The sequence below is a fragment of the Centruroides vittatus genome, unplaced genomic scaffold, assembly GCF_030686945.1.
Source record: "Centruroides vittatus isolate TY-2023 unplaced genomic scaffold, ASM3068694v2 contig_273, whole genome shotgun sequence".
Taxonomy (NCBI): domain Eukaryota; kingdom Metazoa; phylum Arthropoda; class Arachnida; order Scorpiones; family Buthidae; genus Centruroides; species Centruroides vittatus.
This window is the reverse complement of record NW_027121739.1, coordinates 1,602,532-1,824,966: the sequence shown is the minus strand read 5'-3', so window position 1 is coordinate 1,824,966 and position 222,435 is coordinate 1,602,532. Positions and strand designations below refer to the sequence as shown.

At 31.4% G+C, this 222,435-nt stretch overlaps 8 protein-coding genes and 2 long non-coding RNA genes across 19 annotated transcripts; 5 read left to right on the top strand and 5 right to left on the bottom strand.

Annotated features, from left to right (window-relative positions):
- Positions 1–2,742: 2,742 nt before the first annotated feature.
- Positions 2,743–7,831, top strand: LOC136971884 (galactose-1-phosphate uridylyltransferase-like). The gene is made up of 10 exons (XM_067266413.1): positions 2,743–2,782; positions 2,844–3,013; positions 6,402–6,477; positions 6,551–6,729; positions 6,804–6,860; positions 6,955–7,077; positions 7,147–7,279; positions 7,343–7,426; positions 7,501–7,652; positions 7,721–7,831. Exons 1-10 carry the CDS (start codon positions 2,764–2,766, stop codon positions 7,769–7,771), a joined length of 1,044 nt encoding a protein of 347 aa, XP_067122514.1. The 5' UTR covers positions 2,743–2,763; the 3' UTR covers positions 7,772–7,831.
- A 512-nt stretch (positions 7,832–8,343) lies between these two features.
- Positions 8,344–11,312, bottom strand: LOC136971868 (disintegrin and metalloproteinase domain-containing protein 10-like). The gene is made up of 4 exons (XM_067266382.1): positions 9,962–11,312; positions 9,466–9,881; positions 9,240–9,397; positions 8,344–8,818 (listed from the first exon to the last, which is right to left on the bottom strand). The coding sequence occupies exons 1-4, from the start codon at positions 10,176–10,178 to the stop codon at positions 8,350–8,352; spliced, it is 1,260 nt and encodes a 419-aa protein (XP_067122483.1). The 5' UTR covers positions 10,179–11,312; the 3' UTR covers positions 8,344–8,349.
- Positions 11,313–22,656: 11,344 nt separating this feature from the next.
- On the top strand, positions 22,657–28,881 carry LOC136971883 (galactose-1-phosphate uridylyltransferase-like). Of its 2 annotated transcripts, none has more exons than XM_067266412.1 (10): positions 22,657–22,759; positions 22,826–22,995; positions 24,814–24,889; positions 24,965–25,140; positions 25,212–25,268; positions 27,948–28,070; positions 28,136–28,268; positions 28,336–28,419; positions 28,483–28,634; positions 28,698–28,881. In XM_067266412.1, the coding sequence occupies exons 1-10, from the start codon at positions 22,741–22,743 to the stop codon at positions 28,746–28,748; spliced, it is 1,041 nt and encodes a 346-aa protein (XP_067122513.1). In that variant the 5' UTR covers positions 22,657–22,740; the 3' UTR covers positions 28,749–28,881. The 2 variants fall into 2 exon arrangements, with proteins under 2 accessions (XP_067122513.1, XP_067122512.1); XM_067266411.1 differs by having other exon boundaries at positions 24,962–25,140.
- Positions 28,882–33,047: 4,166 nt separating this feature from the next.
- On the bottom strand, positions 33,048–63,266 carry LOC136971888 (ubiquitin-conjugating enzyme E2 R2). Its single transcript, XM_067266416.1, has 5 exons — positions 62,810–63,266; positions 34,472–34,558; positions 34,302–34,399; positions 34,011–34,145; positions 33,048–33,931 (listed from the first exon to the last, which is right to left on the bottom strand). Exons 1-5 carry the CDS (start codon positions 62,984–62,986, stop codon positions 33,706–33,708), a joined length of 723 nt encoding a protein of 240 aa, XP_067122517.1. The 5' UTR covers positions 62,987–63,266; the 3' UTR covers positions 33,048–33,705.
- A 304-nt stretch (positions 63,267–63,570) lies between these two features.
- Positions 63,571–139,621, top strand: Ptpmeg2 (Protein tyrosine phosphatase Meg2). 3 transcript variants are annotated; one of them, XM_067266400.1, is made up of 13 exons: positions 63,571–63,937; positions 88,814–88,903; positions 96,370–96,513; positions 116,427–116,516; positions 120,493–120,617; positions 120,711–120,816; positions 120,966–121,076; positions 123,879–124,271; positions 127,892–128,151; positions 128,234–128,394; positions 134,187–134,416; positions 136,268–136,475; positions 136,600–139,621. In XM_067266400.1, the coding sequence occupies exons 2-13, from the start codon at positions 88,820–88,822 to the stop codon at positions 136,824–136,826; spliced, it is 2,139 nt and encodes a 712-aa protein (XP_067122501.1). In that variant the 5' UTR covers positions 63,571–63,937; positions 88,814–88,819; the 3' UTR covers positions 136,827–139,621. The 3 variants fall into 3 exon arrangements, with proteins under 3 accessions (XP_067122501.1, XP_067122500.1, XP_067122499.1); XM_067266399.1 differs by having other exon boundaries at positions 63,572–63,937; positions 88,817–88,903; positions 127,904–128,151; XM_067266398.1 differs by having other exon boundaries at positions 63,572–63,937; positions 88,817–88,903.
- A 44-nt stretch (positions 139,622–139,665) lies between these two features.
- On the bottom strand, positions 139,666–160,876 carry bbg (big bang). Its single transcript, XM_067266385.1, has 7 exons — positions 160,622–160,876; positions 150,263–152,217; positions 148,916–149,256; positions 142,196–144,792; positions 141,900–142,128; positions 141,686–141,820; positions 139,666–140,308 (listed from the first exon to the last, which is right to left on the bottom strand). The coding sequence occupies exons 2-7, from the start codon at positions 152,137–152,139 to the stop codon at positions 140,154–140,156; spliced, it is 5,334 nt and encodes a 1,777-aa protein (XP_067122486.1). The 5' UTR covers positions 152,140–152,217; positions 160,622–160,876; the 3' UTR covers positions 139,666–140,153.
- Positions 160,877–164,828: 3,952 nt separating this feature from the next.
- LOC136971880 (uncharacterized) lies at positions 164,829–174,696 on the bottom strand. Of its 5 annotated transcripts, XM_067266401.1 has the most exons (9): positions 174,372–174,696; positions 172,813–172,939; positions 167,580–167,757; positions 166,227–167,385; positions 166,025–166,157; positions 165,840–165,950; positions 165,547–165,745; positions 165,346–165,478; positions 164,829–165,041 (listed from the first exon to the last, which is right to left on the bottom strand). In XM_067266401.1, the coding sequence occupies exons 3-9, from the start codon at positions 167,755–167,757 to the stop codon at positions 164,996–164,998; spliced, it is 1,959 nt and encodes a 652-aa protein (XP_067122502.1). In that variant the 5' UTR covers positions 172,813–172,939; positions 174,372–174,696; the 3' UTR covers positions 164,829–164,995. The 5 variants fall into 5 exon arrangements, with proteins under 5 accessions (XP_067122502.1, XP_067122504.1, XP_067122506.1 ...); XM_067266403.1 differs by lacking the exon at positions 174,372–174,696 and having other exon boundaries at positions 172,767–172,939; XM_067266405.1 differs by lacking the exons at positions 172,813–172,939; positions 174,372–174,696 and adding an exon at positions 169,411–169,614.
- LOC136971890 (uncharacterized) lies at positions 168,366–200,420 on the top strand. 2 transcript variants are annotated; one of them, XR_010880235.1, is made up of 3 exons: positions 168,366–169,111; positions 170,000–170,094; positions 200,310–200,420. It is a non-coding gene; the product is annotated as an uncharacterized lncRNA (long non-coding RNA). The 2 variants fall into 2 exon arrangements; XR_010880234.1 differs by lacking the exon at positions 200,310–200,420 and adding an exon at positions 175,490–175,527.
- Positions 175,004–211,829, bottom strand: LOC136971874 (structural maintenance of chromosomes protein 5-like). 2 transcript variants are annotated; one of them, XM_067266387.1, is made up of 25 exons: positions 211,686–211,829; positions 208,865–209,059; positions 208,690–208,789; positions 208,383–208,508; positions 208,091–208,303; positions 207,862–208,023; positions 207,699–207,770; positions 203,865–203,926; positions 196,526–196,604; positions 196,313–196,430; positions 196,072–196,226; positions 195,785–195,993; positions 195,520–195,700; positions 195,387–195,448; positions 195,240–195,306; positions 191,181–191,282; positions 190,904–191,095; positions 190,691–190,813; positions 190,488–190,613; positions 190,319–190,414; positions 190,017–190,244; positions 180,154–180,333; positions 179,983–180,078; positions 175,725–176,169; positions 175,004–175,524 (listed from the first exon to the last, which is right to left on the bottom strand). In XM_067266387.1, exons 1-24 carry the CDS (start codon positions 211,748–211,750, stop codon positions 176,026–176,028), a joined length of 3,153 nt encoding a protein of 1,050 aa, XP_067122488.1. In that variant the 5' UTR covers positions 211,751–211,829; the 3' UTR covers positions 175,004–175,524; positions 175,725–176,025. The 2 variants fall into 2 exon arrangements, with proteins under 2 accessions (XP_067122488.1, XP_067122487.1); XM_067266386.1 differs by having other exon boundaries at positions 179,983–180,333.
- On the top strand, positions 175,663–176,203 carry LOC136971892 (uncharacterized). Its single transcript, XR_010880237.1, has 2 exons — positions 175,663–175,798; positions 176,083–176,203. It is a non-coding gene; the product is annotated as an uncharacterized lncRNA (long non-coding RNA).
- Positions 211,830–222,435: the final 10,606 nt, after the last annotated feature.

Genomic DNA, 222,435 nt, shown 5'->3' with positions numbered 1-222,435 from the left:
CTCCTGTTAATTCTTATCTATAATTACTTAACATTCAGCAAACACTCGAAATTCCGAAAGAGATGCAACTGTATTAAAATTAGATAATACAATGACGCATTGTTTCACTCAAAATGTGTCCAGATGAGTAAAAAAATAATAAATGAAATGGTCGTTAATTCAACTTCATAAGCAAGTTGGCTATCATTTGAGAATTTTAATGTACATTTTTTAATCTTCTCAACGTCGTTTGTGTAGTCTCACCCGAACGAGATGTACTTGAATTAAAAACAAATCATCCATTTAATATTTTAAATGCCGAGAATACATTACGTGGAAGGAAGAAAACGCTACACTAAGTGGCGCTATAATATAGAGAGGCCATATAAGGAACGCTTTTCTATTGGCAGTTTATCACGTAACCTTAAGCCGCCATTATTATTCCAAGCAACTTTTTTTTTTAACTCCGCCCTGTGGGCACTAAGAGATCCTCTTTTTGCAAGCCCATTATGGATTTGGCCAGACCCACAATGGGTCGGCCGGGTAGACTGGTACCACTCCCCGAAAAATTCCTGATGATTATTCGATCCCGGATCACCCAGAACGGTAAACTGCCGCCTTGACCGTTCGGCCATCCGGCTGATCCAAGCAACGTGTTTGCGAGATTGGGAAGAAAGCTTTGTGGATAAATTTTATCGTCTCTACGTTGTCTGCAAGCAAATTAAAATTAATCAAAGGTTAGTGATATTAAGAATATACAATATTTCCAATGACATAATACTGTTTGTTCGTAATAATCTTGTTTTTGAGTTTTATTCAAGTTATATACTGATATTTGTTAAGTAAGAAGTTATTGTTTAGTTTAATTTCTTTTGCAATTTAACTAGCAGATGAGCCCGGCGTTGCTCGGGCAAAAAATAACAACAACAAAGATTTACATTATTTTGTACTTCTAACCTTTTTAAAAATCCTTTAAATTCTGTACAGTAGAGGAATAAAGAATTTTTAAAATGTGTTATATTGGTAACTCTGTGTGATAAATTATGTTGTTATATAAATTAAATACAGGGTGATAAAAGTCACAGAAATTTTAAAAAATGAATAACTCAAACTATTTACAGTAAGAAGATGCGGTTTTCACAGAAATGCTTAGAAAATAGCGGGATTTTTTTAGGTGTAATAAAAATTTTAGTACCAAAATAGTTACATTTCTTGCTACAGATGGCGCTGTAGGAAATTGAAAGCATTTGTAATTTCTTAAAATAAATAAAAATGTTCTTAGTGTCAGCTCTAGTAACAACTACAGAAATTATGTAATCCTATCAAGCGGGGTAGGATGTAAGATGATGCGGTTTTCACAATAAACCGCATCATCTTACTGTAAATAGTTTGATGAGAGTTATTAATTTTTAAAAATGTCTGTGACTTTTGAATCACCCTGTACTATAATATAACTAACATTAAAACGAAAACCGTATAAAGATTTTGGTCATTTTAGCCTACCATCGGATGGTCAAGTAGACAGGAATTGAAAATATATCTTAAATTTTTCAGATATAATGTTTTCCAATATTTACTCTAAGAAACTCTACCATTTACATCCGAATATCAAACGGTAATCTGTCAGCCAATCAAATTTCACAAAAAAGGACGAAATATTTAAACTCGGCACCCTGGGAAACCACTTAAATCATATTTTGTAATGGCTGGCCACATCGTATTACGTAACTTTACTATTCGAATGCCATCCTACCGCTGGTCCGATAGGAAGAAGGAACTGTTGTGGAAGAGAAAGTTAATAGTGGTTGACCTCCTCCCGGGAGAGAGTATGGTGAACGACTACTAATTAATACCGATCTACCATTAATGTTTGAAATGTGATTCTTGTTAGACAGTTCGTGATGGCTCTTCATGTGATCGAAGTTGCTAACCTTAACATCCGAAAGATTTCACACGAACCTTATTTAAATAAATTAAAAAATCTTGTAAAAATGCTAGAGTAATTCATTTTGTGATGATAAAGTGTTTAAATTTTGGCAACAGATTGTATAAACTACGTGGGAAGTATGTTCTCTTAAATATTGCGCTTATAGAAAAATTATTTGGCTGCAATTTGAAAAAGTTGCAGGCCTATAAATTCCGACTGTCTGTCCTTCCTTAATCTCAAGAAAGGAGTTAGGTAGATTAAAGTCGAGACCAGATGTGGAAAACTTATGGCAGGAAGTCCAGATTAACTATATTCGAACTTGCGGTCTAAACCGGAAGTCACGTTACTTCAAAAGTTCCCGAAAGGAGTTAGATGACAGCATGCCTCTGTTATTAACAAGAAAAGTATGATGTACAGTACAAGAGCAAGACACTACTAATCTGAGGTGGAGAGCATAAATTTTTAATTACATTGATTAAAAATTGCAGCCCGGCATCACAATAAATAATTGCTCGTTAAAGATTAGAATTTCTGATGATGATAAATTTGTGTTAGATGAAATTTCTAGTGTTTTTAACCCAGAAAACTATTTTTAATCTTTTATTTATATATGTATATAAATAAATTCGAAGAAAATAAAAATATTTAATAATTGTTATATTAGGGGATGAAAAGTTTTAAACGGAGGATTTTCCTCTAAACGATTAAAATTATTCCTTAATGCGCTATCTGGTGATGCAAACGATAACTGTCGATAATACTCATATAACAAGCGTATAATTCCGTTATATGCTAGTTGTATGTCAATAATTGCATAGAATTGTGACTACAAGTGTTTAATTTAAAAAAACAGACAAATGGATTTTATTCCTTCAGGTAAGGAAGGAATAATCGTTTCGTATGTTTATCGAACATTAAGATTTTGAAATTCGTCTAGAGCACCAACACGTGAGATTTAATCCTCTGTTGGAAGAATGGATGTTAGTTTCTCCTCATCGCATCAAACGACCTTGGAAAGGGCAGGTAGAGGATTCCGTGGAAAGGTACATTCCATCTTTCGATGCTAATAATCCTCTTTGCCCGGGTGCCACTAGAGAAAATGGCAAGGTAAGTTTGGAGAAGGGATGACAAAAATTTAGATGACTTTTTGCCTTCGTTTTCTTTCAGCGCGTGTTACGGGGCGTTTTAAACTCCGCTCAGTACACACTAAGACAGCGGTCGCGGTGCGTGAGAAAATATGGACATTGATCAACTGAAGTTTACGCGAAGTACAGTAGGCAGGGCCGGATTATCGAATAGGCAAAGTAGACAAATGTCTAGGGCCCGTAATTTGGAGGGGCCCGGCTTCAGTGCAGAATATTTCTCTGTTTCAAAACGAGTTAAAAATTATTTAAGAAATTAGATAAGACAGAAAAGGCTGTATTTAACAATTCCTACTAAGCTCCGCTCGACTAGCCATTATGTGTAAAAAAAAAAGGCCAACAGCCACCCGTGCGTCAGAAGTAATGTGCGCCACGAGATCTCTCGCACCATCTAGAAATATTCCTAGGGCCGCCTCTCGTGGTAGTACTGACGTATGGTTATGATTTATTTTCTAAATCTAAACTTATACGTCACGACATCGCATATTCGATGTAGCGTTCAAGTTGCTCGAGTGCGAAGATATTACAATTCAATAGTGTTTTATAAAAGAGTTAAAAAGGGTGACACTATGGTGTGACTTGGGGTGACACTACGATATCCGCACCGGGTGTCACTTATGCTAGCTACGCTAATGTCACATTATATAAGATTTGTTTAGGAGCAACTTATTTAAATGGGGCCCCAATTTAAATTTTGTCTAGGGCCCGCTAGAGGCTTAATCCGGCGCTGACAGTAGGTGATCGGTTAACGAACAAATCGGATGATGAACACTTTCGCGGAAGATTTTTATGATCGGACAATGGACACATGTTCGGATAACGAACACCTCACAGAACAAACACAAGAAGAAGCGACGTAAAATAATGAATACCGATTGGTCTTCCCTTGTGTTCAGGAAACAATTCGAAACTTTTCGGAGCGCGGGAGACGTCGACATCGACGCTCAACCCGATATATACTGATCGGATAATATTTCCCCGAACTTTGAACTTTCCCTTGTAATTCCAGCCTTTTGTTTTTCTGACAGAACAATAGTACTATAGTATATAGCAGTGTTTCCCAAAGTGTGGTGCGCGTACCCCGAGGGGTACGGGAAGAGTTTAGTGGGGGTACACGCTGCACCGTGCTTCGGCTGTTCCTGGTCAACAAGCAGTTTACATTTTTTCGATTACAAACATAGAAAAATAATAAAAAAACTTCGTTACTTCTTAGCGGTTTCGCCGAGTGCTGTGATTCTGTGTATTCCTCCACCCTATGGCCAAGACAACAGTGTCACACAAAAAGCTCCAGTGTCTACACATTAGGGGCCTTTTTATGCTCTCTTTTGAGTGGTAAAGGGCCTTAAACCACAAAGAAAAAAAAAAAGTATCTACACATTGAATTGTTACAATGTGCGCGTGCGTATTTTTAGCTTTTGTGCGATTTTTCTAACAGGAAAGGTTCGTTATGTGCTTTAGTATTAATAAAAAGCTAAAAATGCCGAATAAACCAATTTTTCTGTAGCTAGTTACTACAACTAACAATTCTTAGCAAAGACTTACTTTGACAGTTCTTCTAGAAAGACGAAAATGAGACCTAAAGTCCATATCGCTATATCTAGGAACAATATTTTCCATATAGTCTTCTATTTTGGCTTTTTCGATTTTTAATTGCAGCAGCATATAGAAATGGAATATCCTCGTTATCTTTGGTTTTTGATTTAAAGTATATGCAATTTTTTTGACGAGGGGTACTCAGCATTAAGAAAATTATACAAAGGGTACACAGATGTCAAAAGTTTGGGAAACACTGGTATATAGTATTCACACTTTATACACACACTTCACACAGTATACACAGCTTTAAAGTATTTCACATTCATTGATTGCTACTTCTGAAAGAGAAGCAGACAATTTATTTTAATTTTTCTCTGATTTTAAGTGGCACAACTTGAACTTATAAACTGCCAAGACACGATAGGCATTCTCAGTGATCAGTGTTTTAAAAAACACTGATCTAAATAAAGATTTTCTTTTGTAAGTTTAATATTTTGTTTCTTTTGAAGTGATTTAAGCCATTGTGAAAAAAACTTAAACTTGCCTTAGAGAGAAGAATTCTTTAAAAGAATCAACGTAAAAGAATCATCGCAGATTCATTAAAAATATAGTGGGTGATTAGTTAATGAACACTTTTGCAAAAGATTTTTATGTTCAAACAACGAACACCTCACAGAACAAACACAAGAAGAAGCGACGTAAAATAATGAATACCGATTGGTCTTCCCTTGTGTTCAGGAAACAATTCGAAACTTTTCGGAGCGCGGGAGACGTCGACATCGACGCTCAACCCGATATATACTGATCGGATAATATTTCCCCGAACTTTGAACTTTCCCTTGTAATTCCAGCCTTTTGTTTCTCTGACAGAAACAATTCTTTTATAGTATTTGCGAGACTGTTGGGCGGGCACTCGTTAAGATTGGCGTCGGATTTTATTTTCGAAAGGTGAGAGTATAGTAGCCAAGATAGAGAGTGGACAGAAGATGCCTGATGTTGCTGGGCAGTATGGTTTGAACAGGTCTACAGTAGGCTGCAATTCAATCTTATCTAAGAAAGATACAGTATAATGAAGAATACTCAAGCAGCTTAAGGAGTAACAAAAATCACATCTGAGAAATAAAGAACATTGAAGTGCTCATAATGGACCTGAAACAGACCTGACGACAGAAGAACGCCAAGAACTCTTGAATGAAGAAGAACAAGAAACTCGGTGAGATATTTTTTCTTCTTAAAAAGAGGATGAATGTCGATATCTGCTCTTAAACATCTTTTGAAGAAGTGGGAGGATGTCAGAACGACGTTCTTAGAATGGCATCCAAACCGTACAATACTATTAATTACTTCCGAAAAATCCTGAAGAAGAAAAAATCGACATTAGACAGATTCTTTAACTCCTACAAACGGAAAAAACATGATTAATAAAAATGCAAGCCTGTGTATATATGTATTTTTATTATTACATATAAATAAACGTAATAAGAAAGTATATATTTTTTATTTTTGGGGTCTCCAGAACGAATTAATCAAATTCCCATAAAACCCTATGGTAAATCGATAATCGGTTATCGAACAATTCGGATAGCGAACAAAGTCTTGGAACGGATTATGTTCGTTAACCGATCACCCACTGTATAAAGAATACAATACGTGGAATGTGTTGTTTACTAATATTAGTAAGAAAATCACTCGTTTATAATTATATCTTTATGATGTCAATTATATTGAAACAGAGCACGAAATTGTGAGAAACACGTCGTTTTCTTTCCTTGCTTGCATTACAGACCTATATTAATTCGTGTTTTTTATGACCTCAGAGTAATCCCGATTATACGAGTACATTTCTCTTCGACAACGATTATCCTGCACTAGTGGAAGATGTTCCTGATCCTCGTAAGTGGATTTTTTAAGTAAAACTGTTCGCATTGTTATTAAAATCAAACTATAAACTCATTCTGTATTCCAGAAGAGAATGAGCATCCGTTATTTCGAATTGAGTCTGCGAGAGGAAAGTGCAAAGTCATGTGTTTCCATCCTCGTTCTGACGTGACTCTGCCATTGATGACGGTAGACGAGATATCCGAAGTAATTGAGGATTGGGTACAACAGAGTGTAGAATTGGGGAGACAATACAAATGGGTACAGGTAAGAGTACATCTGTGTTTACAGTTTACTAATTTAAACTTAAAATTACGTTTTTTAAGATATACTAATTACAGATATTTGAGAACAAAGGAGAAATACAAGGTTGCTCCAATCCTCATCCACACTGTCAGGTAACTGTAAAGGAAAAGTTTTTGTAATAACTTGATATACTATATATAAATATAAATTTAATTTATCCATGAAAAAATTAAATGAATTGCGTAGATATGGGCAAGTTCTTTTCTTCCCAACACACCTTCAAAAGAAGACAAAATACAGAAGAATTTTTACATAAAACATGGCACGCCGATGCTTCTGGAATATCTTCACGAAGAATCAAAGCGTAAAGTGAATGCAAAACGCGAATATTGTTCGAAATTAATTTATTATTATTATTATTAAACAATTTAACTACAGGAAAGAATCATTCTGGAGAATAAACATTGGGTGGTATTGGTGCCATTTTGGGCAGTTTGGCCTTACGAAACGCTTCTTTTACCAAAGAGACACGTAACAAGATTGGCTGATCTGAACAAGGAAGAAAAATATTGTAAGTTTAATATCACGCGCGTAAAATTCGCCCCAAAAAGCACTGAATGTTTTTTTCTTTTAGCTCTTGCAGAAATTATGAAGCGACATTTGACCAAATATGATAATCTGTTTAAGACGTCATTTCCGTATTCCATGGGATGGCATGGTGAGTTTCTCCGTTATAGCATTTATCTTTACTCTGTCGATCGGATGCTCAAGTTTTCGGTACTCACATTGCAGGTGCGCCTACTGGTAATGATCATACGCGTGCCAATTATTGGCAGTTACACGCTCATTACTTTCCTCCCCTACTTCGTTCCGCTAATGTAAAGAAATTTACTGTTGCGTACGAGATGCTGTGTCAGTCTCAAAGAGATTTAACACCCGAACAGGTAGATCTCACATTGCATTTTAACTTATGATTAACGATTCTTTGATATATACTCCATTTTATATTTAGGCTGCCCACAGATTGAGAAGTTTATCAGAAGTACACTATAAATGTAGTTGATTTTAATGAGCAATTTGATATATTTACACGAAACTTCCTTTTGCATGTAATAAAGTTTACATTCTGTAATTAAAACTATTTTACATTAATATGTTTATATTACACAACATTATTAGGCATTGTTGCCTGTATTTTAATATTAAAACAAGACATCAGTGTAATGTAGCTTACGAGGCTGGCTAATTATTGGCAGTCGTGACTTATACTGTCCATGAAAAATTATGCAACTTGGACAGGATTGAAACATGGATTTCCTACAGTGATGTGCTAACACGTAGCTCTGAAAGCACAATTTTTGAGGTGTAAAATAGTGGCAAAAATTATAGAAATTAAATTATAATTGGAATATTTTTTGTTTCTTTTTTAAATTTTGTTAATCACGAATTCCGTAAATACATGTGAAGAATTTAATGAATCTTGAAGCAGTTTAGACGTAAGGAACGAATTCAGATGGAAGAGTACCAAGAAAGTCCTACGAATAGATAATTGTATTTAATACATCAATGTGGACAGAGGAGATAGAAGGATTGTGTTATCGACAAAGTTCTAATTAAAAATTTCAAAATAGCATTTTAATTCTAAAAAGGTATTTCTTCTATCAATAGAAGAGAGAGCGCTTTATTCAATCGTTTGTATTCGATATTGTCGCAGGGAGAATCGCCTGCACTATCAATCAAATGATAATTTTTAACAGTTGGAATAAATATTGGTTTGTTAAATTCGATTCTCATGGGAATGCCACTGGCTATTAAAGAAGTCACCGCCAAATCTTCATTTCCTAATTTCATCATCATCATCTGGATGATGTACGAAGGAACTGTAGGAAACAACATGTTCAAACGAAGTTCTGAGTCTTCGGTTTTCCCCAGTTCCATGGACAAGAAGTTCCTAATGGCACGTCTCATCGTTACTTCTGTCACATAGAAAGATATCTTCAACAGCATACAAAATACGATCAAGATGGCGAGTATTATAAAGTACGTTGTCAAAAAGTGCTGAGAGGATGCTTCGAATAAATTATATGTAAATTTGATGCAGATTCCGTCTCTGTAAAGATGGAAGACAAGTTTTCACTTTTTTCAAAGAGAGATCAAGGAGAAACAGACTGAATGTCTCATTTAGTTGTGTGTGGTATCGATACCATGATTATATTGGACACCTTGTATATACTTGTACACACGAACAAAATTGAGGTCTTGTATGCGTTCAAAACGTATATAAGGTGTTAATTCTTCGAATTACGGGAGGGCCTGATTTAAAACGGTGACTAACATCAATGAAAAATACTCGTACTGTACATCAATTCGCAAACTACTCGTGTTAAATTACTGTCCGGATGGGATTTGAATCCGGTTTCCTGATGCTACTTGATATTCTATTATAAACAGTCTTGATATTTGTTTAATTTTGGTTAAATGTTACATTCAGTATGAAAATGTGCAAAGTTTATGAAGAACAGTTAACTTACTGATTGCAGTATCCTGTATCTTGCATGCAATATTCTCCAAATTTCTTGATATACATAGGTACTTCGAAGGATTTTGCATGAAAATATAATGCGTCGCAAACTTCGTTATGGAAACAGCAAACGTGACATGCAAATCTCTCTTCTTGGCATTCACATTCCTAAGTATTTATTAAAATTTTCATTTAATTTTTTAATTACCATAACTAATTTTTAAAGAATTGTTTACCAGTAAATTATATCTCCAACATATGCTTCCATTGCAAATTCCATGATGACATAAACGCGAATTTCCAGCACATAAGGATCTATGGCGAGGCAAGTCGAAATGAGGACACTCCTCCGAGAGTCCATTGCAGAATTCTGGTAGAACGCATTCGTTATAATTGCTGGTGCACAGTTTGTTTTCTTTCTTACTAACGTACAAACCGTTTTCGGTACAGCAGACGGATTCTCTGGCGCTGCATAATCTATTCTTGCTCCTGCGAATGGTGCATGGTCTGTCTTCTCCAGTATCATCGGAAGGAGTACAATTGGGATCGATGGCGTTACACGTGGCATTTGTACCACAATCGCATTCTTCGCCTTCTTCTGTAATGGTGTTTCCACATATAGGACCGGAATCTTGTTTCAAGCACCAATTTCCTAGAATCAATTAGTATTAATATTTATAAATTTAATTCTATTTACGGAATTTATATTGGTATAAATTGAAATTTACATACCTCTCTTATGAATCAGGCCAGATATTGAATCTATACTAGAGCTTGAAAGAATTGTTCTACCTTCTCCGAAAGAATCCATGTATGGATTCATCAGATACCGATACGTTTTACGAGTTTTTGAGTAAGTTTTTGCATCTTGATCATCGTGGGGTGCACCAAATAAGTGGGCCACACCATGTAGAAAAGAGAACGTTAATTCTGTTAACGAACGCAGCATAATAACCGAATTTTCTAGTCGTAATCACGACATTTTTCGAACGGCCAATTACTCGAGAATTCATGCAAATTCCTTCATCTTCGTGTCCTCCAAAAGATGCTATCACGCTCTTCCTATCTCGAAAAGATTTAAACAATAGAAAGTGCACCAAGCAATAGTTGTTACTGTATGTCTCTGTTTTCTTCAATAAATCGTACATGTCAAAATTCCCCTCTTTGACATCCCTAAATGGATTCGATGCATCGTTTTCATTCTTAAATAGTGTTAATTTCTCTAATTTTAGGCCTATGTTATCTGCAACGCCATCTCGATTGAAATCTATCCTCGAAAAGAATACATCTGCAAATATTATTGTTTGCAGCATTTCTTTAATTACAACCTGCTCATTATGATTATTATAATTGTACAGGGAATAATCCCCGATCAATTCTACACTGCATATTCTTCTATCGTTAGAGTTCGTGGCATCGTGTATTGTTCGATTTTGTTTCGATTTAAGATTATTCAAGGCTTCTAAATTAGCGCAAATTGTACAAGTGTCATTACTACAAACGGGCGATGATGCGTCACTGCTCCTGTATACGATGGCATCGAAGTCTGTGGCATTTTGCAAGTAATTTGATGAGGGCTCCACCGAATATACCTCCTCTTCAGTAAAAATGATGCCCTGAAATATCTCTAGATTGAAGAAACCAATTACCGAAGATTTAGGATATCCCACAAGCCAGCCACTGTACAGTTCGATGCCCAACTTCGCCATGTTGACTTCTGTGGTGTCGTTTTGAGTATGACGAATGTGCATTATTGCGTCTGGAGAAATTGTGGTACTCGAAACCCGATGGGCGATAACGTGAAAATGTCTATTAAAAGCCGAAAATTGAAAATCCATTTTCTTGCGAGACTTGGCTGAAAAATAAGAACTCTTGTTAGCGACGTGTTTAATTAACCGGAATGGTTCATACCTCTTCAAATTCGGAACTTTAAAGTTCTTATCAACTTGATTATTATCTGATGGCACGCAATTGAACACAGTTATAAAATTGTACAGCAAAAGGTAAGTTATATATAAATATTTAATTCGTATATTTTGATTTTTAAATTCCATTCTGATACTTAACATTCGAACTTTGAATTTGAAAAAAGAACGTTTTTATTCAACAATTGCATATTTTATATAAAATTTCATGTAATATAATTTTAAATAACTTGTTAGCACCAATTAAATTTTTTGTACTGTATACAAATCTCGTTAGGCACGGTTTTATAAAGTTTTATACAACTGGCAACGAAGCCAGTTCTGACTTGGCTTGCAATGTTGCCGGTTCTGATTAACATGGGTGGCAACATTGTTTGAGGGTTTTGACGTGAATTATTGTTCGGGCATTTAAGGCTTCTCTGTTATTTAGTTAATTTGGATTCTAATTTACTTATTTCTAAAATCAAATAACGTTTATTTACACCTAATAATAATAATATAGTTGAAACTACATTTTAAAAATCGATTATAAGTCAAGCCGTCATTTTAGTTTCAAAGATCGTTATCAAATATTCTATGAATCATACATTAATAGCAGTCGATTGACATGGAGTATCATTTTCTGTCTCGATAAACGTTTCTTCATCCCGATCTTCTCTTCCCATATTAATAGCTGCGATATACAAACAACAGGCCGATAAGCAAATTACGCAACCTATTGCAGCTATACCATAACTACTGTCCAAAATTATAATCATGGCGTGTTTAGAGGGTAGATACGATTCTCCTTGAGTGGCGAAAATGATGAGAAAAGTGGAAATTAGTAACAAGACGAAACCCGATATTATCACAGCTACGATGCATTTGGAAGAAATCTTCAAACAGCAAAGAGTAGTCGCGCTGTCACCATTAATACTGGAACGAATAACGGCTACAATATCGCGATGTCTCTTCATTTTGGATCTATATAATTAAAAATAAATCAGTTAATTAAATTTTTTAAAGATCTACAAATAATGGAACATCAGTTATCAACAAGTATTTTGATTTTAGTACACCCGATACGGATCTGTTCGCGAAAAGTAGCTTAAGTTACTACAAAACACCAGTGGCGTGCCGTGACATTTGATGATAGGGAAGCTGTGTTTCTGTAAGAAGCCGACTTCCAGGGGCAATCAGTTAATTGCGCGTCAGTGATGGTCTAGGGCAGTGGTTCTTAACCATTTTATACTCGCAGCCCACCAAATATTTCATAATTTTTTGTGACCCTCATTTTTTTAAATAATAATTTATATTTGATAATTTATCTATAATAAATTGATTTTTTATTATTGCTTTATTTTTTTATAAAATAAATGTAAATCATAACTTTATTATTTCATTTTCTATTTAAATAACATTCAAACTTCACAATTAAACATAAAAACTCATTTATTTTTAACAAAAAATAAAATAAACAATTAAAAATTCATAGAAAAAACAAAAAATATTCGAAAATAATTTAACGAGATTTCTTGTGATTTTGTAATTCCTTGAACTTCTATTCTTACGAACCCATATTTGATATAATCACGATCGTATTTTCTAATTTTAATGTTACTTAATTTTATACCTTTAGTTTAGGACTTGTGGTTTTTTTTCCGTTGCGTTTTTCACTGTATCATCGTCGGAACTTTCACTAGTATTTTCTTCAGTATATTTTCTTTTTGAAGGTCCCGGTCCGTGATTACTTACATTAAAAAAATTTTCTAATGTTCCTTTCTGTTTTTTGCTCATTTTTGTGGGTTAATTATAAATAATTAAAACTAAACACACAATATAAGAAAGAAATGCACTATTATTAGATCCAAAGCCGATGCTAAAACTAAACTAAAACACCCACAACTTGTCGTAAAGATTTTGCATAACTTTTGCAAAAATATTTAAATTTTCTAACCCTACTACTAAGCCTACTATTTTTGCATAATTATTTTTAAAATTCCAAGCATTAATAGTTTCTTAGAATTACTTTGGAATAAAAGAAGTAAATACTGCGGTGTAAGTAGCATATTTGCATTTATTTCTTCTGTACTAACAAAGTTGTATGTAGGAAGAAATAAAAAACAAATAAAAAAAAACTAAATAGGAAAACTTTATCTTTCTTATTTCACTTTTCAATACGATATTCGGTTATACATCAATTTTCTTTTTATTATATTCCGAAGGAAATTTTGCATAATTTGGCGGCCCCCGGCAAACTTCTTATGGACCCCCAGGGGCCGCGGCCCCCTGTTAAGAATCACTGGTCTAGGGTCCATTCGTATTCATTTGTTCGATAAGCCAGTAAAAACTGTAGACTTCTCTAAAAGTATTTTTAATATCACAATTACATTCTGAATCGCTAGCCACGATATAAGGGCTAAAATTAAAGATAAATTATAAAAACTTACTCGGTGAAATAAAATTGCGATGGATATACATACCTGGTACAATATATTGTTCAATTGTATTAATATACTTTTAAAAAAAATTATAATTAAAATATAGCTTTGTAAAGAAACGTACATAAAAATAACATAAAATATTCTTTACTTTTTAAATTTTAAAACAATCCACTTAGTCAAATAGCTCGATACGAGTAGCTAATGGATGGAATCAGAGACGGTCCAGGTAGGTATGTAGTGTGTGCGTGCCAAATCCCGAAGGTGCCGATACCGGTCAATGTCAAATGCCTCTTTTGTCGCATCACTAGTATATCTCAAAGGACGCCACAGGGCTGTTGTAAATTTTAAACGTTTCTCACCATAGCTGTAAAAATCTAACTATGTTAAACTTAATAGTCATTTGTTTTCTAACTAATTCGTTTTAATACCAGGTGTACACGGAAATCAGTTTCCCACTGTACTGAGCGAGTGATTGGTTCGGTCAAACTTTTGTTTAAGTAAAATTCTGGCTCTTTCAACGGGGTTTTATTTATGTCCCCATTTCCTAATCTCTTAATTATTTCGTTATTTCTTAAGTAGAAATAAGTCAATACCAGTTACTTTGTACTTGCATATCTGTAGTCTTGGGAAAACATTGGAAAGACAAATTTTTATGACAACGGATACTTAGATCGTAAATTTAAGGAAAATAAATTCTAGAGCTTTTTTGTACCTTGTGCGTTTCATTCATTAAATTTGGTTGTAAATGATGATGCCAAAGTAACAGTTAATTTTTTAACATTGTACAAGAATTGTACACATTTTATCTGCATCCGCTTACAGATAGGACATACTAAATCGTAATATCACCGGTTTAACATTGAAATCCGTAAGTAATATAAGACGGGAGAGCGGAATAAACTCAGAATAAATATATCAAATATTTTAATGGATTTTTTAAAACTCCTGCCAACTATACAGAACTATCATAAAAACGTGCCAGTAAACTTCTATCGGTTGGGTTATGTCAGTGGTTCTCAAAGGGGGTGCCGCAAGTACGCCACAAGGGTGCCGCGAAATTTTTAAATAATTAAATAAATAATTAAAACAATTATAAAAAATTAATATTGGTTTTTTTCTAGTAATCTTGTTACGTCGCCACTTGTCTCAGTGACTCGGTAATTGGCGATACGTAAAATACTAGAAAAAAAAAACGAACTAGTTACTAGTTGTCTGTTCTTCTGTTCCTGCAGTGAGTAGAAGTGCAATATAAATGCATTGAATGCAATATTGTTTTTATTATTGTTATATGTTCAGATAACGAAAAAGCATCATATAAAAATATTTTTCTTCTTTACAACAAGAAAAAATAAATTATTAACTTGTAATTAAATTTTATAATAAAATATTGAAGTTAATTATGTTGTTCAATATCATGAATAATTTTTTCATTAAAAAAAAGAAAACGTGAAGATTCTAATGATCAAGAAGTGGTTACTGGTAGCAAAGCTAAGGAATCAATTAGCACTAGTAAATCATAAAAAATTGAGAGCTCATTTTATCACCAGATACCTTTATAACAATAACTTTTGTTTTGAATGTTTTTGTGTTGTTTGGAAATAAACTTACTTACTTTAAAAAACTTTTATTTTTTTCAAAGACTTTTCATCCTTCATATCTTTACTAACCGTAAAAAAGCAAAAATAAAATAAAATAAATAATAATAATAATAATAAAGGGGTGCCGTGAATTTTGTTTAATAATTTCAGTGTGCCACCAGACAAAAAAGTTTGAGAAACACTGGGTTAAGTTATAAATCTAGTCTAGGGTGGGCAACCTTTTTTATAACATGGGCCAGAATAAATTTTACGTTTTTTCCGCGGGCCGTAGTAGTTAATTGACGCCTTCTTGCGACTCGTAAATTTTTTTAGTTTGCAAATATGAAATAAATAAATAAAAAGTTAATTACTACATTTATTTCTCTTATCGTTTTCGAAAATTACAAAGAATTGGAAAAATAACTATTAATTAATTATTTTTTCCAATTTAATAATCTATTAAAAATCTCGCGGGCCGGATAGAAACTTTTCGTGAGCCGTAGCTGTTCCGCGGGCCGGGGGTTGCCTACCGTTGATCTAGTCTGCTCATGATTCACATAATCAGGCGAGGGTGGCCGAATATCTAGCAGACGGCTAACAGCCCACAACCGCTCCGGGATATAAAGTCGGACTCTTTACGCGTGTGTTGCTTCTACCAGCTAAACCGGGTGAGGTTGGTGCTCTGTAAACCGCATGTGCTAATGCCTATATAATCTGGCTGATTGGAAACTGACCCGGTTTCGACGTTCCTTCAGCCACTGAATTATTCGAATATACAATAGCAATCTTATCGTTTTTTTTTTCACATGTAGTATAGAAATTTGTAAAAGATACATAATGCAGTTATAATAAAATATTACTTTTAATTAATGCAAAGTAGGTTAAAATATGAAAATTTATATTTTATAAAATACAAGGGAAGGTCATTGGAAGGGGAAGCGGCGCTTCCACCTTCCAATGACGGCACGCCACTGCAAAACACGTAACTGCTATGGCAGATATTCAAATTAGACGTGTCCATGAATAAAAGTAAGAATTTTAATTAATATTTCATTTTAAGGTTGTTTTTTACGTCATTAGTGAACTTTGCCACTTTTATTATCACTGATTAAGTAAATCTTATCAGCTTCTTTGAACGTAATATAAAAAAAACAGTAGAAAATTGTGGTTAATTAGTTGGAAAATGGCGTCGTATAATCACATTCTTGTGGTTACATTTCGTAGTTGGTTTTTATTTCTGAATAATTAAATAATATGAATAAATGTGTACTTACTTTCAACTAATAAAATTGTTTCTTTCGATGTAATTTTCTTTAAAAATTAGAGAACTTTCAGTGTTGTATGACTGTTTGAAAATTATCTTATCTAGCGTCGTATTATTGCGCATTGCGCATTTTCTTCTTTTATACATTAGTGATTTTTATTTCAAAATAGTTTTCAACTTAATCGATTTTTAATTAAAATTTTCTTCCATTAATTAATGAAATTAATTATTCTGCTGTGTTTTGTTTTGGTGACTAAATTGCAATAATTTTTCCCTATCTTCATATTGAAACTATCCAGTTCCACAAGTATTTCGTGGCTGTGTAGTAGTCGTATGCAACTTAATAAAATTACTTTGCGAGGCTCCCGGGCCTTGGCAAAGTAATTTTATTTTCCTGTTTTTTGCTTCATGTCATTATGCAACCTCAATTAAGCTAGATTCTCCAGGAACATTCAAACTACACTTGATCAGTGAAAAGATGTGAGAGAAATAAATTACATATTAGTAATTTGCATGTTATTAGCATATATTATTTTAGTATCCGTGTACTGGCGGTTATATAGTATGTTGGTAGTCGGCAGGCGTAATGCCTGCAACGCCACAAGAAAAAATGTACGAGACCCGCCGAAGGCCTAAGAAGTTCCCTTATGATCCGCATGTAGAAAGGATTGTCCGTACTGCAGTAAAGGATCCAGATCCGGACGGGTCGAAAAATTCCCAGGAATTTTTCGGGGGGTGGTCCGTCCGGATATGTCGGTCCCCGTCCCTCACCACCCGGCCGCCCCATTGTGGGCCTGGCCGAACCCATAATGGGCTTGCTATAAGAGGCCCTCTTAGTGCCCACAGGGCGGAAAGAGTTAAAAAAAAAAAAGGATCCAGATTCAAAGTCGATTAGAACACGGGACAAAGGTAATTTGCGTCGCATCGTTTTCTTATTTCAAACACAGGTATTGTACACGATTCCATTGAGGGTCAGACAGACCCTATTGACGATAGGCAAAGTGAAATCTATTATCCAATTATACGCAAAGTTTCTATGCATGTTAATCTAATCTTGCGAGTCTCAAACTTCTTAGCTCCGCGACTCCCAAATAGTAAATATAAATAAAATTAATATTTCGCGACCCCCACCCAAAGGAATAACAATAAGCCTTACTATTACTAATTGAATTTTGACTGTAATTATAAATGTAAACAAATACAGCCATCACATTAATTTCTTTTCTTTACATGTGTACTTTTATAAGTAAAATGTTTATAAGTTTATAATAAATGATTTTTTTCTCATAAAATGATTTCATTATTGTTTCGCGACCCCCAGGTTGAGAAACGCTGATCTGATCCATTACAATGACTTTAATTTTTACGAAAATACCCGAAAAATTCATGAAATGACATTAAAAATGAAATTAAATAGATAAACTAAAATACAATGATAACACAGATTTCACGCACGTAAAAAGATATTATAAGGATAACAGGAAAATGTCCTTCGAGTAATAATCTAATCCTGCACATCTTTCCATAATATATTTCATATTAAGTTATAAATTTTTATGTAAATTAGCTTTGGCAGGTGCTTTCTCTAAGTTCTACAAGAAAAAGCACATACCTAATACGTAATTATACTCATTACGAGTGGACCATTTATGCTTTTGTTCCAAGAGCATAAAATGTGCAAATCATCTTTCAAAATGTACTACTAATATAAAAATTGATCGTTGACCGGCAGATCGTTTGGCAATATGAAATTAATACTGTTAGAAAACAACAAAGAACATGACAAATTCTCAAATGTCTCACTTAATTTCTAATAGTTTGGGTCGTATCCGTTGTACTGTACGTATAACAATACGTACATGCTAATTTTGCTGAAATTATCATTACTGAAAATACTTTCAAAACGAACGACATCCATTTTATCCGCAATCACAACGCTAACGTGTTTAATAGGTTTAATTATTTTTTGTTATTAATTTTACTGTTGTTTGCGGATGTAATTGCCACCCGTTTGCATTCTTAACGCTTTAATCAATATTGAAACGGAATACGTACAAGGTGATCGTGCTGAAAAATTGACGATTGTCACCGTGAAGATGGTTAACATCAATTCAACTAACACGTTATAACAAGTTACCCACAGAGAGCTATCAATGCTCACGAAGTTGAATTTTGCTTCTGTAGCAAAGACACTAGGTGCCATAAATGTCACAAATTTCAAAAGTGAAATTCGTCACATTCGAGGCACCTAGTGTCATTTTTTTTCTGCACCAGTAAACCATATCTGGTGCAGAACATATTTGCGTTTTCATGCACTTTTATAATAATCATCATCATTGCCAAAATTTACATAGCTCGATCACTTAATCCACATATGGTAGATTCTCGTAGTAAAGTATATCGAACAATTTAAATTGGTAAAAAAATAAATTTTGAGAGTTTGTTCTGAATTTAAATTTGCAAATTTTTTAGGGGATTCAACCCGCGTTTGAATGCGGAATCATCAGAACGGTAAATGCGCATTTTAGCCACTTCGACCATACATTGTTTCGATTATACTTGCTTCGAACGTAGGTAAGTCAATGACGTATACGTTATGTTGTCGCTAATGGCCGAGGCACACGAGCGGCAAAATTAAGGCAGCGACGAACGTCGCAGACAAGCTCGATGATTGGTGAAAGTAGTATTTGTCCCACTCCCGTGTATCAGCCTTAAATGTCATTTTATGATATAGGATAAACACTTGATAAAATTATTGTCGCGCAATCAAATAAATTGAATTGCGTTCAACATCTATAAGTAATTCAAAGTATTTTAGTAAGTACGTGTATTTATCCTGAAACAATTTGCGTAAAAATTTTCTATGATAAGAAATGATTATGAAAATATTGGACATAACCGCGATCTCCGATCAGACTTATGAATAGGTTTGGCCGATCTCTACTTGAAGGCCGGTTCACACCATGGACATTTCGACATGGAATTAGGTGGTGACGCCATTCCTAACAGAATAAATCGTGGTGTTCTCCATTGAGAAAATTTCGACCCACCGCAGCGTGGAATTATAGCGCCACGCTCTTTGACCAGTACAAGGTTGCCAAATTATCGTCATCGCAATTCGGTTCAGAACAGATTGAACAAGCCGTTGAATTTTAGCCTAGCGAGCAGTTTCTTAGTGCGATATATTTTTTCGTAATTACGTACATTGGCATCTGTTTACAGCTTTGAAAACTCTCTTTTGATCCGTCCTGCCGTCGTTTTTGAAGATTGAAGCTTTAGTTTTTAATTGCGCTTGCACCCAGTGGTGATATTCGAAATAGTTAACAAAGGGTTCGCTAGCAGAAAATTTTTCCCTGACAATCACCGACAAACGAAATGGAAGTTTTGGCTAGAAATAAATACAATACCTTTTCTTGCGATATATCTAATAATCAGTGGCGTATTTGGAACGTAACGAGTCCTGGGCGAAGACCAGGTAACAATAGTATATTAGTGCTGTCGACTTTTTTTTTTTCCCGTTTTAGGCAGAGAAATTTTTTCACCTCGAATCTCACTGCTGATAATAGGCAAATGTCATCATCTCTCGAAATACAATATCCTTTTTATTTCGCTGTCCATAGCCCGACACGTGTTCCACAGCCATCTTGTATTATCTCGCGCGCGTGAGATTGTGGGATCTCTCTTATGACTGGATCTAGTTTCAAGAACTCTCTTGAATCGATCGCGATTAAACCTCGTTTCGGTCGAGAGAGATCGCATCAAGACAATCCCCGACTTTGCTCACAATCTAGATTGAAATGCTCGGTGCGAACGGGGTATAAGGCTCTAGTTTAGTAGTATTACAGAGTATAATACGTATATTTTAATATATATATATATATATATAAACAAAACAAAACAAAACCACTGAGAAATGTTCCGTTAACAAGGTTCGGAAAACTGAAAATTTTAACAACGGGTTCGGCCGAACCTGTGCGAACCCGCTGAATATCATCACTGCTTGCACCTCTCTTGTACAAAATATCTACCGAACACAGATTATTCTTACCGCCTATTTCACCAACAGACAACTAGACAAATTGCAGGATTAACGACCATCTTAAATACAGGATTCCTGATTTTTGCGTTCCAACATTTTAAGATTAAGATTAGACATAATTTGGCATTAGTAACTAATCCACCAAATTCGGGCGATTAGTGTACTAATCTCGGCAAACATGGCGGAAGATTTGTCTTACTTCGAAAAATACGAGTATAATTAGATATAAACAAATTTACCTTCAACAGAAGCACTAAAATCAGAATGACTGTCAACAGGATTTGAGAGAGACGTAAATTGTTCGTGGATTAAAGAGAGAATTTTTTCTGTAATTGGTGGCATAGGACATTCAATATCGACACATACTCCTCATCCATGCTCGCTTATTTGACGCTACATCTTTTCTCCCTTTCTGCTTCAAATTTTTTTCACAAAATTTTCAAGTTTTTTGCGTTTACTAACCACCGGAAACTTATTGAATTCTTCGGTTAGAATTTGACACGTCTCATTTTTTCTTCAACGATATGGCATTCGCTTCTTTTGATTCTATTATATCTTTACTAGTAGATGAGCCCGGCGTTGCTCGGGCAGAAAGTAACGATAGCGAAGATTCAGATTATTCGATTATAGCCGATCTTACCCGTTTTCACCGGGTGCAAGAACTATGATGATTATACTTGAATAAAATGATTAATTTTAAATTCTAAAATGTAAGAAAACTTATTTGGAACGTTATATTTCGAATTTGTTTATTTTAGATTTATTATTTTTGGTTACCTGAACAGTGAAAAGGGTTAAAATATCTATTAATTGCTAAAATGTATATTATATGTGCCAATATTTATTTTTCTTCTTTATTTACACTTTATACTAACTAAAACTAACTCAGACGGCCGGATGGCCGAGCGGTCAAGGTGGCAGCCTACCGCTCTGGGGGACCCGGGATCGAATCCGAGCGGGTCGAATAATCCCCAGGAATTTTTCGGGGGGTGGTCCGTTCGAATATGTCGGGCCCCGTCCCTCACCACCCGGTCGCCCCATTGTGGGCCTGGCCGAACCCATAATGGGCCTACAAAAAGAGGCCCTCTTAGTGCCCACAGGGCGGAAAGAGTTAAAAAAAAAACTAAAACTAACTCTCTCCTTTTCCCCGGGAGAGTTGAACTTCCAAAAATCCCTTCTTAGTGTGCATTTCATGGCATACCCTACTAAAATGCAATCAAAAACGCAAAATCCCCGCGTCTAAAATAGTACAATAGACGCTGAGCTTTTTTGGATAAGACTATTCTCTCCCTCTCCCCGCCAAGGAAAATTTCGAAAAATCCCTTCTTACAAGTTAGTGTACAGTACATTCTCGTGACGTACTCTAATAGTGTATCAAATTTCAACTTTCAACTCCTAACCGTTTGGGCTCTGCGCTTTCATTACTATTATCAACCCATCTCGATTATTGATGATGATATTTAATGGAATTAATCGAAAAGTCTGTGTCTCGATGAGAAAAATCAAGTTGTCGACTTCGTTTCTTGTTGTCTGCCATGTTTGTATCTAAGCGCGTATTACGTCGTTTCGAAATATCCAATCGAGTACCGTGTGAAAAAGTTTTCTAGCAACACTAGTGTCGAAATTATTGATTCACTAATCCTGTTCTTAATATCTCGAGATTTAGTAATCCTTCGCTAAAACTTGATGAAATCCTCGCGTCAGTAATCTCTGTATTAGTCTAATCACTGGATTTACAAATACCACGATTAGGCAACGTTGGTGAAACATCCCGTTTTCAACGCGAAAACGTGTACGTCGGACGTTCGGCGCCACTTTCCTGTAAGCCTAGAAGTTTGGCAATGGCGTTTGGAATGTCGAGCATGATTCCACTGACTTTCCAAACGCCATTGCCAAACTTCTAGGCTTACAAGAAAGTGGTGCCGAACGTCCGACGTACACGTTTTCGCGTTGAAAACTTCGGCCTCAACCTCGCTATTAATATCAGGATACATACTTTTGAGCTTTGAGAATACATCAACAAAATTATGCGGGTGAAGCGGGCTCGTTTTGTTTCGTCATATTTGTCCGCGTCACGATGCATTAATATCAACGAAATAACCTTATTCCGTCAAGTGGAACATTTTTAACAGTTGCTAATCGTTTCACTACGTGCGAACGGCGCCATCTGGTGTCGGCACCGGTAACCTTTCACGGTGAGTTGTCGTCCCTAAACTCCACTCGACAGCAGTACGATTTAACGTTTCGATCCAGTCTGACTGGCTACGTCGATCCGTCGAGAGAATGCAGTTTATTCCTACGGGTAAGAAGAATTGCGGTCGCGCTTGGTTTATTATTTAGAGTTTATTAACGCGTCTGGTGTTTACAGAACATCAGCACGTTAGATACAACCCGCTGTTAGAAGAATGGATTTTGGTCTCTCCGCATCGCACCAAACGGCCTTGGCAGGGTCGAGTGGAAAAACCTCCGGAAAAACACGTTCCTCCTTTCGATGCCAAAAATCCTCTTTGTCCTCGTGCCGTCAGGGCTAATGGACAGGTGAGTGTAAGGCTGCGACGTCACAGAGAAGCGTGAATTACTGCATTGTATGGAAGTGAAAATCGAAATGGTTCGACTACTACGCTTAGTACTAGCAAAGAAAAACTTATTAGGATTACTTCGTAATGAATACACAAAGAAAACCAAAATGTGATGTTCCTCTGGAAACAGCAAAGTATAATAAAGCCCTTTATCCATCTGCTAAGAAAATAGATATACCTGGGGGGACCCAAAAATAATGGGAAAAAATTCAGAAAAAATCGTGTATTTAACAATTTCATATTTTAATCTCCTTCAAAATACTCTCTATTACTTGTCCAAACACCTAGAAAATTCCTGTTCCTAAATGCCTCCTAGCACCTCTGTTGTTTTTGTTTTCACCTCTTCTACTGTCTGAAATCACTTCTCTGAATTTCCTCTTCATCCTGGGGAACAAAAAAAATCAAATAGGAAGTGGGGTAGGAGGGTCGCGTCGTTTCTTGTCAAAAACTGCTGCACAGAAATGCCGTGTGAGCAAGGGCATGGTCGTGACGGAAAAACCAATCCCCCATTCGCCAACAAGTTCCTTCTTTTCCCTCTCACGGCATCACTAAGTCTTTTGAGGACTTCCAAATAACAATGTTGATCGATCGTCTGGCCTGGGTGGATGAATTCGGAATTAATAATTCCTTTCGTATAAAAAACATGCAGATTAATGTGGTTTTCACATTCAACTTCACTTGTCTTGCTTTTTTGGGACGGGGAGATCCTGATGTTTCCATTGGCTGGATTGACATTTGATTTCCGGATCATAACCGTAACACCACAATTTGTCACCAGTTATCGCCTTTGAAAGAACATTTGAAAAATGATCCAGACTTGGTTTCTAGGCCCAACAAGTTGCCTTTCTGATCTATGGTCATCACACACGGAATGAACTTTGCAGAAACTCTTCTCATGCCGAGTTTGTGACAAAATTCACTGAATCGAACTCCGTGAAATCCCAGATAAATCGACGAGTTTGTCGATGGTTCAATGGCTATCTTTGTTGATGAGATTGTGAATTTTCTCAACATTTTCATCAGTTTGAACGTTGGATGGATTCCCAGACCTAGGCTGATCTTTGAGAGACATTTCTCCTTTTTGAAAGTGGGAAAACCACTTGTAAACCATTGTCTTAGGGTACAACTATGCAGATGCGAGAATATGTGGCGAGAAAGCACTATGGGCCAACAAGTCTTGACATGCTGGTGCCCCTTCGCGTACTGATTCCAGAAGTTTGTCTACTGACATCCAGCAGCATACTACAAACCTGCTGCCCTCCACAAAATTATCCCATTATTTTTGGATTCCCCCCTTGTACAAAAATTCTATAGTTTGAAAAATATTAAAACATAAATCTTTATATATATATAGATGAAAGATATGAGAAGCAGTCTTCTGCTAATGCAGAGGCATGTGCATAGTATTCGGCAAGAAGAGGCAAACCATGATAGAAGTCGAACTCTGTTGGATATTTAGGAGAGTCAGAAATTTGCTCTTGCCCACAAGATTTCTCATTTCTCGCTTATTCGTGATTTTCCTTTGCAAAAACTATATGGATCACAACCTCTCGCTACTGGATTCATGTTTGCATAGTTGCAAGTAAAGGGTAAAGTTGAGAGCTCCCATATTTGCCAGTGTACTGTGACACACGTGTCAGTTGGCTTCCACTTATAACTCGAGTCAGCATGCTGCGTGTGGCTTCAAAAATATTGACTTTATTTGCAATCCTTGAAGTACAATTAAGTTTATATATCTTGCATGCTAATCCTTTTTTTTCCCCTTTTTATGTCTTAGACGAATCCAGATTATGCCAGTACGTTTCTGTTCGACAACGATTATCCTGCACTGGTGGAAGACGTTCCCAAACCCCGTTAGTGAATTACTACAAATTGGGAGTAATAAAAAACTAATGGACTCTTAAACCGATCTGGCATTGTTTCAGAAGGGAGCGGGCATCCACTGTTTCGGACGGGATCGGCCAAAGGAACATGCAAGGTGATGTGCTTTCATCCCCGTTCCGACATGACTCTGCCGCTGATGACCATAGAAGAGATATTAGAAGTAATTGATGCCTGGGTACAACAGAGCATGGAACTGGGGAGACAGTACAGATGGGTGCAGGTGAGTGGACAGCATCTTTGCAGTATGCCTGTCCAACATACCTTATGAGAAGTAATTTATTTTAATTTTAGATATTTGAAAATAAAGGAGAAATACAAGGCTGTTCCAATCCTCATCCACACTGTCAGGTACTGTACTTATTATTATTATTTTTTGTGTGTGTGTGTATATGCAAAAGTTACTCAAAAATCAGTTGGAGTTCCCATAAAAATATGTATGCAATATCTTAATGTGTAGACATTTAAGATAGTGATTTGCAAGTCTGAATACTCTTGGTATTTTCTGAAGGTTGCAGTAAATTAAAGTCCTTTCAAACAGTGTAGAGACAAGTTTGATGCAAATTTAAATAAAATCTCTCAGGAATAAGGGTCAAGTTAAGAATATAAGTAAAATGACTTAACTTTATTGGTACTCCATTATGAGGTTTTAAGAGTCTTGAAACAATAGCAGTTGCATAAATATGAGCATTTACAAGTGATTTGGAAGAAACTAAGTTAAAAGTTATGATATTTCTGCTGCATAAAAGCCACTTTTCCAACTTGTATGCACAATGCTTGCTATAAGGAGAAATACAATATTTTTGGTTGCAACAAGCATTGCAACCGAGGTATCCTTCATCAGTCGGTCCGAAAAAATCTTCAGTTGATAAAATTGCAACCGAAGTGGAGACTTCTCTTGGAGGGTAGGACAAAATGAAATCCAGCAATGAATATTCATTTTATTAAAATTTTGAATCATTTATTACATAAATTTCTTTCTAATTTATTCTTTAATGAACCACATTTAAAATTCTGTTCGTTGTCATCTATGTCAGGGATGGGCAACCTTTTTCTATGTAAGGACCGCATTTTAAGACTTTTGAACTGATGCGGGCCGCATACAAGAGAAAGAGAAAAAAAAAAATTGTTTGTAAATCAGAATTATTTATTCATATATAATTATAAATTAGCAGAGGTATACTTAATTTTGCTTCTGGAACTGATGTAAACATAATATATTGGAAATATTTGGTTAAATATTTGTCACTGCTAGTTTTAAATTAGTTTCCATATGTCTGTTAGCGGTTTTTTGTTTTAATTTTTACTAAATTCATTGCGGGAAAAACTATTCACATACATAAGTTGTAAAAATGTTTGACAAAAAATAACATGCAACTTATTACTGAATATTTTTCTTATTTTATCCACTTTTTTCCTATAAAATTAAAATGAAAAATAAAATTTATTGTATGAAATGTTGAAATAAAATATTCAATTTTTTGTTATTATAATTACATTTCATTCAATGTTTTCAACAAATTATTGCTTTTGAAAGTGAAGTAAGTCCATTGGCGCATCCCAAAATCATGATTTTTTTTCATCTAACACGGATAACCATTATTGCTTATTAAATTTACATGAAATAAGACCCAAAAAAAACATAAGTCTATTACTGCTTATGAATATTTTTAAACCCATTCAAATGCAAACTATTAAATATCTAACAACATAAAATGGACTTGCCCCACTTTCAAAATCAGTGGCTCATATAAATAATAATGCTTTTAACACAACAAATTTTTCTTATAACAAGTTACAAGTAACACTTGTATACAAAGATTTTATGCAGTGGATTTTTCTGTTACTGATTATAAGAAATTTTGGATCATTAAGTAGTAGCTTGACAAAACATTTGACATATTTTGCTTGTAATGACAAGGTTTTATGCAACGTGACCCCAAAAGTAAGGCCATCGAGCATGCGGTTCTGAAATATCTTTGGTTAGCTTATGGGGTATTGCAGCATATCTGCAGAGCCATTTTAACACCACTGTAAGCCAAGCAAGTTTCTAGAGCCTTGGCGTTTTTTTTAAAACTAAAAGTGGTGTATTGCAAAAAAAAGGCTCTTTCTGCCAGAAACCAATAGAAAGAATGCTTGGATTTCACAAAAAATATGTAAATAAAGATTTCATCCAAGAACATAAATTTTATGACCAAAAACAACGCTAATTAATCCCAGCATTGCATTTGACCATAAATTCATAAGTAAAATGTACTTTCTAGCAAACCAGAACTACAATTTTAATTTCATAGTCTTTGACCCATCTGTTGGCTACATCAGTTTTTTTCTTGCAAGTGTTTGGTAAATGACAATTGGCATCCATTGGTCGAATAGTTGAATTTTGTCTGCATCTGTTCTTGCAATAATTTTGACAAATTTATAGAACCCATTCTGTATTTCTCGCCTTCTGGGCATCTTCCTTGGAGGTATCTGTTCGAGTTTAGTCTGCATTCATAAGAGTTGTGAACATTTTATAACAAATTGAATTCAGAATGGAGAGCTAAGTTTTTTCAAAACATGGGACATAAGTAAACTGCTGGGATGGAACAAAAAATAGTATGTATACAGTAAAAACCAGGGCTGTGGAGTAGTGATGATTTTGAGATTTACTCTTACTCCAGAGTTGGAATTTTAAATGTTACTCCTACTCCTTGAAAAACTTTTGACTCCTCTTATGCCTACTCATACTCCTCAATAACAATATTTCATCATTGCCATATGAATGTGCATATGAATTGTTTTTTAATGTTTGAATGTGCAATATAATTAAAGTAATAAGGAATAACAAATATATTTTGTTACTCCTTATTCCTTGAAAAACCTCCGACTCCTCTTACTCCTGCTCCACAGCCCTGGAAAACAAATAAGGAACTATGAAAGTTCTTTGCTTGTTTTGGGGTGTTATGTTCTGTGTATCTAGCTAATACAGTAAAATCAATCACACTAATTATAACCAGTTTTTGAAATGGTATCATATTTGCTATATAGATTTGGGCAAGTTCTTTTTTGCCAAACATTCCATCAAAAGAAGAAACTGCACAAAAAAATTATTATGAAAAGCATGGTACTGCAATGCTTCTTGAATACCTTAAAGAAGAATTAAAGCGTAAAGTGAGTAATGTTTTAAATCTTCAGAATTTTATTCAATTTTAATGATATTTAGTGTAATTTTACAGGAAAGAATTGTCCTGGAGAACGAGCACTGGGTAGTTTTGGTGCCGTATTGGGCAACGTGGCCATACGAAACTTTACTTCTACCAAAGAGACGTGTGTCGAGATTGGTCGATCTGAACGACAGTGAAAAACATTGTAAGTTATCACACTATTTACACGAATGCCTAAAAATAAAATTTATAATTTGACTTTTGTTTGTCAGCTCTAGCAGACATAATGAAACGACACCTAATCAAATACGATAACCTATTTGAGACATCGTTTCCTTATTCCATGGGATGGCATGGTAAGTTCTTTGGTTTTTTTGGGAATTTTTTAATATTTGTCACGCTACACTTGTGTTCCTTAGGGGCTCCCACTGGCAATTTTAATGGCGATGCCAGCCACTGGCAACTTCACGCTCACTACTTTCCTCCTCTGCTCCGTTCTGCCACCATAAAGAAATTCATGGTCGGTTACGAGATGCTGGCCCAGCCTCAACGAGACTTGACTGCTGAACAAGTACGTACTTTAATTTTATAACAACTTATCTGTATTAAAAGATAATTGTTTGTTTTTTATTAGGCTGCAGAAAAACTAAGAAGTTTATCAGAAGTACATTATAAATGTATTTGACTTAAACATTATAATTATATACTTAATTACGTTGAACTTTAAACCAAAGATAATTTACAAAATTCTTTTTATATGAAAAATAAACTGTGATGCTACATTGTTTCAATTATAGCATTAACATTTAGGAGAAAAACTTTGTAATTTGTATGTGGAAATCCTCTTATAATTAAGATGCCTTGATAAATATTGGCATCACTCAGACTAAATCTTGTTTTTAACATTCTTTGTTACTTCTTGATGAAATATCTAGAGAGTATGTAATTGAGGCAAAGGATTATTGCATCTACATCACAAAATCTTAGTGTCATATAATTCAAATTTGTTAGAATTAGAAGAAAAACAGTTAGTTATCATTGTCTACTAGGATTTTGTATCCAATTCATCACACCAGTAAGACTTTTATTGTTATATGGAAGTCCTAGTAGATGATAAATAATGAAAAAAGGCAGGTTGTGTATATTCTATTTACCAATTTTTGTTTCTTTTTTTTTCATAACATTCAGAAAAAAGACAATTGACAGAATGTCATTCCATCATTTGATTGATAAAGCATTATAAATTCTAAATAAATGGATATAGAGTCAACTCGTATTAATACGAATCACTAGAGGAACAATACTTAATACAAATTTTTGATAACCTTGAAATTCTATACTTTGCTTTGTTTGTATAATTTACAGAGTTAGGGGTATCAGACCACGCTCTTTTTTTGGACAAAATAGCACAATTATTATTTTGTCTTTGTTGTCGAAAAACTTTTTTCTCCTCGATTTTTAGGCATGTGTGAAATTGCAACATGGTTCCAAAAGATTTTTTTTCTGATCACGTTGAGCATGAAAGATGGCATATGAGGATTTAAATTCGACAGAACTTCTACCACATAAATAATATACTATTTTTCTTAAATTTGTATTGATCCATTTTAGTGATTATTCTATTTTTATTAACTAAAACAAAATAAAGTAAGATTTTCTTCTCAAGTATTTATTTTTGTGCTATATATTTTTATATTCATTATGCAAGAAAATTATGGAAAATGTGCAAATTTTGTTTTCCCCCAATCTTTTTTTCCCTAAAAAAGGTTAAATTTCTATTAGCATTCTATCAAAAAAAATTACTAGGTAAAATGCAATTTCCATTACATTTATAATGGCTATTGATTCCCAAAGTAACACAGCACAGACTTCAATGTATAGCATATGTTGCATTTCTGCAACACATGGCACTTAACGATTTTGATTGCCTATTAATACATATACATCAAATTAATTTTATTATGATTTTCAAATCAAACAAAATGAGGAGGCAGTATATCAGAGTGATTAAAAAAATCATGATTTTCAAACAATATTCTCTGGTGCCAAAACCAATTGTCAGAATTGCTCCTTACTTCCTAGAGAAGAAAATTATTTTACTCGAAATAGAACAATTATTATGGTATCATGTTGCTTTTTACACTTTTCAATGTGAATAATAAAATCATTATTGAAAATAACCCTACTTTTTGGACATTGTGAAGGTAATTTACTATTTGAGTTAACAAATTCTGGTAAAACTTTTTATGTGAACATTAATGTTGTCACAATGGCTGAAATTTGCTTTATTGGTGTAAATTTTAAGACAAGTAAGGAGTGTAAATAAGGCAAGGCTATTTATACTCTTCTTTATAGAAACTCCTCAAATTTACATTAAAACCTGTATTTATCATTACTATTTTTTTTTATTAGGATAATTTGGTTTTCACGAAAAGAAAATGGGTATATTTAAATGAAACTTCATGAGTTAATCTCTAAATTCTATATCATTGTATAATGATTCAACTTTATATGGTTTGTTTGAACTGAACCACTATTCCCATATAATTCCACAAATTGGAATTCCTTCAAAATTTGCAAGATCATATGCTATTGTCTTTAAAATTATCAAGCCGTAAATAAATACGTTATTAAAGTGCATACAGGGAAAATCTGAAGTATTATAGTTTGCTTAGAGTATATTAAATTCTTCGCATAACAATAATAATCTCATTTTATAATTAATTGAATGGTATATGTATGATTCATAAATTACATAATGTAAAAAATAAATATTGAAATAAGTTTATTCCTTTTAATTAAAAAAACACAATCAAGAATATATGAATACCAGTTTCAAATTCTCTTCAAATTATCATTGGCATTAAGAGAAGAAAATAGGATAAACACCAGCAAATTGTCTTAAACACACAAAATATTTTTATATTAATTTATGTTTTGTGTTAGCTTCAGCTCTCTTCTTTCTTTAGTTTTAGACTTTTTTAAGCATTGATATCCAGTTTTAAAAAATTATGAAATGATCAAATAAAATAGTAGAATATGTTCTTCTCAAACATGCTTTACTGTTTGCAAGGTGTCCAGTCTCTGACAAAATGTCACCGGTCTTGGAAGTGGATTCTTTCGGCACAACATGAAGCAATTCTAATGTGTTTGTCATCAGAATTACATTTTCTCAACTCGCCCAAAAATCTCAAAAATTAGTTTAGCTTGATGACAAGAACACAGTCAAGTGGGAAGAAGTGACAAGATCAATTCCTCTATTGAAAATACTGTAACAGCTAGTTCAAATGTGAAATGGAAAAGTGATTTTTTTTAATATTTATTCCCTGCTTAGAACAGTTAATGTAACATTTAAAATTGTTGCTAATTGTTGCAAATGTCAAGGAAACATCACTATGCAATGTCTTAATTATCTACATATTGATATCATAACAAAAAAATGTCATTCTCTTGGCTGAGAAACTTAACAGGAACTTAAAATTAAAAAGACAAAAACAACTCAAAATTACATAATTTACACAGCTAGTTGAATTATCTACCGCACTTGCAATCGTAATACAGGCCTCGGAACAGAAAATGACTTCAAAATTAGTCAGAAGTGTAACTCCTGGCAAGGATAAACTGACTAAATAGTGACTGAAATAAAATTTGGTGCCACAATGATATATTATTTGTAAGGAGTCAAGTTAAAACCCATAAATGTAAAATAACATTTGGTTTCATTTGACATTATAATTTAGTTTAAACAAACGAAAACATTCTCAAAGGACAATAACTTATATTCATTATTAACTAATAGTAATTATGTTAATATGATAATTAAATAAAGCAACCATAATTTGTAATTATGAGAAGAAAATACCACAGAGATCTAGCTATTGGTGCTGTTTGCCACAGTGGCATAATTTAGAACCAATGCTCGCATAGGGTCTAGATGTTTGTGTCCATTTCTTGCATGTTTGTGCAACAAATTCATTTCTAATTTCTGCACAAATGGTGTCGTGATTACGAATTCTGGTCTGAAAAGTTTGTTTTTGCATAAATGCATCCTTAAGCAAAGACTCAAATAGACTACAGTCTCTGGCAAAACCGGAAATTTTTGATTTCTGGTTTTATTTGATTGCATCGAATCTGAGTCAGTTAACAAAAATTAGTGAAAGGGGTTGTTAATTATCCTTTGCTACATCTGTATAATTTGATCTGTTCGATTCTCAGTTTCTTTATTTCTTGTAGAACATAACCATAGCCTAATAAATGCCGGGTTGGTCAGCCAATTTGGTAATTAAATGCAGGAGACGTTTATTAGGAGATATACGGCATGTCTCTCTTAAAAAAAAAAAATTGAGAGAAAAATCGCCTGTATATTTACCATTCTTTCTAATGAGTTATCTTCTTCAATTACAGGTTAACTTTGCAAAATTTATTAAAATTATTGAGAATAGTGATCTGTTCCGAGGCCTTATAATATATAAAATTAAACTAAAAAAGTTTCAAATAAAAATTAATTACACATTAAACCAAGCCAGAATTCTAAACTAAATGATAATGCCTGATTCATCGGGCCATAAGTTGGATGCATGTGTACTACAGTCATCTTCCAAATTAATTTGTGTGGAAGCAAAGATCGAACGGAGATCTAGCTGACATAATTGGCAATGCAACTTCACGGAAAGTGAGAGTTGCAGGTTAGAGTCCACTCCAGATCAATCTTTTTTTGTTTTTTCCAGAATATTGTATTAAGATGGTGGTGACTTAATTATCTACCTTTAGTCTGAATTCCTCTAGATCTACATACTTCGTCAAGTTATGGCCTGACAAATCAGACAACTAAATTCAGCGTGAGGCATAAATATTTTGAAAAATGTTAAAAGTAAACTCAATTGTTGCTTATTAAAGCCGGCAACAACACGTTTTGGTGAAATAATAATTAAAAATTTGAGAGGAACTGATTTACTATTTACTTCCTGATATAATTAACTAGGAATAATACTATACATAAGTTTATTTCATATTCTGCATTACATAATTTGTTTCAGCACACAAAAGGAGAAGAAAAAAGGGGATAAAATACAAGAAACGGACTTTTGGGGATGTAATACAATAACTAGACTCGGACAAACTGATCAATATTGAAAAGAAATCTATTAGACAAACATTTTCCTACAATCAAAAAAATGATGTAGAGAGTCAAAAAAAATGACGAAACTAGTAGAATAAATTGATAAGATCTTCCAAAAGGAAGAGGAAGGGGTGAGGGGAAAAAAACAAAAATAAAGGAAGCTATGCTGTAAGTAAAATCTCACTTTTGCACCAGGAAAAAAAAATCAAAAATAATTTACAAAAAGTAATTCACCATTCAAAAAATCACTTACGTAAGCATACCTTCCAAACTTCAGTAATATAGCGTGAAGTGTACAGAATCCAGCAGAAATCATTTCCATATATGTTATTTTTTTGTTATTTTTTTTGTTTTTAAATGTCACCTGTATCTTCCCATACACCTCTAAGTACCCAGCTAAGAAAAAAAAGTTTTGGCTGGGTCAGTTCTCATTGTCATTGAAGTTTTTTTATTTTTTAAATTTTTTTTGTCTTTTTATCTTTGACTGTTCGGCAAAATATAGCTATTGTATATCACTAATTCATCATGATTCACCGTTTCCCGAATCTTCATTGTCATCATTATACTCCTCTTCTTCCTCTTCGTCGTTATCATCCATGTCATCACCGTAGTCATCGTCATAGAAGTCCGTCATGTCGGTCTCGGTTTCAGAAGGCTTGGCGCTGTGTTTAATGCAGTACTCTTCGATGGTCGTGGGTACCACCACGTTGTCTTTTTCCGCTTCCATTCGGCTAGCCAGTACTTGCTTCCTGTTGCACAATTAGTACAAAAAAGATTGTGTGGAATGGAAACTTTCCTTTGTGAAAAGTGGCAACAACATAATCTTACCTAATGATATTTTCATATTCCTTATCTTTTCCTCTGGATTCTTTCCATCGACGATACATTACAGATGCGTCGACATTGGCAGGCGAAAATGTGTTTGGTTCGTTCAGTAGCGATATTACGCTCAACAGAATTGTTCTAAATAAAATATTTTAACAGAAATATGGTCACAATCTCATCAAAGACAAATTAAAATCACCATTTAGAATCCCAATCCACATTTGTATTAGAAAAATTTAACTTAAAATTACAGTATATACATGCAAATCAATTGAAATGATAGTACAAACTTACCTTACATTCTGTGTAGGATTCCAACGTTCACAAGGTAATTCTCCACTCTGAGGATCGTCTACAGGAGGATGCAAGATTGAAATACACAAGTCTCCATTCTAAAAAAAGTAAATTATTGAAATTTTATTGCATTTGATAATAAGAATAACAACAACAAAGAACATCCCTACCTCGTAAACATTAGGGTGCCATACTTTAGTCAAAAACCGAATGGTAGGTGGAGAATAAGGATAATCTGGAGGAAACCTCATGTGAGCCTGAAAATTTTAAAAATTATAAACTGGATTGAACAACAATCAAATTATGATATGTTTTACACACTTCAACCATATCTTTCCATACAAGAGGCAGTAAGTCATAGTATGACATATTTATGTCATAGTTTAATACTAGAAACTACCATAAAATGCAGATACAGAATGTTTTGATATGAAAGTAAAATTATATCTTTTAAGAATTGCAAAGTTTCAAGCTTCTGATTTCAAGTTGTCTAGCAGAGATGAATGATGGATGAAGCAGGTTTATAGAAAGAAAGCTTAGCTAAATCATATTTCAATTATTGAAATTAAGAAATAGAAATAATAATGCTCATTTGATTAGTATTAAATGGAGTAATACATGCACAATCAAACATGTGCAATAAATGCATATAAATGATAAATTATTACTTTACTAAAAACCAAGTTATTTAAGTAGTAATAACTCTATAAAATTTTAATTTTCTCTCATACAACAGGTTTTTTCCATAACAAATCTTAAACATGTAAATTATGTAATTAATAAAAATGTATTACCAGTTTATCAATCAAACATGTTTAAAATAATGACTATTCTTTGCAATATATTAACCATTGCATAAATTGAGATTACAAGGGAAAGAAAGGAAAAATTACATCACAAAAAAGGAAAAGAAGTTTTTTAAGACCTGTAATTTTTTCTATTAATAAATCAATATTAAGGAAATAAGTTGCAAAGAGGAAGTACAGAAATTAACATGGAAAGATTTGCATATAAACAACAATTAGGCAGTGACTCAAAGTGTAATTACCTTTAAAAACTCAACAGGGAAGAAAAATAATAATAATTTTTATCTGATTCATGTATGTGTTCTAATATAAACATTCATATACCTGATTTTTATATTATTATTAAGCAATGCCAAATGATTTGCCATATTACTCTTATTACAGCCCAATAATACCAAACAATCTGCAATTGTTTGACATTACTTCAAAATACGGTTTATGGATTATTGTTATATGTATGTATGTATGTATGTATATATATATATATATAACATGCCGAGGTGAAAGCATTAGACAACCAAGAGCCATGGTGCAGTGGTCACTAAGTCATTCCGGATCGGTGCCGCAAGTAATCGGTATGATTATACCTAATAGTGTCGAAAACAAAGATTGGATGGAGGTCCGGATAGCATAATTGGTAACCCATCTGCATAGAAAGCAGGAGTTGCAGGTTTAAGTCTTTTCTTCCAGAAATTCTAAATTAAAATTAAATTTATTAACATTATTAGGGATGGTAGCCTAACTGCTTACCTCTAGTAAAATTATATTTAATTATTAAATTAGACTTATCGTAGCCCAATAATATGGCAGATTATTTTATTATTAGATGATGCCAAACAAATTTAATGATCTACAAAATACATTTGGAAAAATCATCATTTGGTGCAATTTACCAAAAAAAAAAAAATCTCCTTAAAGTCGTTAACAGAATGTAAATAATTTAACTAATTAATAAATATGTCTATAAAATGTACTAAAAAATGCAAAAATATTAACATTGAAAACATATAGAATATATGAAATGTGAATGATGGACTATCCTATTACAAATAAGGGCATTTATTCAAATTTAATATTCTACTTCATTACATATCAAACATTCAACAATTAATCATCATATCATTCGAGTCACTTGCGGCTAATAAATTGATAACATTGAGAAAGTCCTTGCTTCCCAATGCATTTACCTTCACCTCATTTTGCTACCTTATTAGAGATGGAACTTATTATGGTAAAAGAATAATTGCAAGACTTTCTAATTAAGAATATAGATCTTGCGACGTAGGCAGTGGGACGTTACATTAGTTTCTGAGCCGAGGTGGATCCAAAATTTGTCTGCCTAATCTAACATAAATTGCCACAATTATTAAAGAAGATATTAAACAATATTTCATAAGTAAATTTTACAGTTTTCACACAAAATAAAGTGCCAAAAGAATTTATATTATGAATTAATGTAATTTATTTAAATATCCTCTACAAACTCATAAAAAAACCACACAGTAAAAAATCAAAGATTTGTTATAAACATCAGTGATGTGTGGATAATCATGAATGTTTATAATCAACTAAGACAGCCTCAGACTAGCTATCAAAGAGCAATTAATTAAAGGTTCTTGAAAGCAAAAAAATCTATTCTAAGTATTAAAATGCATTTCTCAAATCAAAAAAATGACTGTATTCGTCTCTAAGTTGTCATTATTTCTCACAAATAAACTTACCAAAATTTATGGCCACGACGAACTAGTCTCACATATTTACATGAAAAATAATAGCTTAATGGATAAAATACAGAATCTTTATAATAAATTTTAGAAAAACAACTCAACTTCTTCTAATTCATTATTAGAAACAAAAATAGAACATAAGTACAATAAAAATTAATTTTTTATTAGCATGTTTTTGGATGTTTCTATAGAAACCTTATCTATTTTACATTAATATTGCTAGTAATCTATTAATGGATCCTCTCTTAAAGGCAATCTTGGCATTACCTTTCATTTATACTTGTCCTCATTACCTACATTTGCTAAAAAAATTCTAAAAATAAGTTTTCACTTTGCTACAAAATATGAAGGATAGAGATTAAACCCCTGCACTAAGTTTTTCTTTTATGCCTATGGCTTATGCTCCGAGCTGATAATAGAAAAAAAATGGAAATAAATAAATAATTACATCCTTTTGTTGTATCTAATATTTTTAAATAAATCATATAAATTTATCCTTGTGTTATTGTAAAGCAAGTTTATTGTCATTTTTACTGTAAGATAATGGAAAAACTATGGTTTTTATAGTAAAAATGTTTAACAAGTACTCAAAACCAATTATAAACAACAAAATTTAACAGACTCTTAATTTTATAACTGATTTATGCTTTAGTTAAGTTTAACATGGCCTGGAAATAATCAGCAATTAAAAGATAATTTAACTATTGAAATTTGGCCTGAAGGAAGGCAATTGTGCCACAAACTCGGATAACTGAAAATCTTCTTGAGTTAATAATTATAGTGTCTCTTGTCTGTGCTAAATTAGTAACTAATTTTAAATTTTCTTTATCAATTCTTATATAAGATAAAGGTATAAGGGATTATATTTGCCAACATTTGGTATTTAATTAATTATCCTTAAAAATAAACTGACAATTTAGGATCAACAAAAATTCATTTCTATAAGTTAAATTCAAGAATATTTCTGAAAAAAATCATTTTGGCTAATCAAGAATTGACATTTTCAAGCTTTTCTTAGCAATTTTTCAGGATTTTTCTCAAATTTATGCTCAATCTTTTAAAATAATAAAACATTTTATATTAAATAACAATATAATTGTCACTTATATAAATAAGCACTCAGATATGTAATAAATTCAACTTGGCACACTGTTAAGAAACAAATTTATTTGCTGGGGTGCTTTTACAACAAAGCATCTCAACAAATAATTCATTCCGTCGTGCTCCTAATGGCTATTCACATTTTATAATACACGAAAGATTACTATTGTTTTAAGCAGGACATCTGTCTTGATCCTATCAGTATAAATTTGCATGCATGAAACAGGAAAAGTGATAAATTTCTGATTGATTATTGTAAACAAACAAGAATAACTTAAATTGTCTACTTAAAAAACAATAACCTTGAGTAAGTTCACCGAGGTGAGTCACACCTCGTCGAGTTATTTTAAAAGCATTGTATTTGCTATAAAGACAGTGACACGGGTCAAGTTCCCGTGTATCTTCTTAAAATATCTGGCAGTGGGCAGTAACGTTTCCAACTTGAACCGGAGTCGTACGTCCGAGCATTAAAACATGTTTCATCATGAGTGTTGTTCACCTCGTCGTGCTAATAATATACTGTCAAATATTTCACAATTAAATATATATTTTGTGATGAGGAATTCATTTTACCAATTGACAGGCAATGCAACTGCCTAAACCTAGATATGAAACAAAATTACTATTGATATGCAGTGGGATTGTCAAGGAGAGAATTGCTTTAAAGGTGTGTTACCTTCAGGGCAGCTAAATTTTTTGTGGTATCTGAAAATGCATAAGAATATGGTGTTAAATTCTTTATTCACATAATTTTCATTTCAGAATTGAAGCAAAGTTATAAATCCCACTGTTTGTAAATTAATAAACAAACTATGACCTCAGATCTCATCAAGCAACACTATTTGGAATGAACAACAAATTTTTTAAACATGCAAAATATAAGCAGTGTACAATAATTGTAATCAGCATTAAGCAAGCAAACTTAATGATAGTTTAAACCATTAAATAGGCATTTCACATCCAAATACACAACGACTTCAAAGTTCTTTTGCAAATATTTTACACTATCATATAATAATTGCAATGTATAAATAATTACAAAGCTAAAAAAGACAAAGAACTTAATTTACTGTTAACATTTCATCATAAAACTAAGAAAAACAGTTTAATCACTCTGTCTCTGTAAAGGAATTATTTGATCAGATACTCAAACCAAGATAAGCTTTAAAACTGGAAATGATTTAAGAATAAATGGAGATATAATCAATAATAATAATAAATCTCTTTGGTTTTGATTGACAGGCAGAACTTAACTATAAAGAAATAAAAACATGCTCTTTCCAACCACACCCAAACTACAATATTAAGTCCACAATAATAAAAATTCTTGTTAATCTTCCTAAAAACAATTCTCTGTAGATAACTGCACAAATGTCTAAAATCCTGATGCAAAATTTTCTATCCTATGAGAAATAAGCATACAAGATACATAACAGTAGAAGAAAGGTGATCATACATCTCCATATATTTATAAATATGAAATCATCATTTTAAAGTATAAAAATTGAGGAAAATTTAGCTCATTTATCACAATTTTCATCTACATCTTTTATGATGTTAATTTAGCAAATTATGGGCCTCCATCAACTATTTCTAGTCTCAATTTTTACCATTAATTTATAAATTTTAAATGAATGTAGACTTTGACACACTGACCCATTTAACTCACTGATTAGTAGTCCTGACCTCTAGATTCTAACCTCTATTTAAATTATAATGTGCTATAAATCTTTATCATTTATATTGAAACAACATACATTTAACCACTTTTCAATAGTACATTAGTAATGCAAACTCTAATAGATTATTATTTTAATAAAAGCATTCATATACATCCCACACTAATCAATTATATCTTTATATTAAAGTCCATAATGGCTGAATTCTTAGAATTAAAATCCTTAATAACCTTCTAGAGATATTTAAAAATGTTAATTTAATGATTGTTTTGACAGATTTCTGTACAAGTTGAGACTTGAAAGAATTTATTTTTCCAAGAGGAAAAGATCAAATCATATTCTCATATAAATATCTGACTACATAATTAATTAAGCAATCATAAAAAATTCTTGAAGATACTGACTGCAAGATTCTTCATATTAAGGAATTCTTTATTATTAATTTTAGTATCTGTCTGCTAGAGAACACTCAGGAATACAAATGAAATGAAAAATTGTTTATTATGAATCTTTTTACCACTGTATCAAGGGGATGAAGTCATCTCTCCATTCAAGAGAATTACAATTTACTAAAAACCAGATAAATTTTGTATAATTCTATGTTACAATTTTATAAACATACCAGCACTCAATAAGTTTTTCAAGAAATGTAATATTCTTGTTTCAATTGCTCTTCCGCTTTCAAGAAGTTACTACTATTTTCAATAGATAACTTACAGTTTAATAAACAATCTCTGTTAACATTAAATCTGAAATTTAACTTTGCACTTAACTGTACAGAGTGCTTGAATATTAATTTGCATATTGAATTTTTCTCCAACTAAACTAAATTGAAAAACAAGTAACAGAATTAAGATTACTTTTACTCATGGTTAGCACACATCTGTCGTCAATAAATAATGCAAACTAAAAATTTATTATTATATTTAAGGCATGCTATTATTAAACACTCAGAAGTATTAAGACTGTAAATATTTATTACACAAAAAGAAAAATAAAGTGAAATAATTCTCTCTATTGCAAATTTTATAACATCAAAAATCTTACATAAGTTTTCTTGATTACAATGCCAAGATTATGATGGCTCAGACACACATTACAATGACCAGACAAAATGTTTATTGAGCATGTCAATCGAGTGATAATTGCAGCAGGTACTTATCGATGCAAAAGATTCTAGAAAATATAGTAGGTGACAGTGTAGGAAGATATAGATATGTGCAAAATGATAACAAAAATCAGTAAAAAATTCAAGACCTTCAGAACAAACTCAACAGAAATGAAAAAACAAAAGCAAAAAACAAATCTTATTTACAATATTCAAAAACAAAATAATACATCATAAATGTACATTGCAAAAGGCGCATATCAACCAATATTTTACAAATATCAAACAAATGAATTTTGTATAGAATTCTTACATATAAATTAATATCTTCCATTTTCCAGCATATATACAAATTTGATTAAAATTTGTTATTAAGTATTTAATTACTATTTATGTAAAATGTTAACATTCAGGATGAATGAGGACAATCTGTAATGTCCTTATTCAAAATATAAAGGAATATGGTGATGTCATTTCCTTTTTTCCATCAATCATAAAAACTTGCAAGATTTCTCGGAGTGCAATTTTATTTCACTACTATTTGCTTTACGAGACTACTCGTGTGGAATTAGTGGATAATATACGAAGACTATAGTGGATAAGATTCCAAGGAAGGCTACACAAGTAATGTGAATAGCAAATGAAATAAAATTGTGTTCCAAAAACCATGCAAGTCTTTGTAATTGGTGGAAAACAAGAAAGAATGCAGTCATATTCCACACAACTTTAAATAAGGATATTACATAAAATGTGTTGTTTAACAGACTAAATTTCACATTAAATTTTCATATTAATTCTATATTTTAATCAGGAATACATTAAGTCACTAAACTAAAATAATATTATATTTTATGCCCAAATCAAAATTGTTTTAAACATAAATTAGTTTCTCATTAAATTGTCTGATATTAATTAATTTTAAAAAATTCAAATTACATTCCTTCTATTACAAATCCATCATCATCATCATCATCATCATCCACCATTCACAAATTTAGGCCATTTTGACCCATTTCGGTCTCAGCTAGACAGGATCTAGGAGTTGTTTTTGTGGACGTCCAGGTCGTCGTCGTCCTCGTGGTTGATACTATAAAACTGCATGAGGTATTCTACCCGGCGACATTCAAGATACATGTTGAAGCCATTTTTCTCTATATATGGAGTGTTTTTCAATTAATGGTCTCATGTGGAGTTCCTCCAAAATATCCTCATTTCAATGATGATCCAGGAGCGTATATCCAGCAGTTCAACGCATAAACCTCATTTCGGCTGCCTATAATCTTTTGATATCTTTCTTCTTTAGAACCAAGATTTCACTACCGTACAGGAGAGTCAGAACAACCAGAGTTTTATATAATTTCAGTCTGGAGTGTTTTTGTAGAAGGTGTGGTTTTAGATTATTATTTATTATTCCTAATATTTGTAGAAATTTTGTGAGCTTATTATTTATGTCATTCTCACTTGCATAAGAAATATTGCATCCTAGATAAAGAAAATTATTAACTTGTACTAAAGTTGTATTATCAATTACGATTTTGCTGCTTATTGGCTCTGTGCCTCTAAATGCCATTACTTTGGTTTTAGCAGTTGAAATTTTCATGCCGTATTCTTTCGAAATTTTATTTAAGGTAAATAAACCTTTCTGTAAATTATCTTCAGAGTTAGCAATAACTACCTGATCATCAGCAAATAGCATGGTATTGAATTTTATGTTGTTTGGAAGCTGAATTCCTAATGTATATTCTTCCTTCCATTGATGTATTATGTCATCTATATAGATGTTAAAAAGTGTTGGTGACAATGGACATCCTTGTCTTACTCCTTGATTTATTCTTCTATATTCTGAAGTGGCATTGTTGAACTTAAGTTGTATGGTATTATTTTCATAAATATTGCATATATTTTGAAGTAAAATATTTGGTATGTTTCTGTTTTGTAGGATGTCAAAAAATTTGGGTCTTTTTATCATGTCAAAAGCTTATACAAATCCATATTAATAATTATTAAAGATTAAACTTTTAATTGATTTTATATATATATATATATAATATTTCAATCATAATGAATTGTCAAATTAAATTATAAATATACAATAAAACAAACATATCTTTGAAAAGTATGTTTCAAATATTACATTAAAATATAAATTATCAAACATCTTGATTTTCTTTCATAAATTAGTACTATTGTTTGTATCAGTAGAAGTGTTTTCGAGGAAATAGACAAATTCAGGTTCACTTCGACAGATGCTCAAGTAGACAAACAGCCATATAAATTAGAAAGACAAAGACTAGTCTAGAGTTATAATTTCTATGTTCTTGAAAAGAAAGTCAACGGTATCGATGTCAACGACTCTTAAGCTATTTTCAAAGGTTTTAACTTAATCAATGATGCCACCGGTTAAGTCAGATCTATAAATATCTAACTATTTGTTCTGTTGTTATTGGTGTGTTTTTCAGTGCTGGTTAAATAGGTGTGTTTGTTTAGAAATATTTATTTTTTTAAAAAAATGATTTTCTTAGACTGTATATAACAATTTCTTGGAAATTTAACTTATTATGTAATAAATTAAATAATTACAACAAGGAATTTAAACATGCACATCAGAAATAGATGCATGAAAAATTTATGAGCGCCTTCCTGAAACCGATCGAGAGCTTGTGTAAAAATATCCGACATTACGATCCTTTGCAAATTTTGACTTATAATATGCCAAAATATTTATATTAATTATTGCATTAACTGCTTAAAAATCTTTTCAAATTTAAAATAAATAACACATTAAAATTTAATAATAGTAAATTTTAAAAATAGTTTCTTATATCGAAGTAAATATATAAAAAATTTTAAACTTGAAATTTAGTAACACTGGAAAATTATCATTAGAAAGAATCAAGATATAGTATTGTCAAACGATGTTTTCAATACTGCAAATCTAAATCCAAAACTCACTCTCTGATTGATTCAGGCTTTAATTTTTCCAGAATTACATACATGTTACTTTAAAACAAACATTATATTCAAGCTTGAAACAATTTCTAACATATATATATTAAAAAATTGCATCTATGTTTTCATTGTCTTTGAAAATTTAGATACAATCACACACACTACATTTATAATCATTCTTGGTTTATTAAATTATACACAGGTTTTTAAACAAAATTCAGTAACTTGGTTTAGCAAATATAAAATAGGAATTTATTAAAGGGATACTTTACTTAATACACTTATTTTTAGAAGTAAAAAATGCCACTTATTTGAATGTTTTCAGATATTTTATCACAATTTCAAAGCTTTTAAGTGGAAATATTTAATTACGACTAGTTAAAAGGAATGGCTACAGATGCAATCTATTGACACAACACTAATAATTTAACTGGCAATCAGTCCTAGTCTAGAAACAACTTTTTAATTGCACCATTTTATAATATACAAGATCATTCTAGTATTATAAGAATACTAGAATGATCTTTATTATATATAAAGTTTCTTATAATATAAAAGTTTCTTGTAACACTAAGATAAAATGGCCAAATAAATGTGCAGTGAAGGTGTCATCATAGTGCTCTGGGAAGTTTGAATTTGACTAAGATCTCCATAAATGATGAGAAGTAATTTGACAGATATGTTGATCCTCACTATCTTACTGTCCAATGTGGGTCTAGCCACATCTATGACAAGATGAAAAAAAAGGATTCTTAATACAAGCAGTGAAAAGAGTATATATAAAGAAAGATTAAAATTTAAGAAATTATTAAAAAAATTTTTTAAAAAATGAACTATTTTACCAGAGAGACTTAAAATTTGGATATTTAAAATGGTAACTGTATTCTCAAGCTGTAATTAATCCAATAATTACTGTAATTTCACCTTCGGCCAGATGGCACGGAAACAATCTAGCGCTATTAATAGTTATTTAATTCATTTTAATTTCTAGAGACTTGGCTATTAATAATAAATTGGGTTTGATTGTCGTTTATATTTATTTTCAATAGACTCTTAAAGGTGAGATTTCAGTAATTTGAATGCAACAACACCAATCATTCAAATATCCATTTTTCTAATTTGTAACTTACCTAAATTAATAAATTGCACAAAACTGGTGTTTATTAAAGACATTTATCAATTGATTAAGAAAGTAAATAGCTTTATTGCATTGATTTTATTAATATTTTAATTGCAGGATATTCCAAAGTAATAATGAATGGAAAACTTATATTTGTATATATGACATGTTTATTTGTATAAGTGCTTGCATGATATATTTATTTAAATTTACTCATATTTTTATGTACTGAATAATTTATCCATGCTAGTTCAATAAAACAGCATTTCTATATGAGTACTTAAACTTTAATATTTAATCAATTATTCATATCATTTTAAATATCAAATACTAACAATTCTACCAAATCTGCTTTATTAACTTCCAATTTTTGGCAGAATTATTAATGTTTTGATACTTAATTTCATAATACAATAATGCAAAATTATACAATTTATCTACATGAGTACATTCAGTTGTTGTAATTCCAAGTTATTTAAAAATATAACAAAGTAAAAAGACATCTTAAAGTTTTCATATACTTAAATATTCGTAGCAGTTCGCTCGAAAAATTAACATAGATTTTGAAAAGCTCCATAATAAATCTGATAATTTAGTCAGAAAATTCCATTACTCAATGAAAAGAAGCAGAACAGAATACTCATTAAATTTTCAGACTGGCCTAATTTCCAATAGCAAATGTAATCATCATTTATGATGATCATACTTTTTTTTCCTTAATCAAGTCAGTAGATTATATTCTTAATAATTACAAAATGACAGTTATCAAAATCAAGAGTATTCCTTTGTAATGAATCTTTGAGGAAATGGCACTGAACCAATTAGTGCAACATTTTTAATAAACACGTTAAAAGTGCTTGAATGTTAACCATTACTAGTTTATTTAACATCAATTTAGCATTGGACAATATATAAAAAAAAAAAAGTTTCACGAAAGCCGAATGACTAATAGCACAAGAATAAACATAATTGCATTCATAAGATTTACTATTAGAGCAGAACATAATTATCACATATGTATTGAACCTGCCTTCCAATCTTTCCATGACGGTGAAACTAAGTTTATCATCTACAGAATAATTTACTGAAGCACCATTAAACATTTTCCTCTTCGTTTACAGTGGGGAGTGATTACATATACCGTAATAAATAGTGGCAATGTTTTCACAACATTTCCTGTTGTCAATAGCTGTGTTTTCATGTTCATGTTCTGTCAGACTTTTAATAATTGTATAAAATTTTAAAGTTTATAAATAAATAGATAAGTGATTGGACCATCTGGATTAACTTCTTTTAATCTAATTACAGTTTAATTTACTGGACCAGAAGTATGATAACAACAATAATTGCTACGTTTATTTTGAGGAAATAATACAGAAGACATGCAATAATATGGAATTGCACGTAATGCTTCAAAGTCTTAACCTATTAACAAAGAAAATTCAATAATTTGCTTTAAACATAATCTTTAAATAAAAATTTAAATTTTTTTATTTTAAGTGAATAAAATGCTTAAAATTTAAATTCAAAGAATAGCTTTCAGGTATAAAATTCTAATTTATTCTGAATCACATTAATTGGCATGAAGTATTTTTTCTAGGACAACTATTTTTATCTACTATATTTGCAATATATTAAAATAGTTTCACTCAATTTTTAAGCTTTTCTAAGAATGTACGGCAACTCGATACCATTTAATCGCATTCCAAATAATCACAAAAGTATCGGGATTTACATAAATTGTAAAAGAAATGCTATAGTAAAATTTATTATATAATAAAATATTCTAGTTATATTTTACACCTACATATATACATATTAAATTAAGCAATTATAACATTTTCAACCTCTTTACAGACAAATGTTGAATTAATTTGTAATTTTGACGTTTTAAATGTATGGAATGGAACTTATTGAATCGTGTCAACAACAAATCACTAAAGATGCATTAAAATTATAAAATGGGTTAATAAATGCTAAGAAATAATTATTATATAAATAATTCTTTGTACAGGTTACACTATAATTAGTTTCATGTGGAACATAACTTTATGAGCTAATACTCACATTAATTATTTCTAAAAAATTACACTTCGTTAAAAATAAGATATTTTGGGATACCTGTAATTTTGATCCCACATTCTTTTTCTATTTTAAGAAATTTACTTTTTTAAACCAGAATACATATTTTGCTTTAGAAAAAAAGTCTATCACTTAGATGCTAAATATAAAAATATACATTTAAGATTTATTGATTCATATCTACGTGGATATATGAAAGATTTAAAATGTGTATATCATTTACACATTAAACATTCAATAAATTTGAAAAATTTACTAATCTTTACTAATAGGAAAAAATAGTAAAAATTAACAACCTCAAATATATTTTTAAATAGCTATCATCGCTAATAGAAAACATATTTAGATTATTATCATTAGCAAAATATCTAAATTTTGAATCTCGGTGTTGTTCTCAATGAGTTGCCTTCTGTCTACAACACACAACTTGCATTTTTGTTCAATAAATCAGTTAGTATACATATATATAAAAATTAAATAGTTACGTTTTTTTCACTATAATTCTGAATAAAAATTATACACAGATATCATTAACTTTATTATTTAATTATATTTTTATTCACACCACTCATTTTTTTTAATACTTTGAATATTAATACTCCAAAAAAGATCCGAGAAAATATTTATTCATCCAAAAGTCATTTTCTCTCTAAAAAATTTGAGTATAACCCCCTCCATGTGACTTCAGAAAAGGGCAAATTGGTTAAAATGCTTTTTTGGAACTCCACTTGCAGAGTTCCTAAAATTTGCAGTATTTATTGTTTTTTCCCAGTCTTTGAAAATCAATATCAAAAAATTATCATCGGAATTCATATTTTGGCATTAGTCAAAGATTTAGAAAATGAAACATCAATCAGAACACAATTTATTACACACAAAAAACAATTGAAAGACAGGTTAAGCATTCATATATGAATGTTTAACATTTATAGTGACTTCTTAATTTATGTTAGGAGTACATTTAAATTCTACATCATCGTGCAATTTAGATTAAAGCATAGTGTAAATAATAACTAAAAGAATGTGATATATACATCAAAGTAACTCGCAAACTAGCTAACCTATCCTTATTTGAAAGTAATTAAAAGTAAGTTTGAAAGTAAAAATTTTTAAATTATATACTTTTAAAACACTAGCTATTACACTGGCCTCTTGTGCCTTTTTTGTAAATACAGTTGCAACACATTTTCAAAAAAGTCAAATTATTCTAAAAATCAAATCATAGAACCAAATTAACTATTAGGCTAGGACCTTGCTAATTACAGATATAACAAATAAATAAATATATATATATATATATAATTTAAAATTTCTGGAAGACAAGAATCAGCCAGGAGTGGGACTCAAATCCAGAATTCCTGCATACTGTATAGATGTGATACCTGGATTTCTTCTTTTCTTTCAGAAATTCTAAATTAAAATTAAATTACTATAACACTATTAAAATTACTTAATTATTAAAGTAGCCTTTTAACAGCCTAATAATTTAACAGATTAGATTCAGTAATATACAGTATATACAGGTATACCTCACCTTACATCAATAATTGGTTCCAGGAGATGCGACGTAAGTCGAATTTACTTGTCAATAGGCTAAACCACAAATTACCATTCCCAGTTCTGTATTTTATTTATAAATGCATTTTTAATAATACATGGTTAATAAGAATCTATTTTAAGCTTAAAAACAAATAAATTTTAGTTTTTAATAAAGTACAGAAAAAAGTAATCTAAATTTACGAATACATGTACGTACAGTACATACTTGTAAATGTACTGTAAATGTTTACAGTACACCACGGACTCTTTATTTTTGAATGTGGTTTCTCTAAGACATTATAAAATAACTTTTTAAGGTTAAATAACGAATACAGTTATTAAAATTATTTAGGCAATATTCAGATCATAGAGAAGTTTATTGTTATTCGCTTGTATTCCGAAAGACAGGAAGGTGATGGCTAGGCAACAGAAGAGTTGGCCTTATAGAAGACTTTGGGAGGACTTTGATGGGTAGCTTGCCCCTATTCAGGTGTTATCGGCAAGGAGGAAACCCAGAAAAACTCCTAGCTGCCAGCCCATCCGAGCAGGGTGCAAACCCACAACCGAACTCCAGTGTTTAGGGTCTGATCTCCGCCGCAATGAGCAGAGATGGAGTCCTCTTGACCACTGGTGGGCTATTTAGGTGATAGTAGAAAATAAACTAATTTATGTTAAATTTACCAATATCGAGTGGTGCTGACAACGACGCCAAATGGTAGATTTTGGAACTACCGTGAGAAATGCCAATAATGAGCACTTAAAGACCGCTAAATAAGATGACAACACAGAAACAGTTGTTTTCATGTTTTGTTCTCTAGGATTTATGATGATTGTATTAACATTTATTGTAAATGTACAGTACATATTTTAATATGATTTTATGTGCTTTTAATGTTTTTCTAGTGATATTATGACTTCAATAATTGTGGCGGACGGATGTAAAGTCGAATAAAGTGACTTAAACTTGATTTTTATTTTTCCGTATACTTTTTTGACAAACGACGTATAATCGAGAACGACGTAACTCAAGGTATACCTGTATTACTGAATAACCCAAAATTTTTTTAATCAATCACAACCAGAGTCTGATCTGCTAAATTATTAGGCTATTAAAAGGCTACTTTAATAATGTTATCGTAATTTAATTTTAATTTAGAATTTCTAAAAGAACAGAAGAAATCCAGGTATCACATCAACACAGTAGGCAGGAATTCTGGATTTGAGTCCCACTCCTGGCCAATTCTTGTCTTCCAGAAATTTTAATCCATTAAATTATAATAATTATTAAAATTAAAATGAGATGGTGGCTTAACCACCCACCTCTAGACAAATTACTTAATATCTAATTATTAAATTAGCCTTCTAACAGGTCAATAATTTAGCATATCATCTATAGTAGCCATAATCAGGACTAAAAATAGGCAGTGACGCTGCTATCTTGTATAAAAATGAATAATCAAAAATAAATAATAATCATTTAATTATTAAACATGCAAGTTAAGAAGCCACTGTGTATGATATATGATGTGAAATCAAATAAAAATATCTGATTTAATATTTCAAGCACTCTCTCCTGTAATTAGAAGTACTGAAGGATTGATCGTAAGTCAATTTACAATAAATGTTAAAGAAACAGAAGTCATGGAATGTGGTTTTATCAAACCTCCTCATAAGTTTCTCCATTAACAAACAAAATTGAATATGATAAATTTGATTCCAAACTTATCCTCACTTATGTATTCATAAAATAATAGAACAACTTTCTACACATATAAAAGAGATTTAGTGAAATTTAAAAATGATTTCTTCTAAAATATTATTACATTCACGTTTCTTTGCTAATATCCAGTCTATTGTGAATTTTGCCATACTTGTTTGGTCATCAGCTGTTCCTTTTCTTTTATTGAAAGTTCATAAAGAATTATACAAGATTTACTTTTTCTTAAACAAACGGTCAAGTCCACATGCATCAAATCCTTCAATGTAGCTCAAACATGAGTTGGAATCATGTAGCTGAAATTTGTAAAAATCTGATAATCCATACTAGACTTTTATAAATTGAATACTTTGTTCAAATCTATACTTATAATGGCTAATTGCAACTGCATTACATATTTAAGAGTTTCTGTATTTGCCACCAAAACTTATGTTGTCTACTCAATACTTTTGTGCATTAAATGTTTCAGGTTGATCCTTTCTCTTATAGATATCAAATAACTACAGTATAACTAGATCTTTTGCACATATAGGGTAGATGTACCAGTTTTGGCCAGTGTATCAGTTCTGGCCAGAAAACAAATTTAACTTAAAAATATAATCACAGAGTTAACAATAAAAGTTTGTTTCATTTGTGATTATATTTTTCAGTTAAATTTGTTTTCTGGCCAGAACTGGTACATCTACCCTATATCAAAATTTTACAAATTAATCTGTAAAAACATTTATACAATAATATTTAGCAGCAATTTTCACTTAACATTTTTAATATATTTATTTAATGTATTTCATACTATGTTTTAGTTTTTATAATTTTATTTTTGTACTTTAACATATTTTTACCAACTTTATATTATATTATTATAAATTCTGAGTATTGTTTTGTATTGTTAAAGAGCATCTAATATACAGTAGAATTCACTTACTATAATCAATTTATGACTTGCCTACTGATAACAATAGCCCTAAGTGACTAGCAACATTCACAAAGTAAATAACACTATAATTACTTTATTTGGCTTATGCTATAGCTTTAAATATATCAGTCGTTAACACTGATAAAATGTTTCTCCAGATATCCAACATCATCAGATTGAAAGCCAAGCTTAATTCTGAATTAATTATAATTCAATTTAAATAATTCTTAATTCTGTTTGTCGTTTAACTGTTTGTTCATAATTTTATTGGCTTTTTGAACACAAGTTTAGTTGAACATCTTTTACATTATGATTTTACATGTTTTAAAAGTTCTTGTCAGTATTTTATATAATGTTTAGTGTATTCTGTCACATATATTTACTTGTTACTTATTTGTATATATAATCAAATGTTTTTTAAGTGTATTTACATTTATATTACAGTTTACTTATGGCTGTATATATTACACATGTATTTTTCATATGTTTTAGCCATTATACAATGTATTTTATTGGGGTTTTCATTTTACTTGTTAATGGGGATGGAGATCAATTGTCATATGATATTTCTTTTTGTGTACAAAATAAATAAATAAATTTGTAGCTGATTTATTGAACAATCAGCTACAAACTGTTATTGTCTGAACAATCATAGAACAAACTTTAAAATTAACAAAAGTCCTTGAAATAGTAATGGAAACAAATGCAAATAATATATACAAACAACCCATTTAAATATATATAAACAACCCACTTCATTTAAATATTCAAATTAATATCCAAATTCAATATAAGCTTTTGATCTGTATTATCAATGGCTGAAGAGGGATTTAGAACAGGCCGAAATGCGTTACGGGATATCTTGTGTTAATTGAACAAAAAATCGAAAAGGTATGTGAATCTGTAATTGTAACAAAAAAAAACAATGAGGTTCATAGTTAATTATTGAAAATTAATATCCAGATTCTTTAGCAAGCTACTTTAAGGCTAATTAATTATTAAAGAACCTAGTAATTTGGCTAGAGATAAGCAGTTAAAACTGCCATCTCATATTAATTTTAGTAATTATATTCTAAATTAAAATTATAATTATTAAATTTAATATGAGATGGCAGCTTAACTGCCTGCCTCTAGCCAAATTACAGTAGGACTCCACAATACACAGATTCACCATATACAGTTTCAGGTTTGTGCTATTGGCAATCTGGAAGGAACTTACAGTAAGAATTCCTAATTGTATGTTAAATCCTCACCATTTTTTATGATGAAGTCTTGCAGCATCTCACTCAGTCATTCTTATTCTGAGAATCTATTACTGCAACACATTTCTTTGTTTTGTATTAAATACTGGACTTGAATCAGTCTTTGTCCAGAGTTCTCATTGTAATAAATCATGTCAACATGACAGCATAAATGAAACAAAGAGAGGTGCTGATAATTACTTTACAAACATGGCTCCAAAATGTAAGGATAGAATTGCTATTAGCTGTAATAAGCCAAAGTGAAACGATGTGCTTTTTTAGACAAAAAATATTAAAATTTTAGATTTAGTGAGAAAAGAAAACAGTTTACTTCAAAAATTTTTAAAGTTACTTTTGTGATTTACAGTATCATGCTATTTATTGTTAATATAAAAGTTGTAGTGTATTTATTTCTGTATTTATTTTAAAAAAATGTGTGATATGTATGTTAGTACAGAAAATGCTTAATAATTAAGAGGGTTTGCTATTTTATGCAAATTTCTGCTTACACAAGGGATCTTGGAACATATTGGTTACATATAGTATGACCCTACTGTACTTTTTCCTTGATAATTAACATTAAATAGCCCAATACAGAATCCAACTGTTTGTTTGAATATTTAAATCAATTATTAGGTTGTTTGTAGGACATAACATATATACCAAATTAGGGTGAAAGCATGAGTCAGCTGAAAACCATGGAGAAGCTATAGACAATAAATCAATCCCAGTCAGTGTTATTAGTGATCAGTATGGTTATATCTAAACTAGCAGATGAGCCCGGCATTGCTAGGGTAAAAAGTAACAATGGCAAAGATTAAGATTATTTGATTATAGCCAATCTTACTCGTTTTCCCTGGGTGCAAGAATTAGGTCCCCCCTCTTCTGTGGCTAATTAGAGAATTTTTAGATGGATCTAAAATATGTTCAATTTTCCACACAAAAAAACCACATCTAAAATAGTACAGTAGAAGCAGAGTTCTTCAGGGTAAAGCTTAGCCCTCTCCCTCTCCCCCATGAGGGAAATTTTGAAAAAACCTTCTTAGTGTACATTCTCATCATGTACCCTCACTGTATACCAAATTTCAATGTTCAACTCCTAACCATTTGGGCTCTGTGCTTATTATTATTATCAACCCATCTCAATTATATATATAGATTCATTAAACTGGTCTGGAAGCAAAAATCAAACAAAGTCTGAATAGCATAACTGGCAACACATCTGCACAGCAAGCAAGAGTTGTGGTTTGAGTTGCAATCTGGGCTGATCCAGAATATTCTAAATTAAATTTATTTATTTCTAATTAACGAATTTAATATGAGACAGTGGCTTAATCAAGTACTTCTAGCCAAATTACTTTATTTCTTAAAATAATTAATTAGTTTTCAAGTGATCTCAAAGAATATAGCTGTTTATTTGAAAAAAAATTTAAATGAATTAAACTCCACAGTTTTGCACATTTTTGTGTGTACAGTACATATTATGTCAATAGAAGAAAGTTTATGTTTCTCATCTTTAAGTGCCATTATTGTCAGTACCCACAAAACTAAATTGTTATCTTCTAATTTCTGGATGAAAAGATTTATGCTACTTACTATAACAAGAGCTACTGCAGTGCAGAAAGGAGCATTTCATGATTCAGAGAGAACTTATTTGAGCTTCCTGCCACTTGGCCACTGCATCTGTTAAATGTTCTACTAGCACTGTGTCAATCTATAAGTGTTTATGTTTCTTAGCCTATTGAAAAATCTATACAAACTACCAACATACATTATGTCATCAGACAGACCTAGGCATACAGGATTTTGTAGATCACTTTTTTGGTTGTTCCTTAGTAGGGCTTTTAATTCTTAAGCATATCAAATACTGTAAAGGCCATAATTTGACAATTCTCATCATTTAGTAGAAAAATAGTCACTATTCTAGTAGTATTTGTCCAAGTGATTTTAATATGAATGGTATCAATGGTTTTTTGAACTCTTTATACATCTTGTAATTGGCAATGAATGCTCTTTAATAAAGTCACTCATACATAAAGACTATAATTAATCAAAATTCTGATTTTAACTGACATTGAAAAGATTATCTGAAAATGATTAAAAAATGTATAACTATAATCAAACTCTAATTACAATAAGTAAAAGTTTTAGGTAAAATTGAAAATGTAAGTTTTTATTTAAAGCTGTTTATTCCAATACTCAAATATACTTTCATACTACAAATAAAACAATTATTTTGCTTCAGAAATTAGAAATTTTTAGTACAAATTTATGAAGATTGAAATTAATTATGAGACATCAGTACAAATTCGATCATTTAAATAGTAAATTATACATAAAATACAAAGAATAAAAGACAGAATAGAGATGAACAATTCATCTCTCAACTAATTCATCCCAAAATCAGAATTTGATAAATAATACATACACAAAGACAAATATGCATAGGCATATGTGTGTCCTAAGAAATAAGAAAACAGAATATTAAATAACTTCAAACAACAAAATAGCAAGAACTGTACTTAAAACTTAAAAATATTCAAAGGTGGCAAAGAAAATTTAATTATTATTTCATAAACATTACTTCATTATTCATTTCTGTTGAAAAACTCATTTTTTAAAGTACAATATTATAATTTTCAACATCAAGTGTGATGATTTAGAAGTGCAGCCATTAATTAAATAAGTCAAAATTTCAAAAGTTTATTTTAAAAACCCAAAACTTCAGCATTACTTTTTTAAGATATAATTTTATTTAATTCAAACTACAACTATTTTAAAAATGTTTTCATCTTATATTCTATGAAATAAATTTCATTCTTTTCTATTTTGATTATTGAAAAATATAAAGTTGATGTTTTTATTGTATTTAATGAAATTTTTCCATGGCATGAGAGATGCCAAATATTGATTCAAAGTGTCAATACAATAAAATACAACAGCAAATGCATTTATATATATATATTCAATGATTTGAGTCCTTAATAATAAATAATGCAAGCTTTATACATATATATATATATATATATATATAAATCTTGCATTATTTATTATTAAGAACTCAAATCATTGCTCAATTTCTTATTCACAACATAATAAAATTTAAATTTAAATTTTCTTCTATGAACAATTACATCAGAAAACAATTAACAGTAAAGGAAAAAGAACACAGTTCAGAGCAACAAACACAAACTGTCCATAATTAAATTTCTTTTACCTATAGTATAGCTAAACATAGAACTGTCCTTTAATAGCTGAGATTTTTGATCTTGATAATTAATAGCCAGTGAGCATTAGGATATTGTTCAAAATAAATTAATGATGATTAAATTCCTTTTGTGTTAAGATAATACATAAATTCAGAATGTTAACCTTTATCCATTTAACTATTGTTTACTTCTAATCCTTTAAAAGCTCTTCCATTTCTTTAAAAATTAATTTTAGCACCCATTTTTCATTCAGAAAGTACTGTACATACAAGCATTGAAAATACATTCATAATAGAAGCTAATTAAGAGCTTGATAAATGTTGATCAATTGTCAGTGATGTTATCATTGTTACAATGTAACTAATTTCTTCCCCCTCTCTCTCTTTTTTTTTATTTTTTAATTAAAAGTAGTGAATTTATATCTTATTTTTATGTATTTTTACACTCAAAATCTCATTATTTTTAGTCAAAACACAAGCCAAAAATCAAACTGTTTTTCTTGACAGAAAAATCTTACAGAAAACCAGAACTTTCAGATTATATATCCATTGTCAAAAGTGAGTAACAAAAATAAATAGAGACGTCAGATCACTAGAAAGTTTAACACACAGAGAAATGGCATCTTATTACTTAAATAATAAACAATTTTAGAATTATTTACATATTTTAATTAAAAAATTCATATTAGACTCTGGTAACATGCAATTTTTTGGTTTTGACGTTAACTGTATAGTCCGAAAACACTAAGTTATTCATCTGAGAAAAGAAACTTAAACTGGATTATCACCATACAAATTTAAATATTTTTCTAATTAATTCATTTATATACATATTTTTTTTTCAGTTATAATCTTAAAAAAATTAATTTGTCATTACAATATTGGTAGAATCTGATTGATCACCCACCATTTGATTACATTAAAATTATTAAAATGAAGAATTAGCTATTTTTTACTCGGCTTGTAAAGAATTTAAATATGTATCATTTGATCACAGATAATAAAATTATAGTAATAATAAATATTAATTTTTTCAAGCCCATTGATACATCATATCAGCATCCAAATTATTAAAAACAGCATTAAGCATTTAATTCAGAAAAGAAAAATTTGTAAAAAACTATTTTAAAAGAATTAAATGATTTTCAAAGAAAATATACCATACTTAAATCTTACAAATGGATATTATGACTAATAATTATTAATTATGCTTATAGACACTGCACTAGCAAACTTTCTAAGCAATGCTAATCTAAATAGATGTCAAAGTTCATGTAAATAAAATTTAATTTTTAAAAATTGTCTGCAGGAAAGTTTCTTTTTATTCTGAAATAAAATTATAAATTCGAGTCACTTAAATTTATGCTTTTAAAAACTTTTAAAGCTAAAACACTCAAAATTTCGTTAAAAAGTTGCTCTTACGAAAGATTTTCTTTTGTGTAATATCAGCCAATAGCTAAAGTAGATAAGATTAACATCTAAAAATAAATTCATAAGGGGGTTTAGATGTATTTAAAAAAGCAAAGCAGTGTACTTGGAAGTAAAAATAACTCTTCAGGTATATATAAAATTAACCTTGTTCTTTATTTATATAGCTTGGATATATGTTTCTAAATAAATCTATATACAGCCAATGCAATAAATTCAATTATTAGTATTTAATAATACATAATTTTTGCAAGAGATGCACTATATAATTCATACACTTTTGATGATATGATATGAATTCATTTTTATAATATATTAAGCTATAAAAGTAACTTTCTAACAAAAGATTGCACTATTTACTTGTGCATTTATGTTTTTAAGTAGCATAAACATCACTTTTTGTTACACATGGCTATTTCTTTTAATGTAATGTAATTTTCTTTGCTATAATAATTTTGAATATAGATTTTAATATTAATAAACTTAAAAGTAGAAACTAACAGTCAATCTCTCTTTGATTTACCATATAACAACAACATTAAATTAAATCTCATTAAACCAAACTTTCAAAAAAATTAAATTTTAAATATTTATTTAGCTTGTTTTCAAGTTTACAGAGTTCTCTGAACAGAAGTACCTTGTAAAAGTGTAACAAACTGAAATTATCTAAATATATTTTTTAACACAAACTGAAATTCACAACAAAGTAAATTTACTAAAATGTTTCTAAGTTTAGTCTCTCATCTTCATCAGTTAGCCTTTTAATACCAAAGATATAAGATCCTTGAAGAGTTCAATCCCTTGTCTGGCTCAGAAATGTTTGATTTATAATTATAGCAATAATACACACTCAAAAGAATTTATAAATCATTAACTTCATAAATTAGTATTTATATCTCAATACAATAAATAATTATGAAATATTGTTTATTAAATTGCAATATATTTGTTAAAAGATTTCAATACTTCTTTTTATAATGTTGACCTTTTCAGAAGCTTCTTGAAAGTACATATATGACCTTGAAAAGGTTAAACATTCTGCATCTAACAGAAAAGGGATTAAATGAAAATTGTAGGCTAAGAGAAGAAAACAAACCTTCTGATTTCATATAATAGATGATACACATTTCTGTAAAAAAAATTTATTCGTAGCCTTCATTTTTGCTTTTCAGTTTTACTTTTGAATTTAACACCACAACTAATATTCAGTTTGTGTGAACAAAAATAATAACAAAAAATATTGGCTAACTTTACTATATTTGAAATTAATGTATTTAGATAGAGTGAGAAGATATAAAAACAATCTTCACTTGATGAAAATTCTATGTTATGATAATAACTGCAGAAAAAAAATGATGTACTTAAGAACATTCACATTTCTTTCATCTTGAACATACAGAAATTACATAACTGCACTATAATATATTCATCGAGAATTTTAAACTGTGCAGCAATACAAACAATTTAAATTTATTTTTAATAATAGTTAAAGGTAAATTTTTTAAATTAAACAAAGTAATTATATTATTTACATCAATAACCATTTCAAAGATAGAAATTTAAAATGATGATTTGTTTTTTAACATCGTGTTTAGATGCTCAATTCAATGATTGAAATTCAAAGAATTTCACTAATTTATTCACATAATCTTACATTTAACAGCATTATATTTATGTAAACATTGAAAAACTGTCAAAAGTTAATCCCATATTTTAGATTAAATGTAACAAATAGACAAAATGAATCCTCAAAATTATGCTTTTCAAACAAATAATTTGAATTAACTTGAAAGAAAAATCATCTTAAAATAATACAGAGTTGCATTTTGAATTCATTTATTATGCTACTGTATGATTTTTTTTACTTTATATTGCTTTAATAGTGCATTAAACCATCAAAAAAAAAACAATGGCCCCTAAAGGCAAACCTTTCATTTTTAGTAGATGTTTCTTTTTACACTGACCTAAATATAATTACTGTATGCTATCATATTTATATTTTATTTTTATAGGTTAACCATCATATTTTTATTATAAAAAAAATCTCATCAGCGTAATATTTTAATGATAAGTGCATCACTACTTTATTCATTTGTATATAGGCCTATTATTCAAAAAATGACAAATGAATATTTAACAGACATTAAGAATTAAGAAATCAAGATGACAAACTTCAAAAATATGGCAGATAATTGCAACTGTGTTGTTATACAGATTGCAGTTTTATAAACTGTATATAAATTAATAACTAAACAGTAAAACTATTATTTTTAATGAGTTAAATTATACAGAATTTGGGACAAAAACCCAAGTGAATTCTGGTGTTAACTCAATTTTACCCATAATTTGCTTCATTTTTTTCTTTATAGGGCAGTGATTTAATCTGAAAAATATTTTGGTAAAATATAATAGTATTGACACAAAATCTGATTTAATCGATTACAGGAAAAAGGTTCTGCCAAATCAGGCTGTTTTCAGGCTATATTAATAATTAGTTACCATTTAATTTGACTAGAGGTAGATGGATATGCCACCATCTCATATTAATTTTAATAATTATAATAAATTAATTTTTAATTTAGAAATTTCTGGAAGAACAGGCCCAGAGCAAGACTTGAACCCACAACTTCTGCTTACCATACAAATGGGCGATCATTTGCACAGTAATACAAAACCATTATGCTATCCAGACTCCTGTCCTGATAGTGTAATGGTTCTTTGATTCCAGAAATATATGGTAAATTGTTAAATATTTATTAATCTAATCCAAACTTCAAAATATTCTTGCAAAATAACCAAAAATCTACTTTAACAGTACATCTAGATCTATTAAATAAAACACATGCATTTTTTTCTCTAGCACTTTAGTTTTACAACTTGTCTTCGGGGATAAGTAGATTAGGGTATTTATTAAAATCAATATAAATAAATGTCTCATTATTTGTCAAGAATGTACAGAATATGAAATTTTGTCTGGAGAAGGAATCTGATTTTAAAGAAGTAATAAAACAATAAAAATGATTATTATTAGAAAGGAAGATTATCTTAGAAGATAAATATTCTGAAAAACAGACAAAAAGCAACAAATTAGCTTAAAATGAAACTAAGATGATGCTGATGAATGGAGATTGTCTCAAATACATAAGGAAAGCAATAATGTTGACATCTCAATATCTACATAATTTACCTTCAGAAAAGTAGAATTTATAATTCTGCATCAATTAAGGCAATCAAGAATAATGTAAAATTTAAATTAACTATAGCAAACTTGACAGAAATGATAAAAAGAAATTAATTCAACTGTTAAAGCTGTATCATCTGCTTTGTATTTCAATATAATTCTCATTACTTTACTTACAAAATTATTAAAAATTTGTTTCAATGATTATAACATTATGTCTTTTCTAGTCAAATTTATTTTCTTAAATAACGTTGTGAACGCCGATTACCGAAGAAACTATGAGACCAGAACAAATGATCTGTTTTGGCAGAAGATAAATTATTTGTGATTATAATACAAGATCGAGCCAATAATAAAATATCACTAATTCAAATAGAGCATAAATTTATGAATTAATGTAGAATCATTATATATATATAAAAAAAAATTACTTTTCCATCTTCTGAACCAAAAACTATCACAATTTAATGTCACTATAATGAATATATTAAAGAGTTTTATTATTATAATTATATTTATATTATATATATAAATATAATTATAAGTCATGATTTTTGGCAGTGAAACATTGTTATATAAATTTAGATCCAAAGAAAGTAAGGTAGAGAACTAGCATTAAAAAAGTATAATAAAAATCAATATTTTTTTTAGATAAAAAATATCCATTATTTCTGTTATGGAATGAACTTTTAGTTAACACATATTCACCTCTAGAGGAGATGAAATTAAGCCCTGGAAAGAACTTTTTCAGTTATCGAAATAGAAATATTACATCCATTGCAATTACATATTATTGTAACTACATAACAGTATTAGTGCTATAATAGCAGTACAGCAATTTACTATATTATATAAAATTTTGTGGGTGCGCATATATATATATATAAATACATCAATTAACAGTTGTTTTATCACTGATCACAGATATTTAATAATCCAAAAAACCATTCTAAATAAAATACCAAATTGCTCACTTACGTACAAATAATTTTTATAATAAAATCAAATTAAAAATGGAAATTTAAATGTGAATAAAAAATAAATCTCACCTGTAACTAAATCTGAATACAATATTTCTCTCTCTTTTTTTTTTTACAGAAATTTTGGTTATATACTACAGTTATATATATATATATGTTATTCAAAAGCCATTGATTATTCTTTTTATAGATAAAATATATACCTTTTTCTTGACTATATTTTATGTGCATTTATCGTGATTATTAATAAAAAAATATATTTTCTGTTAAATAAGCAGAAAGAGAAACACAATAAACTTAATCTTTAGAAGCAAGATTATTCAAAAACAAAGATGATTATTCTAGTTAATAAGTTATTAAGAATAAATATGGATAAGATATTTGCAAAACATTCTTACTTTGTATTAATAAAAACACTTTATAAAATGTTTTGTATGCACATGATTAACAAATTGATAGGATAAGTCTATGTTGGGTTCTACAGTTTCAGCAGGGGATATATCAATCTATATAAATTGTTAAATACGTTTGTCATTAAGTAAAGACGAAGAACAGATATTAATTTGTATGTATATATACACAAATTAATAACTGTATTATTGAACATTAATATAATTAGCCTTGAAAAGACTTTATTCTTTTATACTTTTCTAAATTTTCCATGTGCAATACCTGTAATGCCAGGTACCATTTTCATTACTACTACTAAATTCCTTTATATATCTAACCTAATTTGCTGCCTTCTAACTTACATCACCAACCACTATATCAAATTAACAAATATAATTCATACATATGCTATTATATATTTGATTTTAATAATCAAATTAATAATTCACTATGTTCACCAGGAAACTAATGTCTGACGACCCATTTACATTCGTTTCATCCTAACACAAAACACTTGCCATTTACTAAATATCCAAAAGCATAAATTCTCAAATCGTAATCTGGCGGAAAATTTCGAATCGAACCCATTGAGACAATAAAGAAGAAAAGCTTTTACGAGCATCACAAAAATATCATTATCCCAAGCACGTGGATGAAATTTACCTTTGAGCAGGAAATTCACCTAAATAATAGAATTAATTACCATACACGATATGGAAACATCGAAGGTTTTTAGAAGTCACAAATTACGGTGTAGAATTTCCATGGAAGAAATCATACAGTCTTTCGGCACTAGATTTTTCCGTCCGACAAATTAAACACGTGCAAGCATTCGCACAAATTTAGTTCTTCAAACAAATAAATCTAATGCCAAAAGACAGCACTTCTTCCATATAATACACTCAGCATCATAAGCAAGAGTATAATTTTATGAAATTTTTAATTTTTTTTTTTTAAATTTTTGAATTTTATATTATTATGATATATTATTATAGATGTTAACAAAGAACGCCAGCCACTACAGTGTCTCATTGAATAAATACGACAGGCCAAAAGTGCAGTGTTTATTCAGTAAGTGCTATGCAATCACCTGATTAGGAAACAAACAATGACAAACCTAGGCCAATCTACGTCCAGCTGATGCAGCCATAGATACATAAAGACGTTATAAACGTTTAATTGGCGTTGTGATTAAGTCATGTATCGATCAAAATAAGGTAAAAAAATCACAAAAACTAACGATCGGCGGAAAATAAAGCCGACAAATCCGAATAAATAGGTCAATCCATCAGTACCAAGGACAAGCGTAAAGAAACAAAGAACACGAGCTTCATACCTTAAAATATCCTCCTTCGTACAGCGTGTCAGGTGGTCCGAAAATGGCTACTTCCCATTCGAATAAAACATCTTCGTTAATTAATTTAACACGAAAACCTTCCACTGGTTCGTCTTGTAAACTTTTGAATTCCAAACCTAAAGCTCTCAATGCACTGCTTGTGGGTTGTGTTGCCATAATCGAAACCCACTGAAAATGATTTTTTTCTCTTTGCTTTTTTTAATTCTAAAACAGTAAATGTCAACAGGATCGGTCGTTTAACAATGTCGAAAGTTTTTTAAAGTTTTACTGTCGACTGGCCCAACTAAACGTTAACGTAGACGTGAAAATGCAATCGTTCTGTTTCTTTCCTCACTCGATACATGAACAAAGATGGTGGTCTTGTGACGTCACAAATGAGTCGTAATGACGTCAGGCAATTTCGCATTTTGCCTCATCGACAATTTTTTAAACTTTGTATAATATATTATCGCGGTCTATCGTTATCGTATAAATTAATTGTATAAAACTTTAATCTTTTTTAACTCTTAATATTAATAAAATTCGATTTTTGTAAAAACGTCAAAGTGACGTCAGTTGTTTTCGCCTTACATTTACTACTCATCGTTACAATTTAATACTTTGAACTATTAATTTCTACTCTCATCTAATTATTTATCTATAGTTATTTTATTAATTTTCTCCGTTTCGAAATAGATGCAAAACATTTTAGACCAGACGATAACATTGGTGACGTCACATCCTTTTCGCATTTTATCGCGAAATCTGTTACATCTCTAAGATTCGTAATCGACTGTGCATTTTATTTCTCATATTTAAGTTATGCGAAATAATTAATACATATGGTTCGATATAATATAGGAAAAAGTAAACCGGTCTCGACATCAATCTCGCTGTTGCTACGAGAGTTTGAAAGGGAGAGGAAGAGTCGAATGTTTAATAATATTGATTACCAGTCCTATTTCCGTTTTAAAAACGCTTAATGATTTACGCCGATAGTTGGTTTTAAGTATTTATCACACTGGTATAAATTCTAATAAGTTAAGAAGGGAGCCCGGACGTAAATTAGGTTTTGGTCAAAGCATGAAACACAATATGGCTGCAACTTTGACAACTCAGGAAGAACAGGTAAACGATTATGAAATATTCAATGTAACTTATCGTATTTTGTCATAAATAACGCGTGTTACGCTCTATTCAGTTATCCAGAAACCATTGTTGCCTAATACACTACCCGTAATTGTTTTAATTTGCTTTTTTTGATGACGTCGATCCCGGTTTGAATTTCGAATTGATGAACACGTACTCGATCATTTTCCTTATTAATTAATTATCTAATTAAGAATAGTTACGAATTCCTTAATTGACAATGGGCGTGTTAACTAATATGCAATGCTTCACAGTCACTAGCATCAGAGGTTTGTTACTTTGAATTGTTTTATCTGAATGACTTGGAACTTCTTATGAATGAAATCAAGTAAAATATCAACGAGTGATTCAATTTATATATTTTACTCATTCTTAAACACTTAAAAATGTAATAATTGAATTCAATTTGATGATTACACAACACGTTAAGCACTAATATTTACAGCTTCGTTAGCTATAAAGTAATTTGGCCCAAGATTTGAAGATGAAACAAAGAAACTCCAAGAATATTAATTAAATTCTGATTCTGAATACATTTGGGTCGTGTTTAAATGGCTCGGTTATATGTTGAGAAGGCGGAATTAATGATCCTCCGACAATTCAATTGATTCCGGATTGTCGGAGGCGAGGGAGCGTCCAGATTGTCTAGAAGTAGACATTTGATCTGGTTTTTTTTTTCACTTCTGCAAGCTGATTTACTGGATTAATTACTCTGGCATTTGTCATAATTAAAACTGACTTATGAGTATTATTAACTTTAGAGTGAGACTAAAAACATTTTACTTTTATTTCAGTTCATAGGAAAACAACTCATTATATGTATAATAGGTAATTTATTGGTATGTTTACCAAATTATAATTTAAAATGTTTTTTGAGTTTGTAGATACCGAAATGATTCTGGGATTTCAGAAAAATAAAATCTTTTTCTCTTTTTTTTTCGAATATCGGTATAGTGGTTCAAAATATTTGCAATTGTAAATTGTGCTCCAACAAAACAGTTTTAATTTTTATAATTAGTGTGATAACATGTGCCATTTGTATATTAAATATTCTCACATATTTTTATTTTCATTTGCACTTGCAGTTAAATATTTATGCAGATATGCTACAAACTGCTACAAGAATGAATGCTAAATAGTGATGTTTATAATTAAGAGTTGTACATATTTTAGTTTATTCAAACATGATTTTAATTTAGTTGAATTCTTACAATGTTTTTTATATAAAGTTTTCAGCTGTTTTTTTTTTTTTGTTAAATTATTTTACATTTTATTTTTGTTTTACATTAGATTCTGAAACCAAGGAATTGTGATAGAGATCTAAACTACTATACACATCATATGCATTAAATCTACATGTACTGCATCTGTATTAAACCTACATATACATAAAGAATTTAATCACAAATTCATTAAGTTTTTTTTAGTTATTAAATAATTTTTTCTCCACAGATCTGATGTCTCGTGTTTTATATGCTTCTAAAATAACAGTTGTGTTTGTTATAATAAAAAGTTTAATATAAAATCATTTTTAATTAATTTGAAATTATTTTTATACTAAACATAGTATGAAACAGGAAAAAAAAATCTTACTTTAGTTATTTAAAGTTTGATTTTTGAATGTGCTATTGACTGTTGATCCAAAATTAAAACATCAAATAAATTTTATTTTTTATAATTGATATTCATTTATCTATTCTACATACCATATTTTACGGACTATAAGATGCACCTGAATTTTGAAGGCAATTTTTCGAAGAAAAAAGTGCGTCTTATAGTCCGTAAAATACGGTATATAAAATGCTTAGCTTGAAATCATCGTGGACTTTTTCCATCACATAAAAACAGTTAGAAAGAGTGGCATGTCACTAGGAATTGATGAATTATCATGAAATTTTTGAACAAGTGAGCAAAGCTCGTGAAGTGAACAAGCAAAGCCCCTAGTACATATATATTATTAAGTGTATGTATATATGTATTAAAATATGTTGAATAATATTTATGTTTAGAGAGAAGTTTGTGGAATTATATTATTAACTTAATAAAAGCACAGAAATTTATATAAATTTATTTTGGAATATTGTGTGTAGCTTTTTTATATGGAAAATTGATATAGACAGCTCAGATAAATTTTGTATGTGTTTGCATACATGTATACCATCATCTTAGGAATAATTAACATATTATTCACTGCATTCCTATTGGCAATTTTATTGATTTTATATATTTTTTTAATATTAAATGAAATAGTAAAAAAAATGTTTATATGAAAATATTTGTTTCAAAAACAAAAGTAATAAATAATAATAATCTGAATGAATTGAAACTAGTAGAATTAGTAATTTTTTTCAGAATGTCAGCAAATGATTTTGAACTTTATGGCTTTAATTTACTTTTAATCATTTAATGGTGGTTTTACATCAAACAAATAAAACCAGTTTTAAAAAGAATTATTGATTGTATGTATAAATATATATAAATATGTCGGATTGTTTATATTCCCATGTTTGCCATCTTAAAAGCTGGCATATGTTCAACTTTTATTTATAGAAAACTCTTGATTTCTATAGATATTTAACATAAACCAAACAAAAGTATAATAGCAATATAGTTTTTTTTATTAAAAATTATGAGTAGATACAGATATATCTTAAATTTTTAATACTCAGTTTTTAAAGTTTTTAAATAATTTATTTTTAGATCTGTTTTTTATATATAGTATGTTGTACTTAGGTGGCAATGATATTACTGTAGTTATTTTTGTTATGTGTACAAATATGTTACAGTTCTCATTGATATCTTAAAGAATATTAAGAAAAAGTGTTTTTTTTTTTTCTGTATAATTTTATGTAAAATAGCTGGTTATTATTTATTCGAGTAGTGATTTTTAGTCTTCTAATGTTTACAATAATACATTAAGAATTCTCTTATGAAATATTGTGGAATCCAGTTATAATCACAGATAAAATTATCATTTGGCTATAGTTATCATAATCAGTTGGTCCCAAAACACTGCATATAAAATTAATTTAAAATAATCTATCTATTGTAATTAAACTTTAGCTATTGTTATCAGTTGTGATAAAAATTATTAACAAATTCATACTAAATAGGCCTTTTCTTCGAAACTACTTTTAACATAAGCATACCTTTTATCTTTTACATACTGTAAAGGCATGACAAAAGTCCTTAGAATACCTATACCCTACTACTTCACTTGAATTTAACTTTGGGAATGTACATTTCTGTTGCAATTTGTCTAGTTTAATTTTTGTGATATGTTGAGTTAAAAACAGTTGTTTATAAGAAATGTAACAAATATCAATGTGTAATGTTGTATTAAGTATACAGTTTGTGATAAATATAAATAGTGTAATTATTTGTAATAAATTGAGTTCAGTAATGAAAATTTTTTTCGTCTGTCCAATGTTATCAGTAGGGATTGCAATTGCTGGATCCCTCATCCAGCAATCCAGCTGGATCCAGCGCATTCTTCGGCCTGCTGGATTTGCAAATACTCAATTAACTTTCTAAATAATTGTGAAAAAGTCTACGTCGTCGCGTTGCCACTTTGCTAACTACTAGACTACTACTAATTACTTACTTACTACTTTACTAACACTAATAATTAAATTACTCATAAATAAACTATACCTTAATCAATCCAGCAAAATTTAATAAAATAATAACGTATTCAATTGCTTTTAACGATTTTCCTCAGTTACGAAAAAATACATTAACTATAGAACATAAAATGTGTTTGGAATAAATATAAAAAGAATAGTGCTTAATTACATCCCATTTTTTTAAAACATGATACATAGATGTACAGTGCTGCCAGGTCTGATAATTTTCGTATCGTATACCGATGTAATCCCACTGTTTTTAAAGTTTTTAAGAAACGATAAAAAGAAAGAGGATCGGAATTCAACAACGGGTATATATTCGGTGCCTTTACACAACCAACGTTTCAATTCCAAGCTTGTTTATGTGGGTGCAACGATGCGCAGTTTAAAACAAAGGCTCAAGAGCACAAATATACAATCAGTAAGAACCTTGACAACACTGCGCTGGCATCATACACAAGACAGAAGGATGTTAACGTCCAATGGGATCAAGTGGCAATTATAAAAACGACAACGAACAGGCAAACAGTCAAACATCTTGAGAGATTGGAAATCTGCAAGGCGCACATGACAACTGGTTGTATAAACCATAGAGATGCGGACTCATTGTCTACCATGTGGAGATCCTATTACATTAATTAATGTTATTAACGGACAATGCTGGTTTCATTGGATCTTATATACAGGGTGTTTTTTTTTTTAAACTGACGGTACTCAGAGACATCTGTAGAGCAATCTAACAGCCGGACTGTCGCCAAATTTGGAAGAGTGACCAAGGACGACATGGGAAAGAGATTCCGCAAAGAAAAAAGTAGTGCCCAAATTTTCTGGTAGGGGTGGATTTGGCGCTGTTGTAGCAAAACAGCTAAGAATCTGCATAAAATCCAGCTGCAATTAACAAACACACGAATGAATAATCAGACAGAGGTTTCAGCGTAATAACGAAAGTTTAATTAATCAGCAAATAACCTTCTCCCTTCAATGTGATCACCGTCCTGCTGGACAACTCATTGCATCCTGAACACCGTGTTCTCTATGGCTGAACGTAACATGTCCGCAGGAATGTTCATCACAGTTCGAGAAATGTTGTCCTTCAAAGTCATCAAGTTTGGGACACTACCAAGATAGACCTTGGACTTTAAGTAACCCCACAGGAAAAAGTAACATGGGGTTAGATGCGGGGAGCGAGGCGGCCATGCAAGTGGAAAAAAGCGACTGATGACCCTTTCTTCAGTGAAGTGCTGGTAGCTTTTTCGCTACAACAGCGCCAAATCCTCCTCTACCGGCGAATTTAGGTACTACTTTTTTCTTTGCGGAATCTCTTTTCCATGTCGTCCTTAGTCACTCTCCCAAATTTGGCGACAGTCCGGCTGCTAGATTGCTCTACAGATGTTTCTGAGTATCGTCAGTTAAAAAAAAAACACCCTGTATATATTTTTCCGCTATTTATTTTGTTTATTTATCTATATTTTGTCTGTTTGGGCGTTTTCCGTTAATTTTCATATTTATTCTGAACACATTTTATGTTCTATATTTAATGTTCTATTTTTTTTGTAACCGAGGAAGATCGTTAAAAACAATTGAAAACGTTATTATTTTATTAACTTTTGCTGGATTGATAAAGGTGTAGTTTATTTAATTTATTCTACTTCCAGTACATAGTTTTACATATCTATAAATAACTACAGACTAATATGTAGAGCCTATATATATGAAAACTGGTAAGACTGATAGCCACTTAGCCACTGATTATCCGTCCTTACATTATTATAATATATTAATATAAATTAATCAGTAGAATTACCTTTGCTATTATTTAACTTAAAGATTACATTATAATTATAATCTAACTAAACATTTAAAGTTAATTATCTCTATCTCAAATGTTAAACCGAACCAAAGTTAATTTTACTACCTAAATGTGTAAGAAGTTTTACTGATTTATAGTGACCAGTCTAAATAATGAAAGCTTTTAAAGTATTTTTTTAAAATGTTTTATTTCATTAAAAAAACATAAATTGCAGGATAGATAGATAGATAGATAGATAGATAGATAACACTTTATTGCACCAAAAATACATCCACGCTGGATCCGCGCTGGATCCAGCTGGAATGATTTCAATCCAGCAAAAATCCAGCTGGATTCAAAACACTGCTGGATTGCAATCCCTAGTTATCAGCCAGTTGGTTCAAGATCAAAAATTGCAAAACCCAGTGATGATAATAAGCATATTGCACTGTAATATGATAATTTAATGATTTGATATATAATAATAATAACGAGCAATTATTTATTGTGACATGGTCACAATGCCATTTTTATTCTTGATTTTGAATTAAAAATTGATTGAATTGTGAATGAGTTACATAAACAGTAAAATAGTATATTAAATTGATTTTAGAGTTGTTATATTAACATTTTTCTTTTATTAAATATCATAGACAGAATTAATTTATGTGGGCAATTATTAAAAGCAAGAGCTGCAATGATATTAAAATGAAAATTGAATAAACTGGTAAATGAGATATTAGGCAGAACACTTAATAAAATAAATTTAAAGAGTTTAGAGAAATTAGACATTAGATTGAAAATCTTTATCTCTTCTTTTAAATTAGCAAATATTTTTTTTGTCTGATGTGGGAAAACCAAGGATAAAATAATAATAAATTTTTTGTAATTAAACATTTTTGTAAAATGTTGTTCATTATTAAGATATATAGTATGTAACAAAACTTTGTGCCAATATTTTAGGGATATTTTAAAATCTTCTATAAAGGTTTATAAATTCCATTTCTCTTTCTGAGATCTGACTTGTCAAAAAAAAAGTACTTCTCAAATTCTCCATCATGTATTATCACTAAAGTTGTGAACTTTTTAAAGTAATTTAGTATTTTCATTATGTTTCTATCAGTAATGTGAGATAAGTGAATGTTTTTCACAATAGATCCTACTGTAATAAATGTAAACAGTCTTAAGATTTTGCAGTATCCATCTGCTTTATAGTAAAAATAAATAGTTGGAAAGCAAGAGTTTTTCAATATAAATTTACTTCAAATGACATTTTGTTTTTATACAAAATTAAACAGAATAATTTACAAGAAATGCTTAAAATGTTCTTTGCAAATGTGGACACACAATTGACTTTCAGTAGCCAGATCTCCAAAATTAAAGTGGAATTTGAAAAACACTTATAGAGGGTTTTAAGCTTATTTTTGACCCTAGAATCCATCTCTAAAATATTGGTGCAAATATTGGCTTTGTTACATCCTGTACAGTACATACAATTTTCACATCATATTTAATTTTTCCAAACACTATTAAAAGTTAATGCATTAACACAAATTAAGAATGTCTGTAGAATGTCTCTGATATGCATTTCTACATAGTAAGAAAAAGTAAAAAAATTTTAAAATAGCATTTAGTTACTTAACAAATATTGGGTAGTTTGGAAAGTTTGTAGTGATTTTTGATAGCTGACAGCTGAGACACTGATTGATGTGAAAATGATTAGAATTGTATAAACCAGGGGTTCTCAAACTTTTTCGATCCACCACCCCTTTGTTCCATAAAGTTATACCCAATGCCCCTTAACCCATCAGTGACCCCAACTTTTTGCCTTTGGTCACCATTCAGTACCCTGCCTCCAGCGCCCCGTAGATTTACTCACCGCCCACAGGGGGCGCTAACGCCCATTTTGGGAACCCCTGGTATAAACCAATGAAAAGTATGAAAAATTACCTTGAGATGCATCCATTACTAAAAAAACCATTAAAATTATTTAAATATCATTTAATTTGTCTTGTAATGAAAATGGATGTGAACAACATGCGTTTTCAACACTTGCAGTTTTTTTCTTCTATTGTAAAGACACAAATCCTGTACAAACAGCGAAGGAAATATGTGATGTTTATGGTGAGAGTGCTATAGCAGAATCAACTGCTTGGAAGTGGTTTGCTAAATTTGAAGTAGATAATTTCTGCATTGAAGATGCTCCCTGCTCAGGAAGACAACCTGTTATTGAAGAGGACCAGATCAAAACATTATTGGATGAAAACCCTCATTACACAACTCAAGAGATTGCAGACATAGTGAAGTCATAAAACAGTACTGTATTTCAACATCTAAAGAAGCTTGGATACATGAATCAGCATTTGGATACCTCATTACTTAACAGAAAAGAACTTACTGGATTGCATCTCCACTTGTGATTCTCTTGAAAAACAAAATGAAAATGACCATTTTCTGAAGTGTTTAGTGACAGGCGATGAAAAGTGGATCATTTATAACGTCATCAGTTGAAAACAATCATAGGGCAAGAAAACTGAACCACCATTAAAAATCTCCAAAGAAAGTCATGTTCACCATTTGGTCATATTGGAAAGGAATCCTGTACTACGAGCTGCTTCCACAGAACCAATTGGTTCTGATAAATATTGTTCCCAACTGGATAAACTGAACTTGGCAATTAAAGAAAAGCGTCCAGAACTGGCCAATAGAAAAGGCATTGTGTTTCATCAAGATAATGCCAGACTGCACACGTCCTTATGAACACACCAAAAATTATTGGAACTAGGCTGGGATGTTTTACCCCACCCCATACTCACCTGATCTTGCCCCGTCGGACAACCATTTGTTCCATTCTCTGCAGAATTTTCTGTGATAAAACTTTGATATTTTAAAAGCTTGTAAAAACCATGTGGGACAGTTTTTTGCAGGAAAAACTAGAAAGTTCTATGAAGAGGGTATCATGAAGCTCCCTGTAGATGGCAACATGTCATTAAAAACAATAGTGCATGCATAATAGAATAAAAGTATATATTTAATTTTAAAACGGTTCCTTTTATTTCTCTTACAAAATCACTACAGACTTTCCAAACAAACCAATATAAAATTAAGATTATAAACATACGTTACAGTAAAAACCCGTTTTTAGTGAAAATGCGTTTTAACTAGTTGAAACTGGTTTTTACTGGATGTCATTGTTATAACCCGTTTTGTCTAGTTAAAACTAGAATTTACTGCTGTACATGTTTTGATTTTAGATAAAACTAGTTTTAACTTTTAACATTAGTTAAAACTAATTTTAGCTACAGAAACATGTTTGGGGGAAATAAATAAAGTGATGATTGGGATTAAAACATTTGTATTATTTAATATGATATTTATTGAAAATATTGGTCACACATCTGTGTTATTAACATTAATTAACTCTTTGTCCCAGAAGGCATTGATCGATCGGTACCCTGGCTTTTTAAGCAAAACTTCGAGGGTACTGAATCATCGTTACTTTGGTAAATATTGATTTTTGTAAAATTTATCAACAACAGATATAATCTCATTCGATATGAAGTGAAAAAAGTATAATAATTCATTATATTAGTTGATAGCAGTATAAAATTTTGATTTCAAACAAATGTTTGATATAATGTGCAATAATTTCACAACGAATAAACATACATGCATAAGTGTTATATCGAATTGTACAAAACAATATTATACATCTTTCTGGCTCAGTGGCAGCAAACAACTATGTAACTAGACAATGTTAATTTTCACAAAATGTTACAGATTATCAAGTTTATGTGTCAGTTCTGATATATATTATTTTTTTTCTTATAAATTTTTCTAACAAAACGTATTGAAAAATATGGTATTTAAAACTAAAGATATTAATAAATGTAAGTGATTTTTTCATATAGATATAATGATATTTTGATTTTTGGTGAATTTTTAAAATAATATCGCCTGACTGACTTATATTGCCTTAGGAGGGATTGCAAAATAAACGTAAACAAGATGTGGGGGGAAAAGGGTTAAAGCGATACGAAATTCATGTTACACTATAGGAACGTGTTAGCTGAATGATCTTGGTCGAAACAGTTTTTACTAAGCCATTTTGTTAAAACCCATTTTGTCTAGTTGAAAACTAGTTTTAACTCAAATTCATTTTTGACTAGCAGTAAATTCTAGTTTTAACAATGACATCCAGTAAAAACTAGTTTCAACTAGTTAAAACACGTTTTTACTGTAACACATACAGAGAAATAATTCTAAAAAAGGACTTTATGTAAATGTTTAGAAAATATAGGAAAAAAATGCAAATGTCTTCACTCTTAACAATCACTATTAAGGCTTCAAACAGCATAGAACATCACAACAAAAAATTGAGATGGTTCTATCCCAATTTTTCATGAAAACAAGATGAAAACTTGCAGTTGAATTATTGATTCAATGTTAATGATATTAATTTTTCCTGCATTTATAATTCATTCTGTAAATTATAATAATATAAAAACTAGTAAATGAATTAGCTTCACAGACAACAAAATAAAGATAATAGAATAATGACAATAATTTATAGGACTTTGTGAACCTAATATTTACTCATAGAATTTATAAAATTTTTGTAGATGTAAAGATCTTATTTTGAAGGATCCATATATTTTTACTAGCACTTTCAGTTTTTGAAATTCTAGTTAAAGTAATTAGAAAAACAGAATTATCCTAAACAAAAATTGAAACAAAGCACATTACATGGATAGATAAAAAGTGGACAGAGTTAAATGGTCTGAACAAGTCATTTAACTCTGGTGAATGCAATAAATAAGTTGTGGATGCTGAAGTATTATGCTAATGATAAGCAAAGCATTCTTAGCAAAACACTACAGGTTTCCTCTATGTTGTGGACATAATGTTTTCGAAAAGTTGTTGTTGGGCAAGTTTTAATAAATTGAAAATGTATTTAACATTGATTTCAAGGGAGAAATAATTTAAGCATTCCTTGACTCTTCAGAAATCTGTCCAATTTTGTTAAAGCACAAGAAGACCTATAACAATGTAACTTTACATGAACATATATATAGTAGAGCATCAATTATCTGAAACAATTTGGGACTGAGGTTGTTCGGATAACTGATCAGGTACGAAAAAATATATTAACCTATTCCATGTTGAAATTTTTTGCTATTGTGTGTCGCTTTGCATTGAATTTTTGTCCATGTTAAGTCTAATGAAAATTTTTTTAAAATAATAATCGTGGCTATTGTATCGTTAAAAATTATTTCTTTATTTTGCAGAAACAAAATAAATATAAAAACAAAAAATTATATTTCGGAAGTTAATCTAGTATGAAAAATGTTTCGATTCAGCACAACACGTTTAGAGACAGTCCTGAAAAAAAACACCACACAAAACAACCAAAGCTCATCACTCATGATGGGAGAAAAAAGCCTCATTCAAACACTGGCACGTCCTTAAGCAGGGTCCTAGGACCTTGGTCCTTAAGTACCCTCTCATGGTCACGCCAGTGCTGCCAGCTAAAACACACACAACAACAAAAATAATATTGGAGTAGCCCAAGACATAGCCAAATATTGCAGTGCCACAGCACTAGTAGAAATTTGAATTTGTGAACTGGAACGCTTTTGGTTAATTGATGTTTCAGTTGATCGGTATTCGGATAGTCGATGCTCTACTGTAATAATAAAAGGCGTTAAACACAGTATAAATAAAATTAATATAAATTAAAACTTACAAAATAAATTATTATAAAGACACAACTTTAAGTTATAATGCTGGGAATAATGCTTAGTGGCACCATTACTTCATATGTACTGTTCAACTCTGAAAGAAAGGACTGATTTTCAGTGCAATGGCTACAGGTCTGGATCATGGGCTTGCAGTCTTTTGCAAATTATCCAAATAATTAACACCTGAAATATCAAGTGAAAAGTAATTGTTCCTTCATTCAGTTTCTAGTGCATTCCACATGGGCTTTGCTTCTCATGGGGAGTCTTAAATAGGGGAACCATCACAGAGTCAAATGAAGAGGCTCTCTTTACCTTTTATTATAAAGTTACACTTTAAAGTTGTGGGCCTGCAAGTCAAAGTTATTCTGGACAGAGATTATCTCTACCAGCCTGTCTTTACTGATATCCAGCTGGACATTGTACACTAACTCTGGACTGGTGCTTTTAAAGCAGTTGACAGACAACCGTCTCCTTCAGAACCTGTCAGTCCATCAACTCCTTTTAAAGTACAGTACTTGAGTACTTGTACTGTACTTCAAAAAGGACTTGATACTGTAAAGTACTGGTTTTGGATCTCAAGCAGAACTCTATTCCATCAGACCTGGTGAACATTTTAAATGCCCAGCATCAGATTATCAGGATTCATTTTAAGGGGTACATGAGCAACAAAGTGTGGAGTCAGAGTCGAGAGGAATTTCTGGCCAGAGGAGTCGAAGTCAGGAAAAATGTGTCAACTCTGGCATTTTAAATTTAATTTAGTTTTTTTTTTATTTAAATGAAAGAAAATTTATTTTATATTTATTAATTTTTAAACTGTTTCTGTATTTTGTTATAATTCATGTATTTTAAATACAAAATGCAGCAATTTATTAAATATGTATTAATAGTTGTCTTTGTAGTATTTGTGTTTAGTAGTTAAATTATTTTGACCCAATTGAATTTGAATATTATTGATTCATTCCTTTATTATTCCCACTCTAAATAAGTATTCTATTTTTCTGAATGAGCCAGACCAATTGATCAGAGTATATATTTTTCTTTTCTGAACAAGGGGCTGCTGAAGTAGCTAGATTGCACACTTTTTAGTTGGACTGACTTTTCTGGAAAGGTGAAATTGAAGTGCAAAAGCTGTAGAATAAAGATATATAGATGTAGAATTTTATTGTTTCCCTTTTTCCTCTTATTAAATATTTGTTAAAAATTAATTTTTTTATACAAATAAATATTAATGTAAGTTAAATATTAAAAATACTAACTATAAAAGTATTTGGGTAAATGCCTGGGGCTCCTTTCAGAGTTCAAAGTAGTTATCCCCCAAAGAGCACCTCTGCCCTCCATAAAATGACTTGGTATTTAATTTAGCCAGAGTCAGAGTTGAGTGATTTTTTTTTTTTTTTTTTACCGACTGCAGCCCTGATGAGCAGAACATATTTGGGTGTAGTATGTGCTTGATTCAGCTCTAGCTGACTGCTGGATGACATTGCCTACAACTTGAGCATAGATTACTTTCTTGGTGAGAACAGGCCATTTAGTTTTTGTTTTTCAAGGACTGTTGATTGGTCAGTAGGATACAAGCTTCTTAATGCTGTGAAGTTTGCTTGGTGCTTATTAATGTTCTGACTTGTGTCCAGATAGAACCAAGCTTAGCCTTCTGTTTCAACACTCTTTTGAAGAAGGAACTAGCTAGCTGACAGCAGTTATCTGTTTTGCTAAACAGAGCTTCTAGTTCCTCTAAGATTCCGTCAATCTGCATGTTCCTTTACTGGCTCTCCAACTGCACTGCTACTGTAACTTCATGCCTTTCATAGCAGTAAGTGTCAAACTCCCTGCTTTGTTACTATAACCTTGATTTGACCTGAGTCCATGTAGGATTTCTCAGCTTCTCCACTGTTGGGAATAACACTTCCAGTTGTCCTTGATGCCTCATTGCCACCATCTATGGCTAACTGCATTTCATCCCATATCAGATTATCAGTGGACAAGCTCTTCATCGGGAGCAGTGTCTAATTATTGTAAAAATTTATTGGTTTGATTTGATATACTGTATTTATTATTGACAGCGAACTAATTATGAGAACTGCAACAACCCCTCCAGAATTTTTAACTTCAGTGCAATTTTCTGGCAGCTGGGTATATTATTAAGTTAAAAGTATTAGAACTGATAATATTGTTGATAACAAATACCAATATTTAACATTGTCAGTAGAATTTAGTTTGTTATTGGTTTTGGTATTTATCTATTAATAGAATATTAATATTTGATATCAATACACCAAATATTAGGATTTCAAAGGAATCTCAGTACAAGCTCAATATTGATATCAAAATTTTGGTTTAACTGATATCTATTTTCCCTTCTACTCCTCAATCTCTGAGAACATGTTGGAGTTAATCTCATTTGGACTGGAGTCAGAGGGAGGATTAATGCTTTATCTCTCTTTCTACAACTACAATAGGAGATTTGCAGCACTACTGTTAGTTAGTGACATTGCTGAATGCACTACTGGTCCCTTCTCTTTCATCAACTGACAGCTCATTTTGTTTCCCTTATGCATCACCTGTGAAATTTGATTATATTCACTCTGATCAAATGCTTGGACTTCTTTTGTTTTCATTGTAATAAAATATAGAAGAAAGATTGGGCCTCTTACAACTTTCCATGGGTTCGTGCATCCTTTTCAGAATTGGAGTTCACATTTAAGAGCCTTCCCACAGGAAGGCTCTTAAACGTGCATTCCAATCCCTGCCAAAGCTGATTTCCAACCTTGGGAGAGTGGTATCATTATTGAGCTCTAATGAATGTGTGGCATATGAAACTTGTCTCAAAGTTCTTGTATCCATGAAAATTTGCTGTTGGAATTTTCCAGGAGAAAGGTACTAGATATCTTTGTATTTGAGAGTTTTTGTAAATCAAGCATTTATAAGGTGGAGTAAAGATGTAAAAGTATTTGGTTTTTATATATAAAAACATACCTTAAGATTAAAGAAATTACCATTAGCATGAACTATAAAACTATGTTTACATTGTTGGTCTTTCTAGTCCCAACAGCCACCATTGCTGTCGCATGTTGCAGAAAATGATAGTATTTTCATGGTTGCACATATCATCTCCAACAGACTGCCATCTTTCTGCTAACAGTGCCAGTGCAGCTAAAAATAACATATATTTAAATGCAATTTAAGAGAAGAATGAATATATTTCATAAGATACTTAATGACAGAATATTATCAAAAGTTGAACATTCAGAAGTATAATTGAAGTTATCTAAACATCAGTGCAGTTGTTTTTGTATTGATGTATCAAGAAATAAAACAAATCAGAGATTGGTATGATTAATTAGAAAAAGAAAAATTTTAATTTCATTGGAGGTTGAAACATTACATATTAAAAATGAGCAAAACAAGATAGAGGTAAGTTGTTATATAGTTATAAAGAATATTTATTTACAATTTAAAAAAAATTTTTTTAATAAGAACAATATAACTTTTAGTTCTCTATAACGAGATATAGAGATGATCTCGTGTCATAAATAATGCTACTTCAATATCTTTGTGTGTTTAGCTTGAAAATATGAATTAAATAGCTTTAAATTAATAATTAATAAATTATTTAGTGAAAGAAATTTTGTAATTTCTATTTTAAATTATGGTTTTTAAGATAATTTAAGTTTGAAAGTAAAAACTCAAGATTGTAGAAAAACCTATAAAGTCTCTTTACATTTTTAGTAAAATCTTTACAGTAAAATCTGTTTAAATCAGAATTGCACAATAAAGTTTCCATTTTGTTATTTTCCAATGTTTTTTGTTTTGAATAGGTTTTAATATACTCAATCTTCCTTACACACCGGTGATTCAATCAAAAAATACACTTACGTACAATACAAAAAATACACTTATTTAATATAATTACATTCATTTTTTATAGTAAAATCACTTTTATTATATACTAGCAAATGAGCCCAGCATTGCTCGGGCAAATGATTTGGATGATTTGGTAAATATTGTACATTTGGAAATTAAGTTATTACTATCAAAAACAAAAAATTGTATCTAAAATAGCACAGCAGAATCCATTCTTCAGGTTAAGCCTTAATCCTCTCCCTCTCCCCCTGTGGGGGAATTTCCAAAAATTCCTTCTTAGTGTGCATTTTCATGATGTACCCTAAATGTGTACCAAATTTCACCTCTAGGTTCAGTGGTTTGCTCTGGGCAATGGTGGGTCAGTCAGTCAGGACATGTAATTTTATATATTTAGATGTAGAAGAAATTTTATTACTAGATTTAATCCAAATTAATCTAAAGTGATTGCAACTAAAGAGTTAATTCAGACAAAGACTAATATTAACAAAAACCTGTTTGTATGCCTCCTCATCACAGCTTTCATTTTTCTGAAAAACTTCAAAATTGTTCTTGAACTATAGTTTGTCATGCAGTGACCATTATACCTGAGACAATTTTACTGATTTGTTTACAAGTGGAAATTATAATTTTCAGCTTTAGTCAGGTTAAGTTAGTTTTTCATATCCAAAACCCTCTTCTGTTTCCATGTTAGACAGGTTTCCAGCTTAGAGAAAAATTAAACATAGAAAAACTGTGAACAGACCAATTTTCTTTCTGTTTAAGCAGATTTACATTTTAGACATATTTTACTGTATTTCCAGTATTAAAAAAAATAAATGTACCTTAAATTAATGATCTGACACAAAAGTGCATTTCAAAGTTTATGCAATAAACAAGTACATAAATTTTCTTAAAGAATTTAACCATTTTTAACTGAATAAAAAATGAAAATGGACCTTGTGCTCTGAATTGTTAAGGCACATTCAGTTTATTTCTTTTAGAAACTTCAATAAAATAACAAATTTTTTTTTAAACCAGAACAGGCAGATGTTTACAAATTGTGTGATTTGTTTCTAAATTTAATTGTATATTTTTAGATTTTGTTTACTTAGCTTCCTTTTTTAGGCTGTTTATGTATATATAAAATTGTTATTATAAAGAAGGATCTTACAGTTTTAACATTTGTATTCTTTTTATGAAGGGAATTTTAATACATTGATGTTTAAATATGTAGCATTTCTTTATGGTTTTTATTTTTGTTTTACTTTTGTTTACAGTTTATTCTGATTTTATTAATATCTTAATAAAAGTTAACAAGTGAGTGCTCTCACCTGTCAACTCAACTGTCCATATGCATAGATGGTCTGTTAACCAAATCAAAGGTGTTAGCACTCTTTTTTAAAACTCAAGGGGTTAAATCTGCATTAATTAGTTCAGCTAAGTTAACACAGTAGCTAGTATGTCATCTTAATTAAGAACTTCATATTTAGCTATTTAACTTAATTTATAATCATCAAGTTGAAGTTATCAGTTTAACAAACATTTTTTGGATCGTTTAAGGTTTGTTTTAAGAAAATTTCACTGTTCTGAGTTTATTTTGAGAATATTCATTTGTTTGTAAGCTGAGAACTGTCATAGAATGGTTATAAAAAGTCATTGAACAAAGAACAATTTTGATTTCCTAAATTGAGAAATTTTTAAAAAATTATTTTATTTTAAAGATGGATTCTGAGCATCCTTAAAATAGTTTTTGTATGTTCCATCGGTTAAAGGATTTTCTTTAATCATTTATTTGGATACAGGTTTACCACCAATTTTATGATATAAGATGGTCCAGCATTCCTCTTAATCCAGTTAGAATCATGAAAGTTTGCTTAAAATTCCCATGAATGCCAGAGTTGTTATCAAATGGCCACAGAGAGCATTGCAGCTGCTTGCAGTTCCTCTGTTCTTGGAAATTTTTAGTTCATTTTGCTTACCTTTTGAACCTAGTATAGTTTCTAAAGAAAGATGCAAGTGTTAATGGTTTTAAACATAAACATCAAACTGCATTTAATTTATGCTTAATTTAAGTTTTGAGTAGTCAATAGTTCTTTAAGGACATGGAAAGCATATAATTAATGATCTCGGATATATTTTTGAATTATCAGCATCTGACTTTGATTGGTCCAGTAAATGAAAATTTATCAGAAAATTTAATTTTTCTCCTGCAAATTGAATTCACGTTTCAGGTTGGTTCATTTCGTGCTAGAAGAAAAGATGATGATTCATGCTCCTTAACAATGTATATTGTATAATTTTCTTTGAATAAACGTTATACATAAAATATTTTTAGTATTGAACGTATTATCGTATTTTACATTAATTTATATGAGAAAAATTGTTTCACTTAATGAGTGTTTTGCATTACAAGTAAGATTCTGGAATGAATTATGCTCATTAAGCAAGGTTCCACTGTATATATTTCTGCATCTTTCTTTAGTAATATGTATAAGAAAAAAATTGTCTCTAATTACATTTAATTTTAGATAAAAATATGCATTAGAATTCCAATGTTTGCCATTATCATAACTAATAAGATGCTGAATTATTGGATAAGCTAAATCAAACATGGATAATGTTGATTTGTAATGTGGGCTGCATGCAGCTCTCTGTGACTTTTTATATGACCTGTATTTTATTAAGATAAATGTATTTGTAATACCAAAGCCAACCACTGCTGTATGTTATCTGGCTAATAACGGCTTTAATGTTAATCAATTACCAAATAATTTGACACTAGAGGGAGGCATTAGGTTCCATCTTTTAATAAATTTAACAATTATAATTAATTAAATAATTTAGAACTACTGAAAGAAATTGATTTATATTATAGCCATTATTAGCCCAATAACATATGGCAGTGGTTGGCTTTGGTATTACAAGGTATCAGGTTTAGTAATGTTGTTTGTTTGAATGTATTTGTCTTAGGAAATTTGAAATAAGTCTGCATGTCCAGCTATGCTGTTATAACCAGTGGTGTAGCTAGCATGGGGGACACCCGGTGCAGATATCGCGGTGTCACCCTTTTTAACTCTTTTATAAAACACTGTTGAATTGTAATATCTTCATACTCGAGCAACATGAATGCTATATTGAATATGCGATGTTGCGACGTACGAGTTTAGATTTATAGAATAAATCACAGTAAGATTTTCAGCTGGTGCGAGCTCTCGTGGCGTCTCCTCATAGTGAAGAAACTGTCATGGGAGGCGAGCCGTTGACTTTTTTTTTTTTTTTTTTTCTTTTTTAGGTACAGGCCTACCGGGTGACACCCGGGGCGGGCCGCCCACTGCCCCCTCTAGCTACGCCTATGGTTATAACACTTCTTTGCTAAGCAGTATGTTTGTGTGTATTATCATTTTGAAGACTTCATCTGGTCAACATCTTGGCTATCCAGTAGGTTGGTGAGATGACGGATTATAATGAGAAATCATAGTATTGATGGAGCTTGTGAGAAAATTGTAATTTTTAGCTTTCTTTGGGCTTATAGTTCCTTAAAAACTATAAACCTCAAAATGATTAGATAAGTCTTAGATAAATACTTTGTTCTTTTATAGATACAATGCCAAGAAAATAGATGAAATTGATGCAGTAGTCAATGAAATTAGAGATATTACTATTCTAAAAAATGCATTAGTCAGGATTTAGGCTCTTTTTATTCTTTTGGTAAATTTTTGACTCTTGGGGATTTACATAACAAAATAAAAATATAAAGTCTCTTTTCAAAGTTACATTATTTGTTTTATTGAATTCCAAAGGTGTAAAAGGAGAAATATAAAGACACTTTTATTTCTTAATTTAGTGTTTGTTCTACATTTGTGGTGATTTATTTTTTAAAGTTTGTTGGTCAAATTTCTTACGTTAATGCCTTCCACACTGAATTCTGTATCAATTAATAATTTGTGTGAGGCTCTGGACAGGTCCAAACCCTCAATAAAATTTATGTTAAAATATTTGTTTGAAAGAAAAAAAGGAATAGAAATATTTTTTGTATGAAAAAGCAATGTGAACATAAACAAAGTGAGTCCCAAGTGCAGCTCAGAAACATGTTAATTAATAAATCAATGTCGGGCTGGAGAGTTCAAACTTTGATTCTGGTGCTCGTATACAAATGATCAAAGTTAAACAGGGAAGTTTGAGAAAAGGAAAATGTCATGTTTGATAGTTAACTTTCCAAAACGTTAGAATAGAGAACATAACAATCAAAAATACAAGTGCAGGTTTCTAGTTCCATCAACATCTCCCAGTCAGAGTCCAGAGACTTTCAGGTTGAATGCCTAAGGTCAACCTTTTTTGTGACCGATCCAATCTTATTTCCACCTGGAAACCTGATGAAATTTTTTAAATACCCCAGATTTCAAGGACAAAGTGAGATTTCTGTCATTTCTACTGTCAAAGTGACCCGTGCACTCCTCTCTCCTTGTTATGTGTGCTATCATGCCAAAATTCCTGATTTTGCTTTGCCTGCACCTGCATCATCTTGTGTTTGCTTAGCCATTGTCCTTCATTTGCCAGACTTGTGCAAGACACACAGCCCGGAGTCATTATCACCTACAAACCATCTGAGACCAGCGGAATTGACCACACCAATAACCTGAATTGAGAAAGTGTAAGCCTACCTTATATAAATAAATGGTTTAATTTATAAAGGTACTTTTGTCAGTATCTCCATTGCCCCTGCCTACATAGTCCTAAAACCCTCATACATCCTGACACAAGTTTAACTAACTCCCTCTTTCCAAGTCAGCAAACTTCACATTTGCTCACAACAGTGACTCACCATAATATTCAAATATTATTGCTGAATTTTTTTTCTGTATATATTCAATTTTATTCTCTTGGTACATAAATCGTGATTCCTGTTTCTCAGAAAAGTATATCACAATTTATTATGGATAAAATAAACAGTTATTAGATAAAAGAAAACAAAACACTTTCAGGAGAATGTTGGATCTCTCATCTCTCAAACCTTGCTCTATCAGAGAATAGTTTTATTAGTATATCTTTCTGAACTTTCCTAGTACTTTTAGGTTTTTCAATGCAGTTTTAGTAGTATTATCTTCTAAAAATAACAGTTAAAATTTTTTAATTAGATAATTTTGATTTAAGATTTTAAAAAGTTTTAAACAAGTTTGATCTGTTTTACCTTCTAAAGTATTGCATTTTGTGAGCAAAGTGTCAATATTACTCTCTGCTAAATTATTTTGTACTAATTCAAAATTTTCTCTATATTTTTTGTCATTACCTTATTACAGTAGAGCATCGATTAACCGACTGCGTTCTAGTCGGCAAATTCAAATGTCTGCTAGTGATGTGGCGCTACAATATTTGGTTATGTCTTGGCTACTTTAATATTATTTTTGTTAAATTTTTGCATGTTTTAGCTGCCAGCACTGGCTCGACCATGAAAGGGAGGCTAGTATTTAAACCAGGCCTAATACACTACTAATAATGTATTTTTTCATACTTTTCAGTTATCCGACCAACCCCAGTCCCCAATTAAGTCGGATAATCAATGCTCTACTGTATTTATTTTTAGAATCCATTTTTTTGCTGGTGTCAAGTCCCTCGCCCACCCCTCTCTCTCACAATAAATATTTGCATTCCTGTATTCTTTTTACTGCACTTCTTCTGTGGAAGAAGTGCAGTAAAATGAAATAAATGAATTATAGAAAAGATAAAAAACAAAACAACAAAATAAAAGTTGAAAAGAGGCAGAGAATCAGGTGAAGGTGAAGGGATTATACAACATCACCTAGATAATCCTACCTAGATAGATTATCTAGGTAGGCATTGGATTATATAACAGAGGACATGAAGAAATTGAAAGATGTTATAGTGTTCAGTAGAACCAAATAGAAATGTATTGTAGTGGTTTAAAGTATGACTAATAATACCAAAGACGAAGGAAACATATTATTTTGTCCTTCTAATAATTTAAAAACATTTTTGTAATGGAAAACAAAAGTAAATATTGTATATACTGATTATTATTACAATAACATTCATATACAGTATAACATTTGCTCTTGTTTCTATTATGTTCATTTTTCTTTTTTACAAAAAGTACTACTTAACCGATGTCAATTAATGTAAACTGTTTGATTAATTTTGAATTAAATAAACAAGAAAATGACAAATATTTTTATATTGTAATATATTTTTGTCTATCTGTTAAAGCTTTTTCTTTTATTATTTTATTTTCATTTAATACTTGTTTACTTTACCATATTTCAAATATAAATTGAGAATGAAATCAAAAATGAAAAGACCAGATGACAAAAATAGCTGTAATTTATTTCCACAAATGTTATGTGATTGCTTTATTCATGTTCAATTTTTTCCTCCCTTCAATTTACTTGAAGTAATGTAAATTTATTTCAAGTATAAATTGATTTCTGTTATTTTATTCTCAAATCACATTGTCATAATATCCTAATCAGTATATCAAATGTTATTTAAGAAAATGTGAAAACATCTGCACAGTTAGTTATTTAATTTCTCTTACTTTTTTCATGCGAAATAAAAAATTATTTTAGTATATTGTAGAATGGTTTGTCTTTCATTGAATTGAAAGAATTTCAATTTATTAAATTTATATTAGTTTATTATAGATACCAAATTAATTATAGTTTTATTAAAGTGAATCTTTCTAAATTTCAAAAATTATATAATTTGAAGAATACTAATTACATAATCATTTACACACAAATATCATCAAAGTGCTTTTGACTTTATGCCACTAATACACAAATATCAAAACTAATAAGATGGAATATTGAGTTTAAAGCAACAATATATACAAATCAAACATTATATAAATGACATGTATAATATTTTCCATTAAATTTAAATAAATTGTCCCAGTTTATGTAAGTATTCTGCTATACATTTGCCTTGTGAGTTAAATTTTAAATATGTCAGAATATAGTCTTATAAGTTATACAAAGAATTTTGCTCAAGATCAATAAATTCGTGCATTTTTCTGTCTACTATCTTTAATACTACAATTTTCTTTCCACTGTTTTCTTTAGAGAAACAAACCTTCAACAAAATACAAAAAATGAATTAAAACATCCTACATAATTATTTATGCAGTAGTCTTGCAAAAGTTTGCTATTACACAGCAATTTCTGCAAAGTTAGACTGTTGGCAAGATAATGGCTGTACCTGCTTTATATAAATAGCTTGCATTTTCCTGTATTTTTATTATTAAAAATCAGTGTATATCTTTCTTCAAATTACATACATCAAATGTTTATGTAACACTTAAGGTTTTACATATTAATAAATTGTTTTACATTCTTAAAAATAATAAATGGCTTTCTTCTTTAAAACTTCTGTTTTAAAGGTTGCTTCTTATCTGCAAGATTTTAATGTTAGGAGTTATAAATCAAATTTTATCATTATTGTGAAAGAATTATTTTATTGTAAAGAATATACAGTACGTGTTTAAACATAAACTAACAAGATTCAAATAATGTAAGTCAGAATTGCAAGAAATAGATTTAAGCTTTAATTAGAAAATAATAGTTTTTGGTGAAAAAATAATTTATTATTTAAGAAAGTGAGTATTGTAAATCTTTAGGAATACCATTAATAAACTATAACTCCATATCTAAACAAATTGGATCTATAAGATATGCTGTAATGGAGTCTATGAACAATTGTTATGAAGCTTTTTAGTACTTTTGAGATGAGTAAAACTCAAATAGTTGTTCATATATTCCATTAAAGCATCTTGTAGTTTTAATTAAGGAGTATTGTGTACATATATCAATATATAATTTAAAATTTTATTATTTTATAAGTTTTACAAAATAGATGTAAAATAATGATAAATAGCTTAAACTACTGTCACTGTAGTTTATTTTATTGTTCTATTGTAAGTTATTTGTTAATTATGCATATTATTTGTAATTAAAATGTGTAGTTTTTGAACCTGTTTGATGATTTAAGATAACCCAAACAGTGCCAGTACAACAGCTAGTAGAATATAATTACCCAAATAAAATATGAGTAATTTTAGCTCTTCTGAGTAATCTTACATGAAGAGAGCTCACTCAGAAAACAAAAATTTGGCATATGAATAGTCACATGTATTATTTATAAGCATTATTTTCTTATACAGTAGAGCATCAATTATCCGACTTAATTGGGGACTGGGGTTGGTCGGATAACTGAAAAGTCAAATAACCGAAAAGTATGAAAAAATACATTATTAGTATAGTGTACACCTATCCCTCGATTTACACGGAAGATAGGTTCCTGAGAAAAACATGTAAATCGAATTTGTATGTTTTTGAATGTAAAACCGTGTAAATCGAAAAGTATGCAAAAAAACGCATAATTTCGTTGTTTATTAATTGTGAATTTTTTCAATTTTTTAAAAGGTACATAAATCAAACAAAAATATTGAAAGGCAAAAAAAATATATTCTTTTATTAACTAAATATGAAGTACAAAGGAACAAAAAATAAAATCTGAAAGATTTATAAAAATGTAATGTAATTGTGTAATGTACTGTAATGTAAAAAATGTAATTAAAAATAATGTAACCATTTGTTACTTATGAATATGAAAAATTAAAATTTTCTGGTTTAAAACTATGTGCAATGAATGCAACTTCATGCGTATGGGGGAGTACCCTACATCGGTTTATCGGTTACTATTTGACAGATTGAAATAAAACTGTCACCTAGTATCCTAAATATCAACTATAACATATAATTAAGGTAGATTGGAATATAGATGTAGATTAAAGTTAAAAATTGTTCCTTTTGGTCATAGCCAGTTTATTTTCTACATTTATTTTTTAAACCATGTAAAAGCGAAAACGTGTAAAAGAAGTATTGTGTAAAACGAGGGATACGTGTATTAGGCCTGGTTTAAATACTAGCCTCCCTTTCATGGTCAAGCCAGTGCTGCCAGCTAAAACATGCAAAAATTTAACAAAAATAATATTAAAGTAGCCAAGACATACATAACCAAATATTGTAGCGCCACATCATTAGCGGACATTTGAATTTGCCGACTAGAACGCGGTCGGTTAATTGGAGGTCGGATAATCGATGCTCTACTGTATATTCACTATCTGTCTGTGAAAACTTTCTGCTACCATCTAGAGATGGGAGAATGAATTCTTCGTTGGAAAAAGTTATGTGGAGTCTTTTGAAACCACATCTACACATTCTTAATAATCTTGTCATCATCCTTGAATTTTATCTATGAATGGCATTTTTCATCTGGACTGTATGGTAGATGGAGCAACTTAATCTAATCCAGTTTTGTGATAACATGTTTCTCCTAGTGTCCAACTATACTTTCATAACAGTATGATCTCTTTAAACATTTATTAGATGTTTATAAATATTACCACTGTATCTCTCTAGCCACTAAACTCAATGACTTCTGTGACATACTTCACTATTAGACCATTTTGAAAACTGATGGCACCCATGCCATCTGATAGAATTCAATGAAACTTTATTGTTCAAATTTAATGTATGCCAAGTTTTGGGTCTTTCTGATCACTTGTAGCTAGAATAAAAAATGTGGGGCAAAACTTTGAGTGACCCTTATACATACATGATGACTTCTTTTAATAATGCTTTTAAAAGCATGTGTGTGTGATACAAGTAATTTTAAACTTTAATCTAATTATGTCTATTGCATTTTATTTAAGAAGGAAGGATATGTTAAACTCTTTTTACAGTATTAGTGAAAATAGTATTGCAATATACTTTTCAGTTAGTTAGTTTTATTTTCAAAACATTGTAATACTGTCATTTTTAGTAATTCAGGTTATTGTTTTCAGTAGTTAATGACACCAAATGGAATTTTAAAGGAAGATCCGTCAGCTATGAAAGAAATTATGACTGCTAATCTGACTTCAAGTGAAGAACAGGTAAGATAATTTTGATTTGTGGAATTCTAAAATTACTCTTTAGTTGAAATTTTCTGAAATATTCCAGGGAGGTTTGTGCATAGGGAGATCAATGCCATTTAGATGGTTAAAGATCAATGGGGTGGAGAGATAAAGAAAGGGTATTGTGTCATATCTCAAGTAGGGTCAGACTTAACAATGATTTTACTCATTTATTTATTATAATAAAAGTTACAAAAATGGAATGAGTAATTTTTAATCAACAACATTTGTTTTGAATTATTTATTCAGTAAAGATGGTATTCAGAAACTGTACCTATTTTGTATCAGTAAAGTTTGATTTAATTCCAGTTTAGAATTTCAAAAGATGTTTTAGTAATTTCAGTTTTGTGAAATAAAATATTTTTATATTACTTCATTAATGTAATACATCACATTTAATAATTGTATTCAAGTGTTCCTTTTTTCTGTGTAGAATAATCTTTTATCAGAATTAAAATAATTGTCATGTTAACAGTTGATTTAATTATTCAATGAATTCTTTCACTGTATTTCTGATTGGTTTTTCTCAGTAAAAAAGTTGTCGTTTTTAATTTATATTATCATCTACTTATATCCAATAGCATTGTTTATTTAATTTAAAAAAATATAGGCCTATATTAAAGATTAAAAGTTTAATCTAGTTACACTAGTTAATATAAGTCACAAATCAAAGAATGAAGAAAGCAAGAGATGATAACATTTTAATGATTCTAATTCTGTATACTAGAAATTATTCCTACAAGAACAAATACATTTTCTTGGTTAAAGAAATGAAATAAAAGACACAATTACCTGTAATGGAAATGGTGGTGTGGAAAAAAAATGAAAAATGAATTCCAACTTTTCGTGTGACTTTTACATTTTTCCTAAAGTCAAGTCTGCTTTGAAGAGACTGTTTTGATTATTTTCTATGAAACATGGGAAAGGTTAAGGAAGAAAATGGTTACTTGCACTTGATCTAGTATTATGAACACACATTTACCAAAAGTAAAAGGTCTTTGTGAAGATATTAAATCTGAAATTTGATTGTATATTAAAAAAAATTGTATGTTTAGTATACGTGGGGTGACTAGAAAATAACAAGACTGTGATCACCAGCAAGCAACAGTCACATGTGGGCCAGAGTGGGTGAGTAAACAATCTTGAACAAGCACAGCAAGTCTCAACTTGCTACCACTATTAGATTGCTATTAGTGCCTACTGTGAATGAACATGATATTAGTGCACATTGGAAAAATGGCTAGAATGAAAGAGGAGTAGCATATCAACCTGAAATTTTTGATGAAATTGAAAAATACTGCCACTGAATCTTTACACCTGCTACATGAAATATACAGAGACACATGTTTTTCTCGTGCACATGTGTTTGAATGACACAGAAGGACCAAGAAGATGTAAAAGACATTGAACATTCTGGACAGCTCAGCACATCAAAAATCAAGGAAAACGTGCAAAAAGTGGAACAAATTATTTGAAGTGATCAAAGACTAAGCATAAGAATGATTGTAGACATGGCACACATGGGTAAGGAGAGTGTGAGGCAGATTTTGTGAAAAAGACTGAACATGAAGGTGTGTGCTAAGGTTGTCCCATTGCTGCTGTCCCCAGAACAAAAAGAGAATCACTAGCAAATTTGTTTTGACATTTTAGCTCAAATTGAAGATAAGTTGAACTTTCTGGACAATGTCATACTTTGTGATGAAACTTGATTTTCCAGTATGATCCTGAAGCAAAATGTCAATCCATGCACTGGAAGCCATCAAGGATAAAAAAGCACGACACAGCAAGTCCAAGTTTAAGACCATGCTCATTGTGTTCTTCAACATTAAGAGTGTAATTTTGGAACACTGGGTTCCAGAAGGTACAACAGTGAACCAATACTACTACTAAGAAGTTTTGGAATCTTTGCTGGAAAGGGTCAGAAGAAAGCAGCAACACTTGTGACAAAATGAGAAATAGGCTGGTGCATTGTCCTGACCATCAGGACATCGCACCAGCCCATTCCTCTGTCAGTGAAGCAGATTTTGGCCAAGAAAGGAATCACACTACTTGAATGCTCACTGTACTCACCTGACCTAGCTCCGTGTTACTTTTACATTTTTCCTAAAGTCAAGTCTGCTCTGAAGAGACTGTTTTGATTCGGTTTCTGCTGTAAAGAAAAAAAGACTGATCTTTTTAAGACATATCCTTACAGATGACCTGCAGCACTGTTATGATCAGTAGAAGTTGCAAATGCAGTGTTGTATGGAAGCAGAAGGATCATACATTGAAGAGGAACACAACTAAACAACTAAAATGAGTATACTACTCACGGTTCAAAGTTCCAACTTCAGTCTCATTATTTTCTAGTCACACCTCATATTACAACTTTGAAGAAACTATTTCAAATAATGTTCAGAAATTTATTATTTCTTTTTTTATAAACTAATAAAATTTTATAAATTAATTTTAAAATGCAATAAACATCTAGATTCAAGTGTTGTTATAGTCTTGTAAACTCGGCTTAATGTGGACTGAGAAGGTGACAAGTTACTGAAAATGATGAGTTTTACAGACTTCAGAGTGGATTATTTAGAACTCATAATACATTGCTACAAATTAACCTATTAAAAATCTTTTAACGTGTTCAGAGCAAAAGAAAATCTACAGTACAATATAACATAAAATAATTTCTGTACTACAAACAATATGAAAACTTACACTAAATTAATGAATTTTAATGTACAGCAGTATGGTGATGATGTTAGTCTAAATAGTAAAATTTTTAAAAAGGCATTCTGTGTGCAAATTAATATACAGTAGACCCCCTATAACGCGGTGAAAAAATTGCGATCATGTTCGTATAACATGGTAAAACATCGTCATCTACTTATGTTGAGACAAGATTGGTCGAATCTGGACCAATAGCAGATGTTGTACAAACAGTTGAGTTTAAACGAGCACTGGACCTACTAAAAGACATTTATTATTCAACGGCCATAAAAATGATATTTTTATTAATGGTCTCTCCAAAGTTAAGTTATTTTTCTGCGAAAAATTCGCTGATCAGGAAACATGTGCTCGCCGGAAACACGTTCAATGAGCCGCTCTGCGACAAAAATAAGCTTAAGCAATGGCATCATTGAACGGTGCACGTTTGGTAAGTAATCCTACAATTTTTTGTTTATAGCATAGTTTATATGGGTTATTCCCAAAAATTATATGTGATTTGGAAATGTTGAGTCAAATTAGTCTAGAATCAATTAATTTCATGGAAGAAAACCTTTCAAACAGCTATAGCCCCTAAACTGCACGTGTCGGACTGTGATTGGCTCATGTATTTAAGTGATTCGTACAACACGGATTCATATAACATTGTAGATGCATTCCGTGTTATATGAATCCATGGGTCTACTGTACACCAGTTCCTTATTTTACATGGTTATTTTTACATGATTTTGAAATAACAAAAAAAAAAAACAAATCTTTTCTTTTTATGCAATTGATTTTTTTTTACATTAGGGGGAAAAAACAGTTTATTTGAAAATTTTCAGAGATTTAAACTTTTGTTAAAATTGTTTTATTGTTAAAAAGTCAATTGAACTTCTAATTTCAATTAAAACAGCATCTTTTTAAGCACAGTACAGTACTATATACATATTGTTACTGTGAAAGACTGAAATCTGGTGAATGTCGAGATTCACCAGTGAATGTCAGCATTCACACAGTTGTTTCGTGTATGTACAAAATATTTGCTAAATATCATTATTTCTCACTTACACTGACAAATGTCGACATTCAGCATGCACTGATGTGAATGTTGAATAAAAATGTTGTTCCTAGCATTTAGTTGTGGAACACTTCTTTTTGCAATTACACCATATATAGCCTTGCCTTCCACTTCTCAAATTAGCTGCAGCTGCTTCTCTCAATGACATTTTTTACCTTACCTATCCTATCCTAACCTAACCTAACCTAACTTAACATTAATAATATAATCAAATATTCGACCTTTCACCGACAGTCATTCGTATGTGTCGACATACACCAGAGAATCTTGACATTCTCTAATTTCAGTCTTTCACAGTGACATATATATATATATAATACCTCAGACAATGTTGTATGTCGATTTTATGTTTCCTATGCTACCTTGTATTTACTGTATTTATATACAATGTTAATTAATGGTAAATGATGTTAGCATAAAAAAGCTCATGTTTATTTTGTAGATTGCTTATTTTTCTCATTCCATTAAAGTTGTGGATTCTATCAAGCATTTTCTACAGGATGAGTGTACTGTACTTTTTATGCAACATTCTTTGGACATTCTGCACAAAAAGGAGGATAAGTGTACAGTACATATTAACCACATACCAACATAGGATATTTCTATTTGTAATTCAATTTTAATTTTAAAAATATTGGTTATTCAGTTGCTACTTTCAATTTAGTGACATTTGCATGGAATTTTTCGGTGACACCTTAGAAAAACAGTTATATTCTCTGTTAACACATGGAATTGATACTGTTATCAAGTATTGCCATTGAAGAATGATTATTTGATCATAGTGTTAAGTTATAGAGATAAAAATTAGATTGTGTGTATTTATATACTTATTTTGAATGACATGACAAGTTTTAGGAAATATGTAGTTATCAACAGTCAAATTTTCAGGACACTACTGTATTTATGTAGCTAGTTCCAAAACAATTGTTCTGTTGTTTAAATTTAGCAACACTTCATTTGCATCTATGTATTATAACTAGCTCTAACAACTTTGGTAACTATTTCATATATCAAGCAATGTTCTACTCACAATTCCTTAGACTGGAGTGGAAGTATAGTTCATAAATGACAATAAATAATCATCATTGGAATGACTAATGTTTTCAATCCTCTATCTGGATCTTCATCGGGAACACTTTAAACATTCGCTTCAAAAAAATAAAAACTGAATCAATTTCACTGAGATTTAATTTTTTTATATATATAAATTTGATGCATGATGTGATAATTTACTGGAGATTTATTTAAGAAGATTCTCTAGGAGATTTCAAACTGTCAAGCAGTTGTTGTCTGCAAGAGTATAGGTAGCAGAAACTGTTTTATGTTCTTTTCACAGTTTTATTGTTAAAGAGGAATTTGTAAACTGAAAAATATACAATAAAATTTTGTTGTTTTGTTGTTTAAAAAGTCCCAATACTCCAGTCAATACACATTATTAATAATCAGTATCACAAATATCTCATTGCCAAGAAATTGTCACAATTCCCACCAGACATTTCAAGTCACAAGTCATGGGAAAATTGCTTTGACATGTCAAGTATGCTAACTTGCATTTATTAGAATACAAAATTCAGAGTGGAAAATGGAAGACAAGCTGTGAAGTAATGAAGACTATATTGTGTGTTTTAATATTCAAGGAATTGTTCATTCCATCAGTGTGTCTTGAAGTGTCTGTGAGAAAATGTGAGGTATGTGTGACCAGATTTGTGGATAAAGTAACACGTGTCCTCTCCATCACAATAACACATCTGCTCACATAGCATTTATTATTCATGACATTTTTGCCAAAAATAACATAACTGTTTTTGAACATCCTCCATATTCTTTAGCTCTTGTGCTGTGTGGTGTTTTTTTTTTTCCTAATTAAAATGATCATGCAGGATAGAGAGACCATGGAGATGTATGTACTATACTGTACATCTCAAAGTAAAGTTGGTGTATCTACTGAAGAAACTCACAAGATTCCAATACTATTTCATTTAGTAGAAAAAATGTTGGCATAAATGTATTCTGAACAAGGGAGAATATCTTGAAGGGGTTAATGATATTATTTCTATAGATGAATCTTTATTGAGCAAAAGCAGAAGCCAGGCTTCTCAAATGTTTTTAGGAAAATTGAAGTTAAAATTTTCTGAGCAGTTGATGAGTGTGCTTTGCAGAATTTTTCAATGAAGATTCTTTCTCCCAGCAGCAGCATGATTGAGTGTAAATCTTTAGACTGCTGGTTTACATCTCTATGAGTAAGCTTTTTTTTCAAATCAATACAATTTTTACATTAAAAAAATTTGCAAATTACATGGGTTTATACACTTTGTCCATTTATTTTCTATTAAAAATGTGAATTTTCTATTTTTTGAAATTCTGGAAATGTTCTGGAAAGCAGGTTTATTCTGGTTAAATTTACTTTATTTTAAAACTGGAATAATTATTTATTTTATAGTTTATAATTTTATTATTATTATGTTAAACCTTAATTTAGTTTTACTGTTACTTGTTTTATTAGTTATGAAAAAGTAATATACTTATGATATAAACAGTAGGAATCATAGCAGTAACACTGAAAGATAAATGTTTACTGTTACATATAACAATTCATTATGATATTAGAGTTAGTTTATAACTAATAATTTTTTTGAATTTGTTTAATTGTTTAAACAAATTTAATGTTGAATTATTAATAATATTTTTACACTCCTAAATGTAAAAAAAGTTTTAAACTTATTTTTTAACAGAACAATTCTGAAAATGAATTTTCAAATAGTAGATAATACACATTTTTAATAGAAAATAAATAGATGAAATTATAAACCCAGTAATTTACAAATGTTTTATGTAAAAATTGCTTTGATTCAAAAAGTTTTTTCATAGAGACATAACTGAATCTAGTAATTATCAGTGAAGCTACAAAGTCTTCACTGAAAGATTCTGTAAAGCATACTCAAGTTGCTTGGAATTTTTTAACTTCAATTTTTTTAATGTTTGAGAAGTGTGCTTTCTACTTGTAACAAGTTTTATCCACACAAACAATATCATTAAAAACTGTGACCGTGATAATCACAGCACGACCTTCCTTATTAATTACATATTATGAAATTTTAAATATCTGTGTTTGATTTATGTTAACTTCATAATCAATGTTCCATTTTCAAACATGATTTCAAGTTGAAGATGACCTAAAATAGGTCAAAAATGTTTGTTGTAATAAGTAAATTTGGTTTCTGAAGAAAGCAATTTCATTTATATAGCTTAGAAAACAATGTCTGTCTGTTTTTATTACAAGCTTTGAGAAACAGTTTTATTACAGACCCAAAATGCAACATATTACACTGCTTATAACTTTGTGTCTGTAATGAGAATGTTTCTTTTTGTTCTAAATACATTACAAAGATAATATTCTAAAAAGAAATTTAGATTGATTTTAATTGTAAGAATGAAATTAATTAATTAATTATAATTGTTTTCTTTTAAGAATAAGAAGACATATATTACATTTAATTAGTGTTGTAAATTATTTGAATATAAGTTACATAATACTGTTTTAATTTTGTGTTAATTTCTTAATAGCATGATGAAAATATTAGTATTTTAATAAATTTGATTGCATATGAAAGTAATAAAATGTTTCTACGTTAAATGAATTTAGATGCCTTTTGTATAGATTTATTTCTTTTTTAAGGCTGTTAAGGAGTTTATATCTGTTGTCAATGAACTGAGATTGCATCAAAATGTTGGTCCTTTATCTTGGAGCACTGCCGTGAAATTCATGATGGCCAGGAAGTTTGATGTTCGTAGAGCGTTATCTCTCTACGAAATGCATGAGGTATGAAAATAAATTTTAAGTTACTATTAAAATTATCATTTTGATATGCTTGAAATATATTTTAAAATGTAGTAGTAGTATTAGTTTTTGCTTGCCTGTGGTAGATTTTTTTTCTTTTTTAATGGCTTTTGCATGAATATTATAATTTGCTATTGCTCCAGATTTCAAATATTCCATTTGTGGTGCATATTGACAGAATTTAAGAAATTGCACAAGTATAAAACATATTTTGAGTAATTATAAATAAACTAGACAAATATGTACAAAACTGTTATACTATAATAAAATATTTAACATAATATTTTTTTCTGTTTTCTCTCTGAATATTTGATAAATAAATGAATGGAAAATATCTTCTATATTCAAAAATATGAAGAAATTACATTTAAAAGAAGGCTTTACTTTTAAAGATGATTGCTTTTATCGGCTCAAATATCTTTGTATCTTTGGAATAAATGTACCAAAAAACTTAAAGCCAATTAAACTAACTATTAAGTAATTTTAAGTTAAATACAAACAGAAGAAATTAGAATATTTAATCAAAACGTTAAAACAAATGAAAAAATCTCATCGTAACAGTTTCTTTTAAATATAATTAACTGGTTGTTTTAAAATTTATTTCTGTCCTTGATTATGTGTAAACAAACCTTCCTCATTTTAAAATGTTGTTAGATACATTTATTTATCTTAGTAATTTGTATAATTTTAAAACGTTATGTCATGTGATAGTTGTAAAAAACTGAAAAAGTTTAGTTTTTTATAGATTAAAACAAATTTATCAGAATTGTAAATAATTTGTAAATAGGCTTGCACTCTAAGGTGCACTCTAAGGTCTATGTAAAATTTTAATATTAAGAGAATGAAACTCTTAACATACTATACACTCTTAAATATACAAATTCATAGATGCTTACTGTTATTTTAGAAATGGTGTTTTTTTTTTATTGTCTTTATTAAAGTTATTCAAAATAATAGCATTAAAAATATTATAATAATTTTTTTTTATTTAAATATTCATTAATTAACAATTAACATTGCTAGAAATGATTTTTGATGTGGAAATTTCACTTTGCATAAGAATAAACAAATTGTAATTATAATGCTTAAAAGTTTGGTTTCTAAAATGCTTTTTGGAATATATATATATCATATATATGCAATAATTTAAAATAACTTATCCTGAATTGCAATATAAATTCACTTTGCATGCATAGAATAATAATTTTATTTTAATCTGTTATAAAATACTATCAGAATTTGATTTATTCTTTAAATTTTCAGTTTTTTTTAATGATTTCTTGGTTATTATAAATAATGTTGGAATTATTACCATTTAGTATCAGTACTGTTTTTATCAGCTACTAGCTGTTACCCGCAGCTTTGCTCACGCGGATTTTGCAAGCAAACCCTATTTGCATTCAATATTTCAACAACCATAGTAATTGTTATATAACACCTACCGCTGAGAATTGCCGAGAAACAAACCAACTATTTTTAATTTGATAAATTTTCTGGAATGTTTACAATCGTTCTATAATTGAACCAATATGCAATAACAAATTTGAATTTAAAACGGTTTGAACATTTGGTTAAAAAACTGAAATATATAAAAACATTTATAACAATGTCTGAAATGTTATCGATTTAATACCTCTAAGTACTCAATAAAGACTAAACATAATTAAAAACAAAAAATTGCATCTAAAATAGTACAGTAGAAGCCGTTCTTCAGGTTAGGACTTAATGCTCTCCCTCTCCCCCGCAGAGGAAATTTCGAAAAATCCCTTCTTAGTGTTCATTTTCATGCCGTACCCTAACTGTGTACCAAATTTCACCTCTAGGTTCTGGAAATTTCTAGAAAAAACTGGAACATTCTCATTGAAGCATCATACATTTTTGTAGTCAACTACTTTCAACCCCATATCTCCCACACCCTTATAGCTATCAAGACGCAACCACCATAGTGCACGATGGGAGACTTGGGGCTACTACCACACACAAACACCATTCATGTCGATGTGTAGTTTTGGCTGCAGAGTGAGATATAGGCACAAACACGTCCATTTTTATATATATATATAGATGTAAAATTTATTAAAATACAATAATAGTTCTTCCACTTGATACATAAAGGAACATGTTCATTTAAGAATGATTGATTTTCTTCATAAGGCATAATTAAAAGAACAACATACACCTTATGATTCCAGCACATTAGAATTATTTAATGTTCTAACAAACTTTTCTGCTTTATTGATTGCCCATCTTCAGGTTAATTGAATTAGAATGTACCCAAAAAAACAGTAGAACAACTATTCAAACATTGTGGAATACTGAATGTAATTGGCTAAGACAGGCAGCTGACATCACTTAACACATTATAACTTTTAATCAATATATACTGTATTTACTCATGTATAAGACAAGGTTTTCATTCATTTTTCACTGCTTCAGAAATCACGTGAGCAAAAGATTCTTTGTGTTGTGGCCAACCTGGCAACACTTCAACATGTCCTACACATAGGCTTTGTCTCCCTCTCTAGTTCATTCTTACCAGGTGCATTGTACTGGTGCCAATCCTTGTACCCCAGTTCTAAATAAAATTATTTTATTTTTTCAAGATCTGTGATTATTTGATCTAAAACCAAAAGCATTTTTGCAATAATTTCTGTGAACCGTGTATAGTTCATGCTGCCATTATAGGTCTACAGTCTATTTATCGTAAGTTGGTATCTACAGTAAACAAATTAAGACATGCCCTCTTTTTATATTGGTTTAATCCTACATCCATCAATTAAAACTGTGTTGCATCTCATTTGTCCACAGAAAATAGTTCCTGGTTATTTCTAAAATCATTAATGAAATACAGGCCACGTAGCAATGATTATAAATGTAGTTATTTCATATTAGTTAAAGTGTTATTTTTAATGAATATTAGCACATTCTGAACCATTAAAAATAAACTTTTTCCAGTCATGCACATTATAATGTTTTGGTTTTGTTTTCCATTCATCACATATTAAGGCAAACAGTCATAATAATAAACAATGCTTTTAGCCCATGACTATAAATACGATAGAGTTAGATAACCTAATAAATAGGATTTAACAATTTGGAGGGCTTATCACACCAAGGCCAACAGAAAGAACTTTTACCAGAAGGCCCAGAACTTTTACAAAAAAGTTCTGATCCTTCTAACTCTCTGGTCTATTTAACTCTATCTAATGCAAACAACCATGTTTGCCAATATATCCATTTGATAATATTTTATTTGTGATTAAACAAAATAAAATCAGAATTGTATTAATAAATTTAATTTTCTTTATTTTGATCTCTAAAAACCATACATAGTCCTGTATGTGAGATTGTCTTATACGCAAGTAAATATGGTATATTGTCAAACAAATAAAACTAGTTATGATGATAAAACAAAACAGACTGTCACAATAACCTGCCAATGTTAAAATAATTAAGGTATTTCCTAGCATGATTTCTATGTGTTTGTGATCATCTCAATGTCCTTGTGATTGATTGCCTTTTTTTAGGAATGACTTGAAAATTTTGAGTCTTTCCAAATCCTTTAGGTTGGCAATGTCCCTTATCATTCTTAAGAGCCTGGCCTCCCTGAAGTTGATTTATCCACATTTTCCTTTGTATATGCCACAAGTGCATCGGTGGGTTCCATTGGCTTTGTGTTTCTTTAACCTCATGATGAGGGAGCATGATGTTCCTATATACTCTAGTTTGGTATCAAACCTTCTGTCTTTCAGGGGAGTGCTGTAGATTCCTAGGAAGTGTTTTCTGCCAGTGTGATCTTTGCCATTCCTTAAGCAGTCATGTATCCAAGACTAAACTGATTGATTGTGGCTGTCTCTTTGAATACTTTCTATAAAGCATGATTATATTTTAACAGCTTTGAAGCTCATATTCTTATCATGTGCTACACTGGAAAGGACGGCCTCATATTTTTTGATCAGTTCATCAATCATACTATAGGGTATCTGTGTTCATTTGCTATTTTCCTGATGTATCAAACTCCTTAAGCTTGTCAGTCACATTGGAGCAATGTATGATTGCTTTCTCAAGGCAAAGAAGGCAGCTATTTTGATATTATAAGGGTCTTGAGACTCTATGAGACAATATCAAAAATCTGAAATCCAGTAAAAATAGAATATTTATTAATAGAACGAATGTTTTCAACTAGATTGAAAGGCCATCTTTAGATTGAACCTTTCCATTCCATTAATAAATGTTCTATTTTTACTGGATTTAAGATTTTTTGATATTAATTATAATTAATACACCTAGTTTTTAGAATTTTTTTTCACTATAAACAAAAGGTGATGGGTAGACTTTCTGTAAATCTTAGTGGATATTTTCCCACTGTAGAAAGTAAACAAGATATCCAGAAGTGGAAAGAATGAAAACTTTTTTATTCAAGCTTAAGGCCATATGGATTGTTGTTGATTAGGAAGCTTTGTAGGTCAGGTTTTTGGTGCCATATTGTAAGGATGTTGTCCACTTATCTTGTACAAGATTATATTCTGGATGTATGAAAGTGTGACATCCTACTCAAGTTCTCTGATAATCAGTTCACATGAGACCAGATATACGAACTTCTGGTTTGCACCGGAAGTCAATTATTTCAATTCAAAAATTTTCCTCTGAAAGGAGTTAGATGACTGGCATGACCATTGCTAGCAGGAAAGTATGATATACAGGGGTCAGACATTACTAATTTCGGGTAGAGAGCAGCTATTTTAAATTAAATAAGTTAAAAATATGATTAAAAATTGCAGCCCAGTATTGTGACAATTTCACAATAAATAATTGCATATTTTATATATTTTTTATTAATTGGAAATGACGACTTATATTAATTTGAATAAAATTCTTAAATGCAAACTCGTGCTAATGAAAATTGCAAATCACAATTCATTACTGTGTTGTTTGATAGTTATTAAATTGAAATTGGTGATATGAGCCAATAAATGGATTTTTAAAAAACACTTTCAAATTGATAATATTATGAAGTATTATAATTTAAAAACTGCCTTCCATTAATTAAGCAATTTAAAACAAAATTTTTATCTTAAATTGCAATAAGATTATTGTGAGATCGAGGGAGGTAGGAGGAAGTCGTATCTCCCCTTTCTGGTAACAGGTCGTTGACCTTTCACTTGTCAAGATGGCTAAAGTTTCGATTTCGGTCCCGAGAGTAGGGACTCTTCTTGTCAGGCGAGTGGATAGGAGGTGAGATGGGGTCGACGATAAGGCGAAAGCGATATTCGAGTCAAAGAGGCCACCATTTAACAATTAAAACAAGATTTATTGGAATTAACAAAGGACACAAATACAAAATCTGACTAAATTCCCTAATTTGTGTAGGGTTCGAGAAACAGCTTACAGATTCAGTTCATACCTCATCATTAGTTTCCTTATAGAGTTAGGCCCTTGATATCCAGAAAGTGGAAATCGGTATCCAAAAATGGCACAGGTTTATAAAGTCGCGACTGAGCGCAGAGACGCTGGGACTGTAGGTCCAGAGCGGTGACGACCAGCGATGGTGTTGGTCCGGCAGATGATAAGAGACTCCCCTGAGGGGGGAAAGAAGGGGTTTTTTATAGCTTTAGGCTGGGAAAAGTGGTCACATGATCAATGGTTGATGGCGATTTGGGTCATAGGTGTTCCCGGGACCAAAATATATGACGAATTTGGACGTTAACTATAAACTTAGATTGCAAGATGATCTGTATACAGCTTAAGAACAATGGATAGTTGATAGTTATATGGCCGGGGACGCACATTTTCTCGTCCAGGACCGTTTTTAGACAGGATGTTTATAATAGGAAAATTCTTAATTTAATATAGGGAACAATTATTAAAATTTTTATGTTCAGGGAAATTTCCGGATCTCACATTATTATAAAATGCTATAATTATGCCAACTAATGTATTAATGATCTTTTAAAATTCTCAATAACAGTAATAATAATAATAATGCCAATGATAATGATTTTTATCATTTATAGTTTATTATTTTAAATACAACAGTTTACAGCAATAAAACATTTACACATTTAAATTTTTTTATAATTATTATTTTATGAAGGCAAGCTGAAAAGTTTTGCCTCTATGTAAATAAAAAATTAAAGTAAGATATTTAAGTGAAACAGAAAGTAAATATACCTTAAATCTTTATTTGCAACTGTGGATAATAACTTAAATACATAATCTCCTCCATCTTCAGTACACTTATGCCAATATTTAACAAGTTTCTGAATTCTGTCCTTACAAACACTATTCCTTTCACCCAAAATCAGTGGCACACTTTAGTCTTGAGTGAGTGGCACAACTTTATCAAAGCTGAAGTTTTAGCCCCTAAAATTTGAATTTGAGTAAAAGTGGCAATCAGTAGGATCAAGATCCAGGCTATAGACTTGATGTGATAACCCAAGCAATTTATTCTTACTACGATATTTAGCGCATGCACAATTTGTTATGTATATACACAGTTTCTAATACACGACGGCATTTTTACTTTGGAATTAATTTGATGTGATAACATTGTGAACTCCAGCAAACACTATGATGTCAGTTATGGCAGCACTTGTGAGGCCTGAAATGGTCATGTTGAAGCTTAGTGGCAGTTTCTCTTATTCAAAGAGAAATTAGCATTCTCTTTCTTTCAAGGTTTCAATGTAACATACTGAATTAACACTATAATTTTTTCCAGGAATGAGACTGGTCTGTTGCAATCATTAGCCTTCCTGCATCTTATACAATAAAACTTCAGTTATATATTATTTCATACTTACGTGTTTCATTTATCAGTACAGAAATTCTGGTTCAGCATAGCCTGTGTAGGCTCTTACATCAAAAAACACTAACCAACTATCCAATTACTCAAAAATTCATTTATACATTTTCTTAATGTAACTTTATACCAGATTGAAATAACATACCTTTTAATAATCAGGAAATTTAGTTCTGGATATGGTTACATTTTTCACCCTCTAATTTATAATTGCTGTAAAGAATGTTGGGTGGTCATAAGGGAGAGGGGCCAGAACAATTAGAAGTTGACAGTATGAATTTTGAAATTTAAATTGTCAATGAATTTCATTTGTTTGTAATTGGGTTGCAATTTTCAAATTACAGACCTATAAATTCCCACTGGCATTCATCTGTCTGTCTTTCCATAATCTTTAGAACAAAGTTAGTTAGATGAAAGTTGAGACCTGATATAGAAATTTTGGGGGAAGGAGCTCCAATTAACTGTATACAAACTTTTGGTTTGATTGGATGTCACATGGTTCTGATTCAAAAATTTTTTTCAGAACACAGATAGATGACCCTCATGGCTCTATTGTTAACAGAAAAAGTGTGATGTACAGGGGCAAGACACTACCAAAACCAAGAGTGTATATTTTATACATCAAATTTATTTAAATTAATTAAAAATTGTAGCCCAGCATTGTGATAATGTCCCAATAAATAATTGCTTCTTTTAATTTTAAGTTAGAAATTGTTTAGCTGTTTACAATGGAATCAGTCTGTCCACTATCTGGACCTTTGTCCAATCCTCACTTCCACAAATTGTTAATTTAGATATAACCATACTTGGTTATTTAATTAATTAAATAACCAAGTATGGAATCTAAGGAATTTAAATATAATTATTAAATTTAGCAAGAGATGGTTCTTAACACCTGCCTCTACTGCCAAATTAGAATTTAAATAATAATAGCAGTAGTAATATAGTCCAATGTAATTTGGCAATCTTTTGGCTTTAATATATAACTATCCGGTTTGGATGTTTGTATTTAGTGAAATTTATTTTCATTTCATTAAGGTATTTCCTTATGGATTGCATTTATGTTTTATATGTTATTTTGAAGCTTATGTAAATTAGCCCTATTGCATCTATTGTACTGTTTAATTTTATTTAAAATAATTAGAAGCAAAAATATGCCTAGTGCTGTTTCTTCTGTAGTGGCACTTCTCCCTGTCATTCCAACTATTGAACTTACCCCTTCCAACATAAAAATTATTTTGAAAATAGCTTTGTGAGTTGATATTCTTTCATTAATTTCCAATTCGTTTTTAATTTTATGTTACTAACAGAAATATTATTAAACATTATTTTTAGTCAGGTGATTCAATGTAATAAAATATGAATAAAATTGAAAATTCTTTAATTCTTATCAATAAAATTGTTCTTACATGAGAAACTCTTACTGGTAGTTGAGAAAGAAATGAAAAACTGTTTGATTAAATATTGTTAAGTTCTGTAAGAATTAATAATTTATAAAATTTCTAACTCAATAACCAATAAATAAATAAATAAAACTGGCAAAACAAACATTCACTTGAAAAGCAAATGTTTTAATCCATTTTTAAAAGGATATTGTCATGTTGGTTTTGCACTGTGGAAATGCACAGTTTTTGAATGATTTGTAACTTCTATATTGCCACTGTTGATTGGAGGATACATGACTGCTGTTGATAGGTGGATATGTTGTATATATATTCTTGCAGGGATTGCAAGATTTATGTTGGATGGATATATATTTTCCATGAATTTGGGATTGCTATCTTTCTTATAGTTGATAGCCTGTTTTCTTAAATTTCCTTGCTGCCTTGTAAATTTCCATCAACTGAAGTTATCTGAGTTGTGTTCTATCCATTCTGTGTAGAATTTTGGTTCGAGTGGACTTCTACATTGGGTCTCTGAGATATGCTGATAGGTTGAGGCCTTTTGAGACATTCATTCTGTGTTCTTTTAGGTGGGTAGCAGTATGCTGACATGTGGCTCCCATGTACTTTAACTTTCTGTTGGATCTATCATCCATAAGGGAATGGAATATACTCCCTGGAAAGTGTTGCCAGATCAGTGGGTCTTTGGCATTTCTAATAATAATAAATATGATGGTGCTCCTTTTCAAGGCCATGTTGATTTTGTAATTTTGGGCTATCTTTCTGTATAGAGGAATTAATGTCTCATTGTCTTATTTACTTCAACTTTCTGTTGAGGAAAATCAACAGAGAGTTAAAGTATATGGGAGCTACATGTTGGAATATCACCACCTAAAGGAACACCAAATGAATATCTTTAATAGGCCTCATATCCATCACCCTATTAGCATATGGCAGAGACCCAGGCATAGAAGTCCATTTCAATCAGACCAAAATTTTACACAGAATAGTGGATAGAACACAGCTTAGATATCTTGCATTGATAGAAATTTACAAGACAGCCTGAAGAAAACAAGCCATTAGCTTTAAGGAAAGTAACACAATCTGTGTAAAATATATATTAATCCAACATAAATCTTACAATCCCTGCGAGATTGTATATACGACATATCTAGCTATCAGCAGCAAGCATGTTACAAATCATTCAAAAATCATACAATTCCATATTAAAAAATTAGCCTGACGATGTCCTTATAAAGCAAATGTTTTTGTTTAATTTTAAAAGTGATTTTTTTTTTAATTGAGTTAGAAGTTTTATAGATATTAACTAGTAAATTGTTGCTGTCTTTTTAATTTATTTTTTTTCAAATTTCTAACATAAACTAAATAACTACAGACACATGAAAATCATCCAAATTAAACAAAATATGTACCACATTTGGATTTTAAAAAAATATTTAGTAATTAGTAAACTGTTGGAATCAAAACTTTTAAAAATGTTTGAGTTTATCTAAAGTTTTTGAGATACAAATTATTTGATTGTAATTGAAGATTGGATAGCAAGACATTAAGTTAGGAATACAAATTATGTAATTTATCAAATGTAAAGTGTATGTTTGCTACAGTACTAGAAAGAACAAAAAACAAATTTGAAGAAAGACAAGTGAAGTAAATTCTAGGAAACCTTTGTTAATCTTCTATATGTAATTAATTAATAAGAGAACATATTAATTTTTCTATGTTAAAATCTTTTCCATAACTGCATAAGCATTAATTACCAAACACAATCATTTACTATAGTGAATATTTATTATTCTAACATTTTTGGTCTTTATAATTTACTTTCTTTGAGAAACATTTGAATTTTACAATTTAAAAAGAACAACAAAGTTGAAACTTGTAAACTGTTATAAATAACAGTAAAGTTCAAATCATGTCATCCGATTTCTGATCTGTCAAAAAGAACACCTTACGACTCCTTGAACACAAATTAAGTCTACTTATTTAACACTATTTACAGAGATACCCAGCAATGCATCTTGATTGCTACTAACTACACTGTCTTAGTCCCATCTAGACTTGTTTCTCCTCACAGTCCTAGGCTAGGCTCCTCTCTTCCTCGATCAAATGTTGCCTTATATCTAAGTTTTGAATCCATTGGCCGACCAATCAGGAGCTATGCTGAGCTGAATTTTCTATCATGTTCGCCTCAGTTGACATACCTCTCTCGACTTGTCCAGGAAGACTCACTAACTGTCCCTTTCCAGAAAACATGCTTTGAGTGAAAATGTGTAGTGACTTAGACAATGACTTTTCAGCATTCTTTTTAAATTATAAAATTCAAATATCTCACAAAGAAAGTCAATTAAGAAGATCAAAAAGTTAGGATAATAAATATTTACTGCATAGTATAAGTGGTTATGTTTTGTGGTTTTATATTAAAAATGCTATATTTGAAAAATTGATAAATTCTCTTGGAGTTTAAGCAGTTGTCTCTCCGTAAAGTAACAATATTAGCCACACTTGTATTTCTTGATTGTTAATCTAATAATTTAAATTCTTTTAATTTTTTTAATGTATTTATACAGTTAAAGTTCTGTTGGCATTTTTTTTTATACAGTGGGTGATCGGTTAATGAATGTGATCTATTCCAAGACATTGTTCGCTATCCGAATTGTTAGTTAACCGATTATTGATGTACCATAGCTTTTTATGGGAATTTGATTAATTCATTCTGGAATTTAATTAATTAAAAATATATACTTTCTTACTATGTTTATTTATATGTAATAATGAAAATACATATATACACAGTCTTGCATTTTTATTAGTCATGTTTTTTCCATTTGTGGGGGTTAAAGAATCTGTCTAATGTCAATTGCTTTTTTCTCTCTTCAAGATTTTTCAGAAGTAATTAATTGCATTGTAATTGTAGAGGTCTCTAAGCCTATTAACCCTAACCTGGTTTGGATGTCATTTTAAGACCATTATTCTGACATCCTCCCACTTTTTCAAAAGATTTTTAATATCAGATATTGGCATTACTTTTCTGTTTTAGAGGAAAAAATCTCACCGAGTTTCTTGGTGTTCTTCATTCAAGATTTCTCAGCATTCTTCTGTTGTCAGATCAGTTTTAGGTTTCATTATGAGCTCTTCAATGTTCTTTATTTCTCAAATGTGATTTTTGTTACTCCTTAAGCTGCTTGAGTCTTCTTGATTATACTATATCTTTCTTAGATAAGATTGAATTGCAGCCTACTGTAGACCTGTTCAAGCCATACTGCCCAGCAACATTAGGCATCATCTGTCCACTCTCTACCTTTACTATTATACTTTCACCTTTCGAAAATAAAATCCAATGCAAAACTTAATGATTGCCTGCCCAACAGTCTTGCAAATACTATAAAAGAATTGTTTCTGTCAGAAAAATAAAAAGCTGGAATTACAAGGGAGCATTTCAAAGTTCAGAGGAATTCTGTCTGATCAGTTTATACCGGGTTGAACGTCAAGGTCGGCATCTCCCTCACTCTGAAAAGTTTCAAATTGTTGCCTGAACACAAGGGAAGACCAATCGGTATTCATTATTTTACATTGCATCTTCTTGTGTTTGTTCTGTGAGGTGTTTGTTGTTCGAACATAAAAATCTTTTGCAAAAGTGTTCATTAACCAATCACCCACTATATTTTTAATGAATCTGCGATGATTCTTTTACGTTGATTCTTTTAAAGAACTCTTCTCTCTAAGGCAAGTTTAAGTTTTTTTCACAATGGCTTAAATCACTTCAAAAGAAACAAAATATTAAATTTACAAAAGAAAATTTTTATTTAGATCAGTGTTTTAAAAGAGACTGCCTATCATGTCTTGGCAGTTTATAAGTTCAAATTGTACCACTTAAAATCAGAGAAAAATTAAAATAAATTGTCTGCTACTCTTTCAGAAGTAGCAATCAATTTTTAGATATAATGCAAATGTTATTTAAAGAAATTTAACTTTATTCATTCTTTTCAGATGATGGTTTGAGCTGCCGTATGAAGGTGTAAATTTGTTTTGGAGAAAACTTTCTTAGAATTTTTAATTTAATTTATTCATTTATGTTAAATTTATTTTTACATTATCAATTATATTAATATGTATGAAACAAAATAGACATCTTACTTGCTTTTCAAGCAGATTGGAATGATTTTTTCAAATGTTCTCAGCTTTCTTAAGAATCCTTCTTTGGGTTAACTTCTAATCAGCCAAAAATGTTTGGAAAAACCATTCCAGTCTTCTGGAAAAGCAACTAAGCTATCTATTCTGTTTCTATTACCAGTTTCAATTAGGATCTCACAGTTAATATATATACATAAATGTGTGTTGTAATTCAAAACAGTAAGAAATTGTAATATTTTTTGGTCGTAAGTATTCATCAAATGAGTAGATATATAGGGAATTAACTAAGTTGTTTCTGGCTAAAACACTTAATTTTCACATTACCAGAAAACAGAAACAGAAATTGTGAGACATTTCTGTATATATACTGTCTACTTGGACCTTGTTTATTAATAGGACTTATTATACTGGTGTAGTCTGTGATTAGCAAAGAGAGGAGATCTTAGTCAAAAGTCAAAACAAAATATCTTTATTTTCACCTGATGAAAATAATCTGGCAGATAACATATACAATTTCTGTTTATCACCTGTTTTTTTTCAATCAGCTTTTTGTATTTATTCATATTAAAGCATATTTGTTTAATTTCTTTAAATATCATTATTCAAAGTGTAAAACTTTGGCATGCTTACTATATGGCATGAGGACTGAAAAAGGTTTGCCATCCCTGATCCGTATAAAATGTATGTCATATTAAAGCTTTCACTATATTTTTGAATATGTGGGTATAGTCAGAAGCTCTGACATTATGTATAGATGAAATTAGCAACATTAGAATTCACATAGATAGAAATTAGTTTTCAACATCACATACCAGTTTTCCTCAACCTTCCATTCAGTACCATTCACTATTGCATGTATTGTTTTTTTATAGAGGTGAATTGGGACTCTCTTCAAGTATCCCAGTGTATCAAGCTCTATTCTAATTTAAAAAAGCTATTGGCTAGCATATTTAATATTTATTAGTTAACTTCATCAAAAGATGATGTTTCTCATTACTTATTTTACTGTGAATTTTCTACAGATAATCACCTTGCTCCTTGTCTTCTAGGCTAGTAATATCTGCAAACGAATGAGAATCCATTAACTTATTTGCTATGTAAAGAATTTTTTTGATTTTTGCATAGAACATATATGCTATTTGTTGTAGTTGGTGCAGTGTGTGGTAGCATGGTAAGGAAAAGGAACTGCTTGGTTGGAATAGAGTTTAATATACACTATACACAGTAGACATACAAAAGGACAAGGTGGTCTACATAGAATAGGGTCATGGAATGTCTCTAGAAGAGTGCCACAATACTCTTGCCAACACTATTTGTCAGATGCTGTGCATTTAAAGTGGTTTTAGAGCTTGATGATATTTATGATTAGTTCAATTACAATAGATTTTTTTTCATATCCACATGTGGTACATAAAAGTTGATTATTATAGTTTTTAAATTTTACCTGTTATGTATCATTGGTGGCTCATACTAAAAATAGATACGTCATTGTTTATAATAAAAATTAAAAAGTGCATTTATATGCTGGATTTTTCAGGCTATATTTATACTAATAATTTAATAAAGTTAGCAGATTAGTTCTTCACCTTTCGGTCAAAAATTTTAACAGAAAAATTAGATTTTGTTGTTGAATATGTTATTGTTTATGTACCGTTTTATTTTTAAATAATATGTTTTTTTTCTTTTTATAAAAGTTGGGTATCTAGATAGTATAAATACAGTACTGTATGATGAAATAATGATAAATTTTGTTTCTTTTTTTAATCAGTATAAATGCATCTGTTATACTTTAGTTTGTACATAATTTGTATCATCAAAAGAAGTGTCTGTGTTCCAAATATGGTACATAATGATAGTTATTTGTGGCCACATACAAAAGATAAATGTACTGTACATATAAAAATGCAGCCAAGCTAAGTAACAATGAATTTTACCAAGGTGGTGAGCCACTAATGGAGCACAATGGCCATTTGAAAGAAATGAATGTTTCATCTGTGGTACACAATGTTGCAAATGTTTGTTAAGTGTAAGAAATATGTTAATCTTTTAAAACTACAGAAAAATTATTAATATGACATTGCAAATTGTTTATATCTAGATTTTAAAAATATAGTAGGTAAATCATTTTTTATTTTCTCATAGAAAATAAGCTGAAGGTGTTTGAATTTCATTGATAAGTCATGAAAAATGCTTTGTGTGGTAGATAGTGAACACCATACTGAGTAACAAAAGTTAATATTTCAGGAATAGTTGTTTATTAACTATTTTGTATGTTAGTATTATGATGACTTATTGGTTTCTTCATGTTGCCTGTAACATGAAAAGAGAAGATTATCTTGCTAAAGCTTTAGTTCAACATTTATAGGTGTTTTGTGCATCCTCCTTTTGTTTTCATGAATACTTGACATCATCATTTTACAGAGTTGCAAACCCTCTGAAAAGTTTAGCATTTACTTTCCTGGATGTACAGGGTGACAATAATTAACCCGTACAAAGTTTGTAGCAATGCTGCACCTGAACTTTTTTACTGTCACCAATTTACATACTATTGTTTAATTCTCCATGATTTCCTGCCCGTGTAGATGTACTTTCGATGTAATAAGGGTTAGTTCTTTATTTTTTATAATGGTGTCGAACAAATGTTGTGCAATTTTGGAGCTATTCCGGCAAGGAAAGCATCAATGTGAAATTGTTCGTCTGCTCGGTGTTTCAAAAATGACAGTTTCAGATGCAGTTCGGCGATTCAAGGAGCTTGGCCACAATGGTGACCGTCCTGGACGTGGAAAAAAGCGCACTGTCAACACGTCTAGGAACCGCTATATCATCACAAAGCGAGTTGACTGACATGCGAAGGTCGCCATGAGAAAAATTGCTCGTGAGATCAGAATCAATTGCGAATCGGTGCGGTTAATGGCGAAAAAGGAACTCGTACTCAAGCCCTACAAGTTCCAAAAGGTTCAGCTCCTCACCGATGAAAACAAGTGCGTGGGACTCCAAAGATCCCGTTAACTCAAGCATCGGGCCGCAGGTCGACAATGGGAGTGCATTCTCTTCACAGACGAGAAGCTTTTTTCCGTATAACCATCAAAACGACAGGAACTGGTCCGCGGGGGCTCCTGGACGCTCAACTGTCATTGAACATCACAAAATCCAATGTCAGTCATGGTTTGGGGCAGAATTTGTGCAAGCGGCAAGACACCCCTTGTTTTCGTCGATCAAGGGGCCAAAATCAATCAAGATGTGTACCACCGTGACATTCTCGAGGCTGTGGTACTTCTGTGGGCTCAGCAGCATTTTGGCAGTGCGAAATGGATGTTTCAGCAGGACTCGGCGCCGACACACAGGGCGAAGAAGACTCAGGAGTGTGCAAGGCTCATTTTCCCGATTTCATCTCGTCTGCGGAATGGCCACCGTACTCGCCGAATTTGAACCCAATGGACTACAGTGTGTGGTCCATTTTGGAGGCCAGGGCCTGTTCTAAGCGCCATGAAAGTTTGGAGTCGCTGAAGCAATCCTTGCGCTGGGAGTGAGACAAACTGTCTCCAGAAGAGCGTGGCCCATCGCTGAGAATTTCAAAACGCGTTTGGGGCTCTGCATCAAATCAAAAGGAGGCCACTTTGAAACTGGCTGAATATCTGATTAATACGTAAAGTATTGTCACTGTTATATGCTGTTGTTTTGCTAATTTTCATTTCTTTAATAAATTTACGATACAAAAAACTTGTACAGGTTAATTATTGTCAGCCTGTATAAATAACAAGAGAAAGTATGAGAACCATATTGAATTTGACTCTCTGAGATTTTTTCAAATTTCCAAATTTTGAGACCACCTGAATCCAAAGAAGTCAACAAAAAAAAAAAACAGCAAAAATTCCCGTGTGGGTGTTGTTCATGTCTTTTTTGCTTAATGGAGTAATTCACTTAATATCAAGATGGAGTAAAATCCTGAGAAATTTCTCAGGATTTTACTCCATCTTGATATTAAGCGAAAGATTAAGAAACAAAATTTGGCATGGTGGTTTGTATATGAGGGGCCATTGACACTATTAAATTTTGTTGGTGAAATGTCAAGTGGGGGGTAGATAGAGGGGGGGGTCATGTATCTCAAGACGGGTAGGACTTAATGAATATTTTATTTGCTATTAACATTTACACTGTTTTATAAAACTCGCCCCTGTCCTCATAATTATGCTTTTTGCCATTTTATAGTAATTAAAATGTAAAAAGTTTTTATAACAAAATCTAATAAAAGATGGTGCCACAAAATTTTATTTTGCTTAATAATGAAGTGTTTATACTTAATAAACACTAGTGTTGTGTGTTTTTTCTCAAAGACACTTGGCAAGTTTTCTATCAAATATCTTTATTCATTCTGGTTGAGTTTATAATCTTGATGTTGACTTCTTTACATTTTGTTTGAAGAATCTCGCCGTTTCTAGTTTCCTTTGATTTGTTGATCTGTTCGATGAAACTGTGTCTTGTTCTATGATTTGTACTTAATAAACACTAGTGTTGTGTGACACAATGAAGTGTAAACACAATGAAGTGTTTATTTAAAAAAACTTACAACAGCTGGGAAAGTTATGCGACTCTCATTGCTAGATTTTTTTATTGGATTATTTATCTCAGAAATAGTCACGTGCTTTTATTTATTTATTTTGGTCTTTTCTATTCAATGTGTGTATACTATCAACTGTACAACTGCTGAATGTTTTTCTTTTAGAAACCCTGTAGTTTGAGTGATGGCATGTTAATTTGCTTTAATAGAATGATCCTGTTGATTCATTGTTTTCTCAGCTTCAGTGTTTATTATAATAAAAGATATAAATCCTTAATTATTAAAGAAATGTTTGATTGGTTGATTATGTCAGAAACTATTACTTTCCATTCATTCTAAATCTTTATCCCTACTGCTCTCTAAATTATTGTTTTTTTTTTTTTTTTCCAGTTTTATCCTTGTGTAGTTCATATAATTTGTTACATAGATAAATAAACTTTTTAACTTGAAAAGAATTTGAAGTATTATTTTGTTTTGATATCTTGTTGAACATAGCTACTTCAACAGATTTTGCCATTTTAATTCAAATAGATTCATGTTGCTGGTAGCACAATATCACAGCACTGTAATATCAATTATAATACATTGTAAACAGAATTCTACAACAGAAACTAGAAAATTGAATTATACTACTCTAGGTTTGTCCTGATTCTTGTGAGCAGAAATTTCTAGATAAGAAATGACATCACTTTTCTGTGTCTTTAGTACTTTCTGAAAAGCAGCTTTCAGTCTCATGTTATGTGAGTAGTAACATGAACATATTTAAGGTGATGCATGGTACAAACTTGTTCAGTAAGACCATTTGCCAAATGAAATCGTGTGAAACCTTGATGCATTTGTGCTGCACTCAAATAACTCGAGAATAGGCACTCGGCAATTTATTTAATGAAATAAATGTTTTCAATTATCTTCAGTGATTATCATCAGGTTTCAAAGGATAAATACGAAAAATTTATAGCTTCCCCAAAATAAAATGAATATAAGAGCAAGTGATTTATTTATAAGCTAACTATAAAGTTATATTGTTAGCATTCATTTTTTTAGCTTTTCATTCATTTCTGGTCACTTGACAGCAAGTAAAAATGCTGTTAAAATAAACAGTTAAAAACTTTCAACTTTATACTGTTGATTTTCTAAATTTTAGGATCAACATTTCAAATAATCAAATTACAAATCAAATAATCATGAATAAATTTTGACCTGTACATAAAGGTGGTTTGTTTATATAAATAACATCGCTAGACCCGATATACAATAAGCTTGACTCCAACCAAATGCCGAATTCTATCAGGCTAGATAGAATTCAGCATTTGGTTGAAGTCAAGGTTTGTTTATATCCTATAAGTTTTAAATTTTACAATCTTGCTGGCTTTTAAAATATTTTATTTATTCATGATTAAATATAGGACAGGTTATTTATTTATTACTCAATAAAGAAAATTCACACCTTTCTCACACTTTCCAGCAGTTTAATAAACATTTTTGTCCACATTTAGGAGCCTGAGTCAGATTAAGCCAATACAAAATTGGACATCTGTAGCAGGTTTGAAGTTTGGAAGATAGCTCATTTTCTTTGATATAAAGCAGAAACTAGAATTAGACATTTTCTTTGATGTCATTGTTTTTGAAATTAATATATAGTATATTTATACTGTCTTTGCATCAAGGATTTTTGTTGAGGTTCAACAAACAGATTCTTGGTGCAAAGAATCAAGGAACCCCAATACAGTATTAGTATAAACAAATATACAGTAGTATAGCTCTAGCACAATAGGTAAGCAAACAAGGGGTGGCTCCACAATGGACAGAAGCAAAGCTTTTAAAATGAACATTCAATAACCATAAACTAAGAACCATGGATGCATTTGAAATATTTGCCACAACACTTACAGGAAGCTGCATTTAACAGTAAATAATTTATATATCCATATCCATGGCATGGCAATCTAAAATAGATAAAAATTCCCTTAAAAATAATGGAAACCAATAATACACATAATAATATAAATCACAGTTTGCCAAATATTTTGTTTTATTTTTCCACTTATATTATTTATTAGAAGCATTTTTAATATTTTGTTCATATTTATTTATTTAGTTCATTAAAAGTATATTAATATTTACATAAATATACTATATATTAATTTCAAAAACCAGTGACATCAAAGAAAACCAGCAATCTTCCAAACTTCAAACTGCTATAGATGTTCGATTTCATATCAGCTTAACCTGATGCAGGCCCCTGTGAGTGCGGCCAAAAATGTTTGTTTATTAAATTGCTGGAAAGTGTGAGAAAGGTGTGAATTTTTATGATAATTCCAGCTTACAGATTCAATAAAATTTTATTATTCAAAATATTGAAACATCTGTTAAAAGCAGATGCTTCAATGTGTTTTATGTATGAAGATTATTTAGTAATCAAAAATAGTAGTTAAACTTTTTATTGTTTTTATGACAAATTATTTACAATTATATTTGTTGATGTAGCATCTTATTAAACAATGAATTCAAACTACTGATTTTGAAAAATCATCTCAATACTCTGCCAGCTAAGCCAACTAAACTCTTAAAGTTAAAGTTGCTGCTAATTTGATTCATTTATATGATGATGGCAACATCGAGTAGCTTTCTAGCACTTATCGGAAAGCATTCAATATTGATTTTTTTAAACAAATTTAGAAATTTTTATAAAGAATAAGCACTTCAAAATGGCAGCTTTCAATTTGTCTTCCAATAGTTGCCATTTTACAACTGTTTATATTCTAGCTTTATATTTTATAAACAATTACAAAAATCTGAAATTTCTAAATTTGTAGTTGTCTAATTGGATATTTTATGTATAAAATTTACTTATTTTGTAAAGCAAAATTTCTTCGGAGAGCACTATCAGCATAGATAATTAATATTTGTTTTGCTTTTTTTTATTAAATTATCATTTATAAACTTAAAAAAAATTTTTATTAGATTATAATCACACTTCTGATTAGAAAACAAAATTCTTTAGATAACTAGATATCGAGAAGGACTGATAAGATTCGATCCAACAACTGATCCTTTGAAGTCAGAATTGGAAACGGGAAAATTCACTGTGCTGGTAAGAGAAATATTAAAAATATTCTTAATTCAAGGCTGATCATTGAGTTTATAGAATGGCAGTACCATTGTACAAGCATATCACTGAATAACCAGTCAAGATTTGATAAACCTCTTGCAGATGGCAGTAGAATGTGTATCTGAGAAAATGCTTATACCATTGCATATTTTTTTATATTTTAATTAGTAAGTGTAGACTTGAATTGTGATATTCTCTGTTTTATACACTATGCCCTAGAAGAGTTGAATATACAATAGTGTAAGTAGACTTGGAAGACAACAGTTTTTCGTGTTGTTTTGTGTGACATGACATACGTGTTATGAAAGTAGAGATCTATACAGATAGTATATGAAGAAAGCTTTCATTTTCAGGTGACCCAGATGTTTTAATTCTTAATCTGTATGTGATAGCTATTATATTCCAAGGTCAGTTTGTCTATCAACTAACATGACAGTTTGTTACTCAATAAGCAAACAGTCTTTGGCATTATGGTAGCAGTTATGCTTGATGGCCAGATGATCAAGGCATCTGCCCGACACTCCAGGAAACCAGGAAAATTTTTGAATGGTGTGTTTAGGATATGCTAGGTCCCTTCCCTTACCATCTGGTTGCCCACTTTGTGGGCCTATTCAAGCCCATGACAGATGCAATTAAAAAAGCCTTCTTTGTGTCCACAGGGTGAAAAGAGTCAAAATGGAAATAAAAGTAGCAGTTACAAATATCACAAATTTTAAAATTTAGAAAAATGTTTTTTACATTTTTCAGCTTCATTTTATACAAATTAATGACTTATACCAAATGGCCAGTAATTCATTTACAAAGTTAAAGAACATTGCAATCATAGATGGAGAAAGAAGAATAGGTATTGTTTGTCAAATCACAAAATACTCCACATCATCAAAAATATAACCACTTAGAAATACAAAGCAATTTACAAATTAGTTAGGAAAATATGTAACATTAATTAATTTTTGGCTAGTAAATACATCAGAATTATAGATTAATATTCTCCTGCCAACTAATAATAGTTCAATGAAAGTTGAGCGTAAGTGTATTATAGTACAGTCATTCCAGAAATTATCATGATCAGCTTGTGTATATAAATTAATTATTTTGGCATTAAGTTAATTTATTGATACATAAAATAAGAAATTTTAAAGCAAATGATTTTAATAGTTGAAAGTGATTTGATTTTATACAAGGTTATTAAGTAATTAATCTGCTAATTAGGATTTGTAAAATATTAAAAATATGTATATAGTAAAAATATGCAAATAATATAGAATATATAAAACTTTAAAAATTTTTGTTCTTATTTCTACTAATGTGAAAAAATGTTCTGTTAATTTATTTTCAGTAATTTATAAAAAGAAATTGCTGAGTTGAGTATGTGTCATATGATAATGCTATGAGATAATTAGAATAATTATTATGAAATTTAAAATTGTCTATTTCTTTAAATTAAAAAAAGAAAAATGTGTATAATGATTAAATGGGTTTTAAAAGAAGTGAATTATAAATGTGGCAGAGTCCTGTATAACATGAGGGGATACATTCTGCACTATCAGATGATTTTATGCAAATTTAAACTTAGATCTAGAAGTTGAAGAAGAAAATGTATATTCTGGACAACAAAATTAGAATTTCATATGAGTACTAGTTGCAATTTTTTTTATTGTGTTATAGAGGAATGTGTTATACGGGTGTTCACTGTATATTGTTCTAATTCTATTCATCCTCATAAATATTTCACAGGAATACTGTGTCATAAAATAAAGTTATACATATATAATTATTACTAAGTTATTTGACTGTATAAATACCAGCTTATATATAATTATATATAAAATGCTTTCTACCTGTGGGCATTAAGGTTTTTTTTTTTTCCTTATGCCTGTCATGACATTAACTGAATTTATAATTTTAAACAATGCCACTGTAATCTAAAAATATCCTTCTGTTTAATACTAGGTAAATGGCAAATTATTTTCATTGAATAACCAGAATTAGGAGGTAGAAGAAAAACTAAAATTTTATTTTCTTATACATTTTTGAATTTATGCTAACTCAGGTTAAATTTTTATTGTAGATTCAAAAGTTATTACTTTTTTCTACTTTAATCTTTAATTTGTCTGCTTTGCCATTTATTGTATTAAAGTATATTATCATTAAATGTAAGTTTTATTTCATTATATTTCTGTGCATAGAAATATAATGAAATAAAACTTACATTTAAAAAAGTTAAAAACTTTTTTTAATGGGTGTTTTAAAAATTATTGAACAAACTTTTCTAACTGAAAAATAATTATTTGCTATTATTAAACATTGCAAAATATATATAAATATACAATCATCCATGTACTTGAAAAGTTAAAATAAAAATTATTTTGAAATTTTATAATTTACTATAGCACTGCTATTTATTTTTCAATTTTTGACACTCAAGAATACTTAGCTACATATTCTGTTAAATTAGAATTGAATATATATATTACATTTTGGTGTCTATGATAAAAAATATACCGAATCTGATCCACAAAATCAATTCTGTAATGAAAATGAAATAAAATGACCATTAACACAAACTATCGATTGTGTTTTATAAACCAAAAGTGGCATTTCATTTAATGAAAGAAGAAAATTATTTTAGGTTGTTTGTCTTTTTGTTTAAGTAGAGAAAAGAGAGTTTATGAATTGTTTAGATATTCGCAATAGTTTTATCTAATTTTTTTCTGGTGTTTATGATGAAGTATCAAATACATTCTAGATTACATAGGAGGCTTATTAGAATTTTTTCACATTTCATTTTCGTTAACATTGTGACTTTGCTTACATTTTCTTCTTGAATAGTTCACTTTGAACAAAATTATACAGTAAAATTAACAAAGAAAGGGTGCAGTTTTCTGAATATTTATGTTTGATTGTTTTCCACTCACGTAAATTAATTTGTTTTCAATTATTTTCATATTTATTATAAAATTATTGTTTACCATTAATATTAGGAAATATTAATGATGATAAATAAAATGAACATTCTTTTTTTAATAAAATAGATATATATTAGACAGAAAACAAAACAAAATAATTAGAATAATAATACTTTTTAGAAACAAATATTTTATCATTTTAAAAGTTCAGTATTTCAAAACGGTAGTACCATGGGCAAATCTGATCGACGAACATATTTCACACATCACTTGAGAAACGATAGAAATAGGCTTGCCTTTTGTATATACAGAATATATATAAAATATTTGTGGCCCACCTACCTACAGCTTACATGCAGTTTGGCCTACCAGTCACAGTTTGGACACCACTGCTTTAAAACATTAAATATCAAATGTTGTTTAATTCACTTAAGTCTTTTCATGTTTGATTTCGTTCAAATTTGAGATTTGAGGATACAGTGCCTGAATGCCGAATTCAAACAGCATTTATCCTGATAAAAATATTTTCACCTTTCAATTCTAAAAAGTATTAAATGTTTGTTTTATTTATTTTGTCTAATTTCATGTCAAATGTTAAAGTTCATAATGTATGTTTGTAAAAAATGTTTACCAGATAAATTATTCATATCATTTTGTAATTAAACATTTATTTAGATTTTTAAGACACTTAAAAATACAAGATCCATAATGGATGCAATATATATTACATCAATAATATTTCAAAAAATACAATAGTATCGATTAGGCTGGCATGAAATATTGTACAATGATGGTTTTGTTTACTAAAACAAGCAAGAATTGTAGTTACAACTTAAAAATCAATTATGTTTCTGTGTATAAATGTTTGTAGCTGTGGCATGTTTGGTAGTCTTTAGTTGTTTTAATTTGATTTGTAATGTTGAATAAGAAACATAATTTTTTTTTATTGTTGTGTTATTTTAGGAGTTTAAGTGGAAATATTTTGAATTAATATTACATATTTTTTATTTATTAATAATATATTAATGGTACAATTTTGTTTTTCATAGCCTACAAGAGACAACAGTGGTGCAGCATTGGCGGTTTTTACAGCAGGAAAGCATATTCCTACTACCACTACTCATCAGACAACTCTTCAAGGTGTTGTTTATCAATTAGATGTAGCATTAGAAAGGTAAAATTGTATTGAAAGTAATAATTTAAATGAAATATTAACTACCTTTAAAAAAAATTGAGAAATAATCATTTTAAAATTTCTCTGTTCAAGCCTTGAGACACAGAGAAGTGGAATGATATTTATTTATAATATGACTGGTTCCAAATATGCTAATTTTGATTACGAACTTAGTCAAAAAATTTTAAGTTTATTGAAGGTAAGAAATTTTGTTGTTCTCAAATGCTTTGTCTGTAGAAAAGATAGACAACAATTCTACAGATTAAAAGAAAAACTTAACTAAATATCTATCTTATTCAGTGATTTTATCATAAATTTATTAATATTTGATGTAATTAATTAATGTAGGGTGGTTATCCTGCTCGTTTGAAAAAAGTTTTGATTGTTAGTGCTCCATTATGGTTTAAAGCACCCTTTAAAATATTACGTTTGTTTGTCAGAGAAAAGTTGAGAGACAGGGTAAGTACAAATGTAATAAATTGAATTGCACTATAATTATTTTGTTTAGAAACTTTAAAAGTTTTATGTATTTTTAATAAAATAGGTTTAGCTTAGTTGACTTATATGAAAATATAAAAACAGGCTATTAAATGTTCAAGAATTTTAATGAAAACATAAATTCAAAAGTTATATATATTTACAATTAAAATATCTTTAATTAATTAATTATTTATTTTTAATCAAAAAGGTAAATGCATTAATAAAGTCTGTTTTATCATTATAAACAATATAACATTTGCAAAATTTATGATTTATTGTCTCAAAAGAAATTGAAAGTTATGACTTTTATGACCTTTTCTGTGTTATTATATTTGAATATATTTTTCTGAATTTTAATTTGTATTAAAACAAATTCTTATGTAGAGTAAAAATACAAAAAAAAATCTTTTACACGTTACATTGTTACAAGGCAACAGACTACATTTGTATGAATAGGAATAAAATTTATTAAATAAATTAAATGAATAAAAGTTATTAATCAGAGAACAAACAGAACTTCAAACATTTGTAGGAAAATAAAGTACCAACAGAGAAATTACACTTTAAAAACAGTTTTGGTATTGAATAATTTCACAAACATCCATTCAGTTTTTTAAAGATCAGTGTTGAATTCTCCCATTAGACAAAGGTCTAGCCAACAAAAATCTATTTTGTGACAATGTACATGAAATTAAATAAAACTTAACAGTTTATTTGTTGCTAGTAAACAAATTGATTTTATCTGTTTAGACGATCTCAAACACATCTAAATTAAAGAAATTTTTCAGTATTAGAAGAAAGGAGATTAAAAAGAGAAAATTAAGGGGAAAATTATTTTGCAGTTTTTTTTAAATAATGCAATAATACTTAAAATTAAATGGTGCAGTCTATGTTGAATAGTTATTTTAAATTGAAATTCTGTTTTCAATGTGTGTTTCACATATACAACTGATTTTTATTAAATACATTTGTAAAGTTGCGTTTTAAATATGAAATATTAATACACAGTAAAAGATTAACAGATCTGTCTTTTAAAAACTTTTATAATGCATTACAAAATGAATCATAAGTAAGAAAAGAAATTATTATGAATGCTATTTAAACATACAAATGAATTATTTTATTGAGAGAGTTTGGTATAGATCAGGCCTGGCCAACCTGTGGCCCGTTACATTAAATTGTGTGGCCCACTAAGCAATATTATATATCTATTAAAACTTTTGTTTCTGTTATGTGTATACCAAAACAATTAAATAAATGAAAATTTGCATCTGTCATTGTTATAATGCACAAGTGTGAGTACGAACTCTTGGTATAACAATAAAATCTTATTCATTTTTTTATTTGTTTTACTTTTTTAAAAGCGTGTTTGCCTAAATTGTGGCCCACCGTAATGTTACATGTGATCAAAGTGGCCCACAAAATAATTTGGGTTGGCCAGGCCTGGTATAGATAAAATTTTTATTACAAATTAATTACAAATAATGTTGCATAAATCTGAATGCAACATTATTTTTAAATGAAGTTTATTGAGAATAAATAAATAAAAATTTTTAGTTAATTTTTAATCAAGTTTTTATTAATCCATAATTTCTAAAAAGAGAACATTACTTATTATTTATTTTATTCTTCGAAGTTTTTTCATATTTTATTAAATGTCAATATTTACACATGGATAAAATAGACACAAACAGTATTCACTTTCAAATTTATTAATCTAGAATTAATTTATAAGGGAAAATTTACAAATTTGAATTCCATGAATATAAATAGCTCTCTTATTTCAAACTTGTATAAATTAACACTTGGATTCATACCTGTACAAGATAAAAGAAATGGCTTATGCCTTCTAAGGTCCTGTTAAGCTGTGTTTTAAACATGTTCTTGTATTTTCTGCAGCCATACAACTTTAAGTAATATACTCCTAGCTCCATCTGTTGACAAAATTTAAAATTGAATATATTAAGTTTTTCAGTTTTTATCAAATTTTATCACAAAAAATAGTTTTGTCATCAGGGTTATTATTATTAAATAATTTAATGTTTAGTTATTTTAAATTATTACCATTTTCTGTTCTATTTGTATGCCTAAAAATGACACACACAATTTAAAAATGAGTTTTAAATGCAACATTTTAGAAATAAAAGCATTTTAAAAAATTATTGAATTAAAATCTGTATATTGACTATGTCATCAGTTAGCAGTATCCTTCAGCTTTCAAATAAAAGTTTTAACATTGTATCTTTGAATTCTGTTTGTTGTCCGAGGTCACCCAAAGACACAAGATCACATGACTGAGGGGAGAGGAATGACATGACTGTAACAAGAAACAAGTAATAGAAAGAAAATAAACCATTGTTTAATCAGATTCAAGCATAAACTGTTCAAACAGAGTAATTATAAAAAACAAGGCTAAAAAATTTATTTTTTTCATTTGTTTACATTAAATTCAAATTATCTATAATCAAACAAACCTATATCAACAAATCTTTACTTATTATATATCAAATTAAATGGGAAAAGGTGATCTTTATAAATTTTATTATTAGTATACATTAAAGTTATTCATTTTCAACAAAGTTATTTTTTAAAAAAAGGATCCAGAAAGGTTAGTGTAAGATTCATAATGTGTAAAAAAAAAATGTTGGCCTGAAAAGTATTAAAGTATAAATGTTTGTTGATAATATGTAACGAAGATTCAATAAAATACCAAATTAATTTTTTTAATATTTTATATACAATGAATTAAAAATTAAATTAGGGAAATGTTTTTAATTTCAGGTATATATGGTTAGTGTGCCACAATTAGCTTTACATATTTCGTCATCAGCATTGCCAAGAGATTTAGGTGGAAATTTACACATCGATCACAAAGCCTGGCTGTTGCATTGTCTAAAATCTATGACAAATCGTTATGGTGATTTATGCGATCTTATATCTCTACCATCCTCACCATTATCAGTTCAATTAGGTTCAATATTTTCTCATAAAGAAAGTATACAGAATGGTCCTCTGACCGGTCCTCACAGCATTCACGTAAGCAGTGAAGGAGAAACTGACGAATCTAGCGACCATCAGCATTCAGTACATGAGAAGCAAAATTCAGAAGACAGAGAAAAAGAAGTTGAAGTTACTAAAGAGAAACAAGACCAATCTCCTATTTATCAAAATGCTGTAAGTAATAATTTAAAAATATTTTAAATATACAAACAAAATGCAATGAAACAAGTAATTATTTATTGTGATATCATCACAATTCTGGGCTGCAATTTTTAATCTATTTAATTTAAAATGAGGGCTCTCCGCCTCAAATTAGTAGTGGCTTGCCTCTGTACATCATACTTTCCTTTAACAATAGAGTTGTGACAGTCATGTATCTAACATCTTTTGGGGGGAATTTTTGAATTGAAATAATGTGACTTCTGGCTTGTATTAGAAGTTTGTATATAGTTTTCAGATTGTAGCCCAATGATGATCAGAAGTGAATGCATATGTTGTTTTTGCTATTAATGATACATCGATACATCTCTCCCATTAAACATTTAATCTTTTTCTTTCTAGAAAGATTTACTTTAATTATCATTATATAATATTAATGTAAAACTATTATTGAACTCTCCTTTAAGACTGCCTTATTACATAGTTTCTTTAAATGAAGAAATAACTTTTCATTTAAAGAAAAGCTGAAATGAAGTAGCAGAGATACAAATATTTCAGTATTTATAAAATACAATAATTATTGAAATTGAGAAAAAATACTTGTTCAATAAAAAGTTAAAAAACAATGGGATCAGTAATATTTTAAAATATTTGTAAATTCTAAAAATAAAATATTTTCAGATTAAAAGACGAGTAAAAGGAAACTACTCTTTTATAACTGACTTCAAGAGATTAGCAGACAAATGATTAACAACAGATACTATACTATTATTCTAGTTAATGCAAGATGTACAATAGAGAGGATTTTCAGTTTAGACAAAGTTGAACATGCTGATTTGAAATCTGAACTCTTATTTTGAGATGTTTTTTAGAGTGCACTTTCTGCCCATGTTAAAGTATTTTTTAAAAATGCTTGTTCAGTTGTTGCAGTTGTTCACTTGTTCAATGCAGTTGTTGTAGGCAGTTACACTGTACAGTGTTGGAAAAATGCAGTTTTTCCAACACTATATAGCACTGTATCTTAATTATTTTGAAGTTGTTGCCAAAAGAAACACACTATCAAAGCACACTATTAAACAAGTAAAACTGAGTAGTTCCATTTATGGTATGCAAGTTCAATTGCTAAAATATGCATTTGGAGGTCCATTAGTTTTGATCACATTTAATCTATCAAACACACTAATTTGAATGAAAATGCTCAACACCATTGTCAAATACATATTTGACACTGGTGATCAAATATGTTTTTATTCAATTTAAATAAATATTTTTAAAAATTAAATTTCCAGTAGATAGCTGATTTTCCAACATCACTGGATCTGACTACTATATTAGGCCCAGCAATCTTCATTCCCGGAACACTGGGAATTCGGTCGTGGGTTCGCACCTTGCTCAGACAGGCTGGCCGTGTGGAGTTTTCTGGATTTTCTCCATGTCTGTAACATCTAAATAGAACCAGTTTCCCTTAAAAAGACCTCCCGGAAGACACCCCCTAGGCAGATCGCCCAAATTGTTGCATTGCTGTAACTAAACAAACAGACTACTATATTTAACTGATTATTCAAGTTTTCTTAATGTGATCTTATTTTTTTTACTTCAGCTTCACGCACGCTAGACTGATCATTCAGTGATGTTACTGATATTTTATAAAGATGTATAGTTATCAAAGACATATTTTTTATTAAAAATTGTTCAAGTATTATCTTTGTCATTCTTTTGAGGAAGAAAATAACATGGCTGCTGTCTGCCACTAAATTTATAAATAACATTTTAAGATTAATATTCTAAACCAAATGATTATCATAATTAATTGGGCTATTATTTTACTACTATTAATAATTTGGTATTAGAGGTAGTCATTAGGTGCCATCTCTTATCTAAATTAATAATTATAATAATTTATTAAATAATTTAGAACAGTCTTGAAGAAAAGAACTAGCCAGGAGCAAGATTTGAACCTGCAACCTCTGCTTACTGTGTGGTGTGCTGCCAGCTGCACCACCCAGATCTCTGAACAATTCTTTGCTTCCAGGCATATATAAACCTAGATATAATCACAATTTCTCATGGTGCCAGCTGGGAACTGCTCTTACACCCACGGTCTAAGCATTAGGCTTTGAGATGTTTATTATATTTATATATATATATAAATATAATAATCATGCCGGGTAAAACAATAATTTTACATTTGTGAATAGCAATGGTTTGAATTTAATTACAAAATCATTTCTCTTAACATTTTATTAAATATGATTGGATAATTGCAAAGCCAGTATTGGTCTCACCGATTGCTTTAAGATTTCAGGATATTATTGGTTATTACAAATATTGGTTATTATTCTGTATTTACTGTGTAAGGAAGTTTCTTAAAGAATGTTTTGAAGGCTTCTAGCAATATGGAAATCTTGGAATCTACAATCTTGTTAAGAATATTATTACCAATCCCATTGTTTTAATTTTTACTTATAGGGTCAGACTTAATGATGATTTTACTCATTATTAACACTTACACTTTTTTATAAAACTTGTTCCTACCCTCAAAATTAAGCTTTTAGCCATTTTATAGTAATTAAAAATATAAGTTTTTTTATAACAAAATCTCATAACAGATGATGCCCCACACAATTTTGTTAAGTTATATTGTAATTAAAATTATAAAAGTTATATTCTAAATAAGATCTCATAATAGCCAAGAAAGTTATACATTTCATTCATGAATATAAATGAAGCAAAATTGAAAATTTTGAAATTATTCCTTCTAATCCAACCTTTGATTCAAGTAGATTTGAGAGATATAAGTGCCAAATTACGCTTGGGAATTCCATGCATTATGTACAGTAAGTTCATATAACCAAACTATATTCTAAGCTAATCATAAATTAAATGAAATAATTAAATTGCTATAATATAGTTTATTAGGACTTTCAGTATTGATAAATTGTTTTGTTTGTATTGAAAGTATTAACACTTCAAAAGTTGCTTAAGAACATTATTAATCATTCAGATAAGTACATTAATCATAGAGATGACTGGCCTGACTTGCAGTTGGAAGCAGTTACACTGGTATATTGACAGTAAATGTTTATTATTAACATTTGGAATTCTTTAATTAACTGTTGAAACTCAAGAATTATTTTGATTTTTTTTCAAGTCGGTCTTTGAAATATTCAATTAAAAGTAGTTATTGATGTCCCATTCTTGTTCTTCTTTGACAAGATATATTGTGCCCTCTGAAGATGAATCAAGACAGATTTGAATAGGTTTGATAAAGTAGCATGCATTACACATGTTTTCTGATCAATTTCAAAATATGGAATGTGTTCTTTTATGATTATAAGACTGATATTTTCTTTTGAAAAGAAATAATAAGAACTTCACTGGAAAGAAAATTTAAGGTTATGATACATTGTGTGAATCATTAAATGTCAATGAATCTGAATTAATTATTCTTATGTTTGTGGCATTTCAACAAATTTAATTGCTTAATGTTAAAACTTTAAAATTGTTTTCAAACTAAAAAATATTAATTTTTAATTAAAATTTTCTGTAATTACAACTAAATTAATTTATATAAAGTTAATTTTGGTCCAGTTTTTACAAATATTTTTAACACACTGTATTATTTTCAATGACAGTTTATTTTACAGAAAGATAATCAAGAAGATATTCTCTTTTCACCTGATTCTACAACAACTGACATCACTGATGATGAAAAACACTTTTCTAGTAGTTCTGCTTCCTCGTCGTGGGAGGAATCTCTCCATGTAGATGACGGATTGGGAATGACATTAGAAGAATTTATCGATCATCTTCAAAAGAAGGGACGAAAGGGTCTGTACCAAGAGTACACCGACTTAAAGTCAAAGTCTCCCGAAGGGACATTCGAAGCTTCAAGGTAACTTGTCATTTTACCACGTTCTCTTAATAGTTTGTAACCACTTTAGTAGTATTAACGATAAAGTTTTTTTTTTTAATAGATTGAAACCTAACCAGGCTAAAAATAGATACACGGATGTCTTGTGCTACGATCACACTCGAGTCAGGCTTTCTCATTTGGAGGGAGATCCTTGTTCAGATTATTTGAATGCAAATTACGTTGACGGTTACAAGCAGAAAAATGCTTTTATTTCGACTCAAGGTATTACATTTTTTAAATGTATCTATCAATTGATACAAAATAATAAGGATTCAAAAAATGCATAAAACTTTATAATCTACCTGTCTATCATTCATTGTTTTGTAGTTACTGTCCTTTATTTTGAATTTATTGTTTCCTATTGTTCTGCGTAAGGTGCATCCCATAGTATAAAGCCATCCTTAATTTGTCTAGGTTTTAATATTATAATAGTGCAACAGTGATATAGCAATGTATTATATTTTTATATGTTAATATAACATATTTATAAGGGAAAGAGTAAGGTACCATACATGGGTTTTAAAAATTTAATATTTGCATGTTTCATAAAATGTAAAGCCATTGCCTAAACCAGTGTTCCGCAACCTTTTTTTACTTGCGGCACACCCATGACAACACGACACACCAAAATGTTATTCTCCTCAAAAATGTATGATATGATCCTGTTAATAGAACTATGTAATGCCACTAACCTATTATTATTATGTTGGGTTAAGTGAGATATACTCAGTTAACACCGGTGGCTGTGTACTATGCCGGACCAAAGTCAAGGCATAGTAACCAAAACAGAAATTAAAGAAGTGTATCAGTGTGTGTGTCTGTATTCAGAAATTTTCTCACAATATGACATGTATTCAATATAGTGGCCTTCTGTAGTGTGATGTATGTGTTTCTATTCAATTCTAATGTGACCAGACTTTTGTATAGTATGTGTGGTATGACGCCTGTAGAGGAGAGAACAACAAGTACAATAAGCACCCTATCCATCCTCTACAGATGCCTTATTTCTTGGGCAAGTTATGCGTATTTTCTGATTTTTTCAGTGCATGTGTTTTGTATATCGTGAGTGTTTGGAATAGATATGTCTATAATGTATGTCATTTTATTACGTTTGTCAATGAATGTGATGTCTGGTCTGTTGTGGTAAATTGTTTTATCTGTGATTATGGCTCTGTCATAGTACATTTTGTGCGTGTTGTTTTCCAATACTGTCTGTGGAATGTATTTGTAGTATGGTTCGTGGATGTCTACTAATTTGTGTTTGTTTGCAAGCTCTTGGTGTATTATATTTGCTACTTGATTATGTCTGTGTAAATAATCTGTCTGTGCCAAGAGCTTGCAACCAGAGGTGATGTGTTGTATAGTTTCTGGCATGATGTGACATTTTCTGCATGTGTCATTTGTGAGTGTTGCATGTTTGAGTATGTGTGTTCTGTAGTTTTTAGTATTTATGACCTGATTCTGTATGGCAATCATGAATCCTTCCGTCTCCCCAAAGAGGCATCCCCGAGCTAACCAGCTGTTTGACGCAGTTTTGTCAACAAAATCCTGGGCCAGGTCGTAAGGATGCCTGCCATGGAGTGCCTTTCGCGTCCATGATTGCTTAATGGTGTCTATGCTTTTTATATGTTGTGTTGTGTCCATATGATGTGAGTGTAAGTTTAATGGTGTGTTATTTGAGTCTGCTAGAGTTACTGCTTTATGTAATTGTGATGTTTCTTGTTTAATGTAGAAAAACTCGTGCAGTGACTGTATTTGTTTGTAGTGAAGGTTAACTATGTCAATCAGGCCACGTCCACCATCTTTACGTGGAAGGGTTAGGTTAATCTTTCTGTGGCGGATTTAGGATGATGTTGTTTATGCTTAGTAAGTGGTGTTCTTGTTTTCCTTTGGAGTTGCTCAAGATCTGTGCGAGTCCAATGTATAACTCCAAAAGAATATGTGAGTACTGGAATGACATATGTGTTTATTGCTTTGACTGTGTGTTTTGCATTTAACTGTGTTCTGAGAATAGCATTTAACCTACTTTCGGTATTCTTTAATTAATCTTTGCTTTATTTGTGTATGTTCTGTTAGTTTGGCCTGTTGGAATCATAAATACTTGTAGAACTCGCCCTCTTCCATGGATTCAATAATGTCTCCATTTCCAAGTGCAAAATCTTCTTTCTTCAGGATTCCTTTTTCTATGTGAAGTGTTTTGCATTTATCTAGGCCAAATTCCATTTGTATGTCCTTGGTGTATGAATGTGTGATTTGTAGGAGTTGATGAAGTTGTTTTTGTGTGGATGCATAAAGTTTTATGTCATCCATGTACATGAGATGTGACAGTGTAAACTGTGTTGTTTTTTCGTGTCTGATATTGTAACCATATTGCGTGTTGTTTAACATGTTGGATAATGGGTTCAGGGCTAGGCAGAACCAGAGAGGGCTCAAGGAATCGTTTTGAAAAATTCCTCTCCTAATAAAGATTTGGTTTGTTTGTATGGAAGTGTTATGAACCCTGAGATGTAGTGTTGTTCTCCAGTGCTGCATAGTGTTTTGGAAGAATGTAATGAGTGATGGATGTATTTTGTACATGTGTAGAATATGTAGCAGCCAACTGTGTGGAACACTGTCGAATGCTTCTCTGTAGTCTATATATGCCATGTGTATGTTTCTGTGTTGTTTGTGTGCTTGCTGTAGAATGACTGAATCTATGAGTAACTGTTCTTTGCATCCCCTGTGATTTCTACGGCAACCTTTTTGTTGTTTCGTTAGAAATTATTATTATTATTAATAATAATAATAAACAGACATCAACACCTGTGAGAAAATTTATTTTACATTTAATTTCTTAGAATACATGAAAATGCATGGTTTGTAATAAAGAATAAACAAACATCATCTTATTTCATCAGTGCTGCAACAGAGCATGACATACAAGCATAAGAAACACAGCAAGTGTGATAAAAATATATAAGTAAAACTTGAAATTAATAGAATATGTAGAAGTTCATGTCACACCTTTCACCTTGTGATGGCACACCAGTGTGCCACAGGGTTGCGGAACACTGGCCTACATGATGATAACAAAGCTTTAATAATTGCTTCTTGTTCTTTCTTTTGTTCTTTGGGAGTAAGCATAAAATTGCCCAATATAACTTATCACACAGAGACACTATTAGATAAATAAAATAGTCTAAAAGAAAATTTATTCTTATTCTTTTATACATTTTTCTTCTTTTTCTTTCTTATAATTTTTAACTTGTTTCTGACAATGTTACAATTGTGTGGCTGCATCTACAAGAAACTGCCAAACTGTCTCATTTTAACCTTGCCACTACATTATATTTTCTAAATCTTATTTATAATTGTCTACTAGTCTTCCCATATACTTGAACTTATCATTAACTCCGTCACACTCAAATTTATAAATTACATTTGCTTGTGTATATTGTCAAAGTACGTCCAGTTACATATATCAATATCTCGAAGCCCCCAGTGTATTGATACTAATCCAAACTCTCGTGGTAATTAAACAGGTTATTATTATGCTATAATTAATAATTAGAAACTACGTAATTTGGTACTAGAAGTAGACGTTGGATGCCATCTCTTATCTGAATTATTAATTATAACATGATAATAGCTTGATTAATTATGGTGAGTTTGGATTACGTTCAGTTACTTATTTTAAGAAGATTGATATTAAAGTTGTTCCACAGATTAATTTTAAAATTTACACTTTAAATACAAGATCAGAAATAAAAATACTTTGTTAAATCAATCACAATAATTTATATATTTACATATGGCAGAGATGATAACAGGTACACTTATATATGGTTCACATTTACAGTAAACATAGTAAAAAAGTAAGAAATACTTTATTACATTATAAGTATGTGTAACTGCTTATCTGATATATATTCAAACAGTTTGAGCATGAGAAGTGCATTGGTAAGATAAATTAATTACTATAGTATTAAAAAAAATTCAAAAACAATTTTATGAAAGATGTTAAAATGAATTATTTTCATTGTAAAATAATTAACTAGAAACTATCAAATTAGATTTTAAAATTTTTAGGATTTTTTCTTCTTATGAATTGGTTTATCTGCATTCTTTGTTGCAGTAAGTTAAATATTACAATTTTAGTAAATGTATAAAGGCTAGTTCATATATTATGAGAATAGAAAAGAAAAAACTAAATTGGTTTAGTGCACAATACTTCATGCTTTACTTATGACACACACTCTTAGTTTTTGGGAAAAATGTCAAAGATTTCTACTCTGTTTCCTACAGTTCTTTACGCCGTTAATCAAGGAAACTAAAAGAACAGAAATGTTTATGACACTCCTGCACATTATCTATACCTTTTGGACAATAAATTACCTAAATACAAACTTCAAATTTTAAATAAGTATAAAACATTCAAATTTGAAAGTTTTATACTTATTTAAAATTTGAATAAACATAATGTTTATTCAAAAATATAAAATATTGAAAAATATGAATTTAGGACACACTAATTTCTTTTATAAGTTTGTAATAATAATTATTTCTTAAATTTATTAAAAAGCATAGATACAAAATATAGCTTAAACAAAGGAGTATTAAAAATTCCTAAAGTTTACTGTATAACTATACATTTAAAAGTAAATTTTAACATAAAATGACAATAATGTAAGTAAAAAGTGAATTAAACCATTTTAATAATTCTTTAAATTATGTTTATATAAAATGTATAATAAATTTATTTTAATGAAAAGTTGTATCCTTTTATAAAAGTGCAGAAAAATATGAACTTACACATAAGTATCTATTTAATATTTGAGAACTTTAAAGCAAAAAAATATATATATTGTAATATGCATTGTTGGCAGCCACAATTGTTTCAGCCATTTATTATTTGTATTTTTTCCCTGCAATTTGAAAATTGCATATCTATACATTTCCACAGTTGCTCGTCTGTCCATCCTTTGTTAATCTTAAGAATGGAGTTAGATGAAAATCAAGACCAGACATGGAAAGCCTATTTTTAAATTAAAATATGATTAAATATTAGTCGAGCATTGTGATAACACAATAAGTAATTGTATTTAAAAAAATTTTTTTAATCAGAACTTGTAAAAATGTTTAGGCAGTCAGCACTTCTTCCGACATAATTTTGAATATCAGTACAAACGAAAAACAGCAATTAATGCATGAGGAGCATTAGAAAATGCAATTTGATGCTTCCTAGAGCTTTTTGAAGAAAAGAAGAGGAAGATGAATCCAAATAACATAAGTAAAAAGTTACTTTTTCACAAATCATTGTCCTTTTTTTTCTTATTAAATATATTCCTCGGTTAGAGCAACTATTATCTAGAATGCATTAACTGCAATATGTGGGGTATTTCTATACGGTAATGTGGTCTGTATGCTAATTCTAGTTTGAGGGTTTGAAAGCCATGTGATTCAGCGTTGACAATGTTTTTTTTTTTTTTTTTTTCTAAAATTGTATATTTAGTAATTCAAAGATACTAAGGGATTGTGTGTTTAATATTTGTGGAAGATCAGTTTACAAATATTAATTACTGCGTTATAAGGGGTAGTGTAATTAAGTGGATGCTTTATCAAAGTGTGACTAACTGTAAGGTTGCATTAAGATTTTTTTTTATCTTAATAAAAATAATATAGCATTTTGTTCTGCATATTGCATATTCCATCAGTCTTGAGAAACACACTATCAAAACTTTAAAAAAGTAAAAAAAAATAACAGAGATGATTATATTTTTCTTCTCTATTAATTAATAATTTTTATCATCATTTTACATATAATTGACTGTTTATAATAGGCCATGCTAAAAAATTAATTAAACTTTGTATTTTAAACACATATTGGTAAAAAATTAATAACCTAAAAAGTAAATTTGTTATAAATTTTTTGCTGTCATTAATTTCTGCTATTTTTAGAATTTTTTTTATTAAAAAATGTAAAGAACATTTTATATCTACGTGTTTTTAAATAACAAATTCTTGTTTTAATTTAGGACCCTTACCAAAGACATTTCCAGACTTCTGGCGCATGATTTGGGAACAACAGGTGGGCGTCATCGTCATGACGACAAGAACAATGGAGAGAAGTCGAATGAAGTGCGGCCAGTACTGGCCCAAAGATGAAGACACCAGAGCTGAATACGGATGTTTCCAAGTTTATAACAGTGGAATGGAACAGCACGCCGACTACACCATTTCAAATCTTGTTCTCACAGACACCAGAGTAAGTATGTCTGTAACCATTTAAGAAATCGATGTTTTTCTGCTTATTTATGTTAATAATTAAGATATACTTAATATTTTAAGTGTGCACTTGTGTCAAAAATCTGGCTTTTGTCTTTCTGGCAAATTCTAGAATATAAAGTTTTATTCAAAATATGTAATTAAAAAATGGTCTTGTCAATTACATTACATTGTATTTATTATACAAAAAATATACAAAGAATTAAAATAAAACTGACAATAGGTTATTATCTGATTTATCTGAAGAATTATTTTATAACGCTAAAAAATGCAATATTTTATATACAGGAAAGTTCCATATTATCTAGAAAAGATGAGGAATGTTGAAAGACCAGAATGACTGTTTTATGAAAGAAATATATATTTTTTTTAATATCTTACAATTATGCTTTTGAAATACATATAATATATTTGGAAAATATAAAATTGTATTCTAAAATCCTTCAAAATTTACTGTTTGAATGCCATTCTATTCAGTTTATTTGTTAACGAAGTTATTTTGCAATAACTAAAGTACTTGAACTATATAATAAATATTCGTATTAATGATTCATATCTCATATATTGATGTCTGCTTTTGATTTAATATTTTAAATTGTTTTACTATGTAATTCAAAAATGTTCACTGTAAAAAACAAAGCTTAATATTTAAAGAAAAAACTTATTAGTTTTATTAGAGATGGTTGGATGAAATCCGATCCCGAATTCAGTGATAGTTTATTGCATTCTAGCATGTGTATTTACCAAGTAAAATAATTCTTATTGCCATTTAAATTTTAATATCAAATTTCTCCATTAATAAAATCTTGTTGCAATACACTTGAGGCAAATAATAAATAAATTTCTTATATTTTTATGAAATAATATACAGTATTTTATTCAAATCTTCTACTAAAAATTTAATAATAATACAATTATAGTGTTTTTTTTTTACCAAAACAAGTCAACAAATTGCTTTGAAACAGTTGAAAAATTATTACTGTGGTTATAAATGAAAATTTATTTACTCTATTTTAATTATCACCAAGAAAACACTTGTATATTTTTTGTTATGTGGTTTACAAATATTTCACTCTCAATCATCACTTTATTCCTGGATGTGTGTTATGTTTCATAACCTGAATATTTCAGATTACTTTGCATTGTATAACTTCTCAGTTTATGAATAATTTGATTTCAAACAGGATTTTTAGGAATGATTCAAGTTTGATAAAGTTTATTTTTATTAATGAAGTACGAAACAAAATAATAATAATTTATGTATTTGAATTATTTCACTATTTTTGATTTGTTCTGAATTTAAATTGCACAAGGAAAAATTGTTGCAGAAATTTTAGAATTGCAAAACACCAAGTAATGTAATGATTACAAATTTTTATAAGATTTTAAATTTTCTGACATTAAATATGTTATGAATATATCCATATTTTATTTATATGAACAATTAAAATTAGCAAGAAATTCTTTATTTTATTTTTTTCTACACTAAGTTTAATTGAATTTAAAATCTCAGAAGCCAGATTTTATTTATTTTTTAAAATATTTTTATGATTATTTCTCTGCTGTTATTAGAATTGTCAGTTAATAGTTTTGAATGTAAATAATACAATATTTTGATTCATTACTTCTAGATTATTCAGTTACTAATCAAATTATTAAAGTTATTGCAAGATGAGTTTAACTTTTTGTAATAAAATTTGATCAATTATTAATTTCTGTAATTCAGTATAAATGACTTGCAGAAATAATTTTAAGTAAAATAATAATTTAATAACTGTGTGTATATATAATTTTTTTAATAAAAATTAATAGAATTTTATTTTTATAACAGACCGGCATTTCTCAACAAGTAGCACATATGCAGTTTACAAGTTGGCCAGATTACGGAGTCCCACATTCCGCTTTGGCCATGTTGGATTTCAGAGATAAAGTCAGAGATTGCCAGGCACGAATCGTACAGTCTTATGGAACTCAGTGGAACGGTCACCCATTGGGACCTCCCATAGTAGTACATTGCAGTGCTGGAATAGGAAGGACAGGTAATTTTAAATATTTATTTTTCATATTTTTCCAATGAATTTACCATATTTTCATTTAGCCATAAAAACGTATGGTTCACACTTCATGGCAATTCATTAGTTACAACATCATTTTCAATTTCAGGCACGTTCATCACATTAGATATATGTCTGCGTCGTCTAGAAGCCACCGGAAGAATCGACGTGTGTAGAACTGTGGAACGGATAAGATCCCAGAGGGCTTTCAGTATACAAATGCCCGACCAGTACGTTTTTTGCCATCTAGCATTACTGGAGTATGCACTGAGCAGAGGACTGCTCGAAGACGTGGATCTGTCGGGTTTTAATGAAAGCGACACTGAGTCAGAATGATTAGCTTCTTCCAATACGAAAATATCTTTTCATTAATGCATGCATTATTCAGAACATTTCTCCACAATCATCCTGGAGTTTAAAATAAAAAAAGTGCATTTAATCAGTGAGTAATTAGGAAAACTTTTTCAGAGTACAAATAATAACTTGTCACTTTTTTTAATTTTCTTCATTTAAAATATTGTCAAACTGATTATTTGAAATAATCTTTAACATCAAAACTAGTGTACAAAAACTATATATATACATATAAATATAAATAATGTATATTGTTATATGCATTGCAGTTACAACATTTCTCAAATTTATGAAATATCTTAAATATGTTACAATTTTAAATATCAAACTATGTATAGCAGTCTTACATAAGAAATTTGACATCCATTATTTCTGATGTTACAATTTAATACGGCATTACAATATTTTTTGACTGAAAACAGAATTTACATCTTAGAGTACTTAAGCCTCTAATTCTTTCTAAAGAATGCTTAAATAAACTATCGTGAGACTGAAAGTACTCCTGCTACGATGCAAATGACGTTGGTATTACAAATGATCTTCGTTATTTTCAGCCAAAGTGTGAAGGTTATTTTTTTACACAATCATTATTATTATATTATTATTATTATTATCATCATTGTCATCATTCATTACTTATTTATTTTCAATTATTGAGGGCTGTTGATGTGGTTTTTTTTATAATGTTAAAATATCTTCATGCCATATCTTTAAAAGCTGTTAATTTCTTATATGCTTTGTTGATATTGCTGTTATAACAAAGACTGCTCGAGAGCAATTGAGAAAAATCATAGTTTTGAGAGTTAATTGTATAAAACCAAAAATAATTAATTATAACCAGGAAATATTTATTAACTTATTATTTTTCAAATTTGACAGTTGTGGAAAATTTTGTTATTGCACTGGAAGGAACGTTGCATGATTATTTAATTAATATTTATTTGTGTAAATGGACTTGTAAATGGTTGCCAAAATCGACGGGAGACTTCAGCACAATGTTATTTAATATTGTTAACATATGTATTTCTGAAATGTTCAGATTGCCAATCTATAATCAGGAATTATGTCAAATGTAAGCCCATAATGATTAATTTACTACCATTCATACATCATGCTGCTGGTTTTAATCATAGCAGGAATATAACTTAACAGATTTAACAGATATCATATGTTTTTTTAATATATAATAGTATGATGTTTGTCATTCATTGGATTGAGAAATCGTCACGGAACTAGGAGATTATTCGTTAAATATCAAATTGTCCTTGCATTCATATCGGTCCATACTCGTAACTATTGAGAGTCATCATATATAATATCTTAGATCACAGTTTGCATTGTGCTTTATAAAATGTATCTATATATAGGATCATCAGCATATTTCAGTGTTAGTTTTTGTATGATGAGTGTTGTGTCTAGATGTAAGATAATAGTTGGAAATTTTTATCATTAGAAATCTATTTTATTTATTTAATAATAATTAACTTTATATATACATATATAAATTTTTTATACATCAGTTTTCATTCCATATTTCATTTTCTTCATTAACATATTGTATTAATTTGTCACAAATAGTTTATCCAGGAATACTGCTTCTTGTGCTTGACATAATCAATTTTTATTTATATATATATATATCATTTAAATGCTACCTCTTCTCACGTTACATATGATTTGTATAATCTGTAATGGATCTTCCAATAAGTGCAAAACATTGTATACTTTGATACCTGTATGAGTTTCTAATCAAGTACTGTTAGGCAGTTTATATTAATAAAGTTGTTATTTAATGACGTTAAAAGCCTATTGCTCAAATATTGCTTGTAGTTATTTTTCTTGCTGGAATTTGGATTTATGTGGCAAATGACATAGCCTTTTTTTTCTTTGTGTTTATTATTGATAGAAATGGTGCTTAGAAAATATTTGATAGTTAAGAAAATTTTGTTTGATTTACATGTATTTTGATTACATTTATCTTTGTTATATAAATTTGGAATTATTTAGTACAGAATCAAAGAAAATCCATTTTGAATGCATTCATTTGTGTAATTTTAGCATCCACATTGCTAAGTTTTTTGTATATTTTGTAACATTTACTCCAAAATTCACTTAGCTGGTATTTAGTGCTTTTCAGAGACTATTTTAGCAGAAATGCTTGATAAACATTAACTTCCAGAGCAACAAAGATTCATTTTATGAAATTTGTTTCGGAACAGTATTTGTTTAGACCAAAGATGTTTGACATCTGCTAGTCAAAAATACATTAACTTCTAAAAATTTAAGATTTTCATGAACATTCCTCAATTCTCTAAATACTTTGATATAAAGTTATGCAGTTGTTTGAAAATTGATGGATAATTAGGTAACATAATATAATTAAATTATTAACATAATTGCCATATAAATGGTGATGGGAATGTAGTAAAACTTTGGGCTTCCACCTACAGTTTTTTTTGTAAATTTTTTGTAGTTTCATACGCTAATATATTTCTATGTATAGTTAATTTGAGTTTTAACCTACGTTTGTCGTATCATTTGACTACACCACATCTTCATGTTAACTTGAAAATGTATAGCTTTTGTGCTGAATGTCGTGAGGTATAAATTTTGATGAATGTGGGGAACGGGAAGTTTCAAAAGAAAACTTGTAAAATGCCCGCTATTACTGCCATTACTGGGTACTTTAAGATTTCTGCAGCTAGTCATTTGTTATCTTGTTGTGAATCTTTGAGATGTATCTTTCCATTTGTATAAATAAAACTGTGAAAATTTCATTTGTAGCAGTTATGATTTTATTTCAGAGAGCAAAGTGAGAGAAAAATGTTACAAATAATTTTTATTTTCAAAAAATTAGTAAAACATATACACCTGTATACCACTCCCTTCATGCCAGTAAAAACAACAGCCTGGCAAACTTTTATTAGATAAATAGTCTTTTTATTTTTTGATTAAAAAAAAAAATATTCTGTTGTTAAAAACTTGTACTTCACTGCAGTTATAAAAGTCGTTATTCTGAATTTTTTTAAAATATTTGCGTAAGTACAACTTTATCGAAACTAATTATACAATCACCGTATAATTTACACAAAAGGAAATTTTGTCTTTCCTTTCATACGCACACACAACTTATATCACAGAACCTATACAGGCAATAATTATTTAATATATTTATTAGTATCAATGCTTTAGAAACAAGTTTTTTTATTTTAATTTTGAACCTCCAAAAATTGTAAAACAAAATATGAAAATCCTAAATTGTTTTAATGTAAAAAATATATTGTATGATAAACTTGCTCAAGAATTATCTTAGCTAACTTGCACTGTTAGCGTTACTAAACCATCCGGTAATTTCTTCATGTAGTTCCAAGCTTCCGTTCGCGTCATGTTACCAAGAGATTGGCCATTTACCGATATTAATTCGTCGCCAGCTTTTAGCGTACCTTCTCTATCTGCCGCTCCACCTTGTAAAGAAATTAATTTTAATTAATGACAATGATAATTCATATTTTAAAATTCATTAAAGTAGGCTTAATAATATCAAAACTGATATATTGCTTATAGTTGTTACACAAATCAAATGTAATTCTTCATATTTATACCAATAATTTATTATTCTATAAACAATATATGAGCCATTCACAGACCAAATCTATTAACTCCATTTGTAAATCCTTAAGATAATTGTTATTCTACATTTTTCACATAACTAATTTTATATATCGTTACATCAAAGCTGTGCTCTAATATAACAGTATATAAATATACATTCTACAATGTTTATTTAAATTTAAAGTTTAAAAGAAATTTTAAAAAATAATTTGTTGTTAATTTTTATACTTTTTGTTTTATGCAGTTAATCGATTTGGCAAGTGAGCAGCTCATATAATATTATTGAAAGTGCACACAATTACATTTGGTTCAAACAATTATTTAATTGATAAATTTATTATTTTTGTAAAATGTTACATATTTTTTTAGCGTTAATTAACATGTACACAGTTTTATTTTGTTAATTTTGTTTTTTCAATATATGATTAATCTAAATTTCATTTAAAACAAATTAATTTTGATTTAAAATACATAACAAAGTTTTAAATTATATTTCATTAAATTTGTTCTCTATAATATAATTATGTGAATTTGTAATAACATAAAATATGCTTTGGCACTAATAACATGAATTTTTATATTTTAAATTAAAGATTACAGTTGAATTACAGAACAAAATTTCTGAGGAAGTTATCATTTGACACATCACTATTCCAGTTTTTTCAGTTATTATTTGTTTTTTTATTAATAAAAATGCAAAAATATTTATGGTAAATTAATTTTTAGGAGTGAAAGTAGTATATAAGTATTCTTCAACAAAAAAATTGAAATTATTTATTATAATTAGTAATATTTAAAAAATATACAACTGATTAGTTTAATTCAAACTAAATTTTATAATCTTTAACATAAGCCAATCTAAATTCTTTTTGTATAGAAAAATTTCACTAAGTATAATTTAATTTTACATTAAAATTTGCTTCCAACAAACAAACAACTTCTATAAATTCAAAGCCACATTAATCAGTAGCAAACTTTTTGGTTTTTCTTTATGAAAATTTTAAAAAAATACTTTACATGAAAATGAATAAATTCAACAAGAACAGCTTCATACTGAATTTAATCATTTCACAGCTGTTACGCAATGGTCAGTATTATCTCTAAATGGTAATAAAAGTTGTGTGCCAGCTTAAAGTACTTTTTTCTTAAGCTCGTACATAAATATAGCTTATATTCTTACTAGAAAGTGCAAAATTATAAACTATCAAATCTAAATGTGATTTTCTTACCTTTAAATATTCTCTTAATCACAAGTGGTCTATCACCAAGAGGGGAATCTTTTCCTCCTTCGATGCCAAAACCCAGACCCGTACCTTCCTTCAATAATTCCACAGACAGATGCCTTTGACTGTTACTGTTTGAGACTAAATATAAAGATAAGTATTTAAATATAAGAATAAAGCAGTCTATTGAATGTATTTAACTATATAAAATTTTACTAACCATTCTTATTTATTACAGTTGCATCTAGACTTTGACTACTATCACGACAGATTCCGTCCGGTGCTCGAGAAACTACCAATTCCATTTCGGTGCAGGGTGATTTTAACAAAGCCTGAGCATCCCGGTGTGTGAGACCATCCATCTGCTGACCGTTCACTTCTAATATTCTGTCTCCTTTTCTTAAACGTCCGTCGCGATCGGCCAGACTTCCCGAAATGACTTTATGGACCTATAAGCAGAATTTATACTGTTAGCTGTTTGATTCTAGTTTTAAATATGTTAACTTTGATACTTACTGTTATATCTCTGACTTCGCAGTCAATACCACCGGCTAAAGTAATGCCTATGCTACCGGTAGTGTGGGGCTTTTTCAGAATTACTGTTAAATCTGATGACTCCAAACTAACATTTGATCTTTCACTGCAGGTTGAATCAATTGAAGACATTCGACTGTGATCGACCGGCATTCTCTTGTGTTCTGGTTGCTGGACTGATTTTTTGAATCCATTAGCCTTAAATCCATTCTGTTGAACTGTGGCATTCTCAAATGTTTTGCGAATATCGCTAACACTGAGAGACCTAGAAGCGGTATCGATACCGGTATGTCTACTCTTATAATCTCTACTGCGATTAGTCAATCTAGTAAGAGATTCACATGACTCCGCATACTTTAATTTTTTCAGTCCACCCGTACATCTGGGATTATCTACAAGAGACGTAGGTCTAGTTAATTTTGGCTTATCTTCTCGTAATTTTACCACATCCATTGTTTCCAAACTACGTGGCTTCAGTGAAGGAGGTAATTTGGTTCCATTATCTTGACTTCCTCTTCTTCCCATTTCTTTCTTCAGTGTATGAGTTGGAGAAACTAAAGGTGTTGGTGAGAGAGCATCGCTGCTATCACCGGATCTCTGAGCCCACTTCTCTGCCAGGGCACGGAAGTTGCGGACGCTGTCAGTGGTATCCGAAGGCATCCTCAGTACGGTTTTTTGATGGCTAAGGAAACGGGGACGGAATTCCGAATCGGAATTAGTTTCTGACATGGAGTCATCTGCTAAATGTCTAGAGTCTTCGGTCTGCTGACTGGTACTAGATGTGGAATCATCATCTTGTTCACTCTGTCTTGCCCATCTGCTGATAACAGACCATTCTTCTACTTTACTTGTTCTAGTTTTGATGTCTTTACCATTTAATTCCGAAGACTCAAATGTTTTCGTTTCGCTTATTGCAACTGGCTGGGCCAAATATTTACCAGAGTTTACTTCTTGATATCTGTTAGACAGATAGGAATTAGTAGAACTTAAATTGTCATGACTATTATTATCTCCATGTTCTACAGGTAATTGAAAGACATCTTGTTTCTGAGAACTAGAATTACTACTACAGATGCTGGACGGAGGTGAAGGAGAAAGCGGAGAAGTCAGCGAAGAAGGAGGTGTTGGCGAAATCGAAGGAGTGCTGGTGGGTCTGGTCAGCTGTAAGGATTTGCGCTTGAATGCAGGAGAATATTTAGGTAAATTGGCATTAGTCTGTTTCCACGACACGTCCACGATTTGACTAAAATTGTATTTTTTATCACCAGACACATCTGTCTCTTTACAATCCACAGATAAAACATTTTCTGTCCTTAAATTGGAGTAATTCTGTACAGGTTTTGGCACATCTAATTTATTAAGTAATACTGAACTACAGCTGACAATTGTTGGCAATGATTTGTTGACTGTTGGCAGTGTGGCGGGTTTCTCCGGTATAACTAAACCCTTTAACTTGGATTGCTTTTTATCCAGAGGAGAAAATAGCGATCCACTACTGAATCTCTTATAACAGTCCTCTAGTCTTCTGGGATAATTATAACCAACATAACTATACCTTTGATATCTAGACCATTGCGTCTGAGGATAGGATGACACTACGTCTGGTTTCTTAAATTGTTCCATGGCTATTTCATTCGGAATTGATATCAAACTGCTGGTGATATCTTTGTTGTTATTAATTTCGTTCTTTTCCTTGGTTCCACCTCCAGATGATATATTACCAGTGCTATGCCACTTGCATTCTTTCAAATTAAAATCTGCAATAGGAGAATTCGACACTTTCACTTCGGTTTTAGGAGATTCTTTAACGGCCGTTTCTTCTTTAAGAGTAGACGTTTTCGCCGTTTGATTCAACGACATCTCAGAACGAGAAAACATGGCTATCCTGTCCTTTACACTAACCTGCGCTTCATTATTTCTAGAATAACGAGATATCCTGTTCACTCTCAAATTCTCTTCACTTTTCCATCTGTTACCGATCTCCGGTTGTATGCGATTCTGCTTTTTGTCGTCAGTTTCGCTTAATATATGACCATTTTTTATCGTTTCATAAATGTCATTAGGTTTCGGAATGCTGCCGGAATCGACATTGTTATTTATTTCTTCCATTTTTAAATTACTTTCGTTGCTAGTTTCATTTTCTTCGGCTTTAATACTCGTTTCTTCGTCCACCTCGTTCGATTTCTCTTCTGCTTTTTGCCCATCTTTGTTCTTTTTTTCTTTACTCTCCCCTCCGTCGTCGTCGTCGTCGTCTTCCTTTTCTTTTGTAATCTGCATCGTCTCCTGTACTACTTGATGATTCTTTCCATGTATAAGTTCATCTAGTGCCGCGAGAGACTTCTCCTCGGGGGAATTCCTGAGCTTGCCATCAGGTAAATCCATTGGATAGATTACATACTGATTATTCGTTACTTTCACAGCATCTTCTAGAAACACTCCAGAATCCTCCAGTCTGTTTTCGATAATGGCCGGCTCTGTATAATTTGGTGGAAACTCATCCCCGTCGGGTGGTTGCCTAAAAACTGTGGGTGGTAGAAACTGCTCATCCGGATAAGATACTACCTCCATTTTTTCTTCACCTGAATTTAAAAGAAAAGGTAAAAAAAGAAATCATATATAAGTAACTTTCTGTTACACTTTGACTAGAGTCGCACCTGCACTGGCTTACCTAGTAATTTTTTTTTCTACTCACTTCTGGTTTGTCTGCACTTTGCAACCGACTAAGCATGCAACTTCACTATCTGTTATGAGTGGATGGCAGCAAAACAAGAATCGTTGGCCAGACATGACGGGCTAACGACCGCCATCGTCCAGCCACATTCCTAAGCCAACCCCGATCTCCTCTTTTTCTTATTTATTTTTTATATTTTTTTAACTCTAGTGTAATCTTAACATTCCAAAACTACTACTACTACTACTACTAATTAATTAATAATATAAATATTTTTCAGTATCGATACGTGCCAAGAAAAGGAGGTCAGAACACGAAGGTTACTTTTTAATAGTTTATACTGACAGCTCCAACTGTGTACTGGTTCTTCAATGCTAACTAGTCTTCACAAAATTTCAAAACTAATTTTATTTTAAAATTCTCTCCGGGTTTATTCCTTAAAAAAAAGAATGACACTTTATCTGGATCGTTTTTAAATTGACCAATGACACGAATCGTAGCGAGTTACTGCGGGTTAGTCATTTAAGGCAATTTCAACGGTGAATTCGCTTCGTTTTTAGTGTTGCCAGTCGGATTTTTTTTAAATTTTCGAATAATTAAATGAGGAAAAATGTGAAATGATCCGCTTTGTGTAATTTAAAAAAATTTCTGCTTGTTAAGTCTGCTTCCGGGGCTCACAGTCCATTTTCTTACATACTTGAGAATCGTATTACCACATTTATAAACAGTAGATAAGTTTTAATCTGTCGAATAAATAATAATTTTAACGTGTATTTTTGTATTGCAAGCTGATTAAATTTGGATGGAGTAACTGGTTACGCGAGCATGAGCGTAACAAAACGTTTAAAAGAAAAGAAAATTGTATAAACGAAGGCGTGTATTCTCGATCTTCATTCCACCCAAAGCCGCATTGTAAGTTGCAGAAATATGGAACTTCTGTTTCTAATTTGGTTGCACATAAAAATAAAATAATAATAAACTGAATGGAGTGACGTATACAAAGAAGCTGCTCACCCCCTTCAGAACAATCGTTTTTGGCTGTGGTTTTGCTAGATTTTTATCTGTATTCCAATGACTATGATTTTAGTGTAATCAACGTTGCATGTACAGACAGGCTTGGTTTATCGACCAAAACAATATTGTAATGGCTTAGTGAAGTTGTGAAAAAAGTGAACTTTTAACCAAAACAGATAAGGAAAATAATATTTTAAAAATATTTATATATATTGAAGGGAGATACTACTATGATGTGGTTATTTTAACAATAACGTTGTGTGGGAGGATCCGGTTTCTCTGCATTGGTAGGGAGAACGAAAAATAATTATCTTGAATTTAAATCTTTGGGATGTTGGCTAGCTCATTCCTCCATCCCTGTGAATAATTAGGCTCTTCAAGGAAATTAAATTGAATTATTTCGGGTGTTAAAGTCGATGGGAGGAAGTTCCGGTTCATCAGACATCAGGTATTTTATACCCAATATTGCAGTTTCCGTAGTAGGAAGAAAGTTGTCGCGAGCGTGACTTACCAAATCAGTGACGCAAGACGAGAAGAGGGTCACTATGGGGCACACCTGTTTATTTAGGACATTAAAATGAAGGAAAAACGCTCTTCCACCCTTTTTTCTTCTCTTAAAATTGTCTCAATTTACAGGATAATCCTGTTTTAGTGTCTGATTTAAGAAAGTTCTATTGTTACTTAACAAGAACACTGACAATATCCTCGTCGCAACTAATGCGACTTTCTAATTATTTACACATGACCGATTGCATAATGCGGTTATCGCTTTATATATATGTATGTGTGTGAGTGTATTTATATATTTTTATATATAAGCAGTATATTTTTAATGGGATTACTCTAGTAAGTCAACTTAATCCCTCTTATCGGTGTATTGCATCAGGTTCGCTTCATGCGCCTGCGAGTTTAAAAATCTTCGTCATATATGCGTATTAATAACCTTGAACACGTCCTTCCGAAGTATCTGGAACGCATTGGTGGGCATTATAATATACAATGGCATTTTCATTGTTCTTTAAAAGCTATAAAACAATGGCGATCGACTTGCAACAATGCCATTCTTTTTAACTCGACCAGGATGTGTCAGCGAGCGGTCGAACCGATCAGAAAACTTGGACAAACGCACAAGGCAGGTCAAGCCCTCCACTCATTTAAAGGTTTTTCCTGTTTTGACCTGCCTTTGCGTTGTCCTTGTTACACTATCTCCATATATACATATTCAAGGATAGTTTTTGAGCGCACTTTTCTGAATTCGCTAATACATTCTCTGCTGTATATTGACATTACCTCGTTACAAAAAAAAACACGAATGCTAATTGGCATGCAGGAGTGTACAAGTTATAATCATCATAAGAGTTTTTAAAGTATTTAAAAAAATGATTAAAAAACTAGTAATTACTACATGCTACATTCCGTCGCGGTTAAAGCACGTTTTTAAGTTTTTACAGGTAGGGGGAAAAAAGCTCTCCTTACCTTCATGCTACCTCGAGAGATTCTGTTGCAGAAAAGAAAAATTTGTTAGTGTCACTTGCGCACCTTTCTCCGTCTGTTGTTAGAGAAGTTTTAAAGCGAAGCGGACACGCTGAAACCTAAAGCTGCACTGACGACCTCTACCGAGCGAGTTTTTGACCGGTTTGTGACGTCAATAACTTCGCCCCTTCACTACTATTCTTATTCTTTTTTTTACATCATCAGTTTCTGTTTCAGTTATTGCCAAGATTTCCAATTTATTAATGCCGCAGCATTACGAATCTGATCGGAATTTAATTGCAAATTGTTACAGCAAAACTTTATACCCTTTTACGCAAGCGAGTTAGGTATGAGTCATAAGCAAAATGAAAATTTTGTAAATAAAAATTGATAATTTCTCGCACACCACGCTCGAATTACTTTACTGAATTAGGAAACGATTATGTGGCGTGACTTGTACAAAATAGGGAAAATAAATAAAGACCTGATAAATCAGTAGAAATATATTTATTTTAATTCTTATCAATCATCGTATCGTGTGAAAAATTAAAAAAATAAACATTTGTATACATAAAAAACGACGTTAAATTCCATTTTTAAATTTTAAATAAACGAAATTCGATTTCTTTTCTTTGATTGGTTAATTCGAATTTAAAAATTTAATCGATATCAATTTAATTGCTGTGGATTGAATGTTTAAAAAATAGTTACGTCTCGATTAGCTCGTTTGAAGGAATTTAAAAAGTTGCAGGCCTACTTTCACCTGGTGATAGAATTTTTTTTATTTAAAAAAAAATTCCTGATTTATTATATATATATATTATATAATAGCCTATTCTTCTTTCGCTTTTCCTAAGGGTTTATTTCTTCGTATATTTTCTTAATAATACATTTTTAATTAAAATAATTACTTGTTAACGTATAAATGAATGAATTAATTCGAAAATTTGAATCTGTGTCGACGATTATTGGTCGATTTAAATTTTAAAATGCCCAATCACTGCTACGAATATCTTTACGTAATCTTATACTCGTTTCATTAGTTAGTAGGTCGTTCGTTTCGTTTCGTGTGCATTTGCGTATAAATATACATCATTAATCACAGTAAAAATTCTATCCTTGAGACCATGGGTGGATCCAGATAATGTTTAGAATAGCTACAGATTGTTTTACTTCTCTAAAATTCCTGTTTATAATCAATTATTCAGACTTCGAACGAAAAAAAAAAACTAAAATTGAGTACCAGATATACCTGATTTACTGGAATAATGGGTTTTGTTTTGTAAAATAGCTCTTCATTTTGTTTAGAAGATTATATATTATAATTTTCTTACCATAGTTAAAGTATTAAATCTACATTTTAAAGAAACTACAGAACGATAAGAAGGAAACTCTCCAGACCTTATGGAATGATGAATAAAGTAAATGACTAGTCTCTGAATTTATTATTAATTTTAAAAATAAAATTTAGTGGATAAAATGAGATTTGAGCTTTCTGTCATTAGACAATAGCATTAAATTAGATAATTAACGTGTAAACTCACCCTTTTCTTGCTCATTTCCATAATTACTTTCCTTCTCGTCTTTCCCTTGTGGAATTTCCTCCATGCTCTTCTCTTCGTTCTCCGCTTCTGTTAAAATTGAAGAAGAAGAATCTAGACCCGAGCTGTTCTCTTCTGTTGTGGAATCCTTTTCGACATTAAATAAATCTTTTAGGTTATCTTCCTCTATGGCGCATTCCTGTAGATCATCCCGCTGTACAATGGAATCTGAAGTATCCAGAATGTATCCGTTTGACTTCTCTTCTTGGCATTCCTCGTCTTCTTCGATTTTGAGCCTCGTATCACAATCTTTTTGAGTCTGTTCGGCTTCCGAATCGGTCGAACTTTAAACCATAACAAATAAATATTTTTAAAGTCACGTTCGAAAGATAAAGCGCGTAACGTTAAGAAAAATGTAATCGCTTTTTTTAAAGGTGTGGCTTTTTAAATCTACTATTGCCCGAACGACAGACGGTCCTACCGGTTTCTACAAATGGAAATTTTCCAAACGATTATAGCATTTAAACATATATGACAGCGCTAAAAGGATGGTTTCGGCCTTTAAAAATGAGTACAAAAATTACGCCTGCTTTGTCGTCTTATTATATAAATTATTTCTAAAGATAAAAAACAAAAATGCATTAACGTTACGCAGTTGTAAATTTTACGCGGCTTCTATTGTTAAGGTTAAAAAAAATTCAAAAGATATGTACAAAGATTGGTGACGTCACTTTTAAAAAAAAACTTTTTCCAGTTTATTAGTATTTTGACTCCAGGTGGCGGCACTTGTTAAAAAAGCAGCCTGTTTAATGAATTTTAAACTTATTTTTCTTACTAATAAAGCCTTTATTTATGCTAATTTAGTCGTTTTAATAAATATTTAGCGCTTTAAGAATAATACACGCGCACTTCTTAGCGTACGAATGCATACAAATGCCGTTTTTAGTGTCATACGTGGAAATTAGTCCTAAAATATAACTTTCGTGAATTTTAAATTATTCTAAAGTAAATTCTGCATTAGGAATTCAATTAAAATATATTCTGGCTTCAAAGAAACATTATAATTTTGAAGCAGGAATTAATAAGAATATGAAAATTACATTATTATTAACAAAATGTGGGTGTTTATAAATTTAAATAACGTGTAAAAAAAGAAATTTTTAAATAAAATCGTTATAAAAATTTAAATGAAACGTGGTTCAATTTGAAATAAATAAATGTCCCACAAAATCTAAATCTAAAACAGCTCCATCTTTTAACACAAAATGTAACTAATAAATTTAAAAAGGTATATATTTTGCTGTACAAATATTTAAAACGATCTTTATACTGCAAAGACCTATTACTTACCTATTAGTAACTTTTCTCTCTTCGGTTTGCCATCCAGATTCCCAATTAACATAGGAAGAGTCACTTTCCATTGTAATATTCTCATCGGCAGTTGCTTCGCAAATGATTCCAGTTGTGGATATGTACGCAGACTTTTTGCTTTCGCTGACTTCTTTGTTCGATGATTTCACACTTCTGGTCTCCTCTTTGAATCCTTGACTAGTTGATAGTGCTTGTATGCTAACAGATTTGTCTTTTTTGATAGTTTTGACGGATTTCGTTACCGTTGAATTATATTCGATTTTTCTTCTCTTCCACAATAGAGGATTACTTGGAATCTTACTACTTGGAGATGGGCTGGATTTAGGACTGGTCGAAGGCTTTCGATGGGTAGGCCTGGGTATCTTTGATGTACCTGTATATGTTCGAGGAGAGCATTCTAACTTCGTTCTTCTGGGAGGCACTGGAGGAGGTGTAACTTGTTTATTGGTATTGCTTTCTTCTGGAAAATTTTCTTTGTTATCGTTGAACGCCGAAGTATTTTGACTAAGTTCGGTTTCGCATATATCGCCGTTTAAGTCGTCGGAAGAATATTCTGGGCTTTCTGTATTGTTGTTGCTATTTTCTAGACTGTTTTCGGCACATTCTTGAAGTTCGGATTCCGAATTAACATTTTCGCTGCTGGTCGAATCTTGGAACGATTCTGGAGGTTCGATTGTGATATTTTCGGATTCGATCTGTTGTGAATCATCTGCAGACACTTCGCCGTCAAGTTCCCTTTCCAGTTGTTCGAATGGACTTAATACTTGATTCAAGTCATAGGTAGTCCTGTCTATTGCATGGGTGTGTTCGGAAAAACTGGAATTTGCGGTACTGGTTCGGGAAAACCGTTCTATGACTGTCGATACCGAACTGCCTGTATCGTCGGATTCGGATTCTATCATTTGCTTTTCGTCTTCTTCCGCTATCACATCCATATATATATCCGGTTTGGCTGGCAGATGACATTGTACATCATCTAATTTTCCAGCTCTTCTCATTAATAGCTCTTCCCAACCAGGTAATTTTGTACTGAGAGATGCTCCTGGGAAATTGGGTTTGACTGTGTTTTCGAAATCTTCGACAAAAACGGCAGTTTTCGGTCTTCTCGGAGGTAACGGAGGTGGGTGAATGGGCCTTTTTATTGAATTGCGTTCGGCATTTGCAGTTCTTTCTTCCAATCTCTGAACAACTTCTCGAACTGTTGCTATTGTTTCGATATCTTGCTCTATCCTAGACGGAGATTTACGCGGTGGTATAGGTGGTGGAGGTCCTTTTTTCTTTTTACACATTATTGGTATTTCTTCTTCCCCTTGTGGTTCCTCCTCGTTTATACAATCTTCGGGAAGAGTTTGCCTTCTGACTACCATTCGTATACATACAGGCGCGTGTCTAAGGAGGGAAACACAATCCATTCTCGTCATAGACGACACTTCGCGTCCATCGATCTTTAAAATTTCGTCCCCTTCTTGAAGAGGGCCTAAGACACATTGCGCGCGAGCTGCGGGACTATCCATATTAATAGATTGAATAAATACTCTAGAAACGTTATCGGCGGCATTGATTCCTCCCTCGAATTTAAGAGCCATTCCTAGTCTTTCGCCTGGCAGACGGTAAATAGTTATCTCTTCCGTACCATCTTCCTTTAGCCCGTCAGATACTTGAAGCACCGTTACGTAACCGGGACACTGAGATAAATTTGGCTCGTCCACTTTTACTACTGTCACAAAATCATTTGTTGACGGTCGAAGCAAGTTAGGAACGGGTTGGTCTTCCGATAGTCCATTCTCGACTTTATTGCTTCCGTCTGTGTCGTTATAGACATCGACAATGACGATGTGCTTACCATGCCCATACATGTCTACATTGGATGAAGTTAACTGTTGCTGGAGTACATGATGCGTGAGATTATTTACCTGATCGGTAAACAATTAACTCTGTAACAAAAAATAATAAGGTACAAACTGGATAATTTCAGCAAGAATAAGGGAAAGCTGTACAAATTTGAAGAAAAACATATAAAAGGAAACTATACAGAGACGTGCACGTCGTGACTTTCCTGTTTCTATAATCGTTCCCGTCACGTGATATTGTCTGTCAGTCACATCATCAGTCTATTATATGATTTATCAATCTCGGGATGATGTCACGCGGTAGAATGAGGTTTTAAAAAGCACGAGAAATCTCACAGACCGTTATTCCAAGCGAGCAGAACAAATTTTAAATGTGTTCATGCGCAGTATGTTAATCACGATTTAAATTACGAACTTTTTCTCTTGATACAGGGTAATGTCACGTATCCACTACCCGTGCATAGGGTTAAATGTTCATCGATGCACATCCGAACTTCGCCGTCTAACAGAAAACTAAAACAATTATGGCAGTCGACTAGTCAGACCTTGGCCGAAATGCTTTATATCTGTCAGGAATTTGACCGTGACTACCTTCTGTGATTTATCTAACTCAACTTGGACATTAGTTGTTTGCAAAAACGCATTGAGAAACTAAAGTACTCGCCAGGTAATTCATGTATGTGCTAGCACGAGTTAACACTGCTTAACGCTGTATGTTCTTTTCTTAATGTTTGCGCGACATTCCCCTTGCAAAAATTGTCATTTGGAAGAGGGTCAACGTACAAAAGGATAGAGAGATGCGCTCGCGATCGGGGCAGGGCACTTCCCTATTCATCATGTTTGGCAAATTAGGGAGTGGAGAGAATTGCCTAGAGCGGATGGTACACTAGATAAGATCCCAACAACTTTCTGTGGTGCTTCCCAAAGTTCTGTCATTAGCATACCTTTCTTGTTTGGCTGTAATTGTGTGCGCGTATATATATACATATACACATAGATACACGAGATGGGTTTTATACTGAGAATATTTATACACACATTTAATAAAATAATCAATTAAAGAATCAATTTAAAGAAAGCAAAAATAGGAAATATGATAATGACCGGATATTATCACAGTTTTGAGAAATAAAACAGTCATGTTTCACATGGTTAGCCATGGAAAGGAGATCTGGTACATGAACATACAGTATTTAATCCTGTCAGTACAGAGTTAAAAATATACCGGTAAATAAAGTATGAAAAAAGAATTGAAATTAGAAACATAAATTCCTATTGTGCTTACAAAATGTGTAGTTTGAAGAAGGAACAATGGCGAAAGAAGCGAAATTATTCAATTATAAAAATACCCTTCACTACATTTACGCAAGAATTTAATCGAATTTTAACTCCTCTTCCTGATAAGATTATGGATTTTCCTCCGATATTTTTGGCCAGATAAGATTTATTTTTAAACTAAAATAATTCAAAACACATCGGAACGTTAAGGTATTCGAATTTATTATGAAAGCTGTGTTCATTGTTCGAAAAGAAGTTGAGAAACAAAACAAAAAACACGAAGTTATGCAGGTAATTTGTGTCAACTCACCTGTTACAATACAGGTTACTAGAATGGATATGAGAGATAATGAGTCATTTTTCAATATATTTATTATTAAAATTATTCTTCTATCCCTCACGTGATTAATGTTTTATTATATTAAATTATAAAAAACAGAAACTTGAATGATTTATGAGGAATTGTCAATAGTACCTTAATAAATTTTCCCTGTTATCACATAACTTGACACCTGTTCATGATGAAAGGGAATTTTTCTATAATAAGGTAAATAATTCAAACTTTTGATTAATAATAATAATTTTCAACTTATTTACTTTTTTTAAGGCTTCGGGCATTGGTTTAATTATAAAAACAGCCTAAATTTTAGGATATAAACAAATATAGCAGGTTGATGTATGGCTCGGCTGATGACAGATAGAGATATTGAATAAGGTATTCGTTACTACCCATATCCACGAAGATCTGAAGGATAAAACTATGATAAATAATATAGCGTATAATATGATAAAATTTAAATATATTATATGGTAATTTCCTTTTTTTTTTAAGCAATTATCTTAAAGGTTTCGTAATGTTTAATTTCGTAAAGTTCCATTAATCTTCGTATGAATTTTGAAAATCCATAATCATCGTCGATTTCTTTTTTAATTTGTTGAGAAATGGAAGGACAAAGTTATAAGAAAAAAACACTGATTACTCGTAAAAATTCTTCAAAAATTGGATTTTTTTTTTGTTTGGAAATTTGTACAAATGACGCCCATGTGCAGTAAAATTTTTACAGAAGAACGAAAGTTGGTCTTCCAGTTCCTAATCATCTGACCTGTTAGGTAGGCCCAGGTTCAAGGACCTTTACTGTCATCAGTAGACGTCACCAAGATGGCAACCTTGAATTTCAACCTTTCTTTACCTGTACAACTGTATTGATAATAAAGGTCCCTTCCTTCGGTGACAGCATCTGGTGATATTTTTAAAATAAATTTGAATAATAACAATGTATTGTTTATGCAGAGTTTTCATAAAAGGAATTTTTTTGTTTTTATTAGGTGGAGTGGATGATGATTTGTAAGAAAAGGAAGTACACCTCCTAATTCCGATTAAAATTTTATTTATAATCAACTTTATAGAATAAAATGGATATTCAAACAGGCAGAGTGGTATATAAAGCAACTCTAAACAGGAGGCGAGTATAGAATATATTAAAATATTCTCATTTTTCATGAATATTTCATTCCAATACCTCTAAGTTGATCTGATCCCGTCGAGAAGTTATGCTATGGACATATAAAAATTACCAGAACAGAATTCAAATGATATACTTTTATACAGAAGACATTTCATAGAAATTCTAACACTATCTCGTAGTTTAAATACATTTTTTGAGGAGGAATTTCGTCATATTTTTCATTTGTAATTAATTATTTATGAAGATCATTATCAAAAGAATTCTTCTGAAACATATTTCGGGACATTTTAACCGATAATTCTTTTGTTTTATGAATTTATTATAGAAATTTTAACGCTGTCTCCAGCATTTTTGATGAGGAATTTCACTAAGTTTTTTTTTTCTTTCTTTTAGTTATTAAAGGATTTTCTTGAAATTACTTCAGGAAATTTTGAATGATTGTCCTTTCGTTCCATTCATTTATAATTGATGACACACAATTCCTCCTAGAAATATATAATTCATAAGTTTTGATGGGCTTAACTTCACTTTTTTCTTGTTTTACTTTATATAAGCTTTAATTTCTTGTGAAATACAAAAAAAAAACATCTTAAATCTATGCAAAAAAACTATAATTTTCTGGAAAAAATATCACTCGAATGTTAGATATAACTTAAATATAAAGCATTCTTTGATTAAATAAATCAAAATTTATCTAGCATCAAATAATTTCCAGTGTTTCACCTCGAACAATAGATATTTCTAGTTCATGCAATTATTTATAGATCATAATAACACAATTATAAACAGTAAACTCATATAAACTGTAATTAATGAACAAAATATACGTTTTCTTTCTTTATTAGCATTAGTGTCTTTGAATGCGAAGTGGATTATAGAACAATGGGTACAATTATCTGACTTAAAACCAATATTTCGATGTTGGTAGCGATTTATAAATGGAATGGGAAGGAATCAATGTCAGAAAAAGGTCAGGGAAAGGCCATGACCCTGATTAAACCGATATCCAAACATGATATACCTTCCCCTAGATTAGTTGTCCTACTTTTCAAATCTGGTATTTGTATTGTCTATAAAACCTTTTCTCGCGGATACCTCGAGTAAATATCACGTTCCTTTCATATATTAACGTGTCAATTTAATTTTTATAGCGAGATATTCGAGATTCGAAGACACTCGGCAATCGTTAAGTTATAGTTTTCCTTGCAGCAATTATTAATAACTCAGTTCTAAATTTGATATATTTTTCCAGTTTTTATATGAAAATAACACTTGGCATAATGACATCATCGCTTACTTTTAAGTCCAGTTAAGAAAAATAGGGACGACGGGACAAGTGTACATAAATGGTTCACCTCAATATAAAACCACTAGGTCGTATTAAAGTAGGGCACACGTTATGCGACCAAATTGGAAGGTGCTAACGAAAGAAAATATTAAAGAAAATTAAGAAATGTTATTTTTATAATTAATTAGCATATATTTAAATATACTTCATTCGTTCTTCTTGTCTGTAATATTAATTTTTCTTTTTAAATCTTCCTAAGTATAGGGTGGTCTAAGAATAAAAATAGATATTGCATGACAAGCGGAGTCATTGACACTCGATGGCACAACCTTTGACCCCGGCTGGTAGATGTCGAGGTAAAGATATAGCGATGGCGTTATGAGTTGCAGCGTTATACGACTGCTTTGTCAACCTTTGAAGACCTTTGGCATCCAGGAAGTAAATAGATATAAACGAATCATGCGAGTTGGAAGTGAGTATAAAAAAATCAATCAAACCAGAATATTGATTTTCGCTTCTCTAATATGACTCATTTGTGTCGGGTTATTTTTAATTTATTAATTTATAAGTGTTAATGAATTTATTACCCGTATAGAGATAACAAAGTCATTAACACGTAAAAATATTTCTATTTGATTTAATCGTAAGAATAAACAAGTAAATAAAAAAACAAAGGCTTTTAATTTAAGAGAACGAAATCTTTATATGACGGAAGAGTGGCACTTGTAATCCTTCCCACGACACCACATCATTTATTTAAGCCTTCACGCAACAAATAATAAATTACGTTTTGCTATCTGAAGAATTAAATGAATGATATGTTTATATTAGCGGTGATAGGTTGGATTTTTTAACTTAAACGACACTATTTTCTCTTTAATTTTCGTCGTTTTCAATCGTATCGAAACGTGTTTATGCCGTTTAGGAAAACAGACTAATGGCATTTATCGCAAGATATAAAAAGTCTTGGTGTATCTAGATTAGAAATTCCAATTCAATTAAGTAATCGACTTATTTATCCTCTTAACAGCCAGCTTAATGACTCTACACGCCCTCGTTAGTGGAAAATCGTTAAAGAAACTGAAAGTATAACCGTGAAAGTGAATAAAGGAAGACGTTGCCCCTCCGTAGTACGCTTTCATGCTTTGTTATCATTAACGTTAACTTATTATCTCTCAATTAAATAATAAAGAAGTGATATACAACGCTATTATCCAATCCAATTATAGTTCTAGTGTCGAACTTTCCATTCAGAAAGTTCACGTTGCATAATCTGTTAGCCGATATTTTACGATGGAAACTTTCTATTTTGGAGATTGTTCTAACTATAAAATTATCCTAATTATTTAGTAATATTAAATTTATTATCGTTAATGATAGTATTTAGTTTCCATGCATAATATTCGCTACATACTTAATTACAGAGAACAGCATCGCTTAGTTGTCTGCAGGCATAAATTTTTGTTTTGACGCATCTTTTACCATCAAAGTAACACCTCAATGATTGTCGTAATCTTTTTAACCTTGACCTCGGTCTAGGTCACGGGACAGTCTAGCTTTACTAATCACTATTTGACCGGAAATTGTTTTAACTTAATTATAAGAAATGTGTCACCCGAGGATTGTCTTTCCACTCTTTTTTTTTAACAGTCTCGCGGATATAATGAGGTTGAGATTCGCTTTATAGGACTTAAACCAATGGGAAATATGAGGAAATTCATAAGATATAACGCCCCCATTCTGATGAGAACTGGTAAAAGGCGTCGTATTGGCCACATCCTTCGTTTCAAGTTGTCCTTGCTCTCAATTCTGTCATGACTTCCAACATAGAACGTCGTCAGAAACACCCTAAACCTGTCCAGCCAGATTCCAAAGCAATTCTGTTCTTTTTTTTCCATACTATTTCTATAGTTTTTACCTCTGTCGAATTATATTTTTATCTTTAAAGGTAAAACTCAATAGCTGTATTGTACATAAATAGAATCGTGTGCCGTGTTCAATAGAATCTTTACTATATCTAGACACAATAATTTAACACAGAAAAAGTTCTAAACGATAAATTGTACATTAAAACATCATAAAGTTTTTGAAAGCCAGAATTATAAATAAATTTAAACTATATCAATGTACAAAATTGAATATTTTTCCTTATAAAGTAAATGTTTTCGTGAAATTTGTCGATTTATTCTAGGAATCAAATTATATCTTCGATCAGTATAAAAAAGTATCAGAATCTTGTTGACCAGATTAAAAGAATGGTGTTAGTTTCCTTGAACAAGCAACCAACAAGTCCACTCATTGTAGCGTGTCCTCAATCAGAAATTCCATCCAAAACCATCCTGGATGTCCTCTTTACCAGACTGGATCGAAATTAGCTCTGTAGGTCAATAGATCGTCATCAAATTTGATTATTATCTTCCGACTCCATCCACAGCATAGTGTCGTATTAGTGTTAGAATAATATTTGCACTGGTTATAGTTATGGAGAACTCGTGTGATAATCCTAAGTTATATAAAAACAATTCCTTTAGGATCCTTATAAGGAGAAAAGGGAAGTAAATTCCAATGTAGTCATATTAGAAAAACTACCCTCCTACGCGTCTGACCCCAACAACATAAGCTAGTTTAGTATCAACATTGTTCGGTATGCAAAATACATGATCCTCCAAATAAAGTAAATGTTATTGTAAGTGCTAGAAACGATTCGGTTACAGGTATTAATATGTAAAATATGTATACGTTGGATGTAATTCTTAATCCAGTCTGAAGTAGTTACATAACTGGCAACGCCTCTGCACAGTAGAAGCATAAAGTGAAATTTTACACCTACTAAAATTACACAAATTTCAAGAAGCAACCTCGTTTTTTCTTTTGTTTGTTTTTCTCTAAAGGAGAACAGAGGAAAATTTTTCTATAAAAATTATCTTTTGCAGCATGCGTTCAGTGAGCGAATTTTTTAGAAAAATTGAAACTGGGAAAGTTACTAAGTTAAGAATATTATAAATTACAGCAAAGGTAATGTGACGTTCATACATAATTAATTAGGATGCGGAGTTGTGGAACCGAATCCTGATTGATGAATATGTAATTTCGTAATAAATATTCTGGAAATTTGCTCTTCAAATGCCTCAATAAAATTCTAATTTAAAATATTTTAAGCATTTTAAAACTGAAATATTGAAAAATCAATATTATATAATATAAATACATCTCATTAAATGTTAAGAAATTATAGGAAAATACAAATATATTATTTAAGTCATATATTTTATAATTAATGAGTAATTTTGAACGATTATTTTTACTTTTTTAACAGGTAAATAACTGTATACAACCGAACAATGTTAAACCGAGAGTTTCTTAATTGATAAAGCGAAGAGAAATGATAATAGTCAAGTTCCTGGAGTTATACAGTATGATGTAACGTCATTAAACAGTATTGTAAGTATAAACTATTATAAAAATGCTTTCTATGAGACTATACATTTCATTTTATGATGAACAAAGTGGCAGCTTTTAATTGCAGTAACATTATAGAACATAAAACTAAATATAACTCATCAATAAGATTAGTTTCATGAATATTTAACTAAGGGTTTCTTAATTAATAAATCGAGTAGAAATGCTAAAAATTAAGTTTTTGATATAGGCAATGCTAAATATAGTATGATATAAGTATAAAATATCGTATATCCTTCCCGCAAGAGGGTATATATATTTCATTTTATGACGAACGAAATGACAACTTCCAATTACGGTAGCATGCAATACAGGGACATAAAACTAAGTGTATGAAAATACCAAATAATATTAGCTTTATAAACGTTTACTGCCGACAATATAGAAAACATTCGACCTAATTCTACACACTTTTTTTATGATATTTATCTCACTATTGTGTACTTGTCTGCGTAAGGACATAAAAGCGCTATTTAAAAAAAAAGCAATTCGATGACCACCGAGCGTTAATTATGTAGTCGACGTTGTAAAAGTGTGTTTTTCCACCATACAACATTTCCCCCGTAGTAAACTAACGAACGACAAGACGATAAGTTATTATATTTAATTAACGTGACCCGAAATCGTGTCACATTTATTTCACACAATAGAAAGACAATCGTGTTCTTTTATACACCGGTATATAAAAGTTAAATTTTGACTTCATTAACAGCTGCAAAAGCACTAATCTCTCACTTCAATCAAACGACGTTTATTCGCTGCTAATTTACAAGTCAATCCTTCCATACGTATAATTAATACGAATGCTATTTATAGCCCGTTAGCAACCATCGGCGATTTAATTCTACGCCACTCTTAAATTTTATGCTAGATTCTAGCAACGACAGCTTCCACGCCCCCTAAACTATACTACAGTACGCTTTAAAACCGTAATTCCACCGAAAAAATATGTCGTAGCGGTGATTAAATATCAAATATTTCAAAAAAACATACTCACGTTTGTAATAACTCAACATCTCGCTTAGCATAGAACTCCACAGTTAGTTGTCATTCCACGAGTGATTAGAATCGATGTTACAGACGACAACATGTATAAGTAACGTACACACACGATAGTTGTTCCTACATAGGCTGATAATATAAGCGATTTTTAGCAGTGAAGATGTACAGATCACACAAGTTAAGTTAACTTCAACCAACGTGCATCGTGTCCAAAACGAGTGTCGGCCGCTGCTCTAACAGTTGGGCCCCGAGGCAAAGTTCGTGAAACCACGCCACTACTATACCAAACCTGCCTGACTCCAGGCGAATACTGTTTACACTGGTTGGTTAGGTCGTCCGAGTTTTGTAACTAGTTTTCTTATCGACGAGATGCACAGCTTTTCGTATAGGTTATTATTAAAATAATCATCTTTTTATAAAATTGAAAGTGATACCCTTTCAATACCATCATTTTTTCCCATATGTGAAAATATTTTTCCCACTTTTCCTCTAAATCGTTAAAATCATCCGAGCGTACTTCGTCGTACTTAATCTCACACTATAACATATCTGACGTGTTAACACTTTTATTTCGTGTCCTTTACTAAAATTACGCGAGTAAACGTGCAACTTTTATCGCGAAAACTGCGCTGAATCGGTGTTTTAATACGCTAAAGTTGTTATTTAGAATAATTTTATATTCTTTAATTAAATGGTTCCTCATTCTAGTTGTTCCGGGTCATCGATGAATTTCTTAATCAATTTAATACTGTTTATCGTGTATAAATCGAGTTTTTATACATTAGTTGGGAATTTATAATTAGTCCCGTTAAATTTGAATAAATAAATATTTAAAGAATGCGCATTATTTGTACACATTTTCGAGTTTCGTTCGTTGGACACGCACATTATTATCTCTCACAATACGCCGTACATTCGATTTTAGTAAGTGAAATAATCATTTTCTTGTTCTGTTTGTAGATCCAAAACGTTTCTTAATTACAAGGCACGCTTATATTTATAACTGTAATCACTATTCATGATCTAACTAGTGACCATTTAGTTTCAACAACATGCAAGCTCACCAATGAAGGAATTAAATTAAGTATGAGAATTTATTTTATGTCTTTTTATTCCGCGGTATAAGTGGGTGGTCTACTTAGTCACAGACATAAAAATACACTTAAAATATGTAAAAGTTAGCATAAATCATTTAGCATGCTTTAATATTCAAATGCAAACTTCCAACGCCTAAAAAACAAGCGATATACGCGTATAATGTCTTTAAATGCCACGACATTTATGGTAGAAGATAGAGATATCCTTCTGCTTGAATTATATTTTAGTTTATGCTTAGTGAATTATATACGAGAAATATATACACACACACTCGTCTTAATCGGGATTTACTAACTTCCTGGATTAATCTACAGTTTATCAAGATATACCTCATCATTATTGATAGCTTTATACACGTTTTATCGTTCACTTTCCTTAATAAAGTGCTTAATAAATATAAAAATGAATAAAACACACGAATACCAACACAACTTGTCCTCTCTGTCACGATAAATTCACCTGACAAAGAGGCCATGTAGGAAGTGGCAAACAGTAAATAAAATTTTTTTTTCTGTCCTATTTCGTAAATCCTGAACACGCAGATGTTTAGTATAGACCGGACTATTTATAAAAATACAGAACGTAATTTGTTCTACGTCACCGATAACCATCCCCATTTACTTTACAAAGGTGTTGATGTAATTTATCGATCGGTGTTATTTATGAAACGGATGCAAAAAGATTAATCTGTTCGACTGCCTGTTTGAAATGTGGGATGAATCGGCAATAAAATACATACCACAATGTAACAAATATATATATATATATATATATAGAGAGAGAGAGAGAGAGAGAGAATCTAAGAAGGAAGGGAGGATAAGAAATTCATACACTAGAAAAAAACAAGAAAAGAATACTGCATTCCGTCCAGTTAGGGCGGGTTTATATAAGTCAAACCTGTTTTCTAAATAGCAGAAAGATTAAGCAGGAGAACATTACGTTTCATTTTACTTGTAGATTAGTTTCTTCTTATCTCGAATATTTGTTTAGTAAACGCTTATTAAACAAATTTTACACCTTTATCGAATAAATTCCAGCTTATAAAGCCTTAAATTTATCTCAATAAGTATATATAAAAGTACAAATTTACCTAAAAAAATGTATTTGAGGTGGTTTTTTTTAACAGACTTTTACATCAAATCACACTTTTAAGATAAATATGAGGTTATAAAAGTTAAAATTTACTCGATAAAATTTACTCAATAAGTGAAACGACGTCATCAAGATCGAATTTAAGTGTTATTTAAGGTGTAAAATCGCTTAAAAGTAGCTTATTTTTCAAGTTCGCTTCAAACTAAAGCCGTATTGAATGCTACTACAGTAGAAAGTGACCCATTGTAGTGTTTAATTAATTAGTAAAGTTAAAGGGGAGACCAGAAAAAAAAAACACTATAGAGAACATCAGTTGTTGATAAAAGTGGAGAAGTGCATTGAACGATTCATTTTATTATACCTTTACCGGTCTGAGAGGAATCGTGACTTGTTTAAAGACTCGTTTATAAGTAGTTTGTCTGATAAGAATTCATCTTTCCTAGAGGAAGTGTCGTAAACGAATATTAAAAACTGAATAATTATTACTTTACACACAATACCCGACTCTGTTTTTACTCATAGATTGAATATAAGTTCGATATTATACACATTTAATGGTTTGATGTTAGGGCAACCCGCAAATTTTTCTATGATTTATGCGCAAATGCCTTACAGAAATGCTAAATCGTGCTTCGAGTTACAACTACGTCGGTATCGTGTGACGTTCGAACACGTGCCAGGTGTCCGTTTACTACTACTTACGTAGCTCCATCTGTTGGACGATTTATTAACAATTTATTTTACAATTTTACTTTTTTTAAATTAATTTAAATATATGTGCTTAATTTCTACATCGTAACTGTATACAATTATATATATTTTATAATATTTTTGTAGAATATATAATTATTAAGTTACTTTTTATCCCACTAGATGGAGACACGATCGTTTTAAAGTTGCGCCGTCTTTTAGAAGCAGGCGCCATCTAGGATTAATTTTCTGAATTAATTTACAGGGGTTTTTTTTTGTTTATTTAATTTGTAGTTTTATAACTTAAAAACCTTTACAACTGATCGAATTTAAACATTAAATATGTTTTATTTGTAAGTAAGAAAGTTAAACATCTCCAATGTAAATTTTATATTGATTTAATTTTCGGAATTCTCAACAAACTTGTATTTACTTAGGATCTTCAGGTGCTGCAATAATATTTACAGATAGAAGTTGATAAGTCTGATTATTTACTTTTGATTCTTTCTCTCTACATAAATGTTGAACTTTGATATTAATCATGAGCCCTGGTCTCGATATTATTTTTAAGATAATAAACATTAACAAGACAACATTCGTTCAATTGTCTAAGTCAAACCGGAAAAATGAGCCAATAACCTTAATTTTAAACCTCACTTTCGGGTGAAAGTCTCTCTTCTCTCTAATTAATAATAACTTTGATTTAAACCTTACTTTAGGATGAAAAGTGACTTCGATTAATGTATTTTCACATTAAAATAAGGTGTAGGTTAAGGTCATTCGCTCATTTTTTCTGTTTAACTTTCGGGGGACGACATTCATGCAATTATTTAAGTTTATTAAACGAAAGAATCTACCAATAACCTCAAATTAAACCTTGTTTTAACGTGAAAAGTGGCTTCGTTTAGCCTTTTTCTTTAAATCTAATAAACCTTAATTGAAATCTTATTTTTAACGTAAAATTATATTTAGTCTCTCTTCACCTTAAAATAAAGTTTTAATTAAGGTTACTGGTTCTATTTTCGTTTAACGTAGTAAAAGAACATTTTAAAAGGAGAAAGGAGACATTTTTAAGTAATTAACATCATACAATCTCTAATTTTAGGATTGGTCTAATCTTATACGCATTGGAGAAGATAGTACTGTTTGGTCAGGTGGGTTAACAAGTAAACAATTGAAACCATATGGAGAAATCGATAAAGATACAGTTCATACACAATATACGTTCCAAGAATCGTTTATAAAGTAACCAAACGTTGCTTATGCCAACTAATATGCGATAAGGGTAAGTCAGCAACTCGAAAAGGTGACAAATAAGCGAGTTTAAAAAAGAAAAAATACTTTATTTAACATTTAAACAAACAAAAAATAATAATAATCGCAATAACCGTTTGTACAAAGCAAAACAAAAAATGGAAATTACACAATATATATATAATCTTCACGTAATACTATTTTCGTTTTCTTTATCTCTAAGGGGAATGTTTGCTTATCGCAACGTGTCCAATTCTCTACATGACCTGGATACCAAGGAACTGCAAAGAAAACAAAGTTCATCAAAATTACGATTTTATACCTATTAATAATACGCTACTATTCTCGATTCAATAGTTCGTCTAACGTGTCTTTTATGAGTTATAAATAGGGGTTCTCTTTATCCGTAACAACAATAGTGACTGTAAAGGGACGATTACGAGAGAAGAGAACGGAAATATTTATCTGATTAAGATCTATCTCTCGTACTCTATTAATATAAAATATGATCAATTTACCATTGTGTTTTTACTTAAAATTCGTTTATTATTATATATTATCGTGGTTCGGGATCGAGGAACTTACTTCATTTTAGTATTAGTCCTCCGACATATATGTAATACCACCGATCCTTGTTTAATCCTTTTAAATGCTGCTATAGCTTCCGCGTGGGAACATCCCCTCAAAGACTGTCCGTTTATACTCATAATTTCGTCTCCTGTAGGTTGAAAAATTGCGTTATAATGCCGGAATTTTTAAAATTTTGATGATAATCAATACACTAACCTTCTTTTAGTCTTCCAGAATCGGCAGCTTGTCCACCTGGGAAAAGTGTTTTAACATAAATACCTAATTCTCCTTTAGGTGAGTCCCTTCCTCCTACAATACTAAAACCTAGACTTTTCTTCCCTGGTCCTTTCTCAAAGACTACAGTTTGAGTGGTTTTTGGTCTCCTGGGTAGAGTGCACAGGGCATCTGTTGTCGTCTAACAATTGACAAAAACTCTTTTTTATGGCCGGTTCTTTTATATAGTTTAATAAATGAACACGTGCACAGAACAGAAATTCAATATAACTTACCTGATTGGAATCTGTTTCTATATAACTCGCATGTAAAGACAGGGTGCTAGCACGAGACAAATACTGTTCGTGTTGAGATCTCGATACGCTTTCTACTCTCGATCGCCTTTCCTAATAATATAAATTTATATATTTATCAATGTTTCAGTTATTCGGGGAAATAAAACACTAATAATTGACAAAACCTTTTCCGAAACAACAAGACACACTGAGCCTTCTGCCGATTTCAATAGTTGACACGCCTCTTGTAAACCCATTCCTTGTAGTTTATGTCCATTTACAGCTAATAATTCATCGCCTTCGTGCAAAACACCCGATCTAAATGTTAAAATATGCAAATTAGTTAAGTATTGTTAATTCTAAATAGTTTCAAAAGGCTGCACTTACCTGTCGGCGGGACCATCCTTCTCTAATCCAACAATAACGTAGCCCATGATTCCACCTAAAGAATCGATACGTCCCGTTATATATAATCCCAAATCTCCATTCTGGTCCTTCTCTAATCTGATGGTCTTTGTTCCATAACCTAAATCGGAGGACCACTCGTTTAATTGTGCTTCTAACCATTGCCGCCTTCTAATGTCTGTCGAAACACTGTGTATTTTATTACAACCTTTCTTCTTCATTTTAAGCTGATAGTTCAGATCTCCACAAGCTGCCGTGGTGTTTTCGGACACGGGAGGGGGTCTAACTTCCTTCTCTTCTGGGAATAGAGAAGATTGGAACAGGCTGCTGCGTTTATTTAGAGTATTAACGTCGATATTGTTGGATAGTTGCGCGGAATCTTTCTTTAATTTAGTCTTGAGTAATTTGGTATCCAGTGTCCACGCTTTAAATTGGCTGAGTTTCGATTTAGCGTTGACTTTACTAGTATTATTACTAATACCCGTATCCTTAGTTTTATCCCTTCCTATCAGTTGCGAAAAGGAAGGTCTTCTGTTCGTCACCTTGTCGTCGCATTTCGTATTCTTCCCTGCCGTTTTTAACTTCTGTAACAGCGACAGAAACTTGTGTAAATTGGGGGTGACCGACTCCGATACAAACTCCTGTTTGACCGTAGGGCTGTCCTCCGCGCACGTTTTAACACCATCACTTTCGTAGCCGGACTCGTCGGACCTCTGATGAACGGAGCCGGACAGACTCTGTATGTCTTCATTAGGTGAGCTGTAAGTGACGTTAGTATTGCACTTCCTAGCTAAGTGATCCAAATACACTTCTTCCTCGAACACCGTACCCAACTGCGATTTCGAATTCCTGGAGTGAGACGCGTCCTCCTCTTCTTCCGCAGTACCCATGCGTTGTAGAAGGTCCTCGCAACTAGTCGCCATCACCTCACTCGCTAGACTGTCCTCTAGTAGGGTGGAAGAAGACACGCTCCGATACATGTCGCCACAGCTAAGGCCAACATCGCGTAAACACTCTAAGCTCTGGCTATACGTCTCCTGCATCTGCCACTTATCGCTCTCGTAATTCTGGCTATCATCTGGTAGACAATATTTCCTCGGTCCCCTACTGTATTTCCGGTTCATCCGCAGAACAGACAAACCTAAAGAAGAAGAAAAAATAAACGGCAGAGTCAGTCAATGTGTCCTCTCTCCGGCGTTCCTACTGGCCGAGTAAGGGAATGGCTCAGTCACGTGACAGGCCAGCGGGTCATTAGGAGTATCCCGCAGGGTGAAAGGACTTTAGAAGGATGACTAATTGTCGTACAATTGATACAATTGCTGCCAATGTACTTACCCCGGAGGGAGTGTCCACTGGCGTATTTTCGATCGGAGTCGGGAGTCGAGATGCAACAGTTTTTGTCGTGATTTTTATTCGAATCGGTCGATATAACCGACAGACGTACCAAACGAGGCGGGGAAGGATTTCGTTTTTTGAAAATCCTCATTTTTCTCTGAGGTGATTCGTTATCCATCTGAAAAACACACACGTTTACTCACCTTCGCTGTTCTACGTCTGTATGTCTAACTGCGTTATATTTAAACACACACAACCGGTAAACAAATCAAAAACCGCTCGTTATCTATTGGAAACTCCAAAGTTTCCGGATTACGAAAAAAATATTTTAAAAAATAATGTCGACCGTTCTAAAATTAACCAAATTTAACACCATCCGGTGACAAATAAGGGCCCTCTCTAGTCGAAAATAACGGAGATATTAGCATTAAATAAGCGCCGCGAGTTACGGAATTCAATTATAATTGTAACTCACCCAAATATCTTAATCGCGAGGTTGTTGAACTGATAAAGGAAGGTGAGTTTCGTCACTATCATAACCTATGTTTACACCACACACGACTCGTTATGTGCCAAGTGTAAAGGATGATACGCCCGACGAACAAAAATCTGACGTACTATTCGGGCTCAAAAATCCCCCCACGTGATAGGTGACGAGACACGCAAGCGCCGTGACTAACCGGTAACTCCACGTTCACACCCCAACCTATCTGAACACGTCTCGTATCGAAATTTCTCTACTTAAATACGTGATTGGCAGACTACCCACGATTCGAAAAGCGTTAAGATTTTCATTTAGGGGTGTGGAAGCTTACCTTTCACTCGAATACGGAATTGTATAGATAACGGCCTTTAACGTAGACGAGTCGACCCCCGGGCAAATCAATGACTCGGGTATGTGAGGTATGTGGTAATACGGGAATGTCGTCTGTCTCGATTCATACACACAACTCATAATCGCACCATATTGCCTTGTCAAATTCGAAGCATTTTATTATAACCACACCGTGTCTGAGTATTACATAACACCCATTGTAGGGGCTTCTAACACAATCGTGCCTTTATAGTCCTCCTTTTTATGTGCTGCAGGGGACTCAGACACTCACCCAGTCGCCCCGATAATGACCCATTGCTGGCAATTGGACCAGTATGGAAACGTGTCTGCTTCACTTCAAATTTATTACGTCGTCGGGGCCCCTCCTTTAAACCAATTTTCCAGTATTTTGGGACGTGATGCAACAGATTTTATTCAATATTTTTATTCTCGTACGCATAAATAACGTAACACACTGGTCTACATTCTCATTGTATACGCTATAAATCTTATATTCTTATTTTTGAATGCCTCAATTTTCGTCTTACTAATTCGTGCGTAAAGTTATCCTCATCCTGTATTCTAAACTCTAACCAATTACTCTTGTATTACGATTTCAGATGTCAAGTTTGAAGACAGAAGAAGCGCTTGAATTGATTCTTTGTCTAAAACAAGGCGAGTGGAACTTTCCAGTCACTGACTGCATCTTTTATAAAAGGTATTTTTGAATTTTTATTACAGTAATCTATAACACTATACCTGTTTTGTCGGAACATTTTCTCAATACAGAAAAAAAAATAAAATAAAATTAGTTCGAAGAATTATTCAAAAAATCGAAAGTAGGACACTAGCAAACTATTTTTATCAAAATTATTTCTGCGCGAAATCATCCCCTTTAGCACGATTTGACTCCGGAAAATAGGGTCGACGGTATCGAAAAGTAGAACGTGGGGAATTCGCATTAAACTATGCGCATTCCCAGCATTTAAAGACATAAAAATATAAAAATACACTTACAATCAATAACCCTTTCTTCCATCTTTAACACCAACATCAAAACTACACAATACCCTTCTACCTTTAACCACACTTCCAACATAGAAACCAATCCCGACACTGGTTTCGTCACGTGACGCCTACCTGCGAACACACACACACACACACACCTGAAAAAAATAGAAATTCGAGACCCCGAAAAAAAGAATGCCGTTTGATGTAGCCTGTGTTTGTTAAACTGAATCGAACACGTGCACATCCCTACGACGAAAAATAAGGGAAATGCTCTTTTTTTAAATGAAAATATAAAAAAAAAGTAACCAGTTCGACTGATGAGAACTGGGGGAATAATTTTTATTATTCGCAGTGTTAAATACCTTGGCCTACTATAGTATCCTGTTTTTAAAAGTTTTTTAAACAATGCTAAATTATTAGGATATGTATGACAGGAAGAATTCTAAGGAAAAAAAGAAAAGATGCCGTTCCTATCATTAATATTAGATTTATCACCTTTTCTTTTATATAATTCAAATAATTAATAAGGACTTTTTATGTATGACTTTTATCAAATCTGTTTGAAATTAACTGGAATTTTTCCCCTATTCTACAGGAAAAAAGTATGTAACGAGATATAAACTATTTGGAGGATGTTCTATAACCGCGTGACCTTCACACAGGTATGTTCGGATGCCTGGAGGTGTTACAGTAAGTCTTTTTTTTATATATATACATATTCTAGTATATATATATATATATATTCTTATGTCCGAATTTTTTTGCCCCTTTTTTATCCTGCTTTAGCCCGAGGGTAGTTTCAGACAGGTGGGTACCTATACCCCACCTGTCTTTTGCACTTTAATATTGATCACCTGGACACTTCTCGTTTGGTAGACCATTAAAAAAAGAAATACTGGTAGTTATCGTCTTAGTTCAGATGTATGGTGGCGATAAACGTGACATGTAAATATATCATTAAATAGAAATACTACCAGGTATATAACTATGTCCTTAAACATGTTTGCCATAAAGGGATATATGCTCCGATATATATATGAAGGATGATCCGAAATTCAGTAAACCGAATTATTTCTTACTTATAAACACAAATTACAATGCTCTGATGTATTCGGTTTACGATTCGCTTTCATAAATATACCTGGAACACTTAACTATACGCGATTAACTGACGTTTAGGTACCCTGTTACGTGACAAAATTTTTTCAACTTACTTTTCTCTTGGAAAAGGGCGTTTACAATCTACACGGTGGGTCGAATTTAATAATACGAAAGGGCCCGGTTAACTGACTTTTCGGTCGCCCCGTATGACACACAAAAGCCGAACGATCACGCTATCTACACACACACACACAGGGCAGAATTTAATAATACGAAAGGAAAGCCGATATCGTATATAAGGAAATTGAATTTAGAGCGTCGTTTTTCCTTTAACCTGCACCCTAAATGAGTTAACATTACATTTAGCACATTTTATTTTAAAAAATTTGCATAAAAATATGCGAGGAACATTAAAGAATATGTCCTTGACTGCGCGAATCATCAATAAAATGATCACATAATGCAAACTTTTCTTCATTAATGGTAATTAATTTATTACAGTACTGTAATTTACTGCATTATCTTTTTTTCTTCTTAATTTTATCGTTGCTCGTCCATCTCCCCTTATAAAGACTACATCTTAGAAAGAATGTAGTTCTTAGCGAGGTTTTTCTCTCATCCCTTTTTGACTTTTACTTTGTTATCTGCTTCACACAAATAGCTAATTAATTCTCGTCCCCAATTTATAAGGCTCTCAAGGACGAAGCGTAGATCCCTTCGGGCTGCAAAGGGTCATAGTACTTAAATCCACCAAAAATTTTTTTCCTCCTCCTTCTTCTCTCAATCTTCGTACTTCTCTTTCGCGGTAACACGGGGTTACGTAATTCCACCATTCGTAATTACTTCTTCCTGATATTTATATAGCAATTTCATTCCTATCTCTACCCCAGTTATAAAGTATTTTGAAGTTAAACTAGCTATTATATACCAAATTACAAAACTTTACAGTAGATAATAGGCAAGGGGAGATTAGCTTGAGATTTGTTCCATCTTTATTATCTCGACGAGCCGTACTGGATTCTTAGATAAAGGTACCACTTCCGCAGTTAGAGACGTAAATGGGTAACTCCAATAACATAATAAATTCGACCGAAATAATAAGATCTTGTGTGTTACGATCGTACCTATAACACAGCGAAGTTCACGCAGGTTTCGACGGGATAGCGTGACTACCGTCCTAATCGCTCGTCACGTGATCGGAGTAACGTCGCACGAAATGGCCTAGCCGCAAGTTTTTTGGCCCCACTATATAAATATAAAGTTAACCTATAGGGTATCTATTAAAATATAAAATTACACTATTAATTACACATTTTAATACAACCGAAAGTAGGTCGTAATAGAGTGCAACGTCTAACGTACAACAGGATGTATAAATTAAACTTAACAAACACTCGCTAATTTAATATACTGTATAAGGCTGGAAACATCTAAAATGTGCTCATCTTAATTAAATTAGCAGACAAAAATAACCGACGTCCGAATTGTGAAGGTGATAACACTGGAAGGAACGTGACGCGTAGTTTAACCTTTCGATCCGCATAAAATATACGAATTAAGTTAGGTGGAAAGAGACATTTAATTGACTGTATTGACTGTCCTGTTCGCTTCCAATTACACTGGTCAAAACAGCGTGACTGGACTCCACAGACTCGACATCACGCATCAGCTGTTGTCATTTCAGCTGCTACAGGAAGTTAACTTTATTTTTGATTGTTTGAACGGGATCTTAATTCATTGCTCACCGAACAAAAAAACACCCAGTGTTATTAACCTTGAAGCTAATAGTCTAGTTACAAACATACAAGCGCTTCGTAGTTTACGTACACGCATACACAATTACGCATTTTCTGAATTATAAATAACGTCTGACGCACGGGCATCCGCAGAGGGGGGCACATGGGATCGACTAAAATCTCCTTCCACCCTCGGTCACCACTGTACTCTATACACGTAAAAAATACCATTAAATAGATAAAAATTTATTGAGGTAATTATTTGTCTTCAAGCTTTGCCCCCCCGGAAAATTTTCTGCGGACGGGGTATCCGCAGAAAATTCTCCCCCGTCTGACGTAATTTAATCGAACGTAATTTCGGAAAAATCCAACCTACATAGCCAAACCCATAAAGGAATTTTTGAGGAAAAGGGAGCGGTTACGAGGAAATGCTCTTTAACTGGAAAGAACAATTTTATAATAAATAAGAGATTTAATTTCTCGAAATCCGAAATTAAAACATAAAAATAATTACAAAAATACTACCGTGTTTGTGGAGGCATTGACAAGGACAAACAGTGGGAAGATATACCTTGCTGTATTTAGGACACACAGGATTTAGTTGACCTTGTCCGTTGTAGTTTGGCTACCTGTCTTCATAAAATCGGAATGTTGTTCACTATCGATATACCGCATTCCAGTTTGGACACTTGACTCATCTATAACAGAATGCGAAAGGATGAGGAACGTGATTTAATGTGGCCATAAAAATTGAAATGCCTTTTTTTAAGAAAAAAAAATATCACTCGTCTTTTAATATTAAACTGGCAAAAACCAATGAGCCTTGACTTTATGTGAGGGAATTTCGCAGGCTTCCGTCTGTTTTCCCGTAATTATCGACACTAGTTTTTACTAATATCACAAAACAAGACACTCCTAGAACTTTGTCTATAGGTCAAGAGGATCTTTATATATAAATAATTTAGTCTTCTTTCTCTTTCTTCTGTTAAAGATGCCAATCACAGAGGCATTTGTCTTCGGGCGAGCATTTCTATTGGAGGATCTTATCTCTTTTTTTGTGTGTTATTACTATTCAACGTAACTACTGGCGCGTATATCACGCAAATTTGACATCTAATGTTATTATTTTCGTCGTTACACTAGGAGAAAACTTTCTACACGTAAATAAAAACAGTTAAGTAAGCTGTAAAAATTACAAAATCGAAAAGATTACATACCATAAAAGTTACAACACTACTACGGTTTTTAAAACGACTACGCACGCGGATGTGTCGTTAGATTTAACCGTAGGTCTTTACACCAACACAGCTGGGAGGTCATACGGTAGATCCCAATGTCGGGGCGTTAGTTTTCTTAAAATCCCACCTTATAACGTAGGTAGCGGTTAGTGTTTTCATTATTCCTCCAAAGGACATAGCTAATTCATGCATATTTTTATATAAAAAATCCTCCCGTTACTCCCGTTTTTTTCGAAACTCTACTCTGATTGTAGGGTGGTATTTGCTGTTTTATATTCGATGAGTTATTAAGTATTTAGGGCAAATAACATTTGGGTAAAATGTTATAAAAAATAGATAAATAAATCACGAACTTTCACGGTTGATAGAGTTAGAAGTCAAACAAAAGAAAAACTTATTCTTGTACCACCCTGTTATCAAAAAAGAAAGTAGGTCTGACGAGTTCCGTATCGCTGCACAACAACACCGTTTGTTCCTAGCACATCTCTAGAGAATTTCTGTTAAGAATGCTTAAATTTAACACGTACTTTGTTAGCCTATTTATTAGCATTTCTACTAAACAAACTGTAAAATACACGCTCTATAAATTACCTGTTTTACTAAAACACAATATTTACAAAAAGAACGAGCCTCGTGCGCTCGTCCAACGAATCGAAGAGTTTCTAGCGTATAATTTCTCGGATATCAAGTTCATTTTTCTAGATAATAAAAAAAAAGCTGCGTTAATTTATTTTTTCTACACTCGACCCCCTTTTCTTTAAAGTTTAAATCACTCAAAAAGGAAAAAAAACAAGCACTAATGGTGCGTGCGAATTGTATCGTTAGATTTAATGGTGAAGATTTATATAATATATTCTAGAAAAACACGTTAAAAGTATGAGAAAATACCCACCACGCTAGTCTCAGTCGGTTGTTTTAATAGTGTAGTTTAGTCGCTTTTCAGACGTAACAGATGTTTAACAGTTGCGAGATGCCAGGTGCTGTTTTGACATACCACCTACTAGTACTTGTCACAATAACTCCCACACTGTCAAGCACCGTTAATTTGTCTCGAACTTTTAACACGCACGTATAAATACGTAAAATATTTAACTTTATACGCTAAAATATAACTCGAAGGTTTCCGCATCTAACACAGAAGTTTCCAAACGATACACACACACAAACTACGGTGGAGCGTAAGATGACCTGTGACACAGTTCCTCGAAGTACTGTACATCCTCGGGGAGGAATAATATCCCGGTACGAAAATCTGGTTTACTTGTAAATTTTCATTTTTTAAATTATAAAAGATAACATTTAATAAGGATAAAATATTTTTTTATTTTGTAATAAATGAAAAATACAAAATGTTTCCTTTGTAAAAACGCTTTTTTTTTTAAACTTTGTACACGTTATAACTGTATAACAAGTCCAATATACTGTATATATAAACACAATTGTGGTTTAGGAATGTCGTAACAATGAATATTTTTGGTATATTGTCCATATACCGTATATCTCGGTAGATAAGACGAGAGTTGAATCATTAAGACGACTCCGGATTTTGGGGGTCTTTTTTTAAGGACAGAAACAAAAAAAAAATTAGATTGAAATTTATATAAATTAAAACCATTATAGTAAAACGGACAAACCGTAATTATTTACTAGTGGAGAGTAGGGTATGTCCACAAATATAATAGCACATACGACGTTTATGTGAATAGTCAAGGTCATTACCCGAATGTCAGAATCAGTGCGAATGTTTGCAACAATCGCAAGGCAGTGCTGCCAGATGCAAGAAAATAAAATTTGATGTTCTTTACAGAATTATGTCCTATTCGTAATTTTTTGAGTGTTTAGATCAGCCATCATCATCATCTGGATAATAACTAAATTCATAGGCCGTAGTTTGGGGGTTGTCTTATAGGACAGATATATACTAAAACTATAAAACTTCGACGAAAATTTATATCTCGTCTTATCTGCCGAGATATACGGGAATTGTTAAAAATATCGTTTTTTCAACAGGTTTTATTCTGTTATAAGGCAAAGGTGAACGCTGTCTTTACCCCTGGTTTAAGTTGTATTACTTTTACTGTATGTATTTTTATTCTATTCTCAAGCTAATTATCATATTGGTTTGTTTGTATCAGTCATCTCTTCATAGCATTTTCTCTATTGTTGTCATACTATTTGTACATTATCTTTCTGTAATTATGTATGTATTTACCTGTTCATTTATGTATCTCTGTACTCTCCAAACTTCTGCAGCGAACCTTGGAAAAAACAAACAACCATGCTTCTGCAGTAACAGAGTTGACTAGATCAACAACACATGTAGGTAATGATATATGACGCAAGTTCCGTAGACAGTATTGTGCCGATTGTTTTTGTTTTTTTAAATACACGCTTATCCAATCAGAAATACTAGATATACATTTGAACATGTTTTAAAAAAATAAATATACAGTGTACGATGCTCTCCCTTTTTTAAGGCCGAAAAAAGGCACTTTTGAAACCAGGCAATTTTTGGGAGGAACGATTGTTAAGGGTATAGAGGAATGCTATCGATGGAATATTTTAAATTGCCAATCGTGACGTCTTCTAATAAATTTTTGCAGGTTCCACTTCGTGTGACTGATAAGTTTCGGTCCATTGTGAATCAGAAGAACTGTCATGTTTTCTGAAAATTCCAAGTCTGGTAACAGCTGCAAAATGACAAAAAAACAAAAAAAAATACAAGAGGAAATCAATTGTTTTTAATTAATATTATTTTTTTATTAATTATAATATATAAGAAATCGTTGAACCAATAACTCAAAGTTCTTTTGTTAATGTCTTTTAGAGCATATAATTAAAAGATAAATTTCAGATTAGTAAATAACAATAACACGCAACGGATACAGAAAGCAGACACACGGCCCAACTAAGCATATAAAACTGTTTTATCACATCAATAACTACAAAGTGTACAAAAATAACCTTTCTTGTACGTGTTTAACGTGCCGCATTAGTCACCAAATTCATTGTTAAATAAACAAACTTTTAAGATATATTCATTGACTTTACCTGATTAGAACACCAAGAACTATTGAAAGATGGAAAATTAATTAGTGAATGCATAAGTAGATTTGACACGATTATTCTTAATATACTTTTTGTTATTTATCTATCTTCTGTGTAAAAATCATAAAAATCAAACAGCAGCCGATATCTAAGTGTCCTTTGAACATGAATAATAAAATTTTATCTATTTAATTATGTTGTTATATTTTAGTTTCCTCCTTAAAATTCAGTTAAGAATTCAGTTTAAAAACATATTCTATTATATTGCTTACTTTTAATAAAGTTCGACAATATCAAGCATGGTCAAAACATTAGAAAATATGAAAATAACCTATATATGCTAAATTGGGTGCAATATTCAAACTAATTCTATGTATAATCCGCAAACACGGGGTTCCCCAACTCACCCTTCCTGGTGGAAAAGGCATATAAACGTATGTCCCAAGATGAGAATTTTTCTGGATTTTCTTGCATACTCTCTTAAGTCTTGCATAGATACGTAAAAAATACCCTCCGTGTTTGGAGATAATATGGCACAATGCCCACACCATCATGGCAATTACAGCAACAGACATCTGTTGCTGATTTGCCAAACCTCTGCAGGTTGGCCCCGAATCTCCCATGTCCAGTGAAGAATTGGATGGTTTCAAAGTCCAGATTCATCCAGTGGTGGATCATGAATAGATGAAAAGAAGTCCCTGGCAAGGCCATTGTAGTTATCCCATCTCTGCTGCCAGAGATCCAAGATGCAGTTCCATAGTTAGAGCCTAAGAAGAGAGGCACGTAGCACTGAATACTTGAAAGGACCAGAGGTACTGGTTATAGCAGCCTCCTTGGCAAGGAGGTTCGCACGCTCTTAACAGAGTACATCCTGATGACCCCTTGCCCATTCGAGGGGATGTGAATTTTGTGCACAGGATATATGGTTTAGAATCTTTCTAGCCAGAGGGTAAAGGTTGAGGGTCCAGTAAGATTGGCCTTACACCATTGTACAGCAATGTAAATGGCACAGAATTCTGCCTGGAATACAGAGCACCAGAGTTCTGACGAATTACCTCCTCACTGGCAAAAACGACAAAGGCTGAGCCAGTGCCCTCCATACTCTTTGAACCATCCATGAAAATTATACAATCAGCAGCATTTGTAAAAGATGAGCCAATCTCGTGTCTCATAGGTGCCTTCAGCAGGTAGAGTTCATAATGATGTCATGGCCTTTCCTAACATGATAAGTACTGGCAATGTGTCTCAAATGAAAATCCAGAGGCTATTTCCTAACAATGACCCAAAGTGAATAATTCAAGGTGGACAATATCCACACCGTCAACAAAAGTGGATTACTCTAGCATCTTTGAATTTTTTTCTGCGGAGACAACCAAAGGATTTAGATTGGGAGCAAGGAAGCCATACCACTAAACAACTCTACCTATCCACATTGTTGACTAAAGTGAGCTCCTCTGGCTCACTTTAGTCAAGAAGAGAGTTGAGTAATGAAACCTGTCTAGCACCTTCTGTCATAAGAGGTTTGATTTCTCAAAAGCCTCTCATGTCCAGACACACATTTATGTGCCTTTTTCTTTATTTTCCCACGAGGAATCGTCCAACTATTTCAGAACCACCCTGTATTTATATTATTGTACAAGCTGCTTTCTGTAGATTTCTGTGAAATACTGCAAATTTTTTGAATCGATTCAAAGTTACATATTATTAATTAGTACTAGGAAGTGATGTTTTTCCTTCATAAAAACTGAAATTCTACTCTAATCAAAATATGTAAAATGTACTGTAGTTTCTACTGCTTTAAAAGTACACACAATGGCTTTTAATAAGTGCAGCGATCGAGCCAACGATATAATTTCGTACTTGCTAGATTTGAAATTATTGGATTTGTTTGATCCATTTTAATTAAAAAATTATATTGTGGGAAGTAAGCATTAATAAAAATTGTTGATGATTTGTAGAAACAAAAGGAAGCTTGTATGTGCAGTACCTATCTATTTTTATATAGGTTGACAATGACCAGAACATTAAATATATTTTAGGAAAAAGTATTATATAAAATGTAACAAAAAAAGGTAGGTATGTAATACTAAAGGCAATGGTAATAGATATTCGTAACACAATTTGACAAGCAGCAGGCCATTGTTTTGTACTTTTTGCATTTAGAAGGATTAAAAGAATAACTGGGACAATTGGTAGAGCAGTCAAACAATGAGTGGTGATTACGCCAGCAGTTCGTTGCGTCTTTTATATGGGTGCTTCCTAAATACTGTACTTTTATTAATTTTTACCCTCATCAAGTTAAAAAATGCTGTTCCTTCTGTCGAAAGAACAAATAATAATTGGAAATGTAAAAAACTGTTTTCCAATTCAATACATAATTTTAAAAACACTTAAATTCTAACCTTGCACCAGGGCTGTGGAGTCGGAGTCGGGGAAAATGTGTTGACTTCGACTATGGCCTTTCAAATTTATTTTATATTTAATAATTTGAAAAATTTTTTTGTATTTTGTTATAATTCATTTATTTTAAATACAAAATGCAAGAATTTAATTTATTAAATATTTAGTTTTCTTTGTAATATTTGTGTTTAGTCTAATTCACAAAACAACACCTTTACTTGTTGCTGAGATATTTTTATTGAGAGAATGTATATGTTCTTACTTTTTTGTTTTTTATTTTTTCCGTTACTGATGCTTTGAATTTTTAAACAAATGTATTCTTTTAATAGAATGCTAATGTTCTGTTTTCAAAAGTTAAGCCTGAGGATGGCCTATTGAGTAGGCTGAAAATGTTAGTTCTCTCAATAAAAATATCTCAGCAACAAGTAAAGGTGTTATTTTGTGAATTAGACTAATTATTTGCTGAGCAAGTATCTGCTTTATATTTTTGTGTTTAGTAGTTAAATTGTTTTGACTTAATTGAATCATTCTTTATTATCCCTTTCCTGCTATGAGTACTCTATTTTTCTGAATGAGCCAGACTAATTAATCAGAGTATATATTTTTCTTTTCTGAAGAAGGAGCTGAAGTAGTTAGATTGCACACTTTTTAGTTGGACTAACTTTTCAGAAAAGGTGAAATTGAAGCGAAAATGTTGTAGAATAAAGATATGTAGAAATTGAATTTTATCGCTCTCCCTTTTTCCTCTTGTTAAAAATTAATTATTTTATATAAATAGTATTTTTAATATTTAACTATAAGAGTACCTAAATACTTTTATAGTTAAATATTAGCCCAGGGCTCCTTTCAGAGTTCAGAGTAGGGTATACCCATATGAGTGCCTCTGCCCACCATAAAATGACTTGGTTTTAAATGTGCCGGAGTTGGGAGTCGGAGTCAACCAACTAAAGTTTTCAGGAGTCGAGTATTTTTTTTACAGACTCCGCAGCCCCGCCTTGCACGCAGTTAAAACTAATGGCATATTCTAACCGTATTGTATACTAACAAATAATTACCTTGGGTGTTAAAAGGAAATACTGAGAACTGTTTTCTTGGCAGGCAGTTTTTACCACGAGTTCGAAAACTTTCCTCTCATTGGTGGAATCCATACCCTGAACAAACAGATGATTTTTTAAAAATTTTTGGCAAATTAATACAATTGTGTCACAAAACCAAACTGTTCCCACCTGGTTGATTTCATCCACGCACCGAAACGGCACCTTTGTCAGCTCCTGAAGGGATATCATGTATAGTACGGTGGCCACACTGCGTTCACCTCCGCTCTGCTGATACGGCGTCAGTTCTTTTAACTGTTCGCTGTCTCGGTATTTCACCTTGATGCATATCCCGTACTTTTCAAAATCATCCTTTAAAATTTATTTGCATATAAATATTAATGAATAAATTAGAAAAAAGGAAAATGTCTTTAATTACAATACTGTATATCTTAAACAATTTTAGAACTTCATTAATATATCTTAATATATTCCTTATGTTTTATGATAATTGAAATTTAAAATGTGAGTATGTAAAACTTACATATGAAAGTAAAAAATAAGCAAATAAGTATTAAATCTCTATGGAAAAAACTAGTTAATTTAAAACAGTTAACTGAAATCTGATTATAAAAATAAATCTACTTTTAAACATATAAACTGCTGGTCATAAAAACTGCAACACCAAGAAGGCCAAAACAAGAAGAGCTATCAAAGCCATACATGTTAAACAGATAACTTCTGGACGAGAGTAAAACAATTACAATTTTGGTTGGTTCAAGCCATGGAATGTACAGAAATCGGTATCGTGTGTGGCCATTATGAGTGGTAATAACTGCCACCACATGGCTCTGCACAGAGAGGAATAGATAGATGTTTGCTTGAGGCGTTACTGGAGTTAGTCTGTCATGGCTGCGTGCCATCCCTGTTATGCTGGGTGTTGTGATATTGTGGATGCAAGGATGCACAATCTTCAATAGCCAAGTAGATAAGACATCTGTCCTGTTGTTCAGAGGTATAGTATATCCATTGGAATCCTTCAAATCGGTTCATTTGTTCTTCCTCGACCCACCGATTCTATATTCACCTCACCTTGGCAGCATTTCTTCCAACATCCACAAATTTTGTGGAAGGATAATAAGCAGTTCCAATATGCCATAATTCTCCCAGTATTGAAATCTGATGCCTGATGGTATGGTTGCTGTATTCTTCAATAAGGTGCACTAAGTGTCTATGCACAAGAACAGTAAGAAAACACAATTCCAATAAGTTAAAATGTCTTTTTTTCTCACCTCTTATACTGCTTCCAAGGAGAATTACAGGTTGATGTGATTTGCATTTGTGCTTCATTACATGTCCTCCAAACACAATGGAAAATCATGACGATGGAGTTTGTAGAATTTCATGATTCCGTCAGATGCCAAATTAAAGCTTTTGGTACGTTTGACATGAGAGTTCTCCATGACATCTTATTAGCCTTCTTTATACTGTCTTTTACTACGTGACATTCTTTTATCATATGTATGTGATAGTCTCTACTAAATTGCAGTTTAATCAGTTTAAAGTGGAAAGCGATACTTTCCTCTTTCCAATTTGCAAAGCAATTACAAAAAAATTGAATTGTATTCAATTTTATGGAGTGATCTGTCATTCCCTGTCATGTTAGATGCAGATTGTAGTATTCAATGAAAATTTACAATCAAAATCCAATCTCCAGAAAAGAATTATTAAACAATGCATAAGTTATGTTTAATTACAATCATCTGGCATTTATTTTAAAAGTATTCCTATTTGATGCAATCTAAAGAGATTTCGCAGTTCAAATGCAACCGAATCCACTGCGGTGATATTCTGGGACATGCAGAAGAACAAAAAACCAAATCCCTCTGGATCTGCAGGTGACAAACATATTTGTACGAGACTTGCATTTTATGGAGTCCTGGACGACATGGAGTTTCCACTCGTTGCAATCCCCGCTCCCAAAAGTAAAATCCAAAGGCAGCAAATGGCAGGTTTGACAACTGACTTCGAGAAGCATTACAAAGCATTAATCGAACGTGATGCATTATCGTCTTTTGAGACTACCGAATTTGCAACGCATCCCAGATAAACTGCATCTTTTTTAAGTGTCCCCACAGAGGAAACTGCCAAAAATGCCACAGTGGATGCATCAATACTAATATTTTGGTAATTGTTTATAAGCCGTACACCAACGTTTTCTCTCTCAATTTTATTTACAGTAGAGACGTACATGCTAGACATGTCCAAAACACACAGAATATTAGAGGGGCCACTCATTTAAAAAACTCTATAAACAAAAAAGCCATAGGACTACTTACCAACTCTGCACTGTTTCAGCCGCCATTGCTTAAGCTTGTTTTCTTACAAACCAACAAAATATGCTTTAAATACTACACAAAATAAAAAGTAGTTAATATGTTTATGTTGATTCTTTTCTTTCTATGATTGACTACTGAAAATTTTATGGGTTGGTAAGGGTCCTCACACAGAGTTCAGCTTAGGGCCTTGAAACATTTAAATCCAGCCCTGTGTCCCACACAAAATTACTGACATTTTAAACTTTAAAGAAAAATCCTTTAAAATTGACAGCATAACCTGTTCATATAAAGCTGGACAGTTGGGAAACTTTTTTGCCAATTCTTAACAGTTGAATCCCCTCTTTCAGTCAGTTATATTTATGAGTTTCTTTGAATTCTGATTTCTGAATAATTGTCTGTTTTTCATGTGGAAATAGACGAAAACTTATATTTGGCTCCTGTGTGATTTTTTTTTTGTTTATAGAGTTTTTTAAATGAGTGGCCCCTCAAATATTCTTTGTGTTTTGGACATGTCTAGCATGTGTCTCTCTATTGTAAACAAAATTGAGAGAGAAAACGTTAGTGTATGACTTATAAACAGAAATGTCTTTGCATATCCGAAATGTCGCCGTTCCAAATTTGTTTGCAACGGTGTTGAATAGGAGTAGTTTAATTATGACTGCCAGAGCAACCACATTTCGAGTCTCTCGATTGGAGAATATTTCAATGACAAATCAAACACAATCTTGCATCGTGTGAAAGTCCAGACTTAACATGGGATGGTTTTGCTTTGAGATATTGCAAAATAACTTTCTCAACTTCGCTTTATAATGACCCAAAAAATCTAAAACAACTTTCGAGCACAGAAAATGGAGAAAACATATATATAACTTTAATTAGCATGCATAGGGAATTTTTATATTCAACATACAAAAGTTAGAGGGTGGCCCAAAATTCAGTTAACCACCATAAAGATTAATTTGCATCGCCTAACTAAATACAATAAAATACATGGTTTGACTTAATTATCTTTCCACCAATTTTGTAAAGAAAAAACATTCTAAAGTTCAGTTTACCATTTGCATTTTCAAAACAAGGTGATATTTTGGGTCATCCTATATTATCAAAAGAATCAAATGGAAGAACAGTTATGCAAAAAATCATTTAAAAAACATCAATTTGGAATGGTTTTCTGTAATTGAGCTTCTGTTAGAAAATAATCGCAAATTTTTTATTTTTCTTAATGACAGAACTTCTTATTATGAACAAAAAAATTTCCAATTACTTGAGTTTGATTGCCTTTTTCTACTTCATGAGATAACAGATTACACTTTTATGTTGTTGCCCTACTTTCCTGTGACTTTTGGATGTTGAGTTTAAAAGGATAAAACATCTGCTTTTATTATGGATTTAATTAGTTTGTCAAGAACCTTGCAGCTTCTTTCTGAATTTGCATTTTCTGTAAAAAAATCAAACGGTTTGGCATTCTGACGATTGGAGTAAGTCTCTCGCAATCATTTAATATTTGATGCATCATCCTTGGGGGTTCTTTTCCCTCAGACACAGACAGCCTTTATTGGCATGCATCGGGAGTCTAGCTGCCCTGTTACGGATCTGCTGCTAGACCTGCAACATGTCTCGATACATCCTGGTTGAAGACCATCTCAAAATATCGAGGATTTGAATCTAGATTCCAGAGTCCTCTTGACACTTTAGCCATTTGATCTCTATTATCCATTTTAAACAAACAGTTCCAAAAACTGCCACGTTTCTCCATCAAAGCATGGGACATTTTAGGGTCTTCCTGACAGAAAATGCAAAATTTTATTATTATTTCTGTAACGGATGATGAGAGCATATTGAAACATAGTTCAACTTTGACACCAGACCGGATTAATGTAATGTGTAAATTATAGGAAAAAACTAATCAATATATTTCTATCATCTTTCTTACAAACGGCAATGCATAATTTTGTTTTTTGCTAAATAACTAATGGCTAGAACAATTATCTAAACTTACACAATAATGCTTTCTAGCACAATCATTACAGAAAGAATGCAGAAAAAATTTGAAGTTAACAAACCGTGTCAGATAAACAAAAACAATCGCATTTAAAAATAATTTTATTTGTAGTCAATATAAAATAAAAACTGTAAATAATTAACATTTTGAATACCATTCACTCGATACCATTCAATAGAACAATAATTAATGAATGATTTTTTTTAATATTAAAAAGTTGTACAAAGTTAGAATAATGATTCGGGGTGTCTACAATTGAGTGACCAGATGAACATGAACCATAACAGATGAACAGATTTTTTTTATAACAGGTCAAAAAGCTACACATGACTAAATTTTTTAATAAATTTCGAAACAAGTACCTTTAGCGGCAAGATTACGTTTTGTACCTCTATCGTCAGATTCATCACCTCAGCCATCTGGCACTTAGCTCCATGTCGTCAATGATCTTTACATATTCCATCCTTTACACACACAAAACTGGAGATGCAAAATCTGGAAAATGGGGCTAGCATGGCCCATACGTAAACCAGAAAACTCGGCTAAGCAATTTGCATACATGCAATCCCAGTGTGACAAAATAGTAAAGCTTTTTGAGTTGCCGTAGGCCCATTTGACATGAAAAACCCATCTTGTGACATCTATTTGGGTTGAGTATTTAAATCGGTTGACAAATTATATACCCCCAACATGAGATTAATCACGTTGCTACATTTACTAAATTACAATGGAGAGTAGAGAAATAAGTTTTCCTATCATTTTTCTGACAAAGTAAACAAATTACAACACAAATTTTATTGGACATGTACAGTACATCCCATACTTTGTCTATTTTCCACACGGTGACTTGTCGTACCAAGTGATCGAGCGAAAACTTGTGGTGTGGAAAGACGTGTATGTATGGTCAATGCCAATCCACCCACTGCATATCTTTGTCCTCAAAGGTTATTCTTTAAGTGAGCGAACAAATGAAAGTCCAATGGTGCCAAGTCCAGACTGTATGCAGAGTAGGGAAGAATTTCCCATTGCCAATATTCCATGGCCACAGTACCACATGCTCTATGTGGTCGGGCGTTGTTGTGCAGAAGAATTCCCTTTGACAATAACCCCAGCCTTTGGTGACAAACTGAACTTTGGATTCCGTAAGGTTTCCTGATGAGTTGTGGTGATTTTTGTTCTACAAGGAGTAAAATCAATCAATATGATCCCTGGATGTTCCAGAATACAGTAGTGAACTTGGTGTTTGATTGAATTTCTTAAACACAGAAGATGGATGCTTCCACATCATAGACTAGGCTTGGAGACCTGACTGTAATGAACCTACTGTGTTTCATCTTCTCTAACAATCCCATGCAGGAATTCTTCATCATTCTCCACAAAGTCAAAGCATTGTCAGAGCAATTGCCATCCACACAGCATTGTAGTTGTCTGTCAACTGGTGTAAACCCATTTGCCTCTAACTTCATGGTAGCCCAGATGTTCATGAAGAATATATCCTGCTCTCCAATGAGGAACATAAGATGCATCTTCCAAAATGGCAAGTGATACTTGTCTATCAGCTGCAATGTGATGAGGAACAGACAGTCAGCCTGGTCATCCATGAAATGCAGGCAACCGTTGGAGAAAACACATCACTTCCATATAAAAATGGAAAATTTATTTTCCAACTCACCCACATATATGTATTACTTATTAATACCGAAAAAAGCATCAGACTATCCATTTTCAACCAGGGACCCAAACATACTAGTCCCCAGTCCCCAGTCCCCACAGGAAACAAGAAAAAAAAAAAACACTGTCTTGGCATTCTCAAACAAATAATTTGGAATGGAGCCTTAAAGACATTATGTTAAAATAATAAAACTACTGGGTGATTTAGTCTTAATCAACCTTAAATTATTATTAAAAATATCTGATGACATAAATTTAACTTCCTTATTTATCTATTTGGCTATTTATTTTTATTCTTTCGAAAGAATTTGTTTAGTTTTAAGCAAAAAGATAAACAAATTGTCATCACATCCCAAAATCCCAGTAACACAAAATTGTATAATTAACTAGAAATAATGACAAGTTATTAATACTTAAAATATGGAAAAACATTTATGACTCATAACATAAACAATAATAATAAATGGATATGTATGACTAATAAACTACCTTTCCAAATCTTTCCAAATAGTCAATGGTCAAAATATCAAAATAATTATAAAGCTGCTCGGAAGTGGCATTTGACTAATTATACAAAGGAATTTTTACGGTCTTGAATCCTCCTCTCCCATCTTTTGATTTAAGTTGATCTAGGGGTTCAGAATATGATTTATATGTTATAACACACAAGGTTTGTTGAGCATGAAAATTTTTAGAAAGTAAGGGAAACAAAGACAGACACCGAATAAATACTTTGACTGTAACTGTTCTGTTAAAAATTATAGCCAAATTGGGTTTTCTTCATTAAGGTGAAGAGAAGTAGTAAAAAAAGTGAGATACTACAATGTCTGATTCTTGCTCATTCTTCATTGTTATTGGGAGTCTTACTAAATGCAGCAGCCTAAAAAGAAACAAGACTTGCCAACAGAAGAATAATAATTAAATCAAAAACTGTTTTCCTGCAAATCTTTCATCTCTTGCATCATTTTCTGAAGAATTTGATTACCACAAGAAATGACTAAGTTATGCTAATTTGAAACATGATGAGAAATTTTATTCGGACACAAATCTACATACAGTCGATTAAAACAACAAAACTAAATTTATCTTTTGGTTTCCTGTTTGTTTTAAATTTTAGTTATATATATAAAGTAAACATACAATTTAATTGAACGATAAAAATAGCAGTGCTCCTGTATAAATTTACAAACAAAGAATAACATCAACAAACTAAGGCATATTTTGTTCTCCAATATCCAAATTACAGAATTAGTTTTCTCTAAAAACTAAAAATTCTACTAAATTTTTTCCAACCTTTAATTTATTAAATAAATTTTTTATAGCTTTATACTGATATAAGAATTTGTTTCAATTTTTGGGAAAAATATTCAGATTATCGACAATACTAAACAGCTTTCAGGCATACATTCTTTCTCTTCAATAAACAATCGACACGGATCATTGCTACGTTTGGAAATTAACCTGTCCCATGTTGTTCCTAAATATTTTCGTGTTGACCCCCCGAACGTATTCATTTCTGCATCTGAACGTTTTTGATACTAGTGTATAGTTTGATACTTGTTGCTATGTGTCATAATTTTTATATTAAAACGAACTTTGGAAATATATTAAATATAAAAACAAAAAAAATTATATTATCTATTTTGTTTGTGAAAAATAAAAACATAATTTTTAATGCCACGATTATTGTTTTTAAGAAAAAAAAATTTTGTTAGGCTTAACATTGACAAAAATTCAACATGATGGCTACATGAACGGAGAGAACTTTCAACATGGGATAGGTTAATCTGACAGACAAGAATTCAACAAACTTTGGTTTTTTTATGCATAATGCCATGGTCACACTTTTAGAATGCCCCAGACGACAAACAAAATTTGACAAATGCGAACCCCAGGGCAAATCAGAAACGTCTGTACAAAATGCACACCTAAAAATAGCATGTGCTGGCAATGCGTGTGTGCATATACATGTTACGTCAAATGCATTGGCTATGGTAGTAAAGTATTTGTATGCACATTCAGTAAATGATGCTCAAATATATTATACTCTGTGATTGTGAATAACTGCATAAGACAAACCTTTTGCCCTAGGCAAAGACGTTCAAATTACCCTGCATAGTGATGGTTTTAATAAAATCTTCTGCCTTAGTACTTGATACTTGTTTGTCTAAGTAAATTAATCAATTAAGATTTTGTTTTGTTTCTATTTTTAGAGAATTTTGGGAGAAAGTATAAAGTTTTCAACTAAAATCCAAATTTTTATTATTATTGTTTATTTGAGACATATTGCCACCACCTACTCTTTAGACCAATTTTCAAAATTAGCTAACTAAAAATTAGCCTTAATTTTTATACAAATGCCATCAACATCAACATAACAAACTAATAGGGGAATCAGGTAAAGTGAAAAATCATCGCATTCTGTTCCATTTCTAAAACTGAGCAAACACTTACATATGATAAAATATTAGAAATATATTTTTAAAAAATTAGATAAACTATTTCTGAAAGATTAATTAACAAAGCAACTATTGCCAGATTACATTGGGCTATAACAGTAATTCTCAAAGGTCGTAAAAAATTTTTGGGGGTTGCTGAAAAATTGATGCCAGATCAATTTTTTTCAAATTTGTGTGCTATTGGGGAATCCCACGAGTTCCACTCTCCACCTAAACTATGATAAAACAACGTTGTCATTTAGAACGGTGTTCGCTAGCAGCATTGCATCTGTAGTCAAGTCGAGTTAGAAATAGAGTAGAGCGTCAATTATCCGAAAACTGATCAACCGAAAGCGTTTCAGTTGGCAAATTCAAATTTCCACTAGTGCTGTGGCACTGCAATATTTGGCTATGTCTTGGGATACTTCGATATTATTTTAGTTGATATGCATTTTTAGTTGGCAGCACTGATGTGACCATGAGAGAGTACTTGCGGACATGCCAGTATTTGAACGAGACTTATTTCCCATCGTAAATGGTAATTTTTTTTTTTTTTTTTTTTTTTAGGACTGTATTGTGCTAAATCAAAACGTTTTAAAACTCGATTAACTTCCAAAATATAATTTTTTTTTTGTTTTTATATTTTTCAATATATTTATTTTGTTTGTGAAAAATAAAGAAATAATTTAAAAAATTCATTAGTCTTAACATTGACAAAAATTCAACGCAAAGCGACACGCAACGGAGAGAAATTTCAACATGGGATAGATTAATTAAACAAACAAAAATTAACTCTTCCTGAATTTAAATTAACCCACTCCCTCCGGGATGTTTTTCTACACATACTCATTCTTCAGGGTCCTTTGAAATTTGAAATGCAAAAGGGGGTTACGGATCAAAAAGTTTGAGAAACACTGGGCTATAATGCAGCCAGATAATGGTTAAACAAAGTAATTTGACCAAATATATAGGTAGTTAGGTTGCTGTCTCACATTTGGTTTAATAATTTAGATATAAATTTGAATTAGATTAAGTTTCCAAAAGAAAATACCAGACTAAAGAGATCCAAACCCATACCTTCCATATGCAGTGAAGATAGGTTAACAGTTACGTTACCATATCTCCGGATATAAATAAGACCACACAATCCAGCAACAGTTATTTGGTTAATTGAATTATTTGGGTTGTTTTAATAAAGATTTATCATCAATTTTTCCTTAAATGTGATTATGTTTTTTCAATAATGTATTTGTTGCACACATCACTTTCAAGAAAACACATAGAATATTAATTACCACCACTTAAATATTATTTTTGAAAAACTTTTGTAAAGGTATTTGTAACTTAGAATGGGAGTTTGTTTCTAGGACAGACCATTCCATATAAAACCTTGTTCAAAACAGAAAAAATTCTAAATAGCAATATTCACTACTTAATATATATTATACTGTGAAATACTATACATTTTACTTACCTGTTGGCTACAATGTATTTCTTCTTAAAGTTATAATAAATCAGATTTTTTACTTAATGTTTCAATTAAAAATACCATAACTCAATAGCTCTTAATTCTCAACATAATTTAATAAACAAATGTACGCTTACCTGGTTTTCGCTCTTGTTCAGACTAATTTCGCCCGCGCAATGCATCATGGACATGAAACGACTAAAGTTATTGTTTATTCTATTTATCAAATCTTCCAAATGAGGAAGCCAACACTTCTTAATTTCTTCTATTTTGTCCTTCAGCTGATCCAGTTTGTTCTGTTTTTCAGTCACGTCCTTCTCCAGTTGATTGATGTAGTTGCGTTTCTGCCGATATTGATGAATGACCTACACAGCAAAATTTGGTGTCATACAGAGATTAATAACAAAAAAGAAACAAAAATTATGGAAAAATATATTACGCTTTTGTCTTTCTCGAAAATGCAATCCGCCTTGGCTTGTTTCTCGTGAATTTGATTGTCTATTTCGTCTAATGTTTTTGGTAGCCGATTAAATTGCTAAATGAGAGTTAGTAATTTTAATGTTGTACTTAAATTAAAATCTTTGGGAATTATCATGTGTTTTGCTTACTTCTTTACATTTTTCTGGCAGTTCTCCATTGCCATCAACGCCGGTGATCTCCCTCGCCTTTTTTAACAGATGTTCTGCGCTGTTTCTTATTTCCATAACAGCTCTTTTCGTGACTTCCAACTCTTCCTATAAAAATTATGCAGCGCGCAAAAGTTAAAGCATGCATTTTTATTGCTACATAAATAGCATTGTGACAGACAAACCTCCAAACTCTGTAGATTCTGACTGGCTTCATGCAATTCTCTTTCGGCTTTCAGTTTATCGGCGAGCGTCTGAGAATAATGGAGACTAATGCGAATTTTATTCATGGCCAATTTGATGCATTGCTGAAATTTCACAAAACAAAGAACTGCTAAATAAGAAAAACTTTCCAATTACGTACACAAATATACAGCTATTTTTTAAAATTAATATACCTTTGAATGGCCATTTAAATCTTGAAGAGCGGCACATCTCTTTTTGTTAATAGTTAATATCTGACTGGTAGCTTTTGCCGTCTCCTCTTCGATGTTGATCGCATCTCTCTCGCTGTGTTGAATACGCTCCGTTTTGTCGCTAATTTTCGTCATTAAAGTTATTGTTTTGTCTCTTTCAACTATTAATTCTTTCTATTTATTACAATAACATAAAAATTTTAGTGTTTATTATTACAATATTAAAAATTTTTAATTAATGATTAACAATAAACTTTACCTTCTCCTTTCGTAATTTATCCTGTTCTACGTAGAGCTGCTGTTCTTCTTGATGTAATTTATTAAAAACGATATTATCTTGTTCAATTTGTTGTTGCTTCATCTGAAAAATATTTAAATAATTTGAGTTATTGGTAAATAAAATTTCAAATAAACTAAATTTATTATCAATTGTGCACTAACACAAATTTTAACTTTTATACAATTATGGTCTTAACAAATTCCTTAATGCAAATACCTTTCTATTCTAGATTCAAATCCAATCTGAATTCTCAAATTTTCATAGACAATTTGATTTGAAAAAAGACTGTAATGAGCTATAATGGATTATGTATAATCCATTATCCATAGTAGTTGGTGTCTTGTGTTTCAGTTTAATGAATCTAAGCTAACTTTTACTTTTGGACTATACTTTAAAAGCAAGTTTTGATTAAGTATAATAAAGTTCCATTTAAAGATATGACAGAGCATCATAACCATCTAAGTTAGTTACTGATTTTATTTAAGTAAATAGTTTTAAAAATTGTATAGAAATTGATGGATCTGGAAAAAGATGCAAATTCACAAATATCACATTTCAGATAAAACATTACAGTCCATTTCAAAATTATAAACTCACCCAACTTTTTTCAATAACAAAAACATAAATACATGACAATTGTTAATTATATTAATATATTATTTACAACATCAATTTAAACATTTTCTGACAATTACACAATTGCACAAAACAGCTAGATTAAAGTGGGCCAAAGACAAGATGACATGGAAAGAGGAGTGGAAACAAATAGTCTTTTCAGATTATCTAGATTAAAGTGGATTATCTGACAATTACAAAAAAAATTATCACAGATTTTCAATTTTTAATCATTTCAAAAGTATAAACACATGTGCACAAAAAAACGATTTGTGATGTTTCAATATTTTGTACATCTACCATTTGATTTAATTAGTTCAAATATTCTATCAGGCATACATTTTACTAGTTTTTGAAGTTGTTCTTTTTAATATTTTCCCAGCAATCCATGATAGCTAACTGCAGTTCATTTACAGTATTGTATTGTCTGTTTTAGCCATAAAAAAGATGACTCGTATGCCCCAAACATTCTCTATCGGTTCATATCAGGGCTCTGTGATGGCCAATCAATTACATTAATTTTTTTTCAGCAAACCAATTTTTAGTTGACTTATGTGTATGAATGGCAGCATTATGCTGTTGGAATTGCCAGTTTTCTCACCCAATAAGTAATCCAAAAGTTATTAAGTTTTGATACAACAGTTCTTGATACTTTTTTGAATTTATTCTACCTTCTATAAATACAATATCAGTTTTACCTCCCCCCGTCCAAATCCTTCCCAGACAATCACAGATCCTCCATCTTGCTGTCTGCTCATTCTGACTTCTTTGTTCTTCCTCAAATTATGCCAGTAGTGACTAACGTCAGGTCATTCTAAATTCCACTTTTTTTCATCTGAAAAGACTATTTGTTTCCACTCCTCTTTCCATGTCATCTTGTCTTTGGCCCACTTTAATCTAGCTGTTTTGTGCAATTGTGTTGATTTCGGTTTGGCAGCCAGTTTTGTTAATTTGGCATTTTTATGATTATGCATACATCTCCATACAGTTGCTGGTGAAACTGCAATTGGCAGTTTGATGCTGCTTCTCTGACAGCAACTTGTTGACCATCAGTAGCTGAAAGACTTTTCTTTCGTTTCTAGGTGTAAGAAGTTTAGGCCTTCCACATTGCTTATTTCTGCCATAATTTTCACCCTGAGTTAACACATTTCTCACAGCATGTGTAGATTGATTTATAGCTGCCAAATTTGTCTTAGAGATTGTCCTGATCCTTTTAGTTAGTAAATTTCACATATTTCCAACTCTGTTAGTGTTTTTCCATGAGGCATTGTTTTAAATCACAAAAAACTGTTTAAAATTGGTGCCACATTTTTAATGATGAGTGATAATCCCCTCTGGTGACAACTAATTAAACCAATAATTAATAAAAAAATTATTATACTAATTTTATGACCTGTGAACTTTTGAAACACTCAAAAATTGAAAATCTGTGATAATTTTGTTTGTAATTGTCAGATTGCTCTAAAAATTTCAGAAAATGTTTAAATTGACATTATAAACAACATACTAATATAATAAATACATTAATGTTGTTAATGTTTTTGTTGTTGAAAAATGTTGGGTGTGTTTATAATTTTGAAACAAACTGTATCAGGTTAGTATAGCATATGTTATCAGTTACTAGATCTTCATCTGATTATATTTAATTTGGAATGTATGTACATAGATTGATCAAATGAAACCCATTTGAGTAAATTTATTAAGACAAATGAAACAGTATACCTATCATTATGGCATAATTTAACAAAGCACTATATGAAGAAGTCTGAATGCACTTTCGTTTGTTAAAAAAAGAAGCAACTATATGCATTCAGACATCCCACTGCTTGGAGAGACAACAGATACCGTCCACAAAGAATGATACTGATTGGTCCTTGAGTTATTAGGCAACTGCTTTCTTGACTTCCACATCAGAGGTAAAGCATTGTCCCTTAAGAGCTTTTTTAAAGGTTCAAACAAATGAAAGTCACATAGTGACAGACTGGGGGTCTAGGAAGTCTGGTGCAAAACCTCCTGACCTTTTCATGCTAAAGTGTCCTGCACAGTGTTTGAATAAGAAGTTAAACATTGTCGTGCAACAAAATCAGACAATGTGATAACATGCTCGGTCACTTATTCTTTGCAGCTTTATGCAGCTTGTCTAATTTTGCATTTTAGTGGTTGGCATTGTTGCTCACGTGAGGGTCTTTGCTGGTGGACTTTAAAGTCCCCGCAATGTCAATAAAATGTGTTCACTACAACTTGACAGGTGGAAGCCTATAACTATAAGCCTATAAAATTTTTTTGTGTTGGTGAACAGGGGTGTTTCCATTGAATGCTTGCTCATCTACTGGTCAGCTCAAAGTGGTGGCACTATGTTTCGACCTTGGATGGATTTTGAATAACTCCAACCACATTTTCATTACTCTGTGCCAAAAAGAAAACATCAGAGACAACTGATCTGCTTCCTGCTTGTTCATTGGTATATGCTTATTGTCCCATATGATGTCATTCCCCTCCCCTTGCACTGGACCATATGTCAGTCAGGGAACAACTGGTTTCATTTGATCAATCCTAATATATTTCACGTAGATTAACTGTCCCCACATCAACTAGGCATTTCTGCCTCCATGACCCTTAGTAGCTTACTCACTAATTGTAAGCTTAACAACAAAAAATGTGCCAATTGGATGTATTTAACAACTTTATAACACAAACTTTTAAGTATCTAGCAGAAAACATTTTTGATAACTTATTTTAAATTTACAACATTCAAAAACACGCGATTTACATATTTTAAAATTTGGCGTATTAACATGGAAACAAACAACATAAATTAAAAAATAAAATATTATGTTAAAAGTTTATTTTTTGTGGTTGGAGTTGTTTATGTTTCCATGTTAATACGTCAAATTTTAAAATATGTAAATCGCATGTTTTTGAATGTTGTAAATTTAAAATAAGCTATTATAGTTCTGCCATTAGAACTCAGTTCGATTATTTAATTTTGTAATATATATGTTTTCTGATTTGAGGCAGGCTTCTAAATGGGGTTGAAAGGTTTGTTTTTGATTAAACACTGCTGAAAAAGTATAGAATGTGTAGAAAAGTAATATTCTGATTTACTTCAAATTTAGTGTGTTTTGTTATTTTAATCTCTAACAACAAATATATATATACAGACACTGTGCTGTTTATTAGAATAAATGCAGTATATACAGTATGCATCATAAATTCACTTAGAAAGCACATAAGATGGAAATTAAATTATGACATTTTAAATATATTAATAAAGATTAATAAATTTACGTGGACATCATTATCATCAAACTATTGTTTTCTCCCATTAGATGACATATCAAGGATCAACAGTAAATTAGAATAAATCATAAATAGAGTAAATCAGTCATAAGAATAAACATTAATACTTTTAAATTTCCTCACCTGAAGTTTAGACGTCAACTCTTGATGCAAAGCCATGTCAGTGGATACGGTCAACAGCGTCGGTTTCCTTCGGTAAATTTATTTATTTTTTGTGAATTAAATTTGGCAAAAACAATTTTTAAACATGCTAAAATGTCTAACACTTACCTAACTTCCGTACTCAGAACCGATTTGACATTTGGATCATAACGAGAATATTTAATAGAATACTAAAAGAACCACACAAAAAATATTTACTTAAAAATAAGATATTTTGTTTATACCAAAGTAATCAACTAACCATATAATAATCTGTATAAAATTTGCGAAATTTAACATCGTTTAAAACTTGTTCTATATTATCCTGGGTATATTTATTACCGACAGGAATTTCATGAATTTTGTACATCAGGCACAAGTATCTCATGATGGCATTGGGAGCAGTGAATAAGTCTTTCAAATAACTGTGAAATCCCCATTTTCTATAAATAATAATAATGCATTATGTAACTCGACTTTTAATTTGGAAATAGCATAAAATAAATTTAACATCTGACATCAGTTACCTATAATATTCGATGGGTTTGGAGGGTACGAAGTTTTCTAGGGGAACGGACGGCGCAAGCACGGCACTTATCTTATATTTGAGATTGTCTCGGACAATATCCATAAAAATTTTCAGGTCGTCCTTATCTTCGAAAACAAAAGCTGCCAGATCGTTAAACGGAATGTGCATTTCGACATACTTGGCATTCTGCTGATCTATTACGTTAATCTATGGATAAATAAATATATTTTTTAATAGATAACTTGTTCCTTTTACGTTATTCTGGAAAACAGAAATGGTTCTCACCTGTGTCATTATCGGATCATAGACAGGTTTTTTGAATCGATTCTTATTTTTCCGAAGCCACAGAGAAGCCTCGTAGGCAGCATTATGCCTCTGACGAAGAATGTTAAATTTAATTTGAGCCACGTCTTGATTTCTCTGCAGATCTCGTTGTAAAGCTAAAAAAAAATTAAGAAATGATATGCACAAATACACAAATTACGAACACTTGCTTTAAAATTCCATTTAATAAAACAACACCAACTATTAATTTCTCCATCCTTCTTCTGAATTGAGGACCTACAATTATCTTTCTCATTCTGTACCCTCAACAGTTCTTGAGATATTTTTTGTTGTTTTAAATTGACTTCCTTTAGTAATGGCTTAATTAAATAAGAAAATGATACTAATTGAATTTAATAGACATTTAAAAGAATAGGTAAGTTTATTTCAATAAATTTCAATATACAATAGCTACCTCAATGTCTCGACTGTTCTGCATGACAGAGGCTAACTCATTCTTCATTCCTTCTAATTGTTGTTTCATTGTGTGGAGTCTTTAAAAACATGAGAATTGTTAGAATTCTAGATTATGAGTAGTGAGAGAGGACTTAGCTAATTAATTTTAAAAATTATTATTAAATAAGGTTATTTTTATCTCATGCAACAGGTGAAACAAAGCAAATTGTCCAAATATTCAAATGATATGATTTTTAACAATTTATGCAACTGTTAATAATTACAAGTGAGCATGTGGATTACATTTACACTAAATAAATATACTCCTCAAAAGTGAAATTGCAATACCATTCTATCACATAGTCACATGCAAATTGCATGACTGGTTGAGGTGACAGAGATATGCAAATGATTACATTTGTATATGCATCCTGTCATTTAGTACCCAGATTTTGGCTATAAAGACCAGCAGCCAGCACTGGCTGTAAATGCTATCAGTGACAATTTGCAGCAGCTGAACTTTGAAAGAAGCATAGAAAATCCCTCGAAGATGACAGCAAGCTGAATACCACCAGTTAACGGCTGGGAAACAAGATCTTATCCTCCAGCTGCACAACCTCAGTTTGTCAATGCATGCAGTTACCATACACATTGAACACGACATGAATACCATCCAGTGATTTGTGACACGATGGACGCAGGAACATCTACAAACATACTGAAGAGTGGATCACACCAGCACATGACAGAGCACATAGACCAATTGCCAAATGTCCCATCAGGATCTGTTCATCATGGCACAACTGCCTGTTGCTGTCAATGGGTGCATTTGTATTTTTCCCAAACCATTTTCAACAGACTTCTGAAGTTGGGCTGCATGCACAGCAACCAACAACAGGGGTGCCCTTAACCACTCAACATGGACCTGAACGCCTAACGTGGTGTTGTTGTCATCACAACTGAACTAATGAATGGCATCAAGTGTTGTTTACAGATGAACTTTGTTTCTATCTGAGGAGGAATGCTGGCTGTGGACAGATGTGGTGGTATCCCAGGAGCAATGTGCCAGCCCTTTTCACCAAGCATCACACCAGCCACACATTGGCATCAAATTCAATCAGTGGACAGAGTTGGTGCACATTTCCGATAGTCTGACAGCAGACTAGTGTGTCACATGAATTGTGGGGTCTGTGATTCAATCATTGGTGAAGGCCACAACTGACACAGTGTTCCAGAAAAAAAAAAAATGCCCAACCACACATTGCATGGCAACTCTCATCAGCCCAAATGAAATTCACATCCTACCCTAGCCAGATCTCTCTCCCACTGCATGTCATGTCAGAACAAGGTGCACTGGGACCAGTACGACATACTTTAGATGACATGCACACCACAATGGATGCAGTTTGGCAAAAGATACCTCAGGCAACCATTAATTGCCTCATTGATAGTATGCCGTGCCATACAGTGACCTATATAGATGCCATATTCATTACTGAATAAGCAGGTGTCTGTTGAAATCTTTGTCCTTTTAATCATTTGTTTAGGTCTCTCTCTCTCTCTCTACCAGTCCTGCAATGTGCATGTGTCTATGCACATACCTTCATGGAGCTGCAATTTCACTTTTGAGGATATTGGATTATATACACTATATATAATCCAACATTTTTTATTTGTGAATACTGTTTCATCAACAGAGACTATTCTATCAGATATACTTATTACAATAATTCTATTGTCCATATAGTTTATACAGATAGCCCACACATCAATTCCAATCATGCCAAATTAAGGTGTCAAAATTTAAGATTTAGTTGTTAGTAGTTTGTTATTGTCCTGGCAATGATTAATAGCAACCTTCTCAAAAAGTCTTGTGATCATCCGATGATATTACTTCCCTTCTAGAGTCAATACAACAGAGAAGTGCAAGTCTGTTTCTTGGAAGTTGGTGGCATGCAGGAGGAAACACAAAAACAACAGAAAGCAGACAAGCAAGAACGAGCTGCCAAAAATGCAAGAGAGGAGAAGGAAAAGGAGAAAAAACACAGAGGGGTAAATAATGCCAAAAGTGCAAGTAAAACAGACTGTAAAAATGGACTTTCATACAGCTTAGATATTGAAATAAGAGCCCCAGATCGTCATCATGCATCACCAAGACTATCATTACTATTTGTGTAGTTTCTGTTTTGTATTTTATATATTAAACAAGTAAAACGGCACAGCCATATTTGAGACAAGACTACATCTCGAAGACTCACTACTAAGTGGGATCACTTCGACGCTTATGGCAGGTCTCGTTCTCATTCTCCAATCATCTTTGGTATCGCTGGTTTTGAGCACGATCATTCAAACTTCACTGACCACAGCCACAACCATGAGGTCATCCACGATGCATTTTCAATGAAGTTAACCTATCCAATGTTGAAATTTCTCTCCGTTGCATGACGCCCCAAGTTGAATTTTAGAAAATTTCCCGTTTTTGAAAAAAATAATGGTGGCTATTGTATCGTTTGCAATTATTTTTTTATTTTGCACAAACATTTATTAATATATATATATATTAATAAATGTGAAAATAAAAAATAATTCTATTTCGGAAGTTAGTTTTAATATAAAATTATAATGACGTGCCATCTAGTTTCAAAAAGTTCTAATGATGGAACGAGATATCTCCGGTCAATCGGTCAAAGTTAGCATGTGGTGACCAGAAATATGTGGGGAATAACACGGGACAAGTAAATGGGTTTTTTTCAAAGATTCGTTTATCAAAATTCAATTTAGCAACATTCACTTTTCGAACTTCCAAACGCACATGTTTGTCAAAATTCAATTTCACAATATTCATATTTCCAACTTACCAACGAGCAATGCATGCACAAATCTTGCACTACTGCTTGTTTGTAGAGAGTGTCGTCATTTTTTATTTTATTTTGTCTCAGTTCTTGGTACCCTGACTACCTACAAGTCCGGTTTTTTTATGTGCGCATGATTTGGGTACCTAATACTCTGTGCCAAATTTCAACTCCTGACATGTACTCTGTCAAACCTCTAAGCTGGTAACACATCAGACAGTACGATTTTATAAACAAGACATAGTCTTGTCAATAAATATATTTAAAAGTCTACAGAAGTGTACTTCATGAATCTAGGCTAACTAAAATAAAGTAGAGTGAACATAACCATTCATTAAAAATTAAGCTCAATAGGGAGCATTCCACTTGGCATCCAAAAGAAAGAAAGCAAGCATTTCACACTTATAGTTTTTGCTGGACCAACCAAAATTGTTACTCAAAAGTACATTCCAGAATACTAATTGTATGATTCCTGTGTCTCTAAACTGCTAGAAACTTAAATTAAATGCAAACAAATGTTTATATTTGATATCGCTGTCAATTAAATCATTTTAAAAGCCATGATTAGTGTTAAATGTAAATAAACTAAGTAAAAACACACACAAAAAATACAGATATTGACAATAATTGCAAATGTCAACAATCCAAATGAATATAAAATGTGCAGTGCCATTCAACAAACAAGATAAATATTAACTGATCCTACAAACTGCACTGATTGTTAATTTTTCTCTATTATTTTGCACACAAAATTGTATTAGTAAGTCTAAATTATTAATAGAAAACACAGGTTATAATTTCAATAGTTTATAGGAAAATTTTCAAATATGTTTTCTGTGTGAAGAGAGAATTATATATCAGTTTTACTGGAGTTGTGATATTTTAAAATTAGAAATCTAATAATAGAAATATGCAATAAATTCTATTTTTTTTTTTTTTTTTTTACTACAGATAGTCTCTTACAAAAAGAAATGCATGTAATAAACTATAAAAGTAACAATTTGTTTTATGAAGAAATAAAGATACAGAGATGATCATTTTAATACAAATGAAGCATTCACAATACTCTAACCTTTTATGGATTACTTGAAGAATAAAGAACAATTTTTGAGAATTTTTGAGAATTATTTTGTTAATAATTTTTACAAAATATCACAAAGCACTCAGCAAAATATACATATGCATACACTTAACACCTTATTCTTGCCGAGAAATATAAATTTAAATTTATTTAAAACAAACAAACGTTTTCAGCCTGATTCACAGGCCATCTTCAGGTTTAGAATACATTTGAATTAAAAATTCTATCATTGGAACACAAAATTCAAATTCAAAAATAATAAGATACATTTAAACAAAAAAATTAATTAAATAGACAACATAAATACCAATAAAACTAAAATATATAAACATGCAAGAAACGAATATATAAGTATTAATAAATGCAATATTAAGACATTCAATAAAACCGCTATAACTATTGGTTAGAGCCCTTATTAAACTTCCTAACCATGAACTTCCACGCAGAGGGTAGACTTTCTGCGTCCCTCGCATTTAGACAGCCTTCTTGTAATCTACTCCTATAAATCTGCAACTTTTCTGCTGTCAATGCCAAAGATGGAGAAGATAAAGGGTTTATGATGGTCGCCTCATTCCATTTAACTATAGCTCCTGGCGCTTGCGCCATTTGGGACAAAATTGTTGCATTAGACCTCTTTCTGATGTTATAACTATGCTCCTTGATTCTAAGCCCTAAACTTCTAGTGGTTACTCCAATGTAGTCTTTTTTAACGCCCAATTGCATGTTCTCATATGGAATTTTATAAACTCCTGCTTTCTCTTCTGATTTTATACCATCTTTATCATTCCTGAGGATTTTGTATAAATTAGGCGCCCTTTTTAAAAGCATTCTCGAACCTTTTTTGTGTGCAATCTCCTTCATGACTGCATTCATACTTTCATTATACGTAAATTTTACGTTTCTATTAGGAGCATTTTTAAAAAACCTTTTTTCGATGTTGGCTTCATATTTCCTAATTATTCCCAGAATCGTACTTTTTTGGTAACCTAGGGCCTTGGCTACGTCTATTATTCTATTTAATTCTTTCCTCCTGTCTTGTACTCTTTCACAATACAAAAATGCTCTTCTTATTAAAGCTCTGAAAGCCGCAATTTTATATTTATACGGATCCTTGGATTGGGAGGGAATATACAAAGGGCTGTGTGATGGTTTAATAAAAACGTTAGTGGACAGGTGGCCTTTTTTGAATGTAATATCAATGTCGAGAAAATGCAGATTCAAGGAACTCTTCTGTTCCAATCTTAAAGTAAGGCCATCACTGTTATCGTTGATCTTATCCAAAAAATCCTTGATTCTGCTGTTATTTCTCCATAATATAAATAAGTCATCAACGTATCTGCTAAAATACATGATATCATCCTTAAAATCATGAAAAACTCTTCTTTCCAGCCTTCGCACCACCAATTCACATAGGATCCCTGAAAGCGGGCTTCCCATAGGGACCCCTCTTCTCTGTCTGTAGACCTGCCCATTAAAAGCGAAGCAAGATTCACGGCAGACCAAACTAGCCAAATTCTCTACTTCCTCAGTATAATTAAGCAATTCTGAGTTATTACAGTATAAGAAGTCCAATAGCGCCTCCTCACACGATTCTATCCTAACCGACGGATACATGCTCTCATAGTCGAAAACAGTTGCAACTTCATCCTCCATTAACGCTATATTCTGCAGATCTTTAACCACTTTCATAGGATCACGTGCATCTAGAGTATCTGTGCCTAGCTGCGTGGAAGTTCATGGTTAGGAAGTTTAATAAGGGCTCTAACCAATAGTTATAGCGGTTTTATTGAATGTATTGCATTTATTAATACTTATATATTCGTTTCTTGCATGTTTATATATTTTTATGTTTTAGTTTTATTGGTATTTATGTTGTCTATTTAATTTTTTGTTTAAATGTTTCTTATTAATTTTGAATTTGAATTTAGTGTTCTAATGATAGAATTTTTAATTCAAATGTATTCTAAACCTGAAGATGGCCTGTGAATCAGGCTGAAAACGTTTGTTTGTTTTAAATAAATTTATATTTCTCGGCAAGAATAAGGTGTTAAGTGTATGCATATAAATAATTTTTACAATGACAAAAATTAGAAGTCAAACAATATTTTTTAATACCAGCATTGCCACATTTTCATAATTTGTTTCTTTAAAGAGTGATCCTTATTCATTTTTAATTACCCTCACTGCTACATACCAGGTGATTCAACAAAAGATTTATTTCTGCTTATTACAACACTGCTATGCATCATAAGAAACACTTAAATCTTAAACACCGATTTATTAAGAAGTCAAGGGATAAAACTTGAAAATCCTTTTGGCATCACCAAGTCTACTCCTCATAAAATAAACTTTTCATTTAATCACCTGTATAGTTGCTTCTCATTTAATATGACAAGATAATCTGATTTAGTTTTTAAATAATTAATTAATTTTGGAAAGTGAATCTTTATAGTCAATTGACAGTTTTAAAAAAAATGTGTCAGTTTGCTAGAATAATTTAAACGTTAAAACAAATTAAATCAATTTGAGAAGAAATTCGGGTGAACCTTTCATTTGAGTAGCCTCAAATGAAAGGTTACACGGAACTACTAATTTCTTCATGTGATTGCAAAAGGACAAAGTTAGAAAATAAATTTATGTATTTTCTATATTAAGAATTTTCTTAAATTTTTTAAGTTTAATTTTTTCTCCTGGCAATTTTTTATCATATCATTTTATAAAGAAATCACAATTTTCTAGAGTCAAAAATTCAAATTCAGAAAGATAGCTTAAAGTTTTAAAATGCTAAAGTCCCCTCTTTACATATATTAAATACTAACTTAAATATCATTTATTTTCATTGTTTTCAATTTTTTGCCCATTTCATCGTTCCAACTTGTTAGTTTTTAAAGTAAAGTTTAATCTTTCTACAATTTACAAGATTCTTTTGATAAGTTTTTAAAAATAAATGCAGTCTCGTGTATGACACTGTTCAAAAATAGTAATACATATTTAAATTAAATTAAAATCCTGGAATATGTACTTTTTCAACTTCATCTTGCGTATTTTTTAACATGCATCAGACTCATTAACACATACAACATGCTAATAGTATAATTCACCACACACACAAGTGTCTTTTCTGTTGGAAATATCAAATACTCCATTAATGATTAGTGATCATAAATTTTTACAAACCTCTTTAATTTTAAAATTATTAAATTGAATGCTCATATTTAACATTTGTACCTGAAATGCTAATTTGACAATTTGGAGATAAAAAAATTTAAACAAAGATTTTCATTTTAGCCTATAAATTTTTATAATAAACAATACCATTATTATTTCAGTTTTGAAAGAAAGTAACTATGTGCAAACTCAAGAAAATGTGCCATTTCAATATTACCATATTATAAATAAAATTTTATTGTATCATTGAATCATACCTGGCTAATCTTTGCATTTCATCCTGTTGTTTAGCTGCTAATTCATTGTTGCATTCGGTTATCTGTCCGAAAAGAAGACAAACAGAATCAGAAAATATATAAAATCTGTTTTTGTAAATAATGAGTAAAAATTCTATTAAAAAATCCAGATAGTTATTATGAGATTTTATTAAAACAAAAACTTTTATATTATTAATTATAATAAAAAGTCAAAAAGCTTAATTTTGAGGGCAGAGATGAATTTTTAAACATATATGCCAATAACATAATTTTCGTTAAGTCTAACTCCATCTGAAATACATATCTCTCTACTCCCTCAAACTCCGTATTATCATCATTGCATCTTACATACAAGTTAACATGTCCAAATTATGTTTCATAATATTTACCCCATCCTGAGATATTAACGAAATAAATGCCAATGTGTGAACACATTCACTGAATTTTTTTCTCTGTTTTTTTTACTTTTTGGATTCAGGAGTTTCAAAATAATGAGATTTGCAATAAAAACTTAGATGGTCAAATTTCATGATTCCAATACTTTCTGGTTTTATATACATAACAACCAAGAAGATAAAATACTCAAATGAGAACAGTCTGCACTAATTCTACAATATAGATTAAGTTAAATACTTAAATTGACAGAGCAGTTAAGTTAATGATGCTATTAATGTCTAAGTAGATCGAGATACTTTAATCATAACTAAATTTACCAATTTAGTCTAAATATCCTTCATTTAGAGCTAAAGTATTAATTGTAAACATTTACTTTTATCGGATTTCAAAGCACCAACTACCTCATATAGAAAAGGTGATATAATGTAGTGGTGGAACAAAGTTCTAGAATTGCACAGGCTGTAAAAGATTCCATTTGACACTTCAAAATAAAATCACCATCTGTTATGAGATATTGTTTAAAAAATAACTTTTATATTATTAATTATTATAAAATGGCAAAAAGCTTAATTTTGAGGATAAAGTTGAGTTTTATAAAAAAAATTTATAAATGCTAACAGCAAGTAAAATCTTCATTAAGTCAACCCCAGTCAAGATATAACATATAACATATAAGATACATGACCCCCACTATCTCCCTACCTCCTCAATCTTTAACCACCAAAATTTAATAGCATCAATACTATTTATATACAACCTACTGTGAGAATCTGGAGTTAAGGGATTTGTTTTAACAGTTTCATTAAAATAATATTTTTAAAATTTATTTGATAAAAAAATTATCTATCTAAGTAAAAAGGGGAACTTCCTTTCTGTCATGGCAAAAAAACATTTTAGTTACTCTGAAAGTGATAGTTCGAGTGCAATGTCTCACTCTTCTATCCACAAGACTTCCATCCAATGTTCTCTCTAAGCTGCACAGCCACACATTGCTAAGATTGTTGCTGCGCACAAGAATTTATGTGCCGCGCAGGCAAGCATGCACACTGATTTGAATTGTTGTTTACTTATTTCTCACTCTGTCTGCAACATGATTATTGTTACGTATATTTCGATTAAATACATTAAATCATTGACAAATGATAATATTTTGTATGGAAGTACATTTTAAAATGAATTTTAATCTCTACTTTATAATTAATTATTTTAATTTTTATAGAAAAAAATAAGATTTTATATATATATATATATATATACTGGGAGAGGGATGAGAGCTAGAGTATTAAGCGTCAAGTAGGAGCGCCAAAATGAGCAAGTTGGAAGGTGACCTTTCACCATTTATGATTTATTTCATCCAATAAGAATTATTGGAAAATCACACCATGCTTCCAATGCATGATAGAAGCAATGTTCCCTCTAATTTTTTTTGTAGATAAGCGGAACATTTACTTCTCTGAGCAAAAAGCATGGTGTGATTTTCCAATAATTCTTATTGGATGAAATAAATCATAAATGGTGAAAGGTCACCTTCCAACTTGCTCATTTTGGCGCTCCTACTTGACGCTTAATACTCTAGCTCTCATCCCTCTCCCAGTTCACCACCACTGCTCATTCCAAGGACTCTCCATAATAGGTAATATAATTACATTACGTAAACTCTCTCTCCAGTGGCGTAGCTAGGGGGTGCGGTAGGTGTGGTCTGCACCGAGCCACTGAAATGCGATAGGCCTGTGGGTGGCCCCAAAATCACAGGGGAAAAAACCCAAAAAATTTTTCATGGCAATCAGAACAAAGCAAAATTTGGCATTTGGCCACTTGAGCTACTGGGGCCCCTATTACACAAAAATACTAGCAACTCAACTCTAATCTACTTATACACTACATAAACCACTATACAAAAATATTTTAGTCTGTTTACGTAAACAAAACAAAAAAATACTTAACGCATCATTCATCAAATGAGAGAAATTGAATGTCTAAACACAATGTTTTTAAATTTCTGTAAGTAGCTATAATAACTTAAACAAAACAAGCAGGCTTTTGCATCTCTTTCTAACTCTTTCGCAATGCCTTTTGACAAGACTAAAGTTATCTTGTTCACTCTATCGTGATTCATACGCTGCGTGCCGTGGCCAAGCCCCAAGCCGATGTAACCCAATGCCAACCGATTCGAATTTCAGAACAGTCAAGTCGGTCTAGTCTAGTATATCCACGGCGTCGTTTGTGGAATTAACAAACATTTCAATTCGATCATTTTAACCTATTCCATGTTGAAATTTTTCTTTGTTGTGCGTGGTCGCCATGTTGAATTTTTGTCAATGTTAAGCCTAACAAAATTTTTTTTTTCGGTGGCCCACAAATCTTGTTTCACACTGGGCCCAGAAAACCCTAGCTATGCCACTGTCTCTCTTGTCAGAATAGATTTAATGGATTAGGATCAACGATCATCCTTTGTATAATTGCTGAACCAAATCATGTTATTCTTGTATAATCTAAGATTTTCCTTTTACGTATAATCCCATATAATAAATATAGTTATATTCTAATATGCTTGATTAATGCCTAACTTTATCGTTGGCCCACAAGTTTCCCGCAAACCATTTAATTTACATTTTAATTTGAACCCTCTTTAAATCCCAGTAACACAAGTATACTTTTGTGTCTTAGTCCACAAACCAGACTAAGTGGTGCCTGGAATCTTGATGATAATCAGAGAGAATTGAGAGGGATTTGTGTACTTATCAACTTTCAACAATATTTTAATGTCCACCTTCAGTGATATCAGAGCCAACCCTGGATCTCACATCAGTATGCTGAATTTCTTTTTTAATTGCTACCCTATCCTGAGATATTAAACAGAATAGATGCCAACATACACACACACAAAGACAAAAACTTTTCTCATTTATTTTACTATTTTGGGTTCAGCAGGCCTAAGAACAAAAATTTGCAAAATACCCATGGAGTCAAATCTGACAATTGTGATACTTTCCCATGTTATATACATTACAGAGAAAGTAAAAATCAAAGAATTTCAAAAACAACATTCTTTCAATATAAATTTTAAAACTTTTAATAAAATCCTATTTTTATAAGAAGAAAAACCAAAACAATTTCAAAATACAGAAAATACTTATTACAAACAATTCAAATTCTTCAGAAACTTTGATTATGTTAACTCAGTATCGGACCAAAACTATCGCTCAGTCAAAATTTATTCGTCTTTAAAAATTTCACTACATAAATCTTAAGCATTATTTCATTAAGAAGAAGTAAAAGTATTGACAACACTGCAAGAAATAAATGTTACATAAAGCCTCTTACATTTTATAAATTCTATTTTCATTCAACCACTCGGTAATATTTAAGATGTAGCTTATCAACACACTGACGTTACAAAATACTTTTATATATAATTCTCAAAATATTTATTCTTACCTTATCTTTATACGATTGTATTACTCTTGTAACATTAGTAACATTCACACCTTGATTTCTTATTTTCAAACCCTGTAAATATTATAGTCTTTACCTATCATATATTTATTCCAAAGTAAAAATTTACATAATAAAAGTTTAAATAATTTTAAGATAAACTTACAGTTTCTTTCATTTCCTCCTCTAATTTAGAGAGACTATTTCTTAATTCCTGAAGTTTTTTTTCTAAAGGCTGATTGGAATTTCTTAAAGATTTTAATTTGTCTGAGAGTTTATTCTTTTCTTGTTTCTTAACACAAAAAACCCTACGAACTTCGCTGTATTCCTAAAAAACATCAATACTGTTATATTCAATTTTAATGCAGAGATTAATAACTTTCCTCAAAACTTACCACCCAAGCTCTCTTCTGTTTTAAAACTGCCACTTCTTCAAGGTGTCTCTGACGTTCTTCAAAGTTTTCTCGCTCCTTCTCAATGTGAATAAGCGTCTGTCTTTCTTTCTCGAGATGGCTTATCCCGCTTTCCTTGGAATTCTCTAAATCACGAACTTCTGTTCGTAGTTTCTTCAGCTGCAGATGATATTCAAGCATCTCCGGAGTCCCCACCTAGATTTAATAGCAAGAAAAAAAGCCACAAAAATCAAAATTTGAGTTATTTAAGTCAGTTTGTTACGTATTAACTTACGGCCTTTTCTGTATTGATTAAGAGATCCTGCTGAGACATTCTCGCAAACTCGCAAACACGGTCTTGAGGTAAGAACTGGCATAAGTTTCCAATCTGAATGTTTAGTTCATTAGTCAGTCTTTCTATCTATTAAAAATTACAATTATCAGTAAAATTACAGTAAAATCTTCATTAACAATTACTTTCTCGTCAATTAATGAAAAAAATTTATTTTCACTAAAAATATTAGGTAAAAAACTTGAGAATTTTACAATGAACTTTACCAGTTTTAATTATTTCATTTTTTTTTTTTTCAAATGTATCTTACCGCTTTCTGAGATGACGACTGTTTGTTCAACATCCAAGTCGAAGTGTTATCAGGAAATATTTCTCTGTTCACTATCCAATTTTCTCCATTGCTGTTGTATCTGTAATGGAAAAACTAATTAATAAAATTAAAGTTTTAACTTAAAATTTGGTTACAGATCAGTTTTATGACATACAATTCTATCTCTGTCATTGCCTTGTTATTTCCATGTTTGATATAGTCTGATATCTGACCGGCACGGCCTATGATGTTCGGTTTACCTCCCAGTCCAAGACATATCAGACAGACGAGAGTAGACTTTCCTGTGCCATTTGGTCCAATGATGAGATTCAGCTGAGGTCCCGGTATCAGCTCAACTGAATCATAAGTTCTGTATTAAAAAAATCAACAAAAATAATGACAATAAATTAAACTTATTTAAATTATGAAATAATAAAAGCAGAGAAATACTACAACAAGTACTTCATGAAAACTTATCATTTTACTTCAACTAAGTAGATTTGTTTCAGTTAAATTTTGAGCATTTCAACTTGATTACAACTCAGCTGAAGAGTAGAATCACTTCTTCACTAATATGCAGTGAAACAGTTATGATTATAACATTATCTGACACTAACAAACAATCTGAGTTATGAACAAATGAACCCACAACCTACTACCAGCATTTGGTGGTTTTAAATACTTCAGCACTAGTGGGGAATTGCATAAATGAATATCACTGTAAAAATAAACAGTAAAACAAAGGCTAGAGTTTAACAGGTGAATACAAAGCATTAAAGTCTATAATAGTAATCCAGAAATTGTCAGATGCTGGGCAAACTGAAGTGATATTCTAGCATTCAACAATTTCTTGATCACTATTTTAGACTTTAAGGAAAAAAACAATGAAAGTTTTATTTGGTAGTTGGCAAATTCCTGTCAGGCAGCCACATCTACTTTTACTACATGCAGGAAGCATCACAGGATTTGCACGAAATGCTCTATTTTTCTTTCAGTCTCCACCACACGACTTCGTGCAATCATATATTTCAGATTTGCACCTTCAAGCATTAAGTTTTACATCAATCATCATGAAGTTGAATCCATCTTTTGTGAAGTCAAGTCAAGCATCTCTTTTGATCTCACTCGATGTTTAACCTTCGTATAGCTCCCCTCAAAAAATAGCAAAAAAATACCATTGCACCGTTTTAAAACTGTTTCTTCTTGTATAAAGCATTCCTCTGTAACTTTCATGGGCATTCAGTTCATTAGTAATATATACTCCCAATTCAGAGTGTTCTGCTTGTTTCTCACTTTTCACAAACCTTATTAGTTATCAGAAATTTGCTTATTCCTAAACAAGTTAATCTTCCTTCAACAGAATCCATCAACATTGATAAAACCAGGCTCTGAGATTTCCCAATTTACAAAAACACATGAAATATTTTGACCAAATTCTCACTTATAATGTTTTGCAAATGCTTTGTGGTTTACTCCCTCTCATCTCACATGTTTAAGAACTCTGTAAGTCAATATCAGAAATATTTTGTGCTTTTATACACAGTTTAGTCAAACACATCAATCGGATCATTCTTTCCATGGTTTCGGAAATCCGATTTGGGCACAGAACATGTTCTAAATCTAGACTTTCACTGTTTTAAGCATTACCATAAATAGCCATTGTATAATAGATAAGTAGAAAAGACTTATTATTACACTCATCATAAGGTATGTTCAATACATCAGAGAAATAAATTAGTTTGTTTTCATTTTCGATTTTTCTCTGATGGCATTCTTACATAAACATCAAAACAGACCATAACAACAAAAGAACAACTTTAAGTTTTATAAGTCTCCTCAGCAACATTTTTATCTTTGCACCCAAAACTGCATATTCCAAATTTTGCAACACACAAAAAAGAAAGAAAACATGTCTTAGAGACAATGCCACGTCATGATAAAAAAATACGGCCCATCACAGGCCCAAGTGAACCTTCCAAAGCCCCCATAGGTTCGGGTGCCAATTCTCATTCCATACGGCACATATGCATCCATTCCAACGGCAACAGCTCTTTAAGTTCCCCACCTCTTGGCTTTATCGACTTAAAATATTCCAAAATGATAATTCTTCGATCAAGATATGGGATACGAGTAATTAGAACGTTTCAAACAGGCTTGAGGACATTACCACACTTCTTTAGAGTTAAATTAAGGGTAAGACACTAACTCCAACAAGGAGTTTCTAATCCCCAGAATTGCACACTCCTCTGTACGAGCAAAAAAGCAAAAGAAACCATACCCGTACATGCCACCCTTCATGAGATATTCACCTCCAAAAGTCAGTTTTTACCAGGTACTGATGCTGCCACCTATTATCCACACTCCACGTCGATCAAGGTCAGCCGTGGCTCCAGGCATAGTCATGCAGTTTGGCACTCACCATCGCTCATGCCTTGGTGCCCACATAGGGACAAGCCCTCACATCCCCAAAACCACCTTAGTATAACATCGAGTACTCCACAAATGGTCAAGCCAGCACAGCAGCACGGCCAAATGTAACAGTCTGAGCAGCACATCCCCAGATGGTGGGCAATTTTGGGGGCCTCGTCCAGCAAAGGGTCGCTGGTAGAAGAATCCGGCTGCTCCCGTGAATATGGTCTACAGCTCCAGGAAGGTCCGGCGGTCTCATTCAAAGGTGCAATTGTAGCAAATTAAGCATTCCTTTTTACCACTTCTCGGTAAATAAAACATAAATTTCGAGATTTATGTTTTATTTGGTACGAAACCCCGCCAGATCGTTAATTATAAACACATAATGCGCTCAAATAACTTATTATAGCTTAAAAATTAAATTTTATGTTTTTTGTGTGTCGAAGACAACAAATTATCGCCGTTAGGGAGAAGTAATTTCAGGAGGAAGGGATCAAGACTAACCGAAACCATCGAAAGTAATGGTGGACGCCGCCGTTTATCGATGATATCGCACTAAATATCTACGTTTATTCGTCGATACTTACAAAAAGTTCTCGCATTTTATCCGTACGATGGCTCCCAATGCAAATTCCTTACGAATCGTCGCCATTATTTTATAAACAAACGAAAATATCTACGGTCTCCATTTCGTTTTCGCAGTTCGCGGCTTCCTAGCGCCATCTTTACGTCTTTCTTCTTACACCGTTTTTATTAATTTATTTTTTGCATTTCCTTAACTCTTAAGTTAATAAATAATTTTAGAAATTACATTTAATGAAATAATATAATAATTCAAAAATTCTATATTTTAAATATTCGTGTTATAAAATGCGAGCATTGAGAAGGGTGTTTTTCACGCCCGTCGCGGGTTGGGCCAATCCCGTGATAAGGCGGCCGAGTGACAAGGGAGGGCCCCTACGTACCCGAAACAAACCGTCCACTCAATTTTTTAGGAGAAATGCTCGCTCGGATTGGATTCCGACTCTAGGGAATCCGGGATCGAATACCAGCCGTAGTCTTCTGGCTCCAAAATATTTAATGTTAATAAAATAAAATAGATATCTCGACGAAATACCAGAATTAATGTTCATTTTTGTATGTCGGTATTTTGTTGCGGTTTATGCTTCAAACTTTATTTTCAAACGATTTTTGTCGATTCGGTTACTCTATCAAAAATTTTAGTCCTAAACTGTTAATGTAGTCCATAAAAGAACTATTTTAAAGCGCAGTAAAGCTCGGGGCGTTTCGGAAATATTCATTAGTCCAAAGTTATCGTCAAAATTCCTGAAGATTTTTCAACCCGTCCGAATTGGATGCCGGGTCCCCACAGCAGTAGGCTGCCATCTTGATCGCTTGGGCATCCGGCCGTCCGTATTTTACACCTATTCATATGTTAGACACGTAAAGAAAACCCTTGCCAAAGGGCTAACCAAATCTCCGAGTGGCTGGCCCTTTGGCGAGAGCGAACCCGCGATTAATTATCCGGGAAAGAAGTCCTCTTAGTGCCCACAGAGCTGGAAGAGTAAAAAATAAAAATAATAAAAAATATAAAAAAGTATAACTTAACTATTTTTCGTAGTTTTCCTCCTTTACAGAAAATCATAATTTTTGTCTGATTTCAATTAATTATTAATCAGTTGTCTGGATGCTGATCTACTGTAAAATCCGATCAAGGTGGGAGAGCAGAAATGAAGCAATTAAAAGAATGTCGGAAGTTAATATCTATGGAAGGTGACAATGCAATATTTGGCCTTACTCGGCCTAGCAGAAATTCCGGAAGATCGTCAATAAATAAAATTAAGAACTGTAAGAGGTAAAGAATAATCCCGTGATTTTGGTCACATGGTGCTTCTTTTTTCGCATTACACAACGATCCATATCTCTTTTTTATGTTTTTTATTTAAATTATCGTAAGAAACAATTCTACACCAAATTTATAGCTCTATATAGTAAGATAAATTATTCAATGGAAACGCGTCACTTCCGGTCTTTACCGGAAGTACAGTCCTTACATAGTTAATCGGGGCCTCCTGTCCCTATGCTTTCCATACCGCGTCTCGACTTTCAACTGTCTAACGCCGTTCTCGAGATTCAGGAAGGACAGCAGGTGGACAAGTAGAAGTTTATAGGTCTACAATTTTTTGAAATTGTAGCCAAACAATGTTCCTTAAAGTAGAATTTTTAAAGTTAGATTTACAACTGTTATTTTGGAAACTGTTGCCAAGCTATATTCGCGCGTGCTTTCAACTCACCGGTAGCGAAGATAAACTTGAACTAATAGATATACTCAGAACCAGCGGGTTCGCAGACTATAAAAAAGGGGGTGGCACAAGCTATAAAAAGAGCATCATGCATACATATATATACAGGTATCCCTTGTTAATTAATCCTTCGATGCTACCGCATATATCAAAATCGCGTTAATCAAATACAGTGGTACTGTAACTTGGTACTCGACCAAACAATCACAACCTCTACAAATATTTTTATTAGATTTTGACGTCAGAAAAGGTTTTCTGTGATAAAAATGAGTAAAAGTTTCATTGAGTGAATAAAATGAAACCTTGGAGCTTCTTTGCAGATTAAGAAAATGGCAACTCAACGACAAAGGAGGACACGTGCTCCAAGTGTCTCAATGTACGGACGCACCTGCCTAGAATGCCCTAGGTTTACGGCGCTTTAAAATAGTTTTTTTATGGACTTTATTAATTAAAAGTTCGGAACTAAAATTTTTGATAGAGTGACCGCATCAATAAAATCTTATGAAAATAAAGTTTGAAGCATAAACCGCAATAAAATGCTGAATTACAAAAATTAAAATAAATTCTGATATTTTGTCGAGAATTCAATTTTTATTAATTAACATTAAGTACTTTGGAGTCGGGAGACTACGGCTGGAATTCGATCCCGGATTCCTCAGAGTCGGAATTCAATTCAAGCGAGCATTTCTCCTGAAAAATTGAGTGTGCTGTCCGTTTCGCGTACGTCCGTGCCCTCCGTCGACATCTGGCTGCCTATCCCAAGGTCGGCCTAACCCGCGACGGGCGTGGAAAACATCGTTTTTAGTGCGCACAGAATGGAAAGAGTCAATATAAAAAGGGAGAATAGAAAAAAATTTTTAAACTCTTTCCGCTCTGTGAACACTAAGAAGGCCTCTTTTAGTAGGCCCATTGTGGGTTCGGCCAGGTCCACAATGGGGCGACGGGTGGTGAGGAACGAGCCCCCTGCCTACCGCTCTGGGGATCCGGGATCTCCCCGAGCGGTAGGCTGCCACCTTGACCGCTTGGCCATCCGGCCAGATTAGATATTTAGACAAATTACAGTACAATTATAACACACGCCATAATTAACCAGTTAACTTTCATTGAACATCAAAATTAGAGTATTCTAATCAAAATTATCTTCTCTTATTTTATAACACAAATATTTAAAATATAAAATTTTCGAATTATATTATTTCATTAAACAGAATTACGATAATTATTTATTAACTTGAGTTAAAGAAACGACAATAAATAAATTAATAAAAACAACTGGAAAAGACGTAAAGACGGCGCTAGAAAGCCGCGAAGTTCAAAACTGAAAGTGTAGGATGCGGATATTTTCCTATATTTATAAAATAATGGCGACGATTCGTAAGGAATTTGCATTGGGAGCCATCGTACGGATAAAATGCGAGAACTTTTTGTAATTAGACGGATAAACGTAGATATTTAGTGCGGTATCGATAAACGGCGGCGTCCACCATTACTTTCGATGGCTTCGGTTAGTCTTCCCCAAGGACTATATACTACAAGGATAGCCAAATCCCTATTCTACAATGTTAGCCAGGAATGCGAAGTTAGTGACGTCAGCACGAGACCTGACCTCTTTGTTTACGTATAGCAGCGTGTGCACGTGTTTAGTTTTCGCTTTAACATTTGTCCAATTTTGTTATTAACGAAGTGATTTATTTTAATATTTCTGTAATTGTTTATTTCACTAAGTTGTTTATAAGGTAAGATGATTTAAATATAAGTCATTAAATATTTAAAGCTATATTTTTATGTTTAGGTGAAGGACAAAATGCCGAGTACTAGGTGTGCCGTGTATGGTTGCAAAAATAACCTTGCAGTAAAATCTCAAGGAGAAAGTGTAACGTTTCGCGTTTCTTAGACAAAAATACTTAATTTCTAAAAGCATTAGGTCTGAATGGATTAATCGTTGCAAAAGGGACGATAAATTTAATCCAGATACAAGTAGAAAATGTTCTGTTCGTTTTGTTCAAAGTGATTATGATTAGATTAGAATATGATTAGATTATGATTAGATTTACAAAATGAATTATTGGGTAAGTCATAAGTACAGTTCATTCATATAAATTATTTGTTTTTGTGCGTGAATGTTTAATTTACTTGTTTTAGTATAAAACTGCAGAATATTTTCATTTTCAGGTTTACCAGTTAGAAAGATTCTGAAGAAAACAGCTATCCCTACATTAAATCTTCCCGATAGAATGAACCCAACAGTTACGGAACGAGAAAGAAGTTCAAAAAGAAAACAAACAGAAGTTAATGATCTTTTAACAAATAATGGTAACAATATTAACAATTTTCAAGATAAATACCATTACGAAATTAAATATAAGAAGCTGTTAGAAGAATATAACGTTTTAAAATCAGAATATGGAAAATTGAAAGAAGATTATAAGAAAAGAATAAAAGTATAAAACGATTTACTATGATATTACAAAAGAAGAAATACAAGGTGCGTTCCATAAGTAATGCAACCAATTTTTTCATGTTGCGATGATATGCTGTAACTTATTCTAACCTGCTGTGCTAGGTGGCGGGGAGTGTTAGCTTCAAAACTCACCCGGTCTCATTTGCCTTCAAGCTGCTGGCGGGTGAGGACATTCATTCCCGTGAACCCTGTTTTGAGTTAATGTAACACGACGCGATGGATCATTTTGTGGAGCAACGTTACGCTATCAAATTTTGCATTAAACTTGGAAAGTCCGCCACTAAAACCTTTACATTAATTCAGTAGGCCTTTGGGAATGATTACTTGTCCAAATCACAAGTTTTCCGATGGCAGAAGTCGTTCAAAGATGGCTGAGAGGAGGTCACCGACGAACCTCGCAGTGGATGTCCATCAATTTCCCGAATCGATGAAAATCTGACACATGTGCATGATTGTTTGAACTCTGACCAACGGTTGAGCCTTCAATTGATAGCAGACACTCTAAACATGATGAAAACAACCATTTATCGCATTGTGACTGAAGATTTAAACATGAAAAAGGTGTGCGTCAAACTGTTCCCAAAAGTGTTGACCGACGAACAAAAGGACATGTGAATGCTCTGGTGCAAGAGCGCTTGGAAATGTGTGAAAATGATTCAAATTTTTAAAACTCAGTTGTCACTGGTGATGAGTCATGGATCTTTGAGTATGACCCTGAGACAAAAAGGCAGAGTTTGGAGTGGCACACCTCAGCATCACCCCGCTCCAAGAAGGCATGCATGAGCAAGTCCAGGATCAAAATCATGCTCATTGTCTTTTTTGACGTCAGAGGCATTATCCACCACGAATTCGTACCTGCCGGAACCACTGTGAACGCAGATTTTTACTTGGAAGTGCTCAAAAGAATGAAAAGGAGGGTCGCACGCTGCCGAAGTGACATCAAGAACGTGTGGAAATTTCATCACGACAACGTGCGAAGCCAAAGTGCCTTTGTTGTCAATTATTTCCTGGCCAGGACCCACACCCCATTGGTTCCCTAGCCTCCCTACAGTCCTAACCTGGCTCCCGCTAACTTTTTTTTGTTTCCTCATTTAAAATGGGTCTTGAAAGGAAAACATTGGGACACGATTGAAAACATCAAGGCTTATGTTACATTGGCTCTAAAGGACATTCTGGAGAAGGCCTTGCAGAATGCCTTCCAGGCCTGGAAAAATCGCCTTCACAAGTGTATTGATGCAGAAGGGTGCTATTTTGAAGATTTGACTAATTGTAAGAATACATTCGATAAATGATTTTTTATGAATTTGGTTGCATTACTTATGGAACACACCTTGTATCTATCGTCCAAATCTACAAAAATCTAATCAGATAACTACAGATTTATTGACACAGATCTTTAAAAAATTTCATTACTATCAAAAAAGAAAAAACGAGTTAACTGGAACACACAAGATATATCGATAGCCTTAACGTTAAGGTATTACAGCAAAAAATGCTACTTATATTTAAAAAATAAACTGCATTATCATTTGCCATGTGTATCGTCTTTAAAGAAATGGGCATCTCAAGTAAATTTACGACAAGGAATATCAATAGATGTCTTATTAATGTTGAAATTGGCTAGAGAAAATTGTACACCTTTTGAAAAAACAGTGGTGCTTTCATTTGAGAAAATTAAGGCAGTTGAAGAGTACGACGTCTCTGCAGATGAAGTTCTAGGACCTACAATCAAATGCAAGTCGTCATGATAAGAGGTCTTTTTTCAAATTGGAAGCAACCTGTTTATATCGGGTTTGATCAAAAAATGACAAGAGAGATATTTTTTAAAATTTCAATAAAATGATAAAAATGATCTCAACAATGAGAGCAAGTGGAAAAATGCCCTCCAAATTTTCCAGAAAGAAATGATAATCTCAATGAAATCGCTAATTGATCTTTTTCAAGATATGAAATCGACTTTTGATATAAAATACATCTGCACTCACAAGTTAAATCAAGATTGTCTAGAAAACTTTTTTTTTCAAATTAGAAGCCGGGTCCTAATGAACATCCAAGCCCATTGAATGCTATATATAGAATTAAATTGATTATTTTAGGTAAGAATCCTGGTATTTTGGAGTCAAAAGCAAATACTACAGATCAAACACAAGAGGAATATATTATACCCAAAGTTTAAGAGAAAGCACATGTAGAAGTATCAAATGAAAATACAGACCAATATACTGAATGTAAAACTACTTTTTCTTCAAATATATCTTCAGGGAACTCTACATGCAATCCAGACTTTAACACAATCTCTGAAGAAACTTCTCACGATGCTTTCGAGTATATAGCAGGATATCTTGCCTATAAATATAAAGAAAAACTCCCAAACTTGGGATACTTCCACTAGCAAAATTAAAAATTATCACAACTATTGCATTCCATCGTGGGTGCAGCATTTATCTTATGGAGAGCTTATTAAACCTACTGATGAATGGCTAGCAAAAATTATAGAATAGAATAAATATTTCGAAATATATCATAGTGAATCGTGTAAAAAGGCCCCGGAATTGTACAGAATTTGTCGGTGGAAATAGCAACACAAGAAAGCGTTTTACCGTTTTCTTTAATAAAAGATTTTTGTAAATTAAGAACTATAATAAGAATTAATTATAGAAATCTTAAACAAGAAAAATGTAAAATATTGAAAAGATTGCCTTCTGAAAATGGTGATTGTCAAAAAAAATTTAAAAAGTTAAGTAAGATAACCACATAATAAAAAATATAGCTCATTAATTTATTAAATACGTATTAGCCAAAAGACTTGTAAATTTATTTACGTACACTTATTAAATCCGAAAATTGTATAGTAGTTTAAAGTTAGTAGTAATTTAGTAATTAATTAAGAAATGATTTAGTATTTTATCGTATTTTGTTATTTGAAAGCATCTGTCATGTTGAAGTAGAGGGCTTGCTGTGACGTCACATAGATCCAAGGTAACGCTAACAAATATACGGGATCTGGCTATCCTTGTAGTATATAGTCCTTGAGTCTTCCCGCCTTTTCTCCAAATTACTTCCCCTAACGGCGAATTAACGGTAATGCCACTCGAGCCGATTTGAAACGTTGCAATTACTCATATGGTTTATCTTGATAGAAGAACTATGATTTTTGAAAATAAAATAAGAAGAATTATGACTTTTTAAAATAAAATAAGAGAGGCTGACAAAATACGAAAGCGGCACCGATTGAGGTCTGTTTTTAACTTTTTTTTTCTTTTTCGTTTTTCTATTTTTTTTCCTTATATATATATTATAATTATATTATTGTGCATGTTGTTAAACAATTCAGTTATTTATTGTTAATTGTTTTTAACACAACTATTATGTGTACAACTTTTCTTGATTGTATCAATAAATTTGTTTTGTAATAAAGCTTTTCTACGATTTGGAAATTTGTTGTTTATTGAGTAGCGACAAATTAGCGACTTTTCAAAACATCAGTGGCGAAATCAGCGACTTTTATTTTAAAATGTAGCGACATTTATTTACGAACGGTTGGGAACACTACGGCAGTTGTTGGTGTATTTTCTATGGAAGTGTCGCATCCATATCCTAATCCGTTGTGATACCTGTACTAGGTGATCAGAGACTTTGTTTCCTATTTATTTATTTATAATTTTATTTATTAATCTTTGCTTAATAATAATACTCATTGTTTCATAATTGTTAATGAATTCATTGTGTAATTTTATAATTTTATTAATCTGTTTAAAAATTTTTATTAACTTCGATATTATGTGTTACTGTTGAAGCGTATCGTTCTGTAAGAGTCGGTAGAAAATTCAGGGGTTCAGTCTTAACTACTCTCGGTGATATCGAATGTTCGGTATTCAACAGCAACTGTCTAGTGAACAGTAACGTAAAGTTTAGTTCCGTTTCAATTAAACTCTACGAGTTTCACAATTTCGCTGCGTTGTTTCAATGCGAATCACATTGTGATTAGCATGCTGACCGGCCACTGTATTTAATCCGTGATGGGCATTTCTTTATTAGTTTGTTTTATTAGTAAAACAAATGATGAATAATAAACTTATACTGTTGATTTTGTTCCTTGCTTTTTATCCTTAGTTACATCAATTTTTTTGTGGTGACCAAACCAGTTATTTAGATTTTAAGGCTTATCACACCAGTGAATATGATATAACCAAAAAATTTATTTAGTTTATTATTAATTATTTTATTCTGTTTAAACTGTTGATGTAAAACGTTACGATTCCTCCGTTTATTTAGAAATTGCACTGTACGTCATTTTCTTTTTATTGCACTGTACGTCATTTCCTTTCGTAACGTGTAATCTTTTTTTTACCCTATAAACACTTTTTAACACTTTACGCCCAGAGAACATTAAATAGCCCTTTTTAACAAATCCAGTATGTGTTCGGCCAGGCCCACAATGGAGCAGCCGGGTAATGCGGGACGCTGCCCGACATATCCGACCATCTCCCAAAAATTCTTGCTGTTTTCCGATCGGTCCCGAGTTCCCCAGAGCGGTAGGCTGCTGTCCTAATATTTCGGACGTCTACACTCTATATACTATGAAAACGAATCCTCGCGGTCAAAAATCGAACCAGGACTCTACTCATAAACATTACCATACTCATTGAACCGAATCGACTTAGATGTACTTTGATTATAAACTGACTCAAGCGCAGAAAAATACCCAAAATAAGAATATTTTATCTGCAGGAAGAATAATTTAAATTTATCAAAAATTAACGTATTCAGTTTTTTTTTTTTTTTAAACTCTTTCCGCTCTGCAGGCACTAAGAGGGCCTCTTTTAGTAGGCCCATTATGGGTTCGGCCAGGCCCACAATGGGGCGACCGGGTGGTGAGGGAGGGGGCCCGACATACACGAACGGACCACCCCCCGAAAAATTCCTGGGGATTTTTCGACCCGTTCGGATGCGATCCCGGGTCCCCCAGAGCGGTAGGCTGCCACCTTAACCGCTCGGCCATCCGGCCGCTAACGTATTCAGTTACTAAATATAAGAATTAACGACATATACAAAATATCACAAAGCACTCAGCAAAATATACATATGCATACACTTAACACCTTATTCTTGCCGAGAAATATAAATTTATTTAAAACAAACAAACGTTTTCAGCCTGATTCACAGGCCATCTTCAGGTTTAGAATACATTTGAATTAAAAATTCTATCATTGGAACACAAAATTCAAATTCAAAATTAATAAGAAACATTTAAACAAAAAATTAAATAGACAACATAAATACCAATAAAACTAAAACATAAAAATATATAAACATGCAAGAAACGAATATATAAGTATTAATAAATGCAATACTAAGACATTCAATAAAACCGCTATAACTATTGGTTAGAGCCCTTATTAAACTTCCTAACCATGAACTTCCACGCAGAGGGTAGACTTTCTGCGTCCCTCGCATTTAGACAGCCTTCGTGTAATCTACTCCTATAAATCTGCAACTTCTCTGCTGTCAATGCCAAAGATGGAGAAGATAAAGGGTTTATGATGGTCGCCTCATTCCATTTAACTATAGCTCCTGGCGCTTGCGCCATTTGGGACAAAATTGTTGCATTAGACCTCTTTCTGATGTTATAACTATGCTCCTTGATTCTAAGCCCTAAACTTCTAGTGGTTACTCCAATGTAGTGTATTTTAACGCCTAATTGCATGTTCTCATACGGAATTTTATAAACTCCTGCTTTCTCTTCTGATTTTATACCATCTTTATCATTCCTGAGGATTTTGTATAAATTAGGCGCCCTTTTTAAAAGCATTCTCGAACCTTTTTTGTGTGCAATCTCCTTCATGACTGCATTCATACTTTCATTATACGTAAATTTTACGCTTCTATTGGGAGCATTTTTAAAAAACCTTTTTTCGATGTTGGCTTCATATTTCCTAATTATTCCCAGAATCGTACTTTTTTGGTAACCTAGGGCCTTGGCTACGTCTATTATTCTATTTATTTCTTTCCTCCTGTCTTGTACTCTTTCACAATACAAAAAAGCTCTTCTTATTAAAGCTCTGAAAGCCGCAATTTTATATTTATACGGATCCTTGGATTGGGAGGGAATATACAAAGGGCTGTGTGATGGTTTAATAAAAACGTTAGTGGACAGGTGGCCTTTTTTGAATGTAATATCCTTGTACCCTGGAATTGGTGGTTCGAAGGCTGGAAAGAAGAGTTTTTCATGATTTTAAGGATGATATCATGTATTTTAGCAGATACGTTGATGACTTATTTATATTATGGAGAAATAACAGCAGAATCAAGGATTTTTTGGATAAGATCAACGATAACAGTGATGGCCTTACTTTAAGATTGGAACAGAAGAGTTCCTTGAATCTGCATTTTCTCGACATTGATATTACATTCAAAAAAGGCCACCTGTCCACTAACGTTTTTATTAAACCATCACACAGCCCTTTGTATATTCCCTCCCAATCCAAGGATCCGTATAAATATAAAATTGCGGCTTTCAGAGCTTTAATAAGAAGAGCATTTTTGTATTGTGAAAGAGTACAAGACAGGAGG

Bases quoted from the DNA above. Each gene is read 5' to 3' on its own strand.
- LOC136971884 (XM_067266413.1), top strand. The intron at 6,478-6,550 runs GTAAGTGGATTT...TCTGTATTCCAG, and splicing joins GGAAGATGTTCCTGATCCTC to AAGAGAATGAGCATCCGTTA. The intron at 7,280-7,342 runs GTAAGTTTAATA...TTTTTCTTTTAG, and splicing joins GAACAAGGAAGAAAAATATT to CTCTTGCAGAAATTATGAAG.
- LOC136971868 (XM_067266382.1), bottom strand. From the start codon at position 10,178: ATGCTGCGTTCGTTAACAGAATTAACGTTCTCTTTTCTACATGGTGTG. The intron at 9,882-9,961 runs GTATGTAAATTT...AATTGATTCTAG, and splicing joins TGGCCTGATTCATAAGAGAG to GAAATTGGTGCTTGAAACAA. The intron at 8,819-9,239 runs GTAAGTTAACTG...CCATCTTTACAG, and splicing joins GATACAGGATACTGCAATCA to AGACGGAATCTGCATCAAAT.
- LOC136971883 (XM_067266411.1), top strand. The intron at 25,269-27,947 runs GTACTGTACTTA...TTTGCTATATAG, and splicing joins ATCCTCATCCACACTGTCAG to ATTTGGGCAAGTTCTTTTTT. The intron at 28,071-28,135 runs GTGAGTAATGTT...GTAATTTTACAG, and splicing joins AAGAAGAATTAAAGCGTAAA to GAAAGAATTGTCCTGGAGAA.
- LOC136971888 (XM_067266416.1), bottom strand. From the start codon at position 62,986: ATGGCAACACAACCCACAAGCAGTGCATTGAGAGCTTTAGGTTTGGAA. The intron at 34,559-62,809 runs GTATGAAGCTCG...TAAAATTTTCAG, and splicing joins ACGAAGGAGGATATTTTAAG to GCTCACATGAGGTTTCCTCC. The intron at 34,146-34,301 runs GTAAGTTTGTAC...TATTTTATTTAG, and splicing joins AATCCTACACAGAATGTAAG to AACAATTCTGTTGAGCGTAA.
- Ptpmeg2 (XM_067266398.1), top strand. From the start codon at position 63,893: ATGAAACACAATATGGCTGCAACTTTGACAACTCAGGAAGAACAG. The intron at 88,904-96,369 runs GTAAGATAATTT...TTCTTTTTTAAG, and splicing joins TGACTTCAAGTGAAGAACAG to GCTGTTAAGGAGTTTATATC. The intron at 116,517-120,492 runs GTAAGAGAAATA...TGTTTTTCATAG, and splicing joins CGGGAAAATTCACTGTGCTG to CCTACAAGAGACAACAGTGG.
- bbg (XM_067266385.1), bottom strand. From the start codon at position 152,139: ATGTATGGGCATGGTAAGCACATCGTCATTGTCGATGTCTATAACGAC. The intron at 149,257-150,262 runs GTAAGTAATAGG...TATGGTTTAAAG, and splicing joins GAGAGAAAAGTTACTAATAG to TTCGACCGATTCGGAAGCCG. The intron at 140,309-141,685 runs GTAAGAAAATCA...TTTCTTTACAAG, and splicing joins GATTAAGAGAATATTTAAAG to GTGGAGCGGCAGATAGAGAA.
- LOC136971880 (XM_067266401.1), bottom strand. From the start codon at position 167,757: ATGGATAACGAATCACCTCAGAGAAAAATGAGGATTTTCAAAAAACGA. The intron at 165,746-165,839 runs GTAAGTTATATT...GTCAATTGTTAG, and splicing joins TAGAAACAGATTCCAATCAG to ACGACAACAGATGCCCTGTG. The intron at 165,042-165,345 runs GTAAGTTCCTCG...TTTTCTTTGCAG, and splicing joins AGGACTAATACTAAAATGAA to TTCCTTGGTATCCAGGTCAT.
- LOC136971874 (XM_067266386.1), bottom strand. From the start codon at position 211,750: ATGGCGACGATTCGTAAGGAATTTGCATTGGGAGCCATCGTACGGATA. The intron at 195,994-196,071 runs GTGAGAACCATT...ATTTATCCATAG, and splicing joins ATGATCCGATAATGACACAG to ATTAACGTAATAGATCAGCA. The intron at 190,245-190,318 runs GTAATATATTTT...TTTGCTGTGTAG, and splicing joins TTTTCGAGAAAGACAAAAGC to GTCATTCATCAATATCGGCA.